Genomic DNA, 218,486 nt, shown 5'->3' with positions numbered 1-218,486 from the left:
CAGAGTGTCGCATGCGTCGACTTTCCCCCTGCAAACGCAAGTTGTGGAAGTGTAGGTACTGGAACGAGTACAGTTCGTCCCTCTGTTCTGGAGGCCCTTCTCTTTTTATGGTTGACTTGACATACTTCCACAGCCGTTCTATATTCTGGGTATGGACACTGGCGTCATCTGAAGAGACGAACTCCAAAGAGTGGTTCACGAATTCGTGGTCAAACCGTTCAGCTTTCAGAATGTGGTAAGACTGAAACCCGTCTGTGATGACTTTTGTTCCAGGCAGTATGAAATGTTTTATGAGACCTACTAAAGTCACCTTGTCTCGGGACAATACCCTCACAACGAAACACTTGCAGGACTCTCTTTCCATCCCACTCAAATATGATCTACTTCACTTTTAGAATGTTGTCCTCTCTGATTCTTTCGTCTAGCAATATGAGATTCGTCTACTTCTACTGTTTCATTCGGCCCACCAACTGGCACACTGTCATTTGTCACCATCACGTAGCACACTTCTCGGCAAAACCCGAAGTAGTCACACGCGGTATTTGCCGATAACTCAGTTTCTGATTCTGTGGCTTGCAACGTGTAATCTCGAATCCAACACGACACAAGAATTAGGCTCGTCTGAATCGATAATTTGGAGGACTCGAACCACGTATTTTTCCTGATGCTGGTTCACTCTCCGAAAAGTCCGCAATGAAATTGCAACGGAATCTCAGTGTCCACACTCCTCTTACACAGCGCCACAGTCAACTCAGTCCCTGCTTTCCTCGTTAGGCAGGAGTCCACATTTCCGTCAAAAAGTCAAACATTGTCTATGCTGGATATGCATGGAATTAGAGTCTTCCGTGTGAGGCAATCCGCAGAAGAAACGTGAGAAGCAGCAGACATTACACTCGCTATCAAGAGAAACCGTGTCGATTTCCCAATGGAGTCACCAACAATTATGGCGGGAATGTAATGTATACGAACTGAAGAAACGACGCAAAACTGATAAAAATGACGATCACAAATAATTGATCATAACGCGCGCCACGAGACTTCCATAATCGATTTACTATCGCACGTTCGATATGTATCGTTTGGAGCCCTCCAACTTCGATAGACAATCATTCTTGGAAATTACCTCAAACAGCAACGCTTACTGTGCAGGTTGCTTCCACGTGCGAGAACACTTCCACCTTACCAGATAAATATGAATTCTTCCCTCAGAACTGTACGTTTCTGATTTGCCATGGTTCTCCAGCTGTGCGGCTTCGTAATAGAGGAAGAGATACAAACATGGGATAGGGCAGTAATATGAAATACTACGATTTACGCGCCTTGCAAGTGCTGTACTCTGGTGAGCTACTTGAAAACCACGATCGGCAACTGTAAACTGCTTTGGGATGCCTTAAAATTGCAGTTGGCAGCCACTGCGAATTCACTAGGAGGAGTAATTGTTGCAATTTGGTGGTTTTCAGCTTCATTCTTGTCATAATACGTAAATTTTTAATATATTTTCTAAACAGACATTTAGCTAATACACTAAGCTATTAAATAGTGTGTTTGTTGCCAATTTAAATTTAATTTTGGATTTTATTTCCGTTTCTGAATTTCAAGATGGAATACTAGTATTCCACATTTGTACCGTACTTTTGACAGCCAGTTTCACTTATGCGAAGATATTGCTTCAGAAATGACTTCACGAGCTCGAAAGTTGTGGGAACAGTCTGGTAAGCAAAGGGCAATTAAAAAGATTAGAGAAAAGAAATGGGCTTCTTGAAGGCAGCAAAAACTTTCCAAGTTCTCAGTAACACTGTGTATTCTACTAAAATCAGATTTATCAGCTAAAATGTAAATGTCGAGTGACTAGGGTCTCCCGTCGGGTAGACTGTTCGCCATGTGCAAATATTTTGATTTGACGCCACTTCGGCGACTTGCGCGTCGATGGGGATGAAATGATGATTATTACAACAACACAACACCCAGTCCCTCAGCGGATAAAATCCCCCACCCAGTCAGGAATCGAACCCGGGACCTTTAGGATTGACATTCTGCGCGATGACCACTCAGCTACAGGGGGCGGATATTTACCAGCTGATTTAGCCAGAAAGGCCGAACTCGAGCGAAAAACTGTTCTATCTAACCGACAAGAACAATAGCTGATTGAATATAGCATGGCAATGGAAACTAAATTTCTTGGACTTAACTGAAAGGATCTTCAACAGATGGCATTCAGTTTGCAAAAACCAACAATATCCAGAATCTGTATTTGGGCGAACATGCTGGAAGGTTGTGGTTATGCCTTTTCTTGAAATGGCACAAAAAAGGATAATTCGATTCGAAAACCGACATCAGCTTCATTTAATATATCTCTAGGTTTCACAAGAGAAAATGCGACAATATTCAACGACTGGAAGTGGTATATTTCGTGATTTTGTGTTGTGTTATTATGTTTTATAGTGAATTATTGGATCTCCATTATTTCTTTTAACTTTAACAAACTCGAAATGAATGGACTATTCTATATTTGTACCCAAAATGTGAAGAGCCAAAACTCAAACTTTGTATTAAGCCTAATTGAGAAATGTCCCTAACGTAGAATGCATTCGAAAATATACGAAGCATTAAAGTACACCCCACTCTATGATCTACAGATATTTTGTTTGCTTAATGTAAAAATGTGAGAAATTTGTGAACGAAAAAACAGAATGGTATTCCACATTTGCAGCACTTTCTCTACCATTATATACAGATGTTGGACAGAAATGTGGGAACAGCACGGGAAATGCATGCTTGAACATAGACGCAGATTCCAGGCAAGCCTGCAGATTGCACTGTTCTATTTGACAACAAACGGCACCTATGCCATGTCTTCAATACATTGTCAGTCGTGGTCAAAACAGTATTCTGCGTCGTTATGAGTGCATTACGTTGAAGTTACGTGAATTAGAACGTGCGAAATTGTTTGTGCTAGTACAGTGGGTACTTCGGTAACCAAGGGAGTCGAAGTGTTCGATGTTTCAAGAGGCGGAGTACACATGGAAACCGCATACGTGGAAAGCGGAAAGACGTCAACCGCTAAGTCAATACGCGTGCTACAGTGTGTCTTGAGCGGTGTGACAGACGGTCACTGAAAAAGGTTCTGGCGAAAAGTAAGATGACGTCGGCTCCAAAAGCCACTGCAGAGTTGAATGTCACATTCACGAATCCTTTCAGAATCGGAAACAGACAAAGGGGACTCCAGAAGCAGTGAATTGGATGGCGGGCTAGAATTTCAAAACCATTCATCAGTAACACAAATGCTATAACAGGTAAACAGGGTGCCAAAGTGATAAAACGTGGACTATGGAGCTAAAAAATGGTTCAAATGGTTCGGAGCACTATGGGACTTAACTTCTGAGGTCATCAGTCTCCTATAACTTAGAAATACTTAAACCTAACTAAACTAAGGACATCACACACATCCATGCCCGAGGCAGGGTTCGAACCTGCGACCGTAGCGGTCGCGTGGTTCCAGACTGTAGCGCCGAGAACCGCACGGCCACCCTGGCCGGCCTATGGAGCTATGGAAGAAAATAATTTGCTTGGATTAGGCTTGTTTCATATAGTTTTCAAGTTCTGACCGAGTTTACGTCTAAAGGGTGAAACATGCAGGGGGTACGGTGATGATTTGGGCAGCCATATTGTGGTACTCCGTGGGCTTCCTGGTTACTCTGCAAACTTACACTCATTCCCTGGTGGTGATGGTGTGTTCCAAGATGACAACGTCCATTCTCACAAAGCACACATCGTTCAGGACAGTTTTTCTGAGTACGAGCATGAATTGTCGCATCTTCCCTGGCCACCACAGTTAACAGGCCACAGTGCTGTTGAACCTTTATGGCCTACTTTGGAGAGAAGAGTGCTTGATCTTTATCCACCTTCATCATCGTTAAAAGCACACAGGACCCGTATTTATCCATGTGAGGGAGTTGGCTGATAGATAATACGGTGGTCGGTCGGAACCGACTGATCTGTCTGTTGTCAAAAATGCGATGACTGTATTATAGAATCTACTAATTCTCACAGACACAGATTTCTACGCTTTAAGTTGGAGGTCTCCAAACTTTTTTCTCTCGTAGACCACATGGAAATTTTTTCTTCTTTATGTGAATCCCCTGCCTTCCGCACAAGGAACGATGAGAAAGTTTCCATTCGAAGGACGCGCCGTCCATAATCGGTATGCCAATCAGGCAAAATCGCTGTGAACACTGACGCACCACGTTGAAGATACCGGTTTACAATAACTCCGTGTCCTGTTGTGTGTCGGTAATTGTCTGCTGCACATCCTTGTCCGTTATGCATCGTCAACCACTCGAAGGCATTTTTAATGGATCGAAAGCGTGCTAAACGCGTGGGCAGAAATGAAGACTATAGGGTGGGTGCTCGATAGTCTCCCGTTTCAGTTAGCGTAACTTCTGCGTTATGACATTTGCGATATGTGGACGTGCGTTATCATGAAACAGCAGTGCCTCGTTTCGCACCATTCCACAGCATTGGTTTTCTTCATTCACTGGCGCATGTATGCCGGTGTTTGTCCTTCGGCAGCTAAGGAAAGGATAAGAGCACGTTGGTCTTGTTTGGTCACATTTGATAATAACGTGAAAGTTCACTTTTACGTGTTTAACGCACACACGTCGGGAAGACGCAAATGGCACACTGATTCCCTACACACATGTCGGCGCTTATATACCGGCTTCGAACTTGCACTACCTTGTATATACACTACAGGAAAACGCTAAGATGGAAACTGTTTCATCGCCATTTATACAAATTCATCAACTACAAATCTATTTTTATAGCATATCCAGTGCTAGTAACTTTGATCGGTTTAACTGTAGAAGTGTAGAGAGAAGAACTTAAAAAAAAATGTTAAGTATTAAATATTTATTTCTTCGGACGACACAAAATCGGAATTTTTTAAAGAAATTCAGTTATAAGAGCTTTTAATGGGAGGGATGAGCTTGATGCTTTATGAGCCGCTTTGAGTATTAGGCTTCATTTAATCAGGTTTTTGACTTTAAATCTTCTAGATAAGTGATTCCAAAAGTGATTTCAAATCTGTTTCTTATTTTTCTGTTATAAGAAGATTGACAATCATGCTTAAATCACTTTACAGGAAGTACGAAGATGGAAAAGCAATCAAAAATTTTCTCACGGTAGTCCATAATATAGGATAAGCCCAAGGTATGTCGCTCTGAAGCCAAAACTGCCCTTCTAAATTATAGCTATGGTTCTTCGTTACTGCTTATTCCGATCAGTTCATCTTGTGAAATGACATCTGTTTCTTCAGTACCAGGTGTATGGATTGGTAAACCAAGGTACTGTTCCCACATTCAAAACAGCTTTATGCCTCGTTTCGAAGTCTGTGTGAGAGCATTTAAATGGCTCTGAGTACTATGGGACTTAACATCTATGGTCATCAGTCGGGCATTTAAATTCTGAACGTAGGATGAAGAGTCATCACCGTAGCACTTTGTCTGTGAGCAATTGGGAAAGTTGGAAAATTCGCACTCTCCTGCGTTTTGCTTCATTAGTTCAACTATGGCAAGAAAAGCTGAAGTGATGGATCGTTTTTTATTGTATTTAGACTGTCACCTTGTAACTGCGTGTTAACCACCTTAGATTTAATAAATAAATCAGCTAAGCAAGCAATGCACGGTTTCCGTTTGATTAAAGTGTATTTTAAGACCGAATCTTTAGCGTCAAAAACTTCTAAAACGGTCTCAAGAAGTGAAGAGAAATCATGTAAAACATAAGCATTTGCGCAGCCGGTTTACTTTAGTCTGAGTAATGGATTAAAGTTCTCGTCAATTACTCCACATAAATGCGCAAATAATCTAAAGTTTAATAGTGGCTTTGAAAGTTGTTTACTGACGTAATGATAAATGGTTCAAATGGCTCTGAGCACTATGGGACATAACTTCGGAGGTCATCAGTCCCCTAGAACTTAGAACTACTTAAACCTAACTAACCTAAGGACATCACACTCATCCATGCCCGAGGCAGGATTCGAACCTGCGACCGTAGCGGTCGTGACGTAATGATAAATTGAAGGCACTGATGCCATCTACCACTCAGATTTTTAGCAAATGAATGTTGTCGATTGTTGACACAGTGTATTAAAAACATCCCGGGTACATTTTGTTTTAAATGACAAAATCTACAATAAACCCAAACATGGCAGATACACTATCTACTGCCTCTGATGGCATTCACTGGTATGCAAAACTTGGAGATGAAAGTAACTTCTGCGTGATGTATCACTGCCAAGTTACGAAGCTCGATGAAACTTGGACCATGCATTATAAGTAGTGCTGCAGTGTTTGACAAAAAGTAGCTAAACGATGTACGGAATAAGGAGATTAGGTGTAACACCTCTATTCTAAGACGGTAATTATACTGAAGTGAGCTCGATTTATGATAGTTGCTGGACATTACAAAAGGTGGGGCATGGTTAGTAATAGGGTGTACGATCACCAGGGACGGCAGCGCATGCACTACAATCAGCTTCCATGCTGGCCACGAGGTTGGTTAAGTTCTTATTGTAGAGCTTTCCATTCCTCCGCCAGCGCCCTTGACAACTGTTGGCTGGACGCTGGTGAATGTGGTCGTGCTGCAGCACGCATCGTCCTCGCGTCTTTCACGTGCTCGGTGGGATCTTAAGTCCTGGGTAAGGGGCAGGCGCTGGCCGCGGTGGTCTAGCGGTTCTAGGCGCTCAGTCCGGAACCGCGCGACTGCTACGGTCGCAGGTTCGAATCCTGCCTCGGGCATGGATGTGTGTGATGTCCTTAGGTTAGTTAGGTTTAAGTAGTTCTAAGTTCTAGGGGACTGATGACCACAGATGTTAAGTCCCATAGTGCTCAGAGCCATTTGAACCATTTTTGAGCCAAGGGGCAGGCCAGACCATTCGTCAAATATCCTCTCGTTCCAAGAGCTCCTCTACCTGCGCTGTTCGATGCTGTGAATGTACCGTGTTCAAGTACTTGGAGCTCAGTAGGGGCCATGTAACATTTCCTCTCCACACCATAATACATGGACCATCAAAACGATCATGTTCGACAACGCTCATGGGTGCGTTACGTGTTCCCATGCCTCGCCATATGAGGGTACTTCTTATGGTGTGAGGAGGAATAATGTTGCACGGGCTAGTGAGATGGAAGTGAGTGAATAAGTTTCATTTTGTTACTCGTCATTGATTAATAACATTTTAGACATTTTATCCACATTCCTTTTTTTTAAATATTTGTAAGGCAGCTGATATCACCGCCGTTGAGCGCCCGTTAACTCCATACACACGTTGTTGAAGGAGCTTATGGGCGCTCGACGGTGATGTTATCAGCGTAACACACACTGTTGCATGGGCGTAATGACCTACTAATGGTAACACAGTACACTCACTGGGCATGGTTATTATGACATTATTTCTTCCCCACGTCCGCATAGAACTGCGGAGATGCAGGAACACTTGGAATGAGAGGATATCCGGCGTTGGGACTGGCATGATCGTTCTACCTTCTTAAATCCCGTCTAGCACGTGTGGGATAGTCTGGGTAGACGTACTGCAGACCGTCCACGTCCACCAATGACTATCCAACAGTTGTCAACCGAGGTGGGGGAGGCATTTATCACTCTGCTACAAGAACTCCATATGAAGCTTACGGCATACATAGGTGCACGTTGCAGAGCAAGCATCCACGTCCACCAATGACTATCCAGCAGTTGTCAACCGAGGTGGGGGAGGCATTTATCACTCTGCTACAAGAACTCCATATGAAGCTTACGGCATACATAGGTGCACGTTGCAGAGCAAGCATCCACGTCCACCAATGACTATCCAGCAGTTGTCAACCGAGGTGGGGGAGGCATTTATCACTCTGCTACAAGAACTCCATATGAAGCTTACGGCATACGTTGCAGAGCAAGCATTATTGTTCGTGGTGATCACACACGTTGTTCAAACAGTGTCCCGCCTTTTGTACTGTCCAGGGAAACATAAGTTACTGTTATTGAATAAAAGTATCATTTCTTTTCGTCTCTTTGCGTATCTCTTTACTACCTGTTGTAATATACTACAGCAGTTCATTCTATGATGCCAGTTTCATTGAGATATTTTAGTGGGCAGAGACACACCTCGTGGAAGTTACCTTCGCCTTAAGTTCTGCTGTAATATATTCATTCTTCCTGCCACTGTAGTGTTACCTTGAAGCTGCTTGAAATCAGAGACGATGCTTGAGCACAGACGAAAATAGGAGAGATGTTGTTACATGAAGTAAACCGTATGGGGAGAGCCTTGCGAAAATGCAGACGCCTCCAGATGCGGCCCCAGGGCGCTAGTTATCCTTCAAGGAATTAACATGTAACTTCATATGTCGTCTATACGCTGTGGTAGGCTGCAACTGTAGAACATTGTAACGGGCCCTTATTAGCGTATAAGCCCACCTTGATACCAGCCCTGAGAGCAGCAACGTCAGTAGGCCCACAAGGGTTAGAAAGAGAGCGAAAACGCCAAAAAACTGTTGACGTAGCAGTCCCTACTCCGGGCATCCCGAGGGACGGGGATAAATGACGTATAAAAATAATGTTACAAGCCTTATTTGGCAGAGCAGTTACGTTTAGCTTTCAGCTGAACAATGCTGATACCAAATACGGACTTAGTTAGTACAACTGCGTTAACATCCTCGCCTTAGCAGCTGTAGAGGGGACCTAACTAAACCGTGACTCGCAGGCGCCTGCAAGAGACCTCCGGGGTTGGCTGGGTGGCTTTTAGTGGGAAAAATAGTGCTCCCGTGCCACTCTTTAAAACCTCTAGAGTCCGCATTTTGGCGGAGTACTCAGTCAGAAGATATGGGCGCCGAATCCGCGTCCATCGACTCCAGCCTCGGTCCAACTCCGCGTAAGTCTGCTCTCTCACTTGGAGTGACTCAGTGAACAGGGTCACATTCAATATGTTTTGTGTTACAACTAAGTTGTTGTCTTAAGATGCTGCTAGTGCTTGCTACTTTGGTTAGCATCCATTCCTGGGACTCCTGCACTGGCTTCTGTTGTAACAGTGTTATTCATGCTTTTCCTAATCTTAGAACTAGTCTCCAGTGTATTAGTTAGTCCTGTCCGGAATAAACAAATATTTCAAAACCTTGTTTGTCCAAGAGTCTCCACAACGAGTTCCCTACCAAGTCTCACCAACTGCATTTCTAGTAAATGCCTGTACCATTGTTAGATAGAGGAAAACACTCAAAATGCCTTCACTGTGAATTGTCCTTCTGCCTTCTGCTCTGTACCGCTCGGGAGCGCAGACTGACCAGTAACTCCTCTTCTCCCTCACCCACCTATGTCAGGACACGACACAGAACACTAGTCTATTTGATTAGGGAATTGCTTTTTCCATTAAATAATCTTTCAAGACATTAAATATTGATTCATCTTTAGTGTATGTTATTACAGTACTCGCAACGAGCAATTCTTCATGGATTATTTGCTCCATAATAAAACGAACTTATGACTACATAATTATTCAATGTCATTTGAAGTTGATTAAAGCTGAATCATCTAGTTGTATGTCCAAATGGAGTGTTCGGAGATAATTACGCATGAGCTTTCAACACCGTAACTCTTTTCATCAATACGTTTTTGATCTGTGTTATTGCTCAAACGAATTCTTTCAACTATATTATTAGCAGGTTCGTGTAAAAGAGTTTCTGGAACCTCTGGCAAATATAACTATTCCCAATAAGGTACGGTTTTCCAGATTTTGCTGTAGGCAACGAGATATAGTAAGAAGCCTGCAAAACATCATCGTCTTTGTGATGTCGATGCGAACATAGTGTTCACCGCGGGTCTCTTTCAAATGTTTTCCTCAAGCGTCTGAAAGTATCTATAATCTTTCGACTGTTTCATCAGGGTGACACTTTCTCAGATGATCCTCCAACTTCAATGGTTTCATAGCGTCATTGCTTGATACTTCGTTTCATAAAATGTTCATAGGTAATCGTTTGTCTCTCAATGAAGGAATAAATAAAAATAATCAAAACTGTATGGTCTACATCTCTTTTTAAATTAGGTAATGTTTCGTAACAGAAAAAATAACGCTAATTAGGTAATTTGATAAGATGGATAGATGAACTGGGGAAGAACAGTTCGAATTTAGATGAGAAAGAGGAGCAAAATAGGCTATTGGCCGGTTAAGAATCATAGGATAAGGAAAAACGGGCTGTTCCAATTGGTCTCTAAAAGCGGAATGTTATTATTCAGCAGCACTGAATGTCTGTAATACGTTTCAGGTAGGTCCATCATTTGCTGAGATCAGGCGCTAGAGCGGACCTCAACATGCTGTGGCTGTGAAGGCCTTTTAGAAAAACGGTGACTGTGTTGCTGCTGTTAAGACGGCAATGTCGTCATTTTTAACCTGAGACTAAATGATCCTGTACCATCGCCACATGCAATCAGGTTATGGGTGGAAAAGTTTGAAGCAACAGGAAGTGCCCTTAAACTGTAATTGGTAGGTAAGCCCAAAAGTTGTCGCTGAGGGAACGAACAGAGGAGGAGCAAACTGTTGTAATCTATAGGTCAAAGCGTTCTGTAAACTAAACTGCGGTATTATTTGGAATGTCCAGTCGTAGTACGAACAGAATATTAAGTGGTGATTTAAAGTTGGAACCGTAGAGGGTACAGGCAGTGCAATACATATGTGAAAGTGATTATGAAAAGCGAAATGACACTGTCTGTTGAACTACTGACTAGAATTGCGGACAATAAAGGCTTCTTAAATTTGCTAAGGATGAGTGACGAGGCACAGTTTCGTCTCAGTGGTTACGCTAATTAACAAAACTGCCGTTACTCATACGAGGATAATCCTCACGAACTCCATCAGTGGCCCAGTGTGGAACGCTATCTCTTCAGTGGGCATTATCGGCCCTTTCTGTTTTCGGGGTCAACATGGACGAGCAACCACAGTCACATCTCAGCGCTAGGCTGCCACGGTTGACTCTTCCCTCGTACCTGATTCTTGAACAGTAAATGTTATTTGTTTCAGGAAGATGGTACTACGTATCATGCTCAAATTTCAACGTCACCAGTGCACAGAGTGTTTGGCAACCACTTAATTTCAAGGAATGGAGACATTTTGTGCCCTCCCAGATGGTTCAAATGGCTCTGAGCACTATGGGACTCAACTTCTGAGGTCATCAGTCGCCTAGAACTTAGAACTACTTAACCCTAACTAACCTAAGGACATCACACACATCCATGCCCAAGGCAGGATTCGAACCTGCGACCGTAGCAGTCGCGCGGCTCCGGACTGAAGCGCCTAGAACCGCTCGGCCACAGTGGCCGGCGACCCTCCCAGATTTTCCGACGAATCGGTCTGTGAGTGCTTTCTCCGGGGGGCCTTCCTAAAATACAGTGTGTATGCAGACGTAGACAAACAATTGCGGAACGGAAAGGCGCCATTCGTGCAGAAAACAGAAAAAATCCTATACAGATACCTGATCGTGCCGTGAACGAGTTACGTAGCAGATTGATTAAGTGTCAACGTAACAGTGTTGGGCACCGGTGTAAGACATCATTCTCACAACATGAAAAGTGAATGAAACGGAAATACGCAGGGGTTTCGTTGTTTTGACTGAAAAATATTTTACGATGTAATCCTCACGCTGTTTCGGTATATCCAAATCGACCCGTTTTTCTGCCACATCCTGTACAGTGAGAAAGGTGGAGAGTTTTATGCTGTTTTTACTGATCACAGAAGCTTTCGACGGAGGTCAACGAAGGACGCTGATGGGCGTTTTGAAGAGCGAAGGAGCAGATTAGAAAAGGAGACGAATAGTACAGAATCTACATTTACAGCAGAAAGTGAGAAAAGGGATTAGAAGTGAAATGTCGGAAAAAAGCAGCATTGGAAAGGATATTAGACAAAGTTGTTGCCTTTTTAATCTGTCGTTTAACTTATACCTGTAAGACATTATTGTGAAATACTTATATGGATGTATAAAATTTGTTGATGACACAGTATTAGTGGCAGAAAGTCACCGAACTGTCAGTGAAATCCTAAAAGATATAAGTGACTCTTATGTGGGATATGGGCTGAGAATCAATATAACAAAAACAAAGGCTATGGTGATGGGCGTAGGAAGGATATTGGCAATTTGTTATCAGCCAAGTAAGAGCATTTAAATATTAATAAATGAACAGCAACATATTGTGTATGTTCTACACGATTAATTTATTCAGATTAATCGCTTTTCCGCATATAAGGCTTCAGTCCGGAATCGCGCGACCGCTACGGTCGCAGGTTCGAATCCTGCCTCGGGCATGGATGTGTGTGACGTCCTTAGGTTAATTACGTTTAAGTAGTTCTAAGTTCTAGGGGACTGATGACCTGAGCTGTTAAGTCCCATAGTGCTCAGAGACATTTTGAACCGCATACAAGGCCGTCATTAAACTTTAACTGAATATCGTCGTCAGAGAAGTTACAATGTTTGTAAACAACAGTGGAAAAGATTTTACTCGTTTAGACTGAGGGATAGGCACACAGTAAATGTCTTTCTTTTACAGTATGCAGTTAAGAAGATAAAACGTTGAAAAATAAATAAACATAAGGGGAGCAAACCAGAAAAGAAACATTAACACTAAACTCAGAAAACATTCCCTTATAACATTTCACATTGAGTAAACAAACTCAGTAAAATAAAATAAAATTTGTACTTGACAAGACTGCTTCAATGAAGTATTACAGTTGGAAGGTGATACAGAAATCAAAAACGAGAAAGAGTTAACAACTGAAACAACAGAGTATTTGAAGTACAAGTACAATCAGAATAAAATAAAAAGAGATGAATCAATGCAGGAAAATGGAGGAATACAGTGAAAAGTAATGGGAAACAGACGATAGTGTGAAATTTGGGAAACAGACGATAGTGTGAAGTTTAGAAGAGGTCATTTAAAATTAAATCATTTAAGATTTAATCACGACTGTAGGCTAGATGTTTTTTGATTACCAGAGCGTCCAGCAGTTGAATTTTTGCTTTTGTTTGCGAGGTCAAGGAGAAGTGACTGGCTGGTAGTTGTGGTCTTCACTCATTACATGCTAAGCAAATGTAGTGTCATAATACTGCAACTTCCAGCTGCGCCCATATTCAGGCAGCCTAGTTGATGTATCTGTGCCTGACTGACCAGCATAAAACTTATCGCAATCAGGACAAGTAATTTTGTATACCACACTCTTAGCTAGTATTTGGGTATTATCTCTGCTATTGAAAATATACAGTGCTGTGGTGTTCTTTACGTAGTACGAAATTCTACAGTTAGAGGATTCAATGCTGTGTGATACAAATTACAGGTGTATTATTCTGCTCCACTTCCCCAACAGACAAGAATTAACAGTGAAATTGTAAACGACGTTTTTCAGAAAATCATTAAGTGGTTCTCTGCAAATGGGCTCTCATTAAACTTTGAGAAAACACAGTATATACAGTTCCATACAGTAAATGGAATGACACCATTGATAAATATAAACTTCGATCAGAAATCGGTAGCTAAGGTAGAATATTCAAAATTTCTAGTGTATGCATTGATGAGGGGTTGAACTGGAAAAAACACACTGAGGATCTGCCGAAACGTTTGAGTTCGGCTACTTATGCTATTAGGGTCATTGCAAATTTTGGCGATATACATCTGAGTAAATTAGCTTACCATGCCTATTTTCATTCTCTGCTTTCCTATGGCATCATATTCTGGGGTAACTCATCATTGAGTAAAAGAGTGTTCATTGCACAAAAGCGTGTAATCAGAATAATTGCTGGAGCTCATCCAAGATCATTCTGCAGACACTTATTTAAAGAGCTAGAGATCTTCACTGTAGCCTCTCAATATATATATTCACTTATGAAATTTGTTATTAACAATTCGAACAAATTCAAAAGTAATAGCAGTGTACATGGCTACAACACCAGGAGAAAGGATGATCTTCACTACTCAAGGCTAAATCTAACTTTGTCTCAGAAGGGGGTAAATTATGCTGCCACGAAAGTCTTTGGTCACTTACCTAATAGCATCCAAATTCTGACAGATAGCCATATAGCATTTAAAAGGAAATTAAAAGAATTTCTTAATGGCAACTCCTTCTACTCATTAGATGAATTTTTTGATATAATAAGTGGGTAATTTCCCCAACCCCCACAAAAAAAATTAAAAATATTCAGTGTCATGTAATATTTTGTGTAATGTAATATCTTGTGTAGACACCTTTTATTAACCTGACACGCTCCACATCATTACAAAGTGCCGTACTCATGATCTATGGAACAAGTACTAATCTAATCTAATCTTCCTGAAGACAGCGGAAGAGTCAGCAGATGCAGCACAGAGGAGGGGTATCATTTTGTTTTTGTTTTGTATACAAGACGTGTTCATTCAGGACAAGACTGTAGTCAGCAATTGAGCCAATACAATTTGTTGTGTCTAACTGTGATTTGAAATCTTCTTTTGGTATGGGAACAGACATGAGACGGTGCATCAGTGAGTCGAAAGCGGTATGTGTATGTGTTACTGGGTGTAACTGTGTGTTACTGGGCAAGAATGTATTACTGTAGTTGCAGCTGTAGTTTTGAAACAATATGTGCCTATGTACTGATGTCGATGGTGAAAACCTTCATAATGAACTGAATATTTTTATGTTGAGTGTGAAGTTCTGCAAAAATTTGTCGAGGTGACTTGTAGCATCTGTCCACATACACTGCACATCACCTATATATCTGAACCAGCAGTTAATATTTGCACTCAAAGGTTCTTTATCCAAAAAATGTTGTTCAAAATGGTCAATGAACGTTTGAGTGTGTGACTTGTTAAGGAACCAAACTGCAAAGGTTAAAAAAAAATTGTTCAAATGGCTCTGAGCACTATGCGACGTAACTTCTGAGGTCATCAGTCATCTAGAACTTAGAACTAATTAAACCTAACTAACCTAAGGACATCACACACATCCATGCCCGAGGCAGGATTCGAACCTGCGACCGTAGCGGTCGCTCGGCTCCAGACTGTAGCGCCTAGAACCGCACGACCACTCCGGCCGGCAAACTGCTAAGGTCATCGGTCCCTAGACTTCACACTACTTAAACTAACTTATGCTGAGAACAACACACACACCCATGCCTGAGGGAGGACTCGAACCTCCGACGGGAGGGACCGCGCAGTCCTTGACATGCCGCCTCAAACCACACGGCCACTCCACGCGGCACGAATGTTTTAGCCAAAATTGAACTAATAGTGGACCCCCATAGCTAAGCCATCTAACTGTTGGACAGAGTCCTTTGCAACTGGGAATAGTTTTGTGCTAAGTTTGTCTGAGTGTCCAGTCTGACGTCATTCATTTCCACAGCGTCGACATTAGAGATTTAGGTCTCCCTGAAGTATGATCACTTCAAAAGATGAAAACTCGCATTCCTGTAGCGAAGGAGGAGTTCAATAGAAAGAGGAGATTATTACGTCACAAACTAGACAAACGTCTGAGGGAAAGGTTTGACAGGTGTTTTGTTTGGTGTGCGGCGCTCTATTGGGGCAGAAACACGTACACTGAGACGAGGGGATGAAAAAAGGCTGGAAGCATTTGAGATGTGGAGGAGAATAGAGAGGATAAGGTGGAGAGAAAGAATGGGTGAGAAAAGAGCTTTCGAAAGTGTTAGTGAGAGGGTAAGACTGATGCAAGCTAGAAAAGAAAGGAAGTAGAACTGGATGGGATACTTGCTGAGACAGAGTGCTTGTTGATAGGCGCTTTGGAAGGACTTGTTTGTGAGAGAAGACTGAGAGGAGGGAGGAGATAAAAGGTTATAGACGACATCAAAGGAAGCGAAAACTACATGGATCTGAAGAGGATGGCTAAAGACAGGAGAGATACTACGGGAAAATATACCTTCGGGGCGGGACACTTGTGATCATGATGATGATAAGTAAATATGGTAAGACACAGCAATCAAAATCAATTCTCTCAGCAGCGAGTCATGATCAGTGCACCGCAACGCACTGGAAGGATCTACTTAAAGAAAAATGGATGACTAAAGAGACTCACTTTTCTCCAGCGCTCCCAAAGAACATGACACTGAGTCTCAGAAACTTGTGTTATATCTAACTATAATCTGTTCACAAAGAGGCTTCGGCCCGCTCGTGCCTTGTGTCCAGCCGCTGCCAACCACAGAACCTTGATGTGCGGCCACTGCGAGGTGGCTGTTCATACCTGATAAAAGGAAGAAGTATTTGCGCTTGAAACGTAGAGCTGAAATGTATTCAGAGCCGATGACAAAGACAGAGATAGGGAGTTTCTAGAGGAAAATCGAGACGGGATGGGTATTAAATGCTCAAATTTACCAGTTTAATTAATATAAGATCGCACATTCAGTTTATATCTGTACCAATGGCCGACTTTCTTTGCCTCTCTTGCCTCGTATCATTGGCCAGTCCTACGAACGCCATTACTCCTCTCTCAACTCTGCTGCCCTTCAGTTGTCACCAAGTCCTCGTTCCTCTGATTTTGCGTTGTTGTTTTCTATGGGCATAGCTAGCATTCACAGTGCAGAAAATGTGCATGTAAAAAAATTTATACATACTTTTATACATATCATATAACACAGATTGCCTAAAAAAGAAAAAAAGAAAAGAAAATTCGATTATACCCTTGTTCCCTGGGTCGGACTTATTTAAACACAAAAAGGTTGATTAGGCTTTAACGTCCCGTCGACATCGAGGTAATCAGAGACGGAATAAAATCTCGGATTGATTCAAGGATGGGGAAGGAAATCGGCCTTACTGTCAGAGGAACCATTCTGACATTTGCCTGTAGCAACTTAGGGAAGGCAAGGGAAAGCTAAATCAGGTTGGCCGGACGCGGGCTTGAACCGTCATCCTCCAGAATGAGAGTCCAGCTGCCTCGTCCGATTGTTAAATACAGATTTCACAAACTGGGTATCGACTAGAAATAAACTGAAAAGTATTGTAGTTATTTAACTTGAGAAGAGAATACCAAACGTTATATGCGATTGCAGGGTTTCTCGGCGTATTTCAGCTATGATATCTTCACAGGTTATCAGCCGAGTGGCGTCGTCTTCTAGTTCCTACGTTTCAGTGGATTACGTATCCATCATCTTCAGGAGAAGTCTGAAGATGATGGATACGCAATGCATTGAAACGTTGCGACTAGAAGACGACGTCACCCTCGGCTGATAACCCGTGAAGATTTCTTACCAAACGTTATTTCTCAAAAGCTTGACATCATTCAAATGCGATATAGGCCAAGTTAAAATTACGGTCTCCTCAATGCTACGAACTACTGCTCCTAGGAAATAGCGACAGATGCTACAGCTCATAGGAATTTTAGCACACCGGACAAAGAACTTCCTATCCCCTGAGACAATACGCTAGAAACAGATGTCACCACCTCCAGCCTTGATAATGACCTTATTTTGCTGAGGTAGGTGGTCCACGTGTTTCATCAGGCAAGCTTTGTCCGATCACCCAACTCATCTATTAGGTCCTGTTGAGCTTCGAAATTATGAATATTTTGATTGAAACGTTTCATCCGCTATTCAAAATATTCTCAAAAATTTCTGTGGGGTTGAGATCGAAGCATTTCTCGGCCCAGTTTTGGTGCAGTAGTGTTAGTGACGGTTCGTCTGATCTACAGCTTACTGGATGTGGACGAAGCTGTAGATACACCTAAAACACAGCACATTAGCATGTCCAGTAAGGTGCAGGAAATCTTCAACATTCAAAAGAGCTTCCAGTCGTCTCTGAACGGATAAATAGAGGTCCCGTACGGTTTTCAAGAAAATGTTATACCATTATTCTTGCCAAATAGTGGCAAGTTCAGGTAATGATGGTGGTGGTATAGCAATCACACACTCTCCGCTCCAAAGTAGTCCACAAAGAGTCAGTTACATTAAGAATTGATAACTACTGTGGCCAGGTAAGATGCGACGATTCATCATCGTGCTCACAAAATCAGACGCAGACGTCGTTTCGCCTTGGAACACAGGATCACCATCACCATTGTGTAACGAACATTGTGACGTGGGTCGGTCCTGATCAGCCAAAGTGGTCACATAATTCTTGGAAGAATTGCGATCTTGTAGAGTAGCCATGGGACCCATACCATACCATGATACGGCTGTCCAGCCATATTTTCACTCATGGAACATAAACTTGGTCAGAAACAGGAAACAGTGTGGAACAAGACTCATCCGACCAAATTAATGTCTTGCTCCACAGTCCAGGATTTATGGCTTCGGCATTACGGTTTGCAGTTACTGTCATTTCCGTCTTGGAAATCCAACTCGCCTGCAATTTCCAGCTTACGGAGCCCACTCTCTACTGGTTTGGTGCTACACGGTTTGCGAGTGCGAAATTCAGTTCTGCGACTTTTGGAGCTGTCGTTCTCTTACTTTTCGTCACAATCCCTCTTTCACGATCACTCAGCACACTCTTTCGTCTACGTTGTGACCTAGCGGACGAAGTTTACCAATCTTCCTGTGCGGTATAAATCTTTAGCCACATTCGAATTCATTTATCTCCGACATACCTGTAATGCACTCACAACTACACAGAACATTGTTCTGAGCTCGACTGGCACTTGCAACGTGTTGAGACCATTGCTTAGGTGTCGTTCAGCACAACCTGCTGCTTGGCTACCACCTGTATTTATGTTCAGGCATGCAATTCTCGCTGCATTTTCATATTTTTGTTCAACCCTTGGCTGTGTACAGCCCTGAGACACGGCATTTATCAGCTTGGACGACGTGAGTACCAAAATCATCTCATCATGAAATTGTAGAAGAAATGGCAATCCTTTTTTTCCACGTTTAGCTAATGCGTGAACAGTCATGGTACGAAGACACTCAATACATCACAGAATCATTTCCGGCCTAAACAACAACCTCTACATATAGTCGGTTAAAAGCCTCATTGAGCTATTTTTGATTTCATCGCCCTGCAGCGTTTGAAATGAGGCTTAATTTCGTCTCTTCCGTCCACGCTACGCTATCCAGTCAGCTACTGTTTCGACCACTGAACGTGCCGCTGTAATCAAGGACACACTGCGAAGTGCTCGAATTCAAACGTCAATTATATGCAGTTTCCTTCGCAATAATCTCTTAGATACTTGTTGAGATTGCCCGACAGCAACAGTTCCCGTCGGTTTGGCAACCAACTGTACTTGATAAGACGTACAGCACAGTCCCGGTCCGTCGGTTGATACCGTTTTACCATCACTGTTCGTACACCGTATTACGCGGCTACAAGTGGCAGAGGATTCCTTGTACACGTGTTGAAGAGCTAGCGTTGTTACAGTAACAAAGCGGATTAGGTGACTCACTGTGTGGTCACGAGGACATCCATACACGATCTACCGTTTTATTTCGTCGCCCCACGCCAATGCGCTAATACCATACAACCGACTGCCACTTAACACCGTGGCTTAGGCTGTTGCTGTAGAGTGATACGAACGCGTGGTAGCTATTCAACTCAGTCTACAACTCTCCAGAGCTACCAGTGCGCCCATCTAAGCGAGTGAATAATATTTTGTGCGGCGACCTTGTTTATTCACCTGAATCATCAACTGTACTACAGTGTCTGTGGTGAATCATCATTTGGAATACTCCGCTTTAAGAATAAATAGTCTCACGGCGACATTATTGAGTAAATTCTTCCTGGTACTCCAGCGGCGCCAAGTAATCATTCATCCCCGACCGTTCAATCAAGTTATACGTCGTCTCTACGTCTGCCTGGCGATTAATAATTCTGATTGCATGTTTGGAGCTATGTAGCGTTCTAATAGCATTGCGTTAACTAGTCTGCTCGTTCATCGCTATATTTAAATGTTATCGCACGTGTGCATTGTCTTTTTGTTCAAACTACAACCAATGGCTGATATTTACGTTTTCTTATTGGAAAATGTAGGTTTTTGTGATCCGAACCGTGTAAAATTTTCGTAACTCCAGATCTACAAAGTCCAGTATATCACTTAATTTTCATCAGCCATCGAATATTTACAGAACGTCCTCTGACTGTCTTGTCGTATAAGCCTACTATTTATCCTATGTATTTCCACAAGCTACGTATTATTGATTGAAGTTTAAATGGTTCAAATGGCTCTCAGCACTATGCGACTTAACTTCTGAGGTCATCAGTCGCCTAGAACTTAGAACTAATTAAACCTAACTAACCTAAGGACATCACACACATCCATGCCCGAGGCAGGATTCGAACCTGCGACCGTAGCGGTCGCTCAGCTCCAGACTGCAGCGCCTAGAACCGCACGGCCACTCCGGCCGGCGATTGAAGTTTACCTGCACGTCATCCGAGAAGAGTGTAACGGAAAACGTCGCCGACGATGTAGAACACGCGCATGCGTCGCAGTTACAAATACTCAGAAAAGTAGTCCTATTTTCTGTCTATCACTTCTTTTATTATTTAATGACGGATTTCTGGCAACGGCGACCATCTTCAGATCATTTCTAGTCATATGACAGTGAAACTGGTAGCTCAGTTAAAGGTGGACTCTAAAACTAGGAGAAATGATATCAACTGGATGTGAAATAATAAGAAAAAACAGTGATCGACAAACAGAAGATAAGCCTATTTTTTACATATAAGTATCGCGGGTAACAAAACTGACCTGTTTTGACACAAAAATATATAGAGTGAGAAATCCGAACGAGATATACTAATGATGTCGCAGACTGTGATCATGCCTTGTGGTAGCGTCACAACCAGTAACTGTGGACAGTTTCACTCCTTCTGAAGGCTCTGAAGACTGCTGCTCTGGTAAATGATAACAGAGAAATAGTAGCTACTCAACATATGTTGACAACAAATAATTGCTCAACATAAAATGACAATAAACACCTGTTCACAATACAGCCCTTTCCTCATAACTCTATTACAGTTATTTATAGTCTGCCTAATATATACCATGTTTAGCAGTTTAATTTGATTTATGGTGGAAGAAGAAGTCTTTACAAACGTGAAAAAATACCAGCAGTGAGACTTTAACTCGAAACTTTCCTCCTTAAAATAATCAATTATTTGACCTACCGTGTGAAGACTGGCATCGCTGTGATGAAGGGTTATGCGGTGTTTTCGTTAGTTTTCCCTGATTTCAAAGATGGCTTTTGAGAAACAAACTGTTGGGTACGATTCAGTATTTTTAGTCTTCGATCAGCTAAGGTGGTGCTCACTAAGTGCACAAAATAAGTAAGAAATAAACGATTATTTTACTACAAGTGCTGCGCAACCAAACCACTTTTTCTGGAGACACTTACAAGGATATATCTAAATGACTGTCTACGGTATGTCCAAAGATGCCTCTGTCTCGCGATAATTCACTTGCAGATCCTCTTCAATCACACTGCGCACGGCAGCAATGTCTTTTGCAGCAACAGTTGATTTTCTTTGACATGTATGAAATTCATCATGGATGGAGGCAACATCACGATGAAAGTCTGCAACTCTATTGCGAACCGTCTTCTGAGCGAAAATGATTGCAAAAAATTGAAAGAATCGATAAATTTAGGGCTTTATGATAACTTTAAAAATTTGTTCAACGAATGTCTTTATTTGAAACTTACGCATCTTCACATTAGTGGTGCCTAAAACACTCACTGCAAACAAGCTACTCGGCGATATCGGGGCTGACACTCTTTTAACAATAATAAATGACAGATTTTAAAAATAATATTAGTGTATGTCTTGTTATGTTTCTAATGGTACGATAATTCGTTTTGCTGAATATCGGTCTCTTCATATATCATCGCAAAGTTATACTGATCAGTTCATTTTGTCATTTTAATTAGAGACTTCTCTTAAATGATTAAATAACTATTTTATTTTTATTGACGTATATTTGCTGAGGTAAATAATATTCAAAATTCTAGATTGGAAATAAATTATTTAAATATTGGCATTTATAGCAGTGGTATACAACTCTGATATCTCTGTAGTTCACTGTACATGTTTATATCACCATACATAATAAGTTATAGCGATGAACAACATTGACAACATTTTTACGGTTTTAGTGTGTTTTCCAGATCCAAAAACTGTTCGTTACAAAAGATGTTGAGGTGTGATTTTACTTCAGATTTTTATGTCCAATTTCCCCATACATCAAGAAAAATCGTCTGCTTGCACCGTTTTGACGCATTCCTACGTTTGTCACTACAGTTTTTCGCTTTATCTCGCGCTGGTTTCAGCACTTCACAATCCGTGACGCGAAGAACGACACAGTGCATCATATCTACTGATTGTTTGTGTTCTGTTCAACTGCACTTGGCCCTTATCGAGAACAGGCGCTGGCGTTGCAGTAAACATGTACAGTGCTGACCAAGGGAAACGCATGCTACTGTCAACGCTTTCAGATCAGTTGTGCATGTACTGTTAACCATAATTACGGGCTGACTCCCAATACAGTAATATTGGGGTCGATATAAGTACTGTCACCAACTTAACTGCTAGTATTGGTTTCGACTCGATCGCCTCTGTTTTGTCATATGTGTGCTTTGTAGAGTAGAGGAGTGGCATGGAGACTGAAAACCTAAACAGACACTAGTTGGATGGGGAGCGGGTGGGGAGGGGGAGGGGGGTGAGGGAGAGGGAGGAGCGGTAAAGATGAGTGAATGTTGTGAACAGTGAAAGGCAAAATAAATAAACAAAAAATTGAAACTGACGAACCAAACCACACATTAAGAAACAGATATAAACAATGGTAAATGTAATACAAGTAACACATTCACAAGAAAATGCCAAACAAAGATTTACCACAACAAACTCACGTCCGAATTACGTAACACATTCAAAAACAGGACGTAAACGTCGACTACGGAACAAATAATATAATACAGAAAAATATACGAAAACTAAAACCAGAACCGAACAGATGCAAACAGTCTGCACCTGGTAGCTGAACTACAGGGATTGTAACAAAATCTAAATCAGGATGATAAGCAGGATGTTGACGTAAGATATAAAGAGCACATAAGAACGTGGAAATACAGTACAAACCACTCAACACTTGCAGACCACCTTAAACACGAATATCCTTGGCTAATCACAACAGAAGGACACATGAGCATCACACAAACCACTTACTGTTCGGGAAATCCACCACATGCACAAAGCACTAGCACTCAATAAGCAGCTGCTTAGTGAGCAGATAAATAACGGAAACCACAAACAATACGAAGTCATTGAAGAAGTAACATAAAAAAGTTACATCTCTTATAATGTCTTTCCATTACACTCTCTCCTCTATTTCACCCTACCTCCTCCTTCTTTTCTACATTACAATATCAGCTCACTGTCTCCTTTCTTACTTCACATTCACTGTTGACTAAGTTTGCATATCTTGTCCGCCACCCTCCTCCCCCACCTAGAATTACTGTCGAGTTAGGCCCGTAACTCACACGTTGCTCATTTTGACTTAAGTATTAAATAAGTGCATTTTAAGACTATTAAAACGACGTAATAAACATATAGGGCACTCTGAAATTCTCGTCACAAACTTCTAGGACTTGTACAGTGGACTTAATAGACAATATTTTGAATCAGAATCCGTGTCCAGAAACGTACCGTTCCCCTGCTACAACAGTATGTCTGCTAGGAAGGTATGTAATAGCGCAGTCACGGTGAGGAGTGCCTATATCGGAACGACTATTGTAACTTGACGACTGTCCTACCTCTCTGACATGGTTCCAGCCTCATACCTGTCTGTGGGTGTTAGAGCAACTTGACTGAGTACACGTGTGCAGAAAACATCTACGTTATTCTTCTGTGTGCCGAAGCTGACGGTAATGAAAGAGACGCTCGTCGCCGTTATCTACAACGTTCGACCTCATTGGCCTTTTTTCTCTGGGGGTCGAATAAGGATGTATAAAATGCATGTTTGATCATCAGCTACTTTTATTTCAAACCGAAATATCAACCGGTTCCAGTCATGGACCATCTTTCATGGACGCTCTTCACGGATAAGGGTTAAAATGGTTTAAGACACCACATTACCTTTGTTATTACTTAAATAATGTGTAGACCACGTCATGAATATGAATAAACGACACAGGACTATTAGAAGCAACCTACTACTACTGAGTGTACAAAGAGCAGTACTGAAGGGAAGACCTTCTCTTCCGTACTGCTTATGATGAAGTCAGGTATCAGAATATTTTATGGTCCGTATGGATGATATACGTGGTTGTTAATCATGTAAATATTTTTTGTTTTTTATGTAGCATGAGGCCTTTTATACTTGGCGTCAGCACATTGAACTTAGTTGGTTAGACCTTGTTTTTTTTTTCTTTAACGGATCTGAAAATGACAGTAGCCGAAACCGTTAACAGCGGAATGTAGAAGTTTGTGAATTTTTAACATTGTGCAGCACTGCAAAACTGTGATAATTGAACTTGTAACACGTCAGCCTCAGTTGCAAGGTAAACCAACCTTTACCCAGGTTTCACCCAAAATAATTTGGCCTACTTCAGGAGCCAGTGACACTAAACTAATGCATGCCAAAGTTTGCCCATGTCAAATATGAAACTGTAGCACCATAGTAACCAGTTATAAATCTACATTACTTGGGTTGAAGAGAAACAGCAGGCCCACTGCCCCGACGAGGTTGGTAGGTCGCTAGAGCTGCACTGACGTGTTACACGAGTAAAAGTTTGTGTGATGAAGAAGGCACACTAAAATAAAGCGGCAGTAATTGGAAATCGGAAATTCGTGGTAAGGTCTTATGGGACCAAACTGCTCAGGCATCGGTCCCTAAACCTACTCACTAATTAATGTAATTTAAACTAATTTACGCTGTGGATAACACACACATCCATGCCTGAGGGAGTACTCGAACCTCCGACGGGGGAAGTTGCACGGACCGTGACTAGGTGCCCCAGACCGCGCGGCTACCCGTCGCGGCTGGCAGTAATTCACCATCCTCCGAACAACGAGTGTATCATCATTTCTTGAATGAAGGTTGCTAGTAGGAGCAGGCTGCTGAGAGATGAAAAGTGGAACAGACAGCTGCTGTAGATTTTATTAACATAATGTGTCCTTGTTGTAAATATAATAATTGCAGTAGTCGAGGAATGAGATGTGGTTTGAGGTAACGCATGGTGACCTCTGTAGATATGCACTTGATACCACGTTTGAAATGTATAAGACAGTAACGGCAGGTCTGTGTTGGGTTTTTCAGGGCGCAGCGGCGGGTGACCGGTTGTTGGTGGTCGGTCGGCTCGAGTGGCCTACCGCGGCCACAGGCGCAGCTTGACGCCGCTGAAGGGCCGCAGCACCAGCTCGCCCATCAGCTTCAGGTCCTCCAGCCTCTCCACCGTCTGCACGCGGAAGTGGCGCAGGATGTACGACAGCACCGTCTTCTCCTCAAGGATGGCGAATTTCTGACCTGTAAACGTGTGCAGAAAAGCAGTGTTTACGTTTAAATTTTCAAAATAGTGTCTACTTAATCTACAGGGTGAAGAAACAATGCCGCACTTGGAGGTCTGCATACGATTTCTCACCCAGATTCAAGACCAAACATTATCTTCAAAAATCAGGTCGGGTGCGTTTTGAAAACAAATGTATGAAAACGAGGAGCTGGCAACGGTCACATAGTGCGGCGCATGGAAGAATGTACAGGGGAATCTTTAGAACCTGTATCACACCGTACTACCGTACCAGCCGTCGTATCTCACTAAGCAGTCTGCTGGGACATCAAGCAGACATCCACCATGTAGCTAGGGTTGCTTCTGTGCGCTAGATCTCGTCGTTTAGAAGAAGGAAATCATTTTGTCACAAGAAAATATTCTGTCACATGACAGTGAACTCCACTAAACTGCACCCGTGTGTCTACTAACCGCGCACAACCATAATTGGTCCTGCCTAGTTCATGTAGGGAGACTTTCCGGTAGAGTACAAATTCGAAATTTGTGATAAGGTCTTATGGGACCAAAATGTTGAGGTCATCGGTTCCTAAGCTTACGCACTGCTTAATATAACTTAATCTAAGGACAACACTCACACCCATGCCCGAGGGAGGACTCTAACCTCCGACGGGGGCAGATATAGTACACAAACAATGAATTCGTCGATATGCTTTTGGTGCTGGGTGCATCCGATAACGCAACTACTGCTGCTATTGTTGCTCGTACGTATGCTGCACGATACCCTTAAAGGTATCATGCCGGTAAGAATATGTTTCGTCACCTGGAGCTACGCCTTCGGGTAAACGGTAACATTTTTCCGCAGTAATGGACATAGATCGTCCAGGAATAAAACGTACTCCACAGACAGAGGATGCGTTTCTTGAAACCGTTAACCAGTCACCTCGACGAAGTACCCTTGATGTCGCAAGGCAGTTCCAGATATGTCAAAGACTAGTTGTTGAGCTGTTGCACGATGAAGAACTGCACTCAGATCATTACGTGTTAACTCAACACCAGCGGCCAGAAGACCGCATTCGACGAGTACAGTTTAGTGAATGGATTCTGCACCCAGTGGAAGATAACGAACATTTTATATATAACTTGAATGGAATGACGAGCCTAGCTTCAGTCGTAAGGTATTTTCAAGCCCCCAGAACAGGCATTATTGGCTGAAGCAGAGCCCACAAATTACCCATGAACGTGACTTTCAAGCACGCTGTGGCACAACGATGTGGGCTGGAATCGTGGGAGAGATGCTTCCAGGCCCTTGCCTGTTACCGGACAAGTTCAGTAAGCTCCTGCAGCGTACGTTTCTTTGCAATACTTCGCCTTTGCATTAGAAAACGTTCCACTTAATGTTCGGCTACAGCTATTTTTCAGCATGACGGTACACCGCCACCCTTTGGAATGAATATAACTACGTAAATGTTTATTCCCCAAGGAAATCAATTGGACGTGGAGGTTCAACGTTTTGGCCTCCAAATTCCCCGGACCTAAATCGATCAGATTTTTGTTTGTGGGGACACTTAAGGGAAAAATTTTATAGTGTCCCATCCAAGGATGTACAGGACCTAGCAGCTCGCGTGAATGACACTTCAGCAATAGTGGATGCAGGTGTGATGAGTAGAGTCCAGCAAAGTATGAGCCAGCGAGTGGTGAAGTATTTGCAAATGCAAGGTGGTCGCTTTGAAAAACTTCTCTAAAGTGAACGTTGCTTGTGCGTATACGTACATCTACACCTGCATCTACGTAGTTACTCTGCAATTCACACTTAAGTGCCTGGCAGAGGGTTCATCGAACCATTTTCACACTACTTGTCTACCATTCCTCTCTCGAATGGCGCGTGTGAAAAAGGAGCACTAAAATCTTTCCGTTCGAGCTCTGATTTCTCTTATTTTATTAAGATGATCATTTCTCCCTACGTAAGTGCGTGTCAACAAAATATTTTCCCATTTGAAAGAGAAAGTTGGTGATTGAAATTTCGTAAATAGATCTCGCCGCAAAGAAAACCGCCTTTGTTTCAGTGACTGCCACGCCAACTCGCGTATAAAATCAGAGACACTATCACCCCTATTGCGTGATAACACGAAACGAGCTGCCCTTCTTTGAACTTTTTCGATGTCCTCCGTCTGTCCTACCTGGTAAGGATCCCACACCGCCCAGCAATATTCCAGTAGAGGACGGACAAATGTAATGTAGGCTGTCTCTTTAGTGGGTTGTCGCATCTTCTAAGTGTTCTGTCTACAAAACGCAGTCTTTGTTTCGCCTTCCCCAAAATATTAGCTATATGGTCTTTCAAATTTAAGATGCTCGTAATTGTAATTCCTAGGTATGTAGTCGAACCGACAGCCCTTAGATTTGTGTGATTTATTGTATATCCAAAATTTATCGGATTTCCTTTAGTACCCATGTGGATGACCTCGCACTTTTCTTTGTTTGCCACTTTTCACACCATACAGAAATTCTCTCTAGATCAATTTGTAATTGGAATTGACAATCTGATGATTTTACTATACGGTAAATTACAGCGTCATCTGCAAATAATCTAAGGGGGTTGCTCAGATTATCACGTAGACTATTTATGTAAATTAGGAACAGCAAAGGGCTTATGCACTACCTTTTGGAACACGAGATATCACTTCTGTTCTACTCGATGATTTACCGTCTATCACTACGAACTGTGACCTCTCTGAGAGGAAATCACGAATCCAGTCACACAATTGAGACGATACGCCCTACGCACGCAATCAGATTAATAGTCGCTTGTGAGGAACGGTATCAAAAGACTTCTGGAAATCTAGGAATATGGAATCGATCTGAGATCCCTTGTCGACAGCGCTCAGCACAGGAACGATATTTTCCGAATCCGTGTTGGTTATGTATCAATAAATCATTTTCTTCGAGGTGATTCATAATGTTCGAGTACAGTATATGCTTCAAAATGGGGTCAGTGATATGGGTCTGTAATTCAATGGGATATTCTTGTTTCCTTTCTTGAATATTGGTGTGACTTTGTTACTTTCCAGTCTTTAGGAACAGACCTTTCGTTAAGTGAGCGGTTGTATATGATTGCTAAGAAAGGCGCTGTTGTGTCTGCATACTCTGAGGATAAGACTGAACGTCAAACGTACAGAATGGAATTATTGTGCATAGTATAATGTGCTATCTAGTGTAGCCTACCTATTGTGTTTTTTATATCTCATTAGATACAGACGATGTTATTGTATCCACTATTATTTTCTGTTTGCTTGATTTGTGTCATGGACGAAACAAAATGGTCGGTTAGGTCTGTAAGAAGTTCATGTTTTGTTTTAATGTTTAAATACAGCACAGATAACAGTAGTAGAAAGACATACGCAAGATACGCATTGTGGAGGTGTTAATTGGATACTATTTCACGTTTTAACTGAAAAAAATAATTGGCGCGAAAGCCGCATATCCGTTCCCCACAGCACCGCTTCGTCTCGCTGAACTAATAGGACAGCTCCAGCACAGCGCAGAGCTCATGCTATCTGTTTTTGGCCACGCCACACGCAGTTACAGCGTTGCCAGAGCATCGTCTTTAAATCGCGTTTCTATTAAAACTATTGGCGAAACAAGGTTTTCCTAGATATCTTTTTGGCCATTAATCGCAGGCCGACCACCAGGTGTTGTATTATTTCTTCACCCTGTATATGGGCTCCTTTAACATAATGCGCAGACAGGAAAGTCAACAGACACGGGTCGAACCCGTGTGGTGGATTAGCAACGTGAGGTGGTACATCGACCATGATTGGTGTGGTGTTTAGGCGGTCGCCCATGCTCGTTTAGGCAAATGCTAGGCTGGTCCCCAATTCCGCCTGAGAGAACACGATACACAAACAGATAAAATACCACACAGAACAAAGTTTACGCGATTCAGAGGCAGATGGAGTAGTCGATTACCCTCTTACAAGCTATCTTCACGAATGTTTAGCTGTCGATATTACCTGCAAGTTATTCCAGGTATGTAAAGTACAGGACATTTTTTGTATAGTTTAGGTGTTTGAAATAGGTAAGTATGCACACAGGGAGGAAGGGCTGTACCAACTACTCTATGCGCGGTACTTTACGCTGCAAAAATGAGTGCCCTCAACATGTTTCCTAAAACTACTTGCAGTGCGTCTTAGCAGCTAAAATTTTGACACTGCTTTTGTTCCTCTGTATTCTTTCTACGTATAAAATACCAGGGTAGGTTTCGATATGTCAGAATGGACCATTCCCTTGTGAGCTGTACGGGGTACCCGAAATCCATCTCCAAAATATCGGCGGTTGATCAGGGACCGATGTTCTCTGGTGGTTTCACAGCAATAATCTAAATACGATTTATTTCGTTTGACATTCCAATTACCTTTGGAATTGCAAAAATACCTTCACACCGCAATATGCAATCAGCGAATAGTACAACCTATTTGAGTTGAACTGTTTCAAGAGAAGATGGAATAGGCCGAACACGTAATGAATTATTTAACGATCTACAGGAAGCTATATTTTAATATACACTGCCCGCACCAAACAAGTGAAGTACCAAGGAAGGCAGGGGGAAATTTCATGGACTGAGAAGGTATGTGAAGTATTTCAATGATTAAAAATTCGAGTAAAATTCACAAACAACTTGGCAATATGAACCCACTTGTCAGCATGAAGTTGCACCTGCTCATCCTGAATGTCTGCACGGATTCAGCTAGAAATTTGAAATTTGAAATTTGTGGTAATATCTTATGGGACCAAACTGCTAAGGTCATCGGTCCCTAAACTTACACACCACTTAATCTAACTTAAACTAACTTACGCTAAGGATAACACACACACCCATGCCCGAGGTAGGACTCGAACCTCCTACGGAGGGAACCGCGCGAACCGTGGCAGGACGCCCAAGACCACGAGGCTACACCGCGCGGCAATTCAGTTAGGAAAAGTATGATAAAGCCTTTGTATCTTCTCCTGAGGCAGACTGACCAGCAACTGTTGTAACTGGTTCTTAATATCATGATACTGGGAAGCAGTCGACATCACAGGTGGCCCCCGTTCTATCGGAGACAGATCTGAGGATACTGCTGGCCACAAGAGCACCTCAACATCACACGGACAGTTAATAAAGACGTGTGCCGTGTGTGGACATACATTGTCGTGTTGGAAACTATAACCACGTTTCCATTGAGTGAGAGATAACATATGAGGGTGGAGGATGTCCGTCAGGAATCGCTGAACCGTGAGGGCTCCCCAAGTCACAGCTAGCCATGACCTGAAGTCACACCCGGTGGTTCGCAACACCACGTCATGGGGAGTAACATAGTTGTGCCTCACTAAATTGTTGCAAGGATGGAACTTCTCCTTAGGTTGCCAACATATTCGCCTACGATGGTCACCTGGGGCAGTGAAGAACGGCGATTCGTCACTGCGCGACTCCATTCATCAACCGACACAAAATTTTGCTGAGAGTTCCTTAATTGTCCTTCGATAATATGCACAGATGTGTTGGGTTTACGATATGATTGCTGCACAATACGGCTACGCTCCATTGTGGCAATCAGACGTCGTCGAGTGAAATCTTGACGATAGTATAGCTGCCCTGACATTCCAATGCCGTCCAACATCACTATCACGGGCGAATGCCTCAAAACTCTGGGTGATGCACGATTCGACCAGTAGATCAAATAGAGAACGACAATGAGCAGCATTTCAGACTCAATGAATACGCAACATCTCTGTGTCTTTCACAGTAATAACTGAATATCTGAGTTTGTTCATGAGCACCTACGGAGCATTTTAACAATACTACACACCAACAACAGTAACGAACTCTGGTGGCAGTTCTACTTGCCACAGAGAAATGCAACTCTAATACCTTGGACACCCGTAGATGGGTTGTAGATATACGAAGTTACATTGAATCCAATATTGTCTTATGGGTGTCACTTTTTTTATTTTGTTAGGTAGTGTACATAACGCTAATGACCTTGCCGCAATGGTAACACCGGTTCCCATCAGATCACCGACGTCAAGCGCTGTCGGGCTGGGCTAGCACTTGGATGGGTGACCATCCGGTCTGCCGATCGCTGTTGGCAAGCAGGGTACACTCAGCCCTTGTGAGGCAAACTGAGGAGCTACTTGATTGTGAAGTAGCGACTCCGGCCTCGTACATTGACATTCGGCTGGGAGTGTGGTGTGCTGACCACATACCCCTCCATATACGCATCTAGTGACGCCTGTGGGCTGAGGATGACACGGCGGCAGGTCGCTACCGTTGGGCATTCCAAGGCCTGTTCGGGCGGAGTTTAGTTTTTAGTGTATATAACGATGGCGAAGCGATAAGGAACTTCTTTCCTGCATTAGCATCAATGTTTCAGGAAACATTAGTAATTATTTTTTCATATCATTCTCGGTTGTTAGTACCGGCTAAGAGAGTGTGAATTAATTAATCTTCAGCAGTAAAATTGAGCTTCGGTCAATGCGTAAAATCTTAAGTCCGAACGGAACTATTCCACGTTCCACACTCCATAATATCTCATGCGAGGCAGACGTGCTGGGGACGCAGAAGTCACCTAAAGTCCGAATTGCTCTACAGAGAGTCTGCATTCCAGTGCTTTTTTCATCTCATCCAATAAATTTACTCATGACTACAGAGGACGGATGATGGGCTAATACTACTCGTGACACCACCCTCCAATCTGTCGCTCCTTCTCAATCTGATGCTTCTTTGCCGCTTCAAAATCCAACACAAAACGTTCACATGTTCTCTAAAATCACATCTGTCTACGTAATGAAAATCTTGGCTAGTACATGTTATTTTTTCTCCGTAGGTGCTTTAATTCTTGTGTCGTCTTCGGGGTATGTATGTAACAATCTTCCGCACATTGCTTCAACACCAGATTAAAGGGCTCCGGAAGTGTTTCGTGTTCAGCGTCAGGGGGCGTCAGTGTGCCACTGGGCGGGCCGGGGTATTTCAGGCACGACGGGAGTTGCCCTGCGGCCGCCCGCTTGCTACTGCCTTGAACGCTTGGGGCGGAGTCGGTGGCCGTCTTGCCTCTTGCCCTTCGGAGGATTGACTGGACGTCTGTCGAATGATCTACAGTTGCCCCACACGCATTTGTCAGCATGAGTTGCGAGGTGTAGCTTGGCCCCATCCAGTTAACTCTTCATTGTTTGATGGCGCTTATTAGCTTTCACAATGCGGTAGCTCAGCGTGTTCGGTCAGAGGTGCGCTGGCCCTCTGTAATAAAAATACTGAGTAAACGAATCAACGGTCAACTTGAATGGATGTCCTATGACGTCCGCCTAGACCAAACGGAATGAACATTAGCGAACAAAATAAAATAAAAAAGAAATATTCTCGGTCCCGAGTTCGAAAACCACAACCGCTTAAATTTTGATTAATAATGATCATTGGCAATTGCAGACTTCGTGCATAACAAGTCACCCTCATTATGGCAACACTCTTGCCAAACAGGGCAGAGAAGTGGACAGAGATTCAGGGCACACTCTTGTTCTTGGGTGGGAAACGACCCCCTAAAGGCGGAAGCATCGGCAATGATCAACGACATGAGGATGCAGAAGGCGATGGAAACCACTGCATGAAAGACACATAACGTCTATCCACAGAACATGCGGCCTGTAACTGAAAAAGTGTCATGATGATCTCTCCATTGTCAAAAGATTCTGGAATAGTCTCCCAGTGGAATGTCAAGGGGGATATGACCATGAGAAGACTGAGTAATCAACGAAAGGATAACGTATCACGAGTCGGGGCGTGGAATGTCAGAAGCTTGAATGTGGTAGGGAAGTTAGAAAATCTGAAAAGGAAAGTGCAAAGGCTTAATCTAGGTACAGTAAGGATCAGTGAAGTGAAATGGAAAGAAGACAAAGATTTCCGGTCAGGTGAGTACAGGGTACTATAAACAGCAACAGAAAATAGTACAACTGGAGTAGGATGTGTGATGAATGGGAAGGTAGGGGAGAGAGTATGTTACTGTGAACAATTTAGTGCTACGATTGTTCTTATCAGAATCGACAGTAAAGCAACATCGACAACTATAGTTAAAGTTTAATGCCGACGACGCAAGCTGAACATGAAGATAGAGAAAAAGTATATGTCCATATTGAAAGGTAATACAATACACAAAGGAAGATGATAATCTAATAGTAATGGGGGACTGGAATGCATTTCTAGGGGAAGGAGTGGAAGAAATGGTTACAGGAGAATATGGGTTGGGACAAGGGATGAGAGAGGAGAAAGACTGAGTTCTGTAATAAATTTCAGCTAGTAATAGCGAATACTCTGTTCGAGAATAACGAAAGGAGGGGTATACTAGGAAAAGGCCGGGTGATAGGGAAGGTTTCAGTTAGATTACATCATGCTCAGAGAGAGATTCCGAAATCATTGTAGTGCGTACCTAGGAGCAAATATAGATTCATATCACAATGTAGTAGTGATGAAGAGAAAAATGAAGATCAAGAGATTAGACAGGAAGAATCAATGCACAAAGAAGTAGTAAGGGAAGACGAGACACTTGATGTTCTCTAAGGCTATAGATACAGCAATAAGGGGTAGCTCAGCAGGGAGTACAGTTGAAGAGGAATGGACATCTCTCAAATGGGCAATCACAGAAGTTGGAAAGAAAATCATAGGTACAAAGAAGGTAACAGCGAAGAAACATGGGTAACAGAAGAAATACTTCAGCCAATCGATGAAAGAAGGAAGTGCAAAAGTCTTCAAAAAACAGAAATACAAGTCACTGAGGAATGAAATAAATAGGAAATGCAGGGAAGCTAAGGCGTAATGGCTGCATGAAAAATGTGAAGAAATCGAAAAAGAAATGACTATTAGCAGGACTGACTGGGTATATAGGAGCGTCGAAACAACCTTCAGTGACATAAAAAGCAAGGGTGCTAACATTAAGATTGCAAGGGAAATTCCACTGTTAAATGCAGAGAGGAGAGCGCATAGCTAGAAAGATTACATTGAAGGCCTCTATGAGGGGGAAGATTTGTCTGAGGTGACAGAAGAAGAAACAGGATTCGATTTAGAGGAGGTAGTGGTTCAAGTATTAGAATCAGAACTTAAAAGAACTTTGGAGGACTTAAGATCAAATACGGCAGAAGGGAGAGATGACATTCCATCAGAATTTCTAAAATCATTGAGAGAAGTTGCAACAAAAAGACTATTCTCTCTGGTGTGTCGAATGAATGAATCTGAAACTTCCTGGCAGATTAAAACTGTATGCCAGCCCGAAATTGGAACTGGGACCTTTGCCTGAGCTACGCAAGCACGAGTCACGACCCATCCTCACAGTTTCAATTCTGCCAGTACCTCGTCTCCTACCTTCCAAACTTCACAGAAGCTCTGCTGTGAAACTTGCAGAACTAGCACTCCTGGAAGAAAGGATATTGAAGAGACATGGCTTAGCCACGAGGTTCTGGCAGAATTGAAGCTATGAGGGCGGTTCGTGAGTCGCGCTTGGGTAGCTCAGATGAAGGCAAATGTCCCGATTTCGAGTCTCGGTTTGGCACTCAGTTTTAAGCTGCCAGGAAGTTTCATATCAGCGCACACACCGCTGCAGAGTGAAAATTTCATTCTGAATGAATCTGGCAACATACAATTTGACTTTCGGAAAAAAATCATCCACACATTTCTGAAGACTGGAAGAGCTCACAAGTGCGAGAATTATCGCACAATGAGCTTAACGACTCATGCATCCAAGCTGCTGAGAAAAATAATATACATAATACAAAAGGAAATTGGGAATGTGATAGATGGCGATCAGTTTTCCCAAAGAAAAGGAAGTCACCAGAGATGCAATTCTGACGTTGCGGTTGATAATGGAAGCAAGACTAAATAAAAATTAAGACTGGCACGTCCACAGGATCTGTCAGCCTGGAAAATGCGTTCGACAATGTAAGATGGTGCAAGATGTTCGAAATTTCGAGAAAAATAGGGGTTAGCTATAGGGAGAGACGGGTGATATACAATATGTACAAGAGCCAAGAGGGAATAACATGAATAGACGACCAAGAACGAAGTGCTTGGATTAAAAAGGGTGTAAGGCAGTGATGATGTCTTTCGCCCGTACTCTTCAATCTGCACACCGAATAAACAATGATGGAAATAAAAGAAAGGTTCGGGAGTGATATTAAAATTAAAGGTGAAAGAATATCAATGATATGATTCGTTGATGACATCACTATGCTCAGCGCAACTGAAGAAGAATTAAATGAGCTGCCGAGTGGAATGAACAATCTAATGAGTACAGAATACGGACTGTCAGTAAATCGAAAGAAGACGAAAATAATGAGAAGTAGTAGAAATGAGAACAGCGAGAAACTTAATATCAGGATTAATGGTCATGAATTAGATGAAGTTAAGGAATTCTGCTTTCTAGGCAGCAAAATAACCTGTGACGACCGGAGCTGGGGGTACAGCAAAAGCAGACTAGCACTGGCAAAAAGGGCGTTTCTGGCCAAGAGAAGCCTGCTAGTGTCAAACATAGACCTTAATTTAAAGAAGAAATTTCTGAGATTGTGCGTTTGGAGCACAGTATTGTATGGTACTGAAACATGTTCTTTGACAAAACCGCAACAGAGGAGAACCGAAGCATCTGAGATGGACTGATAGTGTCAGGAATGAGGAGATTCTGCAGAGAACCGGAGAGGAAAGGAATATGAGGAAAACAGTGGCAAGGAGAAGCGACAGGATGATAGGACATCTATTAAGACATCAGGGAATGACTTCCATCGGACTAGAGGGAGATGTAGAAGGGAAAAACTGTAAGGGAAGACAGAGATTGGAACACATCTGTCTATTTCATGTCGTACTGGATATCGTCAATCAGTGAATGTTAGACTTAGTGAGGCTCCAATTTTGAATACTGTTTTGTCGACGATCGTACTGTGGAGACTCTTCTGTGAGATGCTGTCTTTCACGACTATATTTATGAAATTAGGTGAGAAGTATCATAAACTCTGCTTTTTCCTGCGATCACTAGCACTGAGGTAACATGTGTTCAAGAAATACGTGGATTGACTGAAAAGTAGTGCCTCCACCTTCGTAACTCTTTAATAGCTGGCAGCATTGGTTTGTGGGAGATACTAGTTTGTACTGTAGCCTCTTCTCTCCAGCTCCAGTTGGTGGGAAGCCATAGAATTGAACGGTTGTATTGTTGCAATGTAAAGTATGGATCTCTGCACAGACGGTCGGTCAATGCGATCTAAACAAAGTGCAGTCATTGAATTTTTGACAGAAGATTCATCAGAGAATGAAAGCAATTTATGGTGATTGTGTTGATGTGAGTCTGTGTGTCGGTGGGCGAGTAATCTTAAAGATGTTGAGGCTGAAATATCTGACCTCCAAGACAAACGAAGAGTTGGACGTCCTGTGACAGCAACCACCGATTTCACAAGCAAATTATTGACAGATTCATTCAGGACAGTTGTCTTATCACTCAGAGAGAACTTGCAAGCACAATCGGCATTTCACAAGAACGTGTGGGTTACAGTATTGCTTTGCTTGGCTATCGGAAGATCTGTGAAATGTGGGTACCCCGGATGCTGACTCCTGAAATGAAAGTGCACAGACTTGAAATTCGCCAGGAACTCCTCTCGCGTTGCGAGAATGAAGACGCACGGTACTCACATCAACACAACCACCATAAACTGTTTTCATTCTCTGATGAATATCCTTTGGGGTGACACCTTCTCCTGTCGAGAATTCAATGACTGGACGTTGCTTAAATCGCATTGACCGACCGTCTGCGCAAGGTTTCATACTTAACACTGTGACAACACAGCCGCTCAATGCTAAGGCTTCCCGCCAACTGGAGCAGTAGAGAAGATGCTACGGAACAAGCCGGTACCTGCTGCATTCCACTGCTGCCAACTGTTGAAGAGTTATGAAGGTGGAGGTATTATTTTTCAGACAGCCGTCGTACTTACAACACTCTGCACCTTTTTAAATGCACCTAATGCAAAGACAACTTTTTGTCACAGTTGCTTAATGCCCCAATACTGTTTTCCGTTTCAGACTTGTGAATACATGATTGTTAGCGACAAACATAGAGTTCTCATTCAAATGTAACTGAAACTATCAGTGTGTTTTCTGAGTTCTAATATAGTTTTAGACAGGGAAGAGTTTTCCATTTATTTGATCCGAAACCTCTATATTTTCGCTTGATGATTGAAAGTTGAATGAGGATGACCATTCTAAACAAGCATTCCGCAGTCGTTTGATAATTCTTGAATCTTTGTGTACTCTTTGCAGACAGCGTGATGTACTGTGATGGACATTTACTTAGCAGTGCATTGGACAGAAGCGTGATTTATTTCAGGAATACATGCCGCTCGTTTAAAGTGACTGTAAGTGGAGTACGCTGCAAAACGTACACACATTCGAAAGTATTTATTTAGTAACAGGTTGTACATCATGGCACTGAATCTGTGAAAGTCGGATGTGTTTACGCTTATTTCACGATAATTCATGTCTCTTTGTAGTTTACTAATACATGGAACGCAAAAATATAACAACTATTTCGTTACTTATATTGAAAAGTAATTAAAAACATGCATGACTCTTACAACGGATGTGACTGTTTGCTTTTTCACCGCCTGGAAGCGCTATTGTCGATCTAGCTGTGAAACGGCAACAACTTTCACACCAGAGTGTGTCATGACTGTATATACACACACACCAAAAATGTTTTTCATCACCTCGTTTCCGAGAGTTCCGGAACCTGTACAGAAAACTGGAATATAGATCAACATAAACACCGTTTCCGCCATTTTTATTGCTCATGAAAACCACACATTGCATGTTGTACCACCATACAGCGAGACCTGCAGAGTTGGTGGTCCAGATTGATGTACACACCGGCACCTCTAATACACAGTAGCACGTTCTCTTGCATTGGTGCATGCCTGTATTCGTTGTGGCATACTATCCACAAGTTCCAGATTTGTCCCACTCCTCAACGGTGATTAGCTGTAGATTACTCAGAGTGGTTGGTGGGTAACGTCGTCCATAAACAGCCCTTTTTTGAATGTATCCCAGGCATGTTCGATAGGGCTCATGTCTGTCGAACATGCTGGCCACTATAGTCAAGCGATGTCGTTATGCTGAAGGAAGTCATTCACAAGATGTGCACGATGGGAGCGCGAATTTTTGTTCATTAGGCGAATGCGTCGCCAATATGCTGCCGATATGGTTGCACTATCAGTCGGAGGATGGCATTCACGTATCGTACAGCCTTTACGGCGCCTTCCATGACCACCAGCGGCGTACATAATGCCACCCCAAAAGAGCAGGGAACTCCCACCTTGCTGCACTCGCTGGGCAGTGTATCTAAAGCGTTCAGCCTGACCGGGTTGCATCCGAAGACGTCTGCGACGATTGTCCGATTGAAGGCATATGCGACACTTGTCGGTGAAGAGAACGTGCTGCCAGTCCTGAACGGTCAATTCGGATTGTTGCTGGGTCCACATGAACCGCGCTGCATGGTGTCATGGTTGCAAAGATGAACCTCGCCATGGACGTCGGGATTGAAGTTGCGCATCATGCATCACATTGCGCACAGTTTGAGTCGTAACACAACGTCCTGTGGCTGCACGAAAAGCATTATTCAACACGGTGGTGTTTCGGTCAGGGTTCCTCCGTCCATAATCCGTTGCTAGCAGTCATCCACTGTAATATTAGCCTTCGGGCGGCCTGAGCGAGACATGTCATCGACAGTTCCCGTCTCTCTGTATCTCCTCCATGTTCGACCAACATCGCTTTGGTTCACTCCGAGACGCCTGGACACTTCCCATGTTGAGAGCCCTTCCTGGCAAGAAGTAACAATACGGTCGCGATCGAACCACGGTATTGTCCGTCTAGGCATGGATGAACTACAGACAACATGAGCTGTGTATCTCCTTCCTGGTGGAATGACTGGAACTGATCGCCTATCGGACCCCCTAAGTCTAGTAGGCGCTGCTCATGCATGGTTGTTTACATCTTTGGGCGGGTTTAGCGACATCTCTGAACAGTCAAAGGGACTGTGTCTGTGATACAACGTCCACAGTAAACGTCTATCTCCAGGATTTCTGGTAACCGGGATGATGCAAACCTTTTTTGGTGTGCATTAGACTGTGATGCAGCACTCACGATCTGCTTATGAATGAGGAAGGGCACATACGATTTGCTGGCTGCTATTCAAGACAGAGTGCCTTGGGTAGCAGCCAACCTGTGTATTTGAGTTGTGGCTTCTACAGTGACCGCTGAGTGCAGGCTTTCTTTTAGTCTGCCATATCTCAGTGGTGAGCACTCAGTACAGCGCCCATATTGGCGTCTTGGTATAACCGGCACTGAATGCAGACTGTCTGCCTGATACTGATTCAGTGCCATGCACCAAATACTAGAAAGTGTGAAACTTCGCTCTCACTTGCTTCTAGTGGATGAATATGGCATTTAAGTTACTTGTCATTTGTCTATTTTGCCTGTAACCATGCGTGTTACATGGTGTTACATGTTTTATTCAGACGTCAAATTGTGAAACTTCTCGCCAGTCCAATACTCAAAATATTTATCACGCTGATAGTGCAGCGTTGTCTGTTAGATGGTTGCACATACGTGAAGCTACTGATCTCAGGTTGTTATCGCGCGATTCTGATAGGTTTAGTGTGTCAGCTGCGCCAAGCCTATGTAAAGACTTCGATGTGTGTTGAGTTAATGATGTACATGTCAAGTATGTTCCTTTTTGCAGAGTTTTGTGTTCGAAATGAACTTTGAAAAATTTATTGTCTGCTTGTAAATGTGTCACCACTTGATTCTGTGAAGTTTAGAGCGCCATTTGCATTAAGGTAATATAACTGACGTAAATAAATTAAGCATGTTTTATTCTGTGAAGTTTCTGCGTGAACATTTATTTTAAAAAATTGGTGGGTGCTTGTAAATACCCAATTTAAGAGCAGAAAGTATAACTGGTTGCGAAAGTACAGTAACTATAAGTTCAAAATTTGTCATTACTGCTCTCTTTGGTTTTATATTGGACATTAGCATTCAGTTTTTTCATCACCTTTGGTGAATCATTTTGCCTTAATACTACGCCTATGTGAGTTTTGTTATGTTTTCTGCATAATGAGCACTGGACATCACAGCCACACGTAGTTTGCTGTTAGTAATGAGGCCAAACATTCATATTCGTAGGGTTAAATCTCGTTAAGTATATTTCGACTTGAAGTTGTGTTGCTATCATTTATTATATTATGGACAATCGTGATGAAATGTACTCAGCGTAAAAGTGTTGTGATCAACCATGATGAAGTCGATTCATAATTATGCATAATGTTTAGATTTGGTCATTAATTAATAAATGATTAATTGAAATTTGTCCAGTGAAACCACCAGCAAGTCGACTCTCACGTTCCCTGCCATATCACTGTCGAGTAGCGTCTGTCACAGATACAGTAGCTACTTCTCATGTTCATACATCTAATAACGAAAGTCATGGAACAGATTGCATATTACCGATTCCAGGCCAAGGTAATGAAGTTACGCAGAAAAGGTAAACAGACACCGGTACAGTCTCAATTTCAGTACATAAATTCCGTGTATTGCAGCAGCACAGTAGGAATCATTATTTAGTTTTCGTGTGACAAAACAGTATTTATCAAGTTATCACTCACTGACGCTGTCATATCCCAAATTACATTTACAACATCGCATTTGATAAACGTTAGACGTTGCGTTCAGAGAGTGCCAGTGACATATTGGATTTTAGAATGTTACGGTATAGATCATTCCACAGAAGTTACTAAAAATTATATTACTATCGTTATTATGGCATTTCACACGAACGTTACTCAGCTAGAAACACAAACATAAACTTACAAAATTACTAAATTTAGATTGAGTAGGGGAGATAGTACGAAATGTGGAATACCTTTGAAACTGTTGTGGATATTTAAAAGGGCTTTCAGGAAGTGTGTATCTACTACGAAAATTTAGATTTGCAAATGTTGTTTACAGCTATCTCAATTATGACGACTGTAGTCACAAAAACCATTGCTTTTCACAATATATATAAATGACCTAGTAGATAGTGTCGGAAGTTCCATGCGGCTTTTCGCTGATGATGTTGTAGTATACAGAGAAGTTGCAGCATTAGAAAATTATAGCGAAATGCAGGAAGATCTGCAGCGGATAAGCACTTGGTGCAGGGAGTGGCAACTGACCCTTAACATAGACAAATGTAATTTATTGCGAATACATAGAAAGAATGATCCTTTATTGTATGATTATATGATAGCGGAACAAACACTGGTAGCAGTTACGTCTGTAAAATATCTGCGAGTATGGGTGCGGAACAATTTGAAGTGGAATGATCATATAAAATTAATTGTCGGTAAGGCGGGTACCAGGTTGAGATTCATTGGGAGAGTCCTTAGAAAATGTAGTCCATCAACAAGGGAGGTGGCTTACAAAAAACTCGTTCGACCTATACTTGAGTATTGCTCATCAGTGTGGGATCCGTACCAGATCGGGTTGACGGAGGAGATAGAGAAGATCCAAAGAAGAGCGGCGCGTTTCGTCACAGGGTTATTTGGTAACCGTGATAGCGTTACGGGGATGTTTAGCAAACTCAAGTGGCAGACTCTGCAAGAGAGGCGCTTAGCATCGCGGTGTAGGTTGGTCGTCAGGTTTCGAGAGGGTGCGTTTCTGGATGAGGTATCGAATATATTGCTTCCCCCTACCTATACCTCCCGAGGAGATCACGAATGTAAAATTAGAGAGATTCGAGCGCGCACGGAGGCTTTCAGACAGTCGTTGTTCCCGCGAACCATACGCGACTGGAACAAAAAAAGGGGGTAATGACAGTGGCACGTAAAGTGCCCTCCGCCACACACCGTTGGGTGGCTTGTGGAGTATAAATGTAGATGTAGATGTAGAAGACCGATATGAAATGCGTCCATCTAATGGAATGTGTCGATCAAATGGACTGTCGGGTCAACTGTGTGTCTGGAGTCTGGATCCAGTAAGCAGAAAGACGGGACTTACAAAAGTCGTTCAACTGATCCTTGAATGTTGTCGTCAGTCTAGGACACTTACAGGGGGGGGGGGGGGAGTTAAAAAGATGGAAAGTATCCAAAGAAGAGCGGCGCGTTGCAACACTGGTTCGTTTAGGAAGTGCGACAGTGTTATGTGAATATTCATCCAATTACATTGATAGCGTCTGTTAAAGACGCACTGTGCCCAGTGAAAAGTTTATGGTCACAATTACAACAACGTGCGCTACTAGAAGAGTCGAGCAATGTATTATTTCCTCCCACATATAACTGACGATAAGATCATGAGTGGAAAGTGATGATCTTGAATGTATGAGAATTTAGAGCTCATACTAATTATCAGTCTTCTTTCCCACGCACCATTTGCGAACGACACAGAAACTGATGGTCATATCGGCAGTACTCATTATCTGTCACCACAAAACGGCTTGCGAAGGTTAGAGGTAGTTCTATCCTCTGATATGTCTACCGTTAATACGGAAAAATAAAGAATGAGCCAACAATGAGAGCTGTGACAAGCTGACTCACCAATGCAGTTGCGTGGTCCTCCGCTGAACGGTACGAAGGCGAATGGGTGTCGCTTCTGTATGTTCTCCGGCAGGAACCTGTCTGGGTCGAAGCGTTCGGGGTCCGGCCAGTGATCGGGGTCCCGATGTGTGTGGATGATGTTCATCGTCAGCATGGTTCCCTCAGGAATATTATATCCGCCTGCAACATGCGTGATGCTCTTGAAACTGAGTCTCATCCACAGCATAACTAATTTAGGAGTTTGTGGGAAAAATCTGCGTTTTGTACAACATCTATCTTTTTTGGCTTAAGGACTGGCCGCCCAACTTACATTTGCTGCTGTAACATGTCAGAAAAAGAGAATTATCAGACACCAATGAAACAGTCTCGTCTTATTCACAAAATTATTAGCTAAGGGATATTTCTCAATCATTTATTTCTTTACGTATGTTTTTGGATAGGGTCCGCCTTTAGCAAAACACAATTTTGTTTCTTAACCCAAATATGTTTCACGAACAGTTGCAGCATCTTCAGTGGGCTTTTATATTTTATCTGTTAAAGATAAAGAATGTTCTTTACTGTTTGTACACATGTAACTATTAGTTTTTTAATCATAATTACAGATATTTGAAAAAAGCACATTAATTGTGAATTCATACCTTTTTAGCACATGGTGTGGTTTTTCTGATGTGTTGTGTTTCTTCATTGACTGTTTTGTTCCACAGTTTGTCATCTGCAACCACTTACACCTTAAAGTAGATAAATTGATTAAGCCAAAATTACTATTGGAAAATTGTTATTTCTATGCCTGAAATTCACTGTGATCCGTTGATCACCTCAAATGAGAGTGTTCGCACATGTGAACGCGGGAGATCGAAGAAGTTCTTCGCGCAATTGTTGCTGTGATTACAAACGCCTCACCGATGACTCACCTTGCTTTTGTTCACTGCCAAGTCTATGCAGACATTCTGCAAGCACATACGAGTATCTAACGTGCAATAGTTTGTCGAGAAAGGAAACTCAATGGCAACTGTCTGCCTGACACGCACCTTCGTTACAGACGTAATTTTGAAAGATAGATAAAGTACCGCCACCTATCGGAACTTCATGAAACTATAGGGATTGAAGAGGCAAATTTCCCTGGTGATCCACAACTAATTCCTCATTATTCAAGTGAAATTGGCTGAAGAAAGAATGTGTTGCATTACTTATTGAATGTCTCTCGTGTATGAATTGAAAAACACATCGTAGTAAAGGCGACATTCTCCATGAATGTTTCACTGAAAGCCGAGGAGAAAAGCATCTGGGGAGGAGAGAATGTGTTCAGCAATGTTGAAGGACGTGGGTGGAAAAATATATGGCTCCGTTAAATAGGAAACTATAAAGATGGGGTTAGGTGTTGGAGCGGATAGTGGGAAGACAGAAGGCAAGGAGGAGTTTGCTGTAGGGGTGCATCATTAGTATCAGGAAAAAAGGCATAGGGAGAGATGGAGAGCGAAAAGCGGAGGGGAGCCCTTGTATATGGACTGGGATAGGTGACGAAGCGTTGTAGTCGGTAGGTCTGATAAGGCCGGATCTCATTGTCTGGGAGAGGTAGTTGGCTGGGGATAGGGTATTGAGTAAGTGTATGGTCGGGACAGGCGGATGTGTTTGTACAGAAGAGGCAGCACACCAGAAATAGCGATTACAAATGATGGAAATGAGCGTTGGGCGTCATTGGCCGGGAGGCCCCTTACGGGGCAGGTCCGGCCGCCTTGGTGCAGATCTTATTACATTAGACGCCACATTGGGCGACCTGCGTGCCGGATGGGTATGAGATTATGTTGAAGAAAACACAACACCCAGTCCCTGAGCGGAGAAAATCCTCGACCCAGCCAGTAATCGAACCTGGGCCCGTAGGACAGCAATCCGTCACGCTGACCACTCAGCTATCGGGGCGGACATTGGAGATGATACAATAGGGTTACTAGAATCTTCGAGTAGCTTGCAGATAGGGTAGGATATGCAGAGGCATTCGATGTAGGTGAGGAGAGGTGGAAATTTGGTAAGATGGTACAGGATCCATGGTTAGGAGGGTGGTGGAAGATAAAAGAATGCGGGAAACGAGGCGAATTGCATAACGTTCAAATAATTGTAGGGACTTATGGAACTTAGGTGGGTCATATATCAATGCAACACTTGTTTAGGAGAGTATAGGTCAGGTTAACATATATGCATCTACACTACTGGCCATTAAAGGTGCTACACCAAGAAGAAATGCAGATGATAAACGGGTATTCATTGAAAAAAATATATGATACTGGAACTGACATGTGATCACATTTTCACGCAATTTGGGTGTATAGATCCTGAGACATCAGTACCCAGAACAACCACCTGTGGCCGTAATAACGGCCTTGATACGCCTGGGCATTGAGTCAAACAGAGCTTGGATGGCGTGGACAGGTATAGCTGTACATGCAGCTTCAACTCGATACCACAGTTCATCAAGAGTAGTGACTGGCGTATTGTGACAAGTCAGTTGCTCTGCCACCATTGACCAGACGTTTTCAATTGGTGAGAGATCTGGAGAATGTGCTGGCCAGGGCAGCAGTCAAACATTTTCTGTATCCAGAACGGCCCTTACAGAACCTGCAAAATGCGGTCGTGCATTATCCTGCTGAAAAGTGGGGTTTCGCAGAGATCGAATGAAGGGTAGAAAAATAGTTCAAATGGCTCTGAGCACTATGGGACTCAACTGCTGTGGTCACAAGTCCCCTAGAACTTAGAACTACTTGAACCTAACTAACCTAAGGACATCACACACATCCATGCCCGAGGCAGGATTCGAACCTGCGACCGTAGTGGTCGTGCGGTTCCAGACTGTAGTGCCTTTAACCGCTCGGCTACTCCGGCCGGCTTGAAGGGTAGAGCCACGGGTCGTAACACACCTGAAATGTAACGTCCACTGTTCAAAGTGCCGTCAATGCGAACAAGAGGTGACCGAGACGTGTAACCAATGCCACCCCTTACCATCACGCCGGGTGATACGCCAGTACGGCGATGACGAATACACATTTCCAATGTGCGTTCACCGCGATGTCGTCAAACACGGATGCGACCATCATGATGTAAACAGAACCTGGATTCATCCGAAAAAATGACGTTTTGCCATTCGTGCACCCAGGTTCGTCGTTGAGTACACCATCGCAGGCGCTCCTGTCTGTGATGCAGCGTCAAGGGTGATCGCAGCCATGGTCTCCGAGCTGATAGTCCACGCTGCTGCAAACGTCGTCGAACTGTTCGTGCAGACGGTTGTTGTCTTACAAACGTCCCCATCTGTTGACTAAGGGATCGAGACGTGGCTGCAAGATCCGTTACAGCCATGCGGATAAGATGCCTGTGATCTCGACTGTTAGTGATAAGAGGCAGTTGCGATCCAGCACGGCGTTCCGTATTACCCTCCTGAACCCACCGATTCCATATTATGCTAACAGTTATTGGATCTCGACCAACGCGAGCAGCAATGTCGCGATACAATAAACCGCACTCGCGATAGGCTACAATCCGACCTTTATCAAAGTCGGAAACGTGATGGTACGCATTTCTCCTCCTTACACGAGGCATCACAACAACGTTTCCCCAGGCAATGCCGGTCAACTGCTGTTTGTGTATGAGAAATCGGTTGGAAACTTTCCTCATGTCAGCACGTTGCATGTGTCGCCACCGGCGCCAACCTTGTATGAATGCTCCGAAAAGCTATTCATTTGCATATCATATAATCTTCTTCCTGTCGGTTAAATTTCACATTTGTAGCACGTCATCTTCGTGGTTTAGCAATTTTAATGGCAAATAGAGTATATGCCGACGTCGCAAGCCGAAGATAATGAGATAGAGAAAGTATATCTTCATATTAAACGTGTAATGCAGATCGTAACATGAAAATCTAATAAAGATGGGGGAATGAAATGCGGCTGGAGTCGAAGGAGCAGAAGAATGGGTTAGGGAAGAATGTGGGCTAGGGAGCAAAAATGAAGAAGGAGGAGGACTAACTGCGCTCTGCAATAAATTCTAGTTAATAATAGTGAATACTCTGTTCAAGAATCACAAGGGGAAGAGATATACGTGGAAAAGGTCCGGAGATATGGAAGAGTCCTGGTGGATTACGTCATGGTCAGACTGACATTCCGAATCAGATACTGGATTTTAGGGCGTACCCAGGAGGATATATAGGCTCAGATAACAATTGAGCAATGATGAAGCGTAGACTGAAGGTTAAGAGAATCTTAGGAAAACTGTGAAGAGGTTGAAAAAGTAACGATTGTAGGATGGACCGACTCAGCACATAAACAGGTCTAAACAAAGTTTGGTAAACTAAAAAAGAATTTTTTTTTGCACTTTTCATTCTTTTCTCTGATGGAGGAGTGCGGGCTGCTCGAGGGCTTGCTGTATACTCGTTTCAGCCGTTGGATTTTACATTTTATTTTTAATTGCATTTATTTATTTTCATGCAATTCAGTGCACATTTCATTTTGACAATAGAATTAAGAGACATCCTCTCATCATCCTGTTGTTCACATTCAGTTTGTAGTGCTCATTAAATAAAATTTTCAAAATCACATCGGTCTCTTGCTCCTCAACTTACACAGGTTGATTCAGCAGCCCTTTCCTATGGGTTTTATGCTTCCTGCAACACCTTCAAATACCACCCACAAATCTTCATATTGCCTCTCTGGCTACGTGCAAACTATTAGTCTCTTCATATTGCCTCTCTGGCTACGTGCAAACTATTAGTCTCACAGCAGAAATGAAAAGAACTTTCTTGTAGGATATTTAATTTAGTTAAATATTGTCCCGGAATACGTTTTCGCTACAGGCTATAGTTTTCGCATTATTCAAGGAAAACGTACAAAATTTACCTTCAACCAAGCGTTTCTTGAATAACTCGAAACCAGTAGCTTAACGGTTCGTTTGTAGCGAGAGAGACAATACGAAAATTTCACGTGAGGTTTTTGATATCATTGAAGGTTGCATAAAACTCATAGGTAGGGCCAGCTGACTCACCCTGTATAAAGTCGTTGACTTCACAGAGTTGTGCAGCACACCCTTTCCCCTTCCGCAGCTACGTGTACCAAGCGTGCTTCCCATACTGTCCAGAGATTGTTGTGAGCTGCTATGCTTGAGGTACCACTGTGTATGGCAACTCGTTTTTATATTTCTAAAGATGCGGTGGGACCGCCCAATTTTTATTTTATTTCATGAACGCCACAAACTGAGTGTCAACAACCTGATGATGAATGATTGTCTATTGAAGCACATTGTCCAGTAGTGTCACATACATAAGAGGTTTCGTGAAAATAATTACTAGTGATAAAATATAACAATCACTATGCAACACCCGAAGAATGGTAATATTAAGACTACTACATTGCTTTCACGGGAAGATAATGGTAGTGTGTCGTTACCTTACATGGAGATGCCGCTGAAGTCGTCACACATACGTAAATACAAATTTCATGATCAATATTTTTTGAAGGCCAGCATAGCTTTTATATTAACAGAAATTGTGCAGGGTGACCACAACGATAAAATCAAAGAAATTAGAGCCTGTAGGAAGTGCATCGACAATTTTTACTATGTACCATTGGCAAATGGAACAGGACGCGTCGATGATAGTAGTTCGAGAAGTACATTCAGCCATATGCTGCTAGGTGCCATGTGGGATATGTATCTGGATGTAGAAGTAGGTGTTGGACATTCGACGCGAGTCAGAGAAAAAAAGCGTTTTGGGATCAGTCTGTCACTGATATATACACTACAAAGCCAATAGCAGCTGTGACGTCGAACACCAGTACCAGAATTGGTTATTCGATGCACAACCTTTACTTTGAGCCACAGCACTTGCTGCGATCAAAGACCGCCTGGCTTGTACTACTTCGCGTATAACGTCTGACACAACAAATTTGTTGCACCTGAAACACCTTGTATTTCTAATACGTTATACGTTTACGAGGCTACAGAACATTTTCCATGCAGGTGAATTCACTTCTAAGGTCATTCTCCGTTGTATCCACAAAGTGGTGAGGAGGGGGGGGGGGGGGACGGGGGGCCCCAAAGAAGTAGCTGCTATACTAATACACTCGCATCTGTTCGTTTGCGCAGTCAAGAAAGTAGTAAACGGAACACGACACCATTGAGTGGTTTAATTGATCCCCTGTTTGTGATTAATCTCATGGGTCCATTGCTCTCGACATTCAGAGTTACTATGAAGCATATGACCATATCAGATCCATTGCTCTCGACTAAAATCTCGTTGTTCCTCTATTCTAAATTTTAACATTTTGAAAATTAGTTCAGGTGTAGCATAAGTCATGGCATAGCGACATTAACACGCATAGATGGCGGTTGTATCGCTTAGACAAGGTATAAAAGGGCAGTACATTGATGGAGCTGTCATTTGTATTCAGGTGATACGAGTGGGAAGATTTCCGATATGACTGTGCCCACATTACGGGTGTTAACAGACCTTGAACGCGAAAGGACAGTTGGAGCAAGACAAATGAGACATCAAATTTTGGAAATCAACGCACCGGGACCCATAGAGACAAGAGTGTGCCGAGACTACCAAGTTTCAGGCATTACCTCTCACTGTGGATAGCGCAATGGCCGACGGCCTTCTCTTAACGACCGACAGCAGCAGAGTTTGCGTAGACTTGTCAGTGCTAACAGACAAGCTGCACTGGGTGAAATAACCGCAGAGATATATGTGAGACGTACGGCGATCGTATCCGTGAGGACAGCGCAGCGAAAACTGGCGTTAATGGGCTATGGCTGCAGGCAAACGACGCGAGGACGACATCGCCTTCAGCGCCTCTCCTGGGTTCGTGACGGAATCGGTTGGAGTCTAGACGGCTGGGAAATCGTAGCCTGGTCGCCTGACTCCCGATTTCATTTGGTAAAGAGCTGATGGTCGGATTCGACCTCACTAAGACGCGGACCCCAACTGTCAACACGGCACCACGCGATATGGTGTTGCCTTCATAATAGCGTGTTGACATGGTACGACGGGATCCTCTGGTTCAACTGAACTGAGCGTTGCCTTGAAAAGACTATGCTCGGGTAGTTGCAGATCATTGGCAGCCTTTTATTGACTTCATGTTTCCAGACAACGATAGAATTTTTGTCGATGACAATGCACCATGTTACCGGGCCACAACAGTTCGCGACTGGTTTGAAGAACATTCTAGACCATTCCAGCGAATAGTTTGGCTACCCAAATCGCCCGACACGTATCCTATCGAACATTTATGGGTCATAATCGAGACGTCATGCACAAAATCCTGCACAAGCAATAGTTTGGGAATTATGGACCATATAGGCAACATGGCTCAATATTTCTGCAAGGACAAGATATTCTGAGGTACCCCATGACTTTTGTCACCTTATTGTAAGAGGACTTAAAATTTTCTTTTCCTTTTGTAGTAATCATAGTACATAATTCATGCAATCAGTTTTCAGCATCTTCTCTAATTTTTCTAATCTGTTTTCTTTTCAGAAAATTGGTCTAGATTACTGAGAAAAAAAAACAGTGGTTATTGCCAGCAGTGAGATAATAAGTTTCGGGGGTAGGGGGTTGTGCTTCCCTGACATATGGTCACCAGTATGATATGGGAACGCAGTACTGCTTCAAATGGGCGCATTTCAGAAAGAATTTCTTGAAGTAATCGAGGACTGAGATAAAAGAAGCCCTCGTTTCGCACATTTCGGTCCCCGCACATGAAGACATTTTAATTAATTTGAATCACTTAAAATATCACTATGACACCATCTATTATTGTTGAGACACGCTGCTTACGTAAAATCTCGAAAAAATCTTACTTGATCACAGATTCCACTTTCAGATGACAACACGTCTCTTTTAATGTGTACATACGGAAGTGATAGCAGCATCTCACCGTGAAAGACATTTTCTTGAACTGCTTTGGGATCTGAAGCTCCCCTATAAGGCATTATTAGATGTGACTACTTATTTACCTTCATGGGTTCTATCTTATCATACTTGACATAATTCAGAAAATAACAATTATATAGGCCGTATTGCAGATTAGCGTTACGATGACCAAGGTGTTGTTGAACCCTAGTGGTATTTGGTCGTAATTCGTGTCAGGTATCAGCCTTTCCGGAAGCATCTTGGATGCTTATGAACTTCCACCAGTTTTGACGAACATCTTAGACAGTGACTGTTATTTATCACGGCACGTATTGTGAAGCTTACAGTAATTCATGTCTCCTGGAATTGCAGTTGTAATACGTGCTTGGTACATATAGCACTTAAGACTGCCCTGTAAGGCTGAAATTGGACAATCGTGCTGAACGTAATAAAGTATATACGAGTACTTGTTAATTGACAGCGTGGCAACCATGACACTGTCCTTCAACTTGTGAGTGTGTATCTTGGCTGAATGAGGCCGTGAGTTAACAGTCTGACGAATATAAGGTACACATGCTGTACTGTGGTGCGATGTGTATGATTTGACTTCATGTAATGTAACACGGCAATCTTATAACAAGTAACATGAGATCAGATGATGGCAGCATAAAGCTGTTGAACAATAAAAGAGTCTACAATGCAGTCATAAGGTACGAAATGCATTCTTCCTCTTGCAGTTTGACGAAATTACCGAAACTGAAACACGTGGAGAAACGCTGGAAAAAAGAGTTTTATTTGATAAATAGAAACACAGATGTACACGATTACAGTAGCGTTTAGGTATTTTTATGAGAAGATATTTGCATTTCACAATGATGTATATCGCAATATATATAAAAACCTTATGTAGATTACGCACCTATTTCTACGTCTTGCGTAGCCTTCCGAGCGATGAAAGGGACGCTGGGATAAAGCCTCAGCGATTCTTTTATGACCATCTCAAGGTACTTCATATTATGTAAGTCCTGCATCGTTGGTTGCCGCTTAGGATCATCTTGAAATAGGTCTCGTAACTCAGCATAGACTTTCTCCTATAGAGGACGAAAGATTTTCGCCATTCAGTATCGTCAACAGGGGCCATGGTATGTTAGGTTACTATTTAAAACACAAGCAAACGAACCTGTATTTCAGGATGGTGTCCCAATAAGAGAAGAACCCACGTCATGCCTGCGGTGGTTGTATCGTGGCCCTGAAACAAATGTAAAGTTTTAGATTGAAAAGCAAGAACTATCTAGCTGATCAGACTTCTGTCACTGCTGGATTTGTAAGGATGTCAATATCGGTAGAATCCGTTCAGTTTACGTGTTCAGATGCCTCGCAATGTCATAAGATGTAACAGTCCTTTAATCATATAAAATCAAACGGTACTCATATTTCCATCTAGAATACGCTTCATCATCGTAAATGCTCCTAGTATCGAGAATCTCTTCGGATATTATTCCGAAATCACCCTTTATACATCCTGTTTAAATATATCCCTGACTGTTGCATCGTTAGCTGATAGAGCTGTCACTTGTGGAGAGAGAATCTATTGTGTCAGATGGTGTCGAATGTGGGGATATTTACGAAACATTAATGACTAATACAGTTACTGGCATCAAGCGCTGAATGCGGGTCATAAATTCAGAAAAATCCATTGTAATGCTACATTATACTAATAGACATAAATTCATGAATCAATAACCTCTGTCAAATATTTCCTTCTACGTAATCGGTCTAAATAATAAGTGGAGTGGTGGTGGAAAGTGGGGGGAACAAAGAATCCTCCACATAGCCGTGAAGAAGGTTACTACCGAGCCGTAGATCGTTGCGAGACTTTTGGGGAGGTGTTGGCTGTCAGTGAAAGAAATATTTCACAGCACTTTAGCACGATGAAAGTCTTGTGAATACTTGGTACACGTCGCACCTCTGAAGTTACGATAACATTTCAAATTAAATACAAGAAGATGAAGAACGTACTCAATCTTTCTCGCTTCCCACGCCCGGATTCCCGGGTTCGATTCCCGGCGGGGTCCGGGATTTTCTCTGCCTCGTGATGGCTGGGTGTTGTGTGATGTCCTTAGGTTAGTTAGGTTTAAGTAGTTCTAAGTTCTAGGGGACTGATGACCATAGAAGTTAAGTCCCATAGTGCTCAGAGCCATTTGAACCATTTTGTACTCAATCTTCCCACACCATAGCACCTAACCGCCTCAACCGAGGTCCGCACTGTGGAAGACCTGCGAAACAGTAACGAAATTTGACACAAAGTATTAATGGAAGAAGGTCTAGGACACATTAAAAGCTAGGACTGACACCCTTGGGACTACTTCATCTTGTAAAACCGATGACTTTCAAATCACTAGAATACTATGGATGGGATTGGCTCAAGTGAGAATGGGAGTGAGCAGATCCAAAACTGTGATGACAATGTGTAGTCTACGAGGTGACCCTCTGTTTTACAGAGAACAGATCCAGGCAATGAATTCTTACTTGGCTGTGATATACCGGGTGATCAAAAAGTCAGTATAAATTTGAAAACGGAATAAATCACGGAATAATGTAGATAGAGAGGTACAAATTGACACACATGCTTGGAATGACATGGGGTTTTATTAGAACAAAAAAAATACAAACGTTCAAAAAATGTCCTACAGATGGCGCTTCATCTGATCAGAATAGCAACAACTAGCATAACAAAGTAAGAGAATGCAAAGATGATGTTCTTTACAGGAAATGTTCAATACATCCACCATCATTACTCAGCCGGCCGAAGTGGCCGTGCGGTTAAAGGCGCTGCAGTCTGGAACCGCAAGACCGCTACGGTCGCAGGTTCGAATCCTGCCTCGGGCATGGATGTTTGTGATGTCCTTAGGTTAGTTAGGTTTAACTAGTTCTAAGTTCTAGGGGACTAATGACCTCAGCAGTTGAGTCCCATAGTGCTCAGAGCCATTTGAGCCATCATTACTCAACAATAGCTGTAGTCGAGGAATAATGTTGGGAACAGCACTGTAAAGCATGTCCGGAGTTATGGTGAGGCATTGGCATCGGATGTTGTCTTTCAGCATCTCTAGAGATGTCGGTCGATCACGATACTCTTGCGACTTCAGGTAACCCCAAAGCCAATAATCTCACGGACTGAGGTCTGGGGACCTGGGAGGCAAAGCATGACGAAAGTGGCGGCTGAGCACACGATCATCACCAAACGACGCGCGCAAGAGATCTTCCGCGCGTCTAGTCATATGGGGTGGAGCGCCCTCCTGCATAAACATCGTACGTTGATGCGATTCTGTAACATATCGGCGTACCTCTCACCCGTCACGGTAGCAGTTTTGCTGTCCAGCGCCATCTGTCGGACATTTTGTCAACTTCGTTTTTTTTTTTGTTCTAATAAAACCCCATATCATTCCAAGCATGTGTGTCAATTTTTACCTCTCTATCTACATTATTCCGTGGTTTATTAAGTTTTCTAATTTATACTGACTTTTTGATCACCCGATATTTCGATTCTACAATGAACCTGCACAGTTGCTTAAGTCTAGCATCGGAATTGCTACATTTAATTAGTACTGTAATACTGAATTATAAAATCATGCTTTTGACACTAATTTTGGAGTTGTTTATTTTATTATTTGTGAATTATGTGTGTAGTCCTGTGATATAAAACGCGTAAATTAATTAATGAAACTTATCTGTTAGTGAGACTTGCATCTCTGAAACTGTTACTTCGTTGCCAAGGTTCAAGTGGAACAGTCAAACAAGAATGGGGAGATTTCTTACTGTTCGGAGCAGAGAGTCCTGTACAGGCAGAAAACTCTGGAGGGGGCCACCATAAGAGAGGTACGCATCACTCAGAATTTATTAATACAACTGAGTACCAGCACTCAGGGTCAGCTTGAGAGAAAATAATGTTATGTTACCGTTTTTCTTTAACAGTCCCGTAGCATACCTAAAATTATATTGAAACGCCATTAAATCGAAATAATTAAGCAACACCGAGAAACGTGATATACAGGGTGGTACATTGATCGTGACCGGGTCAAATATCTCACGAAATAAGCGTCGAACGAAAAAACTATAAAGAACGAAACTTGTCTAGCTTGAAGAGGGAAACCAGATGGCGCTATGGTTGGCCCGCTAGATGGCGCTGCCACAGATCAAACGGGTATCAACAGCGTTTTTTTAAATAGGAACCCCCATTTTTTATTACATATTCGGGTAGTACGTAAAGAAATATGAATGTTTTCGTTGGACCACTTTTTTCGATTTGTGATAGATGGCGCTGTAATAGTCACAAACATATGGCTCACAGTTTTAGACGAACAGTTGGTTTTTTAAATTAAAATACAGAACTTAGGTATGTTTGAACATTTTTCTTCGGTTGTACCAATGTCATACATGTACCTTTGTGAACTTATCATCTCTGAGAACGCATGCTGTTACAGTGTGATTACCTGTAAATACCACATTAACGCCATAAGTGCTCAAAATGATGTCCGTCAACCTCAATGCATTTGGCAATACGTGTACCGACATTCCTCTCAACAGCGAGTTGTTCGCCTTCCGTAATGTTCGCACATGCATTGACAATGCGCTGACGAATGTTGTCAGGCGTTGTCGGTGGAGCACGATAGCAAATATCCTTCAAACTTTCCCCACAGAAAGAAATCCGGGGACGTCAGATCCGGTGAACGTGCTGGCCATGGTATGGTGCTTCGGCGACCAATCTACCTGACATGAAATAAGCTATTCAATACCGCATCAACCGCACGCGAACTATGTGCCGGACATCCATCATGTTGGACGTACATCGCCATTTTGTCATGCAGTGAAACATCTTGTAGTAACATCGGTAGAACATTATGTAGGAAATCAGCGTACATTGCACCATTTAGATCGCTCAAAATGGCTCTGAGCACTATGGGACTCAACTGCTGAGGTCATTAGTCCCCTAGAACTTAGAACTAGTTAAACCTAACTAACCGAAGGACATCACAAACATCCATGCCCAAGGCAGGATCCGAACCTGCGACCGTAGCGGTGTTGCGGTTCCAGACTGCAGCGCCTTTAACCGCACGGCCACTTCGGCCGGCTATTTAGATCGCCATCGATAAAATGTGGGCCAATTATCCTTCCTCCCATAATGCCGCACCATTTTAACACGGGTAATATATCACGAAGCAAATACCGTCCGCACTGGCGGAATGTTACGTGATACCACGTACTTATATGTGACTAGTACAGCGGCATCTATCACAAAGCGAAAAAAGTGGTCCAGCTAAAACATTAATATTTCTTTATGTACTACACTAATATGTAATAAAAAAACTGGGGTTCCTATTTAAAAAAACTCAGTTGATATCCGTTTGACCTATGGCAGCGCCATCTAGCGGGCCAACCATAGCGCCATCTGGTTTCCCCCTTCAAGCTAGACGAGTTTCGTTCTTTGTAGTTTTTTCGTTTGATGCTTATTTCGTGAGATATTTGGCCCAGTCTCTATCAATGGACCACTCTGTATAACAATAGTCTGGCTGTCATCGGCAGAGTTTACTCTTAATTTACGGTTTTATTGAAATTTTCATACATTATATAAAAAAGAGGACTCTGAATGCAGAGAAAGACAAGGTGACATTACCGTGGAGTCATGTAAGCCACCACCCTTGGAGCGGTTGGTGAAAGCTAGCGCCGGGAGGCAGGTAGGTCAGTGGCACACAGGCCACCTGATAGCCCTTTCTAGTGCTGCACTTGGCTGGCTGAAGCACCACAGGCAAACATAGATAAAATTTTCTATGGCGGTACCCAGCAGCAACCATTTTTACAACCCAGAAGTGGAATAAGAAGGAACGCTGTGCACAAAAAGTAGAAAGCTGTGTTTCCTCCTGAAAGCACTAAGTGCTACGATAGCTGTCTCTAAAATGTAGCGGGGACCCGGGGAGGACCCGCAGTTTTGGGAAGATTTGAAAGGGTGGGACTCCACTGAATGTTGACTTCACAAAAACCAAACATTTATGCAACATATTAACTTCCTGTATTGGCTAATATGAATGACCTGGAGATTAGACACAGAAACTCAACTGTGCTGATGAGAGCCACTGGTTAACCATCTCAACAAGAGGAATCGTTAGACCTAGGATTTCACCCGGAACAAGTTCCGCCCACTCACCCCTCCGAAAAAGTCCCACCCATTCACTCCCGGTTTTCCCGGGCTTTTTCCGAGCCTGGGCATCGTTTCAGTTGACCCACGTCGTTTACCGCGTTCGGCTGCACTTAATATCTTGCTAGGTCTTAAATTTTGCCACATAGTTAAAAGACACTTTACACAAAACTGGCACAATTGGCCTCAGCTGTGCCAGGTACTTCCACAGCAAACATAAGAGAAAACAATTTAGCATAAGAGAAAACAATTTAAATATGAGAACTCAGTATTAAGATCAACAGTCTACGAAGAATCATACTTCTATGTGAGAAAAAACACCCGAAGCTAAAACAGGAGAAACCTACCCTCAAAGAATAATTTTCTTGGAGAAAGAGGAACCACAGTATTTTTGACATTTAAGTTTCAGAACTCAGTCAGTATATGTGAAACAATCACCAATGTTCATTACACTTCCAAAAGACATCAAAATTACTTTTTTCTTGCTAAATCGATCCAAGCTGTTTTTGCGTGTTATTCATTGAATAGTTTTGATGAAAAATTTTAGTGGTGGAAGAAGAACTACCACAGCATGAAGGACGTTTTACAGCCGTGAAACACTCCAACATTTATCTCTTCTATAACTGCTCTGTGACAAACATACACATCATCATTATTATTTTTTTAAAATGGTTTGAATGACATTTACGAAGTTAATAAATCTTTCGGCTAAAATCGGTCAGACCAAATAATAACGAAAGATAATTTTCCAGAGACATTTGCAACAGCATATAGGACACTAATTACATAGAAACAGTCATAATTCCTTATAACCTCGCTTATAATGCGTTGGTATGGCATTGGAAGTGTTGTGTTGGGAGAAGAGCCGACACCGTGTTACTAGTGGAGGCCGCAATGCACGCGTTTTAGCTCACGCAGGCTGGCGTGAGGAGGGAAGAACTATTCTGACGTGAGGTCTGGAACATGACAAGGAATTAGAATTCAGAAAGCGGACGTAATTAGTTTGATACTTAACTTTAATCCATTAATGATGAACGTCGCTCTTGACGGTACATGATTCTAAATATTATCTGATCAGAATACATTCATAGCAACTGAATACGGCGCCTTGCTAGGTCGTAGCAAATGACGTAGCTGAAGGCTAAGCTAAACTGTCGTGTCTGCAAATGAGAGCGTATGTAGACAGTGAACCATCGCTAGCATAGTCGGCTGTACAACTAGGGCGAGTGCTAGGGTGTCTCTCTCGACTAGACTTGCCGTGTGGCGGCGCTCGGTCTGCAATCACTGATAGTGGCGACACGCGGGTCCGACGTATACTAACGGACCGCGGCCGATTTAAAGGCTACCACCTAGCAAGTGTGGTGTCTGGCGGTAACACCACAGGAAGAATTTAAAAGTTAAAATTCACCCATTACCCATGCAAATACTAACGAAATATGTCATACAAGCAAATATGTTACTGCTTTCTTTAGGCATTTCTACTTTATGGCATTCTTATATTCTTTAATTTCCGTGAGCTACTATGAGGGCCTATATAAACAAAACGACTTTGACTTATTTCTATATAACGCTCATTTTAGACAACAGAGTTATTCGACTGCGTTCGTGGCTTTACTACCGACGTAACAGATTCAATACCACTATTTTTGCATCGTACGTTTGCTCTGCTGTTTCTCTCAAATAAACGTGTTATAATAAGTGAATTAGTTAATGACAATTTGTCCTTATGCCCTTAAATAACATCACGTTATTTTTTGTTTTCTGTTGCTGGCGATGCTTTCAGTTTTTTATAAATATATTTATTTCTTTAATAATGCAGATTCATATTATATTACTATCCAGAAAAACTTAAATTTCATATCATTACTGAATTTCATCACAGTGTAACATGTGTCGGATTGTGACGATAACAACTTTGATGTAGCTTCCAGTTTGCGGAACTGGCGGCTGTTTAGGGGAGGGCCTTACACTATGGATAAGCATGGAGGGGGGGGGGGGGGGGTGAATGGGCGGGACTTGTTCAGGGTGAAAACCTAGCGCTAAGGGCCTCAACAAGAGGCCAAGGAAGGTGTGCAGCGTTTTCTAAGGAACATTTTTACCGATTGGTGCCTCGAAGATCCATAGGCCAGCCAGTCCGACTAGCCCCCATCCTGGAACCACTCACGGCCAACCCCACAACCCCACCTCACCCAGACAAGAAAACACACACACACACACACACACACACAAACATACATACACACGCCCACACACACGCATATAGGCACACACCCAAACAAGCGCACTTACACACACACACTCACACACACGCACACACACACACACACACACACACACACACACTACAACCAACACACGACCATGAACTACTCAAGTAGCTACAACTAGATCTAAGAACCTCCACACTGTAAACAGAAACTGTAAATAGAAATTAAGACTCTGCACTTCAATCTGTACCACTCACTCTCCTCTAGGAAAAAGTTTACGACAACCTGCTCCGCTCTAATCGCTCTTTCTGCCCTCCACACTATCATTTTATGTGCTATGTAACATTATTACATTTGAACTAAGCAAAATGCGTATCACATTAGAAGCAACACAATCTTTGAGTAATATTATTGTACTACAACTGCAGGAAATGCTCAGTTTGATAGAAAAAAAATCTCATTGTAACAATATCAGAATGAATTATCCAAACTGTAATGTCACTATGAAAGTCTCAATTGTATTGTAAAAATGAAATGTGCACTGAATTGCATGAAAATAAATAAATGTAAATAAAAATAAAATGTAAAATCCAACGGCTGAAACGAGTATACAGCAAGCCCTCGAGCAACCCGCACTCCTCCATCAGAGAAAAGAATGAAAAGTGCAAAAAACAAAAAAAACAAAAAAACGAAATTAATTCACCAAACTTGGTTTAGACCTGTTTATACGCTGAGTCAGTTCAAATCATTCAAATGGCTCTGAGCACTATGGGACTTAACATCTGAGGTCATCAGTCCCCTAGAACTTAGAACTACTTAAACCTAACTAACCTAAGGACATCACACACATCCATGCCCGAGGCAGGATTCGAACCGGCGACCGTAGCAGTCGCACGGTTCCGGACTGAAGCGCCTAGAACGGCTCGGCCATCGCGGCCGGCCGCTGAGTCAGTCCTTCTGACAATCGTCGCTTTTCCAACTCCTTCACAATTTTCCTAAGATTCTCGTAAACTGCGGTCTGCGCTTCATCATTGCTAAATAGTTATCTGAGCCTTTATCTGCTCCTGAGTAAAATCCAGTATCTGATTCGGAATGTCAGTCTGACCATGACGTAATCCAGCAGGACTCTTCCATATCTCTGGGCCTGTTCTACGTACATATCTTCCCCTTGTGATTCTTGAATTGAGTATTCTCTATTATTAACTACAATTTATTGCAGAGCGCAGTTAGTCCTCCTTTTTCATTCTTACTACCTAGCCCACATCTGCCCTAAACCTTTCTTCTACTCCTTCCACTCCAACCGCATTTCAATCACCCAACTTTATTAGATTTTCATGTTACCAACTGAATTACACGTTCAATATGCTCATATACATTCTCTATCTCATTATCTTCGGCTTGCTACGTCGGCATATATATCTGAACTATCGTTGTCGGCGGTGGTTTGCTGTTGATTCTGGTGAGAAGTACTCTATCACAGAACTGTTCACAGTAACTCAGTCTCCGCCCGCCTTCCTATTCACAACGAATTCTACATACGTTATACCATTTTCTGATACTGTCGGTATTATCCTATTCTTGTCTGAAAGGAAATCATTGTCTTCTTTCCGTTTCCCTTCATTGACCCCGACTATGTTGATTTTTGTCCAAGCCTGTAAGCAGCTAATGGTCTGGGTTTCCTTCTAATTTCATTCCGACTATAGACTCAGCCTCAGCATTTCCCTTTTCAGATTTTAAGTCTTCATGTTCGAATTTCTGACAACCCAAGCCTCGACTTCGTTGATTATTCAGTCTTTTTCTCAGGTCACCTCTCTTTTGGCAGTCCCCTCCCGGGAACCGAACGGGAGACTAATTCGAAATCTTTTGCCAATGGAGAGATCATCATGACTCTTCTTCAATTACAGGCCAAACTTACTTATTTCGGATGTCTACGACCGCCATTACCGATGATTGTTATTAAAAATTTTAGCATTGGCTACGTTCAAACACAGGACCCTAGATTTTTGATTACTAGTCAAAGATGGTACCCCTATATCGCGGGTACAATCTCTATTTGGGGTATAAGACTGTTAAGTAAACAAATTCAAGTGGCAGAGCTCAGTTAAGAAGTCATTGTATTTCACAAATATATGTTTTTAATACCGATATTAGTGATTGAGTAGCTGTAATGAAGAGTTCCATTGTGGGTGAACTGCTCCATAGTATTGGATGCTATACAGTAAATACAAAATACTATAAAATGAAAAACATATAAACAACGCAGTAATACAGAAAAATCAGCAGAATGTTTGTACCTGCAGACAGGACATAGGAGGAGGTTAATACCACAGCTGTTTACCTCGAACATAAACGTGTCCACTTCCTCTTGAATCTCTTCGTCTGTTAGCTTCTGACCTTGCTCTGATTCAGTGAGAAGCATGTCCAGGAAAGCCACGCGTCGTTTTCTCCCTGTGAAAGAAAGTCTCATTATCATCCTGTTTTAGAAACCGTATCTGTTTACGAGAATCTCATATGAAAGGTAAAATACCTAGTTCATCGTACTGTGGAGTTTTACCATCAATTTTAACAGTCATCCTCGCCTTTTTCTTCTCTTGGATCACCTGAAAATTAATGGCTTTCGTTATATCAAAATCTTATTGATGTTCTATTCTGTATCTTATTGGAAGTAGTTGATGCAAAATTCACACTCAGAGAGCTAAGTACTTCTCTAATGAAAGTTAGTACAATACGAATACTTAGATGTTGCATGACTGTTTATTTCTAACTACTTAAGTACAAGCATCTTGTCTTAAAGCATACATCGGTGAGTCAAAAAAAAAATTTAGATATCCAGAAAAAAATATGAAGACAAGAACTGTAGTGATAGAACTTGAGACAGTAAGCTGCTGGCTTATTGTCATATCTGTCTGGAGCCGTTGCGACAACAAGCGTGTTCGAGGATGAATCGATGAAATCGACAAACAGAACACAATGCGAAAGATTCTACCCACGATTTCGGTACAGAAATGTGAGGAGCAAGAAAATGCCATCGTTTCTTTAATACAGCCTGAAGGTTAATCAGAAGTGTGACGGGTCTAACTGTTTCTCCAGATGATTTAATACGTCCCAAAGACAAAAAGAAACAAGTATAAATTTTTCACCTGCTAGGAAACATCTGTCTGCTGCATGAATCAGTATGCCCATATAATGCGATTTAAGCATTCACAGTGTTATGTGTTTTCGATGGCAAGAAAATTATGCAACTCCTCTGTAGTCTCCGCTGTTTGCCTTCTATATGGATAAATGGATCCACATAATGCTGCAGAAGTACTCATACGTGTATTACTGCACCATAATTACCCGATAAGTCCTCTGTATAACAGGAACTAGCTGGATTATGTCTCTATGTCTCTAGGTATAGTCATTGTCTAGTTCAATTTGCCTCTCAGTGCAAGAGGAAAACTGATTGGATGGGCACGATGACATTCTGTTAAGATCGCTTAGTTTTTATAGGAGAAAAAGACGAAGATGATGAACAATGTGACAGACGGCTTGGTAAGTTAAGCACTACAGAAACGGGGACGAAATGCCGAGAGAACTGCAATTGCTGTAAGTACACTAAACAAGAAAATTCTATTCTTAAGATTGAGTATTGTACTGGAGATATGGTTCGTGCTGACAGTCACAGATGGTGGCTTGGGGCTGCAGGTCTGCGCTCTTCCAGTAGCTGTACACTGCACACCAGCTCTAGTCTCAAATGACGCTGGACAGAAGGCGTGAGCAAAGTCTCTGTCCATTTCACCGATCTAAATAAAACCATAATCCGCCGCCAAGATCGTTTTGTGCTTAACAAAACCAGTATAAAGAGAAACGCAAACAAAATTAGTAAATACAGCAGAGTTGCTATCGTCAAACGAGTGCGACGGGTTACTGATCGCTTCACAGAACACTGTAAACTTGAGATCCATTATGCCATCTTATCAGCCAGACCCTCCACTAATATTTTTAAAATTTTTATTCCAAATAAACGCGGCAAATAGCCCATACAACCAAGTACATGACTGGAAATCTGAGGCTAAGTTGTAAGACATATGCACAGCGAAACTTTTACAATTAAAATTTATATACGTTGTTTTCATGAATACAAAGGCAAAGAACATTGTGTCGTTCACAGTGAAGCTTATCCGTAATGTAAGAGGTAAAGAAACCTGTCAGGTGATAAATACAGACTTATGTATCATTAGACATTCATTTTACAACAACGGTTTTTCAAATACATTACAGGTTTGATTCCTGCATATAGCTTTTCCTCCCGTGACAGTTACCTTCCGATGAAGGGAAGAATTAGAAAGCCATTGCGTATGAGGTATGTGCTGTTACATAGTCCGGGGCCAAGTTCCACATTGTATAATGATGATCGTTCCTCTTCCACAGTAATTGCAAGCTGTCGATGCTAATCACCGTCTGAAAGGAATATCATAGTGGGGGCAAGTAGACTGCTATCTTTATCAAGAGGGTCAGCGTGTCAATTGCCCTTACGCCGATGTATCCCGGTATCTAATGGAAATATATAAATGTCGACCTATCGATCTCGTTAGATGGTGTAGGATGCTGTGTGTTACATAGTTCGTTGTTTCCTCGGAAGCGGCTCTTTCAATTGACAAAAAGACACTCATGGAGGTGGTATGCATGAGTGCTCCTTCTACTTTTAGCTCCGTTACAAGTAATATGACCTGTAAGGTAGCGAATACTTAGCTGTTAACTCTATGAGTAGTAAGAAGGATCGGCTAAATCCACTTACTTCTTAGTAGGACATAGCTCCTGCAGAGATGCGAGAAATTTTCGATCCACCTGTAAACAACGTATGTATGCAGAGTGAAGCGACGAATGAAAATTTTTACCAAGGGCGAGATTGTAATCCCACGTCTCCTGTTCTCTAAGGAGACGCTCTAACCATTACGCCACGCTGTCACTGTGGCGTTGCGTAGACTACTCTAGCAAGCCTTCCTCCTCAGTCCAAATTCCCGTTCATGCCTCAGCTCACTTTGCTATTCTGTTCGCTTCTGTCTACATATGTACATAATAGATGTTTGAGACTTGGAAAGATCTCTGGAACAATGTAGATCCATTTCATTAAAGCACCCGCGCCTGGATTTCAGCCAGGATCCCCCATTTCGTTCGACCGAAAGGTGCCAATAAAGTTCGAGAGCCTCTGCAATGTTCGAGTTTAGAGGGCATGCCAAGTGAATGCGAATTTGGATTGAAGAAGGAGGCACGCTGTGGCAGTCTGTGCAGATGTGCAAAGCCACTGAGCCGGAATGGTGTATTAGTTAACGCATCTGCCCAGTGAGCGGACACCCTGGTTTCAATTCTGGCCTTGGTACAAGTTTTCATTCGTCATAGAGGGCTGGGACGTGAAAAGGTCTCTAGAACCATCTCTAGAACCATATAGTGTGATTTCATCTATAAGCATTTTGGCCCGGACGTTTCTAAAGAAATACACTCATCAAAAAGTATCGCACCACCTCGGTTCCGATACTTCTGGAAACCGTACAGAAAATTGGAATAGTGGTCAACATAAACATCATTTTCACCCATTTTATTGCTCATGGAAACCACACATTGCATGTTGTGCCACTATACAGTGAGACCTTCAGAGGTGGCGGTCCAGATTGCTGTAAACGCACCAGTACTTCTAATACCCAGTAGCACGTCCTCTTGCATTGATGCATGCCTGTATTCATCGTGGCATACTGTCCACAAGTTCATCAGTGCACTGTTGGCCCAGATAATCCCAGCCCTCAACGGAGATTCGCCGTAGATCACTCAGAGTGGTTGTCTGATTGAAGGCATATGCGACACTCATCGGTGAAGAGAACGTGATTCCAATACTGAGCGGTGAATTCGGATTGTTGTTGGGCCCATCTGTACAGCGCTACATGGTGTCGTGGTTGCAAAGATGGACCTCGCCATGGACGTCGGGAGTGAAGTTGCGTATCATGCAGCCTATTGCGCACAGCTTGAGTCGTAACAGACGTCCTGTGGCTACACGAAAAGGGTTATTCAACTTGGTGGCGTTGCTGTCAGGGTTCCTCCGAGCCATAATCCGTAGGCAGAGGTCATCCACTGCAGTAGTAACCCTTGAGCAGCCTGAGCGAGATATGTCATCGACAGTTCCTGTCTCTCTATATCCCCTCCATGTCCGAACAACATCGCTTTCGTCCACTCCGAGGCGCCTGGACACTTCCCTTGTTTATAGCCCTTCCTGGCCGAAAGTAACAATGCGGACGTGACTGAACCGCGGTATTGACCGTTTAGGTATGGTTGAACTACAGACAGCACGACCCTTGTACCTCCTTAAAAAATGGTTCTGACCACTATGGGACTTAACTGCTGTGGTCATCAGTCCCCTAGAACTTAGAACTGCTTAAACCTAACTAACCTCAAGACATCACACACATCCATGCCCGATGCAGGATTCGAACCTGCGACCGTTGCGGTCACTCGGCTCCAGACTGTAGCGCCTAGAACAGCACGGCCACTCCGACCGGCGTACCTCCTTCCTGGTGGAATGACTTGAACTGATCGGCTGTCGGACCCCCTCCGTCTAATAGGCGCTGCTCGTGCATGGTTGTTTATATCTTTTGGCGGGTTTAGTGACATCTCTGAACAGTCAAAGAGACTGTGTCTGTGATGCAATATCCACAGTCAACGTCTATCTTCAGGAGTTCTGGAAACCGGGATGATGTAAAACTTTTTTTGATGTTAGTATAATTAATACAGGGCGGTGAATCTTGTTAGCTTAGTTGGAGTTGTTATCCATCAATCAGTTACCTTCTAGCCTTGTTTCCTACCTCAGTGTTTGTGATTGCCTTCATGTATTATATACATTTAGTATTAAATCAGCCAGATTCAGTGTCAGTAGTTTTAAACAGCATCCCTAGCTGTTTGATAAATGGTGAGCCACTGCTCACTCCGAAGCGTAAGTGAGGATCGACCTCATTCCTATTTTTCAAAATCAAAGAAGAATCATATGCAACCAACTGAATGAAAATTTATGACGATACCCTGTTAGGAGTAATAGTGATCGACATTAGTGAACAAGTGGCAAAAATCCGACTTCTTCAAATTTCTTAGGCCGTTATAATCGTATTGTGCACACGTAAAAGAGATTAGCGTTTAACGCTTCGTAGGTGACGAGGTCATTACAGACAGGGCACATCCCAGACTGAGACAGGATATCGGAATCGTCATTTTCGTAATAACCACACGAGAATTAATTGTGTTTTACTGGCACCTGCTCAAAGAATTTCGGACAGGATTTGAACACTGCTGATACTCCAGAATGGCAGTCCACTGACTTGATCAATGCCGTTACCCCGTTCTGTGGATCAATGCGAGAGTCCAGGTCATACATCTGTGACAACCATAGATGACTTCCAATTGTTCTTCTTCATAATAACGGATATTATTTACAATTTTTCGTGCATATCGATGCTGCTAGACGCAAGTAAACTTACTTTTTGGGAGAATCCATGTAGTACTTTAAGCTGCTTATAGAACTCCCTCCCTGACGGAGATATCCGGAAAATGAAATCGCTCTGCAGCCATGGGCTAAGTATTCTCCGAACTGTGATTTCTCCGACTCTGAAATAAAGTAACGAAAATGATGTAGTACTTGTAACACAACTGTTCTCATAAAATAGTACATAAATCACGCGGAAGTAATATAAGATACTAGTGATTCGTGTGCCCTAACTGGAAAAATTGTTGATTCCCTTAGACTCATACCTTTCCTCATGGAAACATTTACACTGTGCCTCATGTGTGATCATTCGGTGTATATATTTCTCACGACGGAGAGTGGAGTGTAATGTGGAGCATTTGGTGATAGTGGTGTAAATACATTACTGGTAAATTACATGGAGCTATTCTTACCATACGTAATTTAACAATATGTGACCAGAACTAGTGGTACTAAATCATTCAGTTTTATTGATAACCAAAACAAATAAATATCTTCTAATGTTCAGCAAACATTTATGTCAATCATAGCAAACCTAGTAAAGTACAACGCTGTGCCGAAGCGAACTTAAGATGACCTGTATTGTGAGTAGCACTGTAGTGGATCAAATCCAAGAGAAGCTTCAGAGAACCGCGGGTGAGAAGAACCTCTCTGCTTCTCTTCCATCCTCCAGCCCTCGACTGCTTCCCCTTCCCTCCCTGTCCCCTCCCCTCACCTCCCAACATTCCTAAGTCACGCCCCATTTTCATAAGCTAAACTTTTCAGGAAGTAGGTCAGTCAGAGAGCTTCAAAGCCAAAGTAAACAATTTTGCTCTCCCCACCACAGCCCATCACTTTACTCTTCACATTTTTCAATTCCTTCTCAAGTAAGCCACGCCCTTTCTTGGGAAAATGCCAGAGAGCTTCTAATTCAACGCACACGCACACATGCACACAAACAAGAGTGCGCGCACACGTACAAACGCAAACTGCTCTCTCAGTCACAACCCAGTTCGTTATTGCTGGAAAAAGCAACACCATCTTTGTACTCATAGTTCGTTCTATGGAAACCTTAGCCACCAGCTTGCTCTGCTATTTCGATCTCTAACATTGTGTTCCGGCTTCTTTGCTCCAGTAGTTTGATCTATGATCCCTGTTCTCACATCTTTTTCTCGTAGTTCAATTTTTAATCTTTGGAGATGACACAACGTATCACTTGTAATCGGTGGCATTCTTGCACGTGTAGTTCAAACTCTTATCATATGGATATTACACTAGTACGTTGTTCTATATAACACAGAGGCTCCCTCCTGCTCTGTTTGTTCGATTTCTGCCGCCTCCTCTCCCACCCATGCTCAACTAGTTCCTATTTAAATCCCCTTATCTGCCTTCTACGCTCTTGTAGTTCAATCTCGAACCCCCAAAGATATTACTAAGTTAGTCTGTTACGTGCATTCCAGAACACCCTTCTTACTCTGCTAATTCGGTCCCTGAACCCTTCAGCGCCACTTTTATTTCTTGTAGTTTGATATCTGTTTCCATTCCCTCCCATCTTTGGTCTCTGATCCCTAAGATAGTTTCACTATGTCGATATTGACCACTGCCGCCCCATTTTTGTCCTTTTAGTTCGTTGTCTTACCACCTTCCCTGCCATCTTTGTTCTTTAAGCCTGATTCCTGACCGACGGAAACGTTACAAAGGAGTTTGTTCTATGCACCCCGCAGCCTCCACCTTGCTCTGTGAGTTTAGTCGCTGACGTCTTTCCGCAACATTTGTTCTCATAGTTCCGTCTCTCAATACCTGCTCCGCCCTCTTGATCCTTCAGGAAACTATAAGTTAAATATTAAGCTGAATTCATTTCTTAAATAATCATTACGTAAGAATTACTATATCTGTGGAATCCTGATCCAATGGAAGGGCTGGGTGTTTTATATATGACAGAACTATGTTGTCTGACTGGGTGCAGGTTCCAGTACTGGGGAGGAAGGCTCCAGTGACCACATACGCTGCACCATGATCAACGAACTCTAAACTTGAATGTCACACAGGACCTTTCAGGTGTGCAGCAAGGGCTGTGTACATCATTGTGAGACGTCCAGTGCCAGGCAAGCAAGTTCCAATCATTGAGTATGCTGAGACCCGATCTTAGGCCGGCCGGTGTGGCCGTGCGGTTCTAGGCGCTTCAGTCTGGAACCGCGCGACCGCTACGGTCGCAGGTTCGAATCCTAACTCGGGCGTGGATGTGTGTGATGTCCTTAGGTTAGTTAGGTTTAAGTAGTTCTAAGTTCTAGGGGACTGATGACCTCAGATGTTAAGTCCCATAGTGCTCAGAGCCATTTGAACCTGTTCTTAAGAAACAGGGAATGATGTATCGGTTGTAGCCGAAGTAACAAAAGATACAACTGATATTCGAAATAAATCTGAGAAAATCGTTGTACCATTTAGCACATTTGACAAGGTATTACATGATGATAATAAATCGACTAGAGAGTATATATGTCAAATTGAGCTGCGTAGAGTTTCCACTACAAAGCAATGTAAATTGACATTATCAGCAAAAGGTGATATACACTTCATGCTCGATGGTGAAATAAGCACTATAGTTGGAATAGGGAACTTATATATTTGTCGAGAACTAGACATCAGCTCAACTACCTTTGTCACATCTATATGGGTCAGAGATCGAACTACAAGAACAAGGCAGTGGAGAGGCTGTCAGGGATCGAACTATCAGAGCAAAGATGATGCAGCGGGGTTAGAGATCAAAGTAGCAGAGCAACACGGCAGTTCTGGTGTTCATACTGATTGGCCTTTTCACTTTTTATGGCAGTAAAATGCAGGGTTATGATTGGGAGAGAAAGATATTCGTGTGTGTGTGTGTGTGTGTGTGTGTGTGTGTGTGTGTGTGTGTGTATGTATGTATGTGTTTTGCCTCATAAGCTGTCTCTGTGGCCTATGCTCAAGAAAAAGGTCTGATTGAAGATGGAGTTGAAAAGCGCAGTACGCACATGTGTGTGTTTTTTGGATGCAGCTGTGTGCTTTGTATAGAATGTGATACAGCATCCCATTGTTCTCCTTGTCTCAGCCCTACCTCTGCATGTAGGTAACCCAACGGTCAGAGGTCAATTTCTATCCAGAATGATTTTTACTACTAAAGTGTATTGATATCCAATAGACGAGCATTTCGAGGAGGTTAGTTTTTGTCATGATGTATTGTAATACTATGGTCAGCTGGAGTGGAAGTTATTCAACGAAGTCAGCCGTCCACTTTCTCGACCGCTTACACCCAGAATCTGTCTCCATCACAACGGGTTTATTGTTCCACACGAAGCGTTTCAGCAACAGCCATAACCTGATCAAAATGAGACCTGAAGCATAGAAATACTGCATCACATCAGTGACTGCTCTGTACTTTATAGTGATAAATGTTAAACTCTGTTAACGTGAAAGGAGAGCTTGTAAGTATAATCGTCTATCTGATTGAGTTAGTGAAGTTAGAAAATTTTCAAGTTAAATTTCGCACCGGCATTGCTGTATGAGAATTTCAGTACTTTGTATCTCTTTAGGTTACATTTACTTTTTTTGTGTGACACTGTCAGCATTGGCTTACTTAGGTTCTTATTCCTTGCATAGTGTGGAATACTAATTTACATCGAAAAATCTTCTTTTCATGTCGTGTTTAGATGGTTTATGGTAACTGGAAAGTTGATGACGAATGTGGTGAACGTAATTAGATAAAGAAGTGAAATTACAAAAATTAAGGGATGTATTGTGATAATGGCTCTTTTTCTTAATGACATTAAGTTAAAATCATCGTGCAATAACACCCCAATATCTAACTTCTTTATAACTATCATTATATGGAGGAAACAGCACTAGAAAAAATTTAAATCAATTGCAGATATCTTGAACGCCTACATCCACTGGTACCTCATTTTATATTAGTGGCTTCAACGTCGTAGCTCTTTTAATAAAGAGAAAGTAAGGAATTTATAAACAACAGCTAAATCTAAACACTAAGCAAGTGGAAGAAAAAAAGTATGTTTCCTGATTGTGACTGCATACAGACAGTTATCCAACATCTCCAACAGTAGAAACCTTACATGTTTTTAACTTACTTGACTTCATTGTCCAGTCTTACAACTTTTCAATTAACACATTGTTTACTTTCTTTCCAGTATTTACAAAGTATTTACAAGTTCATCAATCCTATCATTTCAGGTTGATATGTACTTAGTTTGACTAGGACAGACTAGATAACAGAATGTATAAATTACTTTTATGTGAGAAGGTAAATAAGTGATTAATATGGACTTTTTATGCCTCATTATTAACTAAAGATCAATAAAATTTTCTCGTAAATGTTGTGAACAGCTACGTCTAGCGGCATAATGTTTGTTTGGTATATTGCCGGATAGAATTACTAAATTTCTGTATCAGTCCAAAAGCTACAAATGTTGTCAACCCCAATATGAGTTAGCTTGCGTCCTTATGAGGCTTGTTTGTGATAAATGGGTGACGGTAAATAAAAATCCTACATTGTGACAATATATTACATCTCAGTGCGAATATTCACCTATTATTTGATGAAGAACGTCTGAGAATGTAGTAGATCAATAGATCAACAACTACATACAATCATGTTTCACCGTATGCATCACGGTTATGCAAAATAAAGGGACTGTGAAATTAGTACGCTATAGTAGCTAGGTGAAATGTTTATGTTCCTGGATCATAATTTGTCGAATTGGCACATATACACATTTCGTTTTAACAAATGAGTTCGTTAGTTTCGAACGTTTTTGGTTTATCACGTGTACCCCCATGTGAACTGGAGATCAGTTGGTAGTAAATAAGCGTATACTTCCAGCTTAGTATAATTATTATCATGAATACTATTTTTATTATTTAATCTGCATATTTTGGGAGTAAATGAATTGAAACAGAAGGTAGAAAGATCTTTACACGTTTGGAGCAAGAGAGTAAGTAGAATGGCGATGTATTACCGTTGGGATAAATAAGATTACCTGTATATGGAAGTCACATAAGCAGACTCGAGATTCTTCTGTGCGTTAACGGAAGTTCCCATCGCCGTTTCTGTAAAATGAAGAACATATTTTTCTCATTTGAATAGAAGAATCTTTCCGTACAGAGTTAAATTTTGTTACATAACTTAATTACCAGACCCAGCGTATAATCCGAATCACACTTCAGGTTAATGTACGTGTAACTGTAATGCACCTGATGATGGTAGCATGCTGTCGAGACGCAAGGTGCAGATAAATATTAGTGAAAAAGAGCTGAAGCAGCAAAACGTATTTCATAAAACATTCATTCAGTGTGGGAACGATATGCATGTGGTAATAATAGTTCCTCTAGCAAATAGTTGTCGAACAGAGCAGATAGCATCTTTCTCATCGTTATTTATAGGAAAAATCTGGCAGGAACAACATTTAATTTCGGATGACATAACTTTTGCTCTACCCCAAACGAACCAGGAATTGTGAGAACCTTACTGGCCTATTTATACAGTCACGGTACACAATCTGTAGTCTAAATATAGTCAAATGTTCTCTTATGTGGCACAAAATCATTATTACAAATAAAGTTATGTTAGAAGGTGGCTCTAGATTCTGTGTCGAAACTTGAAGTGATATCACGATCGTAAAGACACTTTAAGATATAAGCACTATTTACACTTGCAAACGTCTGCTCATGATAAAATATAGTAACAACGCAATTGGAATGGAAGTGTACATTTTGAGTGAAAGAAACACATTAGCAGGCCTTTTAAGAACAATTCTATTGTGTCGATTTTTGTTGAAAACACATTATAATCAACCATTTGTTAGGACTGGGCCATTTCTTTATGCAAGGTCTGAATTACACAAAGCAAGGAATTTCTTGTGCTTTATACTAGTGATGGAGCTGCTGATGAAAATATTTATAGCAGATAGGGCTGCATGCTCGTATTCACTCATCTTTCGATGCTTGACGGTAGTCTTTTAAGTAGCTACCGTCGCTAGCGAACTAAAACTGTAAGTTGTGATTAACTCGTATTAACTCCGCACATATACCAGGGGATGAACACTGTTTACGAATAACAAGTCCTTCCTTCCAAAAACTTAATTAAAAGTTTTAGACCACTTTGTTATGGGAGTGTATACACTGAAAATGATCATGTCACCAGGGTGCTCTTATTTTCACTAAGTGGGAGGAGTTAGGTTGCCACTGTTCCAGATTTCTACTGTTGCTGGAATTGTCAACAGTCCTAACTGACAAACGGTCACCACTAAGGTGTTGACATGTTCAAACTATCATGAAACAGGTTAATGATTATTCCATCTGACTCTGAAAAGGTAACTACACTATGCTATAAACTCTGGATAGAACACTGAAAATGACCATGTCACCAGGGTGTCCTTATTTTCACTAAGTGGGAGGAGTTAGCTTACCGCTGTTCCAGATTTCTACCATTGCTGGAATTGTCAACAATCCTAACTGACAAACGGTCACCACTAAGGTGTTAACATGTTCAAACTATCATGAAACCGGTTACTGATTGTTCCATCTGACTCTTAAAAGGTAACTTCACTATACTATAAACTCTGGATAGAACAAAATTTCATGTAGTGGTCTACTGGACGATGGTACACAGTACAGCGTCGTAACACTTCCTTTGAGAAAGTCTGATCTATGTTGTGTTTAGCAGGAAAGTGGGAAACCTAATACTGAATCAATCGTTGAGACAGAATGGGCGCACTGTCACATTTATTTTATTTTATTACTTATTACTTAATTAGCTTGAACAGATTAGGACCTTAAGGGCATTTCTTACATCTGACCATGCAAAACACATACAAAAAATATTCTGTAGCAGTCACAATAATAATAATTTTCAGTAGTAATAAAATAATAATTAGCAATAATAACAGTAATAATAAGATGATGATAAAATAATGGAGGAATTAAGACTGATATTAATTTAGTTGTTACATAACAAAGTGAGAAACGATAAGTTGCATTATTAACAAAAATAATAATTTATAATAATAATACTAGTAAAAACACTAATAACGATAATAAAATAATGAAGACATTAAGAATAATACTGATTAGATTAGCTTTTTTGAAGCTTTGTTTGTTATTAGAAGAAGTGGAAAGGATAATGGAAGAGGAGACTTTGAAGTGGAAGTAACAATGGCTGCTATGAAAGAAGTATTTTAATAGAGAAGTCTGTAAACAAGAAGAGGGAACAATGGTGGGGAAGAAAGGGCTAATGAAAGTGAGCTGGAAGAAGACATATCTGCCGTATTTTACAGACTATAAAACACTATGGGCTATAAGATACACCTTAATTTTTAAGTAATTTTTTAAAAATATAGCACTTCTACAGTTTTTATTATTAGATTGCAAGTCCAGACTAAGAAAAAGTCTTCTTTAAAATCACTGAAATCAACATCTGAATATTCTTCTTCATCTTCTTCTTCGTCATAGTCGTCATCTTCGTTGTTCTGTTCATATATAAGACGGTCTTCACTACCACCGAGAGCGGTATTTATGCCGCACTTCTTGAAATACTTAACAATAATGTCTTCTCTCACTTTAGAACAGGACTGTTTTTATCCCCTGCCACACTTGTTTCATTGTAGATAGTTTTAAAGCTACATTCGACGTGAATTCATACTGTGTTTCATCCATCATCCATCCATTCCATTGCTTTCCAAAATGCACTTTAAATGGTTTATTTAACGAGATATGAAGACATTGCACTTATGAAGTATGTCTTCCCGCAATAACAGCAAGCTGTGTATTTCCCTGTTTCAGTTTCTCTTTCACAGAATTTTTCAAATGATTGCTTAGCTGATCTACTACAAGTTGGGAACACTTCTTCAATAAAGCATCTTTCCTTCTCTCTGCACCCCGTTAAGCCGTAATTTCACACAAGAGTGGTCCATCCATCCCCTGTCATGTACGTGAACAACAACACCTGGCCGCTACGGTCGCAGGTTCGAATACTGCCGCGGGCATGGATGTGTGTGACGTCCTTAGGTTAGTTAGGTTTAAGTAGTTCTACGTTCTAGGGGACTGATGACCTGAGATGTTAAGTCCCCTAGTGCTCAGAGCCATTTGAATCATTTGAACAACACCTAGCAGTATTTTAGAAGGTTTTGGCACTGTTTTGCCCTTGAAAATGATCATTGGAATAAGTTTAGAATAGTCAGCACAGCATCAAAGGGCAACAGTGTAGTTCTTTTTTCATGCCTACCTGTTTTTACAATTACAGTTTTAGCACCTTTCATGGTAACAGTTATATTGCTAGGCACATCAACTGTCAGAGGAACTTCGTCCATATTCGCTATTAGGCGTAGTACTAATCTTCTTTCGGTGTTGAATAATAAAGCAATAGAAAGATGTTTTCTCTTCAAACTATTCCGGCATTTCCTGAGAAATTTTGCTTTTGGTTCGCCTTGTAGAACCAATCAACTCCACCTTGAAACTCTGTTAAGTTCCACTGTAGCGTTAGCTTACGAGCGTCTCTGTGAATCAGTTTTGTATTAATTCCAGGGCCATTTTGACGGTTTCCTTGAATCCATTTCAATGTGTCATCTTCTAGTATTGCCCATTTTGCACTCCGTCCTTTATTTGCACGTTTAGTCTTCCTCATTTTTGTCAGCTCTTCTTTACTAGTCCGCCAGCCGCGAATGGTTTTTTCTGTTGGTGAAGAGCCGAAATGCCTCTCAGTTGCTCTGTTTCAACGTTCTTCTGCACATGCTATTACTTTCAATTTATTGCCCGTATCATATGAACCCCTTTTATTTTTTTTCCATTACGAAACTAGCTAGTAACAAGAGTATTGTACTGTTACCGATAACACACATCACTTTCAGTTCAAGTTTCTGGCACCGTAGGCTGCAATGGCGTATGATGAGCTAGACAGTGTTCTGGGTTTATGATGGCGGGAGCGGAGGGAGACAGTGTTAGCAAGCTTCTGAATCCCTGCAACTCATGTTCGTCGCATCGGTACACTGCTGCTGCGAGTTGAATCCAATGTTGCCAGATAGAGATAGGTTTCCTGCGGCATCGAATATATGGCCATTTTTAAGACTAGCAGGAATTTCAAATGAAACACTGGACATTTTTATATTAATTTCAAATATAAGAGGCACCTGAAATTAGCAGGCAGTTCTTGGAAGAAATAAGTGCATCTTACAGGTCGCAAAATACGGTATTAGCTAGAATGTGAGCCGTTAGCGATTTTGAAGTTTGAAAGGATTTTAAATTCTCGAAGGTTATGACAAAGATTATTTCAAAATTGGGTTCCTGATACAGAAAATTATCTAGAGAACATGGCTGGGTGGTTTAGTGGTACGAAGATGATACTACATTGTTGAGAACGAGTATTTCTGTTGTGTTGTTCAGACAGTAGCGTAAGGATTGAAGATAAACAGAGAGGAATGCATTAATTGAGAAGATGATGCAGCAAATACAGCTTACGATAATGTCTATGCTCATCGGCATATAGTCATGGTAATTGTTCATAGGCAGGAGTAGTTGGTCGAAATAGCGTACATCATAAATGTATCGCACAATAGCATTCATTGCCAGTTACAGCTGACGTGAGCTACCATAGAAAAATCTTCAGAGAATAGGATCATCTTAATCAAGGATCGGGGAGTACTAGTGGATCCACAAGTTCCTTTTTAAGCTCGAGAGGAAATACTTTCTTATATTTCTATAATGAATGAAGTGATGCTGACACCTTACCACAGACTGTAGTTGAGCGTTCAGTCCAGTATTGGTGACGGTCCAGAACTATCCCCAAATACTTTGCAAAAGAAGAGAAGGTGATTTCTTTGCTATTGAGGACTAAGCGTGGAAGAGATTCTCCGAACTGGGGAGCAGCCAGCGTTTTACGAGCGACTAAGACTGCTTGTATTTTACATGGGCTAAATTTCAAACCTAAGTTCTATGCCCATTCTGATAAAGTAAGTAGGTACCCGAATGAGTTGAACAGTAAAACTTTCTTAATAACCCTAATCTTTACAATAATCTTCCTTCCGAGTATTGGGTCTGTTGAGCTGGCACGGCTTCCTCTAGAAGTCCTCCTGCCATCTTTTCTCTGGTCGACCTTGAACTCTTACACCATTGGCATGTTAGTATAACATCGATTTTTGGATCCTCTTTGAACTCATTCGCTGTAAATGACTCCAGTTGTTTCGGTAGTTCTGTATATAATGCATGACGGGTTCCATTTTAAGTTCCCGCAATACATCTTCATGTGTTACGTGATCTTATTTGCTTCCAGCATTTCATTTCATAGTCTGGTAAACTTTTCGCATTTTTTTGCCTTTATTGGCCAGACTTCGCTGCCTTAGCGTGTCACAGGCGTATTCTGGTGTGCTTCTGGAGAAGAGAAGGTTTCGTTACCTTATTAATGACTCCCATTGTTTTTGTACACCTGGTGTTTTCTTCAGCTGGATCAGCTTCTTTCCGGGGAGGACCGTTTGCTGCCTAAATATGCGAATACGTTTGCTATCTCCAATATTTAATTTACCTCACAGATCCTACTTTGTTTTTTTCGGTGGTAATTTCCATGCTGTATTTCTCGGATATGATCTGTTAAATGTCCAGAGAACGCTGCAGGTCATCCTCTGATGGCACACAGTGAAGCAACTTGATTTTGTGTGGCTGTTTTACTGCAACTCGGGTCTACTGGTTAATATCGCTGCCTCCAGAACGTGGGGTCCCTCTTTCAATTCCCGGCCGAGTCGGCGATTTCTTCGCTGTGGGACTAGGTGTTAGCGTTCTCCTGCTCATTTCTTCTCGTCTTCACCACAAAGAAGCACGATTGGTCGAAGTACTGTCTCAGGGAAAGAACTGCATCAGGCAGTCGAGCAACACCAGACAGGGTCTGCTGGCCAATAGTCAAAGAACATTGTTTAATTTTTCGTCGTGCTGTTGATTTGAATGAAGCCGTATGCCACTTAGCTCCACTCTTGAATGATTTTTTTCATACAAAAAATAGGCGAGATTGGTGAAAAGCCGGATAGTTGTGGTACTTCTACCTGTATTCCGCCTCGCTCTGGTAATTTGTCCTCGTCCTTGAGAGAGATTAAATTTGATGTCTGAATTTATCATCCTTCAGTTGCTGTGGAACTTGATGATCTTCTAGAGTTTGTAATAATTCGTTTCTGTTGACTTTAATGAAAGCTCTTTTGAAATCGACGAAAGCACTATGTGTTTCTTGACTGAATTCCTCGTGTTTTCCAATCATCAATATCCATCATTGCGAGAGTTTTCTTTTCGAAAGCCAGAGTATCATGATAATGGCAAAAATTTTATAAGCCTTGTTCAGTAAGCTTATTCATCGGTAGTTATCACTGTTTTTCAGATTTCCTTTCTTGAAGATGGGAATGCGAATTAACTGAGTACAGCTCTCAAGATTAATCGAATCTTCTGAGGGTTAGAAATTTTTACTTTGTTCATTATTTATAAGTTCACACTTAGACATGGTGTCTCTGGAACAGCTCCATGAGAGCTGACCTGTAAGAGGCTCTGAAGTTTGAGGCCATAAATTTTGAAAGTATTGCAGCCGTTTAAATAAACTGATTCACTTTCACATCCTTTGTCTCGCAGTTCAGCGTTTTAAAAATTTTGAACATCTGTGGTTTGGACCTTTGAATATTATGTTATGAAAGGGCCACAAAATCGTCCCAACCAAGTCTGTATTTTGTGCATATTTCTCCTTCAGCGATAGTTTTTTTCCTATGACGTTCTATTTTATCGTTCCGTTTCCTTGTTGACGGATACTTCACAAATGCCTTTCTTTTGTCCACTACAACATCGTTAGCATCATATTTCTAGTTTCTCCATCATTTCTTCTTATGCCATTTTACTTTTCTGGCAAGGCTCTGATCGGCAGCTTCTCTTGGAATCTATTGGAGAGCCTCCCATTGGTCTTCTGAGCTCTTTTTTACATGTGGTATTTTTACTGGCTCACGAAGTCCTTTTTGGTATAAACAAGGTTACTGGGGCTTCTCAAAAGGCTTAGATGAAAAGCTGGTTCATTGTTCACTGGCAGTTTCCTACACTTCATTTTATGTCATTTTGGCCTCATTCGAATGTGAATTACTAGTGATCAGACTCAATTTCAGGACCTCGAAACCCTCTTGCATTCAGTACCATATCAGCCACCAGGCATTGAAACATGGCGAATGATGAAAGGGTTCAAATGGCTCTGAGCACTATGGGACTCAACATCTTAGGTCATAAGTCCCCTAGAACTTAGAACTACTTAAACCTAACTAACCTAAGAACATCACACACACCCATGCCCGAGGCAGGATTCGAACCTGCGACCGTAGCAGTCCCGCGATTCCGGACAGCAGCGCCAGAACCGCATGGCCACCGTGGCCGGCGATGAAAGGGTAAAGACACACTCGACCCGAACTCAAAATTACTAAAAAGAACTAAACCAAGAGCGCAAAAATAGCGCTCAGTGAGCTAGATTATTGCTAAGTTTAATTCAGAAGAATATCTCTCAGACTTTGGAAGTTTTCTAGATATATGACTGCTCTGCAAGTGCGATAAAAGATATTTATTTGGAATAGTTTCTTTAAACAGTCGAACGTAAAGACAATGTGATATCTGTCATCTATTTTTTTCAGTATTTCGAAAATACTGTACAATCATGTGGACATAACCCTAAACAGAGTTACTGTCATCAGTCGAAAACAGTTGATAATTACTTCTCGCCTTGCTGGCTTAGTGTGTTTCCTAATAATCCATCCCTTCTTTGTGTAAACATTGTAGCACTATACAATGAAGTGATTAAAGTCAGGGGGCCGGCCGCGGTGGTGTCGCGGTTCTAGGCGCTCCGTCCGGAGCTGTGTGACTGCTACGGTCGCAGGTTCGAATCCTGCCTCGGGCATGGATGTGTGTGATGTCCTTAGGTTAGTTAGGTTTAAGTAGTTCTAAGTTCTAGGGGACTGATGACCACAGATGTTAAGTCCCATTGTGCTCAGAGCCATTTGAACCATTTTGTAAAGTCAGGGGATACCTCCTAACATCGTGTCACACCTGCCCAGCGTAATGCAACAATTCAGTGTGGCATCGTCTCAACAAGTCTGTGGAAGATCCCTGCAGACTTATTGAGCCATGTTGCCTCAATAAACGACCATAATTGAAAAAGTGTTGCTGTGCAGGATTTTCTACACGAACTGACCACTCGATTATGTCCCATGAATGTTTTATGGCATACACGTCGGGCCATCTGCGTGACCAAAACATTCGCTCGAATTGTCCAGAACGTTCTTCAAACCCGTCTCAAACCACTGTGGTCCGGTGACGCAGTGGATTGTCACCCATAAAAATATCATCTTTGTTTCGGAACATGATTTCCATGAATAGCTACAAATGGTCTCCCAAAAGCCGAACATACCATTTCCAGCCGATGATCGTTTCAGTTCGATTAGAGAACGCAGTCCATTCCACGTAAACATAGCCCACACCATTACGGAGCCAATGTGCCTTGTTGACAACTTTGGTCCATGGCATCATGAGGTCTGTGCAACACTCGAACCCCACCATCAGCTCTTACCAACGGAAATCTGGTGACGATTTTCCAGTTGTTTGAGTTCTAACCGATGTGGTCACGAGCCCAAGGGAGTGGCTACTCGCGATGTCACGCTATTAGCAAAGGCACTCGCGTCGGTCGTTTGCTGCCATAGCTCACTACCGCCAAATTGTGCCGCACTGTCCTAACGGATATGTTCTTCGTACGTCCCATAATGATTCCTGCCGCTGTTTCACACAGTGTCGCTTATCTATTAGCACTGACAATTCTACCTAGTTGGTGTTGCTTTCAGTCGTTAAGTGGTTGCTGTCGGTCACTGTGGTACCCATGGTGAGAGGTAGTGCCTGAAACTTGGTATTCTCGGTACACTCTTGACACAGTGAATCTCAGAGTATTGAATTACCTAAAGACTTCTGTAATGTAATGCCCCATTTGTTTAGCTGTAGGTACAATTTTGCGTTCAGTGTCTGTTAATTCCGGTCGCGCAGTTATTATCACATCGGAGACCTAATCATATAAATCATATAAGTACAAATGACAGCTCCGTCAATGAACTCCCTTTCCTCCACTGCAAAAGTGGATGAGTGCTGGCACCCGATCCCTTGTTTTAACAGCGTTGTGCCATAATTCCTTTCGTCTCCAATCCTCCTCATTAGTTATTCGATTTACCCACCTAATCTCCTACATCCATCTGCAGCATCGCATTTCAAAAACTTCTGTTCTCTCCTTGTGTGAACTGCTTAATCATCCAACTTCCACTTCTGTAAAAGGTTATATTCCAGATAAACACCTTCAGAAAATACATCCTACCAATTAAAGTTATATTTGTTCTTTTTATCAGAAATGCTTTTCTTGCTGGTGGCAGTGCATTTTCTGTCTTATCTATTATGGCATTCATCAAGTATTTTCTTACCAAAGTTCAAAGGTAGAAAGTTATTTGTACCTTACTGACATTCCAGTATGTTACAAAAGCCAAAGCCACACACACACACACACACACACACACACACACACACACTTAGTTGTGTAGACTTCCAATATATGATGGTTCCGAGCAAAACAGCAAAGACTATTTATGTCAAAGGAAAATATATTTCCTTGTTAAGATATGCCTCGAGTGTCAGGAACTCTGTGGAAAGTAAATGGACCCTTAGAAATTTTAAATATAATCAGTTGATTGATTAAATATTTTTATAAAACTTTGTTGCCAAACAGCTTTTCCTCTGCTGCACAGCTAATGAGATGGCTCGCAAGTACTTGAAAAACTTTTTGTAGCATGTGTATCTTCTTCATCTTGTTTCGAATGGGCGTACTTTGGACCACGCTTGTTCAGCTGTTGTGCTTTGATCTTTGCTCAGTATTGCCGCATCCTCTGTCGGTGTAACTCCTTCCTTTCTTCTGTCTAGGGGGTCCCCTTTCTTCAGGGATTTTCCTGAAATCCTCGGACTTCCTTCAGGGTGTTTCTCACAGACTGTCTGTTTTGGAGATCAGTTATTCCTAGTTCTTTAATGTCCTTCTCGGTTTCTGTGGTGCAGACCTTCTTGTTTTGCCCGAAGGTGAATAGACAGACGGCCTGTCAACCTGTTTGGAGGCAATCTTGCATCATGGCTATAGAAAGCTACCCATCTTTTTCTTGCACAGTCAGAGAACCAGTTGATATGTTCATAGAGCTCTGAGTTGCCACCATCTGAATTCCCCAGCTTCTTCTACTGGGCCAAGGATCTTCCTGAGGATTCTCCTCTTTCTGACTTCCAATTTCTCCATCAGACCTCTCTGGTTCATGGAAAGACATTCCATGGCATACAGGGCTTCTGGTCGTATGACTGATGCGTAATGCTTCAGTTTCAGATTGCGTGACAGGCATTTCTTGTTGTAGGTGTTCAGTCAGTAGACAGGCTAGTTCCAATTTGTTGACTCTCACGAATATCGAAGTTTTTTCTGATAAGTTGGGTTCAATCAATTCACCGAGATATCTATTGATAAATAAGAAACTTTGAACTCGATCCTGTCTGCTTTCGTCATTTGTTTAACTATTGAGTTGTTAGAGCCTGCGATTTTTCTAATATCACTATCTCTTAAATCTACTAGAAGTACTTCATGATCTTTTTAAATTTCAATATTTTTCTTCCCATCTGAGCTTTGTCAGCACTGTTCTGGTTATTGCTGTCGAATTGTCTATGTTTACATGAGATAATTTGAGGCTTAAAATCTTCTCCCTTCTTCTAGAGTAGGGTTTTACAAACTGTGTTCTGCAGAACACTGGTTTTCCATGGGAGGTGAATACGTTTTCCACAAATAACTATTAATAACATGCTCATATTTTCAGACTAAATGACTACACTAATAATAATTTTTTTAAATTTTATTGTGAGTTTAATGGTGTTAGTTATGACTTAAAACCGAAATTCTTCTCATTTTTTAAAGTGTAATTAGCCTTCAAAATGAACAAAGCATTTCATCAAAGTACCATAGTTCTCAAAGCTTTCCAGGAGAACAACTGGTTAGGAACCCCTGTTCTAGAGACAGTTTCACGTAGACTTTTCATGAGTATTGTTTAATTTGCTTCATTTCATACATCATACATAATACTAATTATCAGAATGTTTTAAATGCTGCACATATCCTCTGCTCCAGTATGGCTTTTCTATGTTCAAATCTGATAGATTCAAAATCCGTTCCTAAATTCTCTGCAAATGCTTCTAAGATAGTAAATTTTGACTCACAAAAGTGCTTACTAAGATTGTGCCACACTTCCTTTTCAGTCTACTTAATGAAACATTTTCATTTGCACCAGATATTAAAATTCGTTTTATTATAAGTTCTTGGTAGAAAGCAGACTCCCAGGTAATTGTCAGGACATTGTTCAAAATGCATGTGCAAGTATTATGTGTGAGCACTGCCCATATTTCGTGTGAGCATTACTCAAATAAAACAAGAATTTCTTTTGTTGCAATTACATGTAAGATTTAAAAATTCTGCTGTCCTTCTTACTGCATCAATACAGATACTCCATATTGCAACTTATTGTCTGTTCTGCAAGCTGTTATCCAGTGATTTACAGGCACCAAACCTCTTACCACATATGATGTCCAGAGCACAGCGCGTAATATACGGATAAATGTCGAATATTTCACCATCAGCCTTCGTCTTCAGAATGTCTACTAATACTTCTGACTTCTCAGCAAACACTTCAGTGAAATTGTCGAGGATGCTAAAGTGGAAAGCAGGTGTTATCATCTTGCGTCGTGAGTGCCATTTTGCTCCTGAAAAAAATACATGCACAGACTTAGACAATCTGACCAGAAGAACTTTTTAATTTCAGCATGACCAAATTGCTTTAACGTTTTTTTTTCTTTCTCTGGTGGAAGCTACATTCAAAAATTTACTATACTTAATATGTTTTTTTTTCAATTTTTGGCCTCAAATTACACATTTGGTATCATAATCAGATTGAAGTTTTTGATACTTGAGTACACCACATTATAACTTATGCATATACGCAAAACTGGTTATGATACCAAGAATTTGACTGTGCTGAAGGGAAAGAAAAAAGTTTTGTTTACAATATGAACATTGGATTCGTCTTAGGCAGTGTGTTTGGTCCATATAAATTTAACAAATGTGCATATATTTTTCTGTTAGCACCATTTTCAAACGTATCATGTGTATAAACAATGTATTATATTCCTTTATAGGTGGTAATACACCTCATTTCTAAAATTTGGTATTCATTTTTCTGCTCTTTTGTTGCGATGTGAGAAATTAGTCCATACAGTTCTGTATGGAAACAAAATGAGGCTATTCCATTTTGTTTACTACAATGGATATTTATAAGTGAGTTTCATACCATTGTAATATCAAAGAGTGCACATAGTGTTTTGAAATTTCTTATTAATGTCGAGAGAGTAGATATTCTTGAGCAGACATGCATGCTTACCTGTTATTAACTACACTTTAAAAAATTCTAAAGTCATGTGAATTTCTTTCTTTTTTCAGTATGAACAGACAGGCTTAACTCTATATCCAACAAGTGAGAATTTCAATGCAGATAAATCTGAAAATCCAGGAGTTTAGGAAAATTATTCCATAGATGCCTTAATGTATTTGACAACAGATTGATGTATGGTAGGAAGGCTTTATAGTCAAATCAATAAACACTAACACCAGTGGAAAAAGAGGTTACCTTTGAGTAGTCCATCTAAGGGTGTTCTGAGACAAAGAGAATTTCTGAGCCAATTTCCCTGTTTGCCCCAATCAAAATATCTCATTTCCCTAAATCCAAATTCTAATTCTACATAAATACATTGGAAACAAAAATGTCAAGTAAAGTTGAGCTACTTAAGAAAGTTAGAAAACTATAGTAAAGGAAATCTTGATTTCATTAAATAAAGAAACAAAATTTTTAAAATATATTCAAATTCATTAACATGAATAGGCAAACCTGTATTCGTCTTCTAACCACAATAAACAAAATTTAAATTTGCATTTTATCTAAACTATCTCTATCATTTTTAAAGATTTTAGAATAATGACCTACAAGAGTGATTTTATATGTCTCATCTAAAACCAATAATATTTTATCTCCAAATTTAGTAGGTAAAAGTACAGCATTTGTAATTGCATAAGATTTAAGTTTCTTAAGTTCTGATAAATTGGTACACAATTGTGATGAACCATTACATTAATTGTGAAGGTCTGTTAATAGTTTTTCAGTGCTACCACTCATGGACATTTTTATTCATATAGAAAAAAATTAAAGAATAAAAAAATTAAAACATTTCAAGGGAGGAATAGTTACTGCCTTTAAACGTTTTAATTTGTGAAAAACTTAGGTTTTCGCTGTTTATCATCTCTAGTTTTCTGAAATTATTTAAAAAAGAAATGTAAAGAAAAATTTGAACAATCTAATTATTTCTAATTTTTCTGTCATTTACTTAACTAAACAGTTTCAGTATGCAGTCTATGTTGAGAATGATAAGTTATATTCTTTTTACCATACATAAGAAAATATCCAGTTATATCATTTGGAATATTCTCATTAAAGGATGCACATAATCTTATTGTTGCTTTTCGGGTGATAAAAACATTCATTCTTTGAGTCATATTAATGACATAAATTTGAAAATTTTAAATAAAATTGAAAGGACTTACATTTACATCATTATTTAATTGGATTATTCCTTAAAACTCCCTAAAGGAATCATAATCTTTTAGGAAGTTACTTGGTGGCTAAAGATTCCATAATTCATGAAGAAAAACATAATTTCAACGACTTTTAACATAAATATTTTGTAATTTAACATGATCCAATTAAGAAGAATCAATTATTTGATTATTTATTCGATCAGTTTGTAATAAAACAAACGTAAAGTAAGGAATATGAAATTCTGTAGAATTATAATAACTAGAACTATCAAGTTCAAAATTTCTTTTTGCCTGTAAATACGACTTTTGGGCATATGAAGAAAGAAATTCGAATTTTTGGATTTTTAAGCCCTTTGTATTCTAGTTAAAGTCAATATTCTGGTTCATATTTAACAAAAGGAGCATGAATTTCCATATATTTAAAAACCATTTTACCTCCTTTTGGAAGTGTATAATTATCATTTTCAGTAGTCCAACAAAGAATAAAATCATCATGATTTTTCTCAAACTCCCGGTAAAAATAACAGTTAAATGACCTTTTCACATAATTTCTTTATAATCTTCAAAAAATCAACCAAGTAATTTTAATGGATAAAAAAGTTCATTTTGTTTAGTTATAATTTTTCCATTGTTAAAAATATGATCTTCCATATTTCACTCATTTGAAAGGGAAGAAGTTAAACATATAAGAGTTGAATGAGAATTTAAAGGATGTTCAATACTATATAAAATATTATTTCCTTTTTTAACTGTAATATGATTATAAAATTTCAAGACATAATTATCATTTAGTTTAATATTACATTTATCTCCATATGCAGAAAAATCAGTTCCAACTTCTTAATAATGTAAAAAGTCATACAACATTGAGCAAAATCAGGATTAATCCAGACATCACCAATATTATTATTAATTTCTGTTCCCTTGATAGGAAGATTATTATTTTTTATTTCCCATTTGCAGGAAATGAATAAAATTGATACCTTTCATTTTGGTTCATCATTTGATAAGGAAATACTTATTCAACCATATCTAAAACAAGTGTTCCACAAGCACCATTGAACTCAATTAAATTTTATTTTCCTCAGTTAAAGGTAATTCTAAATTTTGAATATTACTGAAAATTGTAATTATCCTTGGATGCTTTGGTTCATAAATTATTGAGTGTCCTAATTCAGAATTAGGAGTAAATAAGGCAATAATATTAGTTTCTTGATGAAAATGACCATTATATTTACATAACATTCCATCAGCAAAATTACAATTTACATTAATTAATTCAAATGGAATAATTATCGAACATCTTCAGCAAAGGATTTTTAGGTTCACTTTTTTGATTATCAAACCCTAAAAAACTTGCACTATTATCTTGTTTTATATGCATCTATATTTTTTTACACTTTCAATAACAATTATATTTATAATTTTATCTTCTTTAACTGAATATTTGGATTTTTCGAGGGATAAATTTTTCTAAATTTCTCAAACTATATTGACCAACAGGAACTTCTATTATTTCTCCATTTCAGGAAAGTTTGTTATTCATTGCTGTATTATATAGAGTTAAAAAAGTTGAATGAAAACCTACTGGTGAAACACTTTTATACATTTCTCTTTTTGGACAGTTAATTTTATTCTTCAGAGCAGAGGACTTATCATGGAATAGAAATAGTCTACTCATTAATATTAGTAAACATTATGTAAATAAATGACAGGTTGGGAAGCAACAATAAGAGTTCCAGATATGAAACAAGAAAACTTACATAGTAAACTTTTACCAAATGCAGTACATTGTGCAATTGTAGGATCAAGTTGAAGTGGAAAAACTAAATTAGTGATTTAATTATATTTTGGCAAAAGAGTGGTTAAACTGGAAGATATTAATAAATTGCATATTTATTGAAATTTTTAAATGAGTTCACATATCAAGAATTAAGAAAAAGATGTAAAAAAATTGAAGATAATATTACTGAAAAAAATGGTAAGTCTTATTGCAAATAATGACGAAATTATTGTATTAGATGAATCTGAAAAACTTTCAGTTGTAGTTTTTGATGACATGTTTCTTGAAAATCAAGATATAGTTAGTGAAAATTTATTAGCGGAAAAACATAAAGAAATATACTGTATTTATTTGAGTCAAACATATTCAAAAATTCTAAATCAATTAGTTAGAGACAATATAACTTTTTAAAATATTTTTAGACAAGATGATACACATTTTAAATCATATTTACCACACATTTTTTGGTGGAGATTCAAAGTTAGATGAATTTAAAAAATTATATAGTAAACATTATTTTATAGCAATTTATATGATACAAAAAATTATTGAAACAAAATTTTGAGAAAGTATTAACAAATTTTTAATTACTACAAACAAACATTAACAGAAATGTTGAACATAAACTTTAAAAAGGAACGTTCAAGATATACATGAAACATAAAATATTGAACATAAATGTTAAACATTAACATTAAATGCTAAATAAAAAATGATTATCGTGTTTTTATTCTTAATAAATGTTTGCAAAATATGATTGAGAAATTGTTCAAAACGGAAATGAATTCAAAAAGGGAAAGAATAAGTAATAGCTGAATTTCATAAATGAAAAACAAAAATGAATAACAAAATATGAAAAACTTAAAAAAGAAACAGTATCAGTTATCAATATAATTGAAAAAGTTTACAAAGGATCCGAAGAATATGGAGAAAAACTGTTAAAATCAGTCGAAGTAAACTGAGAAGTTATTCACGACACTACTGGGAATAATTTAATGATATTCTAACGATTAAACAATATGACACTGTTAAAAGAGATTATAGCAAGTGAATAAGAAATACATGATTTATTAACGAAATATGAAGAAGATACAAAACGGGTAACTCCAAAAGAACAAAAAGAAGATAAAAAAAGTAATTCAAAGAATCTTCTAACATATTGAAACAGTGAAGATAAAGTGTTTGGATTATCGCCGGTGGCTGTATTTAAATACGTTAGGAAATTACCAGTAAAATTTAATGGAGTTAAATTAACTAATGGCGATAGGACATACGAAGGTAAAGATGGATTAATGATTCTCTTAAGTAAAGAACAAATAACAAAGGAAGACAAGAATACACTATTTACAGATCCTCATTTATCACATTATACAGCTATATTGTTCCAATATAAGGTAGGAATTTAAGGAGCTGGGACCTGGATAAACTGAAAGAACCAGAGGTTTTACAGATTTTAAGGGAGAGCATAAGGGAACAATTGACAGGAATGGGGGACAGAAATACAGTATAAGAAGAATGGGTAGCCTTGAGAGATGAAATAGTGAAGGCAGCAGAGGATCAAATAGGTAAAAAGACGAGGGCTAGTAGAAACGATTGGGTAAAAGAAGAAATATTGAATTTAATTGATGAAAGGAGAAAATATAAAAATGCAAAAAATGAAGCAGGCAAAAAGGAATACAAACGTTTCAGAAATGAGATCGACAGGAAGTGCAAAATGGCTAAGCAGGGATGGGTAGACGACAAATGTAAGGATGTAGAGGCTTATCTCACTAGGGGTAAAATAGATACTGCTTACAGGAAAATTAAAGACACCTTTGGAGAAAGGAGAACAACTTGCATGAATATCAAGAGCTTTGAAACCCAGTTCTAAGCAAAGAATGGAAAGCAGAAAGGTGGAAGGAGTATATAGAGGGTCTACACAAGGGCAACGTATTTGAGGACAATATTATGGAAATGGAAAAGGATGTAGATGAAGATGAAATGGGAGATTTGATACTGTGTGAAGAGTTTGACAGAGCACTGAAAGACATGAGTCGAAACAAGGCCACCAGGGTAGACAACATTCCATTAGAACTACTGACAACCTTGGGAGAGCCAGTCCTGACAAAACTCTACCATCTGGTGAGCAAGATGTATGAGACAGGCGAAATAAACTCAGACTTCAAGAAGAATATAATAATTCCAATCCCAAAGAAAGCACGTGTTGAGAGATGTGAAAATTACCGAACTATCAGTTTAATAAGTCACAGCTGCAAAATACTAACGCGAATTCTTTACAGGCGAATGGAAAATCTGATAGAAGCCGACCTCGGGGAAGATCAGTTTGGATTCCATAGATATGTTGGAACACATGAGGCAATACTGACCCTACGACTTATCTTAGAAGAAAAAGTAAGGAAAGGCAAACCTACGTTTCTAGCATTTGTAGACTTAGAGAAAGGTTTTGACAATGTTAATTGAAATAATCTCTTTCAAATTCTGAAGGTGGCAGGGGCAAAATACAGGGAGCGAAATGATATTTACAATTTGTACAGAAAGCAGATGGCAGTTATAAGAGTTGAGGGATATGAAAGGGAAGCAGTGGTTTGGAAGGGAGTGACACAGGGTTGTAGCCTATCCCTGATGTTGTTCAATCTGTATATTGAGCAAGCAATAAAGGAAACAAAAGAAAAGTTCGGTGTAGGTATTAAAATCCATGGAGAAGAAATAAAAACTTTAAGTTTCGCCGATGACACTGTAATTCTGTCAGAGACAGCAAAGGACTTGGAAGAGCAGTTGAACGGAATGGACAGTATCTTGAAAGGAAGGTATAAGATGAACATCAACAAAAGAATAACAAGGATAATGCAATGTAGTCGAATTAAGTTGGGTGATGCTGAGGTAATTAGATTAGGAAATGAGACACTTAAAGTAGTGAAGGAGTTTTGCTATTTGCAGAGCAAATTAACTGACGATGGTCGAAGTAGAGAGGACATAAAATGTAGACTGGCGATGGTGAGGAAAGCATTTCTGAAGCAGAAAAATTTGTTAACATCGAGTATACATTTAAATGTCAGGAGGTCGTTTCTGAAAGTATTTGTATGGAGTGCAGCCATGTCTGGAAAACAAACATGGACGATAAATAGTTTATACAAAAAGAGAATAGAAGCTTTCGAAATGTGGTGCTATAGAAGAATGCTTAAAATTAGATTGGTAGATCACATAACTAATGAGGAGGTATTGAATAGAATTGGGGAGAAGAGAAGTTTGTGGCACAACTTGACTAGAAGAAGGGATTGGTTCGTAGGACATGTTATGAGACATCAAGGGATCACCAATTTAGTACCGGAAGGTGGTGTGGAGGGTAAAAATCGTAGAGGGAGACGAAGAGATGAATACACTAAGCAGATTCAGGAGGATGTAGGCTGCAGTAGGTACTGGGAGATGAAGAAGCTTGCACAGGATAGAGTAGCATGGAGAGCTGCATCAAACCAGTCTCAGGACTGAAGACCACAACAACAACAACATTTTTCCCATTTTAGCATAGTATTCTAATAATAATCGATACAAAATAAAATCCAGAAGGGGAAATATGTATGAGTATCAGATAAAAGAATTTTTGATAACAATTTCGCATCATTAAGACAAAAAATTTGATTGCTCATTATTAGTGATTCAGAGAAAGTGGTGAAGTTTCAGTATAAAAATATTCAGAAAAATGGGTCGAAGAAATTTGGGGCCCCAGGCTGTGGCTAAGCCATGTCTCCGCAATATCCTTTCTTTCAGGAGTGCTAGTTCTGCAAGGTTCGCAGGAGAGCTTCTGTAAAGTTTGGAAGGTAGGAGACGAGGTACTGGCAGAAGTAAAGCTGTGAGTACCGGGCGTGAGTCGTGCTTCGGTAGCTCAGTTGGTAGAGCACTTGCCCGCAAAAGGCAAAGGTCCCGAGTTCGAGTCTCAGTCGGGCACAAAGTTTTAATCTGCCAGGAAGTTTCAATCCAAAATTAATTTAACTAACACTCAGTAATGAATAAATGAACATTACTGAACCGTTTTTAATTTATGTTCAAAAGTGAAAGAGAGAGAGAAGAACTGTTCAAAATGTCCTTGTTTCAGTAACTATTCCTATTGTGAAAAGGATTGTTAAATATTTAACAAACAAAAAGAAAAACATACATCAAGGTGAATTTCTCCCATTACTGTTAGCTGCATTACCTTACTTAGTGAACACTGCTTCACTTGCCAGTGGAACTGCAGCAATTGGAAATGCAGTTATAAATAAGAAAAACCTTAATAAAGAATTACAAGAACAAACAAGACATATTTTGGAAATGGGAAAGAAGGGAAACAGAGAAAACCAATTCAAAGAAAATAAGTAATTTTTGTTCCATTTTTATGGTCGTTGAGTTACCTAAAGCAGGAACAAATTTAGAGTGTGGAATAGTAAATTTATATATTCCTGATCACAATGAAACTCAATGTGTAGTTATTATAAAAATTAAGATAAAAACTTAGTTTTTGATTTATATAGAGGCATTATTCCAAAACAACTAATTCACTATTTTGATAAAATATTCTTTAGTTCAATATGGAAAGAAATCAAAATTTTGATAAAGTATTTTGTGGACATTTGTGTCATTTTAAAAATATTTATCATGTATTACAAGTTAAATGATATTTTACATCTAATAAATGACATTTTTGGAAATAAACTCATTAGCAGTTTAGAAAAAATTAAAAATTTACGATCATCAGATCTATAAATTGATAACGAAATAATTTCAGAATTTTTAAGTTTTTTAATACCCCCAAAAACTACTGAAAAACTGATACCATCATTAATATTGTTAGGATCAAAATTCAAAGATTTTCAAAATTCAACATATACAAAAATAAATGACGTATTAGAAAGGTTGAGAAACGATTTCTATGTTATTTCTAAGGTAGCTCAATATTATGTGTCTTTTAAATATAGAAGAATAGTTAATATTAACAAACCACATGATTGTCTGGATGCATTTAGTAGAAGATATTTGCAAACAAGACTTTGACAACCTAAACAACAATATGTAAATATGTTAACTATGTTCAAAAATTATTATTCCAAGAAAGATATTGAGAAAGATTCATCAGATCATATTATTAAACAAGAAGTCGGTAATTATTTCCAAAAAAAGAAATTAAAGACTGTTTCACCAATAGATTTAACACTGTACTTAAATCAATAAAAAAACGTCATGATATAGTATATCATAAACACATTATTGAACTTACTTTTATGACTGGAGGCTAATAAATAATGCACAAGTTCAGTTAATGTGATTTCATTCTTAAAAAAGCATTGTTGTTGGTCAAGATTTAACATTTGATGATTTTGATATTTGGATAAGTGCTGAAAGTTATTGAAATGAAACCTGAAGTTCTGGAGTCACAATTCGTGCAAATCAAATGGTTTTCTGTAAGTATAAAAGATTGTAGTAAAACTGTTCCTGTTGATGTAAAAATAATTTTATTTGAAGGAATGATACAATTATTTTAATTCCATATAAATTAATCATTATAATCAAATTTCCGGTTTGATGGAGGGAAAGTTTAATGAAACTAGTCATCCTCAAAGTTTAACAACTAATAATAGAAAACAAAGAATCAAGGGTAATTTTTCAATTTGTAAGACATTAAAGTTAATACAATTAAAAAAAATTCTTAGGTGAGGGGCTAAGCAAATCACTAACCTTCAATATTCGTGAAAAAATTATTAAACACATTTCATAAACCCATCAGAAAAAACTTTAAATTAGTAAATGTAAATTCTTTGGCAGTAGATGATTAATACTAAGCTCATTTAGTCGAAATGTAGTGTGGAAAGTTAAAAGTGATTTCGAAAACAAACAACAGTTATTAATATTTGTTAACTGTTAATGATAGTTTTTCAAAATTTGCTTGGGCAATTCCTGTTGAAAGTCAAACAAGTAGAAATGTAATTCACTCTCTTCAAGAACTATTCAAGTTCAAAAAAGCAAAACATTTGTGAAGTTGTGACAACAAAAAATTTTATAATAAAAATTTCAGTTAGTAGCGAAAAATATAATATTAATCATTATTCCACTTTTAATGAATTGTTGAATGATTTAATAGAACACTTAAGGAAAACAATAAAACAGAACATTGAACTATAGAAGTGGCCCCAAAAGACATATGTTAAGAAATTGAAGAAGTCTTACCAAAAACATTTTACAAAGCAAATTTGTTAGATACTGAATCAAAACATGAAATTAGTGTTCAGGTAAGAATAAATAAAAATAAGGGAAATATTTAAAAATCATATACAGCAAAAAGATCAACGGCAATTTTCGTGATGCAAGATCTTAATCAGTCCAATCCAATTACAAATAAATTGAAAGATTGAATTAGAGTACAAACATAAGGAGATTTTGTGAACACGAACTACTCAAAACGATTTTACAGATGTGTACCTTGCTGAAAAAGTTTTGAATACGATGGGTAATAAAATTTTTGTTAAAAACTTGAGTTTCGATTATTTGCAAAACAGTACGGTTAGGATAATTCTCACAATAATTGGACAAATCACACTGAAGTAATTTTTTAAAATGTTAAAAATAATTCTATGTATGAAAGGAGTTATCTATCAAAATTTTAAACATGTCTGAAATTGAATATAATTTTTATATTATAATTGTTTCATTAAAATGATACGTTTTTTATATTCAATTAAAGTTTAACAAACACGATTTAATGTAAAAAATTATATGAGTATTTTAATTCTGAGTTGGTGGAACTAATGATTGATTTGGTGAATTTTATGTTTAATATACGAATATAACAACCATTGAATGACATTTAACTTTTTACTATGGAAAGATTACTTGGAAATTTATATTTGTATTTTAAGGAATGGTTTGCTAGATTTTTCATATCATCGATGAATTGCTCTCTTGAAAAATTATCTAAAATATTTGAGTACTTTCAATGGCAATCAATTATTAAAGTTTCTTTCATTAGGTTGCAAAAATTAACTGAATTGGGCATATAATTAATACTTAAAAATTCCATATAATTTGTATTTCTATTTCTGATGACATTTATTTGATTTTTAGCATTTTATTTATGTTGAAATAATTAGAAACCATTTTCAAAAATTAGTCATATATCCTTAAATTATCAAAATTTGGTCTTTAATTTTCATAATTTAATTGACCAACAGCATGTGGTAATAATATGTTTGATTCTTCGTGTCATTGGTTTATCATTTCTGAAGCAATATTAACTGTACCTTCCAAATTTTCCATTCGTTTCTCTTCCAACTTACTTATTCCTCATAAATGTAAAGTCTGATTTCTATAGGTATCTACTATTTCTTTTCTGACCTTGTATTCAGCACGTTAATGATCTGCTGGTAAAACGTCTTCATAAAACTATATTAAAAATTTTCTGCTATAGGCAGTTTGCATTTCATAGCAAAAAATATATACCAAGGTCATTAAGAAATTATGTATGTCTATGACTTTTTCTTAATATCACCATTTCAGTGCTATTAAACTTTTCGTATGTTTTCTAAGATTTTGGTTTTACATGCACTTTAATTACGTATCTGTGATGTTCATATCCTAAAATATCAGTAACATGATTTTCATAAAACCAGATAGTATATTTTTCATCAATAATCGTTAAAATACATTTATATACATAAGTTTATTATTTTTTAGATCTACAAGCGATTTCCTTTATATAGAAAAAAAATTAAATGTATTAATTTTTAAAATTCTTATAGAATTATTTCCTTATAAGTGAAAATCAAAAAATTCATGAAGCAATTAAAACAATAAGACATAATTTACCTTCAAAATTTTCCATCAAGCATGTCAAAGAAGGAGACAAACAATACTTCTTCGTAATTGGCAGGATAAAGCATTTATTTATAGGACTGGTGGTAAGAAAGCTAAAAATACTTCTACATATATTATAACTGTGATAATACAGAAAATGAGAAATTAGCTATAAAACCTAAAAATATAAAGAAAGTGACTATTGAAAAAAGTTGAATGTTTTTGGTAAACTGTATTTGTAATTAATATTTACCAAGACATAAATATTATAATATCTAAAAAATATTAAAAAATAATTAATTTTTAAATTTTATTCTGTTCAACATTTTTATTCTTTTAAGAAATGATTTTTATATTTTGTGCAACTGTTTAAATGTTTTAAGAACTATTTCTTTATCTTGTGTGCACCTAAAACCGTTAATATCATCTTTTTTTGATTGAATTTATAATGAACGTATGTTAATGTTTTCATTCCATCTTGTAATACAATATGTTTACCATCATCAGACCTTAAAACAATTTTATTACACTGAACTGTACAAAACTACTGTTTAAATGAACTAACCAAATTATTGTTTCTATATTATTTTATTTTTTCAGTTAAACCTTTTTAATAATCATCATTAGTAATTTCATTTTTCATAACTGCCTTCTTAACTCCTATAATTTTTTCCCTTCTTTTTCACCACCTGTATATGTATACATTTTTTATCTAAAACTAACATTATCAAACATAATTTTTCATCACTATTCATCTTTCATTTTTCCAAATAGTTTTTATATTTACTTGTAGAAGTGCAGAAATAATATGTTTTGTATAATTGGTTGTATCAAATTGGTTTATCGTTTATTTTAAGTCTTCCTAGAAATCTTCAGTTCTTATATCATAAATGGAAGAATCATTATCACTTTAACATAAATAAACATGTTCACCATTCTCTGTTTTCATTACATTGTAGTGAACTTTGTAGATTACTATTTTTGATACATCTAGAATAATCATTCCAATTTAAATCGGTTTATTGAACATTATATTAATTTTCTTCATATTAAGTGTTACTAGCTTCTCTGGAATTGCAGTAGTATGTTCATGGTATGGTTTTGAAATATGTTTTATAATGCATATAATTTCCCGGATCTGTGTTAATAATTTATTTCCTCCTTCTGTAGCGAAGAGTAAATCTCTATTAAATCATTTAATTTTCTTGTGTGTTCTAAGTCAACTTTGAAATATAACCACATTTGTAATTATCTGGAACTTCAAGAATTTTTCCAGTATTAAAATTTTTGAATCCATTTAGTAGAATACACAAACAGTAATAACTGTATTTATTCTATAGCCATATAAATAATTTGCATCGGAATATGTAGTATAATTTTATGGATTTGTTGGCTTATAACTTTTGTAGTAATTGTTATTTGATTTAGCATATTTCTTAATACCTTAAGAAATTCCAGCTGAAATTTCTTTTGCAAGGAATAATATTATATCATAATCACATAATAAATCCAAGTCAATTTTTGTCTTTCTTAAAATAGAATCGAAGATAATCCTGGATGTCTAAAACAGCATAATGGGTTAAATTTTTAAGATTTAATACATTGCTCCCTATAATTCTCGAAAAGTTCCAGCTAAAGTCAAAGTTCAGATTTACTAACTCTGTATATAATTTTGTATATTCATCTCAATTTTAAATATTGAATTTTATTACAAACTGTTTCTTCAGTTTAATAATATGCATCAGGAATGTTATCATTATTAAGGTTTGAATAAAACATTCCTTTGCAGATAATTTGGTTCCCTGATATTTTACTCCAGAATCCATACATTCCTAAGGATACAACTATTTTTTATCGTTAAGTGTGGTTGTTCACCTGCAATTTATTTTGCTGTTTCCCTAAATGGTTTTGTTTGTAAGATTGGAAATATAATTTATCAACATTGACAGCAATAAATTTAAATGTAAGAATCTTAAACTTAATCCAATTTGAACATGTTTACTACAAGAAGTATAAATTTACAATTATTTGGAATTTTATCTAAACCTTTATTTTCATTTGCTAATTCATTTATAAACAAATGAGCATCATAATTTGCTAAATTATGAATATAAACTGGGAGAAAATAGGATTTTTGTAATTAATCTTCATGTGCAACTGCTTGATATTTTCATATTAAATGACACTGATCTTTTATTTTGTTTTCACCAAAAGTAAATTCTTTTTCACCAATATGACGAGTTTCTGGATTTTTATAATTGATCACATCTTGTTCAGTTTATTTCATTAGAATATTTTGCTTGTATATTCAAGCAATTTCTCTTGATACTTCATTTAAGATTTCAATGAATTTTTTGCTGCATCTTTACCAGTGTACGTAGCTTGATCTGGAATATCAACTTGAGAATATTTATTATACTAGATGAATGAAATTGGGCAATGTGCTTGATATTTGTAAATATAAGATTTTTCAAGATTTTGTTTACAAGTTTGAATATCTTTCAATAAATATTTCAAATCTATATAAATTATAAATGGAACCCTTGATGAATAATTATAATTATTGAATTCAATATTTTGTCCTTTAGAAAGATATCTATTTTTACTTCTTTATGTACTTTACAGTAAAGTTTATGAATGTCTAAGTGTCTTCTAAATCAAAATATCTTAAACATCGATCACAAAGATAAATAATTTTTTAGTTGTATTTTCTTGTTTGTGTACTAATTTACCTACAAAGATCCGTTATCCATCAATAATGTGAATCAATTTCGCTTTCAATGTAACGAAGATTGACGTATTTTTCTGTTTATAATATGTGTGATAAAGATATATCATTTAATTTTTTCTTCATCTTCATAGTTTTCATACACAGAAAAATTAATTAATAAATGTGGTTTTTTCTCTTTCCAAAATTTCAGCTAATTCTAATCCAATATATTTATTTTTAACAACTCTTTTGGCATCATATTCTCCAGGATATAATGCAGATTTCACTGAATAAAGAAAGCATTTTTTATCTACATATTTTTACAGTCCCTACAGATCTTTATCTTTAATTACTTTTGGTAAATTGATGAAAGAAGTGGACTGTGTCTATCGACATTAAAGTCCAAACTATCTTAATACAATAAAGATCAACCACATTATTTCCATTGCATTTCTTACACTTTCCTGAATAGATTATTCATTTATTTTTGAGCATAATCTTGTAAATCAGTTGTTCTTAATAGAACTTGAGCAGATTTTTTTAAAATTAAATTCTTGCATTTCATATTTCCTTTTAAAATTACATATGTACTTGAATTGCTCTTCCTTGCATTAATAATTATTTACTTTGGTGATAATTGATTAAAAAATTCTTATGGTTCAACAATATTACAAATAATTTGAATTACTTAAATTATTAAACTTGAAAAGAGAAGAAGTTTTTGTATAAATTCGTGTAGCTGATTTCAAGAAATCTTCATCACCTAGCAAATTGAAACCTGGTAAATTTACCTGATTATTTTTTGTTTAATTTACTTGTATTAATTTAGAAGAGATATTTGAATGTAACTCTCATTAGCATTGTGATTCTTTGTTTTTTTCCTAGAATTATTTATAAGATCGATTAATATTTGCTTCTTAAGATTAGAATACTTCTTTGTTTTGTTTTGTTTTACAGGTCTGATGATATTGTTTTACAGATATTTTATTCAAATCGTTATCATTATTAATTTTACTTTCAGATTTTTTGATAGATCTGATTAATTGATATTTTCTTAACTTAGAAGAATTTTTGATTTATTTTTGCTTTAGAGATTTCATGAAGTTCCTTTGCTAGCCATTGTTAAATCTATTGTGGTTAAAATTATTACTAATATAGTCAACAGGATTTACAATAAGATCAGTTAAATGACTTTTTCTAAGTTTAGAATAATTCTTCAATGTTTTGGTTTAGTAATTAAAGTTCTTTAAAAGTTTTATGTTTTAGTTCTGTCCTTATTCATTTTCTTCCAGTTAAAATAATCATCGAATCTGAAATAATCTTCCCCAGTTACATTTGAGTAACCTATGTCCTTGAAGTAATTTTCTAAATGATTATAACTCAATCCATACTTCCCTTTTCATTAATTTTATAAGCTCTTATATAGCTCAGCTTTTCTTCACAATCTTTTTCCATTGTATTAATAGAGAAGGAAATATGGTTTCTCTTATTTAAACGTTTTCAGTTCAGTGCAGTGAGGTTTTAGGTTTGATGTTTCTTATGTATAAAGAATAAAATATATTGAGTTTGAACATTTTTAAATGAGTAAATGAGAATTTTATTTTTATGATGTAAGCAAATTAGATTTTTTGGTTCTTCTTTATAAAGAATGAAATTTATTAGTTTTGAAAATTTATAAAGCAGAAAATGAGAGTTGTTTTTGTTATACACAAATGACTTTTTTGTTCTTATCTATAATGAATAAAATTTGATATATTTGAAAACTTTTTGATGAAAATGAGAATTTTATTTTTATCAGTATGGGCAAATGAGATTTTTTTGGTTGGGGGAACTGTGAAATTAGAGTGTTGGTTGGCATGTTGGAAATTAGACACAGAAGTGCTCTTTGGATCAGAACTCTCTTAGTCATACTACTCCTGCAGTCTAGTGAAAAAGAGACATTCCAGCATTAACTTCAACTAAGTGCTCGGGACTATTCAATAGACCACTCTCTACTTAACATATGCTGAAGCTTCCTGTACTCACCTGTGCTAGTGAGAAGTCCTTGCCCCAGCCATGGTTCGAGGAAGTGATAGACATGTGACTTTGTTATCAGTTCGCTGCTGGTCATTATTTTCTGAAAAATGGAGAGAGTGCACACATGAGTCATTTACTTCAAAAAGGACACCACACTGAGCGAAATAGACAATAACGCTATTAAATATAATCTTGGCATACATTGCACCCGGATGGACACAATTACAAGGAGTTTATCTTGGGAATTTAAAAATGTTGATGGTAATACTGTTTAATGTAAACAGACCTTGTGCAATGAGTTTGTGCTGCTTTGGAGGGTAGGTTCCTTTAATAATAGGTAGCAGCAAATGCTATGGGTGAAGATTTAAATTTTAGAGTTACCAGGAAATAGTAAAGCAGTCTCAGTCTAGCTTTTTTTAATTTAAAGAAACAAAGGACTCACAGCCTGTTTAAGAATCGGAAAGCCATTTTGGTCCAAATGTCATTGGAATGCAAAAGTGTTACTCAGATTCCCAATGAAGCTATTGAAATCAGAGGTAGAAAGGACATGCAGACAAATTCCTCTCTCCTCCAACTATCGCTAAATACATAGTCTGAAGCACCAAAGGCATCTTAAAGAATATTTATCTGCCTCAAGTCATTAAGCATTATAACTGTTCTTGGCTCTATTTTTCAGCTCGATATCAATAAAAAGTGTACCATTATCTCAGCTGACTAGACGCCTTAGTTCATTCCCATACACAATCCCTCCTGTTATCGAGATGTTAGAGATAGTGTGATAGCAATAATACGTTTTTTCTTAATATTTGCTCTCTGCTAAAACCTAGCTCTGTGTTAATTTCAGGAATGAGTCTGAATTTATACAGGTTGCTTTATATTTATGATCGCATACTCTCCAAGTATGGCAATATAACTTTTAACATAATACAGACTAAGGAATGTGAAGCGTTCCAGTCTAAAAACTAAACTGGGAACCTTAATAAGTAATTAGTGCGCCAATTTGCAAGTAATTGACATGTTATGCAAGGACAGTCAAAACAATGCTCATAGAAAATAAGGCCATATTGGTCCATCGACTGATTACTTTAAGATCCGATGCTTTAAATAACAATCAAAATGAATAGGGAGCTTCAATTTTTTGACTGACAGAAAAAAGCCTTCATGTGTTCCTGCTGTAAGCATAGCCTATATCTGGGCCAATAAGAGTGGTCTGTTTCAGCCGCCACTGGACTGCAGGAGCTATTCACTATCTTGCCATAATCCTAAAGCTCTTTTTTTGTGCCAGACGAAAATACACTCGCCAGTACAACGATGGGTTCTTTGGCTTGCTCCAGCAGGAGACCAAGTGAAAATTATAACATAAAGTATTAGTTAACTGCATTAAAACATCAATAAGAAGACCTCTTTTTGTACAGTACAGGAATGTTGTCTCTGAACATTAACATATAGCTTGACATAGAAAATACTGAAGTATTTCTATCAGACTACATTTAGCAGTAACTTTCTCTTTGAGTTAAGCATAATTGATTGATCACATAGCTGGAGCGCTAGAAGATGATGCTAACGTGTTACTCGATGATTGGAGGGGTTCTGTACTGGGCAATAAGCGGAAGAGTGGAGTGTATGTCGCATTGTCCCAGTTGTTAGAGTTTCTTCTCGATCCATTCACATATGCAAGAAGAATGTTGGTTTAAATGCCTCTTGGCGTGTTGTAATTAGTGTAATCTTCTATTCAAGATCCCTGGGGGAGCGATAAGTAAGGGGCTGTAGTATATTCCTAGAGTCATTTAAAGCAAGTTTTTGAAATTTTGTAATTAGGCATTCTCATGGTAGTTTACATCTATCTTCAAGAATCTGCCAGTTCAGTTTCTTCAGTATCTCAGTGACACTCTCCCGTACATCGAATAAACCTGTGACCATTCGTGATGTCATACAGTGTATCCGTATCTCCTGTTAACCATATCTGGTAGAGGTTGTGGTGTCATCGTACGACACCACTCATGTGCTGGCCGTCAAAAGAACGCCAGCGCGACAGTCGATACCTGTGGACGCCAGGGGTGGCGCCAGTGCGGCAGTAAACACAAATCAGGTGCCACACGTCCCCTCTCCAAAAAGAGAACACAACACCAATGGCCTCTTCGGGAGTTGCATACAGGACACTGACAGCAGAGATCAGGGGGCCGGTTCATCAGTGTAGATCATTTCCTCAGTTTGACAACTCAGCTCCATGGGACAGCGACTGCCGACGTCATAGTTAGTTAGATCTACGAGAACCAGGGTAGCTAAAAAGGTAGATTACTGTTTAGCTGACAAAACTCCTTATTCAGGGATTGGACATGCTTGCTATGTTCTACATGACTGCTTCTCAGTCAATAAGTACATGTGTTTGATTATTCAATTAAAGCACTGTCTATTGATATCCTGTAGTGGGGCCAGCGCCCTAGTCTACGAATATTGTTGTGACCACCCGAGATACAACACAGGTTCCATACAACTGAGCAATATTCTGGAATGGGTCGTAAGATTTGCAAGCGGCCTCCTTTGTAGACTACTTGCTTTCCCCAGTATTCTACCAATAAACGGAGGTCTAGCGCCAGCTTTAGTCACGACTGAGGCTTGTGATCGTTCCACTTCATATCCCTACAAAGTGGTATGTCTAGGTATTTGTATGAGTTGCAGATTCCAACTGTGGCTGCTTAATATTATAGTCGTAGGGTACTACGTGTTTCCATTTTGTGAAGTGCATAGTTTTACTTTTCTGAACATTTAAAGCAAGTTGCCAATCATGACACCACTCTGAAATCTAATCAACATCTGGATGAATATTTATGCAGTTTCTCTCAGACTTCATTACAGGTAATTGAGGTTACTGTTAGTAGTGTCTGCAAGGGCATTGTAGTACAGCATGAACAGCGAGGATTCCAACACACATTTCGCAGCTCACTCGGCCCCAAAATAAAACATTTCCCCAACTCCCGATTTACTGTGTCATCTAATCCCCTTGGCCACATAAGTGATCTCCTTCCGATCCTAATCACGGATCTTTATATCTGACCAAGACATTCAAACCATCTACCAAACATAAGACATTATTAGTTTGACGTCAACTAGGATATTTACTTGTTATCCATCGCTAATAATATTCTAAATTTCGGAATAAATCTTGAAAACCAAGGCAACATTCCACTCACCGTAACGTGGTAGAACCTTTAAGTGAATCAATCCCGCCCCTGCCACTGTGGACCACTGTATATGATTACCATTGACCAACCAATGCCAACCGATGTTCATCAGTGCACTAATACACACGTATTGTCAGTTGAACACAATTTACAATGTTATTGCTCAACACAACACAAGAAGCCTTTAATTTCGAAATGTTTCGTAGCGTAAAACATAACACAGCCTCTGGGCGCTATTCATTTCCCTAATGATAGTTGAAATAATTTTGCGAAAACTGACAGGTAAACAATCTCTCTGGCTCGAACCCACGACATATGAGTAATGTGATAGGCAAATTCGACGTGGTAAATCATGTAATACTAGCAAATGAGATAAATCGTGATGTTAGCACAAATCGAGGAACCAAAAAGAATAGGAATCGAACCTTTGATGTACTAAGCGGAAATCTTCACACGACGACCTGAAACTACGTCAGACCATACATCACTTGTTCAATCTCCGTATACATATTTATATGTGTTCAATTAAAAAATGGTTTTGGTGGCCATTCTACACTTTAATAACCTAGACCACGCTCCACTACATACTGAGACACAATTAAGGACACACCGCTACTGTAAATTAGCGCATTTAATTTTTTTATTTCTTTTCATTTTTAGGCAGGATAACTAGTTATATTGTGCCATCTTGCGTCCGAATAGCGTTCAAGTAGTACAGGGTGTGTTAAAAAGGATCAACCGATTTGGCACATCTGTACTTCTGAAACTGAAACACATACAATGAAGTTTATTTTTTGATGAACTGGGAACTCAATAAGTTTTTAATACCTTTTCATAGGTGTTCAGTATGTCCCCTTGAGATGCATGCCGAATGTCAGTGCAGTGTTCAAACTGTTCCCACCCTGCAGAGAGCATGTCCTGAGTTACAGCTTCCACTGCTTCTATGATGCTATGTCTCCATTCATTCATTGTTGTTGGTAACGCAGGCATATAAAGAATCTTGTACAAGCCCCCACAAGAAATAATCACATACAGTCAGGTGATCTTGGAGGCCAGTAACGTAAGGCTCAATCATTTGGTTCAGTGCAACCGATCCATCATTCAGTAATCTTTTGATTTAAAAATTCCCACAATTAGAGAGGCCAGGGTGGCGGTGCCTGATGGTAAATGAAATCTATCGAATCATTCTGCAACTGTGGGAAAAGAAAGTTCTCAACCTTATCGAGATTTGATCTTCCTGTAACAGTGTTCTCGGCTAAGAAAAATGGGCCACACACCCTTTCCTATGAAACTTCACAAAACATACTAAATCTGTTGCACAACTTCATTTGGTTTTTCCGTACCCCATAGTCTCACATTATCACGGTTCACCTTTCCATTTAAATGGAATGTTGCCTCGTCACTAATCAATGAGCGTGGAAGAAAACTGTCATCCTCCATCCTGCCAAGAACGAAATTACAGAACTCCGAGCATTGTTGTTTGTCACCTTCACGAAGAGCTTGCAGTAGCTGAATTTTGTATGGTTTAGTGTGTAAACGTTGCCTCAACACACGCCAGACAGACATCAGGAAGGTCACAGTTCGTAGTAATAGACGGCAAATCGTCGAGTAAAACTGAAGTGATATCAGGTGTTCCCCAGGGAAGCGTCCTGGGACCTCTGCTTTTCCTGATCTATATAAATGAGCTGGGTGACGATCTGAGCAGTTCTCTTAGGTTGTTCGCAGATGATGCTGTAATTTACCGTCTAATAAGGTCATCCGAAGACCAGTATCAGTTGCAAAGCGGTTTAGAAAAGATTGCTGTATGGTGTGGCAGGTGGTAGTTGACGCTAAATAACGAAAAGTGTGTGGTGATCCACGTGAGTTCCAAAAAAAATCCGTTGGAATTCGATTACTCGATAAATAGTACAATTCTCAAGGCTGTCAATTCAACTAAGTACCTGGGTGTTAAAATTACGAACAACTTCAGTTGGAAAGACCACATAGATAATATTGAGGGGAAGGCGGACCAAGGGTTGCGATTCATTGGCAGGACACTTAGAAGATGCAACAAGTCCACTAAAGAGACAGCTTACACTACACTCGTCCGTCCTCTGTTAGAATATTGCTGCGTGGTGTGGGATCCTTACCAGGTGGGAGGTGGGATTGACGGAGGACATCGAAAGGGTGCAAAAGAGGGCAGCTCGTTTTGTACTATCACGTAATAGGGGAGAGAGTGTCGCAGATATGATACGCGAGTTGGAATGGAAGTCATTAAGGCAAAGACGTTTTTCGTCGCGGCGAAATCTATTTACCAAATTTCAGTCACAAACTTTCTCTTCCGAACGCGAAAATATTTTGTTGAGCCCAACCTACAAAAGTAGGAATCATCATCAAAATAAAATAAGAGAAATCAGAGCTCGAACAGAAAGGTTTAGGTGTTCGTTTTTCCCGCGAGCTGTTCTGGAGTGGAATGGTAGAGAGATAGTATGATTGTGGTTCGATGAACCCTCTGCCAAGCACTTAAATGTGAATTGCAGAGTAATCATGCAGATGTAGATGTAGGAGTCATGTTGAGCTATCGAGCTGCGCGGCGAACGGAGTTTCTGCGGACTCCTTGTGAAACTATGGCGCACGGGTTCGACAAGTGTCAGAGACTCGGGGACGGCCTGGCGATTTGCTTTTACACAAACAACCTGTTTCTTGGAATTGTTCATGCCATCGTCTAACGCTCTGTGCCGTACGAGTATCCGCACCATACCTATTAAGAAAGTCGCGCTGAACAGTTTTTACTGACCTGCACTGCGCTAAACGTAGAACAGAAAACGCTTTCTGTCATCCTGACATCATTTTTACTAGAACTGAAGTGGGCGCACACTGCTGCTACATATCGGTAATTGTGTAAAACTCCAGAGTTTGCCCTCTCCGACACGCACATATCTCAAATAACATAATAGTTATGATTTTTTAAAACCATATGACTCTTTTAGATACATCCTGTATATCCGCCATCACGAATTTTTCCCATCGTTTCTGCTGATGTGCGTGGTAAGTGAGTGGACAAAATGTAGCACTATCTTAGCTATATATTTAGGGGGAAGCTTAAGTTTCTTTATGGGCTATCGACTATTGTGTTTACGAGAGGAACACAAAAGCCTCCTCTAGACTTCTTCATTTATTCGCGCCCATACAGCTCTTACATCTTCTCTACATCCATACAAAAACATTCCATTAAGTCTTCGCCGCGGTCTTTTCCTCTGTCTCAGAATCTAGTAAAGGAGCGCATGTCTCATTTCGCCAGGCTACGTGTCATGTCTACTACCGTTTATTTCTAATCACACTCATAAGCACATGTGCTCAGTAATCCATATTTTCCTCCGACTGTTCTAGTAATTCCCTAAGATACATCTGTCTGTTGCTTTCTGAAGCAACTTCTGTTCTAAACAGATTTTGCGCACTGAAATTTCATGTATCGCTGCCATAAGTCTAACTGAAAGCGAACATTAACTATTAACTTTTCGTTTTCAGGCACTATGGAAGCTTAGTTCTGAAACCTCTATTTAGTTTACTGAAATAAATGGGCCCATTTTAGTCTCCTATAAACATAATCACTCCAGTTCTCGCTGTCGATTGACTCTGAGGGTTTCGCACTTGAATACGCGTTCTTTGCAAGAGAAGCAGTTGTCGCAAATTGCATTGCAACTGATCAGAAAACCATGTAGGAGGGCACAAATTTTGAATTATGCAGAAGGGGTTGTTCATATGAAGAACTAATGGCATTCTCCTGGGGCAGGTATTTCACGGATATAGAACCCCATGGACTGTCATGGATACAATAAATAACCATAATGAAATATGCGATTCCGTTCCAACTTACCTCGATGTGCTCTGGTTTGACTACGTGTACGTCTGGTTGAAAACCAAGCCAAACTCGATACAGCGGCCAGTACGTCTTGGTCATCTGATCCAGGTAGGCCACGAAGTCTGTAAGCGAGTTTAACTTAATGTTAGTTCCATAACAGATTATAGCAAGTAATTCTATAAAAAATAGGTATTTGTCTCACATCCTGAAGCACTCATTGCCGACATTTAGTTCCTTATCTCAAGATATTTCTATCAACTTAGTATGCTCTAATGTCAGAATAATTTTAGCCCCGATGTTTTTCGACATGTCCTATACAGAACCTAAACATCAACAAATTAAATAATCATGAATGCTTGGCGTTCCACAGCTTGTAAATATTTGTTAAAGTACGTCTTTTGAACACGCTGAGTTACATTTAAAATGTTTTATAGCCAAACCGTATGCGAACGTAGAACACATCGTTAGCGGCATCTGAGGCAGAGGACAACAAACGACTGTATACATATCGATATCTGCAACATAATTTATATACATAAAAGTAGAAACGTAAGTTTACTTACTTCCCGCCGGCCGGAGTGGGCGTGCGGCTCTAGGCGCTTCAGTCTGGAACCGCGTGACCGCTACGGTCGCCGGTTCGAATCCTGCCTCGGGCATGGATGCGTGTGATGTCCTTAGGTTAAGTAGGTTTAAGTAGTTCTAAGTTCTAGGGGACTGATGACCACAGATGTTAAGTCCCATAGTGCTCAGAGCCATTTGAACCATTTTGAACTTTCCTCCCTTTATCAATATCTGTGTTAATTATAAGTTATTTGTGAGTACGTGAAGCATTTTATGTTGGGCTTACTTCAAAACGAGTTTTAGACAACATGTTAACGTAAGTGAAGCCAATCGTTCAACATGCAGTGCACACTTGAGAGAATACAAGTATTCTGATAACGACAACACTAAAAAAAAGTCACCTTTCTTTGCAAGGCAAAAAAGGTATACTATTAAACACATTAAATGATATTGAAATGTACATTCATATGAAGAAACACATCGATAGCATCCTTAATCAACAAACCGTGTCACGGAATAAGATGGAAATGCCTGTACGGAATTTTAACAGTGTTGTGGTCAGTTCAGAGTTCCATCCGTCTCCTAAATTACCTAATCTGAACTGATTCGTTACGTCTCCAATGGATCCAAGACCGAAATGACAGCCAAATTATGTGGTAGACACAGATTTTGCATTACGGCCATCCTACACAATAAGTTGCTCACAAGAGATATGAAATATGGACCCTTCCGTCTCCTAAATTACCTAATCTGAACTGATTCGTTACGTCTCCAATGGATCCAAGACCGAAATGACAGCCAAATTATGTGGTAGATACAGATTTTGCATTACGGCCATCCTACACAATAAGTTGCTCACAAGAGATATGAAATATGGACCCTTCGGCCTGTATGTCTTCCATGTTTACGTTGTAAGACAGCTGTGTCGGATGCGACCAAGAAATAATAACGTTTAAGAAGGCATGACAACAGTAACATACGTGACAACCTCTGTACTGTGAAGTAGAGCAGATGTCATCTCCCACAATACTGACATAGACATGGTTGTAGGTACATTTTAAATACTCGCATGCCTATATGCCATCTGACGGTGTGCTGACCACATGCCCCTCCATGTCCTCATCCAGTGACGCCTATGGGCTGAGGATGACACGACGGCCGGTCGGTACCGTTTCGCCTTCATGGCCTGTTCGGGAGGAGTTTAGTTTTAGTTTAGTTTGTATGTCATCTGATGACCATAGATTTAAACTTAACAAAGAATTTGTAATTAACACACACGTCATTGATAGAGAGATATATGATACGTAAGTAAACTTGTGTTTTTGATGTTATGTATTTAATTATAATCTTGCAGATATCAATATCCATAGATTTTTATGTTTTCTCTGTCCCAGATGCCACTGATGATGGATTCAACATCTAAATACTGGTTTGCCTATCAAACATTTTAAATACACCTCAGTTGGACTACTGCAGATTTCAATGTGAGGTACAGCCCCAAAGTCTAGATTGTACCAGTCCCACCACCGCAATCCTTAACCTATGGAATAAGAAATCGAAATTACCCGCCGAGAAGAACAGACATCATTGCGTTTAGTATGATGTATTAAAGCAGTTCTATGCACTTTTATTTTCGTTTCGTATCCTTTGCAATCGATTAGGCACTCACTTGAGCAAAATATATCTCTCCTCCAGAGTCATCTTCAATTGTCTCCTGCGAAGAACAAAATAAACGAAAGTGTAAAATGACTCTCCCCTCCCTGATGCAGTCTTGAAGAGCAGACACAAATCTAGAAGCTTGCTAGTAATTACAATAGCTTTGAGAAACGTATGGTGAGTTCTTGTCAAAATGGCATTGTCTAGGTTATTCTGGAATGGAAAAAAAATTACAGAAGCCGGCCTCAGTGAAGATCTGTTTGGGTTTTGAGGAAATGTACTAACACGAGAGGCAATAAAGAACATACGATTTGTCTTAGTAGATACTTTGAAGAATGACATTTTTAAATTAAGAGAAAAGATTTGACAGTTACGACTGGAATTCAATCTTTGAAATGCTGTGGGTAGCAGTGGTAAAATACTGGAACGAATGGTTATTTGCAATTTCTACAGAAAGCAGACTTTAGTCGAAAGCCATGAAGGGAGAAAGTGATTCAGAAGGGAGTGAGACAGGGTTATAGACTGTCCCTGATGTTATTCGAAACGCGCATCATATAAGTTGTGAAGCAACAAAAGGAGAAATTTCGGAAGGGATTAAAGCTAAGGGAGAAGAGTGAAAAACTTGGCAGTTCGCTGATGACAACGTAACTTTGTCAGAGACAGTAAAAGACTTGGATGAGCAGTTTAACGGAATGAATAGTGACGTGAAAGGAGGTTATAATGTGTACATCGACAAAGTAAAACAAGAGTAATGGAACTTAATCGGATTAAATCAGGGGATAGTGAGGATATTAGACTAAGAATTGAGAAATTAAAGGTAATGGATGATTTTTGAAATTTGGGCGACAAAAAATAACTGATGACGTGCAACAGCAGGTAAAGTATATCTGAAAAACAGAAATTTGTTAACAGTGAATATGCACTCAGGTGACTAAACTCGTGGGACATCTCCCAATATAGCGTCGGGCTTCCTTTTGCTAGTCGTAGTGCAGCTGCTCGACGTAGAATGGACTGAACAAGGTGTTGGAAGTCCCCTGCAGAAACATTGAGACATGCTGCCTCTATAGCCGTCCATAATTGAGAAAGTGTTGGAAGTACACGATTTTCTGCGAGATTTGACGTCTCTATTATGTCCCATATTGGGCTATCCGAGCGCCCAAATTATTCGCACAGATGATCCAGAATGTTCTTCATGTCAGTCGCGAACAACTGTGATCCAGTCACAAGGCGCATTGTCATCCATACAAATTCCATCTTTCTTTTTTGTCATATGAAGTCCATGTATGGCTGCAGATGGTCTCCAAGTAGCTGACACCAAAGTTTTCACATAGAGTAACCAGTTACATTGGCCACTGATGCGGTACATATAGAGAACATGTCAGCCCCTTTAGCATCAATTACAGCCTGAAGATGGCACATTGAAGCGCAGAAACTGGTAGTTACAAAACAAATGAAATAATTTTCTCACAATTCTTGCATCGCGTGTTCAGTAGTAGTAAGTGGTTAAAACGTAACGAAATGTCCCGAATAAAAGCAGTAACTGAAAATAAATGTTGTTGTTGAGCGAAATCTTATGGGACTTAACTGCCAAAGTCATCAGTCGCTAAGCTTACACACTACCTAACCTAAATAATCCTAAGGACAAACACACACACACCTATGCCCGAGGGAGGACTCGAACCTCCACCGGGACCAGCCGCACAGTCCATGACTGCAGCGCCTTAGACCGCAGCTGAGTATAAACAGCACTCTTAGTTTGAATGGGAGAGAATCAGTCGAGAAAAGTTTATGTCGCGGAAACGGTTCACTATACGGATTCTGTCAATCTCATCATTTATGTTGTAACGTAGACAAATTATGCAGAAGTACCAGCTTTCTAATTAAAGTCGTCACAGATGTCACTGTCAACTCATTCCATTATTTATGTTGTAACATATACAAATTATTCAGAAGTACCAGCTATTTAATTACGGTCTTTACTGATATCACTGTTAACTCGACTACCAGTATTTGTTTAATAATTGTCAATAATTTCATCACTGGTGCCAAAGTATGTTGTTCTCACGAACAACTAGAGAGATGGGCACGCAGCACTGCTTTCACGCGCTGCAGCACAATCGCGAATAAAAACAGTGGCACAGAAAGTCTAGAGTTTTCTATTGAAGTTTTTGACCTTGTCCGAGGAGAAGAATAATTTTCAACGTGGTCTGAAATTAAAAAACATATGTTGAGAACTTCTTTAACGATATATTTTGAAAACGTCTCTATTAATATACTCTTCGTAGAATCAATCACTGCGAGTTTGAAATTTGCACCATAAGTGAGTCTGATTTCAAAGTTCGTTGTTGTTTTTCTGTCAACGCTACCACTCGCGATTTGCACTAAATTTAACTCTTCAGCTAGAGTCATGCACGGTTGCAGAACTATGGGCACGATAATAACTACCTAAATGAAATGTCGACGTCGAAAGCAGTTCTTTTGCCCGTAGAAAGGAAAGCTAGCAACACGCTTAGCACCATTGGGCGCATCTAAAACCATTGACACCAGGTGCCTGTAGTAAGCCTGCTGATATACTAACGCAAAAACGGCGCGTATATCACACAACACGAACAATCTCAAGGAGCAAAAAGTTGAGATTAGCCCTTAACACTTCATACAGGTGTTGGTGTAGTTTGAGGCTAGTAAATCTGTTATGTAATTGTCTGCATTCAGTATTTTTGGAACATCAGTTAATTATCTACCTCTCATTAAAGGTAACTGATGTCATCGTTCAGTTGGCGCAATGAAAGGAGACTGAGAAAATGATACATGATATCGAGTGTTGGACCCCGATCGTGGACACGGAAGCATACAGTAAGAAAAGGTTAGTGAAGCAACTGTGTGTGACAGATGAACTGCAATAACGCATGCAATGCAGCGTATGACGTGTGATGCTGAGAACTGGCACGGGTGAAAGTGTACAATACTAGGCATACAAACTTTGTAGTGAACGTGGGTCCGCAAAAGAGCCGTTTGTGATGTAATTGTGAATGTGTTGCTACGGACCTCCACTGACATCAGTATCAAATGTTCTCGTAGTTAGAAAAAATGTATGAAATACAGACTTTCCGATTAAGTCCCCATCTAATCAGAATCAGATTATATGTAAACTCAGTTACTGTTAGCGTGTTACCGTATGAACAACATTTGCCGCTGAATGTGTGAGCAGGGGTAAATAAGAGTGCTGTAGTTACTGTTAGAAACACTCTTCAAACAGAAAATTGATATATTTTGTTATTCCATTTTGAAATGATACTGCTCACTTTGTATGTGTTGCAGACCTTTCCTGAAATTATATAAATCTATAATAATAGGTTTTTCCAATTGTGGATAAATTATTCCTAAGTCCAGCATGATCACATATCAAGGAACAAATTTTCTGTCCAAATTTAAAAGTACTGATATCTAGAAAACCTTGTCATTACTGTATGTCATAGTCTTTGTGTTACATTACTCTGCTACGCAATACGATAAGTGATCTCAAATGAAGAAGAGGCATTACCAGAACTCTGTTACAAGGTACAAACACTTTAAAAGGTATTGATAAGTAACACATATATACATTTTCTAGACAGGGAAAATTGCTAAGTCGTTAAAGCAACTCAGTTTATTCTCAACTATCCCATGTTCCACAGCATAAGGCCTCTCTCTCTTCAAGGCACAGTGTGATGCATGACTGACAAAGTATAGCATAACCGTCTGCGAGTTATGTAACTATTTTTAAAAATGTACAGAACTCCACTCGCTAAAATGTAACTGAAGAATTACTAATATATTCCAAACAGCTTTGATATGTTATACAGCACGAAAGGTGTAAAATTATTAATGTTTACAAACGATGCACAAAACGCAAAGTCATATTCACAACATCAAAAACAGATGAAAATGCCAGAAACTGCTTTGGCGTTGTCTAGGGCACATTACTTAGTGATTCTAAATCGATCACTAGACTACCTCACGGACCAGGATATAACATTCTTTGATGGATGCACTATCCTCATCCTCCAGGTACAACATTCTTCCCTACTAGATGATCGTCTCATTGGACCACACATCATTCCAGGGAAACTTTAAAGGGGACTTTCGGATATGATCTCAGAGAATTGCTTGAGAATATTCCTCTTGCGCAGCGTTGGGCTTTGTGGAACATACATGATGGTACAACGACGTACTTTGTTGTTGGGGGAGAGGACGACTAACCTGCAAGTATGATACGAGATGAATAGATCGTGCCAGAACTGTAGAATAAGATATCACCTGACCTCAATCCTCTGGACCTTTCTGCCTGAAGTCATCACAAACGTGACGTGGACAGCACTTCCGTCCATACAATTAAAGAAATGGAGCAGCGAATTCTACAGCTTTTCCAGCTTTGCGAGATGACCGCTGGTTCTAATTCACTGCAGACATGAACGCAGTATTGTATTCAGATACAAGGATGACGCACCAGTCTCCTTTAATAGGTACTATATGTACGTTAAATTGTATTGTGTAAAGTAAGAAGCATTATTTTATTTAATGTTACGGTCTGCCATGAGTGACGATCGAGGACTGTGACGTAGGAAGTTAATCGGAAGGATTACATTTTAAATAACATTTTAAATACAATTATACTCACTGTGTCAATCGTCATACTGAATCCAGTGGCGGCTCGTAACAGCACATCTACAGTTACGTTGCAAAAGACCCGTATGCCGATTTACGTTTACTGGAACATTTTTGATTCTGGTATCGTATAATTTCCTCTGTGTCTGTTTTCCCCATTAGTTACTATATGCCCAATACTGATCATGGGAAAGAGGTACCCCAGGAGTTGAAACTTATGTCACTAGAATTAATGAATTGAAAATTTCGTAGGGGACAATGTGATGGTTGGAAACATTGGATAAACTAAGTAGAATTATTTCTACTAGGGCACTTCCGTCGTTGAGTTGTCCGTTTACTCGGTTCACCTCACTGGAAGCTTCTTCAGCTGTAGCAAAACGTTTTCCACGGAGTTGTTCCTTCAAATTGGGAAACAAATCAAAGGCTCTTACCAGGAATGTATGGTGAGTGGGGAATTATTACTCATCCATATTTATCGAGCGTTTCTTTCGCTGGTAGGGCAATATGCGGTCTTGTATTACCGTGCAAAATGAGAACCCCTGCTGCAAGCATGTCAAGCCTTCTTTGGCCGATTTTCGGGCGCCAAACATTTTGCAGAAACACTTTGTAGTATGCACCTGTTGCAGACGACCCTGGTGCACACTATTTGTAGCTATGACTTCATTCATGTCATCACGCAAAGATCATTAATAGTTTTACCTTTGATTGTTGGCGGCTGATTTTTTTTCGGGCGTGGAGGGTTGAAATTTTTCCACTGTGATGATTAATAATTCAGTGGTGGCTCAAAATATGTTTTCCTTCTTTTCGATAACCTTGAAGCGATTCTTCTGCGATTCTTTCGCGACCTGCTTTCTGCTGTTCACTCACATCTTGCAGAACCCATCTGGCAGCAACTTTCTCATCTTAAACTTCTCAGTTATGAGTCTGTAAACTGAAGTGACAGACATTCTGGCCTCATATGCAGTTTCCTCACATGTCTTTCGTCGATCCTCTCCCGAAATGTCATTAAGAATAACCTGAGAGGTGTAGTCTGTTGCAGTTGATGGCCACTCACTTCTTGGGCTGCCCTCAGTACTTACCCGACTTTCACGGAGACGAGCAGAGACACCGTGATACGGTGCTACAGTTCACTGTCTTACTCCCGCACGTCCCTGACAAAGCGTGGTAAATTTCCATTCGCTTCTTTCCACGTACGGAACTACGGTCGCTACTTGACTCAGTTTCAGCTTCCATTTTAAAACCGAATTACTCACGACACAGCCATGCGAACCACACTCGCCAGACTCGCTCACATCCGACATGATTTTTAACTTTATAACGCCACCATAAAGGCACGCATGCGCAGTGAGCAGGACTTTAGAAATGACTTTCTTAACTGATGTTTAAATAGTTCTCTTTGGGAAATATCGCAAGCTTTATGTTTTCGTAGAGATGATCGCTCAACCAAATCCGGTTTACAGTCGTGATAAAAATTCACAAAAAGCTCAGTACTAGAGGATATGAGGAAGTATATACTGCTTTCGTGACACGTCTCAAATGAAGATAATCCAGAGTACTGAATCAGGCAAACGCACTGGACATAGTAAAGGTACGGATCGAAAACGCTCTGTTACCAAAGCACACAGCTGTTGGAGTACTTAGTCACTGGTGGTAAGTTGCTCGATTTAAGCCACCTAATAGACTTGCTGATTCTTTACCTAAACTTGTTCACGAGAAACATTTGTTGGCTAGCTGTAGTGTTGGTGTTATGGCCTTCAACCCAAATACTGGTGTAGCTCCGATCTTGTCGTTAACATATTCTGCCCCAATCTTTTCTTCTCATCGTGACTACTGCAAGGTACATTCATCTGATACTTCTTAAAAAATATTTCTTTGTCTCAGAGAGTCTATTCTTTCCGTTGCCAGTTTGCATTTTACATCCTTCATATTTCATACTTTGGCATTAATTTTGTTCTTTTACTGCCTACTCAGTTTACAGACTACACAACATTCCGGATAGGCTACAACCTACTCTCATATCCTTCTCAACTATTATTCCCTTTCATGTCACGACTTGGTATGATTGCAGTCTGGTTTCCACATAATCCGAACTTAGCCATTCTCTAAGTACATCATAGCATTGGTAACTTTCAGCTTTCAAACATTGTTGAAAGTTTATCTTGTTACACAAATGATTTAAACACTGATTTGCTTTCTTCGGTCTATCTTCTAAGATTAGTCGTAGTGCTAGTATTGCCTTGCTTGTTCCTACATTTTTCTGGAACCCAAACTGAACTTCACCCTAGGTCGGGAACTCGCTATTATAATTTAGACAGAAAACCGTTACACATATTTCGCTGAGTAGCAGAACATTATGGTCCTAGTTGCCTGCACGTTCTGATTCGTAGTAAACATGTATGTTTTATTGCCGCAATCCCTTTGAAACGGTTATTACTCCGTGCGGTTTGGTAAAACAGCCGGAAGAAGTCGCAAGACCAAAACATTATTAATGAAAAGTAATGACATTTCGGGAATACGTATTTCGGTGATTGACATTGGAAGGTTACAGATTAATGTAAGCGTGAAATGCGAAATGTAGAGCATGCTGGATTACAACAGTGGTATGTGGGCGCGTTATTTCGATGGAAACCAGCCCCAGTAACGCTGTTCCTGAACGGCAGCACAGCAGATCGAATCGTCAGATTAACATACAGATTTGCAGTGAGGCTACGTGGGGTGACCACGAGAGTGCTCCAGCTGTCATACGAAATCTACCACAGTCCATAACACCAAGAGTTCGTCCACTGCGTATAGCTTGCAGACAGGTTGGTTGCAGGTCATCAGCTGGCCTCCTTCTAACCAACACAAGGCCATCACTGGCGCCGAGGCAGAACCGGCTTTCATCTGAAAACACAACAAACTTCCACGCTGCCCCCCCCCCCCCCCCCCCCCCCCCGGTGAGCTCTCAATTTACACCACCGATGTCGCAAATGGCAATGTCTTGGAGTCTTCGTAATGCACGCTACAGGGCATTTGGCTCGGAGCTGTAACTGATTTGTAACAGTTCGTTATGTCGCTGTTGTTTAGATTAGATTAGATTAATACTAGTTCCATGGATTATGAATACGGTATTTCGTAATGATGTGGAACGAGTCAAATTTTCCAATGCATGACATAATTAAGCTAATTTAACAACATAATAAAGTTAATATAACAACTTTTTTATTTTTTGTTGTTTTTTAAATCTTTTTTATAATTTTTTTGTTTAGTTTTTTTCTTTTTTTTCTTAATTTATATCTAAAAATTCCTCTATGGAGTAGAAGGAGTTGTCAATCAGAAATTCTTTTAATTTCTTCTTTAATACTTGTTGGTTATCTGTCAGACTTTTGATACTATTTGGTAAGTTCAAAAATGGTTCAAATGGCTCTGAGCACTATGGGACTTAACATCTGTGGTCATCAGTCCCCTAGAACTTAGAACTACTTAAACCTAACTAACCTAAAGACATCACACACATCCATACCCGAGGCAGGATTCGAACCTGCGACCTTAGCAGCCTCGCGGTTCCGGACTGAGCGCCTAGAACCGCTAGAGCACCGCGGCCGGCTTTTGGTGAGTGACCAAAGTCTTAAGTGGCAGATTTAATCTTGAATAGTGAAGATCATCCTTTCTCCTTATATTGTAGTTGTGCACACTGCTATTACTTTTGAATTGGGTTTGGTTGTTAATAACAAATTTCAAAAGAGAGTATATATACTGAGAAGCTACTGTGAATCTCCCTAGATTCTTAAATAAATGTCTGCAGGATGATCTTGGGTGGACTCCAGCTATTATTCTGATTACATACTTTATTCCTCAGTGATGAATTACCCCAAAATATGATGCCACATGCAAGCAATGAGTGAAAATAGGCGTAGTAAGCTAATTTACTAAGATGTTTATCACCAAAATTTGCAATGACCCTTATGGCATAAGTAGCTGAACTGAAACGTTTCAGCAGATCATCAATGTGTTTCTTCCAATTTAATCTCTCATCAATGGACACACTTAAAAATTTTGAATATTCTACCTTAGCTATATGCTTCTGATTAAGGTCTATATTTATTAATGGCGTCATACCATTTACTGTACGGAACTGTATGTACTGTGTCTTATCAAAATTAAGTGAGAGTCCGTTTACAAGGAACCACTTAGTAATTATCTGAAAGACATTATTGACAATTTCATCAGTTAATTATTGTTTGTCAGGTGTGATTACTATACTTGTATCATCAGCAAAGAGAACTAACTTTGCCTCTTCATGAATATAGAATGGCAAGTCATTAATATAACAACAAAGGACCCAAGACTGACCCTTGTGGAACCCCATTCTTGATAGTTCCCCAGTTTGAGGAATGTGCTGATCTTTGCATTGTTTGTGTTGTGAAAACAGTTGCTCACATTGCTGCTGCAGATGCAGTACGATGCGCCAGAGCCATACACTGAACGCGGTGGTCTTCCCTATCGATAGTGCCACGTGACTGTCTGAAGCCCGGCCATCTTGCGACTGTACATTCTCGTCACCAGCGCTGCGAGCAATCAGTACAGTACAGTCGTACATTTCTGCTAAGTCTTTCTGTAATATCCCAGAAGGAACATCGAATCTCTTGTAGTCGTATTGCGTCACCTCGTTCCAACTCAGTGGGGTGTTGATAATGGCACCTTTGTCGTCTTAAGGCATTCTTCACTAACATCAACTCACCGCGTCCAATCTCAAAGGTAATAAACACTCACGACCGTTAAAGCGTGTATTTAAAGCAAACCTGATTTGCATCCACATAGTGGCGGTCACTCTTACGCAACTGGGGCAAAATATGAATAGACATCATCTTTTAGATGTTGAAACACACATACCAACTTTCAATTATGTCACAAAACTCCTTCCTTGTGTGCAATTTTTTTCTGTCATTTATTTCTACAGCAGGTGTACTGCATATGACCCTAACGTACCAGGGCTCTTCGTATAGTGGCCTCTGATTAGCTATTACGAAAAGAAATAAATACATATTTTTATATAAAATCTGTGCTTACATGTTGACATTACTTCAACACTGTCGCCACCCAAATTCAAACGTTACTCGTACCGTTCTGACTATTCAACCTCTCGTATCTGTAACTATTAATATTTTCTTTCTTTGTGTTCCGTGTAGTATCAGACTTGAAGTAGTTTCTATTGATCTGCGCTAGCAGCGACATCTATCGGGCCTTTATAGAACTAAAAAAGTAGCGTCATACTAGAGTCGAGTTCGTACAGCTCCCTTTAGGGAAAATTGTTAACTTTGTATTCACGCCTAAAATATTTCACACACATCAAAAAAAGTTTCGCAACACCCCGGTTCCCAGCACTCCTGAAGATAGTCATTCCACCAGCAAGGAGATTCACGGTTCGTGTTGTCTGTAGTTCAACCATGCCTAGACGGTCAATACCGCGGTTCGATAGTGCTCGCATTGTTAGTTTCGCCCAGGAACAGCTCTCAGCAAGAGAAATGTCCAGGAGTCTCGGAGTGAACCAAAGCGATGTTGTTCGGACATGGAAGAGATACAGAGAGACAGTAACTGTCGATGCCAAGCCTCACTCAGGCCGCCCAAGGGCTATTAATGCAGTGGATGATCGCTACCTACTGATTATGGCTCGGAGGAACCCTGATAGTTACCATGTTGAATAACGCTTTTCGTGCAGCCACAGGACATCCTGTTACGACTCAAACTGTGCGCAATACGATGCGTGAGGGGCAACTTCGCTCCCGACGTCCACGGCGCAGCGCAGTACAGACGTGTCAAAAAACATACCGAATGGACCGCACAGGATTGGCATCATGTTGTCTTCACCGACGAGTGTCGTATATCCTTTCAACCAGACAATCGTCGGAGACGTATTGGGAGGCAACCCGATCAGGCTAAGCGCCTTAGACACACTGACCAGAGAGTGCAGCAAGGTGGAGTTTCCCAGCTGTTTTGGGGTGGCATTATGTGGGGCCGACGTACGCCGCTAGTGGTCGTGGAAGGCGCCGTAACGGCTGTACGATATGTGAATGCCATCTTCCGACGGATAGTGCAACCACATCGGCAGCATATTGGCGAGGTCATCGTCTTCATGGACGACATTTCGCGCCCCCATCATGCACATCTGGTGAATGACTTCCTTCAGAACAACTCATCCCTCGACTAGAGTGGTCAGTATTTTCTCCAGACGTGAACCGTATCGAACATGCCTGTAATAGATTGAAAAGGGCTGTTTATGGACTACGTGACCAACCAACCACTCTGAGGGATCTACGCCGCATTGCCGTTGAGGAGTGGGACAATCTGTACCAACAGTGTCTTGAAGAACTTGTGGACAGTATCCCACGACGAATACAGGCATACATCAATGCAAGAGGACGTGCTAGTGAGTATTAGAGGTACCAGTGTGCACAGCAATCTGGACCACCACCTCTGAAGGTCTCGCTGTATGATGGTACAACATACAATGTGTGGTTTTCATGAGCAATAAAGAGACCGGAAGTGAGGTTTATGTTGATCTCTATTCCAGTTATCTGTACAGGTTCTGGAACTCTCGGAACCGAGACGATGCAAAACTTTTTTTGATGTGTGTATAACTATAGTTATTGTTGAAAAGCAAACACTGATTTAGGAACTCTTGACATGTTTGTTGATTGAATGTTCAAAAGAAGAGTCGCCTGGCAGAAATGTGGCGTGAGCAAGTGTTCACAAATACATAGATTTGAAAAAAGCCCATACCCTTAACATGTCAATATCGGAAAATGGCTGATGTTACGTATGATGGCAATGAAAGAGTAAGAAGACAATACTAATGTTGCTGATTGATCTATGGCGCAGGAAAACAGCATTACGCCCGGCGGGAATGTTCTCAGGCGATACCTGCTGTTGTAATAACTGCTTTCAGATGGCCTATTAGAAGCAAAGGCCATAACTACATGCTCATTTTCTATTTGTCTTTATCGGTTAGTTGTAATTCAGTCAAAAAGAGCATATGTGGGTATTTACCTTGTTCAAACGTTCAAAAGCTGTAACTAATTTCTTCCAACAATGTTGCTCCCGTAAGGATCGGTATAATTACTGTGGTTATTACTAATTCAGTAGACAAAAATATTAATGTGTGAAGCAGTAACTCGACGTAGGAACTATTGAAGTTGTATGATTATTGCTTTACAGGTAATGAAGTCGCGTGTAATTGAATTCTGTCAGTGCCATCCATCTTGTAGTCGACCCGTAAATAAACGTTTATCAGGAAATTAATTTTAGGATTTGTAATTTTAATAGCAGTTTTGCTATTTTAGTGATTACAGTACTGATCTTGAGCATGACGATGAAAGAATCTCGTTTCTACTTCGTTGTCCGATTGTCAGGCCGTAATACAAAATCGTACAGCTGCACAATAATATCAAGATTTTAAAATCAATGTATCTATGAATACGTCAAATTAGATGGAAGATTTGTTGTGCGGTTGTAGACAGCACAGAGTGAACCACGCCTATTACTACACGATAGTAAATTTCGAAATTGAATACTCACGTAAGGCCGTATACAGTTACACCGCGAGAACAGCTTATTTATTCCTCCATCAAAGAGTATGCCACCTGGTGCTTCAAAAAGTTGTTAACTGGATCCTTGAGCTCATCATTGCTCGTCAAATGCTGAGTAGCCAGCCAGGCCTTAATCTTGAACAAGATATGAAAACCAGTAGGAGCCAAATTCGGAGATTTAGGGAGAATGATGAAAAGTATCCCAGCAAAACGTCTCTTTTATTTCATTCGATTTACAATACCGGGTCACCAATTTCGTGAAGGAGAATAATTTCTTCAGCAATCCTCTTGCACCGTTTGTTTTTTATTGACCTTCGGGTTATTGCAGGAGTCTCACAATAAACTTGTGATGTTATCTTCTCGCGTTACTCTCATGAAATGCGTTGACAAAAGCGAGTGATTCAACGTACTAAGTAACAGGCCGGAGACGCAATAACACAGCGCAGTTCAGTCGCTTATTAGTTGCGCACAAAATTCCGTTTTGTCCGACCACGTAAAAGTGCCAGAAAGCTACAAGGGACTTAATTTTAATAGTCTAATCGAAGTTAATTTACGGATAGCCCTCGTACCTACATATCAGGGAGATGAAACAGCTCGTAATCCTTGCTAGATGCTTAAAGTCAGATGTAAGTAACTTCTAATGTTCACCGATAATTTAGTAGAGGACACCAACATACTACGTGATCACTACGTCGCTTGCAATGGCCAATTTGTGTAACACAAAAGCTACAGGTTAAAAGAATATTTTCCTTAATAAAAATAATCTTCCACGTGCGATCTGTCTTGTCCGACGTTTGCGGCGATGTATTGAAATAATCTTGTATTATACGCAATGACGTGCTATGAAAAAATTACCAAGTAACAGGAAACATTTGATGACAGCTCACAATGCTGAGAAACTGGTTCTTGATATTAATCTTAAATAGCAGAGCGACGATAATTTTTCCACACCCTTAGGTGTCAGCGTGAGATAGTTTTACCTGCACTGCTATCTTTGAGTAGCAGAGTTCATCAACAGCACTTATCCTGGTTTTATCTATCCAACCTATGAACATATTAATTACAGTTTTAATCGCAAGCTGTACCGCTGAGATTAAGCTGTTGTTGTTGTGGTCTTCGCTCCGAAGACCGTTTTTATGCAGCTCTCCATGCTACACTATCTCGTGCGAGCCTCTTAATCTCCGAATAACTACTGCAACCTACGTCTCTCTCAATCTGCTTACTGTATTCATCTTTTGGTCTCCCTCTACGATTTTTACCATCTACACTTCCCTCCAACACTAAATTGGTGTCCCTTGATGTCTCAGAATGTGTCATATCAACCGATCGCTGCTTTTGGTCAAGTTTCGCAGTAGTTTCCTTCTCTCACCAAATCTTTACAGTACCTCCTCATTAGTTATATGATCGACCCATCTAATCTTCAGCATTCTACTGTAGCAAAACATACCAAAACCTTCTATTTTTCTTTTATCTAAGCTGTTTATCATCCATGTTTCACTTCCTTACATGGCTACACTTCAGGAAAATACATTCAGAAAATACTTCGTAACACTTAAATATATATTCAATGTCAATAAATTTTTCTTTTTCAGAAATGCTTTTCTTGCCATTGCAGTCTACATTTTATATCCTGTCTGCTTCGACCATCATCAGTTATTTTGTTGCCCAAATGGCAAAACCCATCTACTACTTTAATTGTCTCGTTTCCTACTCTAATTCCCTTAACATCACCTGATTTAATTCGACTACATTCCATTATCCTTGTTTTGCTTTTGTTGAAGGTCATCTTACATCCTCTTTTCAAGACAGTGTCCACTTCATTCAGCTGCTCTTCCAAGTCCTTTACTGTCTCTGACAGAATTACAATGTCATCGGCAAACCACAATTTTTTTTATTTCTTCTCGCTGAACTTTAATTCCTACTCCAAATTTTTCTGTGGTTTCCGTTACTGCTTGTTCAATGTACATATTGATAACACCAAGAATAGGCTACAACTATGTCTCACTCCATTCTCAACCACTGCTTCCCTTTCATGCCACTCGACTCTTACAACTTCCGTATAGTTTCTGTAAAAGTTGTGAAGACGTTTTCCTCCCTGTATTTTACTCGTGCTACCCTCAGAATTTCTTCAAAGGGTGTTTTCCATCCAACATTTCCAGAACCTTTCTCTAAGTCCACAAATGCTAGAAACGTATCTTTGCCTTTCCTTAATCTACACTACTGGCCATTAAAATTGCTACACGACGCAGATGACGTGCTACAGACGCTAAATTTAATCGACAGGAAGAAGATGCTGTGATATGCAAATGATTAGCTTTTCAGAGCATTCACACAAGGCTGGCGCCGGTGGTGACACCTAAAACGTGCTGACATGAGCAAAGTTTCCAACCGATTTCTCATACACAAACATCAGGTGACCGGCATTGCCTGGTGAAATGATGTTGTGATGCCTCGTGTAAGGAGGAGAAATGCGTACCATCACGTTTCCGACTTTGATAAAGGTCGTATTGTAGCCTATCGCGATTGCGGTTTATCGTATCGCGACATTGCTGCTCGCCTTGGTCGAGATCCAATGACTTGTAGCACAATATGGATTCGGTGGGTTCAGGAGGGTAACACGGAACGCCGTGCTGGATGCCAACGGCCTCGTATCACTAGCAGTCGAGATGACAGGCGTCTTATCCGCATGTCTGTAACGGATCGTGCAACTACGTCTCGATCCCTGAGTCAACAGATGGGGAGGATTGCAAGACAATAACCATCTGCACGAACAGTTCGTCGACGTTAGCAACAGCATGGCCTATCAGCTCGGAGACGATAGCTGCGGTCACCCTTGACGCTGCATCACAGACAGGAGCGCCTGCGACGGTGTACTCAATGACGAACCTGGGTGCACGAATGGCAAAACGTCAGTTTTTCGTATGAATCCAAGTTCTGTTTACAGCATCATGATGGTCGCATCCTGTTTGCTGACATCTCGGTGAACGCACATTGGAAACGCGTATTCGTCATCGCCATAGTGAAGTATCACCTCTTGTTCACATTGACGGCACTTTGAACAGTGGTCAGATGTGTTACAACCTGCGGCGCTACCCTCCATTCGATCCCTGCGAAACCCTATATTTCAGCAGGATAATGCACGACCGCATGTTGCATGTCTTGTACTGGCCCTTCTGAATACAGAAAATGTTCGACTACTGCCCTGGCCAGCACATTCTCCAGATCTCTCACGAATTGAAAATGTCTGGTCAATGGTGGCCGAGCAACTGGCTCGTCGCAATACGTCAGTCACTACTCTTGATGAACTGTGGTATCGTGTTGAAGCTGCATGACAGCTGTACCTGTACACGCCATCCAAGCTCTGTTTGACTCAATGCCCAGGCGTATCAAGGCCGTTATTACGGCCAGAGGTGGTTGTTCTGGGTACTGATTTCTCAGGATCTGTGCACCCAAATTGCGTGAAAATGTAATCACATGTCAGTTCTGGTATAATACATTTGTCCAATGAATACCCATTTATCATCTGCATTTCTTCTTGGTGTAGTAATTTTAGTGGCCAGTAGTGTATGTTCTAAGATAAGTCGTGGTGTCAATATTGTCTCGTGTATTCCTACATTTCTGCGGAGTCCTAACTGATCTTCTCAGAGATCTGCTTCTAACAGTTTTTCAATTCTTCTGTAAAGAATTCGTGTCAGTATTTTGCAGACGTGACTTATTAAACTGATTGTTCGGTAATTTACACACCTGACAACAACTGATTTATTTGGAATTGAAATTATTACATTCTTCTTGAAGTGTGAGGGTATTTCACCTGTCTTATACATCTTGCGCAAGAGATGGAAGTGTTTTATCATGAATGGCTTTCCCTAAGCTGTCGGTAATTCTGATGGAATATCGTCTACTACCGGGACGTTGTATCGACTAAGATCTTTCATAGCTTTGTCAAATTCTTCTCGCAGTATCATATCTCCCGTATCATCCTTGTCTACATCCGCTTCCCTTTCTATAATATTGGTTTCAATTTCGTCACTCTTGTATAGATCCTTTATACACTCCTTTCAGCTTTCACATTTCTGCTTCGACCTGGTTTTCCAGGTGTTCTTGATATTCCTACAGCTGCTCCTCTACTGCCCAAAGGCTCTTTAATTTTCCTGTAAGGGGTATCTCTCCCCTAGTGAAATATGCTGCTAAATCTTTACATTTGTCCACTAGTTATTCTTGCTTAGAAATTTTGCACTTCCTATCAGTCTCACTTTTTAATTGTTTGTATTCCTTTTCGCCTATTTCATTTGCTGCATTTTTAAATTTTCGCCGTTCAACAATTAAATTCAATATCTCTTGTGTTATCCAAGGATTCCTATTAGGCCTTGTCTTTTTACCTATTTGATCCTCTGCTGCCTACACTATTTCATCTCTTAATGTTAACCATTATTCATCTACAGTTTTCCTTTCCCAGGTTCTAGTCAACCGTTATATAATGCTCCCTCTGAAGCTCTCGACAGCCTCTGGTTCTTTCAGTTTATCCAGGTCCCATCTCCTTAAATTTTTACTTCTTTCCAATTTCTTCACTTTTAACCTACAGCTTATAACCAGTAAATTGTGGTCAGAGTCCTCATCTACCCCTGGAAATGTCTGACAATTTAAAATCAGGTTCATAAATCTCTATCTGTAACCTTCCGGTACCTTCAGGTCTCTTCCACGAATGCACACGTTTTATAGTTCATAGACCAAGTGTTAGCGACCATTAATTATGTTCTGCGCAAAATTAAATCAGGCCGCTTCATGTTTCATTCCTTTCCTCCAGTCCATGTTCACCTACTATTTTTCTTTATTTTTCTTTTCCTACTATCGAATTCCAGTCCCCCATCACTATTAAATTTTCGTCTCGTTTAACTACCTGAATAATTTCTCTATCTCATCACACTTCAGTCTCTTCATCAACTGCGGAGCTAGTTGGTTCTATACTAGTGCCGCTGCGGTGGGCGTGGGCTTCGTGTGTATCTCGGTTAAGATAATGCGTTCGCTATAGCTGTTGATAGTAGCTTACCCGCTTTCGCATTATCGTATTCATTATTAAACCTACTTCTTCATTATTCCTATTTGCTTTCCTATTTATAACCCTGTATTCACCTGACTACAAATCCCGTTTCTCCCACCATCGAACTGAAAATTCCCACTATATCCAGCTTCAATCTATCCATTTCCCAACTGAAATTTTCAAGCCTATCTGCTCGATTAAGAGATCTAACAAGCCACGTTCCGATCTATAGAATGCAAATTTTGTTTCTGCTGGTAACGACATCATCCTGAGTAGTCATCGCCCAGAGATCCGAATCGGGGAATATTTTACCTCCGCTATATTTTACCCAAGAGGACGCCATCATCATTTAACTATACAGTAGAGCTGCATGTCCTCGGTAAAAATTATGGTTGCAGTTTCCCTTTGCTTTCAACCGTTCACAGTACTACCACATGTTGTTGATGTTGCAAGGCCAAATCAGTAAATAATCTACAATGTTGACCCTGCAACTACCCTCTTCGGGAGCCACACGTTTGTCTAGCCTATCAACAGATAGCCTTCCGTTGTGGATGTACCTACGGTACTACTACCTGAATCGCTGAGGCACGCAAGCCATCCCTCAGATGGAAAGGTCCATGGTATATGGAGCGGAACATTAAGTATACACCTATTTAATACCTAACTCTGTAGCTTACTCTGTTGAACTCAGACCTGCCTTTACTTTAAAGCAACATACCATATTTAAATATGTGGTAAACATTGAAAAATGATGTTAGTTGGGTTGGGTTGTTTGGGGGAAGAGACCAAACTGCGAGGTCATCGGTCTCATCGGATTAGGGAAGAATGGGGAAGGAAGTCGGCCGCGCCCTTTCAAAGGAACCATCCCGGAATTTGCCTGGAGCGGTTTAGGGAAATCACGGAAAACCTAAATCAGGATGGCCGGACGTGGGATTGAACCGTCGTCCTCCCGAATGTGAGTCCAGTGTGCTAACCATTGCGCCACCTCACTCGGTGATGGTAGTTAGTAATATTATTGATTTTGTGTGAATCGTTTAGTGTAATGATAGACATTTCGGAGAAGTGACCGGTGTGACTGGTGATACGTGCTGAAGAGTGTTGGCGTTGTATGCATGGAAGATTTTGAGTGCTGGAAAATAGTGATAGAGTAGTTGAGAATCTATGTCAGACATGGTTACTGGAGTAGGGGAAATGAGAGGCATTACGGTTAGCTTTATAAGGGGGAAGAGTCTGCTAGATGTAATAGAACTGTTGGATAACTGGACAAATTTAGTGATCAGGAGGTGAGATGTGGCTGATACTTCGTTACGAGATGTTTCAGGTATTATTGGTAAGGCTATATGGTTTGTTGTTAGTGCTGCAAAAATACCAGAGGTAAGGGGAAAGAATACCAGAGCAGGGGAAAGAAAGGGGTTTGAGCAGTACTGCGTTAGTAGAAGACATAGGACTTTTAAATGCGTTCGATGGCGTTGTGGAAGGTACAGAACTGCGTAAAGCGGCATGTTCTGAGGTGCTCAAGGATTTGGAGGGATTTGTAGCGTCTTTGGATTGCATACGAGTATATTGATTGTACGTTGCGGAATATAAGGATGGAATGGCTGCTGATAGCAGGCATAGTGGATGGCGCTTGATGCTTTAAAGAAGTGGGTTCAATTTGGAGTGGCATGCAGTGATAGCCAAAAGTATTTTAATGTTTTAGCGAGTAGATTATGATGGTTATATATCTGAAAATCGAAGTCATGGATTCGTAAGCGGCGTGTAGCACGATTAGTAATTAGCGCTTAGGATCTGGTTAGATTTTTGTGAGGATATAATAGCTCAAGAGTTGAACTGTTTGAAGTAGTAGTGCAGAAGTTTCTGGATTATCCGGAACATTGTCTAGGCGTGGTGGTTTAGAAATATGTACAATGAATATGGAGCTTTCGTCGATGGTAGGTTGATCATGTTGTTAATAATGGCCATCTGGGTACTAAGAATGTGTTGGGGCAGACACTGGAAGTGCGGGTGTTTCGGACGAACAAGAGACCAAAATGCCATCTTCGTAAAATTTCTCCATGTAAAGAGGCACGAAGATCGCGTATAAGCGATATTAAGAATTCGAGAAAGGAGATCAGTACTTTATACAAACTGTTCGTTGACTGTGGGTATTAACTCATATTGGATGATCCATTTTGTGTTGGGAAGAATGGACAGATGAGTAGAATTAGCGTCCCTTCAACAACGAGACTTTAGGGACAGAATTCAAGTTAAAGGGACAGGTTGGCGCTATGAACCCTCCAGTGGAACCATCCCGCCATATGCTTCAAGCGGTTCGAGAGAACTACCATAAATCTACATCTGGATGGTCAAATGATGGTTTGTACCACCATCATTCCGCATACTACAGCAGCGTGTTACCGCTGCGCCACTTCGTTCGATGATTCTCTCATGGGTCTGGGGATTCCACTTGCCTTTACACGATCCTGTACAACACTGTTCCACAATATTTTCAGAGTCATCGGAGATACATCGTTACTCGGTCAGGAGTGGATCCTGGCTCCTCGATAATTTAGTCTGCTTACTCCACCTAACGGTTCCAGAAAGCAGGACCGCGCTCTCCTGTGACTCGGTGAGAGCAACTATGGTCAATGAGCGTTGTAGCTGCTCTCGTATAACTAGATATTTAACATGTTTGACGAATCGTAAGCCGTTAATGAATCTGCATATATTCGCTAAAAATGCCAGACAGGCTAACAACACCTTTACGTATCTGAGAGACTGATGTAAAGGCATTACTTTCTCGACATGAATACCGACCGATTTTTTACATAAGGATTTTCATACAAGGTACAAGATCTAACACAAAATTACACAACATTAGGTAAAGGCCTAATAATTTAGAGTACCAAGATTAATTCTTCATGCAGACTCCTCATTCACTCCATCAGACATTGGGATAGCATGAAAACTTTGTATTAATAATGAAACAGGATTGAAAATGGAAAAAAGGTCCCGGAAATATGTGGAATAGCATACATTTCACTTTTGTTGTGAAAAGCTTCAATTTAATAATATGATGGACGTGTTCAGCTAGATTTCTTCTTTGTTATGTATGAAACGTTATAGCATTCCGTTAGGAAACTAATATTTATTTAATATGGAAAATTCCTTTAAGTAATTTTTTGTATTTCAACAGGTATTTATGTCATCAACTTGAAATTGGAATGGTGAACTGCAATTGTTACTTGACGGCGTTGCATAAACCTTTTTTACAATCCTTGTAATGATACAGATAGAAGTTAAATAACAGTACGCACTACACGGTACGCCAGCTGTCACATACACGGAGTGGGAACAGGTATCTCGGCCATATATCTGCACAGGATCTACGCAGGCACGCAGTACTGACTCTTCATATGTGCCACGGCTCATTTGCTGAGTTGACAATGAGAAGAATTACATAGATTTTTCAAAGCCCTTTACAGCAGCTTCTGTGTTAAGAGAAGCGGGCAGGGCTGCAAATAAGGAGAGAGTGTATTTCCTAGGGTGTCGATAGGTGAAAGCAAGCCGCTTAACGCAAGTTTGAAATCCAGAACTGTTAAGGCCATATTACGTTCCGTTTGGGGTAAGCTTTGCAAGCGGTGAAAGCTTGGAGTAAGAAGCAGGTAGCTGTGGTTGTGCGTTCGTGGACTGTACGAGACGGGGCGTAGTCAACTAATGGATTGTCGTGGATGAAGATCTGAGAATGGTAACAAGCGAAGTAGGCAGTTTTCACGAAGTTACGAAGTAATCCTTGGTTCATGTCTTAGGACCGGTAACCGCCTTGTAATAATAAATAAGTAGACACCGTCTGGACCACAACTTTTCTTTTACCGACAACAGGTTGCAATCTGCGCTGCAGTTCACCTTCAGATCTGGTGCCACAAAGTGCAGTTTGTGAACGTTGTATGAAAATAACATCCTTGTTTTCTAGTTTAACAGAACGTTGAAAAACTGCCCTTTGTGGTGCCAGACGTAAAGATGATCTGCAGCGCAGGTTGAAACCGGTTGTCAGTAAACAAGAAGTTGTGATTCACTCGGTGTTTGCTTGTTTATTAATCGTTCGTTGCCGTAGAGGAGCCGTCGGTAGACAGCTGGAAGATTTAAGGTCTGTAATAGTAGTCTCTGCGGATAGTTTCTTAAATAAACAGATGCTGAATGCCTTCGAGGGGATTAACGGCCAAAATGAATGCCACTACTTAAATAACGACTAATTTTCGTGTAGAAATACTTGCAAAGGATTTTTTCTCAGAGTTTCTCGCCTGATACACCTATATCCGTCTGTAATGTGAAGCTGCACAGTAACTCATAGGAGAAGACTACCTTTCCTCGCTCTGTATGAATACAGGTCCGATATCGTCGAAAAACGTCGCTGGCATTTTAGCAGATGATACTTACCTGATCTGGAAACTTTGTGTAGTAAAGATCCTGATGGACTGATCTGAACAATTGTTCCAATGTAGGTAAAGTGAATAATGATTAATTCAGCACAAGTCTGTTAGAAGACCATCGCACACTATTCAAGTGCCGTCATAGTAGGGAAGCAATCTGTAGCTTCCCCAATAGTTATTCAAAAGATGTAATTATCCATTCATTGTCTGCTTTCACTAGGAGAGGAAGCGTACAATGCAAACTTTGCGGGTTCTTTTTTGGAAAAAGCACTTTCACAGCCACAATGCATTCTGTTTACTACATTTATTTATTTTCTACTAGTATCGGATTAGGAACGCCGTCCTCAAGCATACGCTCTCTTTTAAATTAACCAACCTATCAAGCTGCGGCTTGACATCATCACTACCCACACCACTTAGTGAAGCAGTGGTAGCTCACTAACACTTGCTTGGGAATGAGAACTGTGTAAATCTTTCGACTGCTTTTCACTGTCTGCAGAGGATAGTATCGACTAAAGATTGTAGAGATAATTGAGAAGTCCATTAATGAAGATAAACAATTAAGGAGCTCTGCAATACTGACTTGGTGACAAGTTACAAATTTGAATGTTGTCGTCTGGCCACAATGTCGTTGTGTATTGTTTCTTTCCTTTCGTGTTCAGCTGAAATTTATTTTTTAAGCTGATATAACAGTATGACTGTCTAATATGTTATTTATGACAACAAAGGAACTTGCAGGTTTAAAAAGTAATATCGTAAAAACGGTGTCAGGTAATCTTCCGAGGAATAAAGTGAGTGAAGGACGATCTGCTGGGCGGGTTGGCCGAGCGGTTCTAGGCGCTGCAGTCTGGAACCGCGCGACCGCTACAGTCGTAGGTTCGAATCCTGCCTCGTGCATGGATGTGTGTGATGTCCTTAGGTTGGTTACGTTTAGGTAGTTCTAAGTTCTAGGGGACTGATGACCTCAGAAGTTAAGTCCCATAGTGCTCAGAGCCATTTGAAGGACGATCTTTGTAAAACTTATATTCATCTTTCGTCCGACATCTTTCACATGTCACTTTCCTCTTCAGCTTTCCTCCTCCTTGACTTGTACTGCGAAGACGTACATATTAATGTTAGTTTATTTAAGTGAGAATAACCACTCATTCTTTTGCTCAAACATTGTGTTATGGTCTTTCTTTTATACTAATGTCTCCCTTTAAATGTCATTAATATGTTTTGTAAAAATATGCGGTCGTATCTTCCAGTATGAACGGTAATAGCCGGTTTGGCTGAAGTTTACTTAGCCTCCATTGCGGCTCTCTCACCGAGATAGCTAAGAACTGTAGTAATTATTAGGGACCTGCATAATATTTAATTTAAAAAGTCCGATTTGCTGGACCGAACAATATTGGCGCACTTGAGATGTTCAAAACTGAGCCGATCGCGAAAAACTAGAAACCTTGCCAATTTTTCCCGAAACATACAAAATTTCTTACGAGTTTAAAGATTTTCAGTTCATCGTCAGTTTAACTCTCCAGTAGAGATGAAATGGCGACCACTCATAGGTCTGAAAAAAGACAGATAATTTATACGTTGCATATGTAATTTTACTTCAAAAGATCTATATTTCACTCCTGTTTCTTTTTCATGAAACCCTACGAGACATACGTATTAATACTAAAAAGGTCATGAAAATAAAAAAAGAACTAAATTTATAGGAAATTTGAGACGAAACTAAAGGAAGAATATAAAAGAAGGAAATAATACAATTAATAAGTTCTTGTGAAGACATCATTGGTAGCGGCTACAACACAAGGTAACACAATACACCATTCACTCCGCTTCGTTCTGCTTCCTGTAGATGTAAAATTCGTTTATATTAGGCTTAGTAATTCGAAAACTTGATTATTATTGTGTAATTATTGTACTTCTTGTAAAAGAGCCACAAGATGACGGAACTATGTAGGCTTTGGCATGGGTGCGTGTGTTGTCCTTACCGTAAGTTAGTTTAAGTTAGATTAAGTAGTGTGTAAGCCTAAGAGACCGATGACCTCAGCAGTTTGGTCCCATATGAACTTACCACAAATTTCCAACTACGTAGGCGTGAACCTCCAAGGGCGTGTAGCGTGAGGTTGTGAACTGCCACTGTCTTAAAAAGAATGAAAGTTTGTTTATCTGTGAAGATGTGCGGTGCGCAAATAGCACCTGTGGACTGTCTACACAGATATTGCATTACGATAAGTAACAGATTCTACAAACTGCACTGTACGTTAGTATGGTGATAACTCGACAGCAGTTCAAAATAACGGCTTCTTCATTTCAGAAACTGAGCGTAATCAGGGAAAAGAGAGTGAAAAAATTTTAATAACATGATCGCTGCGATGAGTGAAATTATGCCACCGGGTATAGACTAGACTATCTGCAAATCTCTTAGTGTTGCAACAGACCCTATTACGTTAATTTTACAAGAACTAGAGACTATGGATGATGACATGGCTTCTATGAAACAACAGCAAGTTAGCTTATCTAATCAGGTTACGCAAAGAACTGACGAGGTCAAAAACCAGACTGAGCATTTAAAAACCGAGGTTCCTAGTCACTTGACTAACGAGTTGCGAACTGATGTAGAAATCATAACCAACGAGATCTCACACTTGAAAACCACCATTAGAGATATTTTGGAACTAGAACAAGTCCACCCTTTAGCAGGTAGTGACCCTTAAAAACCGAGGTTCCTAGTCACTTGACTAACGAGTTGCGAACTGATGTAGAAATCATAACCAACGAGATCTCACACTTGAAAACCATCATTAGAGATATTTTGGAACTTGAACAAGTCCACCCTTTAGCAGGTAGTGACCCAAGTATATCACTCCAATTATCACGAAAAGAGAGCAGATGAGTTTTTAAAGGAAACGGATGATCAGATTACAGAAAAACTAGAAACAGCATTAAAGAAAGTAGTTCAGAAAACTGTTACTAAAATGTATTCCGAACGGAACGCTTTTGCACAGGTGGTCAAAGAATAATTAGGAGTAACACAAACAAATTTTGCGAAGATTTGCCTAAATTGCAAGAGAATGTTCAACCTCATTTTTATCACCATATAGGAAACATAGAGAAAGAATTAAAATTAGTGAGGAAACAAGGTGGGAATGACGCATCAAAGGCGTTCTAGGCGCTACAGTCTGGGGCCGAGCGACCACTACGGTCGCAGGTTCGAATCCTGCCTCGGGCATGGATGTGTGTGATGTCCTTAGGTTAGTTAGGTTTAATTAGTTCTAAGTTCTAGGCGACTGACGACCCCAGAAGTTAAGTCGCATAGTGCTTAGAGCCATTTGAACCATTTTTGAACGCATCAAAGGCAGCTCTGGCAGCTGAGACTTGCAGTATTTATCATCGTCCTGTACCCAATGAAAATACTTATTTTGAGAAAGGTATTGTGGTAATAGTTGTCACAAAACTACATAAAGCAGTGCCATGTGGGCAGAGCCCTTTTTTTCCTTCCATTTTGTTGGAAGGGCAAATGGTTCAAATGGCTCTGAGCACTATGGGACTTAACATCTATGGTCATCAGTCCCCTAGAACTTAGAACTACTTAAACCTAACTAACCTAAGGACATCACACAACACCCAGCCATCACGAGGCAGAGAAAATCCCTGACCCCGCCGGGAATCGAACCCGGGAACCCGGGCGTGGGAAGTGAGAACGCTACCGCACGACCACGAGATGCGGGCGTGTTGGAAGGAAACCAGTTGAAACACGAAGAGCTTCAAATGTTTACCTTTATGACAAACAGTAATAATGAGTATGAGGAAAACCACACTAACAGCTACGGTGCGGGTTATCTCTCGCAGCTGCACGTAAAGTTCTGTTGGCGCGTTACGTACTACACAGTGAGGTCAGTTTGGTGATGCAAGCGACGACGCGGCCTCTACGTTACGCTCGAGACGCAAAGTGCGGCTTGCCCTGTATCAACAAAATGAGACTGACGGAAACCCAAACGGTTACCGTCCTCCCAATTACGACGCGTTCACGATACAAAACATTTGTATATGCTATGACACATTACACAAACAACGAACCACCAGAACGGGTAGGCACAATTTAATTCCAAATCTGTTACTTGTTAGTATCTCCAACTACCAAGATCTTCTATAAGGAATGAAATTGATTTTATGGGATAGCTTTACACACTACAGTACAGGGTCAAAATACGAATATTACGTAATTCCCCCTATTTCGGCAAATGGAGCAAATCGGTTGGTTCTTTTTGCATTCGATGTGGTCTGCGATGGACCTGAGGAGACTTATGGAAGCACGATTCGTTCATGGGTGGTTCCTCTGAAAACCGCAAAAAAAGTTTTTTTAACTGCATTTTCACTGTCACCAACGGACGAAAACCCAGCCGTGGATTCGTAGACGGCTATGTACAGAAAATGGCCGAAATTCGCAGGATACATCCCAAAGATCCCAATCTCGAATAACCTAAAAATTTTCTTCATATCTTTATCCGTTTTCGAGATACAGGGGTTCAAAGTTACCCTACATTTACAAGTAAAATACACACGTAAAACGGTGTGAGGCGAAAATGTAGTTTATGAAGCGACATATCACGGAGAAATGTGCCTCCGTTATCATTTGGAAACCCCATGTTCTTCTACCGAAGCACATGCAATTTTTTGTTCACTTAAAAGCCGGTCTCAAATGTAAAATTAGTTTTGCGTTACTTCAGTTTCTCATACGTAAACTGTAAATTTTACTGATCAATACATTTATTTTCATATGAGTTACACGCCCAGCTGCAACAGGGAAAGGGAGAGAACCAACGGAAAAATCCTCTTATCAGAACACAAAATCTGCGAGTGTGTCCCTGTTTATTTAAAAAATTCTGATTGAAAAGTGGAATACCAGTTGCCTCATTCTTCCTTCCACAGCACCCTTAAAAACGTTCCCAAAAATTTTGGCATTCGAACATGCTCGCACTTTTCTTAACATGCAACTATCATCATTCCACAAGTTCCTTATGTGTAACTCCTTCGCACCCTCTAGTTCTTCGCTATAAATCGCTCATACCCACCCACTACTTATTGCCGTTTCTAACTCATTCATTAAGGTCAACTCCCTGCCATTATTTCTTGCGTGTCTCTCTTTCATTGTCTCCTGTGTCGTAGCGACAATACCCTTCGTTCAGCCCTACTGTTACAGTCTCTTCTTAGTGTCACAGTCTCCCTTTTGCCCTCTGTTATTGCTAATATCTTATTTCTTCCTTCCTGCTGCTACTACCTCTTCTCACTGTCACTATATATATCTCCTACTCGTTGTCATTGTCATACACTCTTTCTCTCATTATCACTAGCCGTCACCCTCTTTCTCTTTATTTCTTTGCCCCCCACCCCGTGGCAGTGTCTGCTTCATTCTTTTGCTAGCACTGTTCTGTCACTGCCAACTATGTTCCACTATCACTGCGTCTCTCTCTTTCTCTCACACTGTCATTGTCTCCTTCGCTCTTTCTATAACACAACCACTGTCTACTATCTTCCAATATATGTTACTTTTCCGTCTCTTTTCCACTGCAGCTGTCTTCATCTCTCTCAGCATGAAAATAAACAGGAACGTATTTGCATTTTTGTACTCCGAAAGGAGCGTTTCTCCGCTGGTGGTTACATGAATTATTTGTTTTTTCTCGGTAAAAATGGTTCAAATGGCTCTGAGCACTATGGGACTTAACATCTGAGGTCATCAGTCCCCTAGAACTTAGAACTACTTAAACCTAACTAGCCTAAGAACATCACACACATCCATGCCCGAAGCAGGATTCGAACCTGCGACCGTAGCGGTCTCGCGGTTCCCGACTGAATCGCCTAGAACCGCTCGCTCACTCCGGCCGGCCTTTTTCTCGGTAACTGGATTAGGAATACCGTCCAAGTTCTCCCAGGTAGCATGGATGACGTGGTAAAAGACTGAAATCTGTAAGTCCAGGTTCTGTGGGAGCTGGATCCGAGACCGGCTTACCTTCGCGCTCCAAGAAGAAGACCCGGTAGGTGTTTCCGAGGAGCGGCAGAGCCATCTCTCCCGGCAGCTTGTCGATCTCCGTCCAGACGCGCCACATCCTGGAGATGAAGATGGCCGTCACAGCGACCACCAGGGCAGCCAGCAACAACGCCGACACTCCCAGCATCCTGCCAGCAACTGTGAAAACACACTGTGTTGGCGACTCTCTGGCCCGTGCTGAACTGGACGGACTATTGACGCCGCCTGTCCTTCCAAGCCAGCGATACGCAGGCGATAGACGCAGATTCGTGATTTAACTTCGCTGATAGGAGCGCGTCTCTTTGAGCACAGCAGCGCTTATACGGATTCTTATCTGGTTACGTAGGTATTTCCCTCTGGAGTGCTCCCAAGTGAATTAATTAATGCGCCTCGTGCAGCAGCAGTGGTCCCGGCGGAGGTTCGAGTCCTCCCTCGGGCATGGGTGTGTGTGTTTGTCCTTAGGATAATTTAGGTTAAGTAGTGTGTAAGCCTAGGGAATGATGATCTTAGAAGTTAAGTCCCATAAGATTTCACACACATTTGAACATTTTGCAGCAGCATTATTCACTTCTGACGAATTTTGCGGTCTGTTAGCGGTAATTCCATTATCACGACTGAAAGCGTTGATTAGAACAAACTTCAATGATCAGCAGTGAAGGACGTGAAATAAAATTAGCGCTGCGCTGTCAACTACATATTTGATCGGTGCGTTAACTCTGAGCAGGGCGTATGAACACAGTCCGTCATTCTGGCATTCCATCACTTATCCCAAACTTATCAGAAATTCACATGAAACGGTTACTTACCAAAGTGTGATGAGCCCTGACGTCCTCTTCTATCTCCCTCCCTCTTACTCTCTCTCTCACACACACTGTCTCCTGTACAACAACTTCTTACCCTTTTCTTTCTCTGGTAAAGGTTTTAATACGTTGCTACTCCTCACTACTTCAGCCGTCTTTCCTCATGACGTGGCAGCTAACGTTGACGTGAACGCGAAAGAGACATCTGACCCCACTAGAGTCAGCGCCTTCGGCACACGAGACGAGCTCGTGAACGTGATTTGCGCTTTCAGTGCTCTCCAGCAGCCGTTGTCGGCGTTATTTAGCTCGCAGGCCTCACAGTTTATTTACGAAAATGCACGCGCGTATAATAGCTGCGTTAACTCTGTTAGCGACTGTCGAATGAGAGCGGAGAAAATTGCGAAGAAATTTCTGGACTCGTCGATGGCTTGAACAGCGAATTCCTGGTAAAGGAACACTACGTAATACTGAACAACGATCTGAGATATATGGCAGAATTTAATCGTTAACTCAGTTGCATTTTCATCCCATTTTCTGTATTATATTTAATATAGTTGCGGTATAGTTTCTAATGTAAGTCTGCGCTGGCGTAATATCCGTATTCTCGGTGTTGCATTGACTACCAACACTCTGAAGTACCCTACTTCATCACATAGACTTCAAGGTCGAGATTAGTTTCGTAAGTTCATTCGAATGCAAGAAGAGATTTGTTCGAAGCTTCTCACCATCACTGAACAAGCCATTTATCTGCAAGACACAAACACGAGCCAGCGCATAACCCCAGAGATATCTATACGCTGAAGCACCAAAGAAACTGGTATAGGCACGCGTATTAAAATACACTCCTGGAAATGGAAAAAAGAACACATTGACACCGGTGTGTCAGACCCACCATACTTGCTACGGACACTGCGAGAGGGCTGTACAAGCAATGATCACACGCACGGCACAGCGGACACACCAGGAACCGCGGTGTTGGCCGTCGAATGGCGCCAGCTGCGCAGCATTTGTGCACCGCCGCCGTCAGTGTCAGCCAGTTTGCCGTGGCATACGGAGCTCCATCGCAGTCTTTAACAGTGGTAGCATGCCGCGACAGCGTGGACGTGAACCGTATGTGCAGTTGACGGACTTTGAGCGAGGGCGTATAGTGGGCATGCGGGAGGCCGGGTGGACGTACCGCCGAATTGCTCAACACGTGGGGCGTGAGGTCTCCACAGAACATCGATGTTGTCGCCAGTGGTCGGCGGAAGGTGCACGTGCCCGTCGACCTGGGACCGGACCGCAGCGACGCACGGATGCACGCCAAGACCGTAGGATCCTACGCAGTGCCGTAGGGGAACGCACCGCCACTTCCCAGCAAATTAGGGACACTGTTGCTCCTGGGGTATCGGCGAGGACCATTCGCAACCGTCTCCATGAAGCTGGGCTACGGTCCCGCACACCGTTAGGCCGTCTTCCGCTCACGCCCCAACATCGTGCAGCCCGCCTCCAGTGGTGTCGCGACAGGCGTGAATGGAGGGACGAATGGAGACGTGTCGTCTTCAGCGATGAGAGTCGCTTCTGCCTTGGTGCCAATGATGGTCGTATGCGTGTTTGGCGCCGTGCAGGTGAGCGCCACAATCAGGACTGCATACGACCGAGGCACACAGGGCCAACACCCGGCATCATGGTGTGGGGAGCGATCTCCTACACTGGCCGTACACCACTGGTGATCGTCGAGGGGACACTGAATAGTGCACGGTACATCCAAACCGTCATCGAACCCATCGTTCTACCATTCCTAGACCGGCAAGGGAACTTGCTGTTCCAACAGGACAATGCACGTCCGCATGTATCCCGTGCCACCCAACGTGCTCTAGAAGGTGTAAGTCAACTACCCTGGCCAGCAAGATCTCCGGATCTGTCCCCCATTGAGCATGTTTGGGACTGGATGAAGCGTCGTCTCACGCGGTCTGCACGTCCAGCACGAACGCTGGTCCAACTGAGGCGCCAGGTGGAAATGGCATGGCAAGCCGTTCCACAGGACTACATCCAGCATCTCTACGATCGTCTCCATGGGAGAATAGCAGCCTGCATTGCTGCGAAAGGTGGATATACACTGTACTAGTGCCGACATTGTGCATGCTCTGTTGCCTGTGTCTATGTGCCTGTGGTTCTGTCAGTGTGATCATGTGATGTATCTGACCCCAGGAATGTGTCAATAAAGTTTCCCCTTCCTGGGACAATGAATTCACTGTGTTCTTATTTCAATTTCCAGGAGTGTAGATATGTGAACAGGCAGAATACTGCACTGCGTTCGGCAACGCCTGTGTAAGAAAACAAGTGTCTGGCGGAGTTGTTAGATCGGTACCTGCTGTTACGATGACAGCTTATCAAGATTTAAGTGAGTTTCAACGCGGTGTTACAGTCGGCGCAGGACCGATGGGTCACAGCACCTGCGAAATAGCGATGAAGTGAGGACTTTCCCGTAGGACCATTTCACGAGTGTACCATGAATGTGAGGAATCCGGTAAAACATCAAGTCTCCAACATTGCAGCGGCTGGAAAAAGATCGTGCAAGAATGGGACCAACGACGACTGAAGAGAATCGTTCAGCGTGACAGGAATTCCGTAGATTGTTGCGGATTTCAGTGCCACGCCATCAATAAGTGTCAACATGCGAACTGTTCAACAATACATCCTCGGTGTGGGCTTTCGGAGCCGAAAGCCCACTCGTATAACCTTAATGACTGCACGACACAAAGCTTTACACCTCGCCTGGGCCCGTCAACACCGACATTGGACTGTTGATGACTGGAAACATGTTTCCTGGTCGGGCGACTCTCGTTTCAAAGTGTATCGAGCAGATGGACGAGTACGGATACGGAGACAACCTCATGAATCCGTTGACCCTGCATGTCAGCAGGGGACTGTTCAAGCTGGTGGAGTCTCTGTTATGGTGTGGGATGCGTACCCCTGATACGTCTAGATACGACTCTGACAGGTCACAAGTATTTAAGCATCGTGCCTCATCACCTGCGTCCAGTCATGTCCATTGTGCATTCTGAGGGACTTGGACAATACCAGCAACGCAATGCGACACCTGACACGAATTGCTATAGAGTGGCTCCAAGAACACTCTTCTGATTTTAAACACTTCTACTGGCCACCAAACTCTCCAGACATGAACATTATTGAGCATGTGTGGGATGCCTGCAATGTGCTGTTCAGAAGAGATCTCCACCCCTTCGTACTCTTACGGATTTATTAACAGCCTTGCAGGATTCATGGTGTCAGTTCCGTCCAGCACTATTTCAGACGTTAGTCGAGTCCATGCCACGTCGTGTTGCGGCACTTTTGAGTGCTCGCGGGGACCCTAAACGATGTTATGCAGGTGTACCAGTTTCGTTGGCTCTTCAGTGTATATAACTTATAGAAAACTTCCAGTGTGTAGCTTGTGTTTACCTTATGTTTAAAATGGCTCTAAGCACTATAGGACTTAACATCTGAGGTAATCAGTCCCCTAGTCTTAGAACTACGTAAACCTAACAAACTTAAGGACATCACACCCAGCCATGACCGAGGCAGGATTCGAACCTGCGACCATAGCAGCAGTGTGGTTCCGGACTGAAGCGCCTATAACCACTCTGCCACAGTGGCCGGCTGTTTACCTTCTGTCATAGGCTGACAGTCACGTTAAGCTTTCTGGCCAATGCACAAATTTTCGTTGACGTATGCAACAAAAAATGCAGCACGTACATAACATCGACTTTTGAGGTAATACTTGCATTGAATGAATAAGAAAGATCCAGAATCTTTTAGGAAACAAACAATAGAAAATTTTTTTTCTGGAGGTAGGCAGACACGAACCTGCTATCTTCGTTTTCAGAATTCACAGCTCACTACGCACTCATCTGTATTACAGTTTAAACACTGCTGCCATGACTCTGTATGCCACATTCGCTGTCTAAAGACTGTGTATACCCACATCATTATTTGATATTTAAAATGCAAATTGCACCAAAAAGATGCGCTTTTCGTTCTCACCGTGTGTGGTAGCACTGAAACAATATACGTTAGTAGCACACAATCAATAGCACCAGAAAAATCAACAAAAAGAAGCCGTCAGCTACTGATTTTTGTTTATTTTATTATAACAAGTCATAGCTAAACCGATGCTTTTTCAAGATATCCTCAATTTTGTGATTCTATGAAACCGATTATATCCATACAATGTACTCTATGAGAAAGGAAACCACCAGACACAATGTTTAACGCCATGCGGTGAGGCTACTCCTTTTTTTTGCTTGTGACGTAAAACGATGTCGCACCTCTTAGGACACGTTCCTCTCCACGAGGCAAATATCTAACATGACAGATTTTTTATTTGACGCTCCGCGGCGTAATGTAACGTGTAATTCGACGCTGTAACTTCACCAGCTCCTCGTCCATGTGTGTTTTCACGTCCCGTAAGAAGCTGGCCTAACGCTCCTGTTCATTTTAACGCGTCGACTGTTGTAAGCACTCTTTCGTTTCTACATTTAAAAGCAGTTTTCTTCTAAGATGTGTTCAGGTTGTAACTACTGCATTGTTAACATCTGCCGGCCGAAGTGGCCGTGCGGTTAAAGGCGCTGCAGTCTGGAACCGCAAGACCGCTACGGTCGTAGGTTCGAATCCTGCCTCGGGCATGGATGTTTGTGATGTCCTTAGGTTAGTTAGGTTTAACTAGTTCTAAGTTCTAGGGGACTAATGACCTCAGCAGTTGAGTCCCATAGTGCTCAGAGCCATTTGAACCATTTTGTTAACATCATTTCCTCGGTATTCGAAGAACAGTTTATTATTCAGCCGTTATCCATTCTTTGCAAGTGCTCTAATGACCATTCAAACTGCAACACCATGAGAGTGGTTTTTGACAAAAGTCAAGTCAGCATTAGGAAGATACACAAATGATTAACATTTCATTGCAACCTCACGACCCACGTATGAGTGACGCCATATACAGGATAAGGAAACATTACGTGGCTATCAGAAATTATGTAAATTGAAGGTGGAGGGGGGAGGAGAGAAGGGAAAAGAAAGAAACTCTTGATGTCATGTGTATTGGGGGTCGATACGGAAATTAACGGTTGCTGATCTTGTTATTTCCACTCCCGAGGTCGGACCTTCTTCTGCGTCGGATCATAACGAACGAAAAGACAGTTTTGATAATCGTTTGAATGAATTTCCGCATTTACATTTGCGACAGGTTTAGAATGCTATTGCCCCCATGACAGAACCTGCAACAGTGATAAAGAACCGTCGTCGCACTGATGGTGGTGAGTGTAAGGATATGGCTGTGCCTTCTTCTGCCCCAACTTCGTCCACATCGATTTTGTCCACTGCTCCTGTCGAAGATACGGTACCACCCGTCCGTGGTACGGTGAGTGGCGAAGAACTCATCTGCAGCATCCCTCCTGTTCACAAAGTGGCTCCTACTGAGCTGTCTCTGTGTAGAGGGGGAGCGGTATCCCCCCTACCCTTCGTCTTTGTGTACCCCGTTACAGTCTGAGACGTGGCAATGTCCACCAGCTCCTTCGTCTTCAGCCTCCGACGGTTTCCTGAATTTTCCGCCTACAGCAACCCTAGAGTAGAACAAAATTAGCGGCAAAGTATTATCTGTTGCATCTATAGTTTCATAAAATCCTTCCGCTTTAGTGACTGTACCTGCATTACATGTCCTTTGTCCTGAGAGGCAGGAACCTGTGCCTATGACTCCTCCACCCTCCGTCTGAAGAGGCCTCCGTGCCTCTCGGCCGACAGAAACAGCGTTTACAACCTGACCATGCAGTGGCAGGTAAGCAATTTAAGAAAAAAGGTTCGGCTGACAGAGTTCTGGTCCCCAGATGTCTCATTCATTTGTGGACACCGCAATGGACTTCGACGCTCAGCTTCGACGTTCCGTACATCCCTGAATAGCTGTAGTCAGTGACGCAAGCCTACACCTTCCTTTCCACAAATGTTAATCGTGTGGAGTCAGAATTCCGATTGGCTTCGCTGCTTCAGTTTATCTATGATCCATGGACGGACATAGTGTTCTTACACGAGGTGTTATTTAGGCATTTCTAGTTACGTGGTTTTCGTATGATCTTTAACATAGCATCATAATATTCTGCGGGGACCGCCTTATTCTTTCGCGAAGGCATTCATTCCCATTGCTGAGGTGGAAATGTTGGATTCTCGCAGGGGCATATGTTTTCAACTTTTTAATCTTACCTTAATTTTTTTTATGCCTCGTCTGCCGCTGGTCGCACAGCGGATCGTTCGCCTTTTCGTAAAGAGTAAGTTGTTTGTTGCGTAAGAGTTCTCCGCGATTTCTGCTGGATGGCGAGTTCAACTGTGTGTTGCGTCCTGCAGATCAATCTCCAAATTTTAATTTCTCTCGTGAATTACAAGAATTGGTCAGCTCCTAACGACTGAAAGACGTATGGGTATATAAATACCTGATGTTAATAAAATTTACCCACTTTACTGAGACTTCTACTAGCAGATTAGATAGGTTTTACTTATCAGACTGCCAGCGCGATAGTATTGTTAACGCTGAAAATATCCCAGCTTCCTTTACGGAGCACTGCGCTGTGACTACAACTCTCAGCCTTGGACGGCAACCAGTCAAACTGTTTCGCACTCTGTGGGTGTTAAACGTCGCTCACCTACCTGACCCCTCTCTCGATGACATGATGCGAGCCGAGTGGGAGCGTACTCTACGGCCCACTGGGAAGTACTCTTCCGTCCTCGATTGGTGGACGCAACTGGCAAAACCGAGGCTCAGGCAAGCTTTGATACTTTTTTGTGCTGACAGTGCGAGACTTTCGGAGAATTTACGAATATTACTATTCCATCGTGCGTGAACTTTATGAGCTGTGGATCATGCCCCTCTGTGAACTGCGCATGTTAGGCGTGTAAAGGCAAAATTGTTGGCCTTGAAGAGGATACAAACGGAAGGTCTGAAAATGCGATCCAAGCAACGTTCATTGGTGACGGAAGAACTGACTTCCTTGTATCATTTTCTTCGGCATCAGACACGTCGCCGGCCCATTTATATTGATTCTCTCACGACAAATGATGGACTTACATGGCGCATTTGATAAAGTGCTTGTCTCACACTAATACTATGTAGACATCTACGACATCGATGAGTCCGGTGATACTTTGTACGACCTACTAGTCAGCACCTCGGATACGACAATTACACCTGAACATAATGAAACGCTTTTAGCTGCCTTTCAGTCTCAGGAAGTTTACAAACTTATTGTGCGATCGCCTTCTCAAAAGTCCCTTGGTCTGGATGCTACCCTTACGTTCCTTTTGAATGAAGTGGCACAGGGGAAAGTAGTGTCGATCTCGTTCCAAGTGTGAAAAATTGCTTTAATCCCGAAACTCTGTGGACCGGCTGCCCCTGACAGCTTTCGCCCACTTACTTTGTTAAGCTTCGATTATAAGACTGTGGTGAGGGCAGTTAATAGTAGGACGTCGGCTGTGATGGAGACGATTGTTGTAAAACATCAAAGCTGCGTACGTCGTCGTACCGTTCTTACCCATATAGTCGAGTGACGTGACGTGGCTTCGGTCGCTGCTGTAACGTCTCCCTCGTGCCCTTGCTTTTCTACACTTTGGTAAGGCATCTGACCATGTTAATTATGATATTTTGCTTCGGTTTCAGGAGCCAGTTGGTTTTACAGTTGACACACGGCGAGTGCTCTCAAATCTGTTTACCGGTATTTCAGCTTCGGTGGTTGTTAATGGCCAACTGATCCCCCTCCCCCCCCCCCCTCCTCGCCACAATAAATATCCGTCGGAGAGTGCCTCAAGGAATCCCGCTGTCAGCAATAACTTCCTTTGTGTTGTCTCTCGAGCCCCTACTTCGGATGCTGACATCACAGTTGGAAGGTTGAACGATTTCCGGAGAGACTATAACTGTTCGTGCATATGCGGATGATATGATGGTTCTTCTCTGCAGTCCTGCGGAGATAATTCGACAGAGGGCTGTAATCGATAATTATTGTCAGAGTTCAGGTGCAATAATTATAAATGCAAGCTTCTTACTTTGCAAGGTTTCGATGACGCGGTTGTTCTATGGGCTACTGCAGTGGACCAGCATAATTCTCCCAGTATCGTCATTGATCGTTGTCTACTGAAAATGGCGACTCTCAACTGGAGGTCTGTTACGGACAAAATTCAGGGAGTGATGCTAGAACAAGAAAGGTGTTTTCTTACTCTGCTCCAGAAAGTCCGAAAACTAGATGCATACATCTTATGCAAAATTTATTACGTGGCCCAAATTAATCGGCTTTCTCGATGATTGCTAAGAAACTACAACAATTGTCTGGCGGTATCTTATGGAAACGACATATCTTTCGCTTGACGTATTAAGTGGTGAAGAAGCCTCGTTGGTTTGGGAGTTCAGCCTGACTTATATACAAAGGAAGACGCAGATACTGTATGTGCGACGTACTGTTTTGTCAATAAGTCAAGAAACTCAAATATTCACGTCTCGTTTATTTCTCTGTGCCCATCCTACTAGTCATGAACCCCCTACTGATGTTGGTCATATAAATTATAAGTTAAAACACATTCGTAACTTCTGTCTTGAGGTGAGCTATTTAGGGGCCGACATTTTATGGAGACCCGTGCTCACCGTGAAATTCCTAAAGATTCGTTAGGAAGGAGTCTCTTGCCCGAATCTTCTTGAAAGACAATCGCCGCAAACAACCTGGATGAGAGTTTGGTTCAATATCAGTCTTTCTATTTTGCCGATGCACGTAGCGTCCTCGTGGTATAAGGTAGTAAATAACTTAATTGCAGCGAATGAGCGACTTTCCCGTACAGGGCGTAGTAACACGTATTTATGTAATCGTTTTACTTCTGCAGATACGTCATCATTTTACTTGTGGAGGTAATACGGCAAATTGGTCTTGGATTAGGATACAATTTGCCTTCCTTACTCGTTCTGAGACTGAATACATTACAGACATCATATTGCACCCAGATTCTTCCTTCTTTCCACGGTCGAAAACTCATACCCTAATGTGTTGCTGAGATACTTCTTGCATTATGTCGTAGAAGGCGAGGGGGAAGACCACATGGCCTTTAGGCAGTACATGATCACGGCTAATTGGACATGCCTACGACTGCCTCGATGTCGGTAACTCTCTTGTTTTTCGTCGGCAATTGTTGGTTAATCTTATTTTCTTGATGATCGGTCTTCGTTTTTGTTGTGTATGTCCCCATCTATTTGGTGTCGGCTTGTTCTCTTCTAGTTTTCCTGCTCGTTTTGTGAGGTGTTTTGCCTCGGTATCGTTCCATTTCTAGTGTATAATGTGTATAGATGATGCACATATACATGAGAGCGTATATAATCCTTACAGTTAAATTGGATTTTTTCTCTAGATGGAAGGGTTAGTTTTCGGTGTGGAACATAGATTTCATTGTGCTTCTGCTTTTAGATTCTATACAAAGATTAAAAAATAAACGTAATGGAATGAGATTTTCACTCTGCAGCGGAGTGTGCGCTGATATGAAACTTCCTGGCAGATTAAAACTGTGTGCCTGACCGAGACTCGAAGTCGGGATCTTTGCCTTTAGTGGGCAAGTGCTCTACCATCTGAGCTCCCCAGGCACGACTCACGCCACGTCCTCACAGCTTTACTTCTGCCAGTACCTCGTCTCCTACCTTCCAAACTTTACAGAAGTTCCCCTGCGAACCTTGCAGAACTAGCACTCCTGAAAGAAAAGATATTGCGGAGACATGGCTTAGCCAAAACCTCGGGGATGTTTCCGGGGTGAGATTTTCACACTGCAACGGAGTGTGTAGGAGACGAGGTACTGGTAGAAGTAAAGCTGTGAGGACGGGGCGTGAGTCGCGCCTGGGTAGCTCAGATGGCAACCGACACTGTACCTCAGTGTGTTTGGTCAGAGGGTTACGTGCCCTGTGTAATAAAAAAAACTGAGTTAATCGATCAAAAACGATCATAAGCGGATGTCTTACGACGTCCGCTCCGAGCAGATGCAACGAACAAAAGCGAACAAAATGAGATTTAAAAAAAAAAAAGTGGTAGAGCACTTACTTTCCCGCGAAGTGCAAAGGTCCCGAGCTCGAGTCTCGGTCCGGCACACAGTTTTAATGTGCCAGGAAGTTTCATGTCAGCGCACACTCCACTGCAGAGTGAAAATATCATTCTGGAAACATCCCTGAGGCTGTGGCTAAGCCATGTCTCCGCAATATCCTTTCTTTCAGGAGTGCTAGTTCTGCAAGTTTCGCTGGAGAGCTGCTGTAAAGTTTGGAAGGTAGGAGACGAGGTACTGGCAGAAGTAAAGCTGTGAGGACGGAGCGTGAGTCGCGCTTGGGTAGCTCAAATGGCAAAGTCTGCTTTCGGCGGGCGAACCGTGCGGACGCGCTCTGTTTACGTCCTCGCCGCTGCTGGTCGGTTATGTTGTGGTGAGTGCTACGCCGCTGAGCGTACTTGTTTCCTTGTAGCAACGATTCATGGTTAGAAATTTGTAATGGCACAACCACCACGAAGAGACACATTGAAGTTGATGTTTGACCAGTCCTTAGTACGACCGACATCACTTGAAGTAGAGAACTTTGTAGAGGAATCTTTGAAACTGAATATGGACGATCTTATTGGAATTCACTTGTCGATCTTTGGTAGTACAGTTTACCTTAAGCTGCAAAGTGCTGTCAAGTGTGATAAAATTGTTGAATCATGTGGAGGGACCCTGAAAATTAAGCAGTCGGATGGTACTATCGGAGAGTTACAAGTTACTCAAGCTGGTTTAGGTCTTCGGATCGTTCGAATTTTCGAACTGCCATTCGAAATTACAGCCGAGCAAATTAACTCTGTGCTAAAACCTTACGGTACAGTTACCACTAATGTCGCAGAAAAATGGTCTACTATGCATAAATTTCCGGCGTTGAATGGTATTGGCCAAGTCAAAATTGATTTACAAAAGCATATACCATCGTATATCGATGTCTGCGGGTACAGAGCAATAGTTATGTAAGACGGGCAACCGAGGACGTGCGCAGTATATGGTTCTCCCCCGGACATGTCCGCACTGACTGTCCCCAACGACGCCTGACGCAGATACCAGTAAGTGAGGCGGAAATGCAATCCAATGTGTCGAAACTGCCGGTGAGGTATGCAGCGGTACTCATTATACCCCCGACCACCATATCCACTAAAGAGGACAACAGTACTGCCACTGGGGCTCTATTACATCACGAAGTACTGGTGGATACCCCCCATCCAGCAGTACCCGCAACTGACGATAAGATACCGGAAGTCGGAAGCACCGAGGTGTCAAAGGTGGACGGCGACTTACAACGAAATAATGTGATCTGCATACACGACGAGGAGAAGGCGGACTTACCGGATACTGAAATGATGGAGACAAATGGCAATGCCTCATGGATACAGTCCCAGGACACCAAGAAGCGCAGAATTGATCATGCAGGGGTGGAAACATGTGTACCACCGTTGAGAGAAAAGAAGACGCAGGTTCGTCATAAATTGCACGAAACGTCATCGGAAAACCGCCAACAGAGCCAGAAGACGCTCAAGAAATCACGGAAAGAGGACATGCCTGACCGTGCACCGGACACTCTGGAAGCATCTGGCTCTACGGGTACGGGAACGCGCCCTCCAAAGAAGAAGGATAAACAATCAGTGGACATGGTCGAGGAGTAGAAAGGCACACGCACAGACCATTCCTTGATTCCTTGCTGGACTGAGCCCAGGAGATGGAGGACGATGTTGATGACCGAGGACATGCACCCACAGCTATTACGATAACCGAGGCGATCGCTTCACGCGGGGAAAGAATGATGACGAATCGGAATTTTACTAAATCGTACACTGCAGATAACGGATGGGCGTACAACATACTGGATTCTGACACCCCAACATGATAACTTCCGGACGTCAGGGAGTGGTGGTCCACCAACATGCTGGCCAACTGGTGCTGCTTGATAATGATACTATTTGCAGTAAGCGTTGACAACAGGACAGGATAAATACTTAAATCAATAAACCTATTAATCACAGAGAAACAAACACGCCAAAGGGTCGTCTTCCCTTAAATGTCACATCTGGAAACTTATAAAATAGCTACATTGAACATAAATAAAATCACGTCGATACAGAAGGTCGACAGTCTCAGGGATTACCTATATAGTGCTGACGTTGATATTGTACGAGAGGTTGACAGTGGGTTCCGGATCAATATTGAAGGTTATGAAGTATTCTTAAACGCAACGTTACGTGGCACATCTGGCACCGCAATCTTATTAAAGGATGGAATAGTAGCATCTGACGTTGAACGACTGGAAAACGGCCGAGGAATATCTTGTTCAATAAATGGGATTCGATTAGTAAATATCAATGTCACCGTGTAACGCCGGAAATGCATATCCTCCTATTTTCATCTATTGTACTATTATTTTTTTTCCTTGTTTTGTTACCTCAAGATATGACATTTCTGTCTCTTTATATATTGTAATTGTTTTACTGTTTGTATATATATATTTATGCACTTATGTCGATGTATAATTGGTTTGTTTCGTAAATATTATTTGTATTTTTACGCTGGGTCTTGCCTAGGGAAAACTGCTATCGAACGATTACATCGATGGGTCGTGTGAAGAATCAAAGTGTGTAGGATCTTTGGTAGTGTTAACTCTGCCGCGTGAAGCGCGGGCGGAGCAGAGAAGGGTCTGGCGGGAGTAGCGAGTGGAGCAGGTGTTGTGTGACGCTCCCGCGAGTTGCCGCGCTTTCGGGGTTTGGCAGCATGTAATTGCACTCGACTCGCGATGATAGTTTCTGACATGGTGTCGCGGACGGGAAGCATTAGCTGGCGCACATCAAGAGCCCGTTTCGCCTGGTGACCGTGTCGAGAAGAAGGCGCGCCAACATCCAGCTTCTGCAACAGCGACGGCCGACAATGAGACTGTCGCCACCTCCTCGATCGACGGCTTCAAACCTTCAATCAACCAACAAGGAAGACTAAAAGCACGTAAAGTTTCAGAACTGTATGGCAGACCTCAGCTTTTCAAATTGTTCCATTTGCCTCGCAAAATTACAGCAACTTAGCATGAACCTTTGTTGCTCATTGTCCCAATTGCATTGCCAAGCAGGGTCCCTTCCTTTTCCGAAATGAACCCGAGTGTCGTTGAAATTCAAACGCCAGCATTAAAATAATATAATTAGATTTCACTGCTTTAATTTCAAAGTTCAGTAGCTGGCTACAATATTTAGGTTACACGAGCACAAATTTAGAGTGCGAGTTTTGTTAGCATATTTTAGCTTACCTGTGACTGCAGCTCAGCTTGGTACGTACTAAATTTTACTATTGTTAATAGTTCAGAATCATTTAATTCAAGTTCAAAGTTAAATCTCTTGTTTCTAAATTGCGTAGAGTCAAGTTGCTTTTGAAATGATTGTTGAGGTAGTCCAAGACTAACCGTATTTTACTGGATTTCGATGTGCTTCAGAAAGAAAGCTCACTATTAACTTCAGTCACTAAATTAACTTTCGATTTTCCGGTTTTATTAATTCTTTTGCTAAATTAAGTCAGAGTGTAGCGAAATTTATTACTTCTGACAAACTTTCAGATTTCACACTACACGTGTCAACCTTCAGTTGCCACGCTTCTAGTGTTAATTATATGTGTAATAACCTTTCTTTTTCAGTTACTATAGTAATTGTCCTTAGGACTGGCGACCGTGATTTCCCCCAAATCTCAAATATCTAATTACCGCTAGTTAATTGTTAACGTAACGGCCGCACATTTACTTTCTTTATTAACTTTACCCCTTTTCAAAATTAATTCCCACCAGTTTCATTTGCATTTTTTCCTTTCATTTAGATGTAACCCTTTCCTCCCTCTTTACCGATAGATTAACTTCGGTGACGATTGCTTTTCCCAAACTCCCATTAGGTACACGCGGTTTCATTTTTCACTGTCATTAAGGTCGGTAAGTGAGGGGGAGGTTACACGTGGCGACCTGGTGACAGGACAATCTTCAGTTTTGAGGTTGTTCTGGACACGAATTTTGTATGGTGCAAATCTCGTAACAAAGTATTGGTTACGAACAGGTCGTTACGTCAGCGACATTAAGTAGTGGGAGTAAATCTAATTATATTTGAGATTTGGCATTTATATTGAAAATTATTAAAATGAGTGAAGGCAACAATTACCAAAATTTGGTAGACTTGGATACGGAACAATCGGTCGAACAGTGGGAAACGCGCACGGCGGTTCCCATTGTTCAGGGGCAGGCGGCTAGCATGAAAGACGCGACCGCCGAAACGCAACAAAGAGCAGAAATGGAATTCCAAACTTTAGAAAATGTTTCGGAATCGGAAGCGAATATCAAATCTGTACCCCTTGATGATGAATACGGGGGAACATGTATAGAGGAACCAGCTACGGAAGTAAAACCGGTAGTCTCTGGGAATTTAACTGATTTATTGAATGCTTTGATTAATGAAATCAAGAGTCAATCGGCAGAAATTATAGCTCTGTCTGCCAAGCAAGAAGCTCAGTCTGAAAAAATTGAACGAAAGCTAGACAATCAGAACAAAGCTATTAATGTTGTTAACCACAATGTTGGAGTTGTTAATACAAAAGTTGATAAAATCAAAGAAGATATTGTTGTAATTAATACCGAAATCGGTAATCTTAAACAGGAAATGATAGGCGTTCAGGCGGAAATTGCGAGCATAAATACTCGTTTTGATTCCGAAATTAGCAGAATCGAGAAAAGTGTAGGAGAAGCAGTTGCTCCGATCATCGAGAATAAGGTGACGGAACAAATTCAATTAGTGAGAAAAGAGGATCAACAGAAGGTGGAAACTTTAAAGGCTTTAGTATCCGAAGTAGATACCAAAGAGACGAAGCAGGCTAACACCTGCGAAGAGAAAAAGAGGGAAGTGGAAACGCTTGCGACAACCACTTGCCAAGTGATTACGAGGGTGTCGGAATTAGAAAGGAAACTTGACGAAAAACAGAGCTATGTGCCAATCTGTGCACATAGTTCGGAGTTGTTGACGAAAGAGGAGCGGTTCGACCCCTTGAAAAAAGGCGGTATACACCCGACGGATTTCATTAAAAATTGTGAAAGAGTTTTACCCAGATCATGGACTGATGAGAGAAAAATTAATGCGATTATTGATGTGTTGGCTGGTGATGCCAAGCGTTGGGGCTTAAACCTCAACATTACGAACCTGACTTTTGACGAGTTTAAAAATTTGTTTCTGGCTGAATACTGGTCAGAGCAAAAGCAGCAAAGTGTCTGGCGCGAATTTGTCGTATCGAGGCCTTTCGATGCGAATTCGCGCGGCTCGATGAAGGAGTTTTGTGAGGGCTGGATCCGCAAGTTGGAATATTTGCGTGATCGCCGCACGGAATCCGAAATAGTCTGGGAACTCTACAAGAAGCTTCCAGATGATACAAAACGCTACGTAGGAAGCAATTACAGGACAATCAATGATTTCCTGGAAAGAGTTGAGGACGAGGACAATTGGCGCAATAATCGCGACAGTGGTAGAGGCCGTGGTAACAACAACGGGTACCACAGCAACCACAACAACGATAACCATGGGAATAATGCATACCGCAGCCATGGCAGCAATAACAATAATGGTTCGGACCGTAATAACAAACGGCACAATGCAAATAATAACAGGAATGACGGAAACCAGTATCATACTAACGTGATACGGGCTTCACAGAATAGTAATAACGCCAGAGGGTGTGATCAGCCGCCCCAGCAGCATCCGAGGAGCGTATCTGCTGGGACGAGACAGGGAAACCATTAGCCGCGCCGGTGAGGGGCCGACCGGGCGTGGAGAAATTTTGGCGGCCCAATAACAGGAGAAAAACCAGGTATCGTCGTTATGAAAATTCCGTGTGGAATAATCAACGGCGGGAGTGTGTGCCAGTGTTAGGAGAAAGGAGTGCGCCCACAAGTAGTAAATCAGCTGTATACATGGCAGCAGAAAATACATTCACTGTCAGTGAGAACAATTTAAGTAGTGTTCCGGAAATCGATTATAAAGTGGCAGCTGTAATACCCACAGCGGAACTGGAAATTGAGTTTAAGAATGATTCGCAATTGTTGAGAGAAGATCAGATGTCGGATAAAACGTCCGTCATCGAGCGAGGGGATGCAGAGAGGGATGAGGTCTGGTTAAGGCAGTTCGGTCGCTTATACGACGAACTAAGAGATTATAGGGGCCTGTACGGGAGGAGTGTTTATAGGGAGCGCGGGCAGGATTTGCCGCGTCTCGTCCCACAGGAAGATAGTATTTGTGAAGTGATGGAAAGTTCTGGCCCTAACCGGCAGACTTTACCAGAAATAGTTGATGTTAATGGGGGGCACGAGCAAGATTCGTCGTGTTTCGTCCCGCAGGAGTTAGATGTTGAAGTAGTAACGGAAAGTTCTGGCCCTAACCGGCAGACTTTACCGAAAGTTATAGTGGTAGAAGTAGCCGACCCATCCGACGCAAACCTCCAGTTTAAACATTGCGAGAGTATTAAGGAGAGAGATTACGAAAATTTTAGTGATAGCCGGACACGATTGGTAGAAAAGCACATAGATTACAGCGTGTATGAGGTTAGAGCTGACATTATACAGTCAGACGATAGCAGTGTGGGTTGCGCAGATCTAGCGGAAGTAATTGCAGAAACTACTGGACACATTCCTCCAGGTAGATTGGCGGATGAGATTAATCTGACCAAAGTGGAATCAACGAAGGTGACGATTAGTGAATTGATAGCAAAGCAACACTCACTAGTTGACGAGTTACAGGAAAAGGTTTCGGTATTGGAGGCGAAGCTACAGACTAAGCCTCAGGACAAACGTGTTGAAATTAAAACTGTATGTGAACAGAGGCTGAAAAAGCCGCCAGATAAGCCGGATTTAGGATCAAAGCCGGATGGTTTTTTCTGGAATGACCTGGATATAGACGAGGATTTACTGTGGGAAAATAAAGAAACAGTCGAGGACAAGTGTAGACAGATAGTAGTGTCTGTTAATATGCACGACCTACAACTAAACGTGTTGATTGACACCGGTGCAGAATTGAGTGCTGTATCTGGGAAAATATTTGAGTTACTGAAAGACAGACCCGGCATCGTAGTTATGCCAGTAACAGGAGTGGAAATTATCGGTGCTACTGGGAAGGCCAGTAAACCGGTCACAAAACAGACTTTTGTCAACTTCGAGATATGTGGGGCACGATTTGAACAAGAGTTTGTCGTCGTGCCAGACTTAACTACGGAAGTAATTATCGGGTTAGATTGGCTATTAAAGTACCGTGCAGTGATTAACTGCGAAAGCAAAACTTTGACATGTATGTCACTAGATAAAACAATGATAGTTAGTTTTGACGAGGCAGGAGACGGTGTGCATAGGCAATACCAGCCTATACACATTGTTAACTGGCCGGATGACATTGACGTAGGAATGAGTTTAAACTGCCGTAATGTGAGGAAGTTCGGCATTGACAAAAGTGTAGAAAGTGAATTGGAAGAAATAATCAAATTCCCTCCACGGATTGACATTAGTATTGGTGTGAAAAACGATCGTTTGCGAGAAGTAATGAAGCTAAAAGCCGATGCTCGCATACGTCGTCATGACGCTAAAGCGCGTTTTGCTAAGTTTGCAATCGGAGACGTAGTACTTGTAAAAGCTCATGAGAAATCGAGCGAGATAGACAATGAAATCTCTAAATTTAAGTTTGTTTATAATGGACCATTGTAGACCTGAAATTGTACTAACCAAGGGTTGATTAGTACCACAGATAGGGTAATTTGTACAGTATGTAGATATAGAGTGTAAGATTTAAGGATGTGCCATGTGGCGATGCTTTTGCCTGACCTAGAGGTCATTAAAGAAGTTGTAATTAATAAGTAATTTATGTTGATTAAATGATTTAGGAGTTACTGAATATTAATCAATTTAAAAATCCAAGCTGCTAGTTTAAGTTTTCAGCTGAGTCACAGTAGATTAAACAATGTAAATATGATTTTGTAACTAGCTGTAAGATTCCATGAATATGTGTTTTACTAGTCATTGCCGGTGTACTTAGACGCTGTTTTAAGTTTCAGGCTTGTACATGTGTGATGATGGACAGTGTTGAGTTATCCACTGTGATAGTGTTAATGGACTCCTTGAGATTACTCGGGAGTGAGTTTTTCCGAAAGAATTCAGTGAAACGGACGTTCTGGAAATGCCGTTACACAGGCGAGTGAGATCAAGCGTGCCGCACAGGCGGGCGCGACAATACTGGCGAGACGGTGCCGCTGTCGGCATTCTTTGTACTTGCGAGTACGGAAGGTGGAGTTGTTTTTTCTTCCCGGACAGCTGATGTGAAAGAATTCTGCTGTCAATATTTATGTTTTTTTCGATCTGCTGAATATTATTTTCTTATTTAGCGTTAAGTGCACACTCATGACGAGAATATTAATTATGAAAGGGTTATGTAAAAATGTGTATTCTATGTAATTAATTATTAATTTGCGTATTTTCATCTACCTGTTTTTATGACCATGCAATCTAATTAATTTTGCAAATAGTATTCCATTTCTCATAGTGTTACGAATTTTAATGATTTTGGAATAGCTAAACCATTTCGTATATTTTCTATGAATTTTAATATGTTGTCAACCTGTTTTATTTTGTGGAGGGTGACAGAGTGGAATAAGATTAGGAGTGTCTCCACTCAATTATTATGGTCTAAAAATTGATTTATGGTTAATTAGACGAATGCTAACTTTTGTTGATGTTTTGAGCATATGCATTTCCGCTGTTTCTTTTTTGGGACATTTTCTGAGTCTGTTTACGTTACACGAACATCCTCAGACAATGTGGGGCACGTGTAACGCCGGAAATGCATATCCTCCTATTTTCATCTATTGTACTATTATTTTTTTTCCTTGTTTTGTTACCTCAAGATATGACATTTCTGTCTCTTTATATATTGTAATTGTTTTACTGTTTGTATATATATATATTTATGCACTTATGTCGATGTATAATTGGTTTGTTTCGTAAATATTATTTGTATTTTTACGCTGGGTCTTGCCTAGGGAAAACTGCTATCGAACGATTACATCGATGGGTCGTGTGAAGAATCAAAGTGTGTAGGATCTTTGGTAGTGTTAACTCTGCCGCGTGAAGCGCGGGCGGAGCAGAGAAGGGTCTGGCGGGAGTAGCGAGTGGAGCAGGTGTTGTGTGACGCTCCCGCGAGTTGCCGCGCTTTCGGGGTTTGGCAGCATGTAATTGCGCTCGACTCGCGATGATAGTTTCTGACATGGTGTCGCGGACGGGAAACATTAGCTGGCGCACATCAAGAGCCCGTTTCGCCTGGTGACCGTGTCGAGAAGAAGGCGCGCCAACATCCAGCTTCTGCAACAGCGACGGCCGACAATGAGTGACTGTCGCCACCTCCTCGATCGACGGCTTCAAACCTTCAATCAACCAACAAGGAAGACTAAAAGCACGTAAAGTTTCAGAACTGTATGGCAGACCTCAGCTTTTCAAATTGTTCCATTTGCCTCGCAAAATTACAGCAACTTAGCATGAACCTTTGTTGCTCATTGTCCCAATTGCATTGCCAAGCAGGGTCCCTTCCTTTTCCGAAATGAACCCGAGTGTCGTTGAAATTCAAACGCCAGCATTAAAATAATATAATTAGATTTCACTGCTTTAATTTCAAAGTTCAGTAGCTGGCTACAATATTTAGGTTACACGAGCACAAATTTAGAGTGCGAGTTTTGTTAGCATATTTTAGCTTACCTGTGACTGCAGCTCAGCTTGGTACGTACTAAATTTTACTATTGTTAATAGTTCAGAATCATTTAATTCAAGTTCAAAGTTAAATCTCTTGTTTCTAAATTGCGTAGAGTCAAGTTGCTTTTGAAATGATTGTTGAGGTAGTCCAAGACTAACCGTATTTTACTGGATTTCGATGTGCTTCAGAAAGAAAGCTCACTATTAACTTCAGTCACTAAATTAACTTTCGATTTTCCGGTTTTATTAATTCTTTTGCTAAATTAAGTCAGAGTGTAGCGAAATTTATTACTTCTGACAAACTTTCAGATTTCACACTACACGTGTCAACCTTCAGTTGCCACGCTTCTAGTGTTAATTATATGTGTAATAACCTTTCTTTTTCAGTTACTATAGTAATTGTCCTTAGGACTGGCGACCGTGATTTCCCCCAAATCTCAAATATCTAATTACCGCTAGTTAATTGTTAACGTAACGGCCGCACATTTACTTTCTTTATTAACTTTACCCCTTTTCAAAATTAATTCCCACCAGTTTCATTTGCATTTTTTCCTTTCATTTAGATGTAACCCTTTCCTCCCTCTTTACCGATAGATTAACTTCGGTGACGATTGCTTTTCCCAAACTCCCATTAGGTACACGCGGTTTCATTTTTCACTGTCATTAAGGTCGGTAAGTGAGGGGGAGGTTACACCCTCCGGACACCAAAAGCGAGAGGAACGGTCACGTTTTTACGCCGAAGATTTATTGTATTTGATCAGAGGAGTTAGAGAGGGAATGGTTTTAGCCGGTGACCTTAATTGCGTGCTAGCCGGCCGCGGTGATCTAGCGGTTCTAGGCGTTCAGTCCGGAACCGCGCGACTGCTACGGTCGCAGGTTCGAATCCTGCCTCGGGCATGGATGTGTGTGATGTCCTTAGGTTAGTTAGATTTAAGTAGTTCTATGTTCTAGGGGACTGATGACCACAGATGTTAAGTCCCATAGTGCTCAGAGCCATTTGAACCATTTAATTGCGTGCTTAAGCTGAAAGATCAGCATCCGAATTTTAATAAAAGTGCGGAGTTGGACCGCCTAGTATGAGATTTGCGATTGACTTACACATGGGTACTCATTAATGGAGACCGCCTCTGTTTCACGTTCCACACTTCTACATCGTCCAGGAGACTTGATAGGATTTATGTCACACAGTGTTTACGTGCAAATGTCAGGGGACCTGAAACGTGGCCGGTGTACTTTTCTGACCATCTCGCCTATCACTGTCTCCTGAAAATGCCTCGACAGAACATCTTCCGTGGCAGAAACATGTGGAAACTCATTGTCGCTATTCTTCAAGAAGATGAGTTGCGAACACGAATGGAAGACGTGTGGGGCGCCTGCAGCAGACTACGACGGAACTTCCCCAGTCCCATATGCTGGTGGTACAAATGTGCGAAACCTAAACTCATCAGCTGCTTAAAAACGTACTGTTATGAATGAAACCGCGACGAACAGAATATGTTCGAATATTATTTCCGATGCCTTCGGGAATTATATGAAAGCAATTGTCCAACAGCAGACACCTTTTTACGAATTAAAAAAGTCAAGGCGAAATTAACGGCATTGAAGAGGAAACGAGTGGGAGGTATTGTGATCCGTTCCAGAGACCATCATAGTACGGTGGGGGAAATGCCCTCGGTATATCATCTTGGGGCAGAGGAGTGTCGCGCACAGCGTAAAATGATCTATAGTCTCCGGACAGAGGACGGTTATCAGGTGAATGATCAAGGCGGCATAAAGACATGTGTAGCAGAATACTACACTAAACTATATGCCCTGGAACCCGCGGACGAGGAGTCTGTGATACGTATGCAAACTAGCCTATCTGAAAGACTGGACACACAAGATGTAGACCTGTTGGTGGCGGACGTAACCCCACAGGAATTCAAATCAGCGCTCCAAAAGGCGCAGCAAAATAAAGCTTCTTGTGCGGATGGGCTACCAGTTGAATTTTATAAACAGTTTGGTATTTACTAGAAATGTGTTTGGTCGAAATATGTAATGAAATTAAAGAAGGGCAAAATATACCTGAAGGCTTCAACGAAGGCATCATCGTTCTCATCCATAAAGAATACCCCTGTAACGACATGAATAAAATCCGCCCCATTTCTTTACTCAATGCGGACTACAAGATAGCAGCCTGCGTCATGGCACCAAGGATCAAACAAGTTGTGGTGTCACCGCCAGACACCACACTTGCTAGGTGGTAGCTTAAATCGGCCGTGGTCCATTTAGTACATGTCGGACCCGCGTGTCGCCACTGTGTGATCGTAGACCGAGCGCCACCACAAGGCAGGTCTCGAGATACGGACGAGCACTCGCCCCAGTTGTACGGACGACATTGCTAGCGACAATACGGACGAAGCCTTCCTCTCATTTGCCGAGAGACAGTTAGAATAGCCTTCTGCTTTTAAGTCCATGGCTACGACCTAGCAAGGCGCCATTAGCCTTACCCAGTTTGAGAGTTATCGTATAAATGTCTCAAGAAGAACGTTGTAAACCAACAAAGAATAAAGTTAAGTATATTCCAAAGCTACGTATTTTCTTGATAGCAGTCATAACGTATCCGGTTCCAGACTTGACGCCAGTCGGCGTGTGTGTACGCGTGCCTTTCGGCTCCCTTCTCAGTGTGGCGTAACTAGCTTGTTACGCCACAACAGATTGGCGACGAGAGAAGTGTTCTTTCTGATTGCTTACATTTACTTGTGTCATGGCTTCGCCAGATGTACTGTCCCAATTTTATCGCTTGCAGAATCAGCAGACACAGGCGTTATTGGATGCCCTTGGACAACTCGTCCAGGGTCAACGTGCCATTCAAACCGATGCGGCAGCCGCCGATTCACCGCTACCGCAGCCACAACTCGCAGATGCACCGCCTTTTAGGCACTACGATCCAGCGCAAGAATCGTGGCCAGAATGGTCCCGACAGTTTGGCTTTCATCTAGCCGCCTACAGAATTCAAGGTAATGAGCGGCAGCCGTTTTTGCTTTCTTGTGTCGGTGTGTCCACCTACCGTGTGATAGTGAAATTGTTTCCCCGACGCGATGTAGCAACTCTGTCCTACGAAGAAATTTTGTCTGCTTTAGATGCCTATTTCAAAGAAACAGTTAATGTAGTTGCAAAATGGTATACTTTCTTTCGTACAAAACGTACGGCCGGTCAAACTAATAGGGAGTGGGTAGCAACATTGCAAGGACTTACTAGGGACTGTGCCTTTGACTGTGACTGTGGCCTTTCTTATTCAGATACAATGGTACGTGATGCAATTGCACAGAACGTTTCTGATGTTCGCATACGGGAGCAAATTTTGAAACTAGTTAATCCCTCCCTTCAACAAGTGATAGACATATTGGATAGACAAGACACACTTGACTGTGCTCAGGAATCTTTTGAAACTTCGCCAGGCGTGTGTAACACTAACCGGCCCGCTGGACGCGCTGCGCGGCCCGGTAACCGGCCCTCGCGCACTTCGACGCAGCTGCCGCCGCGCTCGAAACCAGGTGTGCCGCGCCAGCCCACAAATGCGGTGAAATCATGCCCGCGGTGTGCTACTAGACATTCGCGTGAACATTGCCCGTCACGCCAAGCTATTTGCTTTTTCTGTAATAGGAAAGGATATGTTCAAAGTGTTTGCCAGAAAAAGCTCAGATCAGACAATCACAACCATTCCAGGCCCTTTGCTTCGCGCCAGAATCGAACCAAGGACACTTAGGCTTGTGGACCTTCGCCCATGGACATTCATGTAGTTAATTCCACTTCGTCCAGTGCCACTTTCTCTAACAGTGACTGTGTTCGTCCCACAAAAACTGTGCGTCGACGTCGCCGGAAATCGCGTCAAGTAGCAAGTGATTCTGTACAAGTGTCTGTTCAAATTGCACAAACCAGTCGCTCTTGTCGTCAGCAGGACAATAAACTTTTTATAGATTTGGACTTTAATGGCAAGGTCATACCATTCCAGCTCGATACCGGAGCTGCAGTTTCACTGCTCAATCACGACACGTACAAACAACTGGGCAACCCTCCGTTGCGTGCCGCAAATGTTCAGTTAAAAAGTTATTCAGGACAGCAGATCCCTGTGTTAGGACAGTGCAGCCTTCTTGCCACATACAAGGGACAAACAAAACTTGTGTCATTTTACGTTCTTCGTTCTTCTACTGCAGTGAACTTGTTTGGTTTAGATTTATTTCAATTGTTTAACGTGTCTATTGTCAATCAGGTCCTATCAGTGAATCAGACTGTGCCTTCAGACAGTGTTTCTCGTCTGTGTGAAGAATTTGCAGACGTTTTTGCACCGGGCTTAGGTTGCACTAAAAACTATGAAGCACATTTGAAACCGAAAGTCAACGCGCAACCGAAATTTTTCAGAGCGCACAATGTTCCCCACGCATTGCGTGATGAGGTCGCAAGAACATTAAACGATCTAGAATCACAGGGTGTAATTGAACGTGTGCAAGCTTCTCTCTGGGCCTCACCCTTAGTAATTTTGCCAAAACCTTCCGGAAAATTGAGACTTTGCGTGGACTTCAAGGCCACAGTGAATCCACAACTAGTGACTGCTACTTTTCCTTTGCCCCGCCTGGAAGATCTTTTTGCTAAACTGTGCCCGGGAAAATATTTTTCAAAGTTGGACCTAGCCGATGCGCACTTGCAAATACCGGTGGACGACGAATCCCAGCGCGTATTGGTGGTTAACACGCATCTTGGATTGTACAGGTTCAAAAGACTGCCATTCGGGTGTGCATCCACCCCTGCATTGTTTCAGCAATATTTACAAACTATTTGTGCGTCGGTCCCTACTGCAGCAAACTATCTGGACGATATAGTGATCTCCGGACAGACAGAAGAAGATCATCTTGCGAACCTACGAACGTTATTTCAGGTCTTGCGACAAAATGGTCTTCGCTTGAGGAAGGACAAATGTGTGTTTTTTGCTCGTGACTTACCATACCTGGGACATGTCATTAATGCCCAAGGCATACATCCGAGTCCAGAGCACCTCCGTGCCACACAAGAATTGCCTTCGCCACAAAATATGAAGCAGCTACAGAGTGTGTTGGGTAAAATGAACTATTATCATAAATTTGTGCCGCGCGCTTCTTCCATTTCAGCTCCGCTTCATCGCTTACGCCGTAAAGGTGTTCCGTTCGTCTGGACGACGGAATGCGAACGCGCCTTTCGCCAGTTGAAATCGGCGTTGCTTTCTAATACTTGCCTTACGCCATTCGATCCCCAGAAACCCCTTTTGTTGATGGTAGATGCATCGGATTTCGGGATCGGTGCTGTGCTTGCGCACAAAGTTGGCTCGCATGATCGCCCTATTGCCTTTGCGTCAAAATTGCTCTCGTCTGCGCAAAGACATTACTCGCAGATAGAGAAAGAAGCTTTGGCTCTCGTGTTTGGTGTTACTAAGTTCCATGATATCTTGTATGGTCGTCATTTACCATCATCACAGACCACAAACCTTTGACGTCGCTTTTTCATCCGAACACGCCTGTACCTCCACGTACAGCGCAGAAATTCATTCGCTGGTCTATTTTCCTCTCGCAGTACCGCTACGATATCTTGTATCGGTCCACTGCTAAGCACGGAAACGCCGATGCGTTGTCCCGTTTGCCTGTTGCTGAGGATAGAGCATTCGATTCTTCCGAACTTGCTTGCATGTTCATTGATTCGGAAACCGATGAAGTGGTCGAATCGTTTCCGATTGATTTTCGTCGTGTAGCTACAGCCACCGCTGCTGACCCTGTCCTTGCTACCGTCTTGCGTTTTGTTGCTACGCAATGGCCCTTGTCAAAGTCTCGGATCGAGGATCCGTTGGTTTGCCGATTTTTTGCTCACAAGGAGAGACTTTTTGTTCGACGTGGTGTTTTGTTGTTGCGTTCTGATAATGATCACTCCAGAGTCGTGGTGCCCCGTTTGTTACAGTCCTCTGTCTTACGGCTTCTTCACCAAGGACATTGGGGTATAGTGCGAACGAAACAACTTGCTCGTCAGCACTGTACTTGGTTCGGAATCGATGCTGCGATTACGAATATGTGTTCTTCTTCCATGGCGTGTGCCAAACAACGATCCGCACCGCCGCGGAAAGTCTTTGCATGGCCAAAAGCCACTTCCCCTTGGCAACGCTTGCACATTGGTTTTGCTGGTCCGTTCTGGAATGCTCAATGGTTGGTTCTGGTAGATGCCTTCAGTAATTTTCCTTTTGTTGTCCGGATGTCTTCCACGACGTCCTCCGCCACCATCCAAGCGTTGTCTGCTATCTTTTGCATTGAAGGTCTTCCGCAGACTATTGTTTCCGACAATGGCCCACAATTCATGTCCGCCGAATTTCAGTCATTCTGCCAGGCCAATGGTATTCAACATCTGACATCCGCGCCGTTTTCGCCTCAGTCAAACGGTGCCGCTGAACGGTTGGTCCGGACTTTCAAGTCACAGATGTTGAAGTTGAAAGAGTCGCATTCTCGGGAGGACGCGTTGTTGCTCTTTTTGTCTTCGTATCGCTCTCAGCCCCGAGATGGTCGCTCGCCGGCTGAGTTGCTCCACGGTCGTCCTCATTGAACCTTGATGTCTTTGCTGCATCCGCCGCATCAGGTTCCTGTGCAGCGGCAGACTCCTGCTTTTGCTCCAGGCGACGTTGTATTTTATCGCACCTATCGAGGTTCACGGTGTTGGCTCGCAGGGCGCATTCTTCGCTGCCTCGGCCGCGCGATGTATTTGGTTTTGGGGGCCTCTGGTGAGGTGCGTCAGCATCTCAATCAGCTGCGCCTCTGTCGTCGCACGGGTTCTGCCGCTCCCCGTCTGCTTTCAGCGACGGTGCCGTCCGGTCAGCGCCCTGGGGACCCATCTACTGGCTCGCCTCATCCCCAGGTGTTACCGACGATGCCTTCCATTTTGCCCCATGGCCGCCGCCGCCGCCGCCTGTTCTCCCGCCGGCGCCGCCCGCATTCGACGCTTCGCTGCAGCCGCCAAGCGCCTCCCTGGGTCACGCGCCGCCGATCGCTTCCCGTGACCAGCTGTCCTCCGCCATGGAACTCTTGCCCGCTCCGGACCACATGGCGTCATCGCGCGTCGGGTACCCCGACGCAATGGAGGTCGACCCTTCGGCCCCTCCTGTCTCTTTACGGGCGCATACACCGCATGTTGACGTGCACCCTGGACTAGGTTTTCAGGCGTTTCCTAGCTCCCCTCGGACCGAATGGCCGGGTGCGGGTGGCACAGCCTCGCCTGTTGTTAGGCTCCCCACCTCATCGCATACGTCAACGTGGGGTCCTCCCCACGGCGGGCGGAAGCCTTATCACACGACCGTTCGCCGATTTGCGGGGGAGGAATGTGGTGTCACCGCCAGACACCACACTTGCTAGGTGGTAGCTTAAATCGGCCGCGGTCCATTTAGTACATGTCGGACCCGCGTGTCGCCACTGTGTGATGGCAGACCGAGCGCCACCACAAGGCAGGTCTCGAGATACGGACGAGCACTCGCCCCAGTTGTACGGACGACATTGCTAGCGACAATACGGACGAAGCCTTTCTCTCATTTGCCGAGAGACAGTTAGAATAGCCTTCTGCTAAGTCCATGGCTACGACCTAGCAAGGCGCCATTAGCCTTACCTAGTTTGAGAGTTATCGTATAAATGTCTCAAGAAGAACGTTGTAAACCAACAAAGAATAAAGTTAAGTATATTCCAAAGCTACGTATTTTCTTGATAGCAGTCATAATGTATCCTGTTCCAGACTTGACGCCAGTCGGCGTGTGTGTACGCGTGCCTTTCGGCTCCCTTCTCAGTGTGGCGTAACTAGCTTGTTACGCCACAACACAAGTCCTTCCTAAAATAATACACACTAGTCAGACGGCGGCAGTTCCTGGGCGCACTATTATTAAGACTCTGACTGACTACAAAGAGATCATCAGCTACTGCGCAACTACACGTCTGGAAGCGGCAATTTTAGCACTCGATCTTAATAAAGCCTTTGACAGGATCCGACACCATTACCTTCTTACGTTGATGACCCATCTTGGATTTAGAGAACAATTCGTCCAAATGACTAAAAATCTCTTGAACCGGGCCACGTCAAAGATCAACGTTGATGGACATCTTACTAAACCAATTCCTATAGAGAAGTCTATGCGCCAAGGCAGTCCGTTGTCAATGACGCTTTTTGTCATTGCGATAGAGCCACTCAATAGGAGGATTAATCAACAACTCCCAGGAATAAAAAAATGGTTCAAATGGCTCTGAGCACTATGGGACTCAACTGCTGAGGTCATTAGTTCCCTAGAACTTAGAACTAGTTAAACCTAACTAACCTAAGGACATCACAAACATCCATGCCCGAGGCAGGATTCGAAACTGCGACCGTAGCGGTCTTGCGGTTCCAGACTGCAGCGCCTTTAACCGCACGGCCACTTCGGCCGGCACTCCCAGGAATAACTATATATGGCAGCACCATAACTTGCATTGCATACGCAGATGATTTGGGGGTAGTGCTTACTTCTGCACAGGACCTCCGTGATGTGCAATCTATCGTTCAGGAGTTTGAACAAGCGTCAGGTTCGAGGCTCAACAGACGTAAAACAAAATTACTGCCTTTAGGGAATGGGTTCCCTTTCCACGGAAATGACGAATATGAGCGAACCGACAATCTGAAACTTCTCGGCCTCAAAATGTCCAGTTGCCCTCTGAAAACGACAGCGGCGGCTTGGAGAAACCCTCTCACCATGACGAGAGCGTGCCTGCAACAGAATAATAGTAGAGTACAAAATTTACAAGAAAGAGTACATTTTGTAAACACGAAAATCTTATCGAAAATTTAGTATGTGGGCCAAATACTACCTATAATTGACAAAATAGCCGGTAGGGTGATGGTAGCTGTCGGTTGGTACCTCTGGCGAGGTGATATCTTCAAAGTAGGAATCAATGTGACGACACTCCCACCCATTCACGGGGGCCTGGGTGTGGTTGACGTTGGAACTAAAAGTCGAGCGCTCCTGATACGAAGAACACTCAAAATTTCTCACGAATACCCACACAGTGCACTAAGAGCTGTCATCGAGGCACACAGGCACATTAGTTTAGGGGCCCCTGTCCGCTTGGACACCATATCACCAACATTCAATCACATCAGCAGGTTTTTCCTTGACATGAGTTACCTTCGGCGGCAGACCATTGTCTTACGCGACAAAACAACAGCAGAGCTGTATAAGCATCTGAACGACAATGGTACAAAGAATAGAATGGAAATCAAGCACCCACATATACGGTGGCCCAAGATCTGGAAGAACATAAATAATAAGGTCTTGGATACGGGAATCAGATCCACGTGATACAAGGTAGCGAACGAAACAATTTCTACGAAGAAAAACTTCACAGAATCGAGTTGGCAGTCACCGAGAAGTGGAGCGTCTGCGACCTCATAGATACACTGCAGCACAGATGTACATGTGGGAAAAATAAAATGTTATGGGAATGCTGTCGGCGGCAACTGGCGCTGGTCGGGAGAACTAGGATCACAGCAATAACACCCGAGATGATACTGCAACCTGATAACGACCTCTTCCCCCCATCCAAACGGAATATGTGGACTTGGTTGGTAGACCATACAATATATTACATTATGAATAAAAGGAAAGACGACACGTATGATGATTTCAGAATCAACAGTGTAAGTAAAGCGACGCAACTCATCAGCAATCCAAGATATAAAATACTTTTTGCCAACCACCCCATGGCGCTCGAACTAACCAAGATGTAATTAAAAATATGGAAAAAAAGGAAACAAAAAAAACAAAAAAAAATAGTCCCGCACACACTACTAACATGAGGACATTACGGCGGGCTGAGTCTTCGAAGTTATGAGACAAATGCAACAAGAGAACGACCTTTGGCAAACGATGTACACGAATTTTATGATCAACAACGGACACACAGAGCAATAGATATCGAGAAGACGAACTTCGTAGAAGGCACTATGCTGATATGAATACGTTTGGCGAATGGAGTGTTCTTATTCTCTTCTTTAACGTTTATTTCATCTTTCGTTTGTGTTGATGGGCATTATCGTTTAGTTTTTATAACTGGATGGAAGGACACCCATTACTTTTCACACGAATGATCTTCACACGGCAGTAGAAACGTAAAACATACAAAATAAATAAAAATTTTAAAAATTAGTAAAACTAGAGAAAAATTTTTTCCTATACATCATGAGGGCTTGGTAGTGGCTTGTCGTGTACATTTTCGTTTTTTTCCTTTCTCTTTTGTTTATTAACTGGTTTTCATAATTAATTTTTTCTCCCATTTGCAGCTTATATTATATGAAGACCTGCCCTATTGTCTACTGAAGTTTCATCATAGTACCAAATCACTCTGATAGTGATAAAAAAAGTGGCGGAGTGGTAAAAAAAGAGGCGTGGCGAAATAGTTCCCTTAGTTACGACAAACACTGTCTCCGGATGACGCAGTGGTTAACGCAACTGCCTCAGTAAACAGGAGTTCCCGGTTCGAATCCCTATCCTCCGTACATTTCCACTCGTTGCCGCTGATACCGCGGTAAGTGCTAATACAACTGACATCAGTAACTGCTTTCCTTTCTCCTCCCTCCTCCTTCAGTTTACGTAGCATATATCGCTGCTACTGATACCGCATGATGTCTGTTCTCTTTGAACATGTCCGAAAGGAAAGACACCACGCATTCATATAATCAATCAGAAATCACATTTGTACGTTGACTATTTATGAGAAGATCGTGCTATGGCTTGTGTAAGGAAGAGAAACATCAATAAGAAGGGGAAACGTTCACCGTGTCAGAATTCTACAGGAGCGTGGCTCACAACACTACGCTTTATCGTTACGTGGTATTGCTGCTCCCATTGGCCGGGATCCCATAACTATCATGCGTGAGTTTGGAACTGACAAGTTCAGGACGGTCATAGTCAACGGCATACAGGAGACACGTACCGTAAACTTTTAATATACTGTCAAATAAGACTTTGATAGCTCAAAAAAGCGGGAAGGATGAGTAGGACTCGTGCTGTGAGGGTTCTGTACAAACTTGAATGCGTGTACAGACAATTATAATGTTAACTGCATGTGGCGTCCATGGTCTGGAGCAAGTCTTTCTATTGAACGCCTATTTGGTGGCTTGTGTGTCCCTAATCTACCTCATTATTCCAAACAGGGAAAGCGGTCCTACTTTTCAACGAGGAATCTAAATCACGTGTTTTTCTGGTTATTCCACACATCATTGAGGAGCCAAGGTTGGATTAAAACAAAGACTGATAAATCCGTGGTTCACCCTTCGATTCCGTCCTGCGACTTCTTGGTTTCCAGGCTTAGCTTCAACTCTAGACCACCAGACTGAACGTGTACAAAGATCATCTACAGGTTTCGGTGAGTGAATTTGTGAGTATAAAAATATGTGACACATATGGTCGTATCATTTGACTGCATTGACTTAGAGGCTTAACTTATTTACACCTCCAAGGGAGTCTAGACCTTAGTGTATGACTTTTTAAGAACGCAATGGGTTTTGATTGCACTGACTTAGAAAAGTTTTACAGCGGCAAGGGACCGTAGACCATGGTACCCCTATTTGGCACAAATATTAACTTGGTACGTCTACGCGTTCCTGAGAAAAAGTGTCTCCACGGGCGGCTGCACCTATTGATTGCCCTGACATAGGAGCTTAGGTCTTTTACACCACCAGGGGACCGTAGGACTTAGTATACCTCTAAGTGTTCCTAAGATAACGAGGTCTCAACACACGGACAGACGTACAGACAGAGGGAGAAAAAATGGAGAAACTGATATAATTACAAATCAACAATTTCCATGTTTTTCCCTTTGCTCATACCATGAAAATTTCTATCACGCCAAATTTTATGATTCTAGGTCAACGGGAAATACCCTATACATTCAGATGAGTGAGTTTGCGAATATCTAAATACGTTACATAAATAGCGGTATCTTTTGATTCCATTGACTTAGATGCTTAAATTTTTCACGTTGCAAATGGACCGTAAACCTTAGTTTTCTATAAAAATTGTGAACTTGATATTTCCTCTCGTTTCTGAGACAAAGTGGTCTTGACTGTAGGACAGACAGACAGACAGACAGCCAGGTGAACATCAAATTGACCCTGCAACGGTTACATCTTTATCGGCTGAGGTATGCGATCCTAAAACCACACAGAACAAAGCTTACATCATTCGCAGACAGATGACGCACATGCATTTCATTGCGTAAAGTACGTCATGCCTGAAGAAAAGTAAAGAGTATCCAATCAGTATATATTCAGGGTCGTCCATTGATCGTGACCGGGCCAAATCTCTCACGAAATAAGCGTCAAACGTAAAAACTACAAAGAACGAAACTGGTTTTATGTCGCAGTCTTGTTCCTCATTCTTATTGTATGTACCATCCTAAGACAACAGGAAAATGATGGAACGTTCCCTGGAGGTGACTAAGTACATATTACAAGCCATGAGGTGTGACATGTAAGCGTATGCAGTCATGAGAAGGGTTTCGTTGATGTGAATAAAAATTGTCCTAAGGGATCACTGTGTGGCGCACTTAACCCTCAGTGATGGAATGGGTTGTCAGATTTTTTTGTGTGAAATAGCCCGTGTAGTGTTGAACTTCCAACAGTTGCGGTGTTCATATACATCGGTGATTATATATATTAGGGTGGTCCATTGATAGTGACCGGGCCAAATATCTCACGAAATAAGCATCAAACAAAAAAACTACAAAGAACGAAACTCGTCTAGCTTGAAGAGGGGAAACCAGATTGCGCTATGGTTGGGCCGCTAGATGGCGCTGCCATAGGTCAAACGGATATCAACTGCGTTTTTTTAAATAGGAATCGCCGTTTTTAATTACATATACATGTAGTACGTAAAGAAATATGAATGTTTTCGTTGGACCACTTTTTTCGATTTGTGATAGATGGCGCTGTAATAGTCACAAACGTATCAGTACGTGTTGTCACGTAACATTCCGCCAGTGCGGACGGTATTTGCTTCGTGATACATTACCCGTGTTGAAATGGACCGCTTACCAACTGTGGAAAAGGTCGATATCGTGCTGATGTACGGCTATTGTGATCAAAATGCCAAACGGGCTTGTGCTATGTCTGCTGCTCGGTATCCTGGATGACATCATCCAAGTGTCTGGACCTTTCGCCGGATAGTTACGTTACGAGGTGCATTCAAGTTCTAAGGCCTCCGATTTTTTTTCTAATTAACTACATACCCGAAATCGATGAAACTGGCGTTACTTCTCGACGTAATCGCCCTGCAGACGTACACATTTTTCAAAACACTGACGCCATGATTCCATGGCAGCGGCGAAGGCTTCGTTAGGAGTCTGTTTTGACACTGGAAAATCGCTGAGGCAATAGCAGCACGGCTGGTGAATGTGCGGCCACGGAGAGTGTCTTTCATTGTTGGAAAAAGCCAAAAGTCACTAGGAGCAAGGACAGGTGAGTAGGGAGCATGAGGAATCACTTCAAAGTTGTTATCACGAAGAAACTGTTGCGTAACGTTATCTCGATGTGCCGGTGCGTTGTCTTGGTGAAACAGCACACACGCAGCCCTTCTCGGACGTTTTTGTTGCAGTGTAGTAAGGAATTTGTTCTTCAAAACATTTTCGTAGGATGCACACGTTACCGTAGTGCCCTTTGGAACGCAATGGGTAAGGATTACGCCCTCGGTGTCCCAGAACATGGACGCCATCATTTTTTCAGCACTGGCGGTTACCCGAAATTTTTTTGGTGGCGATGAATCTGTGTGCTTCCATTGAGCTGACTGGCGCTTTGTTTCTGGATTGAAAAATGGCATCCACGTCTCATCCATTGTCACAACCGACAAAAAGAAAGTCCCATTCACGCTGTCGTTGCGCGTCAACATTGCTTGGCAACATGCCATACGGGCAGCCATGTGGTCATCCGTCAGCATTCGTGGCACCCACCTGGATGACACTTTTCGCACATTCAGGTCGTCATGCAGGATTGTGTGCACAGAACCTACAGAAATGCCAACTCTGGAGGCGATCTGTTCAGCCGTCATTTGGCGATCCCCCAAAACAATTCTCTCCACTTTCTCGATCATGTCGTCAGACCGGCTTGTGCGAGCCAGAGGTTGTTTCGGTTTCTTGTCACATGATGTTCTGTCTTCATTAAACTGTCACACCCACGAACGGACTTTCGACACATCCATAACTCCATCACCACATGTCTCCTTCAACTGTCGATGAATTTCAATTGGTTTCACACCACGCAAATTCAGAAAACGAATGATTGCACGCTGTTCAAGTAAGGAAAACGGTGCCATTTTAAGTATTTAAAACAGTTCTCATTCTCGCCGCTGGCGGTAAAATTCCATCTGCCGTACGGTGCTGCCATCTCTCGGACGTATTGACAATGAACGCGGCCTCATTTTAAAACAATGTGCATGTTTCTATCTCTTTCCAGTCCGGAGAAAAAAAATCGTAGGCCTTTGAACTTGAATGCACCTCGTATTTAAGGAAACAAGAAGTGTTCAGCCACATAAGGAACGCCAACCACGACCTGCGACAAATAATGATGCCCAAGTAGGTGTATTAGCTGGTGTCGCGGCTAATGCGCACATCAATAGCACACAAATTGCGCGAGACTAAGGAATCTCAAAAACGTCAGTGTTGAGAATGCTACATCAACATCGGTTGCACCCGTACCATATTTCTATGCACCAGGAATCGCATAGTGACGACTTTGAACGTCGTGTACAGTTTTGCCACTGGGCACAAGAGAAATTACGGGACGATGACAGATTTCTTGCACACGTTCTATTTAGCGACGAAGCGTCATTCACAAACAGCGGTAGCGTAAACCGGCAATCTAAATGGTGCAATGTATGCTGATTTCCTACGTAATGTTCTACCGATGTTTCACTGCATGTCAGAATGACGATGTACTTCCAACATGATGGATGTCCTGCACGTAGCTCGCGTGCAGTTGAAGCGGCATTGAATAGCATATTTAATGACAGGTGGGTTGGTCGTCGATGCACCATACCATGGCCCGCACGTTCACCGGATCTGACGTCCCAGAATTTCTTTCTGTGGGGAAAGTTGAAGGATATTTGCTATCGTGATCCACCGAAAACGCCTGACAACATGTGTCAGCGCATTGTCAATGCATGTGCGAACGTTACGGAGCCGGCCGAAGTGGCCGCGCGGTTCTGGCGCTGCAGTCTGGAACCGCGAGACCGCTACGGTCGCAGGTTCGAATCCTGCCTCGGGCATGGATGTGTGTGATGTCCTTAGGTTAGTTAGGTTTAACTAGATCTAAGTTCTAGGGGACTAATTACCTCAGCTGTTGAGTTCCATAGTGCTCAGAGCCATTTGAACGTTACGGAAGGCGAACTACTCGCTGTTGAGAGGAATGTCGTTACACGTATTGCCAAATGCATTGAGGTTGACGGACATCATTTTGAGCTTTTATTGCATTAATGTGGTATTTAAAGGTAATCACGCTGTAACAGCATGCGTTCTCAGAAATGATAAGTTCACAAAGGTACATGTATCACATTGAAACAACCGAAATAAAATGTTCAAACGTACCTACGTTCTGTATTTTAATTTAAAAAACCTACCTGTTACCAACTGTCTGTCTAAAATTGTGAGCCATATGTTTGTGATTATTACAACACCACCTATCGCAATGCGAAAAAGGTGGTCCAACTAAAACATTCATATTTCTTTACGTACCACACGAATATGTAATAAAAATGGGGTTTCCCATTTTAAAAAACGCAGTTGATATCCGTTTGACCTATGGCAGCGCCATCTAGCGGGCCAACCATAGCGCCATCTGGTTTCGTTCTTCGCTGTTTTTTCGTTTGGCGCTTATTTCGTGAGATATTTGGTGTCCCGGTCACGATGAATGGACCACCATATAATATATATATTTCAGATTACATTTATTTCTTCGTACTTACTCCATAAGATAGCTTAATGTACATGTCAGGGGTCATTTCGGTTCTACGATCATTTTTCCGCATTTGTGTTCGCCTCATGAAAGGTGTGGGTAAGCCTTTAAATTATTCGTATTTGATCAGAAGTTACCATTATGGTAAGATTTATATTTTTATTGAGGATTTCACATACTGCTGTTATCGACAACCACACTGAAGAAGAGGAGCAAACATTTCATAAGTAGAGATACATTAAATTTTCAGTTTGCCACTGTGAGAGACTCAGAGTGAAACCATGCTAATTCATTACATTAAGGAAGAACATTAATTTAAAATTACGATAAGACCTCTAATTTGTAAGATAGTGTAAGAATACCAAGAGTATGAGAGCACTGCAGCATATCAATAGATACACAAAATAGTCCTTAAAATGTCTGTTATTCTTTGCAATACAGAGCATTCAAATCAAAAATCCCAGAAATAACCATGAAATTGAGGAATGGCATTCTTTAATTGCATCGAAAGCACGTCTTTACTCTCTGGTGAGTAGCAACCACATAACAGAGCCCACGAGACGAGATGTTTAAAATTTGGCACTCCGCCATACGGTCCATTCTTAAATTAATTTATGAGGGGCAGTCAAATGAAAACCAAACACCCGCCACAACGGGACCATACGCGTTAAGACAGTGAACCCATTGGGAGAGGAGACAGTCAGTTCCTGTTTCGTAGAACGTGATCGGCCGTTGAAGGATCCTCAACCGCAACCACTCTTGTTCTCCCTCTTCCGACTGAAACCGAGGTCCAGGCATATCTTTCTCAGGTCCTCGAAGATGTGAAAAACACACGGTGAAGGATCCGGGCCATACGGAGGATGTTGCAGTGTTTCCCAATCAAATCGCTGACACTTAGCCTCCGTCCGAGTGACGGTGTACGGGCCGGCATTATCGTGCAACACGATCATTCCTTTCGACAGCCCGAGGGCAACCGGCAAAGTCAACAATGGAAACATCCCATATCTTTCCTCATCCCCCCCCCCCTCCCAACAAAAGAAACCCAAAACTGTTCACATAAGTCCTGGTAAGCTCATCATAACCTCCTCCTTCGGCTGCAGGGGCCCTCTGCTCGTCGTGTTCCTCGAACGTGGTAACACAATCACTGCCCACCGCTAAGAAGACAGTTTGCAGTAACGGCGATTCGCCATGAAGTCCAGATGCCCAGAAATGCAGTCGGAGGAAGTCATCCTGTTGCACGATAACGCCCGCCCCCATCTTGCCAATCGGGTGAAGGGTACGATCATACGGCCCGGGTCGTTCACCGTGTGCTTTTCAAATGTTTGACAAACTGAAGAAAGACACACTTGCAAAATGGATTTAATCGCACGAAGAAATGCAAGAGTGAGTGCGGTTGTGAGACCGTCAGATGCCGACCACGTTCTACGAAACAGTAATTGATCCCCTCGTCTCCCAGCGGATTCAGCCTCTTACCGGTTGTGGTTATTAATTTTGAAAAGATCTATTCCATTGTCCCGTTGTGGTGGGTGTTCGTGTTTCACTTGACTGATCCTTATAATAAACAACTTGCCGCTTACTGACCATCAAGCATTCTTCAATAATTTGACAATGGAATAAGGTGCATGTGTGATGTATGTGAGATTGGGGAAGGGTGCGCGGGAGGGGGGGGGGGGGGGGAGAGGGAGAGACCAAGGCTTGACTACTGCAAACAAGTGCAAACAATTTTATCGCACCGCGACAAAAACACTGACACGATTCAAAAATACAGTACTTTTAATAAACCGAGTTAATGAATACTATAAAACTTACAACGAAATGTTATGAGTTTCCTTTAAATTTCAAGTAAGTTATCTTCCAAGAAAACTCCCTTGCAGTCCATTCAACTGTAATATGGTCATGTAGTGCTGTTCTCGTCGTATGTGAGGTTTTATCAGGTACTTATGAAACAGTTCTTAGAGTTGTGTCGCTTTTCTTGATTTTGTAAAAAAATTTGTGATTTTCACCCTTCTTTTAATACTTCTACCACTTTCCCACTACAAATAATATTTTTTTTGTAATAACTGCAACATTACACGGCATTCGAATCTCCATCAGGAAAGATTAGCATTCAATTTACAATAAAAAATAAAAAACTTGAAATCGTTGTATTAGAAAAACACAAAATGTGAAACTGGCCGGCCGCTGTGACCAAGCGGTTCTAGGCGCTTCAGTCTGGAACCGCGCGACCGCTACGGTCGCAGGTTCGAATCCTGCCTCGTGCATGGATGTGTGTGATGTCCTTAGGTTAGTTAGATTTAATTAGCTCTAAGTTCTAGGGGACTGACGACCTCAGATGTTAAGTCCCATAGTTCTCAGAGCCATTTGAACCATTTTTTGTGAAACTGTAATGTATGAAAATTAATACAACTTAATAAGGAACATCAATTAGGCACAATTTAAGGAACACAGTTTACGAAAACATAGACTCCTAAATGGGTTTATATAGTGTAGAAATACTTTTTACCGAGAAACGGAATTCATTATGAACTTTCTTTATAACAGGAATGTCCATTTTTTTGTGTACCGCAAAGCACGAAGTTTTGTAATATTTGCAACTGCTGTATTCGTCAAAACAGTGTCTGTTCCTTCACACATGCAAGCATGTACGAGGGATATTGGGATGTACAGACACTGTATAAACACTGGCATTGCAATAATCGATGATATTAACAATTAATCTCAACTTAACCTTATACATGCAAAGTTTCACACCTCATAATCTGCCTCTCTCCATGAATAAATGACCCATGCACAGCAGCCACTAGCAACGCTGAAGTGTCACTGTTCTCGGCGTGGTACAGTATGAAGTAGCTTACAACAAAGTTGGCACTTCTTCCCCGATGTTGACAGATTGCAAGAGAGAGATGTGAAGCTTTTCGTGCACGCTGGGGCACTTCACACGTAGTTTTCGGTAACAAAAGCTATTTTTTTTAATTTTTATTTACTAGGGCCACTGCTCTTGCGGGAGTGCGATATATTGAAATAAGGATGAAGAGGCTTTCGCAGGATAGACCAGCATGGACAGGTTCATGAAACCAGCCTTCGGACTGACGACCACAACAGTAATAGCTTATTGACTATGAGACTAACATCATAAACTAACGTTAGATAAGCGAGAAATGTATTGTCATCTGTCGCAGTATGATTTCTCATACTTATTACTAACTATCTTAATGCAAGCTGCATCGCTCGATTGTATGTATATTACACTGTCTGCAAATTTTTGCACTGACACACCTGAACTATCGCCGTTATATCAGAACACTACGCAACTGTGCGAAGTTTAACGCCAAACGGGCTATCTAACAGCCCATTCCAACGCTAACGCTCAAGTGCGCCACACATTGACCCGTAGAACAATTTTTATTCACATCAACGAAACACTGCTCATTACTGCGTATACTTACGTGTCACACCTCATGGCTTGTGATATTTACCTAGTGACCTCAAAGGAATATTCCACAATTCTCCTATTGTCTTAGATGGTGTCCTGGAAGTTCGGCATTGTCAGGAGTTGAAAATGAAGTTTGTGTAAAGCTGAATCCAGTACAGGAAATAATGAGCCAGGCAAAATTGCAGTGAAAAACTGTTAACCCTGTCTCATACAACGAAGTATCGGGTCGGACATCCTTTTGCTGGGCGTAAACGAGCAACTCAACGTGGCAGGGACTCAACAAGTCTTTGGAAGCCCCTTACAGAAATACTGAGCCACGCTGACGCTATATTTTCTGCACGAACTGACCTCTCAATCATGTCCCACAAATGTTCAACGGATGGTCGAACCATTCACACGAATTTGTCCACCGATCGAGGTGGCGCAGTGGTCCACATTCGGGTGGGCGACTGCTTCCAACCACCCACAATTACGTCTTCCGTGATATTCCTAAATGGCTTCAGGCAAATGCGGGATTGTTCCTTTGAAAGGGCACGGCCGATTTCCTTCCCCGTCCTTGACACCGAACTCGTGCCCCCTCTCTAATGACCTCGATGTCTTCGGGACGCTAAATCCAATCTTCCTTCATTCCTTCCTTCGAATTATCCAGAATGTTCTTCAAACCATAGCAAACAATTGTGGCCCAATGACACGGCATACTGTCATCCATAAAAATTCCGTCATTGTTTGAGAATTGCACCAGAAGACACAGTCCGTCCCATGTAAACACATCCCACACCATTATGGAGCCAACAAAAGGTTGCTTAGTGCCTTGTTGATAACTTGGATCCATGGTTTCGTGGGGTTTGCGCCACACTTGAGTTTACCATCAGCTCTTACCAAATGAAATCGGGACTCATCTGACCAGGCCACGTATTTCTACTCGTCTAGGGTACAATTAATACGTTTACGAGCCCAGGAGAGACGCTGCAGGCGATGTCGTGGTGTTAGCAAAGGCACCCGTGTCGGCCGTCTGCTTCGGTAGCCAATTAATGCCACATTTTGCCTCAATGTCCTTACGGATACGTTCTTCGTACGTTGCACATTGATTTCTGCGGTTATTTCATGCAGTGCTACTTGTCTGTTAGCACTGAAAAGTGCAAACGCTGCTGCTGTCGGTGGTAAAGTGAAGGTCATGAGCCACTGCGTTGTCCGCCGTGAGAGGTAATGCCTAAAATCTGTTATTCTCGGCACGCTTTTGAAGCTGTGGATTTCAGAATACTGAATTCCTTAACGATTTCCGATATGGAATGTGCCATGTGTCTAGCTCCAACTAACATTCGGCGTTCAAAATCTGTTAATTCGCGTCGTGCGGCCATAATCACGTCGGAAGCTTCTTCACATGAATCGCCTGAGTCGAATGACAGCTCTGTTGACGCAGTTCTTTTTGACCTTGCGTATGCGGCACTACCCATTTCTGTATATTACGTACATACTACTATCCCATGAGTTTTGTCACCTCAGTGTAGATTTAGCGTGTCGGAAACGTTTCGATTGCCAGGAGTATCACTAGCACAGAAGCGTCGCCAATACAGTGAACGTACGATACTTCATATTTAGAGCTCCATCTTACAAAGGTCACTAATTTAGGAGGGAAACTAAGTATTTGCAACGGGGTGATGTTCTGAGTAGTAACTACAACGTTCTTCAGTGCTTTCTACAATACACTGTTTCGCTATCTAATTCTTTACATGTTATCTTCAGAATGATTCAATGTTATCAGCATACGAAGAACCATGAACTTTGCTTTTACTCGGTATAGACATGGGAGTTCACAGGCTGAAGCGGATTTCTTATGTAACGGATAACAGCTTATTGTTAAAATATCTCACGCTGATATACAGCGAGATGCAGTTCTGAGAAAGGTTTTATCCTAGATGAATATCGTTAAACGTCGAGATACACCACATGGCAGTCAATCTAAATGGAGGACATAACACACGCACCAGTTAAACGTAGCAAAGTTATCTTCATAGATTCAGCAGTCACGAAACTAAATTACCTGCAGGAAGAGTGTAATATTTGAAACATTGTTTTCTGATGTACGACAGAATATTCGTTTATCGAAAGCTGCAGTCTTAATTGAGTTTCTAAGAAGAAGAACCGGCCGCTGTAGCCGAGCGGTTCTAGGCGCTTGAGTCCGGAACTGCGCAGCCGCTACGGTCGCAGGTTCGAATCCTGTCTCCGGCATGGATGTGAGTGATGTCCTCAGGTTAGTTAGGTTTAAGTAGTTCTAAGTCTAGGAGTCTGATGACCTCAGATGTTGAGCCCCATAGTGCTTAGAGCCATTTGAAGCATTTTCTAAGAAGAAGAAATTGTGGCTGATAGGGTAGCGGCCACACGTTCCGTGCACAGTTTGAGGTTTTACAGCCGCGTAGATATGAAAACAGGGAGAGCTTCTTCACAGATTTAAAAGAAGCCGAAGCCCATTTTACAAATAAAAGCGGGACGAAGCAAAATATGATTTCAGGAGAAAAACTGGAAAACATCCGAAGAATTCGGGGGTTATATCACTTTCACTGGCCTGACGTAGAGTCATAAGACGTATTCGTCTCATTGGAAATCAGTGAACGGCTCAAAGCTTACTTTTTGATGATGATATTGACTTATAACCTGAGGATACCTCAGAAAAGGCCCAAACAGCAAGATCTGTCACACTATTTTTGTCGTTAGGACATCCATACGATTATGTGTAAGAACTGTCACACTCCCTTGCAGCATTTGCCATAGGCCATTGGAGTAAGGCAGGGTTCCAAGGAATCTACGGAAGTGTCGTCCCAAATATAAACTAAAATGCAGCAATCGTCTCCATGCGCGCGAAAATATGGACATAGGTGGAATGGATGATACGCTAGTGCAGTCATTCTAGATACTGTATAATCCGAAACTCGTGGAAATGTAGGTCAGGACTGTCTTGTGTTAGATACTATAGAACTGTTATGAATGTTAGTTTCTGTTATTGATAGTAGAATGTGATAAACTGTATTTTTTTTTTATTTTGATGTGTGAAGTGACGCACCTACATGCTCATTATCTCTCGAATTCACATTGCTTAAAATCATGAGATAAAGGCGGTAGTAGCACGTATTTACTTCAACTGATTGTGCTTTCACACATAGCTGGGGTCCAACTTCTCATGCTGACATTGATTTTCTTTTTATTAATTTCACTGGAATTAGAAAATGAGATGAGAATGATAAATTTGTTAAGGGTCGCCATAAATAAAGGGGAAACCTATAGCACTCGGTGATAAAATATAACGGTAAAACAATCACAGAGCATATGTCTGGATACCTGTTGCACTCGATGGTTGAAAGTAACAGTGAAATAGTCAGAGACCGAATTTCTGGAAATAAGTGACACGACACCAAACGGCTTGTCACATTCTCCTATGAACTCTTATTATAGAACATCCAGCAGGGAACATTTCGTTCTTATATGAAGCTGTTCTCTAGTTAACGAATGGGAGACGTCGTCAACATTTACTTGAAAACATTATGTGTCTTGTGGGTAATACAGACGAACCCATATGCATATTATAAAAATGGAAGTATGTTTGTGTGTATATCCGTGCGTATGTTCCACATATCCTCCTAAGCAACTAGAACGATTTCCATCAAACTTGGTGCACTTATCCTTTCCTGGTAAGCAACAGTCTTTGTTGGAGTAAGACCCACTATTATTGTTCAGGATATATGGCGTCATAAATACCGAACTGCATGAAAAACTGGAGCTTGTTTGCTACTAACTCTTTTCGCAACATATTTCGCAGACAGTATTCACATACACCGCTGAATGTACCTGCGCAAATATTTAGTTGGACTAGACATAGTTCGAGCGATATGACGCTATGAATACTGACGAAATCCCGCTTCAGCCATGAAGTTTTAATACGTTTGTTATTTACTACGAACATGCTCGTACGGTCGAGTCAGCTTACGGAAATCCCTGACACCTGACAGCGCTTTTGAAAGCTTTGTGCTGCAGTGTGCAGACGGCTGTAGGTGGAACCATAGCCGCCTATAGAGCTGCGAAGAGGCTTTGCCTTAGAGACGTCTACTAAATCTCGTTGGAGACACGCGAAGCAGCAGCGCCAAGTGTACAGAAACTGTCCGGGATTATCTCACACCGGGTCTACTGAAAAAATTCAAAGGTGTTCTCACAAATACTTGGAAATGAAATTCTTTTTATTACACTATAAACACAGACCATTTTTTGTTTTCGTTTCTAACAGAAAACTAGCACAATAAATACCAGTGCAATTTTGGGTTTTTCAGATAGGTTACAAATAAATAAAAAACCTCTACGTTCACGTACTGTCTATTTTCAAGAGTCTGTTCACGGTAGCTCATGAAACGGAGAATAGTTTCTGTGAATTCTGTGGAATGTGATGCACAATCTTATTCACCGTTAATCCACCAATAACTCTTTGTGTTCTATCGAGTTTTCATCCTCCATTCTCTCCAGCTCATCCAAATATTAGTTAAGAAGAAGTGTACTGTCTATCAAGGTGAAATGTACATGATTCTATAGCAAGTTTTGATTGTGATTATCTGTGTCGTTGTTCAGCCACTATGCACAGTTCTTTATGCTTACCGTGGCCCAGTGAAGCAGCAGCATCTGTTGGCGGAAAGGCTCTGCCATGACCTCCCAGACTGAAGTGCATGGGGTAGCAACCCAGAGCGGGTCAGGTTGTGGGAAGGGGCCAAAATGAGGTTGCTGCCGTTTGCACTCAACATACAAACTTTATTTGTCCACACAAATTATTAAACAAGAATGCAAAACACTCAAAGTTGTAACGGATCTCCTTTGATTAACTTTAGATCGTATGAAGGCCACACTCAAAATCCAAGACACGAGGCCTACGTAAGAAATGGAGAGAGAAGGTTCTTTTGGAGGTGTAACCCAAAAATATTTTCTAAATCTTCAATCTAAACAGGGTGAAGGTCTTAAAACTTTAATTTTAATGGAACTCGGCTGGAGGCCGCATATTAAGCAATAAGAAGTGTTTCAATCCAATGGCACAAGGCCTAATGTTAAAACAATTGAAGCAAATTCGGCTGAAGGCCCCATACGAAAACACCACGACCGTATGCCTTAAGGGCAAGACAAGAACATTAATTTAAGAGATATTAAAACTCGGCTGAAGGTCACACATCAAACAAATAACTAAAACTCGAACAGAGAAGCTGCTATGTGACAAACACTGAACGGCGCTCAGAAGTTCAAGGGTCGTCCGTTTAGGCGAGACAGACAGCCTGACCAATAATCTCTTAATCGGAAGGCAACCCATCTGACAGACAGCCGATGCCAGGGAGGCGAAAAAACCAGCAACACTCGTCTTCAAATATTGGTGCGTTAATATGCCAAGGCACAATAACTGCTGACATACATGAACATCGCAACGGCTGTGAAACTACACGCCGAGGCGGACAGCATCAACACAGTAAGAAAACATTCACTCACTGCTCTGTCGCAACCGACCAACTGGCTACTGCAGTACGCAGACAGCATTACAGCATTTAAAGCACTGATCAGTCGAACTGACACAGGGTACACAGTGTTCGACGAAACAGTTCCACAAAAACTCGAACACTCTTAAAACGAACTACTGATGAACAACTAGAACAAATCATAGGCGGACACAAACACAAAACCGAAAGACGGTTGGTGACGAAACACACGTTGTCTCACCAGACGACCAACCAACAACCAACCAAGGTCGTTGTCACTCAAACCATGTGTGTCAGCAACAGTCGGGCGAGTCCTGACTATCCGGAGCTCACTGCAGCTCCAACCCGACTCAACCCGATGTCCGTCCGCAACTGGGAAACACGACGATCCGGGCACACTGGCTCGGACACAACCATACAGAGCGAACACAACCGACATCTCTACACAGGAAGGAACCGACCCAAATACACGTCGTCGATGAGATGACAGACCGAATGACCAACCAACAATCGTCCCTGCTGGTACTGGCTGTGCTGACCTCAATTGAGCTCCGTCCCCGACTGCACTGCTGATCCTTCTACAACTGCCTGCTAGACACACGACGACCCGGATATACTATCGGTCGCTCCAGAGATGGTACGACAGTGCAGTTATCGATACGCGCTGCTGCTGCCGCTCGTGGGCAAGTAAGGCATGAAGTTAGTGACGCCACTAAATGGAATAAGAAAACGAGGCGGCACTACCGTAATAGCAGATGGCAAACATCTAATGGGATGAAGACGAGCCGTGCACGGTGTGTTAAGGCACCAGGGGTTAACCATAATAGTACTAGAAGGAACTGTACAGGATAAAAACTGTAAGGAAAGACAGAGACTGGAATACATCCAGCAAGTAATTCAAGACGTAGGGTACAAGTGCTACTCCGAGAAGAAGAGGTTGGCGCAGGAGAGGAATTCACAGCGGGCATAAAATCAGTCAGAAGTCTGGTGATTGTTCATAGGATGAGCTCTGGCATTTTTTGAACAATGAGTACCTGATAGTGACAGCCACAGAATCTCTTGAAGTCAGCCGCGCGGGGTAGCCACAGGGCCAGGTTCACCTTGACACGGTTCGCGTGGCTCCCCCCCCCCCCCCCCACCCCCTCGGAGGTTCGAGTCCTCCATCGGGCATGGGTGTGTTGTTCTTAGCATAATTTGGTGTAAATCAGATTAAGTAGTGTTAAGCCTAGGGACCGATGACCTCAGCCGTTTGGTCCCGTAGGAACTTACCACAAATTTTCTTGAAGTCAGTGGAAGATCATCTGGGGTTTGATGTAATAATTGGTCTTTCTGAGAATTAAGTGATGCTTTACAGCGAGCAAAGTAACTATCTGGGTCTGTTGGAAGATATGATAAAGCGTCAAAGTTGGAGTAGCGTGTTGCATATCGATAATTAATTGACTATTGGAAATTTTGCAAATAGAGCTCCCACCTTAAAAACAATGGCATGCCTTTCTTGTGGCAGGCAGACATCTTGGCTCCTACTCGTCCTCACCAAAAAATGTTCAAATATGTGTGAAATCATATGGGACTTAACTGATAAGGTCATCAGCCCCTAAACTTACACACTACTTAACCTAAATAATCCTAAGGACAAACACACACACCCATGCCCGAGGGAGGACTCGAAACTCCGCCGGGACCAGCCGCACAGTCCATGACTGCAGCGCCCCAGGCCGCTCGGCTAATCCCGCGCGGCTCTTCCTCACCGACTTCGTCCAAATTTACGGTACGTGCGGGGCTTGGCTACAAATGAAAGTAACGTGAGAGCTCCAGATGCTAAAGTATTCAGAAAAAAAAATCTTTTTTGATGCGGGTCGGGCGATGCATGAGCCATTTGTATTGGCGTTGTTTCCAGGCAGTAACGGAACAAGCAGAGAACGGTAATCTGAGGATCGTGGGATCCCTCTATGGAAACTTTTCTTTATTTTCAGTGTTTACGTTACTTTCACTAAAAATTAAACGAAATAACGCTAAGTGTTTTGTACATATTAATATTTTCATAAAAGGTGTGAAAAAGAAAAGCAAAGAAATTTTGGTCGATGGGCAAAATATAGGAATTCGTCATTACATTATCAAAATGTAAGAAACTAACAACAACCTAATACAAAATTTTTTGACGATTTAATGAAGCCTTACGTTCAGGACGACAAATTCCTTCTGTTAATTTACTAGTGGAGACGGGAAAAAAAAGTCACAATTATGCGACAAGATTTATCAAGATGAAGGAGGTTTCCCATCTTCGTATTCAAGTGATTCCCCCCCCCCCCCGCCATCCCCCCCCCCACACGGGGGGAAAGAATGTACACTCGTTACTCGTTAGCGCTCCTCTGCGATGTCTACTTTCCTCGTCATGTAAAGACCTGTATCAAAATGCTTCAAAATTGACCCTGTTTCATCGAGAGACAAAAAGGAATCAGAACCGGAGAAGACTGCTTCAGCATACATGTCACTGCCAATATTTGGTGAAACAATGTGTTGCGCGTGATTTGCTGCCACACTCTGTGATGAGACAGAACCTTTCACAAATTTAAACCAAATTTATTTTTCTGTAGAAGCTTTCAAATGCCCATGTAAATATAAATTGTGGAATTTAATATGTGCAAGATGCCAAGAAAACTATCGCTTCCCTGTTCTTACGATGAATATTGTCTCAGCAAGTGAAAAAACTTCAATTCTAAAACAAGAAAAATACCTAGTTTTATATACGAAGTTTATGTGTACGCTTTACAGTTCTTTCCTGAAAATATATTTGCTATCCCAGAATTTCGTAGACCTTTTCTTTTCTTGCTTTTCATTAAAATATTAATAAATTAAATTAACTGTGGATAACTTTGGTTTATTTACAATGTAAGTAACGAATAACTGAAAGTAAAAAAAGTAAGAGTATCGATGTAGAGACTCGATCCCAGGATACTTGTATTACCACTCAGTACCTTTCCGCTGCGCCAACTGCTGGCTGGATACAATACTGCCATAAATTGCTCGGTCCCCTTGTCTCTTGTTCTACACGAACTAAAAATGCTATTTTCTCCCAACGTTCGGCCATCTGGAGCTCCCCATTGTGTCACTTTCATTTCTGGTCATCTAAATTAGGACAAAATCAGTGATGACAAGTATGAGCGGTCCCCTTGTAAGTAATTTACACAGACAAAATCAGAAATAATAAAAGTCACCAACAAGAGAGTGATCTTATCGTCAGTAGAAAGAAAGGTATAAGGAAAAGAAGTAGAAGTGAAAATCAGAGAAAAATCGAAAAAAGTGTAAGTGAAATTTTACAGACCTCTGTCCAAATTAACGCTGCGCTAGATCAGACTTTCGGAAATATACAACAGAATTTTAATGTGATCAACGACAGAACTGCCTATGAAGGTATCAGTAGCCGCGGAAATACATTCTTTTAGGCATTTCAGCAGCTCACATTCTATTCTCAAAGAGCAAGCTCCAGACACACAAAAAGGAAACATCGCAATAACAATGAGAATAAAAACGATGTCACAAGGTGGTACGGGTTGACATACTAATGCAAACCCACACATTAAAATATCTCCATTTCCAAAGGTATGCCATAAGCATAGAAAAATAATAGACAATTTTAAAATTTCTGATCAGTTACATGTATGTGAATGCCGACAAACACAAGGAGGACACTGTGATTTCTAATCCTGGAAGAAACTTCCAGACAGCCATTACAGAAATGTTCATTTACTATGAAAATAATTCACTAGAAATAGCTATAAGAATGAAAACAACAGAACATTCAGTTTATATTAGAACTAAACAAACGATATGTTTATTTAATGAAAACTGATATGCCGGTTGCGCCCATACAGCCTAGGTCCCGATGTAAGTAGTACAGCAGAAGGACAGCTTTCAGTTAATCAGCCATGCACTTGACTAAAAATAGGCTTTTAGTTATTCCCGACCGCGTTCAAGTATCTATGACCAGGCTTTGGCTCTCAAGTAGAAATAAATTTTAAATCCATTTGATTAAGTCTTAGGAGCAGGAAATAGCAAATCCGAATGTCGAGAGAGACTGTCTTCAGAAAAATACTTTTCAACTGTCTTTGTAAAAATGTTAATTTCGTCACAAAATTGTCAGTGACAAAGCCCATCTTTGGAATAGACGGCACCGTACATAATCTGTGGCCGAGCTATAGTATTTGTGTAAATAATAAATGTCAAATATTTTTCACTTCTGTCCAATAATTACGAACCAACATAGGTAAAATGAGTTTCAGTTGGTTCTTGTAAAATAACTAATCTGCTTATGCTTCTCGAATGATAACTCGAACAAATAATTTTTACTTCTTGGGAACTCTTTTAAATCGTAGCTAATTACACCACGGATCTTTACAGTAATATATCAATGAGCATACTGAATCATAACACCATTACATGTCAAGTAATTAACACAACGACATTCATTTTTCATCAGTTACCATATTTCTATTTGATAACTGAAGTGGCCGGCCGGAGTGGCCGTGCGGTTATAGGCGCTACAGTGTGGAACCGCGTGACCGCTACTGTCGCAGGTTCGAATCCTGCCTCGGACATGGATATGTGTGATGTCCTTAGGTTAGTTAGGTTTAAGTAGTTCTAAGTTCTAGGGGACTGATGACCACAGCAGTTAAATCCCATAGTGCTCAGAGCCATTTGAACCATTTGATAACTGAAGTGAGGCAGAGATCGTCAACAATGGCAGGCGAGATCTTCTTAGTGCCGCTTAGTTCTGCTGGAAGTCGGCGTATCATCTCTGGCAGCAGCGATGAAGATTCTGTAATGATGTATTGTTGAACTCTTCCTCACGACATGCAACTAAATTATCATGACAACAGTAGTTCAATAAGAAGCTAAATTCTGAATCCAATAACTTATCAAACATCGTGATATTATTCTACTTCTCACCAACATAAACTCAAGTGGTATGAATCGTGGTGTAAGTGCTGCTAATATCTGTTACACTACATCCACCTCCCGCTAGCCCAGTATTGCAGATAACAATACTATTACTAGATTACTTTATGTCATTGGACTTCGAAATAGTTGGGCACAGATTGTTACGTGTGGAATTGAAAACGTAAAAGCAATATTTTAATATACCGTTACCTTAGAGCAGGCTCGTCGAAACTGTGCCCCTGGGGCGCTAGCGCCCGCGATCGCCCGCGGCCAGCGCCCCGGGCGAATTCGTATGTTGCTGCAGTGGCCGAGCCGTGTCGCTTAGCTGGCAGTGCGAACCGCCCGAACGCCAGCCGATAGATATATTTGTTCGCCCGTTTTCCCTTCGGGCAAAGGACGCCTCACAAGTGCTTCAACTAGAGCTGATTGACCTACAGTGCCATATCCGCCTGAAGGACTGCTTTCTTATGTGTAAAACTTTGGATGACTTTTACAGCTGTCTTCCACGAGAGACATATCCTCTTTTGCCGAAGCACGCGGCCAAAATTCTCTCAATCTTTGGTTCCACGTATATTTGTGAGCGCTTTTTCTCTCTTTTAAAGCTTGCTAAAACTCAGAACCGTTCATTCCTTGGCGATTAAAATTTGACCAATTCTTTGAGGTTAACAGTCTCACGGAATATTGTACCAAGCGTAGACAAAATCGTTTCCTCGACAAATAAAAACGTGTAAAATGTTAATTGTCTTCTTTAACAATGTTGACTGTAAGAATTAAAGAGCTTTATAACCTTAATTCTATTCTAATAAGTTTTCAAACTTGGTCAGTTAAAATTATTACGTACAAAACAGCAAACTAAGGATCCGATTTCTAAACTCTGAAAAGGGATACAAAAAATTGTAGCACGAAGTATAACAAAAAATACTTAAATATAACAAAAAATACTTACTTGTGACTACTGACAGTAAAAATGAGACTCTATATCCCTTATATAAAATTAATTCTAAGATAGAATATTTTGTTTACGTTAGATCTGACCGCGGGGCAGTTCAGCGCAGAGCAGTGCTGTGCGGTCTCACTCGCTCTGCAGCTCTCTCTCTCTCTCTCTCTCTCTCTCTCTTTCTCCTATGGCGACACTAGCGACACACGGTCGCGGACGGGGTGCGTAACTACACTGACTCGTGCCCGCGGGGCGCGGTCGCGCCCGCCGGGCGCAATTCTTGGATGAGCCTGCCTTAGAGTAATATTCATGCAAGTTTTTGCTAAGCTATAGAACCATTATTTATCCTTATACCGAATGGCAAATAAAAGTTTGCTTACAGGTCATCATTACCACTTATTTTCAGTTATGAGTATAACTACTTCCCATATTATTATGGTAGCTCTTATAAGTATACATTCCCTTAGCTAATACATAACACAGATTTTTTATAATGTCAAGGAATAGTTTATTCTCTCTGTTCGTGCCTTTTCTCCCACATTCTAAACAGCCTATGAGATGCTATAACTGAATATCTCTTTTGAGTATCATTGGAATACCATTATTTTACCTGTTGGGCGTCAATATTTTATACGAATCTTCATAAAGACTTTAAAAAGTACGGAATTAGAGTTTCCAGAAAGATTATATTACAGATATTGCACTGTCGTAGCCACTTTAAAAGCTAGCTGGAAGTTATTTTACACTACTGAATTGTTGCAATGAGAACTGCTGATGATATTCACATAATTAATACCTCATAACAACTTTGTAGCGCTCTTACCGGAGGAGGGGCTTAGGTTTACGGAAGTGCACTATATACCAGATGTAGAAGTATGAAACCGGAATTTGATTGTAATAACTACACTTCTGCAGTTTCAAACTTATAAACAATATCTTATTCAAAATAATCTCCATTCCTATTTATACATTTCTCCCACCTCTCCGGTAACCTATGAATGCAACGCCAAAAATACAGATCTTCTTCTGAATCGAACTAGTCAGCGAGCCATTTCCGTATATTTTCATACAAATTGAAGCGTTGTTCAACGACAGCGTTTCCCAGTGATGCAAATAGATGATAATCGGAAGGAGCAAAGCATGTAGAATAAGCCGTAAGCCCTAATATTTCCCAACTGAACGCCTCAATCGTTTCCCTGACCTATTTTGCTGTGCGTGATTGGGCGTCATAATGGAGCAATATGACTTTGTGTTGCCTTTTTCCGTATTCCAGTCGTTTTTCACGTAATGCTCGATTTAAATCGATCATTTGCTGTTGGAAGCGATCAGGTTTTAGCATCCCATAATAGATGACACCCTTCTAGTCCCACAGAACACAGAGCATTGTCTTCTTTTCCAAAGCGATTTGCTATTGCAGTGGATGTCCATGGTTTTCCTGGATTCACCCATGATTTACGGTGGTTATGATTCTTAAAATATATCCATTTTTCATCAGTGTCCCTATTCGATGCGGAAACGATTTTCTTTTGTATCTGGTGAGCAGCAATTCGCAAATGATCTTTCGAATTGCTTGCTATCTTTCATTCAGTTCATGCGGAACCTTATTTCCCACTTTCTGCAGCTTTCCCATAGCTTTCAACTGAAGAGAAACGCTTTCTGCGCCACAATCAATTGTTCCGCGAACTCCTGTTGAGTTTGAGTAGCATCTTCGTCTAATAGGGCCTGCAATTCATTGTCTTCGAACTTTCTGGGTGGTTTCCCACGCTCGTCGTTTCTCACGTCGAAATCACCACTTTTGAATGTTTTGAACCACTCGGAACACTTTTTTCTTTTTTCTTTTTTTTGCCAAGAGCATGTTCGCCGAAAGCTCCGACAAGCATTCGATGCGATCCTGCAGCAATTTGCTTCAAATGATAACAGAGAGCCAACGCTGTCCGCAAATCATAGTTCGTAGGCACAGATTTTGTCGTATCTACGTGTTTGAAACAGATACCGATGTTTGGAACTTGGGTTACTGCGTGTTGACATTCATCGTCAGCCGTTACAGGAAGCAGATGGCACCACAGATGCAGTCTCGCGGGTCCTACACTGACGGCTAGCAAAATCTGTAAGGAAAATCCGGTTTCATACTTCTACACCTGATTACACATATACACACACACACACACACACACACACACACACACACACACACACACACAGACAGAGAGAGAGAGAGAGAGAGAGAGAGAGAGAGAGAGAGAGAGACAGACAGAGAGAGAGAAGGGGGGGAGGGTGAAGGGAGAGAGTTGCTACTACGAGTATTTCAAAGGCACATGAGTCTCTCAATTCCCAATATCTCCCCTACCCTACCTTGGTCTGTCTCAAGACGGATGATGAAATGGACTGGTCGGAAGATCTTATTTTGTCGTCTCTGCCATGCTTCACCTTTTCCACCACTGCTCTCTTCCACAAGTACCACGTCTCAGTATCCTCCATGGAATAGTAGCCAATTTGCCACCATGTAAAAAGTAAGATGTATCAATGCTGTTGCGACTTGCTTCATCCACCTGAGAGCAACCAAGAACCTTCTTCAACCAACGCTTGATGGGGCTTTCATGCACTCCGATCAACCTCCGAACCAAGCTGCCCATGGTGCCACGTACTTCCAGGAGATTTCATGGTGGGTATAGTAGTACTGTATGCCAGTACACTGGACAGTTTCGGAAAGCTCAGCTAGTTCTGTGCTGGCTGCATGGAATGTTGTAGCATTTTCTGACTCAAGGGTGAGTGGTAAGGTTCTACGTCTTGCAAACCATTACATGACTATCAGCAGTCTGCTGGTGGAATATCGATGACAAGTTAAATGTATATCATCCGTGTTGTAGCGAACATGAACAGAACCGTATAGGACTTCTTGATTTGGCATTCATTTTCAGCATACAGTGGTCCAGCGAAATCAGTGCCTGTTGCTAAGAATGGCCTTGTCGTTTAAACACGGTAGTGGAGTCTCCATTTGCTCATAACGACTACTGTGTGTTACCTTACTTGGCAAACAAGTGTGAAGAAGTCTTCCAATAGCTTGTTGTACGCGCAAAATCCAAAATTCGTCTATCAGTTGTCCTATCACAATGTGTCCACCAAGATAATGAAGTTTTACATGTGTGTATTTGATGAAAAGCTCCGTGAAATGAAGACGTCCGTCCAGCATAGTTCGCTACTTCTGCGAGTTGGATAACGCAGTGCATTGTACACAAACTACTGAGCCGAATCACACCGTAAGGAAGGAATGGATTGTGTCGAGCAACCTTTGGTCCTTTGGGTAATATTTTTCCCTTATGCAATGCAGACAGTGCGACAGTGAATAGCTCCTCTTCAGCTCTTCTGATGTAGTATGTAGGGCGTTCTGTACTTCCAGAGAACTCATACTACCAGTGTTTCTAATACTGTTCTTCATGGTCTCAATAAATCGAAACACGAAGGCAGTTATATGCAGTACTTGCCAGTATCAGTTAAATTGTGCAATGTTGTAGAGGGATTCGATCTACAAGTCTAACCCAGTGTATAGGTTTTACGTCATCCAACTGCGCATTCATTCAAATCATTGCGGAGTCTTTCTTCATATTATATTAATCAACTGCTTACAAGGATGGCAGGTGACAACATATAGTACACCCCTGGGATATACACAGTATGGTACAAAAGTCCGGTTATAAAATTTCCGTGACATCTGCATTGTGCTCAAAAGAATTGTAACGCAATAAATTATTGTTCATCTATTTATTTTTCAGTAATGGTTCAAATGGCTCTGAGCACTATGGGACTTAACATCTTAAACCATCAGTCCCCTAGAACTTAAAAATACTTAAACCTAACGAACCTAAGGACGTCACACACATCCATGCCCGAGGCAGGATTCGAACCTGCGACCGTAGAGGTCGCGCCGTTCCAGACTGAAGCGTCTACAACCGCTCGGCCACTTTTCATTAATGTCTCAGCCTTCCGTGTGAGAAGGGACGGTGACTTGTGGTCCATGTAACCCATTAAACGAGACATTTGTCCCTCGTGCATTGCCTTCTGCCTTTCTATGAAAACCATTGCTTAGTAGCATTTAATATTTATATTTATTCTTAAATATATCTCTCATGGATACCGATAATATTGTGTGACTGTTATGCTCAGTTTGGCTGACTTTGGTTAATCCTATAGTTTAGTCTTCCAAGCTCATTTAATATTTTTTCATACTCAGGAATTAGTCTGTCCCACAAAAAATTCTTAGTCGAACAGTTCGTTCTACATAGAGCCGAAATTTTTTCATGAGCCGTCCTGCACGATTTCCCTGGGGAGGAGTGGGGCGATTTATAGTTGTATCTTAAAGGATGGTTAATTTCATACTATAGTAACAACTGTTTATACTGATCACTTAGAACTGTGATGTCATTATCCGACAGCAGTTCCGTTGGTAATCTCCAGTTAAAACAATAGTGGCGAGTGAGACGGTGAATTACACCTTGAGTAGTGAATCGATTCAATGTACAGAGTTTCAAATGTTTGTACCAACGTGCCAAAGCAATAAAAACGTGGGCGACACCTATTCTAAGGGGTATGGAACAAATAAAAGGTCCAGACAATTATACCCCTTATACTTTTCGGACTAATTGGATACAATATATATCTAACAGTAAGTTTCCTATCTTTCATGTTTTGACAAGTTTGGCAGATCCTAAGTATTGGTTTCATTATTCATGTTACAGGCCTATTCTAAAGGCAATAGTACGTCATAATGTTCTCGACACATTCCCTCACTCCATAATACCTGCATCCTTCATTTACGTAAGTTAATAGTTTCTCAGTTACTAATCTGGGTATAACACTAACTTGCCATGAAACAAACTAATGTTACCTTCTAGGAGGATTTGTGAGATTGACTGCACTTGTGTCTAATGGACCAAGGTATCGGACTATAATCTTGAATTTGGTGAAATTAACAGAAGAAACCCAAACTGACTTTAATCTTGGGAGTTAATGAAAGTGATAAAATTATAACTGAATGAGAAAAAAATGAACTGTCGCTGGCCCAATTAGGCACATTAATATGGAAATATACGTTTAAGAAAACTTAATATTGGTTATTGAAGTTACTTTCGTTGGTATTTCTCTTTGACTAGCAAACAGGATACAAACTGACACAGTGCACTCTGAACTGTTTGTAGCAGCATTTACCAATAACGCACACATAACTAAATTATAAGAAGTAATTTTGCTCCAAGCTCATACCAATGTCAGTTACACTCAAGAGCATTACTTAATCAAATACTGAAATGTTACTGCATGAAGCGCAGAACTAAATATGGACATGAGGGGCTTTTATCTTAACTGACATAAAAATTAATAAAGATGGATAACCTCATAAATACACTGTTTAAGTTCCTCTGCATACATCAGTTTTCCTTAGCAACAGTAACAGTTCAATTTTTTCCTAATAAGTGCAGAATATGATGGGGACCAATAAACTAGTATAGTAGTCAACTCTCTCTGATTATTATAGTAAAAAAGAGACTAATTCAAAAAGATAATCATTCCCCTCACTTGGAGTAGTTCATAAATTACTTTGTAAGACAATAAAGCAGAACACTGTGCTTAATTAACTTCAAGAAAGGAATCATTCATGATAGAAATCAAACCCACACTATTCTTGAAATCGGGATTAACTTATTTGCCATTTTATCACCTGTGAAGCAGGTATTTTAGACAATAATGTTTACGCAATCTTGCACTGTGTTCCTACAAAGTTATACGAGTACTTTGTAATAAACTAAGGATCGTTTAGCAAAATCCTATCTAACTTCGCTCTTGTGGTTTTAACTTTAACTTTTGCTACTCCTTTTACGTTAGGCAAAAAATCACTTTAAAATACTTGAAAGCAAGAACTGTTCATTTAAATCAGGATACTCGGTATTAGTGAGGCTTAGGTGAGGACCCTGCATAGGTTCGTGATCAGGATATAAAATATTGTTCTGGACACAAATTTGTTTTCGTGACTACTATTCAAACCACACACAAATTAACTGGTCGATGCCCATACACGTTATTGAATGTATGAAGTTAGTGAAGCAGCGGCGAAAACTGGTGGCAAGCGACATGGCGGCCAACTTTTCTCACAGCTCTTGATGTTTGAATGGTCTATAAAATCTCTTCTTGGAGTCGGATTTTCAGCATATTAGAGCCATTCCTTTTTGCCGAGAATACCAAATAATAGCCAGATCCACATCCGAGGTAAAATCCATTGTAAAGCAGCTTGTAATTGCCTCTCTTAGCACAGTCGAAGCTCACCGTGCTACGGCTAGCCACATACTGTGTAACGTTCACACCAAGGAGCCACTCAGTTCGACCGCCAAAACTACCTTTTATATTGCGTCATGCCCCTTCCGTTGCGGAGGGACTTCCATACATCAAATAAAGTGCCCTAAGCGTGAACTAGCGTTCAATAAACATTTTCTTTTTATGAACATACACATATTATAATAATTTATCATTTAACAAATCTTTTCCTTTATTCATATATACATTCGAAACTAATTTTCCTGTCACAAATCAAGGACTTTAAATAACAAAGAAGACACACTCCATAGTTGCAGATACACAGTTACATAATATTAACCTACTTCTAATCGATATAAGCGTTACAAGGGTATGTGATTATCTAGGGCTTTCATCCACTTAGATGCCTTCCAGTAAAGTTGCCGTTAGATTGACCACTGTTGAGGGGTATTATTACCTTTGATTTCTATTTCTTCACAGTATGGGTGTCTTGTCATTGCTATTGTGTATCGCGTATCTGTTCAGAATTTATTGATTCAGCAAGTTGCCCCCATTTTCTACCACACTCTACATTACTTAAAAAATGGACTCGATGTTCGGTTTCCAGTCCATCAATAGTTTTAATATCGCCATCCCTTCATAAAGCTAAGACAAGGCCTCAGATTGAACCTTTTGCTCTCCCTATATGCCTATCGAATTCTTAAAGACAAGGTTCCCATCGCTTCAGTCTATGATGCAACAAGCGACTGTTCATCAGAAAAGTTACTTCATGACTTGTGTGCAGCATAAGTTTTCGCCCTGTTAACAGACAACAGAATGTTTGAACCCTCAACCTACAGTAAGTGCCTTCTTTTCAGTGGCAGAGTAATTTATTTCGTGTTTGTTTAAAACTCCACTCGCAAAGGCAACTGGGTGGTGTAATCCCTCTTCGTTAGTTAGTTATCTGAGGCATATATCGAGATTTTGAACACTTGTTTCACATTAGGATGTCATACTGATTTCTATTTAAGTAGGCCTAGCTATTTAGGGTTGGACAACTGAGTTCCTGGTAGAAACCGTCTAGAAAAACCTACAGTCCCTAAAAGGAGTTTAACTTTTTGCTGTTCTTTGGAATAGGACACTGAGAAATAGCTTCTACCACAGAAGGGTCTGGGCTAACACATCTGCTACCTATAATACCCCTGGGAAATGAGTTTCATAGTCTAAATGCAATTCCTTTCTCCAATAGTTTCATAAACAATTCTTTATTACAGCAATGTGTTCGTCCTATGTTCTGTTCATAACTATACATAATCCATATAAAGTATTAATTTCTGTGACAGCTACCCCCTAAAGCTAAATTTAATGCCTTTTACTAAAACAGCTAGTGAAATATTGAATCCAAAAGGCAGTAACCTGACCTGGTAAGAAATGCCTTTGAAAATGAAAGTTGTGTGCCTTTTGGAATCTGAATGCAGCGGGATCTGACAGAATCCAGCCACGAGTTCCATGTTATTAATGTATTGTGCTCCATAGAGCTTCATTAGAATTTTTTCCATGGGAACAGATCGGTCCGTTTCCATTTAAATAATTTGATTTAATGCACTGGCATCCACAACCAAACGTTCACTGTCGCCTGGTCTCTTCACAGCTAATAATGGGTTACTGAACGGACGCTGTAACCTTTCAGTATTCCCTTTTTTAGTAATTTTGTGCTATTTGTCTCACTGCGGCTTCTTTTAACTGTGAGTGTAGCACATGGACATTCAAAGAAAGGCTTAATGCTCTTAATTTTTAACTTACGCTTGTATTCTCTGATAACTCCTGAATTATCCGAGAATACTGCTATAAATTCTATTAGCAATAACTTCAGTTCACTTCTTTTTACCGTATTTAATGAACTAATTTCATTACATTTAGCACGTTTTTCTATTTCAACAGTGTTGACTGAGTATCATACATCAGCACTACACCCTCAAGATTCCTGTTCCGACAGTAATCTCAACAGAAGTAGAAATTTACTTGTGTGTTTAATGTAACCTTTTCGTCCATTTATGATTCGATAAATTCTACAATGATTTCCTTGTCCCCATTCTTACGCAAAGAGTATTAGGATTTAAATAAACTTTCTGCATAGTAAACCAGTCATTCTCTAATCATAATGGTACATTCAAATTTGTACCACTATAAATAGTGAGTAAATAGTTCTCCGTTTAAAGTGAAGATAAAAAACGCATTCCATGTGACTCACTTGCGTTTACGTTCAGCAGTTGGTCCAACCTTGACGCCCGTGACTGGTATCTAGAACATCCCCACTATTTGTGTTTGGATTCATGGCCAGAACATTATATTATGACCAGACATTAAGTCGCTTCCAAAATCTAAAATAATATTCACCCACGTCATACGAATATTTCCTCTAGTTCCCCGTTTTCCCATACAACGTAGGCTTTCACGGCCGGTACTGACATAATTTTCGGGACGATTGGCCGTGATCGACGCATGTAACTTTCCCATAACATTTCATCTCCAACATCGGGACACTTGTTGATAATTCGTCAATTCGCCTTTGTAAATGTCTCCGGCAGCCTATCAGCCCGAACGTTTTCAGTGAAGTATCATTTTCTATTTATAGCATATTCAACTAGTTTTGTTTTCAAACAGTTAATTTCTCTGCAAGCTCCTTTTGTCAACATATCCTACAAAATTAACCATTAGAAGCCTATCATGATACAAGGTTGACTGTCCTGGAGGTTGACCCGCAGCTCGGTACACCATCCGTTTCAAGAGTTTTCTGTGTAAACGTGCGCAGAAGGTTGTACATCTTCCTCTATGTAGTGATTCCCTTGCTTCCTACATGATTTTGAACAATACCACAAATTTTCTTAGCCCAAACTTCCAAATTATGGTGCTTCAGGTGACAATATCTGCTATTTCTATCGTTACTTCCTTTCTGATTCCCTTACTAAGTCATCTTTGTTATTCCTAAATCTCTCAGTTTTCCTGCTCTCAATCAAACTGTCCTGCTATTCCAGGTGGCTTAGTGTAGCGTTTGTCTTTGACCACACTTCCCCATTCATCTTTCCCCTCAGATAAACAGGCATACAGTAATTAGGATCCTAATTGATTCTTACTAATGGATACACCCATAAATTTTCTTATATTTAGATGCTACTTTTCTTAAACCATCCCTATCGTCTAGTACAAGGATCAGGATCGAGTAACTCAGTTGTAAGCTACTATTGGTCGTCTTCTGAACAGTATTTATCTTCAAATAGTGGCGAAAAGTCTGACCATTTTTAAACTCTTGTTTCTGAAGGACTGCCCATTTTGGCACTCCGGCCTCCAAATGTCTTGTCATAAAATGAATTTTCCTCAAATGGCACAAAATAGAACGAAGACCTCCCTCAAACGTTCTTGAAAATATTGTAGAGTATATCTCTCTATTGGTCACGAAATCTGGGAAACGGTTAGCCATTTGACCATCATTAGCTAAACTAAATATATATAGTCTCATTAATTTGATGGTGGCACTGCGAAGAATATTTACTTATTCCAGCGTCCAGTGTCTCCAGCGCATCGTTTGAAAAATGTAACACCGTTTCTTTCCCCGTCTTTCCTTGTTGACTCTTCGATCTAATGCGGACGTTTTGACGCAGGAAACTCTGAGACCTATATGCAGACCCTCCTGCAAGTGGTTCCCTGTTCGTTCTAGCCCTGCAAACAATGCTGCTTTTCTGTCGTGTGATTTTCCTCATAATATGAACACTCTTCATTATTGTTCTCGCGCAGCACACTTAACCGTGTTGCAGTTCTCATATACCAGGGATTTCAGTTTTTTTTTTGTCTCACGGTTTTCCTCCTCCAGCTATAACGCCAAATGCCCAGTTCTGGGATCTACCTTCCCTAATACTTCGGCAGATACCTTTTTAATGCATTAGAACACTTCCTTTGCACTAGAAAAGTTTGATCAACAATGTCTTGTCGAATAATGAAAGTATTTTTATCAATTTCTTCCAGCACTACGATTTGCATGTTCACTACCTATTCCCTCAAATTTATGATATTTTGTTTCATTTGAGTTTCTTCTTCCCTAGCTTCGCGAATATGCTCTTCTAAACAAGAATGCATTTTCATCAACTGGGTATCTAGGCTAGTTAAGTCGGTTTTTGTATCTACCACGTGTTGATTATAATTTACTACTTAACTCCATATCTCAATAGTCTACTCTCTGATTAACTTCAGTTTTTAGACTAATAATCTGTTGTGTTATTAATTTGGTCTCCAAAGGCGAGTCTCGTTTTCAAACTTTTCTTTCGACGTGATTACTAGTATAGTTTAACTGTGAGCAATGGCCTATGTATATATTAGTAGAATCTATAAGAAATCAAACAATACTTTGTCTAATTGCTTTATGTAACAAATTACACCTTTTCGCTGTCAGCACTAATTGAACTTACTAGGAAAAGCTAATTATTGACTACTGGCTGGAATATAGTTTAGACTACCACCCCAGACCACCGACGGCTTCTGAATGCCACCACCAGGCCATGACATCTCCTCATAGACTTCACCTGGCTGCCATCACCAGGAAGAAAAGTTTCATCGTAGATGGTGCGCAGGTGCAACGACCAGGACGCAAGGCCTCTTAGTCAGCTAATCCTGGCAAAGGTCGATACTGTTTCCACACAATATGTCAGTCGTACAGGGCAACCTATACGCCAGGGACTGGAAAACACCTTTTTACCGTATCTCAGCACCTATTGAGACAGAAGGCTATTAAACCCACGGTGTTGATACTCATGAGGCCTGCTTTTTCTGTGTCAAATATGGCTGAAATCGATCTAGGGGGTTGAGAGGAGATCCCAGACATACACACTACCCACATTCACTCTGGAAGGCTATCAAGATTTATGTGAGTTTGAATGTGGTACTACAGTCGGCGCACGAGTGATGGGACACAGCATGTCTGAGGCAACCGTGAAGTGAGGATTTTCCCATAAAACCACTTCACCAGTGTGCTGTGAATATCAGGAATCTGGTAAAACATCAAATCTCTGACACTGCTGCAGCTGGAAAAAGATCTTGCAAGAACAGGAGCAATGACAACTGAAGAGAATCGTTCAGTATGACAGAAGTGCAACCCTTCCGCAAATTGGTGCAGATTTCAATGCTGGTCCATCAACTAGTGTCATTGCCTGAACCATTCAACGAAATAGCATTGATATGGGCTTTCAGAGCTGAAGACCCACTGGTGTACCATTGATGAGAGCACAACACAAGGTCTTATGACTTGCTTGAGCCTGTTAACACCGATATGAGACTGTTGATAACTGGAAACATATTGCCCTGTCGGTCGAGTCTCGTTCCTAATTGTATCGAGTGGTGGGATGTGTATTGGCTTGGAGACAACCTCATGAATCCATGGACCTTGCATGTCAGCAGGGGACTGTTCAAGTCAGTAATGGTGTTGGGCGTGTGCAGTTGGACTGATGAGGGATCCCTGATATGTCTAGATTCGACTGTGACAGCTGACACATACGTAAGTATCCTGTGTGATCACTTGCATCAATTCATGTCCATTGTGCATTCCGACGCACTTGGTCAACTCCAGCAAGGCAACGCCACACCCCACACGTCCAGAATTGCTACAGAGTGGCTCCAAGAACACTCTTCTGATTTCAAACACTTCCGCTGGCTACCAAACTCCCCGGACATGAACATTAATGAATATAAATTATAAATTGCAGCAATCAGTCGTCGTTTTTAAAATTTTATTATGCAGATCTATTATTCAATGAACTGTGGATGAAGCCCAATCAATAGGGACTTACATACTTTGAGCGAAAATAATGGTGCATTGAGAATGGCTAGCTTCTAGCCGAAATCTAGATCTGCATAATAAAATTTAAAAAGGACGACTGATTGCTGCAATCTATAATTTACAAGTCAATATAACAGTGGCTGAGTGCAACCGCTTTCCAAATAGAAGGCAACCTGATTAATGAACATATGTGGGATGTGTTACTACGTACTGTTCAGATGAGATCACCACCCACTCATACTCTTACGGATTTATGGACGGCCCTGCAGGATTCATGTTATCAATACACTCCACCCTCTACTGCAGACTTTATTTGAGCCCATGCCACGTCGTTTTGCGGCACTTCTGCGTGCTCGTGAGCCCCTACACGATATTAGGCAGGTGTAGCAGTTCTTTTGACTCTTCAGTGTATTTTCAGTTCTCAGCAGTAATCATCAATCAAAGGATGTAAAATGACTTTCTGTTAGCTCTTGTAAAATAAAAAATGAGTGTAGGCTTGCTGACTGATACCTCAAACAAGTAATATTTACTTCTAATGGACTTTGTTACATCGTCAGTAATTACACCACAGGTCTATACAGTATTGTGTCAGTGAGCATTCTGAATCATAGTATCATTACATATTACTGAAACGGATAGAATGACATTGACTTTTCATCAATTGAAACAGTTTCATTAGGTAATTCAACTGTAGCAGAGGTGGGCAATAGTCGCTGACAGGATCTGACATGCTGACCAACGCTAGCATATGGCAGCGGACGGCTTATCTCTGGTGGGAACGACGAAGATGCTGCAGGCAACTTGTTGCTGCAAACTTCCTCGTGTCGTGAAACAAACTGAAAACATATTTAGTTACAAAATTATCATTATAACATATATAAATGAAAGGTTTAACTCTGAATCTAATACCTTAATAGATATCGTATCGTTATTTTGCATATTCTCACCTGCATACACTGGGGCTGTAAAGAATCCTGTTGGTTTCTGTTACACTACTGTGTCCAAATATAAACAAATTCATGGCACCTTTACGTTTTCTTAAGATATGGTGATGATGCTAGAAGGAAGTGGTATCAGTTAATATAACACATTCAAGACTCCGTCTAAGGAATGAAGTAACAAAGGTGCATTTTATCGATACTGTAACGTGTTTTCGACCGCTAACGTTCACTATTATTCAAAATTTAAGCAGTGGCGGGATTCGAACCCGAGACCATGAACGTTTTCTTTACTAATTAGAGACTCTACCACTTTTTTTAATCTCATTTTGTTCGTTTTCGTTCGTTGCATCTGCTCTTGGCAGACGTCGCTGGACACCCGTTCCAGTTCGTCGTTGATCCATTCACTCAGTTTTTTTTATTACAAAGGGCAGATAACCCACTGACCGAGCACGCTGAGCTACCGTGCCGGCGCCGCTAGACCACGCGTGCAGTCGCCTGTTTTAGCCAACGGCCTTCTCAAAGATGACGGAGGAGCCGCCAGGGCTTCAGGGCACTCTCTTGTCCGAGGGGTGGGAAACTGCCCTTAAAGATGGAAGAATTAGCAATGATTAACGGTTTGGGGATGCATACGGCAGTGGAAACCACTTCATTAAAGACACGTAACTGTGAACAGTTCAGTGACAGGGTCGTTCTTATCAGAACTGACAGCAAACTAACACCGACAACGATAGTTCAGGTATACATGCCGACGTCGGAAGCTGAAGATGAAGAGATAATTAAAGTGTATGAGGATACTGAAAGGGTAATACAGTATGCAAAGGGGGATGGAAATCTAATAGTCATGGGGGACTGGAACAGAGACGGTGATAAGGGGGAGGGGGGGCTATGGGGCTATAGCACCCCCCCTCCCTAATGGAGTGTAATATTACCCTGGATAAAATGACTTCAGAAATCAGCGAATATAATACTTCAACAGATTCAATCTTTTTTTATAATTTGAAACAATATAGGTTGCAATGTATTTGAAACACATTTTAACAAAATAGTAAGAGGGGAAAATAGTTTACTGTTCAAACCAATAAATATAATTAAACCTAAAATGGGTGTCTTATTATTTATTAATATACAATGGATGTATATTAATGAACGAGTACCACTTACAATAATCACGAAAGCACGAAAGCTGAATATGCGGGTATGCCTACGAACACTCATATTCCTGACCCCAGACAAAAACTTGGGAATCGACGGGTATCTGGGCCAAACAGTATTATTTTCCCGGGCACATACATTCTGTAGACACGTTTTTACCCTGATTTCCAAATCAGTTACCAACAACTACCTTAAGCAAAGCTACACCAAATTTGTAAAATTTGTCGGTGGAGGACCCCATCTCTTCTTTTGTTAAGCGATATTCCTTCCCCCCCCCCCCCCCCCCCCGCAACCTCCCCCGCTGCCATTAGCCCACACACCGTGACAAACATCTAAAATCGCCCCTGGACTGGAATGCAGTTGACTTGTAGGAGAATGAGTAGGAAGAAAAGTTACAGGAGAATATGGGCTTGGGACAAGGAATGAAAGAGGAGAAAGACTAATTGAGCACTGTAACAAGTTTAATCTAGTAATAGCGAATACACTGTTCAAGAATCACAAGAGGAGGAGGTGAACCCGGAAAAGGCCGGGTAATATGGAAGGATTTCAGTTAGATGACATCATGGTTAGACAGAGACCCCGAAGTTAGATACTGGATTGCAAGGTGTACCCAGGAGCAGATACAGACTCACATCACAATACAGTAGTGATGAAGAGTAGGCCGAAGCTTAAGACATTAGTGAGGAAGAATCAATATGCAAAGAAGTGGGATATGGAAGTACTAAAGGATGGTGAGATACAGCAATAAGGAATAGCTCAGTAGGTTGTACTATTGAAGAGGAATGGACATCTCTAAAAAGGGCTATCACAGAAGTTGGGAAGGAAAACATAGGTACAAGGGAGGTAACTACGAAGAAAGCCTGGGAAACAGAAGAAATATTTCAGCAGATTGATGAAAGGAGGAAGTACAAAAATGTTCCGAGAAACTCTGGAATCCAACAATACAAGTCGCTAAGGAATGAAATAAATACGAATCGCAGGGAAGCTAAGACGAAATGGCTGAAGAAAAAAAGATGAAGGCATGAAGAAGAAATGACTGTCAGAAGGACAGACTGAGCATACAGGAAAGCCAAAACAACCTTCGCTAACATTAAAAGCAAGGGTGGTAACATTGAGAGTGCAACGGGAATTCCACTGTAAAATACAGAGAAGAGAGTGGATAGGTGCAAAGAATACATTGGAAGCCTCTATGAGGAGGAAGATTTGTCTGATGTGATAGAAGAAGAAACAGTAGTCGATTTCGAAGAGATAGGGGATCCAGTATTAGAATCAGAATTTTAAATAGCTTTGGATGACTTAAGAGCAAATAAGGCGGAAGGGATAGATAAAATTCCATTAGAATTTCTAAAATCATAATGGGAAGTGTCAACAAAACGGCTATTCACGATGGTGTGTAGAATGTATAAGTCTGGCGACATACCATCTGCCTTTCGGAAAAGCATCATCCACACAATTGTGATGGCGGCAACAGCTGACAAGTGCGAGATTTATCGGACAGTCAGCTTAACAGCTCAAACATCCAAGTTGCTTCCAACAATAATATACAGGAGAATGGAAAAGAAAATTGAGGATGCACTAGATGAACAGTAGGGGCGAAAAGCTACATCTTTGTCTTACACCCTGTTTAATCCGAGCACTTCGTTCTTAGCTTCAGGAAACGTAAAGGCACGAGAGAGGCAATTCTGACGTTGCGTTTAATAATGGAAGCAAGACTACAGAGAAATCAAGACACGTTTAAGGATTTGTAGACCTGCAAAAAGCGTTCGACGGTGTAAAATGGTGGAAGATGTTCGAAACTGTGAAAAAAGTAGGGGTAAGCTACAGGGAGAGACGAGTTCATGCAATAATTACAACGGCTAAGAGGGAATAATAAAAATGGACGACCAAGAACGAAGTGCTCGGATTAAAAAGGGTGTAAGACAAGGGTGTAGTCTTTCGCCCCTACTGTTCAATCTCAACATCGAAGAAGCAATGATGGAAGTAGGAGTAAAATTCAGTCTACTAATATCAAACATTATGATAGTGAAACATGGACTGTGGGAAAACTGGAACAGAAAAGAGTGAAAGGATATCAGTGATACGATCCGCTGATGACATTGCTAACCTCAGTCAAAGTAGAGAAGAATTAAATGATCTGCTGAACTGAATGAACAATCTAATGTGTACAGAATATGTATTGAAAGTAAATCGAAGATAGACGAAGTAATGAGAAATAGCAGAAATGAGAACAGCAAGAAATTAAAGATATGTATTGATGCTCACGAAGTAGATGAAGTTAAGGTATTCTGCTACCTAGGCAGTAAAATAGTCAATGGCGGACGGAGCAAGGAGGACATCAAAAGCAGACCAGGAATGGCAGAATGGGCATTCCTGGCCAACAGAAGTCTACTAATATCAAACATAGCCCTTGATTTGAGCAAGAAATTTCAGAGAATGTACGTCTGGAGTACATCATTGTATAATAGTGAAACATGGACTGTGGGAAAACTGGAACAGAAATAATCGAAACATTTGAGACGTGGTGCTACAGACTTATGTTTAAAATTATGTGGACTGATAAGGTAAGGAATGAGGAGGTTTTGCACAGAATCGGAGAGGAGAGGAAGATGTGGAAAACACTGATAAGGAGAAGGAACAGGATGACAGGATAACTGTTAAGGCATGAGGGAATGACATCCACGAAACTAGATGGAGTTATAGAGGGCAAAAACAGTAGAGGAAGATAGAGATTGAAATACATCCAACAAATATTTGCGGACATGGGCTGCAAGTGCTACTCTGAAACGAGGAGGTTGGTATAGGATAGGAATTCGTGGCGGGTCACATCAAACCATCCAGAAGACTGATGACACAAAAAAGGGAAATGTGACACAGTAGTTCACAGAAAAATTTAAGGATATTGTGTGCAACTGACATGCCTTTTACAGAGCTAATAGTCATATATGTAGAACACTATCTTTTGAAAGTTTTAATAAGGAGGTAAGCCCATAGGAAAAATGGAGGTTGGACTCGACTAATTGGGTTAACAATACAATAATTATATGTTCATTGATAACACTACAATTATAATTCGATCACAACACTAAGTTACGCTCCTTAATATCATGAATACATTGTCCCCAGACATACTTTGGTATATAACACTGGGTCGAGTACCATGACACGAGAAACCAAGCATGCAGGAGCAGTTAAGCTGTAAATAGCAATGAATATATCAAAGATACGAGGACACTTAAGGAAACGTTTAGCTAAACTTCAGGACCGTGTTCAGTTTGATACTAATCGGTACGGCCAGCATGGACAGCACTGAGTGCTAAGTATCATTATTCGTTTGGTGTAGAATCAACCTATTAAAACCAGTAAGGTAGTAATTACAGTAAATACAATAATTAGGAACGAATCTTCCCCCACCAGAAGCTCGGATGTTTCCAGTGAGAACATCGTCATCACATAGACCTTGCTTCTGCAGGCGCAGCCCACCAGTAAATAGAAGGCACAAAAAATCACGCCATAGGTAACCTGAAACAGCTTAGTATTAGTAATAGAAATAACTGTGGCTTCCATAACTAACAAAAGTTACCACTGGTTCAGCCTCCCCATGCTCCAACATATTACTCGTAACAAGGAAAATCTAAAGAGCCGAATGCAGTTGAAGACATTACTCCAATAGAATCTCCATAAAATTACAGATAAACATCACGTATTGTGTATCCCCGTGAACATAACTGATTATTAACACAGTTTACTGTCACACTTGTAACATAGAACGCCGGCCAGTGTGGCCGAGCGGTTCTAGGCGCTTCAGTCTGGAACCGCGCGACCGCTACGGTCGCAGGTTCGAATCCTGCCTAGGGCATGAATGTATGTGATGTCCTTAGGTTAGTTCGGTTTAAGTAGTTTCAAGTTCTAGGGGACTGATGACCTCAGGTGTTAAGTCCCATAGTGCTCAGAGCCATTTGAGCCATTTGGTGTTTGTCTGAATCGACACGAGAAAGCTTCAAGGAGCGACACAAAGGGCTTCAGTAAAACCATCCCTGTCCTTCGAGCGTTCATTCCCAAACATTTGATGGTCGAAACGCAAAGTCCGCAGACACTGTAGACAGCCGCAGGACGATTCAGCACTTTTCTTTTCTGCTGACAATGTGGGCCAGCAACCCAGCTGAATGTGCTGTCACCCCTATGGAGCGAAGTGCGACCGCTGTTTTTGCTTTACTCTACGGTGTGGAAGCACTAGCGACGGTTCTGAGACATTCGACGAAATTTGAACGCCATCCGAAACAGCACAGGATGATAATGCTTTTTTAGCCTCCTGTTTTACTCCCTCCTGTGGTATCAAGGAAGGACCCGATATTTACAGATGCGTGGATAAAACGGTAAAGGCCGCGTCTAAGACCCACCAGTTGGGAAATATTTTCAGTGCTACCTGACAGCTTTTGTTGAGCACTTCAAAAATGCACCTGTACAGAGACAAGCCACCACTGCGTGTTAGGCTAGGTAACCCCCTGGCATGTCTCTAAATCTGCTGGCCTACAAGCATGGAATAGAGCAGTAGTGGCGGCATCTAGGATTCCATCATGGCTCTCGGTCATTATTTCCATAATTTGTGAGTTATTCAATAAAATGTTGCATTGTGTGAGCGTCCATAATTTCAATATTGACATTGAGAAGTGTATCTAGGTGCATTACAGGCTTACTCATGCAGTCTTTCTTACGCAATTTAGCTCTTGTATAGGATATCACACATAAACTGGCTATCAATAAAATTACTGCATTAATACTCTATTAAAAAAAGTACCGTCGCAGGTTTATTTGTCAGTTTGACAATCAAGGCTTCTTTTGACCACATTGCCTGCCAACGAAGTAAATGTAAATAATGCATATTCGTATCTTTCTCAAACATTGCGGAGACCTTTTTTCAGAAGATAATATTTGTAAATATCTTTCCGAATGTGACGCCATACGTACTTCAACATACAGTGTGTTCGTGTTAATTTGGAACAGCTAAATATCTCTAAAAGTGTGGAAAAACGTAGCCGATGAAAATTTAATATTATCAAGAGGAACACCTGTGCTGAAATTGGACAACACATAGCCTACCCACCCTTGATGGAGGTCACCATTTTATGTTCAAATGGGAGCTCCCCATTTTAACTACAGACATTTAAAATTGGACAATTAAGCTACATTTAACATAACGTTGTTTTCGATCCCCTTCGGGTTTAATTTCGGTGAATCCTCACTCCATCAGCATGCTTGATTTCGGTAAGTCCCCTCGAATCTCACCATCAGACCGATTGATTTCGGTGTGTTCTTCAATTCAACCACCGTAATTCTCGTGGCGACTAAAGCACCAAGTACCACGAATAGAAAAAATTGTTCAAATAGACCCCTAGGTATTGTCTGGGGTAGAGCCCTAATCTTCTATAAAAAGAGGAGTCCTATTTGAAAATGAAAAGTTCACCCCTATTGGGGGAGGAGAATGAGAGAGGGTGGCCAGTTTTAGCATAAACATACGTCCATATTAACTTTTCAGCTGGAATATTTTTTTCATACGATGCTTATTTTTCTAGATATTCAATTGCTCAAATTTAAAATAAACAGCTTGTATACAGTATATCGTATTTCAAAAACACAAGTTCACGTTTGGTTCCCAACAAGTCGCATTGACATTCAGGGAGGATAATAAAGTCGTGAATCAGCTAATTGATGTGCAAATCGAAATTATTTTCCTACAGACAATCTGCACGAACACGTAAGCGAGCTAAATAACGCAGTGGCCTTGAGGGAACCGAATAAAGTGCAAGGAGCGTCTGGAAAATTTCGCTTTTGTGTTTGCCTCTCACTTGACCTTAGGCTTGAGAGGAATATAACAGAATTATCTCTCCGATATTCCTATCTAATCGCATACCACGAAGATTGCAGTTAGATTGTTTGTGGAGGAGAAAGTCATAAGGAACATGATATTATACGGCGTATCTGTACGAACTGCGTAGTCTCAAAATAATGAACTAGCGTATACTCTACCTCGTTACCCATGACATACCACAAGTTAACGGATCATCTATATACTGTCGTTTTCAGGCGTCAGATTTTAGGCTAGAAATTTATGACGTTGCACTTCAGCCAAGTGGTAGCCCTGAAGGATTTTACAGATTAGAAATGAATTGCATCAGATCTAGCTTAATATCCACTAGCGTGGGAAGGCACGTTGTGCGTCTGAAAAGACCATTAAGAGAATATAAAATCCAAGAGCTGGACTCTAATGTGATCCACTCTGATTGCAAATGACACTGCTCAACACATACTAAATTACTTCAATAGGCAAAAAAAATGTGAACTCTGGTATATAGGATGAATCAAGAACAACTATTTCACCGTACATTATGATGAATGTAGCTAGACTAAGATCTCGTCTTTAATTCAGTCTTGAAGAAATTTAATTGAATTTAGTATTATTTTCAATATTTGTATTTGTACTTTGTAGTGAAACACGATAGAGACACCAGCGATATGCAGGGTAACAACTAGAAATGTTACCCAAAATAATTATATATGTAACACACAATATTGTACCAGCTATTTCATGGTTGCAGCATCACTTTTAACTGACGAGTGACGTGTGAGACGAACTTCATCATTCCCGTTACAAGTATACGCGAACACCAGCAACCACGGTTGTGGTGTCATTGGAAAGCATTTGCGGCGCAATAATATAACGTAAGAATGTAGGGCGTGAATGTAAGCACATGCGTAACTTTTAATTGTCAAGCAAAGCGATCATGCGTCACACACACGCTGCACCACTACAAAGAAAGGCAGCGGAGCGACATTAGGATAAGTAGGGTTAATACAGAGAATGCTGAAATGATAAGTAATTAGATTCAGCCATAATTAGCATATCTAGGGCTTTCATAATAAAATCAGGCCCTAGTGCCAAAGTAGCGAGGACAGTTACAAATGCTGACCTCGCTATATCAAATACAATTCGCAATAGTGAAATAGGATGTGTAGATAGTAATAGTGCAGTAAGTGTATGTAGCGTAATTTACATTTTAAGTGAACTGTGCATCACTCAGATTAACTTCTATCAGTACACATGCGACAGCATGCGTGCCTAAAATGTTCCAAAACACCTCTCATAAAAATGAGATTTTCGGTTGCTCATACCTCGGGTTATGTTGGCGCTAAAGAGATAGGATCAAATGTTTCGGATAGCCCTTGAGCTAGGGACTATTTGTAAACCCAACAGTAGGATCGTCTTACAGTCACTATGCAACAATGCAGGGCCAAATTCTGAATATCACACACTTCGTTTCGCTTAGGCGTATGGAGCAAATCGGTTGGATCTTTTTGCATTTGATGTGGTCTACAGTGTACTTGATGGGACTTATGAGGAACCATTATTTCATGGTCAGCTCCTTGGCTGTTTACTATATTTTCGCCGTTACCAGCGAACCAAAACCCAGTCGAGGACTCCAAGACGGATATTCACAGTAAATGGTTGAAATTTTTACTATACCTCCTAGGATTTTCATCTCGAAACAACCTCAAAATTTTCTTGATATTTTTATCGGTTTCCAAGATACGGATGTTCAAAGTTACCGCAGTTCTACACGTAAAATCAAGTATGAGGCGGAACCTAAATGATAAATAACAGAACAAATTGCTCCGATTTCAGCAGTATATTCTCTGGGCACTTACCTTGAAGAGCTATTTCCCCATTTTCAAAATTCTTTATCCGTTAGCGACAAATACTACAAAAAGGTGTTATTTGGGTACGAAACTCAGCCTCGGATTCCGAGCAGATAACTGTAATTTTTTACAATGTATTTCTAAGACGCCGATCTTGAACAACCTTGAAAACTTTCTACTTATCTTTATCCATTTCCGAGATACAGGGGTTCAAAGTTACTCCGCTTTTAGACGTAAAATAAGCATGTAAAATCTGGTTTTAACCGAAAACGTTGTTGATAAGGTGACTTATCACGGAGAAGTGTGCTGTGTCTCCTTTATCACGTGGGAACCCCGTGTTCTGGTACGGAAATAAATGCAACACCTTCCTGCAAGTAAAATCTGATCTGAAGCGTATAATTAGTTTTAGTTATTCCAGTTTCACTTAAGTAAACTGTCTAAATTTCACTGATAAGTACATTTCTTCTGATATGAGTTACATACCCCGCCGCAGCAGGAAAAAGAAGGGATCCACCGGAAAAATGCTTCTCTCAGAGCGCAAAAAATGCGAATATGTTCCTGTTTATTTAAACACCTCTGACTTAAAAGTGGGATACCAGCTGCCTCATTTTAGCTCCCGCAGCACTTTTAAAAATTATTCAAAATGTTTTGGCGTCAGAATATATTCAGATTTTTTATGCTGAGGTAGAAGACAGTGGCAGTGTCAAAGAGATAAAAAAGTTATATATACTAGAAGATATTTGTCAGTAGATGTGTTATGGAAAGAGCGACCGAGACATTGGTAATGTGACAGAAACAGAGGCACACAGTGGCAGTGGAACACCGTAGACAATAACACAACAGTGCTAGGGAAAGAGTGAAGGTGACAGTGCCGGGGGAGAACAAAGAGAAAGAGAAAATGGAAGTTGGTGAGGGTCAGTAATAAAGAGCGGCAGAGCATATGACAATGATAACGAGGAAGAGATATACAGTGACAGCGAGAAGAGGCATCAGCAGTAGGAAGAAAGGAATGAGATATTAGCAGTATTAGAGTGTACGAGGGAGACAATGACACCCAGAGGAGACTTAGAAGTATGATAGAACAAAGAGGACACAGGAGACAAGACAGAGAGACACAAAGAGATAATGACAATGAGTTTAAGTGTATGAGTGAATGAGAAACGGCATGTGGAAGTGGATGGGTAAGATCGACATACAGCAGAGAATTACTGGCTGTGAGTGAGTTACATTTACGGATGCATGTGGGAGTTAGAGGTGAGTTGCATGTTAAAAAGAGCACTTATAAGTTCGCATGCCAAAATTTTTGGCAAGCTTTTTAAAAGTGCTGAGGATGGTGGAATGTGGCAGCTGGTAACCTACTTTTCAGAGTCTTTCAAGGAAAAAGAGTACATTCACTTCTTTTGTGCTACGATAGGAGCATTTCTCCACCGATCAGGGCACTGAGTTACTTACACTGCAGATCACATAACCTGTGCCGGCCGCTGTGGCCGAGAGGTTCTAGGCACTTCAGTCTGGAACCGCGCGACCGCTACAGTCGCAGGTTCGAGTGCTGCCTTGGGCATGGATGTGTGTGATGTCATCTGGTTAGTTAGGTTTAAGCAGTTCTAAGTCTAGGGGACTGATGACCTCAGATGTTAAGTCCCATAGTGCTAAGAGCCATTTGAACCATTTGAACATAACCGGTAGTATTTGAAGGGGTAGGACAGCGCCTACAAGTAGGAACAGATAGCTTGGCCCCAGGGTTGTGGGTATTTTGTGCGGCAGGCAGGACTCGGCGCTAGCTCTGATGACTTTTCTGGAGTGTCTCTTACGGCCAGTCACGCTGTGGTGGTCTGTTGACGTCTTCCAGCTCTAGAGTGCTATTTCAGAGTGATAGACGTTATTCGGCGGCCGTCACTGCTACAATGAGCGTCACCAACTTGACTTCGTATTTTAAAGCAATAGCACACTTTCTAGTATCATTCTCAGCAGTCGATACCCGTCGACATTTGAGCTATAATTCTGATAGTATGCACTTGTGACCTTCCGAATACAAAACTTTTAACAATCTCGCGCACCTGCTTGTCACTTGCACCATCCCGCTGCAGCCACCTAATTCCCGAGCACGAAGTACTCTACGGCGCAGTGACAACCAAGGCCCAACTATTCGGAGAAGGATGAGTGGAGTGGAAATGAAGGTGTCAAATCTGCGCAACGTGCTATGCAGCATTGCCTCAAAACGAAAGTGGATAAATCTGAGCAACTGAATAACTATTATGAAATGAGGTAAATGTTTTCGCTTTAACATTTAATCCTGCCGGTCAAGTTGCACAACAGCGCAACACGTGCCAATAAAATTCACTTTAACAGCGTCAGCTTTAAAATACAAAGAAAACAACGCACAACAGAAGTGTTAATAATCAAACTGTGCTACGCCAATTCTTTAAAGACACACTTTGGCACAGTGAACAAGCACATTGCCAACGTCAGAAGAGTATACCAATGAGAATGTTCGAAGTGATCCTGCTGGCCACTAGTGTGGCTGCTCTGATGCCAACCGCACTGGAAGGTACTGGAAGACGGCCGAAATACTGGTGCACATAACTGTCTACAAATAAGAGACTGCATTTGAAGCGTGTTGTTACCCCGACCGAAGGTCTCATCGATGTCCAGAAGTAGTGCCGAGTTTGTAAACCCATAGACAGAACCATTGAATACGCGGAAGCTAAACACATCCAGCGGTTGAAAGTATTTTGATTCGCGTAGGGATAAAGTTAATATAGAAACTGCTGTGTCGTCTTGTAATACCTATTTTCGACCTATTTTCTGTCTGTATCGATTTTCCTTGTCATTTTGTAGTGTTGCTTATATTAAAATGTTGTATCGGTCATGGAAATTCTTTAACTATATATACATGTTTCAGTTATGTGAACTTTTGAACGATGTTATTTAAGATGTGCTTATGAATTTGAATAACCACTGGAATGATCTTTATATAAAATATTGTAAATGACTTGGTCCATAATTAGGGAACATAAGGTTGAATGTAAAAGATACGGGGATAACCCATAGGTAAGGAAGTAGCCTGACAGAGTGAAAAAGGTGTGGTTGGCTCGCAAGTGGCAACTCGTCCTTTGTGGCGGGTAAGGAATCTTGGCTGAGCAGTGCTGTGGCTAACACCTCGCTAGCAGTAGCTGATCATTGTGGTTCATATCTCTGGAGTTTTGAGCCCACAAGAGCTTAAGGGCAGTATTTATTGGCATTGGATGCAACATTTGGTGATACCATTACAATGGCATTGTTTTCTGCCCTATAAATATAATTCCGACGCCAAGAAGAAATGTAACACAGCAAGGCCAACAGTATTTCTATGGTTGTATCGCCGCCAGGTTAACAGTCACTGTAAATTATGCCACCAGTACCACCCAGCCTTCCACTAAATTGTTTATATTTGGCACTCTGTAAATGGACCAGGTATTCGTGAAATACGAGGTGACTCGGCTCATTGTGAAAATGGCTGGACGGTATTCAGCCGAAATATGAGAAGAAGAAGTCAAATTTATGTGGCTGCACGCCCGAAATTTTATGGATCAGTATATGCGCCGCGAAAATATGAATATGCACAATAATTGTGATGTTGCTAAAAACTCTATCTTATGTCTGTGATTATCCAAAATCACAAACCTGGACAGGAATCCTATCCTAGTAACTTTAATTCCTAGTGTCGTAATTTATTGCCTGTCGGAGTAGCCGTGCGGTTCTAGGTGCTACAGTCTGGAACTGAGCGAGTGCTACGGTCGCAGGTTCGAATCCTACCTCGGGCATGGATGTTTGTGATGTCCTTAGGTTAGTTAGGTTTAATTAGTTCTAAGTTCTAAGCGACTGATGACCTCAGAAGTTTAAGTCGCATAGTGCTCAGAGTCATTTGAACCATTTTTTTCGTAATTTATTATGAGAAAGTGGTTGAATTAGAAATTTATGTTGTGTTGTCATCTGCACAGCCTATTATACTTTAGAGCAGTTCAAAGGACTTCTTATGAAAGCACATTTGTTAATTAAAGAGTTATAGTTTGTTGTGCTTTAATTAATTAATAATTTATGATAAAAAATGTTTACCGTATCTGATACATACTGTGTCGTTTTGTTAATGAGCATGATTCTTCAAACCATGAAAGTTTAAGGGTCCTCATGTACTAGGCTAGTTAATTGGCTCTGAGCACTATGGGACTCAACTGCTGAGGTCATTAGTCCCCTAGAACTTAGAACTAGTTAAACCTATCTAACCTAAGGACATCACAAACATCCATGCCCGAGGCAGGATTCGAACCTGCGACCGTAGCGGTCTTGCGGTTCCAGACTGCAGCGCCTTTAACCGCACGGCCACTTCGGCCGGCTAGTTAATTAATGAAACAATTAATTAATGCGGGCCTCCTTTAGAGCCAGTAGATTATGATCATAAGTAGACCCCCTGATTTAAATTCAGAGTCATTTCAAGCTTTTCCATTTTCAATATTGCTATTAGTTTCATGTGTGTCAGTAACTGATTTTATAAACTTTTACATCTAGTTCTTGTTGTTACTGTTTACTACCGCACTGGCCATTTGTTTGTTAGTAGCACACTTATTTTCAATGTTAGGATACTGTGTTGTAGTATGAACAGATATAAGGAAAGAGTTTAGTGTGTGTGTGTCAAAGAAAGTTAGGTTAGCCTAAATACTGCCTCCTGCTTTTCCATTTTGCTTGACACAAGAATGCCTAATTAGCCTGGCGCCCGGTTTTAATACAGAATGTTACAAATTGCTTTACCGCTGGGAGAACGGCTGTTGGTTATACTTCGCTGGAGTGTTCCGGAAACGAATCCCAGTTTAATTTTTCTGTTTCCATTTAGTTATCTCACGGTCACATCTCAAAAATTCCTCGCATACGTATAACGTTAGCATAGATTGCAGCTTAAGGTGGTCGGTGGTAGCGTTACAGTCTGCAACCTACTCTTCATGCAGTGACCAGCTTTTGTGTCTGGAAAACGAGCCCATGATTAAAAATGTTGTGCTGCCATCTCGTCCCGTTTTAGAAAGCACCGTTTGTCGCCATGTACTTCAGTATTCCTTGTTGACTTTTCCAGAAGCTGAGACAATTGGTAAAATATACAGTCCTCGTGAAACAAACTTTACTTGAGTCGCGGCGCAAACATCACAGTGGGCTCTTTTAAAACTAAAAATGTAGGTGACAATAAGTGTCCATCTGCTGATACCACTGACGTGTAGTGGGCGTCGTATTAACCTCAGACAGCACAACGTGTTCCATATTTAATAAGAGATGTAAATTAAAATCGATCTCATCGATATTATGTCTACTGAGTGTTTTCGTAACAGCTGTGATGTCAGCTACAAAGAATTATGGGAGACTGTACATTTCAGAAATCTACCTGGGGTAAGTGGCTGCATCAGGTTTTAATACTTCACTTGCGGCTCGTCAGCAGTATTAGCAGCAAGAAAGAAGAAAACAGTCGCAGGCTCATACAGTTGTTAATTTCTCTATTTTGATGCCAGCTAGCAAGTGGGGAAAATTTGGTTCTCAAACGCCACACTTTCGAATTGTATTTTTTTTTTTTTTTTCTAGATCGGACTCAGAGGGAGAATTCTAAGAAGCAGAAGGCAATAGACCAATGCTACGTGCAGTCTGTATACATGTAAATGATGGAGAACAAATATTACTGGCATTGCAGAGGCCTAGCATATTTACCTGGGATGTTGCTGTCTATGACTGAATATAATCCGATGATGGCTCGAAGCTCGAGGACTGTAGTTTGCATACTTGCCCTCTCTTCCCCATTTTATCATACGCACGTCCAATCCGAAATGAATCGACCGAAGTAAAGGAAGATATCTATGCAGTTCCGCTCACGTTTTTCGTGATTGATGTGTTATGTGTGAATGTGTGCGTATGTATGAAGATATGCGTACATCGTAAGACATTAATCAGGCGTAGAGTGGTTCTCTTCAGGTTTGGTGGATCTGTGGTTTGCAAGTTGTGCGATTTGTCAAGGAGTGAAAACATCTTGATATTGGGTATTCTCGGCAAGTTTTATTTAACAGCTTTGATAGCGCCTGTTACGGTAACCTCTAGAAATGTAGTCTCTGCACAGAAACTAAACCGTGTACGGCCCATTTATCTGAGGACTAAGTTCCGCATTCTTCTAGTAACAGACGCGTATTGTAATGATAAAGACCACAGAATTAGAATATCATATACCACAGTCGTAGTCGTGTGTATTCGAGTTTTCCTCTGTTTGGATCTAATTTTTCGATATAAGTTCATTCCTATGCTTGAAACTATTTCGCAGACATTAATTATTAACAAAGGGTGAGCATAATTATATAATTATTAATTCTGATCAAGCATCGAAAATACACAAGTCTACTTATTAAATTCCGATTATTTGTTTATACAAAAAGAAAAATTGGATCAAACGATGTCTCTAGCAAAACAGCCTACTTTTTATTTTGTTGTTATTAGTATTACTGACCACTCTAGAGACGCCGGATTAAACTTTCTTGACGCTATTGTAAGCTATCGCTGTGAGATACACCGGATAATACGTATGGAGGTTCACCCATAACGTTTGTGTGAACTTTACTGTTTTCCTCGCCATTTAATGAACTTGTTATAAAACGCAGATAAACTCATTTGACGGTGAGGAAGGTGATTCTCAATATAAGCAAACCACTGAACTGATGTACTAAGCCATCGGTGATATATCGTGGGAGATATGTACTGCCTTCAATATTTAGGAACTACAAATTGAACCCGGTTCTAGGCGCTGCAGTCCGGAACCGCGCGACTGCTACGGTCGCAGGTTCGAATCCTGCCTCGGGCATGGATGTGTGTGATGTCCTTAGGTTAGTTTGGTTTAAGTAGTTCTAAGTTCTAGGGGACTGATGACCTCAGATGTTAAGTCCCGTAGTGCTCAGAGCCATTTGAACCATTTTTTGAAGAGAATGAACCACAGTACGCACTCCATCCGATCTAGGACACAATACCTCAAAAAGTAATTATTATGGGTGAAATAGCCAACACGCTCAAACGTCACTGTGGGCATGAATCTCAAATTTCCAGTTGTTAAGAAATTAATAACACCTCGACCTTGCACATCGCGAGTCCACTAGAGAACCGCATCTATCATCTCTCAGTCCGGCCAATGGAAGAGAAACTGACGTTAATTATACAACTACCGACGGATCACACGGAGATTCACTTGTGGTTATCCGTCCTATGCGCCATTCGTGAATAGAGAAAGGAAGGGGAGAGAAGGTCCGGTTACCCGAAGTACTCTGCGCCAAACACAAACACAACTGCAAACTTCATCGACCTGTTATATGTAACATGGCGCTTCACTTAAAGATGGATGAAGGGTGAAATGTGTATAAATTTATCAACAAAAATTAGAGCAAATAAGTAATTTATGTGGCATGAGGTATTTGAAATGTATGACTGATACACACGGACTCCAAAACTTTATGACCTCGCGCGTGATAGCTTGTTTGTCTGTCTTTGGAACGAAATAATGGTGTATTCAGCTTATCAAGGATTCGACAGTTTGTTGGTATGTTGTGGAAGTATGTAGCATTAGGTATCTATTCACAAGTCGCGTAATTCGGGTGAATAATGACCCAGAAGAGTCCCACAGGATTTACATCAGGTGAATTTGGTCGCCAATACATTTGCGTGAATGCACTATAATTCTCCTCAAACCACTGTAGCGGGGATCTGACTGCGAGATAAGGACAATTATACCACTGAAAGGTGACATCGCCGTCGGGGAGACATCAAGCATGGTGGGATGCAGGTGTTTCGCAGCTGTCAATACGTCTTCGATTACTACCAAAGGTCCCATGCAAGTGAAAGAGAATGTCAGCCATAGAATAAAACTGCTCTCACCATCCTGCATTCGTGGCGCGCTGCACGTTTCGAGCCGCCGTTCTCCTCGATGGCTGAGTTTGTCGAGACGACCATCGTCCTAGTGTAGCAAAATTGTAATTCACCCGAAGAGCCGGCATGTTTCCATTGAACGACGGCTGAATCCTGATTGTCTCGTGCCCACTGCAACCGTAACTGCCGCTTTCGTTGAGTCAACATGTGAACACGAAGATGTGTTCTGCTGCGGAACGCTGTGTTCAAAAATGTACGTTGGGCGGTCTTCAGTACCAGCAGTGTACTCTTTTGGCAGGGATGCCACATATCACCATCTGTCCTACTTTACAGAGCAGACAAGCCTCCGAACCGCACATTCTGTGCAGAATCGAGGACGTCAAATCACTTAGAGCCTAGTGGTAGTTCCACTGTCATTCCACCTCTTTCCGTAGACGTCACGACAGTGGCACATGAACATTCGACCAGCTGTTTGAAACACTCGTCCAGAGGCTCTGT

The 218,486-nt window shown here is 41.2% G+C and overlaps 1 protein-coding gene across 1 annotated transcript; it reads right to left on the bottom strand.

Annotated features, from left to right (window-relative positions):
- Positions 1 to 25,102: 25,102 nt before the first annotated feature.
- On the bottom strand, positions 25,103 to 136,964 carry LOC124805072 (cytochrome P450 4C1-like). The gene is made up of 12 exons (XM_047265499.1): positions 136,757 to 136,964; positions 106,901 to 107,007; positions 99,872 to 99,962; positions 83,468 to 83,653; positions 71,839 to 71,908; positions 66,828 to 66,954; positions 61,856 to 61,928; positions 61,667 to 61,776; positions 52,112 to 52,180; positions 51,851 to 52,022; positions 43,044 to 43,223; positions 25,103 to 25,447 (listed from the first exon to the last, which is right to left on the bottom strand). Exons 1-12 carry the CDS (start codon positions 136,920 to 136,922, stop codon positions 25,290 to 25,292), a joined length of 1,509 nt encoding a protein of 502 aa, XP_047121455.1. The 5' UTR covers positions 136,923 to 136,964; the 3' UTR covers positions 25,103 to 25,289.
- Positions 136,965 to 218,486: the final 81,522 nt, after the last annotated feature.

This window comes from Schistocerca piceifrons, chromosome 7, assembly GCF_021461385.2.
Source record: "Schistocerca piceifrons isolate TAMUIC-IGC-003096 chromosome 7, iqSchPice1.1, whole genome shotgun sequence".
NCBI classification, from domain to species: Eukaryota; Metazoa; Arthropoda; class Insecta; order Orthoptera; family Acrididae; genus Schistocerca; species Schistocerca piceifrons.
This window is presented reverse-complemented; position numbering and strand designations above follow the sequence as displayed.

Bases quoted from the DNA above. Each gene is read 5' to 3' on its own strand.
- LOC124805072 (XM_047265499.1), bottom strand. From the start codon at position 136,922: ATGCTGGGAGTGTCGGCGTTGTTGCTGGCTGCCCTGGTGGTCGCTGTG. The intron at 71,909-83,467 runs GTAAGAGGTTTG...TTCATTTTACAG, and splicing joins TGCTCTGGACATCATATGTG to AAACGGCGATGGGAACTTCC. The intron at 52,181-61,666 runs GTAAACAGCTGT...CATTTGTTTCAG, and splicing joins TGGACACGTTTATGTTCGAG to GGCCACGATACAACCACCGC.